The sequence below is a fragment of the Caretta caretta genome, chromosome 3 (genome assembly GCF_965140235.1).
Source record: "Caretta caretta isolate rCarCar2 chromosome 3, rCarCar1.hap1, whole genome shotgun sequence".
In the NCBI taxonomy this organism is placed as follows: Eukaryota; Metazoa; Chordata; order Testudines; family Cheloniidae; genus Caretta; species Caretta caretta.
This window is the reverse complement of record NC_134208.1, coordinates 24,744,056-25,032,413: the sequence shown is the minus strand read 5'-3', so window position 1 is coordinate 25,032,413 and position 288,358 is coordinate 24,744,056. Positions and strand designations below refer to the sequence as shown.

Here is a 288,358-nt window from a genome sequence, read left to right as displayed (position 1 = left end):
GAACCTAATGCATTGAGGACTTAGATTGATTTGCAGCCAAGAAGATGCATGAAATTGAATGATTTGATTGATTGATTGATTGATTGATTGAGTCCCTCTTTTTTATGGAAAACATTTTTCTCTTTATTTTATTCTTTGATTTCTGATGAGAGTTCTTTATCTTTAATACTGGAATGTTATAGTTCCGACATTAAAAAGAGAGACAACAATAAAACAAAGCAATAAAACACAGAATAATTTATAAAGAAGCAGTTCTTCATTGGGACTAAGGGCCTAAAAGAAAAAGGTGGGGGAGTTTGTTTCCCTTCTTATATCTACAGTCTACACAATACAGTTAGAATATTATATAATTCTCAGTAGTAAAACAAAATACCTGCATACGCTAAAATGCAACCCCGAGGGCTGAAAACTAAGCCGTTAGATGTTTACACAGGATTCCCATTGAAATCAATGGGATCCCTGCATGTTCAGTCCAGAGTAGAAATCATTCTTTGTTTGTGATAATAGGAGAGAATTTTACAGGACACACCTCCCCTGTATATAAGAGCAAATCCTTAGCCTACCATGGAGCCAAAACACCAGGCACAGCCCATGTCACTGGTTGTGGGGCACATGTATTTCCACCTTCTCACCATTTCTGCTCATAACACACAAATGAAGAACAAACCAAAGCTAGGCTTATAGCTGCTATGTATTGCTGGACTGTTATAAAGCAACTGTGAACTGGTTATTTTGGTCAAAAATGTATTATGCTGTAAGCCTGCTACATTAATAACCTGGACTCAAACATGTTTGAGCTGGGGTACAGGCAATTGTGAATGAAATAAGGAACTTGTCACATTTAGGCCCAGTTCAGTCACCACATCACTAAAAACATCACAATTAGCACCTTTGCAGGTAGTTTCATCAGAGAGACCAAGGCTTTAATAGGCCCGTTGGTGCTTCCAGGTCAGGGCTGAGGCACTTTTGCAGACAATATATGGACAAGTCTGAGCTGCCGCCAGCCAAGTTCTATGGATGAATAGTGGATTTCATTCTCTCTCTTACACCTTTCACAAGCACTAAATTTTCTCCTTAACAACAGTGAATTATTTAATTTAGGAAAGTGGCTGCCAACCGTGCATGTTAATTATTTGCCAATAAAAGTTTCATTTGGACATATTAGACTGACAATATGTGGGAGCTACATGGCTATCTCTGAAGACATTCTATTAACTAAGGATTATCCAGGTCAGCTTTGAAATAATTGTGAACACAATGGCTGCAGAGAGTTTTCTTGCGGGACTTTCTTGTGGTCTGTTGTATTAGTAGTGTCAAAAGCCAATATAGCAGGTTGAAGTATCCCCAACTGGTTACACAGCTGTCACAGTCTGTTATGTTAGCTATAGAGATGACTTGAGTCAAAACACAAGATCCAAGTACCCATGAACTTTACCATGTTAGGGTAAGAATATGAATTTACATCTGGTTCAAATTTTGCTGCTGACTTCACCTCCAAAACTCAAAACACTAGAACTGAACACCTCAGCATTTATGGTTAGTGTGTTCAGAATCCAGATCAAGATTTTCATCAGGTTCTTCACTGGTTAATGCGTTTAAGGATTCCTTAAAAACCCATCCACACATTATATCTGAGCTATCAGTCCTCATTCTCAAAGGAAACCTGCACAACATTTTCAAAAGACAAGCCTGGGAGCTGAAATTCATTCCTCTGCTAAACACCAAAAATCATGGACTGAACAGAGACACTGGATTTATGGGTTATTACACCAATCTGCAACCCACTAACCCCTTCTTTTTGTCCTATGACTACAGACATGTTAATGGGCCACTCTACCTTGAATGGTTCCTTACAATGTGACTAAATACTTATGCTAAACAGTCTGTTCTATCTTGCATTTAGCTGTGATGCTGGGAGTTTCTTTCCCAGACCTGAAGCAGAGCTCTGTGTGGCTTGAGAGCCTGTCTCTCACCAACAGAAGTTGGTCCAACCAAAGATATTACCTCACCCACCTTGTCTCTCTAATATCATGGGACCGACAGCTACAGCCATGGGTGGCCGGTGACCCGGCCGTTGGGGGAGGCTAGCCCCTGACCCCTGCCCTTGTGCCCAAGGCCCCTCTCTTCCCCTTCTGCCCTCTCTCCACTTCTCTCCCCCCGCACCCTCCTGGAGCCCAGAGCATCTCCAGCCCCGGGTGGCAAGGTCCCAGCCCCCAGCCCCAATGCTCCGGGTGGCTGAGCGGTGCAGCCATAACACCCCAATCTCTGGGCAGCTGGGCAGCACAGCCGCAGCACCTTCAGCCCCAGTTCTCCAGGCGGCTGGGTGGCACAGCCACAGTGCCCTCAGCCCCAGTGTTCCAGGCGGCGTAACCACAGTGCCTCCAATGTCCCCAGCCCCAGGGCTCTGGGAGGCTGGGTGGCATGGCCACAGCACCCCAGCTCCGCTGCTCCAGGTGGCCAGGTGTCATAAATAAAGGGAAGGGTAACCACCTTTCTGTATACAGTGCTATAAAATCCCTCCTGGCCAGAGGCAACATCCTGGTACCTGTAAAGGGTTAAGAAGCTCAGCTAACCTGGCTGGCACCTGACCCAAAGGATCAATAAGGGAACAAGATACTTTCAAATCTTGGGGGGGGGGAGGCTTTTGTTTGTGCTCTTTGTTTACGTTTTGTTCTCTCTTGGGACTGAGAGAGGCCAGACAGAAAACCATCTTCTCCAACACATCCTAATCCAAGTCTCCAATATTGCAACCAGTATAGGTAAGCCAGGCAAGGCAGATTAGTTTATCTTTAGTTTTATGTGAATTTTCCCCATGTTAAGAGGGAGGTTTATTCCTGTTTTCTCTAACTTTAAGGTTTTGCCCAGAGAGGGATCCTCTGTGTTTTGAATCTGAATACCCTGTAAAGTATTTTCCATCCTGATTTTACAGAGATGATTTTATCTTTCTTTTTTTTTTAATAAAATCCTTCTTTTAAGAACCTGACTGATTTTTCCATTGTTCCAATATCCAGGGGTTTGGGTCTTTGGTGATTTTGTAACAAATTGGTTAGGATATTATTCTCAAGCCTCCCCAGGAAAGAGGGTGTGTAGGGCTTGGGGGGGATACTTTGGGAGAAGACGTCTCCAAGTGGTCTCTTTCCCTGTTCTTTGTTTAAAATGCTTGGTGGTGGCAGCACACTGTTCAAGGACAAGGCAAAGTTTGTACCTTGGGGAAGTTTTTAACCTAAGCTGGTAAGAATAAGCTTAGGGGGTCTTTCATGCAGGTCCCCACATCTGTACCCTAGAGTTCAGAGTGGGGAAGGAACCCTGACACCAGGTGACATGGCCGCAGCGCCCCCAGCACCCACAGCCCCAGTGCTCTGGGCGGCCCAGGAGTGCATATGCAGCGCCCCGGCGCACAAGAGCTGGGGGTGCTGTGACCATGCCACCTGGCTGCTCTTATGTGCTGGGCAGCCAGCCCCAGAGCACCGGGTGGTGTGGTCCGAATACCGGGCGGGGAGCACGGCCCCAGCAGCAGCTGCCCGGAGTCACTATGGGAGGCAGGCCAGCTAGCCCCAGACAGCCTGGGCCAGCCCAGAGCAGAGTGCAGGTTACTCCAGGAGGGGCTCTGGCCTGGCAGTGGAGTGTGATTGGGACCATGCTCGGCTGTTTGGGGGGGACAGCCTCCCCCTGTCTAAGATACATGGCTACAGCTACACTGCATACATCCACAAAGTAGACAGTATTGGCTTCTGGCAATCATCCACATAATTAAACAGGTTCCAAACACTCCTCAATAAATTATTAGAGTTTTAAAGATAGAATAATCAGCATGTAACAGTGTCCTATGCACCTCCATGTGACTCTTTTCTTATAACATTTTCTAATATGAATGAAAAAATGATCTAAGAAAATTAATTGACAAAAAACAACAAACCTATATTCCACTAACAGAGAGTCTGAATAATTCCAAAAAATAAGCAGAAATAATGGTAAAGCTAAAGGGTTAGTACTGATTAACCATATTGCACTATGGAACTATATTACAAAGAGAGTTCCAAAAAGCAGACAATAGTTGTAGAGCAGGGGTCGGCAACCTTTGAGAAGTGGCATGCCAAGTCTTCATTAATTTAAGGTTTCGCATGCCAGTAATAAATTTTACATTTACAGGCCCACCCCCCCCCCGAACGGAACCCCAAGATCCTGAGCAGCTCAGCCCACTGCCGGTCTGGGGCTACATCTGCCGCTGCACTGCCGGTCTGGGGTCCCAGCTGCCAGCCCCACTCATCCTGCTGCCGGCCTGGATGGACGGAACCCCGGGCCAGCAGCAGGCTGAGCAGGGCAGGCGGCCGGGACACCAACTGGCAGGGGCCAGCAGACGGAACCCCAGAGATGCTCAGCCTGCTGCTGGTCTGGGGTTCCGTCCACAGGCCCCCACCAGCCGGGGTCCAGCCCCACTCAGCCGGCTGCTGGCCCGGGTTTCCGTCCATCCAGGCCGGCAGCCGGCTGAGTGAGGCCGGCAGCCAGGACCCTGGCTGGCAGCCGAGTGCCACTAAAAATCAGCTCGTGTGCTGCCTTTGGCATGTGTGCCCAGGTTGCTGACCCCTGTTGTAGAGAATAATCAGTACGTGGGCTTTAGATAGTTAGAGATGTAAGCAAAGCTCTTTTACAGCTCTTCTAAGTCAGTAATTTTGATGCCCTTTACAAAACCCCAGACCAACAAAATAAAAACTGAACTGGCAATTTTCTATCTTTTGACAGTATGGACACAGATGTTCAGCAGCTAACTAAACTCAGTGCCTCTGTCATTGTCTGTGCCTTTTCTGATTTACAGCTGCACAAGTACTTGCAACCATTTTATGCTACAAGACAGTAATTGCATGTCCTTTTTTGTGATTACAATAGGGATCAAAGGAAGGAAGAATAAACACCCAATTTGTTTCTTTTAAGCACTAGAATGAATAGCATCACATTTCTGGGTTAAGTGCAAGTTAAAGGTAGAGACACTCTGATCACAGATTAAGGCTCCAGAACAGAAAACTACTTCTTTACTAAAACGATTTTGATAAGTCTTGGAATACTAGGGAAGTTCCAGAAGACTAGAAGAAAGCTAATGTTGTGCCAATATTTATAAAGAGTAAACAGAATGTGCTAGGCAATTATAGACCTGTCAGTCTGCCATTGATCCTGGGCAAGATAACAGAGTGGCTGATACACGGCCTGATTAATGAAGAACTAAAGGAGTATAATGGAATTAATGCCAATCAACATGGGTTTATGGAATATAGATTGTGTCAAACTAACTTGATATCTTTTTTCGATGAGATGATAAGTTTGGTTGACAAAGATAATAGTGTTGTAATATATTTAGACTTCTGTAAGGCATTTGACTTGGGAACATATGACATTTTGATTAAAAAACTAATATATAAAATTAACATGGCACACATTAAATCGATTAAAAGCTGTCTAATAAGTCTCAAAATGTAATTGTAAATGGGGAATCATAATCGAGCAGGTGTGTTTGTAGTGGGGTTCTGCAGACAGCGGTTCTCGGCCCAACACTATTTAACATTTTTATCAATGATCTAGAAAAAAATGTAAAATCAACACTGACAAAGTTTGTGGATGACATAAAAAATGAGGGAGTGGTAAATAATGAAGAGGACAGGTCACTGATACAGAGTGATCTGGATTGCTTGATAACCCTGATGCAAGCAAACAATACACATTTTAGTATGGCCAAATGTATATGTATACGTATAGGAATAAAGAATGTAGGAAATACTTACAGGATATCCCCTCTATCCTAGAAGCAGTAACTCTGTAAAAGATTTGGGGAGGTGGTGGATAACAAGCTGAACATGAGCTCCCAGTGTGACGCTGTGGCCAAAAAGGCTAATGCAGTCCTGGGATGCATAAATGGGGAAATCTTGAGTACGAGTAGAGAGGTTATTTTACCTCTGTATTTGGTACTGGTGTGACCGCTGCTGGAATAGTATGTCCAGTTGTGGTACCCATAATTCAAGAAGGATGTTGATAAATTGGAATGGGTTCAAGAAAGAACCACAAGAATGATGAAAGGATTAGAAAACATGATTTATAGTGATAAACTCAAAGAGCTCAATCAATTTATCTTTAAAAAAAAGGTTAAGGGGTGACTTGATTGCAGTCTATAAATACCTACATGCAGAACAAATATTTGATAATGGACTCTTCATCTGGCAGAGAAAGACATAACTCAGCCCAGAGGCAAGACAAATTCAGACTGGAAATAAAGCATTAATTTTTTTAAGTGAGTGTAATTAATTATTGTAATGATTTACCCAGGGTTGTGGTGAATTCTCAATCACTGGCAATTTTTAAATCAAGGGTGGATGTTTTTCTAAAAGATAGGCTTCAAGAATTATTTTGGGGAAGCAGGGCCAGCCCACAACATTTTGGCACCTGAGGCGGGGTGCTCAAATGACGCCTCCATGCCCTTTCATTTGGGCCAAAACTTTGAAAGGTCTCAATTCTGCCTTTTCCCTGTCCTACTCCTCTCATAGTACTGCTCTGTTACCTACCCCAATAAAGGAGAACTAACAACTTAAAATGCCTTTTTCAAAAATGTTAAGTAACTTTCAAACTCCTGAACAGCAAATGTAACTTTTCTTGTCTGCATAGTAAACACTGGCATTTTTATCTGTCTGAATAATCAAAGTGGTGCTTTCCATGCCTTCTTGGTTGCAAAGATTTAAACTGCTTCCTTCTGAAGGTCCAAAGTCTGGGCCAGCTCATGCTCTATTGCAGGGGTCGGCAACCTTTCAGAAGTGGTGTGCCAAGTCTTCATTTATTCACTCTAATTTAAGGTTTTGCATGCCAGTAATACATTTTAACATTTTTAGAAGGTCTCTTTCTATAAGTCTATAATATATAACTAAACTATTGTTGTATGTAAAGTAAATAAGGTTTTTAAAATGTTTAAGAAGCTTCATTTAAAATTAAATTAAAATTCAGAGCCCCCCGGACTGGTGGCCAGGACCCGGGCAGTGTGAGTGCCACTGAAAATCAGCTCAAGTGCTGCGTTTGGCACGTGTGCCATAGGTTGCCTACCCCTGCTCTATTGAGATGGTTGCAAGGCCAACTAGCCTCTCCTGTGTCATTGTGTAGCGTAGATATGTTTTTAGTAACTTCAGCTTGGAGAAGCTGCTTTCTCCACTGGCAGCAGTTATAGGAAGTGTTAGAAGTATGCGCAGAGCAACAAAAGTATTTGGAAAAAGGGTGGTCATCTTATTTGTGCACATATATTCCAGAACAGTCCTTGGAGTTGATCCTGCTGAAATGTATCTTGAAAGCACTTTCAGTTCATCACCTAAACCACTCACATCAGTATCACGCATGTCATCATGTGTCAACACTGTCTCTAGTGCCCTGCATTGCTGATGTAGGTCTTCTTCAGGTATAGTGAGGAGTTTTGGAATATCATACAACATCCCTGCTGTGTTCCTTGAGCTGCATGAAACGTTCTTCAACTGACTGTATTGCACAATCTAGCACCTGATTAAACAATTCAACCTTAAATTGTTGTTTGGGGTCTTTTATAGGATTATCCCATGCCTCGTAATCAAAATGTCATCTTCTTCGGTGACTCTTGTATTCTTGAAGGGTGGAAAATAAGCTTCAGTGTGAAGTTCCTCTGCCAACTTCTGTGCACTCTTCAGAACATTTTGAAATCCCTCATCTGACCGGTAAGACTGTAGGTATGACTTTGCTTTGTCCAGTTGTTCCACTGCTCCAGATATATCAAGGTCAATAGCTTGGAGTCTCTTGCTTACAACATTTATTTCAAACAGTATGTCATGTCACAACATTAAGCCACACAGAAATTTGAAGTTATGTATGTTTCTGGTGATTCCATTTCCCTCTGCCACTGTTCTCCCATGAACTGTTCCTGTCATAGCATTATCCTCCATAATGGCAATTATGGCATCATCTATCTTCCCAATTTGGTGTTTGATAGGCTTTATCACCTCCATTCGACTTTTCCATCGTGTGGCACTCAGTGGTTTCAGTGTCAGAGAGGATGTTCCCAGATGTTGCTTCAAAATTTGCCATTGATGAGTTGATGCAGAGAAAAATACATAGATGCTTTTGAATTACATTAAAAAATTCAGCAGCCTCACTAGAAGCTGATGCTGCATCACTGACCACCAAGTTCAGTGAATGAGAACTGCATGGGACAAAAAAAGCTCGAGGGTTTAACTCTCGGATCCGTATCTGCACTCCTCTGTTCTTTCCTCTCATGTTGGCACCATTATCGTAGCCCTGACCTCTCATGTCAGCTATCGCAATTCCTGTATCTTCCAGCTTTTTAAGAAGCACATTTGTCATACCAGCTCCTGTAGTATCATCAATGTCAATAAATTCTAGAAAATGGTCTCTGACAGTCACCGTTGCAGGGACATTTTCATTTGGTTCTGTTGTTACAAAACGCACCATTAAAGTCATTTGTTCCGTATAGCTAATGTCAGGTGTGCAATTCAGAATAACAGAGTAATATCTTGCTGACTTCAGATCTGCCACAATCTTCTGTTTGACTTTAGTTGCCCGTAACCGTATGATCTCATTTTGAATTGTTTTTCCAAGGTAGTGGTGTGTGTACATTTCTTGGGTGGTGACTCTTCTTAGATGCTCCTGGAGTACAGCATCAAACTCAACCATCAGCTCCACAATTTTAAGGAGTTTCCATTGTTTGGCACATACAGCTGATCTGAAGTGCCACGCAGTGCTAGGTTTTGGGAAGCAAGCATTCTCACAATGGCAATGAGCCTTTTCAGAACATTTTGCTAGTAAAGAGACTCTGATGCAATCTTTTCTTGATGCTGATCATCTATGGTGGCCTTTAACCTTCGTCTCATCTCAAGTTCTTTCCACTTATGGAATGTTCTCTGGTGATTTGCTGCCTTTTCATGGCATGCCAGATTTCTAGCCAGATTTTTCCAGTCGTTTGTTCCTTCAGAACCCAATGTGGCTGGAACATTAGACTGGAAGAGTTTGCAACAAAAACAGTATGCAGCATTCTGGGTTTTTGAGTACATAAGCCATGGCCTCTCCACTTTGTCCCCATTGGGGATTTCACGTCAATAATGTGTTGGATGGAAACTTCTATTTTCATTGTCTTTGGGGAACATGAAGTTTTTCACTTGCTGTGGCCCACGCAGTACAAGGAAGTCCCTCGGGCTACTGCTCAAGTGGGTCCACAGTCCTGGATCATCTAGACTCAAGGAACCAAGCTCAGCAGCAGCTGTTTCTTGTGCCTCCACCACACTCTTCTCTGATCTACACGTTTCTTCAGGAATGTGCATGGTTACATCCATTTGAGATGGAGATATGGATGCTGCAGTAGCTGCCAGGTCACCTGCACTCTGACTAACTGGAAGATCAGGCATCTCCTCACCACTCACATCCTCACTGGGGCCGGATGGCTCACCGTGAACATTTGTGTCTATGTATCTCAGAAGAGCTCCTTCCTGCTTAGATAGAAAATCTTCCTTTGCTCTCTTTCTTTTTCTGAATGCTGCCCCAGAGGGGCATTTTCTTCTTTCACTCATGACTGCTGTTCTCTGCCAGCTATAGTGGCTCTCAACACTCAGTTGAAGGGGACAAATAAGCAGGCTGGTAGCAGACCCTGAGTGAGGGAAAATATCAGCATCTTAAGGGCCTAACTGGCTCCTACTACTTCAGTAGACTGCCTGTTCTCCTCAAGTGGGTTCAGGGAAGCAGCAGAAAACAGGAAGCTCCCTGAGAAGCTGGTGTTAATCAGTTCAGGCTCCTGGGGGTGCTAGAGAGGTACATAAGAGGCTCCTTCTCCTCTCTCTCCCTGCAGCTCCTGCTGCTTTCTGTTATTCCCTCTCACCTTTTCTCCTGCCTGCCTGTTATGTCTCTTGTGCCCTCCTTCCTCCAGCACAACACTCCACCATCTCTGTTAATCTAGAGCAGAGAGAATACATATGCACCAGCAGCAGACACAATTTTCTACACTCTGGGTCCTAGTGCCCCCCCCCCAGTCTGGCACCTGAGGCAGCTGCCTCAGTTTGCCTCATGGTAAGGCCAGCCCTGTGGGGAAGTTCCATGACATGTGGTATATAGAGGGCAGACTGGATGATCACAACAGTCCCTTCTGACCTTGGAATCTATGATGTGCAGTATTGACAGATTAGGGCTGGAGCCAGCCTCTACTTTTATGGAGCAGTGCAATTACTAGATGTAGTTAGAAGGGCAGGTGCTAATACTCAGTAAGGCTATGTCTACACTTGAAAATGAGATTGTGATTCACAGCTCTAGTAAATATACTCACACTAGGTGTCATAGAGCTAGAGTGCTAAAAATAGAAGTGTAGCTGCAGTAGCATGCACAGCGGCATGCAGTGACGTGGGCTAGTCCCCTAAGTACAAACCCACCCACACCCAGGGGTTGGGGCAGCTAGCCTATGCTGCCACTCACCACCATCCAAAACCCCATTCTTCTAAAGCTGAAGAAAGGCTTCAAACTTTGGGCATTCATAGAACATTGGTGTTCTACCTCAACCACACTAGGTCTTTCTGAGCCTCTCCCAGGTTTTGTGTAGCCTATATTGGGAGAATTAAAAGCCAATCAATGTCAGCTCAGTGAATCTCACATTGGATTTCTCTCTGCTACGGTCTGGCTAAAGTTTCTCACCACGAACAACAGCTCACGCCACCAGGGATTAGGCCACCTCATTGGCCTTTCTGAGCAATACCTTGATAGCTGATCTCTGCATAGAAGTAACATGGTTGTCTGTATATAACTTTTTCAAATGTGACGCTATTACTCAGGCTTCTCATGGCAATGCCAACTTTGGCAAGTCGGTATTACATTCTTTTCAGATGATCCGAAGTCTCTCCACCTGTGAGAGAACTGCTGATGAGTCACCTGCAATGGAATATATATGTGCACAATCACTTGAAGCCGAAAAACAGTTACTTACTTGTACAGCAACTGTTCTTTGAGATGTGTTGTGCACAGATACATTCCACTACCCTCGCACATTCCCCGTTACTTTGAACATTAGACAGACAGTGCTGTGAAGGAACGAAGAGGGAGGCAGTGGACACACCCCTTTATGCCCTCAGCCAGGCCCACAAGAAGAGCACGGGTGCATGTGCCTCCTGATGGTACTACTGGCAAAAGTCTCCAACTCAAGTGCACTGGGCACAAATATACCTGAATTAGAATGTATATGTACACAACCCATCTCAAAGAACAATAGTTACTGTACAGGTAACTAATCAATCTTGCGTATGTGTTTGTTTGTTTGCTTGCTTGCTTGCTTGCTTGTTTTAAGGCAAGGGCCTCCCAAACTTTTTTCCCTGAGGCCCACCTCTGCAGCTGCAATAGGCACTGCGGCCCACTTCTTGAGGAAAATTATTAATTGTAATTATTATATACATATAAATTATAAGACTGTAAACAAATAATGTAAATGTTTCTTTTTCATTTTAATGTATACAGTTGTAATTATAGAAATCCCTAGCAATATGCAGTGAAAGAAATGCTTCAAGATTTTTGAAACTAAACAGTTTTAGTAAAACTACAATTTAAAAAAATATTGAGAGCAAAATGCAATGTTCAAACAAGGAAAACAAAATTTTGTATAAAACTCAAGGATAAGTAACACAACAATGTTAACAAAATTGTTAAAATACATTGTGTTATTATTTGTTGATTTTAACACAAAATAGTTTCTAACTTTGAATACTATATTGTGTTTTAAATTTTTTTAGTGCCAAATCTGAATTTTTGTGCTGTGTAAATAAAGACGTAGCCCTACTCTCTACTAACTAGAAAAAAATCTAATATTGTAAATAAAAATATAAAATAATGGTTATATTATAACACACTGAGGCAATGAGTACTCATCCAACCAGGTAAAGGAGAATCCAAACTTCAAGTATGTGTCATCATATATTCTTATCACTTTCTTTCTTTTTGTGGCTGGCTCAATTTGTGTAACTGTAGATGGTCCAGGACTTTCATTATCTTCTCCACCAGTGCACCCTTCTCATTTTTGAAAAATAAACTGATCCATGTCAGATTGAAATTCTGCTTGCTATTTTTACAGTTGTAAATGGCAGGCTGTGTGCCTGTTGCTAGGTTACCTAGCAGTGAATCCCACTGTTGTACTCGCGAAAATTAAACTTGACATATTGGCGCTAGTTTTTTAAAATAAATAAAGTTTTTTTCCTATTCTCTGTCCAACATATACAGCTCAAAACATTACGTTTATGTAGCTTTTACTTAGATGACATGAGTCACATGGAGTTAAAGATTTACGAAAAGCTTGACTGGAGAATGAAGGTGCACCAGCAGATCACATGAAGTGATCACATGAAGTGAATAAAAAATTATGAGTGGCTGATAAATTCCTAGCCTGTTCATAGAATCATAGGACTGGAAGGGACCTCAAGAGGTCATCTAGTTCAGTCCCCCGTTATAGTACTCTTCACAAGCATATGATTTTTACCTATAGTTAACAAACGATAGTGTCAACCAGCTAATAAAAGCGTATCGTTGCTAGTGTCTCCACCAAAATATTTTGCATCTACAGTCTTGAAATATGATGTGGGGTCACAGGATTTGTAAATGGTTTTTTTGAAGTTTGTACAGTACACAGTCTGTAATAAAGTAAAGAATTGTATATGTTTTTTAACTTAAGACAGACAAATACTGAATGGCCAGTTCCAGCAGTCTTTTGGCAGGCAAAATTCCCATTTAAGTCACTGCAATTTTGCCTGTATTAATACTACAGGATTGGGGCCTTAGTAACTTTCTATTTTATACATATGTTCATAAAGCATCTCAATGAACAACTGACTAATGTATTTAGGCTTTATTTACTTACCTCATGGCACAGACACATAACAAGTGATCCCTATGGATAAACTGAATAACATTGTACCAACTGTTCTTATTCAGGTATCAGTTTTCACACTGTGAAGATAAAGTGCACCTGACCCATAATTTTATAATGTTCATTTAGGAACAGAATTGGGTGAGCAATTGTCATGAGTTAATTATCTCATCAAGCCCATATAGGCAATGTCAGAGCCACTGCTATGGAGTATTGGTATTTAGTTGAACTAATAAATAATTGACAGTTCTCTATACCATTTGTCTTCTTTTTAATATCAGAGGTCAATATCCCATTAATGACGGATTTGATAAATGACTAATAATAAATCATCTGTGCATTCTACAACCAACAATAGTTCTGAAGAGAAGTATGCTGAGCATTAATGCTTCTGCAAAGCTTTTATTTTTTAAGATAAATTGTCATATAGTGAAAGTCTTAAACCAGTGGGCAGACTCACCAGCCAGGAGAAGAAAAATAAAGTCCTAGATAATGATCACTTCACAGCCTTTCCTCCGGGTTTACTTTTATCTCCAAAAAACTCTCAGAGTCAGAACAAATCAACTCAAACTACTGGGCAACAACCCAAGCCCTCTCCAGCTTGCATCAGTTGGAAGAGCAGAGGACACAACCCTTACTTGATAGTAGCCTTCTTTCCCTCTGCTTCCTCTTTTTTTTTACGACATAAATGCTGGAGCACCTTCACATTGTGACACTGAGGCCTGGATCCACAAAGGGACTTAAGCATTGCAATGCTGAGCACTGCTGCGCCTAACCTTTAGACACCTAGAAAATCACAGAAATACTGTGATCCACAGAGCCTGAGTTAGGCTTTATAGACTCCATGTACAATAAATAAGGAGAGAGAGGCACCTTATAATGAGAGCCACAAAAGCCAGCATGCTCAGTGAGGAGCTGCCTAAGCTAGACCATGGGAGATGCCAATGACAGAGGTGTGTCCTAAGCTCCGCCCCTCTCATCGGTGTAGGCACCTAAGTCGGAGCTGCAGGCAGGTGCCTATCGCTGCTTAGCAATCCATGAATGGGAGCCCATCTCCCGGCAGCTTAGGCACCTATGTAGTTTCTTGTGAGAATAAGTTAGGCACCTTCCTCTTTCTACACAAAACAGGCCAGGGAGGAGGTGGTGATGCCACCCATCAGTTAGTAAAGTCACCTGGGATGTGGGAGACTCAGGTTCAATCATCCACCCCCCTGTCTCTGCCTAATGAAGATAAAGGATTTGAACAGGTGTCTACCCCACCTTTCAGGAGAGATCTCTAACCACTAAGCTATGTGATTTTCTGATGTGAGGGTCTCTCAGTCTCTCCTCTTGAAGCTGTTCCACTGGCTAAAGACTGCGTGGCGCAGGTCTCCTCCCTCCCAGGTGGGTGCCTTAATCACCGGACTACAGAGTCATTCTCACTCTTGATCTCTGTTCATGTTTACTTTAATAAAAACTTCAGAACAAACACCAGAACTGACAGTCACAACAAGGACAAATCACAGATACAAAAAGAAACCAGCCAAACCCTCCATGCCTCAGACACTTTGTCCTGCAAACTAGATGGTCAATCCGGTATCATTGGCCCCCATGCTGGTCACCATTTTGACAAACTCATTTGTTTTTTTCTCCACCATTGCCTCTCTTGAGGGTAGGAGGAGCAGAACCCGATCACCAGGTTGAAAGTCACGGGTCCATGTGCCCTGGTTGTAGGTCTGGGCCTGAGCTTCTTGTGCGGCCTTCAAATTTTCCCGAGCCAGGGACCCAGCCTGAGTAAGGTGTTCCTGGAGCTGGAAGACATATTTCAAGAGGCCCTGGGTTGGTGATGGAGCTTACTCTCAGTTTTCGTGCATTAGGTCCAGCAGCCCCTGTGGGCAGTGCCCATATAGCAGCTCAAAGGGGAAAAACTTGGTAGAGGACTGGGACACCTCTCGGATCGCCAGGAGCAGGGGCGGGAGTAGCTGGTCCCATTGGCGTAGTTCCTTTGGGGAGAACTTGCATAACATGTCCTTCAGGGTACGGTTAAACCATTCGACTAAGCCGTTGGTTTACGGATGGTAAACTGAGGTGTGCAATTGCTTGATCCCCAGGAGCTTGCACACCTGTCACAGCAGTTGGGAAGTAAAGTTGGTACCCTGGTCCATGAGAATCTCCCGGGGCAGGCCTACATGAGCGAAGACCTTCACGAGCTCACCTGCGATGGTTCCAGAGGTGATGCTCCAGAGTGGTACAGCTTCTGGGAAATGGGTAGCATAATCCACCATGACTAATACATACTGAAACCCGGCGGTGCTTTTTGGGAGGGGACCCACCAGGTCCATAGCCACACGCTCAAATGGCACTTCAACTAAGGGCATGGGGACCAGGTGGGCCTTGGGTGTCTGCGGGGGGGCAGCTAACTGGCATTCTGGACAGGACTTACAGTAGTTCCTCACATCCTGGTGTACGCCAGGCCAGAAGAAGCACATCAATATTGGAGCTAGAGTCTTCTTGTGGCTCAAGTGTCCAGCCACCGGGATGTCGTGGGCGAGTTTCATTACCGCTCACCGGTGACATCGGGGCACGAGTAGTTGGGTCCGGAATTCCCCCGTGCGCGGGTCCTGCTCTACCCAATAAAGGCGCTCCTAAAACAGTTCAAAGTGTGGCCACTGCGTCACCTGCTGTGGGTCAATTTTGGCTCCATCAACCCCGGCCAGCTGCTCGTAAGCGCGACTGAGGGTGGAATCTGCCCTTTGGTCACAGCAAAAGTCAGTGTGAAGCAGGGGTTCAGCAGTAGCTTCCAGAGGGGAGTCCTCGGGTTCTTCCGCTGGTCCATTGTGGTCTGGTGCCTCTCCCACTTCTGACCAGGCCTCCGGGAGGCCTCCTTCCAGTACTGGGGTGACCACGGGGCTCTCCTCAGTGTTTGAGAGGAGGACTTCTGGGAAATCTGGCCAGTCTCGCCCCAGGATCAACGGGTACGTGAATCGAGGGGCCAGACCAGCCACCATCGGTCATGTGACCCCATCCACCGTCAGCCGGACTTGGGCACTGAGGTAGGGTCGTATGTCACTGTGAATACACTGTAAACGAATCGTCCCAAGACGTGGATCAACCTGGAGGCTGAGGCTTTGATGAACTAGCATCTGGCTGCAGCCTGACTCAATTAGGGCCAAGGTAGTGTAATCCCCGACAACCACTGGCACTGTAATCTTGGCGGCCTGTGGGTGTCGGGCGCGGGCTTCTCCCGTGCAGACCTGGCCGAAGCTGCAATCCATCTCAGTGCAGTCCCACTGCAAATGGCCATATTTCCCACAGAAAAAACAGGGTCAGAGGTCCGAGTGCCCAGGCTGGGGCAATGTTCCCACTGGGCCCCTGGGAGGGCTTTGGTTGGTCCCTCAGGTAACTGGCCGAGGTGTCGGGGCTTGTTGAACCAGGCCCTCAGCAGGTCGGGGTCAGGGCTCTGTGTTTCGACCCAGGTGGCCCCCTTCTTCTCTGGAGTAGGGTGCTCCGGTCCTCGTGGGACAGCTCGGATAGCCGGTCCCACCAGTGCTTCAGCAGCAAGGAAATCCTCCATCAGGGTGATGGCAGCAGCTAGCGTTGCAGACTGATGGCAGAGGACCCAGGCCCTCCCTCATGATGGGAATATATGAATGAATTGCTCCAGAATAATTTGCTCAGTGAGCTCATCTGGGGTCCACCTTTTGGGCTGTAACCATCGCTTGCATGCTTTCTGCAGTTCCTGAGCCACCATCAGGCTTTGGAACTGCTGTCGGAAGGTCTCAGGACTAACGTCCAAGGCATCTAAGATGGCCGCCTTTACCCGGGTGTAGTCCTGTGCCTCGTCCGGGGACAGGCTCCAACATACCGTTTGGGCAGTCCCAGTCAGGTATGGGGTCAAGGGGGTAGCCCACTGGTCTTGGGCCCACCCTGTGACTAATGCCACCCTTCCGAAAGTCACAAGAAAGGCCTCTGGGACATCGGTGGGGCCCATCTTTGTCAATAAAATTGGAGGAGCTATGCTGGGTGGTCCAGTGGCACCTGCAGGCTGGGGCTCCGCAGAACGGGGCAGCAGAGTTGCCAGCTGCTGCAGGCATTGTTGCTGGTGGTCCCCGTTCTGGTGCCCCAGCTCCAAAAAGCAGCTGTTGCTGTTGTGTTCCGAGCTGCTGGACCAGCTGCTGCTGCTGCTGGAGCTGGAGCTGGAGCTGGGCTGCCTGCTGCTGTTGTTAGCTTTCGGCCAAGAACTTAATAAGCTTATCCATGTCCATGATCGCCAGGCATGCTCCTCCTCAGATCCCAACTCACAGGGATCGGGGAACTGATGCCCACATTCTCCATGACGTGTAGAGGGGGTCGTCCAGAGCTCGTCCCTCTCTGGGAACCACTCTGCCTCGCTACATCCATCAGGTTATGTCCGGGAAACTAGTCTGGCCGCAGGGTCTCACGCCGTGGCAGCGGTAGAGGCAAAACAAGTTACTCACACCCAGTTGGCGGGCAGTAGTGAGTCCCATGCTCCAGTCCTTGGACAGGGATGGAGCAAACCGTTAAGCAATAAGCCCAGGCCCTGTGTTAGGGCAGACGGCAAAGAGTCCGTGGCTCAGGCCCTCAGGCAGGGGCTGAACAAACAAATAAGTTCAGGAGGCCCAGGCCCTGGCTCCAAAGGACCTGGGAGAGGGGGAGACTTCCACCCGCACGTTGGGTGGCAGAGGGGATGCAGGCCCACCCACTCCACTGCATCCCAGCCCGGGGCCCTAGCAGGGGCAGATGGCCTGCTGCTGTGTCAGTGAGGATCCTGGCCGCAACACACTGACACTGGCTCTGGGTGTGCTGCAGCCAGACTAGTGTTGGCTGTCTCTGGGCTACTTCCTACCTCCCTCTCTAGAGGTACCTGGGTCTGGACAGTGTCCTCCAAGTACTCAAGCACCATAGGCTCCTCAGGGTACCCGGCAAGCGGTAGGCTTGGCAGCTCCTCTGGGTAACTTGCCACTGGCAGGCTTAACAGCTTCGCCGGGGTCTGGTCGGCATCAGGCCTTGGCTGGTCTGGTCAGTCCTCGGGTTGGTCGCCAAATGCAGGAGTCTCCCAACCAGGGGCTAGGCCACAGGCATCTGGCTTCTCCAGCGGCTGGGTCTCTAGTGAGCTATGGGGTTGGGCTTTTGTACTTCCTGTCCTGCGCCTTGACTTCTGGGGGGCGAGCGCAGGCTCCACTGGCTCCGCCCACTTGGCGTCCGGAGGGGCTCGTCCCTCTCCAGGATGGCACGGGGAACCATACCACCTTGCTATAAGAAGGAAGGAAGAATGAGGAAGTTACAAACAAGTTACAGCTTCATGGCCCAGATGTGATGACAGTGTGCAGCAAATTCTCATGGAACATGGACCTGAACAAGTTCACGAATTTCCCTTCCCTAAGGATGGAAATAAAAGAAAGTTCTCTGCTCAGCATTACAAGAGGAAACTCATTAATGGAGAAGAAATTCATCAAAACTGGTTACAATATTCAGTGTGAAGGACTCTGTGTTTTGCTTTTGCTGCATGTTGTCTAGAAATCAAGCAACTGGTACAGCACTTACTGAAAATGGTTCTAAGGACTGGAAAAACATATCTTAAATTCTCTCTTCACATGAAAGAAGTACAGAACATTTGGAATGTTTTCAAAATTGGAAAGAACTTGAATTACGATTGAAAAAAGGAAAAACTATCGATGAAGAAAATTTACATGTGACCCAGGAAAAAGAAGAATATTGGCAACAAATTGCCTTAGTGAAAGTTCTAGGTGGGCAAAATTTAGCATTCCACGGCTGCGGTAGAAATGAAAAATTATACGCTCCAGGTAATGGAAACTTTTTAAAATTTGTTGAATACCTAGCTTTGTTTTGATTCAGTCATGAAGGAGATCTACGTAAAATAACTGATCATGAAACACAGGTTCATTACTTAGGAAAAAATATTCAGAATGAACTGATTCAAATCCTAGAAAATGCTATTAAAAATAAAATTGTAAAAGCTGCCCATTCTGCAAAATACTTTTCAATAATACTGGACTGTACAGCAGATCTGAGTCATGTTGAACAAATGACGATGATCATTTGTTTTGTGGATATGGAAAAGTCTGCAGATGAAGATAATCTTGAAGTGCTCATAAAGGAACATTTCTGGGGTTTTGCACCACTGAAGGAGATGACTGGAGCATTTATGACTGAAACTGTTCTACAAGAGCTTGAAACAATGTCATTATCTGTTGAAAACTTACCTGGCCAAGGCTATGATAATGGGAGTAATATGAAGTGTAAACACAACGGTGTGCAAAGGAGAATGATGGAAATCAATCCTAGGGTCTTTTTCATTCTTGTAGTGAGCATTCTCTGAATTTGGTTGTCAATGACGCTGCTAGATGCTGTTTGGAGGCAAGCAGTTTCTTTGACCTGGTGCAATGTGTTTATGTGTTTTTCTCAGGCTCAACACGCCGTTGGGAGATTCTGACTCGTCATGTGAATTCTCTAACTGTGAAACTACTTAGTCAGACAAGATGGAAGAGTTGCATTGATGCTTTGAAGCCTCTTCCCTATGAACTTGGAAACATTTATGATGCCCTAATTGAAATTTCTGATGTTATTACCTTTACTGGATCATCTGGCAATACGGCACATTCAGATGCAGAAGCTCTTGCAAATGGCCTTTCCAAGTTCAAATTTGTGACTTCACTCATTTTGTGGTATAATATTATTTTTAAGATTAACCTCGCTAGTAAGCAGCTTCAGGAAAAGAACTTGAACATACATTCTGCTATTCAAAAACTGCAGCAAACTAAAAATATTCTGGAGGAATTCAGAAGTGATGAAGGGTTCGAAAGAACACTGATAGATTCTCTCGAGCTTGATGAAGAAATAGACTTTCTGACAGAATTTGAACTAGAGCCAGTTTGCATTTGGCAAAAGAAACAGCAGTTTTTTGTATGAAGGATGAGACACACCCATTCAGAACCCAAAACAAAGGTTCAAAGTGAATTTCTACTTCTCAGTCCTTGATACTGCTATTCACTGGGTTGATGAAAGATTTCAACAGATGCAAAAGCTAGAGTCAGTATTTGGCTTTCTATATGATATCCACAGCTTGCAAAAGAAAACAGCAAAACAGATAAGAGAATTTTGTGTAAAACTGGAGTCGGCATTGACTCATGAAAATTCAAAAGACATTGATGCTACTAATTTGTGTAGTGAGCTTCAGGCTTTTTCAAGAGGACTTAAGAAACATTCCACTCGTGAACAAGTACTGAAGTTTGTTTGGGAAAATAAACTCACAGACAGTTTTCCAAACATTTTTATAGCTATACGCATTCTTTTAACTTTGCCAGTTTCCGTAGCTAGTGGGTAAGGTGGCTTCTCAAAGTTAAAATTGATAAAAACATATCTGCATTCAACGATGGTGCAAGAGAGACTTGTTGGACTTGCCACAATGTCAGTAGAGCATGAAATAGCTGGGAAATTGGATCTAAAAGAACTAGTGACTGAATTTTCAAAACTTAAAGCAAAAAAAGTCATGCTTTAAGAGCACAGAGTGTTTTTTATTCGGCATGTTTTTTACATTCAGGTTAAAGTTCATTGAAGAGTTTTCTTATTTGTTTCTATATTGGATGTGGTGGTAATGGCAGTTAAAGCAGGATAGCGTAATGGACGATTTTGGATTTGTAATAATAAAAATTATAATTAACATTTTAATGCATTTTTATTTGAAATTGGACTGAAATATCATCTAGCTGTTGTGTACAAATCTATTCTGAAAATTTTGTGTCTCTATTTTATCTGATCTCAGAAATATTGGTTGGACAGATGGACAGACGGACAAACCCAAAAATTAAGCCTCTGTTTAAAAAAATATGTTTAAAAAACATTAAAAGGAAAAAAGGGGCAAAATGTTTTCCAGTTTACCAAAAACCACAGCCTAGATCTGCCCTTGCGGTTTGGGGTGGGGGCGCCGATTGCATGGTTCGCCAAGGGCACCAGTTGCTGGCAGCTAGTCTAGGGCCACCCCTGTCCACCCATTTACTAAAGGGATTCTGTGACGGGGTGTACAAACCCCACACTGAGCAACAAGGAGTTCAGGGATTATTTTGGTCTCAGCCAGCCCTGCCCTGCCACACTTGCAGCAAATACTCCATCTGCTGGAGGAATTAAAAAGGCAGGGAATTAGCTTATATGAGTGGCAGAGCTGGAGGTGAGCAGACCTGCAGCCCACAGCTTCAGCAGTGCAATGCAATTGGAAGCCTAAGACTGTGACACAGCTGCCCAAAGGGGCCCTCCCTGAGGAAAGGGAGGACCCACCCCAGAGACAACCAGAGAGGAAAGTATCGTGTGGACCTTGGACATTGGTAACCAGTCTTACTTATTGTGGTTTGGACCAGAGGAAGAGGCCCAGGAGGATAGCCTTAAGCAGCCTTGGTTGTCAGATTACTGGTAGCCCAAAGCATTCTGGGTAGGTTCCTGGTGGAGTGGGAGGGCCCGGGCTCCCCTCCCCACAACCCCCTTGGCAGTCAGGAGCTGTGGCCATGACCACTAAATCATGCTCCCCAACCAGCTCCCAAGTGAGGACCATTATAGATGCATAGTGCATGAACATACAAGTGTTCTAACCACTGAGCACCACCACCACCGCCTCCTCTAACAAAATTCTAAATGTGACCCGATCTGATACGTAGCTTCTGTGCATGCCTCTCAGATCAGGCCTCGCTGATCCATCTTCCCACATTCTGTGCATGCCTATCTTCCCACATTTTGTGGATCGCTCTGAGGCTTAGGTGGAGGGAGATAGGCATTTGGACATGGCAGCACTGTACATGGCCTCAGGCAGAAACTTAGGCACTGAAGGACCTTTTACCCTGAAAACTTAGGTGCAGGGTGAGTTTAGGGACCTACTGTGTTCAGTGGGCATATTGTGGATTGCAGTGGAGCCTAAACCTGAGACATAGGTGCCTAAACTTAAGACTTTGGCACCTTAGTTGGGGTTTGGGCTTCTAAGTACCTCTATGGATCGGCACCAAAGTTCCTTTATTCCCATTGTTTTTCTAGATGAATAAGAAAGTTTGCTGAAAGGTGAACCTTCTGGTGTGCAAAAAAGACCTGAACCAAAAGACTTCAATTGGTTTTAGATCTGGCCCAAAGTGCAAATATAGAATTGAGAAATGGGCATGGTAGTGGCCAGTTACTCAGAAGTTCAGGAATCATTTTGATCGTGATTTTACTTTGTAAAGCCTTTTTTTCCAGGAAAGGAAAAGTGCATTTAAGGCATCCTCTAGACATAAATATTTCTGTCTGGAAAAAAACCCAGAAAAGGATTTTCAGTATATATAGCATTTCACATTGCCTTCCAATGGCCATACACAATTCATTAATAACCTACAGGCTGCAAGTATGGAATTGTCAAGTCGGATATCAGGACAGTGAATTCATTTTAAAAACACTCTGTTAAGATAGGTGTCAGGGATCCCAGCTGAGCCCAGATAGAGCTTATTGCCCTCAGCTGATTCAGCTAATGAACCTGGACCCCTGATTGGCTGAAAACTCCAGCAGCTATAATCTTAAACCCTGCAACAGCAATGGGTATTGGGCTACTCAAGAGTGTTCCATGCTTGCAGCTATGTTTCTGGTCCTGTCCCTGTCACACAGCCCTGCCCCTGCCGATACTGTGGCTGTGACTTGGCTCCTGGCTTCCGCTCCTGGCTCCTGCTCCTGCTTCTGCTCTGGATGATATTCTGGCTGGGACTCCTGGCTTCCTCCCTGGACTTAGTATCTGGCTTCAGAGCATAGCTCTGACCCTTGGATCCTGTTTCCTGGGTCTTGACTCCAGCTCTCTCCCTGGCCTTGGTAACTCATCTCCTGATCTGGGTTCTGTCCACTAGGCCTGGTCACCTCTGCTCCAACCTGTAGGTCAGTCTCCCGCCCTGACCATTAGGTAAGACAGCCCACTGCCTGGTCCTTAACAAGGGACCTTCATCAAGACTATATATTGCTTCCCATGCATTTCACTATAATGGCAGGCAATGAAATAAGATTACATTTGAAGAATACTCTTGGGAGCAGGGCTCAAACAGAAAATCTCTAATAAGGGGAATTCTCCTTCCCTTCAGTCACATATATGTGTGTATTAAACTAATCACTTTTTTCAGATCCTCTCTTGGCCTCTAGAAGTGGAGGAGACAAAACTTCAGTGGATGCTTGCTGTGGGCCAATAGGAGGGGGAATGGCAACTGTAGTATTCTTCCTCTTTCTCCAGGGCCTGAAGAAACTCCTCCACAGAAGTTTTGGAGGAGCTGTATACACAAGTAGGGAAGGGGTTAGGATGGGGGCTATCTATATATCACCCCTCCCCACTAATCAGACCATTACTACTTTCCTAAAATAATGCTGTTGGAAGCTTCTTCCTTCCCTGACATGGGATTCCCCTGTAGGATGGAGTTACATGGCACTGGGTGTCAGGGAAGTCCCTGGCAATGCAACAGCAGCAAAGCATTGCTGACACTGGACTGGGACAGTGATCAAGGGGGCAGAGAACCAGTGCAGAAGCAAAGTCTCAGCTAGCCGTGGCCTTCACTGACCTCTTGAAAGGTACTCAAACAATATGGTGATGGGGCCATATAAGTAGTTTTCAGGAGATCTGATGATTGGGGCTGGGGGCATGGCAATGAAAGTGTGCAAATGATATCCCCAAAGGGCATGATTCCAGGGATCCTCTGTACAGGGGATATTGTGGGTTTTCCAGTCCCAAATATTGGTAACTGGTGAATGTGGCCCTTCATTTATAAAAAAGAGAAATTACCCCCTTCCATCCCAAGCCCTGTTTGGGACCACGAGTGACTGATTTCATGAACATTAGGATACATAGTTCTGCTTATTTTTGTACCTTTTCTTTAGCTGATTTTTCTTCAACAGAAGCATAGCCTATGACACTAATAACAGGGGATAACAGAAAACAAGTATTGGAGACACAGCAATAGGCAGCTATGAAAGGGGTATTACCGAGAATCTGGAAAGAAAAGCTGCCAGGTTTTGTTTGGCAGCCACAGTATATATTAGAAACCACTTGTATAGAATTGGGTGGCAATTTAAGTTCTGCCAAGTGTGCCATTGATCGGTTAAGAATTGTCTTCTGTAAGAGGTAAGGAATGTAATTTTTAAACTTTCTGTTAGGATATAGATATTCAGGCCTGTCTGTAAAGGCCTATACTCTAAGAATTTAGGTGTATTCTTATCACTTGGCTAATTATAGAGGTATAAAAGAAAGAATCAAAATCACTGTCTGCGGGTGTAAGGGCCTTCTCTTACTGTGACAGTCTGAGGCCCTGTTCTTAGGCTAAGGCCTTTGGCTAAGCAGCAGAGGCAGCCATAAGCTGGGAAGCGAACAGTCACATCCTCACATTCCAAACTAGTCACATTGAAATAAGGTGCTATTGGGCAGTTAGGCACTATCAGGACAGGATTGTATTCCTATCACCTCCAGAGAAAGGGAAGTGCCTAGAAAATGTAAAAGGAAACTTAGTTTGATGGCATCCTGTCTGGCAAGAACTCACTTATCAATAGCTGGGATGTGAAATCCTCACTTCTGTGTTGTCTTGTCATTGTAGTTCCCGCTTTGCTATTGTTTGTCTGTATAATCTCTGTCTGGTTCTGTGATTGTTCCTGTCTGCTGTATAATTAATTTTGCGGGGTGTAAACTAATTAAGGTGGTGGGATATAATTGGTTACATAATCATGTTACAATATGTTAGGATTGGCTAGTTAAATTTCAGGAAAATGATTGGTTAAGGTATAGCTAAGCAGAACTCAAGTTTTACTATATAATCTGTAGTCAATGAGGAAGTGAGTGGGTGGGGGTGGGGGTGGGGGTGGGCATGGGCATGTGGGTAAGGGAGATGGGAACAGGGAATGGAGGTAAGAAAATTGGAATCATGTTTTGCTAAAGGGGGAAATGGGAACAGGGAATGGGAGTAAGGAAGTTGGAATCATGTTTGGCTAAGGGTAGGAATGGGAACAGGGACACAGGTCTAAGGCTCTGTGGTGTCAGAGCTGGGAAGGAGGACACTAAGGAAGGAAACTGGAATCATGCTTGCTGGAAGTTCACCCCAATAAACATCGAATTGTTTGCACCTTTGGAATTCGGGTATTGTTGCTCTCTGTTCATGCGAGAAGGACCAGGGAAGTAAGTGGGTGAAGGAATAAGCCCCCTAACACTTTCTATAAAATGGAAAAGGTTTAAAAGACAGCTCACCTGGTAAGGGCCACAAAGAATGGCCTACATCAAATGTGGTTTTCCATTTCATCATTAGATTAACAGGAGAAGAGAGTGAGATCAGGAAAACAATACAAAAGCAAAATCTTCTGTGCTCCTGACCCTACAGTGATGTTTCTGTGGCCAAACTGTTGTCTACGCAGCACTCGTTGCAGGAATAGGAACTAAGCTTACGCTCTCCTCTGGGTCTCCTAATATGTCTTGTCTTATCTGTGTCTCTTTCTCAGAGTCTGATTCAATTCCTACTTATGTTAATGGGAGTCATTTCTTTTTACTGCAGAGAGTGTTGGATTGGTGCCCTATATCGTAAGATATCTGGGGCAAGGACTGTCTTTATATTTGTCTCATATGCCACTCAGCATAATATTGATCTTTAACAGTAACTGCTCAGTAACTCTGTTAATTTAAACTTGATACAACAACTGGTAAGATAGTCATAGAGTGTAAGACCATAAGAGACCACTAAGTCATGTAGTCTGAACTCCTATATTTCACTGGACATCAGCACCCTCACACTCAACCCAACAACTGAAATCACACCAGAGCATTATAGCCCATAGAAGACTAAACTCTTACGTGACACAGGTAGAGAATAAGAAGGACTGAAGTTCACCAATGCCTGAGGCCCCTGGAATGGCAGGGAATTGATCAAAAGAGATCTACCCAGATAATCCCTGCAAGTACCCTGCATGCCATACTGCAGAAGAAGGACAAAAACCCAATCTGACCTGCAGGAAAATTCCTTCCCAACCCCACATATGGCACTTAGACCCTGAGCATGTGAGTAAGAACCAGCCAGCTAAGCACAAGATGATACTTAAAAATGCAGTTAGTTTTCTTTATAAGCGCCAATGGCTGTTAATAAAAAAACTATAGGGTTTAAAGTGTTGTTGTAAATAGTACATCATACTACTCGGAATGTCAGGCTGATGTGCATCATCATAGAAATCACTTTTTATTATTCTTTCTACTGAACACTAAAATTGTTTCTATGTGGACATTAAAAAGAAAAAAATACTCAATATACTTTTGTAGAATGTACTGTTTTATACTGTTCTCACAAATTACCTGATGGCAAAATACTGTACACTATCAAAGATAGCCTGTTCTATAGTGTTTGTTTACCCTATACAAGTATTCCTCGGTGAAGCGAAGCTGTTCAGAGTTACCATAGCACACGATGATGGACACTTGCATGAACCAGCCATAATGTAATGCATGCATGCATATGATCTCTCTGGTTAGTGGGAAAAAAACAGGATTTGTTCAATGTACAGACTCAAGGAGATGGGATTTGCACCTGTTTGCATCTGTAGGGGCAGTTGCACAACGGGGGGTATTTATCTTTCACAGAGGGCAGGCGGTGCTACTGCTTCATGCTCCTGGGAGTCCTGCTAGAAGAGTGCAGTTTTAACTCCTGACCAGCTAGTGGAGGCTGTCCTGGAGATACGGTCAAAAAATTCAGACAATGTCCTTCTTTCTGAATTGCACTTTCTCGCACCAGACAGGGCCGTCCACAACATTTTGGCACCTGAGGCGGGGAGCACAAATGACACCCCTATAGCCCCTTGCTTGGGCCAAAACTCTGAAAGGTCTCTATTCTGCCTTTTCCCTGTTCTACTCCTCTCGTGGTACTGCTCTGTTACCTACCCCAATAAAGGAGAACTAACAGCTTAAAATGTCTTGCTCAAAAATGCCCCATCTTTAAATCCCATGACCCTGTCTGCCATCTTCCTTCTTCCTGGCTCCTTTGAGATTTTCTTCAGTCTAGGTTCTGGGATCTTTCCTTCACCAAAACTTAACTTGCCAATGTCCAAAAGCCTCTTCTTGATTAAGTCAATATCCTCTCTCTGCCTCCCCCTAAACTTCCCCTCCTCTTGGCTTCTGTAACTGTGATTTCTGAATATTCTCCTCTTAGCTTTCCAACTGCTCCTTCTGTTTCCCTTTCAGTGGTTCTTCTTCTTCCCCTTTCTGTCTGTAGCATTCTCTAGGGCTGTGCTCGCCCCTCCTTTCTCAACACCATAATATTTTTCTTTAATCACCACTCAGACCATGTCCCTCTCTTAATCAAATCCATCCAACTAGTGCCCCGTTGCTATCTGAATCAAAGTTAAGATTCTCGTCCTTACCTTCCAGGCACTGCACAACATTGTTCTCTGCTACATTTCCACTCTCTTATTATACCTCCTCCTCTCTGCAGATGATGCCAGTCTCTCTGTTCCTTGTATATCCTTCTCCGCCTGTTGTTTTCGTACTTTCTTCCATACTGTGTCCTGTGCCTAAAACTCTATGACAGCTTGTCAAACTCCCACCTCTCCTCATTCAAATCCTGTTGAAAAGGTCTTTTGTAAGGTGCTCAGACACTAATTCATGTTAATATAATCCCACTGCCTCGCCCATTCATAACATTAAATGAAAAAGTAAATTAAACCCATTCTAAGATAGCACCACCCTCTGGATCACCTATGATGTTATCAGCAAAATAAATTTACAGTCTGAGTTCTATAAAATAAACAGGAATTGAGTCAAGCAGTGTCTCACCCTGATAGATGGTACCACCAACAAGTCACAGATCATCAATCACAGGCTAGATCTGCCTTCCAGGCTGGGACCATCCACCCCCAGTTCAAAGTCTTTGTCGTCCAGACGTGTTTCCAGGAGTTGAGTTGTGGGAAGAGTGAGACCAAGTCATGATGTCACTTCCCCTTCTTTTCTAGTTTCTTCCATCTCACTGAAAGGACCTTTTGCTTTGATGAGGGTCAAGCAGTCTCCTTGTATATGTGTTCTATCTGAGATGGTCATTGGGAGAGAGTGGATTCCCTTCAATGGGCCATCAGTGCATCTGGGTGTGCCATTGTTGTACCTGAAAGGCTGGTCATGAGTGTTCCCAACCTCACAACATACCTCAATAACACACACATAGCAAAACTTTATAACTTCCCATACAACAATAGCACATACTATTCAAAAGGATATTAATGTTCAACAGATCAAGACTTTCAAAATGATATCGTACAAGGCATACTTTGTACAAAATATGTCATTATATTACAGTGGTGAATATGGGGGTTCCTTCCAGGGTACTTGAGGTACAGCACAGAGAGTTCCGCCATCCCCACTTACCAATATGCTTCAACTTTGCCATGGAGAGACTCCCTGTAGGTGAAGCAGCTATTTAATCTAAACATCCAATAACAAAGGCACCATTTGATGCTAGCTATAGTAGTGCTTTTGTGATGCAGATATTTGTGTGCTCACTAGGTGACCTTGATGGAAAAGGATGTATCTCCATGTGTATTCATTGCTGAACTTGCTTTTGTGAGTTTTTAACTTTTCGGTAAATTACACTTGGTTGGAATCTGAAACATGCTGATTGCTTTTTAATGAAACAGTGAGGTGTGTAGCTTTCATGGTCTCTGAATAAGAAGTGCCCCTTACAGATCATTGACAGGGTAGTTGCAGCAAATCCTTCCCAGACCAGGTGGCCTGTAACTAAAAGAAAGGTGCACCAGTCTTTCTGATTATACTGTTTTTCATATTCACCTGGTGAGAAGAACTTTCAGAAAATCTAAAATAATGCTTGGTACTGACATTATTTATCTAGCTCTCTAATACCCTCAAAGCACTTCAGAAACTAATGAACCCCCTCCAACAGCTCTGTGAAGTAGATTATTTTCCCCCTAATATGTAGGTTAATACATCATTCCCATTTATAAATGGGGAAATTGCACACAGCCTGATTCTCCCCTCAAAGCAGCAGAAACTGAATCAAGGTGAAAGGAGTAACACTAGCGTAAAATTGGTATAAGAGGAGGATCAAGTCCAATGACATTAGTTGCATCGCTGGCAGCCAGTCAATCTATCAATTATAAATGAATTTAATATTGTTATTTGAAAGATATTTCTGGGTCTTTTGCTGATGGTGGCCATATTATAAATGCCTTATTTACAGCAATATAGAGGTATATTGCCAGACATAGTAAATGCATCAATAAAATAATTTTACCAAAATAGTTATAAAAAATATTGAGTGAACAAGACTCTTTTCTGATTTTTGAAACCTGTATGCAAGCAGGATGTAGCATGGTTTGAGATCATCAACTTTAGTACAATGTTGATGGTTTCACACATGATATCACCTTTCAGAAACATAGCTCTTGGCAACAGCAGGCATCAAAATGCCCACATTAATGAGAATTTTAATTACAAAATAAATTTGCAGTTTTTACACAGTGAGAAATACTTCTCAGCCTATGAAATTACAGAAACCATCACTTAATAAAATGAGGACAGGTTTTTTTAAGGTCTTATTTCATGTATTGGCAAAAGAGCTCTTTTTTTAAACTGCGTCTATGGGAGTGCAGGGATCTGATTCTCCTCACGAAGAAAAGGAGTACTTGTGGCACCTTAGAGACTAACCAATTTATTTGAGCATGAGCTTTCGTGAGCTACAGCTCACTTCATCGGATGTATACCGTGGAAACTGCAGCAGACTTTATATACACACAGAGAACATGAAACAATACCTCCTCCCACCCCACTGTCCTGCTGGTAATAGCTTATATATTACCTGGATTTGTGCTGGAAATGGCCCAACTTGATGATCACTTTAGATAAGCTATTACCAGCAGGACAGTGGGGTGGGAGGAGGTATTGTTTCATGTTCTCTGTGTGTATATAAAGTCTGCTGCAGTTTCCACGGTATGCATCCGATGAAGTGAGCTGTAGCTCACGAAAGCTCATGCTCAAATAAATTGGTTAGTCTCTAAGGTGCCACAAGCACTCCTTTTCTTTTTGCGAATACAGACTAACACGGCTGTTACTCTGAAACCTGTCATTCTCCTCACGCTTACTTTCACCCAGTTCCATTAATTTTAATTGCGTTTCTCCTTATTTACACAGGTGTGATATCAGAATCAGGTCCCATATGTCTCGTGTGTCCCTACCATCCATTCTTAATAACTGCCGCTTTATGTTATGCAGTTACAAAACTCACTCTTCACCAGTGACTAGAACACAGGATGTTGCATAATGCAAGCAGATACCTGAATGGAATGGGTGTGGTTCTAATCTCCTAATATTACCACATTCTCTGTTTTTGTGAGTCATTTAGCAGGGAGAGTAAGGGAGTAGAGGGAAGAAAGAGAGAAATGAAGGTTGAATTTATGACTGTGGCAATGCATTGAGTCTCAGTACATTTAGATTCTGGCCCTGGCTCTTGGAGACTTTTAGCAAGTCACTAAGCCCCAGATCCTCAAAGGTATTTAGGCAGCTAACTCCCATTGGTTTCAGTAGAAGTTAAATAACTCAATGGGAGTTAGACACTTAAATATCTTTGAGTGTCTGGGCCATAGCTGCTGATCCATCAAAGCATTTAAGCATGTGCTTACCTAAAGAGGACTAGTCATGTGGTTTGGAACCACTCACGCACCAAGCTAAGCATGTCCTTAAGTGTTTTTGTTGGATCAGGACCTTAATCTTCTTGTACCTCCTTCTTCGTCTGTAAAATGGGGATAATCTTTCCTATATCACAAGGATGTTGTGAGGCTAAATTCATGAATGTATGTGAGATGTTCAGCTACTAGAATGACAACTGCTATGGAAAAGCTGATAAATAACATAAATGATTGTGTCTGTCTTGTCTCTAAGAACATAAGTAACAACAAAGTAAAAGAAGCACTGAGAGGCAAAAAGGCATCCTTTAAAGAGTGGAAGTTAAATCCTAGTGAGGAAAATAGAAAGGAGCATAAACTCTGGCAAATAAAGTGTAAAAATATAATTAGGAAGGCCAAAAAAGAATTTGAAGAACAGCTAGCCAAAGACTCAAAAAGCAATAGCAAAAAAATTTTAGGTACATGAGAAACAGGAAGCCTGCTAAACAACCACTGGGCCCACTGGATGATCGAGATGCTAAAGGAGCACTCAAAGATGATAAGGCCATTGCGGAGAAACTAAATTAATTCTTTGCATCGGTCTTCATGGTTGAGGATGTGAGGGAGATTCCCAAATCTGAGTCATTCTTTTTAGGTGACAAATCTGAGGGACTGTCCCAGATTGAGGTGTCATTAGAGGAGGTTTTGGAACAAATTGATAAACTAAATAGTAATAAGTCACCAGGACCAGATGGTATTCACCCAAGAGTTCTGAAGGAACTCAAATGTGAAATTGCAGGACTACTAACTGTCATCTGTAACCTATCATTTAAATCAGCTTCTGTAACAAATGACTGGAGGATAGCTAATGTGACACCAATTTTTAAAATGGGCTCCAGAGGTAACCCTGGCAATTACAGGCTATTAAGCCTGACTTCAGTACCAGGAAAACTGGTTGAAACTATAGTAAAGAACAAAATTGTCAGACACATAGATGAACATAATGTGTTAGGGAATAGTCAAGATGTTTTTTTAAAGGGAAATCATGACTAAACAATCTACTAGTATTCTTTGAAGTCAACAAGCATGTGGACAAGGGAGATCCAGTGGATATAGTGTATTGAGATTTTCAGAAAGCCTTTGACAAGATCCCTCATCAAAGTCTCTTATGCAAAGTAAGCAGTCATGGGATAAGAGGGAAGGTTCTCTCATGGACTGGTAACTGGTTAAAAGATAGGAAACAAAGATAAGAAACAAAGGGTAGGAATAAATAGTCAGTTTTCAGAATGGAGAGAGGTGGCATCCCCCAGAGGTCTGTATTGGACCCAGTCCTATTCAACATATTCAAAAATGACCTGGAAAAAGGGTAAACAGTAAGGTAGCAAAATTTGCAGATGATACAAAACTACTCAAGATAGTTAAGACCCAGGTAGACTGCAAAGAGCTACTAAAGGATCTCTGAAAACTGAGTGACCAGGAAACAAAATTGCAGATGAAATTGAATGTTGATAAATGCAAAGTAATGCACATTGGAAAACATAATCCCAACTATACATATAAAATGATGGGGTCTAAATTAGCTGTTAGCACTCAAGAAAGAGATCTTGGAGTCATTGTGGATAGTTCTTTGAAAACAGCCACACAGTGTGCAGTGGCAATCAAAAAGTGAACAATGTTGGGAATCATGAAGAAAGTGATAAATAATAAGACAGAAAATATTATATTGCTGCTATATAAATCCATGGTACGCCCACATCTTGAATACTGCATGCAGATGTTGTCGCCCCATCTCAAAAAAGATGTATTGGACTTGGAAAAGATTCAGAGAAGGGCAACAAAAATGATTAGGGTATGGAACGGCTGCTGTATGAGGAGAGATTAATAAGACTGGAACTTTTCAGGTTAGAAAAGAGATGACTAAGAGGGGATATGATAGAGGTCTATAAAATCATGACTGATGTGGAAAAAGTAAACAAGGAAGTGTTATTTACTCCTTCTCATAACACAAGAAATAGGGGCCATCAAAAGAAATTAATAGACAGCAGGTTTAAAACAAACAATAGGAAGTATTTTTTCATACAACACACAGTCAACCTGTGGAACCCCTTGCCAGAGGATGTTGTGAAGGCTAAGACTATAACAGGGTTCAAAGAAGAGCTAGATAAATTCAGGAAGGATAGGTCCATCAATGGCTATTAGCCAGGATTGGCGGGGATGATGTCGCTAGCCTCTGTTTGCCTGAAGCTGGGAATGGGCAACAGAGGATGGATCACTTGATGATTTCCTGTTCTGTTCATTCTCTCTGGGGCACCTGGCATTGGCCACTGGAAGACAGGATCCTGGGCTAGATGGACCTTTGGTATGACCCAGTATGGCCGTTCTTATGTTCTCCACCAGTGACTTGACCAGTACTTGAAGGATGAACAGACTTGGGTATCCCAAACATACTGGATGCAAGTACAGTGTTCTGGATGGTAAGAGTGAATGTGAGATGCTGTGGTGACTGGCTTTGCCAAAGGTTGTGGGAAGGTCAGGTCACGTGCAGGAATATAGAGATTTTCCTGGGAAAGTGGGGATTTAGGCATTGTGATTCCTAACTTTTAGAACCCTTGCCACTGAGTAGAAACTACAGCCTTTTTGTGGATTTGGCCCAAAGTCCTTTGAAAAGGTAATGTGCTGTGTAAGTAGGTATTGTTAACATTCTATTATTTAAACATTTGTATTCAAGAAAAACTTAGATTTTCCTGTAAAAACCCATCAGTCATAAAAACAGTGCCAGTAAAGAACTGCCCATAAGAAAACAAGGAAAAGCAGATGATGAAGCCCTAGACAAATATGTGTAATTTTGATTACAGTTAGGGCCTGATCCAAAGCCCATTCAAGTCCATGAGAGTTCTTCCATTGACTTCAATGGGCTTTAGAGCAAACCCTTAATGAGAAGCTAAGTGCTGTATCAGCCAAAATCATGGATGAATAGGAAAATCAGTTGGTTAAGCAAATTAATCAAGAAGCAACATTTAAAGAATTTGTCTGCATGATTATGGAGACTTTGACAATGTCAAGGAATTTGGTAAATGAACATTTTGATGAGTTGCATTCCTGTGTTGACAAAGCAGTTCTGATTGTCATCTAAAACTTTCTCTAAATAAAACAATAGTTTTATCTCCCGCCACACATATTAAGTATTGCAAAAAAAGTACTTGTGCTGGAAATGTGTTAAAATTGCTCATTATATAGAATTACTGAAAATACTGGTGCCAGTGACTGTAAGATTACAGAGAAGACAGTGAACTCTCTTGTTTACATCAGTGTTAATTAATCTCATAAGGTGAAACACTTTTTCAGGACACTTCTTTATTTACTCCTGTATCTTCATCACTCTGTCATATGAGCTTCTGGGTGTCCAGCCGCTACTATTTCTCCTAAAAGGGACAATGCAAATGTGTTTTTTCTTTGTTTTTAAATTAACAAATCTAAAAAAAAAAATCACTTTCTGATAGAGTACCCATAAACAGTATGCTCTGAATTCTTAATTTTTAAAAAATATTCATTTCAAATATTTATAAAAGTTTTTCTGCTCCCCTATTTGTTTATAAGGGTCTTTTCAGTTAGTCAGTTATCCCCTTGGAAATAGGGCAGGTGGACTAGTTAAATTGATATACATTAAGTGCTGTCAAATGCACAAAGAAAACAAAATAAATAGGTTTCAGAGTAACAGCCGTGTTAGTCTGTATTCGCAAAAAGAAAAGGAGTACTTGTGGCACCTTAGAGACTAACCAATTTATTTGAGCATAAGCTTTTGTGAGCTACAACTCACTTCATCGGATGCATACTATGGAAAGTGTAGAAGATCTTTTTATATACATAAAAAGCATGAAAAAATACCTCCTCCCACCCCACTCTCCTACTGGTAATAGCTTATCTAAAGTGACCACTCTCCTTACAATGTGTATGATAATCAAGGTGGGCCATTTCCAGCACAAATCCAGGGTTTAACAAGAACGTCGGGGGGGGGGGGAGGGTAGGAAAAAACAAGGGGAAATAGGTTACCTTGCATAATGACTTAGCCACTTCCAGTCTCTATTCAAGCCTAAGTTAATTGAATCAAATTTGCAAATGAATTCCAATTCAACAGTTTCTCGCTGGAGTCTGGATTTGAAGTTTTTTTGTTGTAATATCACAACTTTCATGTCTGTAATCGCGTGACCAGAGAGATTGAAGTGTTCTCCGACTGGTTTATGAATGTTATAATTCTTGATATCTGATTTGTGTCCATTTATTCTTTTACGTAGAGACTGTCCAGTTTGACCAATATACATGGCAGAGGGGCATTGCTGGCACATGATGGCATATATCACATTGGTGGATGTGCAGGTGAACGAGCCTCTGATAGTGTGGCTGATGTTATTAGGCCCTGTGGTGGTGTCCCCTGAATAAATATGTGGGCACAGTTGGCAACCCTGACAGCAGGATTGTCTGGCTATGTAGACTCCCTCCTCAGGCCCTACGCTACCAGCATTCCCAGCTACCTTCAAGACACCACTGACTTCCTGAGGAAACTACAATCCATCGGTGATCTTCCTGATAACACCATCCTGGCCACTATGGATGTAGAAGCCCTCTACACCAACATTCCACACAAAGATGGACTACAAGCCATCAAGAACACTATCCCCGATAATGTCACGGCTAACCTGGTGGCTGAACTTTGTGACTTTGTCCTTACCCATAACTATTTTACATTTGGGGACAATGTATACCTTCAGATCAGTGGCACTGCTATGGGTACCCGCATGGCCCTACAGTATGCCAACATTTTTATGGCTGACTTAGAACAACGCTTCCTCAGCTCTCGTCCCCTAATGCCCCTACTCTACTTGCGCTATATTGATGACATCTTCATCATCTGGACCCATGGAAAAGAAGCCCTTGAGGAATTCCACCATGATTTCAACAATTTCCACCCCACCATCAACCTCAGCCTGGTCCAGTACACACAGGAGATCCACTTCCTGGACACTACAGTGCTAATAAACGATGGTCACATAAACACCACCCTATACCGGAAACCTACTGACTGCTATTCCTACCTATATGCCTCCAGCTTTCACCCTGACCACACCACACGATCCCTCATCTACAGCCAAGCTCTGCGATACAACCACATTTGCTCCAACCCCTCAGACAGAGACAAACACCTACAAGATCTCTATCAAGCATTCTTACAACTACAGTACCCACCTGCGGAAGTGAAGAAACAGATTGATAGACCCGGAAGAGTTCCCAGAAGTCTCCTACTACAGGACAGGCCTAACAAAGAAAATAACAGAACGCCACTAGCCGTGATGTTTTTTCCTACACCCCCCCACCCCCCCCCGTTCTTGTTAAACCCTGGATTTGTGCTGGAAATGGCCCACCTTGATTATCATACACATTGTAAGGAGAGCGGTCACTTTAGATAAGCTATTACCAGCAGGAGAGTGGGTTTGTGTGTGTGGTGGGGGGGTTGAGGGGGTGTGAGAAAACCTGGATTTGTGCTGGAAATGGCCCAACTTGATTATCATACACACTGTAAGGAGAATGATCACTTTAGATAAGCTGTTACCAGCAGGAGAGTGGGGTGGAAGGAGGTATTTTTTCATGTTTTGTGTGTATATAAAAAGATCTTCTACACTTTCCACAGTATGCATCCGATGAAGTGAGCTGTAGCTCACAAAAGCTTATGCTCAGATAAATTGGTTAGTCTCTAAGGTGCCACAAGTACTCCTTTTCTTTTTGAAAATAAATAGGGAAATATATAGTTTTTCAGTTATAGTAATCTCCGGTTTTATTTGTAGCAATAAGGCAAGATTTTTAAGAGTGACTAATGAATTCAATTCTTGCACTACCTTATGTTCTTCCTTGGATATAAAGTTCAAGTATATACTCTTCATCTTCAAAGAAATGTCATACAAACCTATTTACTTGTCTGTTCCTCACCTCAACCTCTTTCTTTAGTTAAGTTTAAAGCAAGTCTCCATCCTAACAGCAATTATAGCAATTAATAAAATGAAATTGATGTGTAATTGTTTTGTATGTTTCTCCTTTTTGTCTAAAACATGGCTTAGTGTGTAAATCAGGTGACCTGACCTTTCCACTCTTACCATAGACTTAAGTGACAATGGCATTGAAGAGTCTTCCTACTCAAACAGTCCCTCTTAAATTATTGGGATTATCTATGGTGTAAAGTATATTCAGCATGAATAAACATATTGGAATCTGGCCCATTGTGATTATCTTTGATCAAGACCATGTTATCTGATACAGCAGTTGTAGTTGTACTACAACTTATATTACTGTCGTGCCTAGGAGTCCTAGTGGTGGTCCTGGATCCCAGTGTGCTTGGTGCTGAGCAAACACAAAATGAAAAGACATTCCCTGTCCCAAAGAACTTACAATTCAAGTATAAGACAAGAGACAAGACATGAATACGGACTGATGGTGGAGTACAAGGAAACCAGAAGACAATCTTATTCAACATGACAGCCAGTGGTCTCAATACACTCGCTGTCTAATTGTGATCAGTTATTTTTGTAGGCCTCATAGCAAAGGACAGTTTTTAGGGGAGGGGAGACTTAAAGGAGAACAAAGAATTAGTTTTGTGGCAGTTTATGGGGCACCCCTTCCATGTGTGAGGAGCAGCATGTATTTGCTTGGTTGTTTAATTAATGATAATGGACACCTTATTAACTCTAAATTATTCCAAAAAATATTTGTATGTAATGCCATAAGTGTGCATAGTGCTTTAAACAGAGTGTAAATTCTGACAAATGATTTACTATGTAACATGAATATGACAGACAGGTTATAGGATGCTCAGATGCTATGGTGGATGCCAATATAAGAACCTGGATGGATGAATTATTAGATGGGGGAAATTTAGCAATGAAGAAGGAAGAAAGTAGTGTATAAATACACTTATGGCACAGTACTCATCATGTTAGTTCCTGTTGGGAAGTTTTCCCCTAAATGTATGTTTAATGATGTTAATGTTAGTGTTTATGTTTGAATTAATGTGTTTGCTGTAATGATTAGTATAAAATGAGTTAATTATGGAACAGAAATCAATGGAGTCCATGATTCAAGATGGTGTTGTGCCATAATGACAACTCAGACTCCATGTTGTTGCTCCTTCTTGTCAGAACTTTCACACCTTTTCAAACTAGTGGTGGGAAAAGAGCAACGGACTCTTAGGGGGCAGTTAGAACCAGTTCAGACCACTAGGTTCGCACCACTGAGCCTATTAAAAGGGCTGTGCACCTGAGCATTCTTGTTGTCCATCAGAGCGGAAGCCAGGTATCACACTGATTTGCGCGGACGTTGAGGATCTCCTCGGTGACTCCGGACCCCACCATCAGCCAAGAATACATCACTCATGAACTGTAACAGCTACCTATATCCTGATTCTAGTGACTTCTTTATCTTCAATCCTGGTTCCAGCAGATCTTCGCTGATGGTCCTGTGCTCATCCCTCCCGTAGCTCAAGTCAGGCTGCGAAGCTTGGTTTGAGGTCCAGGCTCTCAAGCTACAAAAAGATACACCACCATCAGCTGTTTTATCTGACCAGAAGTTGTCTCCTCTGACACAGTACAGTATTGGGATAGTTTGTGTTTTCCTTTTATTTAGTCTGAATATAGCCAAGGTTAAGGGTTTTACGGGCTTCCGGGCTTCACATCCAATTGGGGCAGCCACACTTGTATTTGTATTGGGTTGTTTATTCTAGTTATCATTCACCTATCCCTGCTATTTTCAATTTCCTTAATAAATCTTTGTTAACTGTTTTTGAAGCATTCACATCTCTCTGTCTCTTTTCTATTATACACGAGAGGGCAGTGGATGGACTGACAAACTGTTTCCACAACTGATCAGATACTGTGCCATCCCAAGTTCCTGACCCTGTTGGCTAGGTTGAACGTTAACATTCCTAGCTTACCAATGTGTGTTCATTTTTATTTTATTATAACTTTCTAGAAATCCATGTATTTATCTATATTGCAGTGCATACAGCAGTGAGCTTTAGCACTTTGCAAGGTGTGCACTTTTTGCCTTAGTGACTGTGAGACGATCCAGGTTCAGTACTAGGATCCTGGTAAACAGGTGAGCTCTAGGTTTCTTACCTTCTTCCCCTTCACAAACCCTTTAATAAAGGATGCTACTAAATCAAAATGCAGAGAGCACCTGTGGGAAGACAGGGCTCAATATACAAATTGGGTGGTAAGGGCCAACACCCTGATGGGGAGGATTTTAGTTATGTTTGTTTCACCTATGGTAAATTGTTTTGATTTAAGCTGAATAAAGATTTGCTCCTGCTGTAAAATCCTTTTCATTACTGCTTTATTTTGCTGAATCACTACACCAGTTTATAATGACTTTAGACATTATCCTCAATCATTAATGCTTAGGAACATAAGGTAGAGCTGGTCAAATTTTCCATCCAAGTCATTTTTCAATGGGAAATAATTTTTCTCAATTAAATGGAAACTTTTGAGAAAAAAAGTAAAAAAAAATCAGGTTTTCAGTCTGATATAAGTGATGGGTTGGACCCCACCCCCCTTTCTGGAATGCCACGTGATGTTCTGGGATTTCACTGAGCCTGCCTGCTCCACTAGCCTGGGCTCCCTCTCCCTGTTTTGCTGAATTAGGCTCTCTGGCCTCTGTCAGCACATGCACACAGATAGGGATGCACCAGCTGTAGAATCACACAGAGTCTGCAAACAGCTCTCTATGAGAAGACTCAGCTAGGGAATCATCCAGCACTCAAGTACAGCTCCCCTCTGGAAAGTATACCCAAAATAATATTGTCTTGCACTGTAGAGAAATCTATACATTGTAAGTTCATAAATTCACCCCCTCCCTCAGTGTGGAGGAAGATATATACAACTACTTTCCTCCCCCCTCCACCAGCTAGAAATTGCACGAACCGGGTTTAATAATAAACAAAAACAAGTTTATTAACTATAAAAGGCAGATTTTAAGTGATTATAAGGGATAGCAAACAGAACAAAGCAGATTACCAAGCAAATAAAACAAAACTTGCATACTAAGCTTAAGATCTTAAAGAGACTGGTTTCAAGAAATAATTTCTCACCCTAAATGTTGTTTTAGACAAGTTGATGAGCTTCTGTAGCTTAGAGTTCCAGTTATTTCTTCTTACAGACTGGACCCCTGTCTCAGTCTGGACTCATCCCTGCCTTTCCCCTCAGGTTAGTTCCTTTTTTATTTCAGGTACTTTCAGCAGTCTTTCTTCTTGTGTAGGCAATGCAAAGGAGTCCTGTTTTCCTTACTCCCCGACCTTAAATAGAATTTACATAAGGTGGGAAGCCTTTGTTTCCAGTGGAAAAGTACCAGCAGTGTCCAAGGTGGCACTTTTTACCAGGTGACATTATCACCTGACCTTGCAGTGTCAAAGCAACCATGAAACCAGATTTATTTGCAATGTCCACAGGAAGGAACTCCTGGAAGATGGGGAATCCACATCTTCAAAGACTTATTGTCTTTTTCCTAATAGCCCATTAAGGCTGATTGCTTATTGTCTGGTGAGTGTCTCCAAGTATAATGACAGTTGTACTTGTTACATAGTCAATATTCCTAACTCCAGATACAGAAATGATACATGTATACAAATTGGATAATCACATTCAGTAAATTATAACCTTTCCTAGGATACCTTACAAGATCAATCTTGCATAAAATATATTTCAGTTATGCCATATGCATATCATGAGCATATTTCCATAAAGAATATGGAGTGCCACACCACAATAAGTCCAAAGAATTTTGAAGAAAAATTAATGAAAATGAAGAAAAAAATATTTTCAGCAAAACTTTTCATGGGAAAAATACATTTCCTGAAAAGCTTCAACACAGGACTTGGCTCTGTGCTCACATCAGCTGTAAAATGATGCTTCACTACTATAAGTGAGAAGAGAATCAGGCCCTTAATCTACACTGCTGCAAATGGATGAAATGAAGGACAACAACAAAATGTATACCAAACTGAAGACAGAAATTACATCCATCTGTGACTCAGGAATGTTTTATTTTATCAGGCAAGCATGACATGTCAGATGCAATCACATTCCACTATGATAAGCTACCAATTAATTTTATTTGCTAAACAGTGCTTGTCATAAATATAAAGGGAAGGGTAAACATCTTTAAATCCTTCCTGGCCAGAGGAAAAACCCTTTCACCTGTAAACGGTTAAGAAGCTAGGATAACCTCGCTGGCACCTGACCAAAATGACCACTGAGGAGACAAGATACTTTCAAAGCTGGAGGGGCAGAGAAACAAAGGTTCTCTCTGTCTGTGTGTTGCTTTTGCCGGGACCAGAGCAGGAATGCAGGTCAGATCTCCTGTAAAGGGTTAATAAGCAATCTAGTTAGATATGCATTAGATTCTGTTTTCTTTAAATGGCTGATTAAAATAAGTTGTGCTGAATGGAATGTATATTCCTGTTTTTGTGTCTTTTTGTAACTTAAGATTTTGCCAAAGATTCTCTTTGTTTTGAATCTGATTACCCTGTAAGGTATTTACCATCCTGATTTTACAGAGGTGATTCTTTTACTTTTTCTTCAATTAAAATTCTTCTTTTAATAACCTGATTGCTTTTTCATTGTTCTTAAGATCCAAGGGTTTGGGTCTGTGTTCACCTGTGCAAATTGGTGAGGATTTTTATCAAGCCTTCCCCAGGAAAGGGGGGGAAGGTTTGGGAGGATTTGGGGGGGAAAGACATTTCCAAGCAGGCTCTTTCCCATTATATATTTGTTGGACGCTTGGTGGTGGCAGCAATAAAGTCCAGGGGCAAATGGTAAAATACCATTGTACCTTGGGGAAATTTTAACCTAAGCTGGTAAAAATAAGCTTAGGGGGTTTTTCATGCAGGTTCCCACATCTGTACCCTAGAGTTCAGAGTGGGGAAGGAACCTTGACAGTGCTGATGATCCAAATGCTGTTATTTTGTTGTTATTAACATGTGGCTTCATATGGATGATTTCAGTGAAGTTACAAATCCATGGACTCATGAACTACAGAACATTTTTGTACCTTAGCTGCCCTTTAATGCCATGTGAAGAAGAAATCAGATGCAGCAACTAAAATCCCTGTCCTCTGGCCACTTCACTGCAATCATAGCCTTCTGACTGAAAAGCCCTAAGAAAACTTATATATTTCTGTTTGCCCAGGCAGTACTTTTTTGGTGGAAGTGCATATTTTTCAGAATGTTGTGCAACCATACTGAGTGCTATCCTCAGGCAACAATTAATATTTACTGTTCTCTAGCAGCATCGTCTTTGCTTGATTAGTTAAACAATGCCTTCCCCTTTTTTCAAATTGGCTATGTGATTCTTAGAGAGAGGACTTCTTTTATATAACTCATATAGTTTCATTATTCATAGCAACAGCCCTGCTGATGATATGGTGAATCAGATAATGAGCAAGAAGTTAAGCAGGCTGAGGCAACACCATTTATAATACTACGGAAAGTGCATTTTGGCATATTTTTCTGGGATGATGACAGGTATAAACATCAGTGAAAAGCAGGGTTCTAAAGAGTATGTGCTTAAGTTTCAAGCTGGAGAAAGTTGATATTCACTCATTAGGCCCAGAACTTGCAAGGTGGTGCTGAGCACTGTCACAGCATTAGAATTACCTGATGTGACCTAATTCAAGGAGACAACAGCAGATTTAAGGCCCATGAACTGTTATCCTGAAACTTTGGGGGAAAACCTAAAAATCATTTCAACAGAGTCAGCAAAGGAGCCATCCCAATGCATGCTGGAATTTGTTGAACTTGATTCTCAAAAATGAGCTTGAAGTCCATATGTTTCCAAACATTGTAAGTTTACTCAGGATTTCCTTGTTTTCAACTGAAAAGTTGTTTGGGTTAAAAGAGCTTCTGAAAAATTCTGATAGAACTGTGCAACTGGATATATGAGGCACCATAGGCCTCCGCAGGTTTCCCTTCATGTTGCTATGTGGAGGCCAATCCCAAGGAATCCTAGACCATGTTAAGGAAATCAGGGAGAGTCAGTTCACCAAAACCCAGTTATTCTTCAATACATGCACCACATGAAGAAGCAATTAGATGCAGTGGGGATATTTGCCTATAAGAACTTTTCCCAAGCCCAGCAGGCTCTAACTAGGAGATGCAACAAAGAAAAGAGAGCTAGGAAAGGGGACAGTGACTCTCCTGCACTTTTTCTGGAAGCTTCAAGAAATCCCAGCCTCTTAAAAGGCCCTTGCCAAGAAAGCTGACAATAGTAGCAAGGAAGAATTGAAGAGGAACTGAAGCTTCTGCCTCTTTCACTTGGACTGGAATCTGCCAGCTATCCCAGAACTGGGCCTTGACTGACAAGCGAAAGTGATGCAGAGGGTTACTTCACCATTGATAACTGTTGTTAACACCAGCAATAGAGTTACTGATAACCAAACTGTTTAGTCAAACTCATCATTGACAGAGAGAAATGGACCAGGTAATGACATCCCTTCCATAACCAGCCAAACCTGTGATGCTAACTTTAGTAATTCTTACAGGACCAGTACAAATTCAGCATAGCATTCACTGAAGTAACTGTGGGTACACAGAGCAAAAGGCAGTCAGCTGATGTGGAGAGAAAAGATGACATCCAGATGACTACATATGGTTGAAAGAGAAAATAACACATCCCTGTGGACAAAGATAAAATGTCAAGCAGGAAGTACATGAGAAGAGCAAAAGAGAAGAATTTGAAGAATTTTTTTCCTCATGATAAATAACTGAATTTAATGAGAGACTTGTAGTTGGGCTAAGGGCATTATTATCCCAGATCTCTAACAAACTAAACTTTGCTTGTCTTTTGAAGAGGAATGCAATCCCATAGACTAGTTTTTCAACTGACTTTGCAGTAGGGTGCCCCTACTCCACATGAACAGGTCAGCACTGTGGAAGGGTTAGTCTTTCTCCCCTTTGAACTTTGATTGACTAGGGGGTGGGAAAGGGCTCTGCCCCAAAGTACTGGTTGACTAGGGAATTGGGATGAAATCTCACTCCTGATTTCCTGCTGCCAGTCTGCCTCTCACTGGAGAAGAATGCTGCCCCAGGATGGGAGCTTACCTCTACACAAGTAGGAACAATGGATTGGTTGTAGACTACATCATTGCCAGTGGGTCTATTGGCTGGCACAGGGATGGTATTTAGGAGAAAGTCCGGGGCAGTGCGCACTTCTTGCTGCTGGAGAAAGCAGGCCCAGAGGTAACCTGAACCCAGGGCTATGGGATTAGCCCAAGGACCAAGCTGGGTGCACAGACATGCCCCAGACCCAGGAGAGGAAGCCTTTACCAGCATAGTGACCATAGGAGATGGACACCTGATGACTCAAACTAGGATCTCCACTCCAACCAAATTCAAGCATCAATGATTGCTGCAAGAACAGAAAGGCGCCTTCTTTTCTTACTAAGGCTGGGAGGAAGTTTGTATCCTCTGTTGGCTAATATAGCATTATCTCTTTTTTCAGTACCAGTGTCCCATTCTGACACCAACATCACTCCTCTTCTGGATAGTAACAGTTGTGAAGGATGGTCTAGGTATGCTTTAGGGGGGACTGAGTGGGCTATCTGCGGCTGCCAAGGAGAGAGATGTTGATTAGAGACACACTGAGAAATAGACACAAAAACTGCAGCAAGCAGGCTGTCTCTGCCAGCCCAGAGATGGTGGTAACTTTTCTGAATGGAACGTACTAAGCTTGCAAAGAAAGATTAATGGTTGGGTAAGGGGAAATATGCATATAGATCTCCGGTTTTACCCTTTACTCTACATGCCATGTACCAGTGGGTATACAAATAATGCTTTGGACAAGCTGTTTTTGAGTCACTTTAATCACCTGCTGTCACAGGCTCCTGGAGGAAAAAGACTTTATGTGCCAAAGTCAGTTCGACCTGTCAGGTTAATGCAGCTGGTTAACATGGGGGGCTGCAGCCCAGTGATCCAGTTTAGGAATGGTAACACCATGGTTCCACCCAGAGATAGTTGCAGGGAACCAGGCCTGTCCTCTGAGGAGTTCAGTCATGAGTAGGGTGACCAGACGGCAAATGTGAAAAATCGGGACGGGGGTGGGAGGTAATAGGAGTCTATATAAGAAAAAGACACAAAAATCAGGACTGTCCCTATACATTTGGGATATCTGGTCATGCTACTCATGAGGGATTAAAAGGGGTCTAAAACACAACTCACCCTGTGTTGTGGTTCAAATGCAAGACAAACAAAGCTTTTAGCAAGCAAGCGGGAAGGTCTGCCGTGTCGGCTTTCCACCCTCTCTTTTATTCTTTCTCCACTCATGCGCATTACATACGCCAACCACAAAAGGAAACAACAAAAGGAATAATATGACTTTGATTAATATTCTTATTTACCAGCTTCTATCTACTACATTCCTTGCTCTTAGGCCTTGAGCCCAGTCCAAGGAAGCTTCCCATGGTTCATGTCCTCTGGGCGACTTCCCATGGTCCATGTCCTTGGAAGGAGCAGTGTGTGCACTGCTCCTACACAACACTCAGGGTGTGCCCTGAATGTTTTCAGGTGCATGAACCCTGCATGAACCGTTCAACCCTGTAACTTTGACTGGCCCCAAGTGTTCAAAGGGAAGAAGGTAGTCTGAGGTGGCAATAGACTGTTTTCAAAATCATATCCAGCTGCTGCCTTTGTTCAAGGCCAATGTCATTGCTCCCAGGTGCACTGGGAACAGGAGCTTCCTCTCATCACTGAGCAACTGTGGAGTGTCTTTTATGTAGTGTGAGGAAACATCATGGTACAAAAATTGCAACCATTCACAGTAGCACAGCAGATCTGCAGCACCATGCCACAGCTCAGGAATAGCAACAGACCTGACTGAGCTGCAGGTGCAAAGTCAGCAACTACAAAAGACCACACAAGAATGTCAACAAGAGGCAAGGCAGGGCCAGCTTGGAAAGTAAATACCAGTCCAGCATCAGCAGCAGGAAACACAGCAATGCCAGCTGGGCAAGCAGTGGGCAACAAAAGTGCCAGCTTGAAGCACAACAGTAGAAACAGGAAGTGTAGTTTCAGCCTAACATGAACGTCAGAAACATATCACCACCAAGAGGAGGCACATTTGAAAGCGCATCATCATCAGCAAGAGAGGTACTTGGCAGCTCAGTACCAGCAACAAGAAACACAGTAACACCAGATGGAGTCACAGTGGGGCCGCTCAGTCTTACCAACTTGAAGCACAGCAACATCAGGAGAAGGCACAGTCAGCAGTCAGGCATCAACAGCAGGAAGCCCAGCAGTAAATCCAGGAACCTCCAACAGTATATCCCGTAATTATTTGCAGGAACGTTCTCAGACCAGCGGGTTTGACATAAGTAGTCTCAGCCTCACCAAGGTGGCCTTCTTGGCACATTTGAAAAGGTCAAAGACCTATAAGAGTGTGACAGATTCCTACCTTACCTGCTCTTGGTGCTCCAGGAGGTACCACAAGCCTCCACACGATTCTTGCCTTTCAAGTCACTATAGGGAGAACCATACATCCTAGATCTCATCCAGGAAATCTGGAATAGTGAGCCTGCACAAGCTAAGATTGTGTTTTAATATTTTCTCCTTAGGAGGGAATGGTTTGATACAATAAAACATCTTACCTAACAGAATTTGGCTCAAGTTGGGAGGCTCTGACTTGGCATTACAACAAAGGAGAGACAGACAGACAGACAGGTCAGCTTCTCTCTCAAGCTTTCTCTGAAGGTTTAAATAAACCCATAGCTCTTAACAAGGTGGGTGAAGAGTACAAGAAATATTGTACTGCAGATGATTAAGTGTTATTAATGATACAATTCATGCAGGTGAAACAAAAATGAGAAAAGCAGTTCTACCTTCAATATTAATTAATATTTTACTATATGTTAAGATCTACACAATGAGCCCCATTAATGAGCAATTTATAATCCATGTAAATTCCAATTTCATGTTATTTATATGAGGAATACAAGAAATTGCCTGTGCATTTATTAGGCAAAATTATTATTTATGAAGAAAAATTGGTTTGTGGATAACCTGAGAGTTATTGGTACATATTCATAGAATCATAAAAGTGTAGAACTGGAAGGAACTTCAAGAGGTCATCTAGTCCAGTCCCCTGCACTCAAGGCAGGAGGACTGTGTAATAGCTGGACAATTCCTGACAGGTGTTTGTCTAACCTGTTCTTAAAAACCTCCAATGGTGGAAATTCCACGATCTCCCCAGGCAATTTGTTCCAGTGCTTGCCTACCTTGACAGGAAATTTTTCCTACTGTCCAATTGTAATGGGTGAGCTCACTGCCCGGCCATTGCCACATGCATGAACATGGTGTTGCTAGGTTCTTCCAGGCTAGCACCCCTTATTGTCTGCTGATGTGGCTCTGCAGCAGTCTGTATATTCTGAGGCCCACTCCTCCAGCCAGGTGACATTTCAAGTTCAGTCTCTTTCAGGGGTAACAAATGTCCAACTGAAAGTCCCAATAAAATTCCAAACAAAAGGTTCTTCTACTCCAGTTGAGTTACAGTGAAGTCCCCTGCATTTCACCCCTACTCCCAGATCCTGTTATGTTCTTCTAGCCTCCTGAAACTGAGCACTGCCTCCCCAGGTTTTCTCCCTGGGGCTCTTTTCCTCATAGCAGGTTTCCCACTGCCTCCTTTACCTGGGCATTCCAGGAGTTTCTCCCAGCCCTGCTTCTTATACACCTATCTCTGGGCCTAACCTGCTGCCCATTGTTTCTATCACAGCCTCCTCCCTCCAAACTGTTCTCTCTCAAGCCTTTTTATGAGGCCCGGGTGTTCACAATCCTAACCCCATTAATCCCACCCCTCAAGCTGGGAGATAGTTAATTAAAGCACAGATGGGGCTGTCCCCAACTCCCTTTAAAGGCGCCAGTCACCATGTGAGTAGCTGTGAAATGGGAGATAAGGTAAATTTTAAACTGGTTTGGTTTGGTTTTGTTTAATGGAAAAAACATAAAAATACATGTTTAATATTTGAAGATAAAAATCAAAATAGCCCCAGGCAATACTAATTTGCACAGTTAACATTTATATTATGCAGCAGAGTATTCAAGCTGACGTTGGCCTTGGCAGCACTACAAGGGTAGAATTTTTACAAGGATGAACATGTCTCAGAGAGTGTCTTCAGTTTTCCTGAGCACAGTTATTACTTCTTTAAATATTAGGTATGCTTAATTCTCCTACCCTATTCTTTGAAACATACAATTATGGTCAATACAAAGAATGACCTATTCATTGCTAAAACCAAAGTTATTTATGAACTCTTATAGCATATAGGAACAATAACACAGAAAAAAATCATAATCCAAACCTTTGTCATCTTTTAAGTAGACAACTGTTCACTAGAGGGACACTTCTGAAAAGATATAAGAATGATTTTGATGGTTTTTAACCCAAGCTTGAAAGACTTTTTCACAGCCAGAGGGCTGATGGATATTTTTTCTAACATTTAAGACAAGGATCAAAATAGGAGCATGAGTCTGCGATCAGGTAACTGCACTCACAAATATATATTTACTCACATACAACAAGGAATTATGCGCATCATCCTGGTGCTCTCTTTACAGCAATTTCAAGGTCCTCTTTATCTTGATCTTTAAGTCCTTTAATTGGCTGGGAACTGACTATTTCAAGGTTTCCACTACCCTCCTCAGGCACTCATCAGCCCGAAGCCGTTGGTGCTTCTTGGGGTTTCTGGGTTAATTAACTGCTGCCCAGCACTCAGCATTGACCAATACAGGTCATACCGCTTATGGTCATAGCGGCAGCAGGTTTTCAATTCTGACCTGACAATAAATGTTCACATTGGAAAGGCTGCCACCACCTTTAGCAGACTAACTAAAAGAGCATGGAACAACTCAAAGTTTACCATCAAGACCAAAATGCTAGTGTACTAAACTTGCGTCCTCAGCATTCTCATGTATGGTGGGGAAACATGGATAACTTATGCTCATCAGGAGAAAAGGTTAAACAGTTTCCATCTCTGCTGTTTACGCCGCATACTCAACACCAAAGGGCAACATAAAGTCACCAACGCAGAGGTTGTTCAAAGGGCAAATTTACCACGTGTGACAGCCCTGCTCAAGCAAAGACGACTGCACTGGCTGGGCCAGCTGAGTAGGTTGGAAGATGGACGCATACCCAGGAATATGCTACATGGGGAGCTATCAGAGGGAACAAGAAAAACAGGTTGTCCCAAGGTTTTCTATAAAGACACATGCAAGTGAGATATGAAGGAATTTGGAATTGATCCTGACCAATGGGAAATCTTGGCAAGTGATCGTAAAAAGTGGTGCCATTGTCTCCATCAAGGTATCAAATTCCATGACAGAAGCTGGCTCCTACAGCTTGAAGAGAAAAGAGTCCATAGGAAGCAAACAGCTCCTAACCAAGATACATACATTTGCGATAACTGCCAAAGATCATGCAAATCTTGGATTGGACTATTCAGTCACATGAGACATTGCAAACCATCTACATCATAGGCTGCAATTCCCACTGTCTCTTGTAGATTAAAGGATGCCAACAATGTTTTCCCCATCAATTTTCAGGCTCTTTGTAATGAGCACTGCCTTCCAGGGTTCCCCCCCAGAAGTCTAGCTCATACCCTTGTCTCAGGGTCATTCATGGGAGCTTGCTCCAGTCCTGTGTCTTCCAGGTATTTTCCCCTTTCCAGCTTCCTCCTAGCCCTGCAGGAGCTTTCCTGTCCCCCTGACCCCCCACCCCAGGTCTCTCTACTACCATGAGAATAGATTGATTTCACTGGGAGTCAGGAGCCTAAACGCTTTTGAGGATCTGGACCTAAATGATTTAGAAGAGTAAGTCTCATTGATTTTCAGGAAAGTCTCCAACAGCATCTCTCTAAACTATCCATGGGATAGGAGGGGTGAATTTCCATGGGACTTAGGATCCTAAGTTACTTAGGTGCTTTTTGAAACTTTTACACATGGACTAGGTTTTATGCTCAGTTAAATAGATTCTAGCTATACCAATGAATTTAGATAGACCTCATACTAGAAGCACTACAACAAGATTTGGATTTCTTACAAATGAATACTATATATTCAAAGCATATGTCATCATCAAAAATAAGAGTTGGTTGCAAGGTTCAGTTCTATATCTGAATTTTGAACACATCAAAGTTAGGAGATGTTCAGATCTGAAATTTTGATTTAGCATAACCTATAGTAAAAATAGCTCCTCTTCAATCTGATGTACTCCTGCCACCATTATTTTGGTCTCCAATATTATTACTGGGAGCTAGCACATAGCCCGACACTTAATTTTAAAAAAATCTATTGACATCTTTACTAAATTCTCTGCTAAACAGCAATAAGATTTATAAAGCATTTCTGAGATTCATAATCCATATTTCAAATGCACATGTGCAGTATAACAAAAGCTATGTAAAAGGAAATAATTCACTACAATACATATATACTAAACACTATAGCCATAAACTATAACTATATTTACTGAAATATACAATTATCAATATATTATACTTGAGGTTCCAAACAGTCAGTGATAACCTTGCTCTCTGGATACATTTTAAAACATGCTGTGTTCATATTTATACTGAAGCATTTAAGTTCCAGTTTCTTCAGTAAATCGATCACATGTAGGCAGTGGTAACAGAGAAAGAAACAAATACATTTTAGGAAGTGTGCAGGCAGTAAACAGTCAGTTCTGTTGACATAATTCTCAATTTTCAGGTATCATCATTGGCTAGAAAATTATTTGGATGGTTCAGGTCAGCTAAAAAACAATGTCAGCTGCTAACAAAATAGGATATAAAATTATTTTCCAACCATCACCATCCAGAATCTTATGTTCTCACATCGAGACTGATCCAAAGCCCATTGATGTCAATGGAAATCTCTCCTCTTATTTAGTGGGCTTGAATCAGGTCTATATTGAGCAAGAATTACTTTTAAGCATAGTCTCATTAGAAAGTTTGCTGATATGGTTATACCAATATAGCTATACCAGCAAACCCTTCTAGTTTAGACGCAGCTTGTACCAACAAAAGATTGCTATTGCCAGTACAGTTTATACCAGTTCCCCATGTGAAATAATCTATACTGGCAAACAGCACTTGTATACAGCTATAATTATGCATACACTAGGGCTTTTGCCTGTATAGAAATGTCATAAAAATTACATCCCTAATCGACAGTACTGAACCCGCAAAGGTTTCTAGTGTAAATGGGCCCTTAAAATCAAACTGGTAATCTATATCCTATGACATGATTAGATGTTTTTTCTGCTAGCATTGTAAAGCCATGATGCATTAAATTAACTTGTAAAATTAATTATATGCTTTTATATGCTGCATTTCAGTTTTACAATATTATTATATAACATACACAACTGCAAATCTTCCATCTATTGCTCGTATCAAGAAGTGTACAGTACCTTTGCCAATTAGAATGTTCTTGACAGATGTTGAAACTAGAGTGTTGATCTAACAATTTTCACACCCTGCCACTCTGGACAGAAATATTTTTGAACAAAATATCTTTCATTTTTCATAGGTATTTTTTAGGCAGAACATGGATGTAGTCTACTGGTGACACCTCAGAGGCAGCAAAGAAACAGAAATATCCAAGCTGTTTGACTGGGACACTCTACCAGGTAAATGTCATTCATCACTCTTGCCCCAAGGATACATGAGGAAAAACAGAGGGGAAGTTACAGTCTGCTGATTCACTGATTTGAGGTTGGGGAAGAAGTTCTGAGGTGGCAGAAGCTCACTTTGAATGAGGGGTCGGGGACAACAGAGGTCCAGAGTGAAACCTAAACATACTAAGCACCTAAACATACTAAAAATGGGAAGCAGAGAGAGTCAGAGGGAGCAGGAGGAAGTCAAGGTGTCAGAGAAAGTCAGGATGGGCGTGCGGCATGGAGAATAGGGGAGTCAAATTGTCAGAGATAGGAACAGGAGTCAGAGTGGCTGCTCTGCATGGGTAGTGGGGAAAATCAGGGACAGAAGGATGTTGTGATAATTGGGCCTACAAATATACCCTAACTGAGAGCTCAACAATGAGAAATGAATGAAAATCTGTAAAGTGTCAACCAATAACAACAAACGTTGATGGGAAAGGGTGCAAAGAGCGGACAGACTAAATTAGTTCAAACAAAAATGCCCGCTGATATAAATCAAGGATTGTGTGTGTTAAGATCATGTCTGGTAAACAAGAAAAGTTTGAGACTAGTGTGATGGGATACCCAGAGTGCAGCCTGGGACTGTGGGACCGCTGTGCCCCCTTAACTCTCCAGGCTGAGCTGTCTCTCACAATGCTTTGCTAGTGACAAGCAACAAACCCCTCCAGCCACTGTCATCACTCAGCACAACAGCATGTGGAGCCCCACATCCAGCTAGATTGCATGAATGCCCCCAGAGCCACTCATGAATCAGAGAGAAAGGCACCAGCCAAATCCCCCCAGCTCCCAGCATTGCACCCTAGGAATATACCGTCTTGCACTGCTCAAGACCCTTTCTTGAGCAATGCAAGTTTATTAATTGGTTCACCATTTCATCAATGGAAAGTGGACATACACCAGCCTTTGTAAACCTGAGCAGATTTGCCAAGCACTTCAGGCAAACTCACTGGTGAAGATAAACAGTAAAACAAGTTTATTGATTACAAAAGATAGATTTTAAATTATTATATGTGATAGGCAAAAAGTCAGAGTGGTTACCAAACAACAATCACAACTGGAACTGGATGGCTAACTAAGTAGCTTCTTCTCTCTTCCCCAAAAGAACAGTTATTACCATCTTTAATACCATGTAAGAGACTGTTAAACAAGGAGGGGTTCTTTCTAAAGACTCTCTTCACCTAAAGGGAAGAAAGGGAACAAGGAATGTTGTTGTTAAAATGAAAGCCTTACTTAATACTTTATATTTGAAATGCTTAAACTCTGTTTCTGTCTTTTATGTATCTTTAATAAAAGGTTTTAAAGGATTTGTAATAAAAAATTGTAAAAGGATTTAAAGGATTTGCCATGGTACTAAACAGTCTTAGGTATCTGTACACCAGCCCCCAAATCTTCTTTAAAATTATTTAACGTTGGACAGTTTCAGGGTCATGTTAACACCTCTGACTGTTTGGGACCCATTATTCCATCTACATTAATACAACAGGGGGAAGCCGGGGTGTTGGGGGAAGTTGGGATGGGTGCTCTGCCTGGGGAGTATGGGAAGTTGAAGGAGCATGGCAAGTCAAGGTATCAGAGGGCATGGCTTTACTGGAGACTTCAAAGTGCTGTCGCAGGAGCGCTCCTGTGGCAGCACTTTGAAGTGCGAGTGTGGTCGCGCATGAGCGCTGGGAGAGAGCTCTCCCAGCACTCCTGGTCATCCACCTCCATGAGGGGATTAGCTCCGAGCGCTGGGAGCACAGCTCCCAGCGCTCAGAGCCTGTTTACACTAGCACTTTAAAGCGCTCTGACTTGCTGCACTCAGGGGGGTGATTTTTCACACCCCTGAGCCAGCAAGTTAGAGCACTATAAAATGTAAGTGTAGCCAAGCCCAGAGATAGGAAGAGGAGTCAGGATGGGTGTTCTGCATCATAGGCGCTGACTTCCTCAGATCCCCGGGAGTGCTTGGCCCCCACTCCGCCCCAGGCCCTGTCCCCATTCACCCCTTCCTCCAAGCCCCCACTCCCACCCCGTCTCTTCCCACCCCCACCCTGCCCCTGCCCCTTCCCCCACCTCTTCCTGCCCCCACTTCTCCCCCTACCCTCCCAGCACCTCCTGCATACCATGGAACAGCTGATCATGGCAGGAGGGAGGTGGTGGGAGGGGCCAATCCGTGCGGCTACTGGTGGGCAGGAGATGCTGGCGGGGGGGGGGGAATGTGCTGACCCACAGGGCTGCCAGTGGATGCTGAGCACCCACTATTTTTTTCCATGGGTGCTCCAGCCCCGGAGCACTCACGGAGTCAGCACCTATCCTCTGCATGGAGAACAAGGGAAGCTACTGCGGCTTGGCAGGAGACGAGGGCAGCTAGTTCCAGGCTGGGAAGAAGGGGAGGGGTCCATGCGGTTTGTGTCTCTTGCCAAGGGTAGCTGCTCCCAGCCTCAGAATGCACTAAGGCTCCTGGGAAAAGAGCCTTTTATCACATTCAGTGGTCCTAGCTCCCTCCTTTATCTCCTGCCCCAAGCAGTACATTGCACACCCTATAGTGGCTATTTCTTGCAGTAGCTGGAAGTAGTAACAAAGCTTTGTTACATGTGTCAGTGCTATTCCCTGCAGGACACACTAGTTACACTTATCTGTTAATATGTAAGTTATATTTTGTCAGTCTTGCATTCACCCATTTATTAATTACATGCATTTATCCTAAATTAATTCAGAAGAGTGCTGCCTGCTTTGAAATCACATACTTCAATAATTCATAAGGCTGACAAAAAAGAAACATTAAATTATTGTTTGTTTAAAAAACATGTGTGTCAGAGTATGTAATATGATTCAAAGATTTCCATTATACTATAAGTATACTCTTTTGTATTAAATAGGTCATATTCATACCCATTGGCATGGGAATTTATTCAAAAATCCTGCAATTATATATAATCTTTTCTATATAAATGTTAAAATACAAATAAACCTCCAACACCGTGAATTTCTATTAAAAATAACTAAAATTAGGAATAATGAGAATTTAAAAATGTACCACCTGATACTCTTATCAATGACCATACTTAAGACTAAAAGGTTATTATACTTTGATAAAATACGTAAAATAGCAGGGCCAGATCCTCAGCTGGTATATATCAGTATAGCTCCATTGAAAACAATAGAACTATCCAAATTTACACCAACTGAATATTTTACCTATGGGATAACATTTGTGGCCCCACTTCACTTGCTTTTAGTCAGCATAACCAGCTACCTGGGGATTCCCCAGGTGTAGGTGAATGGGGAATCTCCAAGTGACACACTAATTTTAAGGTTTTGCATGCCAGTAATACATATTAATGTTTTTAGAAGGTCTCTTTCTATAAGTCTATAATATATAACTAAACTATTGTTGTATGTAAAGTAAATAAGGTTTTTAAAATGTTTAAGAAGCGTCATTTAAAATTCAATTAAAATGCAGATCTTATCAGTTTAGTGTGATCCTTGCCCTTGCTTTTCCTTGCCGAGTTTTCCAATGTCTGGCACGTATTTGGATACTTTAAGCTGCACACAGGCTTCTGAGTGATCAGTTGTTAACCAGCTCCGAGAGGGACAGAGGACAGATTTCAAGTGTGAAAATACCTGTTCACATAAATATGTGGATACAAATGCTGAAAGCATTGCAAAAGCAATTTTCTTCAAACAGTTAAATTTCACTGGCAAGGACATCCAGCAGGTCAGAATAGAGGCCCCATGATCTCTCTCGGTAGCTTCAAGTGCATTCCGCAGATGTCCAAACTTTGATGCCTCCATAAGAACCATTATTTATATTTTTGTTCCTGGAGGCAACCAGGGTACAGGTATATACAGTGCCTGTCCAGGTGGAGGCACTGCCAGCTATAGGTATTCATAGGAGTAAAAGCACTATTGCAGAGGAGTGACTAGCGGATTCCCACCTAATTCCCCATATCATCTTGTAGCGAAAGATTCTTGCTTTAGCTGTTTTGAGTTGCCTTACAGTACCTTAAATGAAGGATTGCTGGAAAAAAGGGGGTTGGAAGGGGCTTTAAATTCAGAGAAATTATAATTTGTTTAATTGGGGATAAAAAGAGTGGTGATAGTATCAGGACCCTTTGGAATGCCTAAAATAGTAATTAGTTTTAAAATTAAAGCTTTAATTAAATAGAAATTAATAATAGTTTAAATTAGAAAATCCAGTAATAGCAGATATAGGGTAGTGTAATGGAAAGTTCCATTTCCTGTGGAAGATTCCATCTCTAAGGAAGATAGGGGTCCATTACCTATGACGTAATAATTACATTTCCCGTGATGCAATGGTAAATTCCACTTCCAGTAAGGAACTTTGATTGACAGCTCCAGGGGTCACCCACTGGTCAGCTGAAAACCCCCCATAGGAACACATAGGAGCCCACAGGAATGTATAGGGATGATGCAATTGGGAGACAGTACTGCATCATTTCCGGGTGATGCAATAGAGGCACAGCATTGCATCACTTCCTGGGGGGAATGACTCAGCAAAATCTCATAGAGCTACATTGTAGCCCATAGGAATATATGCAACTTCCTGTCACATGCAGGTACACATGACTGGGTGGGGCTAGGGACGGAACCATCAGAAAGCTGGAAGTTGATTGGCTGAGCTTGAGTGACCAAACAGTATATAAGGGCGACAGCAAACAGGTTCAACCCTGTAGTGGGATAGGGACCTTGGAAGAGAGAAGAAGCTGCAAGACATCTACCTGGGAAGAAGAAGATTCTTAGGCAGCTTTTGAGTGGAGTCTTGTTAGGCTTTGGGAGGGGGTTGCTTTGGGGTTCCAGAAAGCCTCTATCTAAGCAGCAGCAGCAACCACAGAATTCCAAGGTTGCCCAGACAACGGCTGTTCCAGTTACCGAGGCAGTAAGAGACTACTGCAGCAGCAGCCAAGCAGGCCTCCATAGCTGTCACCAGAGAACAGTGCTTTTACTTCAGAAACAGCAAACAGTGGCAAGCGTCAGCAAAGCAGCAGTCACTGACAGCAGGCAACAGAGTCCAATTCTCTTTTATTTACTATCCAAGAGCGTATGGGTTTCATTTGTAAATAAAGCTGTCTGTCTGGTCTGAATGAGTATTTAGTATTGAATGTTTAATTGTTTGCATTAGTGTGTTTTTCATTTGTTGGGCTGCTTCATTCCCTTCTTAACTGTAACCACTATTCCATCTATTTCTATTATTTTATTGTAACCACTCACTTCTAAATAAAATATTATTTTTGTTTTCAAAGATTTATTGCTTGCTTGTCTAGTCTTGACTGGAGAACTGTATCTGTGTCCTTTCAAGGGTCAGCAAGGCTAGTTTGCTTCTCTGGCAATTCCCTTAGTGGACTGCAACCTCGGTTATCGGTTTAGATAAATTAAGAATTAAGGTTTTAAAATAAAAGCAGTGTCTTTAGGCAACATGAGTGGTATAGTATAATTGGATTCAAATCTTCCGGTAACAATCGGGATCCCCAGGATCTCCATTATCCTTAACGAAGTAAGGCACCCAGGCAACAGGTAAGAGTTGCCTACTCCCAAGTAACCCAGGAGGGAAAGGAAGGTTATAGTAATATTATCCAAATCCAAATAGAGGAGATCTTTATTGTCAGGGTCCAGTGATTCCAAATTAGCCTACCATCACATATTTTATCTACACAGCAAGTATTTTACCTAATCTGATTTGCCTTTATCTAGTATTAGTACTCCCTCAACAACTGAAGACACACTTCTAGTTCTAATTCCTAAGTAAATTATACACCTTTTTTCATAAAATCAGAAGGAAGCTAATAGGCTTATCAGGGTTCTTTGTGAGAGGTTAAAACTACAATGTCCTAAAAATTTAGGAAAGATGGTAAAATAACCATTTTAATGCTAATTTTTATACCTAATTGCAATGTGACCTCTATCTCCGTCATTTCTGTGATTAACTTTGTTATTAAGTTTTAGGCTCATGGTACTGCTTTGGAAATGTTATCCATCCACTCTTAGGACCACTTTTTTTAAGTTAATGGTAAAATTTCCATTTACTTCAGTCAGAATAGGATTAGGCAAGTCCTTGCTAGTAGGTAGAGTAAATATTTTTCTGTCTACATACTACTTATCCATATCTAGTATGTCTGGTACATTTAAGTATCCAGCTATAAAGAGGGAAGACATTTAATACATGAAGAAGTTAAATCAAATTTCATTCAGATTTTAAATGAAGTCTTTTCATGTGCTCAGAAGCCTCCATATGTTTTATTAGATCATTATAATACTTTATAATTCTGTCATGCAGCTGTTTGTTTCTGTTAGAAATACAGTATCTCATCCATGCAGAACAGAAGATGGATGTCAAAATAAACAGTAAAAAATTTGTGGAAAACTTGGGAGCTCACGTAACAAAGAAAGAATTGTAATAGCAAGATGTAACACAGTATTATGGTGGAGCAATTGCAACACCATAGTTAAGGGTGCATTTTATATTGCAACTAAAGTAGGAGTTCATTCTGTTTGTTTTATAGGAATAACACACTGTATCTGACCCAAAATTTCAGCATGTAATCTTTGGATAAAACTGGAATTTTCTGATGTTGATGAAGAAAATCAGTTAGTTTCCAAGTTCTAATCAATTAAAAATTCACCAAAATAGTTCACTTTCTGAGTCTCATGATTTTTTCAGCCCTACAACTTAGAAATTCCAAAGTGTAGAAAGTAAAAAATGGATATATTGTGCGAATTTTGTAAATAGGAACTGGGAGGCTGGGTTTGAGAAGGAGGTGCTGAGACTGAGGAGGTGCTGAGGAGAGGCTGGCTTTCAGAGCCCTAGGGGAGCCTGGGACTGGTTGGGCAAGGAGGTTGGGACATAAAAACTAAATTTGATAGTACTTTCACCCAGTTTGAGGTCTAAAGGGGAGGCATTTATGAGATGAATGCTGTTTGGAAACACTGAACAACTGAATATTACATGAGGTATTATAAATCATGCTTTTACTTTTACTGTACCATTTGCTCTCTAAACCAAGTTAATGCACATAGTATTAAATACACTTAAATCCCATTTAATCAACATTGTTCCAATAACTAATTATGTTTCCTAACTTTATGCATCACTATTGTTTTTTCAGCAATGCAATTATCAGTATTCAGCACAAGGACATTTTGCAAATTGCATTTTCATGCTCCACTAGATGATCAATTCAAGATGTCTTACATATCACCCAGAGACTAATTTGTTTGAATTTGTAAACAAAGTACAGCAGCAAAATGAATAAATAAAATGGAGATATATTAGTAGATACCCTGGTTTTTCATTAGGTACATTTAGAATTACTGTACAAAATAATTATTGGGTCCAAATTTTATATATGCATTAACAGTTTTCTATAGCTCTTGAATCATCTGCAATACACTGTCACTTCTAATTTCCATTTCCCTTTTTTAACCACAGCAGCTTTGGAAAAGTTATGTAAGATGCTGTACTTGTATCAAACCTAAGCATGATGTATCCTTTCCTTTTTATTATTAACATCACTGTTATCATAATCTGTAATTGCTCATACTTATACAATTGTTTCAGGGCCCAAACCTACTTTTTACTCAACAAAACTCTCAATTGTAGGGTTTTTTCTTTATGTAATGGTAATAAAGTTGAAGTAGCTAATCCTGCTTGTAGCATGGGCATAACTACAGGCAATGGTAGTTTTGACATTTGTTTCAGAATGGACAGGAGTAGACCCAGATTTCCTCCCCGCCGCACACATCCCTTAATTAATACAGCAGTACTACTATTTCTAGTTCTCTTTTTATATGTGTCAGTGCCGAAAAGATAAAAAGAATTTGGAGGAGGGAAAAAGGAGGTCTAAAGTATTGTAGGGAATGAGAGGTTTGGAGAGTCTCTCTGGGGAGGAAGACTACCTTGAAGAATTTCTGATGAAAGAAAAGAATGAATAGGAGTCTTTAGAGAGTATGAGAGTGAATTAGGTTCACATTTTGAAAAAGAAGAAGAAAAAGTCCAGTGTCTAATCAAGTAATGTGTAACTTGTTCTCTATTTCTCATATACTTCTATTCATCAGATCATTTTCAAATCAACCAGGTAAATCACCGACTGCAGACTATTATAATACAGAGTGGGAATTAGGAAAGGGAGATAAACTATGAAGAAACAAATGGAGTTTCCTTACTGTAACTGAAAGTGCTTTGAGATGTGTGGTCCCTATCTGTATTCCACACATGGGTATGCATGCACGACATGCACCTGAGTCCAGAAATTCTTACAAGCAATGTCTATTGGCCCGCACATGTGCAGCAGGTCTCTTCATACTCCCAACTGAGGGTATAAAAGACGATGTGGGCCAACTCCTCTCCAGTTCTTCTCCTTACTGTGAATTCAACATAATCCAAAGCAGAGGGAATGGAGGACGGGTAGTGGAATACAGATAGGGACCACACATCTCAAAGAACTTCCAGTTACAATAAGTAACCTCTACCTTTTTCTTCAAGTGCTTGTCCCTATGTCGATTCCCCATATGGGTGATTGACAAGCGGTGCTCAGACTGGAGTTGGCTGCGAAGAAGCCAGCACTAAGGATGTTTGCAATAATGCAGATCCCACTGCTGCATCCACAACAGAAGCAAGAACTAATATGTAGTGTATAGCAAATGTGTGGATGGAGCTCCAGGTGGCCGCTTTGCAAATATCTGATATCTGGACCTCCTGCAGGAAAGCTGTAGAGGCAGCCTGTGCTCTCACGGAGTGAGCTGTGACACTTCTGGCGGAGGGATATGTGTTAACCTGTAGCACTCTAGGATGCATCCTGAAACCCACTTAGAGATACTTTAAGAGGATATAGTTTGACCATGCAATATTTCTGGTATGGCAATAAAAAGCTTTGGTGACTTTCTGATTGGTTTGGTTCTTTGCAGATAGAATGCCAGGGCACACAGGACATCGAGGGAGTGAAGTCTCTTCTCTTTGATGGAAGCATGGGGTTTCAGAAAAAAGACTGCAAGGGGACATTTTGGTTCACGTAGAATTCAGAAACAACTTTGGGAAGAAATTTAGGATGTAGGTGAAGGGAAACCTTCTCCTTGTGAAAAATCACATAGGGAGGTCTGCCGTGATGGCTCTCAGCTTGCTGACCCTCCTGGCTGAAGTAATAGCCACTAAAAATGCGACTTTCATGGACAGGTGGGGCATGGAACATGTCGCCAAGGGTTCAAAGGGTGGTTTGGAGCGTGTCAACAGGGCAAGATTAAGGCCCCATTGAGGTGTAGACTTGATCATTGGTGTCCAAATTAGGCCCTTCATAAACTGAATGTGGGTGGGTGAAGACAGAATGCCCATCGACCAGAGGGAGGAAGGCACTAATTGCTGCAAAGTGGACCTGCAACAAACTAATAGAGAGACCTGAGACCTTTAGGGACGGGAGATAAAGATTATCAGAATACTTTCAGTGACTGGAGAATGTTGATTGTGCTGCAGCAGGCAGAGAAATGCCTCCATTCGGCCAGGTAGCAGGTCCTGGTCGAATCTTTCCTAGATTAGGTAAGGATAGCCTGAATAGAAGCCGAGTAGAAACATTCTATTTCCAATGTGCATCTGAACACCAGGCTGTGAAGTGGAGTGAGCCCAGACTGGGGTGTTTTATTTTGCTCCTCTCCTGAGTTAGGAGGTTCAGAAAGCGGCGTATCTTGATTGAGGGATGGGCAAACATTGTCAGGAGCTTCTTGAACCAAGACTGCCTGGGCCAGTTGAGTGCTAGGAGAATGATGCTGGCCCTGTCACAACATACCTTTTTCATGACCTGTGGAAGCAGGGGAATGAGAGCAAAGGCATATCTAAGGTAGTTTGTCCAGGACAAGAGGAAAGCATCTCCCTGGGAGCTGTGGCCCATGGCTCCCCATGGCAATATCGGGGAAGTTTTCTGTTCATTTGGGACACAAAGAGGTCCCACCGAGGTGTACTCTATTGTATGAATATTTTGCCCAGGATAGAGTCGTGGATTTCCCATTCATGGTCCACTGGAGCACTCCTCTGGAGGTATCGTTGGAGAGGCATTTTTCTTGACACTTTTACTCCCTGGCAGGGAGGCATCTGGCCAGTGCTGATCTACCATTGATTACTCAATACCGTCTCAGAATTTAGGTAAATATCTGGGATGTTCTAAATGTATGGCTTATGTCTGTGTGTGCTTAAATCTAATAAAATGCAGTTTTAGACAAGAGCATATTTACTTGCATTTATCTTTGATCAGATGGAATTGCTGTGTTCCCATTGATTTATTCCTGACACCACCTGGAATGAAACAGTTACATTACCACTACTGGGGGTTCTGAAAACCCCGGGTAACAGAATGTCTATATGGAAGTAAAAACAATGAGTCCTTGTGGCACCTTAGAGACTAACAAATTTATTTGTGCATAAGCTTTTGTGGGCTAGAACCCACTTCATCAGATGCATGGAGTGGAAAATACAGAAGCAGGTATAAATACATGAAAAGATGGGAGTTGCTTTATCAAGTGTGAGGTCAGTCTAATGAGACAATTCAATTAACAGCAGGATACCAAGGAAGGAAAAATTACTTTTGTAATGGTAATGAGAGTGGCCCATTTCAGACAGTTGACAAGAAGGTGTGAGTAACAGTAGGGGGAAATTAGATTTAGGTTTTGTAATGACCCAACTACTCCCACCATACATCCTTCATGTCGACAGTCATGAACCACATCTCCTCCTGAAGTAAGGGAATTATTGATGCCAATGTAATCATCCTTAATTTTGACTTTTGTATAAAGATGTTGAGTTGCCAAAGGTCTCTCTACCCTCCGTCTTTTTGGGGGGACTAGGAAATATGGAGAGTAGAACCCTCCCCCTTGATATTCAGGTCGGATGCATTCTATTGCCCCTCAGTGTAGGAGGGATTCTGCTTCCTGTTGAAGAATCACCTCGTGAGAATGGTCCCTGAACAGGGACCAAGAAGGGGGCTTGTTAGGGGGAAAGGCAGAGAAAATATATGGCTTACCCCTGATGGATAATCTCCAAAATGCCTGTCATGATTAATTGCTGGTTGTGAACGAAGAGGGTGAGACAGCCTCCAAAAATGGCACAGAAGAGTTGGGTGGCATCAGTGGTGGTAGGTGGGACTCAATCCATGTCAAAAGTGGCCTTTTGTAAGTGGCTGGGAATGGGTAGAGGTCATGGTGGTAGAGGGGACTTAAAAGCAAGGCCTCTGAACCCTCTGGCATTTTGTTGGAGGCTTGGCTGCGCACTAGTAATAGAATGCATGAGGAGATGATGGCCTTGGTTTATAGGTTTATCTCTAGGGTTTCTTCCTTGGGGCTGAAATGTAGATCCCCAGGGAGTACAGGGTCAATCTCAAGTCCTTTAACAAGTGTAGAGATTTGTCCATTTTCTCATTAAAGAAATTCAGCTCGTCAAAGGGAAGGTCCTGAAAGGTGTTCTGGACCTCCCTGGGAAATCCCAACAATTGTAACCAAGCATCCCTCCTCCTGACTATACCAGTGGCCAGACTTCTGTATGCCACATCTGTTGCACCAACTGTGGCCTGAAGGGCTGTTTTCACCACTAACTTGTGCTCCACTATGAAGGACTGAAACTGGGCTCTGACCTCAGGGTGGAGATTGTCCTTCAAGTTCGCTCGCATGGAATAATTGTTAAAGTAATATTTTTGCTAACAGGGCCTAATAGTTAGCGATGCAAAATTGCAGGCCCACAGAGCAGAAGACCTTTCTCCACAGGAAGTTGAGACTCTTTGGGCCCTTGTCCATCAGAGTGGTCCTTTGATTTTGTGACCTAGCCCTTTCTGTAGCTGCCTGTACCACCAGCAAGTTGGGGGCGGGGTGGGAGAACAACAATTCAGGTCCCTTGGCAGGGATATAATAGTGTCTCTCGGCAGTCTTAGGTGTGGGGGTACAGGATTCTGTGGTGTGCCAGACCATTCTAGGATGAACTCATTAACCAGAAGGGATACTTTACTCAGTCCTTGAGGTTGCAAGCTATTCAGGAGCCGGTATTGTGGGTTCTGGACTTCCTCCACTGGTATCTGGAGGTCATTGGCAACTCTTTGTATTAGGAGGGGCACTGCTTATCTGAGGGGCCAATGGAAAGGGATGTCACCCTGGCCCAGATCGGATAGAGGCCTCATAAACTTCTTCATTAGGTGTTTCCCAAGGCAAAGCTCACAAGCTTCTCGAGTTCTTGGTGGAAATGAGTGACAAATACTGCACTTTGCAGAGATATGCATATCACCCAGATGCAGCACTGGTGTTCATCACTGATGGAGAAGGAGTCAGGGCAAGAGACACAATCCTTGAATTGCAGGATTCTGGGCATAGACCCACACAACAGGGAAGGAATCCCTAGCTGGGGAAAAAATAAGCTACACTAACTATGCTATAAAATCTAACTATATTAATAGTCTAAGAATAAAACTAGTTATAAATCTATTTTCAGGTTTTACAAAATAGCTGAAGGAAGAGAGGACACACAATTCTGACACAGGCCCTGTGGCAGTAAGAAGCAACTGGAGAGGCATTGGCCTGCACTGTCTGTCATTCCCTTGGTCAGGAGCACAAGGAGAGACCTACTGCACACGTGTGGACCAATGGACACGGCTTGTAAGAACTTCTAGACTTCGGCACATGGCTCACATACATACCCACATGTGAAATACACACAGGGACCACCATTTGTTCTTCAGTTGATGCTTTCATGCAAATGTCATTATTAAAAAGAACTAGAAAACAGATCTAACTATAATATACAATATATGAGGATTATTTCTGAGTTATTTTTTCAAGATTTCCAAGAGCTGATATGAGCAGTTCTTTACATCATGTTGAAGTAATTTTTTCAACATATAACTAGAATCCAGTTGGAAATAAAATATAAAAAAATAATAATAATTTCAAAATAACTATTGAAGACTTCCCCCCTCACATGGTTTTGTATCCATTTTCAATTATAATATAAGTATGGCGCTACCCTGCTTTTAGATATGTTATCAAAAATAATATGAAAGCCAAAATTCACCATAGGAGAATAGAACTACAGAAATATTACAAATATAAAAGAGTTGAATATGATACATAAGCAGAATGTATGGGAAAATGTAACATTAACTTCTTACACTTCTAATTTTTATATAGTTCTATTCCCTTGTTATTTATTATTGAGAACATCAGCATGAAAATATTTTATTCTTAGTTTCATAGATTCATAGATTTATAGATACTAAGGTCAGAAGGGACCATTACGATCATCTAGTCTGACCTCCTGCACAACACAGGCCACAGAATTTCACCCACCCTTACTCCTGTGAAAAACCTATCACATATGTCTGAGCTACTGAAGTCCTCAAATCGTGGTTTAAAGACTTCAAGGAGCAGAGAATCCTCCAGCAAGTGACCCATGCCCCATGCTACAAAGGAAGGCGAAAAGTTTATCTGCTCCTTCTGCTTAATTCTTACCTTAAATCATAATCCTCTCTTTGTGGACATCATAATTGGTAGCTGTGGAAAATGCTTATGATGTAACAGATCATGACAAATAATGATAATTAGATGTTTGCTTGTAATAACTATTGATTGATCAAGTCATTTTAACTGGGTTCTAAACATCATGTAAATCATATAGACTCTCTTAATATTTTGTTGCATAAAACACAAATATTTAAATTGCATATTTTATTTAAAATGAGGCTTATTACACATATCATATTTCTATTAATGTTACATAAACTTTAATAGTGTCTTATTTTCTATCAACATTTTACTAATAAATATTCATCATAAAAACTCTTTAGTATCAAATATTCACAAGAGTAATCCTGAATAAATTGCCAAACAATAACACAATATTAATATGGTAAAACCCAGAAATAGTAAACATAAACCATCTATATTAATGTGTTACAGAACAGTTCAACAATTTTCAAACAAAGTGATTTGTGATACTATAGTCCAATTATCTGTTCCGGTTCATGGCTGGTAAAAGAATCCATGAAATTATTTCAGATATGGGTGAAGCTTTTTGGGCTTAGCTTTTCTTGACAGCCCAATCCTGATCGGGCCACTGCATGTTTTAAGAGGTTGCACTCTTATAATTTCATGTGACAAATAGTTTCCTAAATATATAAACAAAAGAGAAAGAAATCGAGGATGAAAGCAAAAATGTATTTTCATATCATGTACATATAAATTACATTCCTTTAAGACATAGAAATCAACCATGGGTACTCAACAATTAGATACTATGGAGATGGATACTATAAAAAAAACCATAGAGTACGAAGAATATATAGTTTTGTCTGTACCCATAATAAGGACCAACTTATTACATTATACTTCAAACAATCAGAACACAAGTCGCTATATTATAAATATGGCCAGGAAAAAGTCTTGTTAAGGTAACCATTGAACAGTGGTCTACACCTTTTGGGATTTGACAATACAAGTGAATCAACTGGACAAAACCCCATCTCAAAACCAGACAATAACTAGACCTGAACAAGGGGTGAAGCTGGTTACTCCTCTTGAACTAAAATTTGTGTTAAATATTAATTATATGGAAAAAGAGGGAAGGATGGGAGGATGTGCATGTACTGTTTGTTTAAAATATAGCTGGAAACCAGGTCAGAGGAGGTTGGGCAAGATTCTAGACAGCTCTACAGTGAAACAAGGACAGACTGTGTAGCTTAGAGAGAGTACTGTTTAACTTATTCTAATAAAGTTCCATGGCACATGACAAAATTGTTCACTATATGGAGTCATGCTGCTTGCTCCTAGACTTCCCTGCTGGCTGTTGCTGCTCCCAATTACCAGTTTCATGGCACAAAGTGGGACAGTGAGAAATTTAAAGCTGATTGGATCATTATTCACTTGTTGATTTTCCAGCAGAGGGGGTTGATGCTGAAGAAAGTAGTCATGCCTTCCCTCCCATGCCCTGGCCTGAAGTATATCACTGTAGAGCTTCCATGGAAGGACTTCCACAATACTGGAAGCAAAGAGCAAATACAGTAGAGAAAGTGCTCCTTCCTCTTTCTTCATCCTGTGCCACTCAACATCCTTGGGGCTTTTGTCCTCTACCTATAGAACAGGAGGGTATGATTTGCCCACATGTTCTAAACTCAAAGATAAAGTATGAATGACAAGATACCCCATCCTAATCAACAATTAAAAAGCTACATAACTGCTGCGCTAGAGAAATTGAAAAGAAATAAATAACATACATTTTTGTAATATTTTAATAACACTGGAATGTTTTGCATAATTAGAATAATAACTTTATTCTTACCTCTTTGTTTCTGTAAACTGTCACTTCTTTCCTTCATAAATGTGTGAGACAAAAAAACAGGGTCCCATGGGAATCGATTTTTACAACCTGAATCAACATAGTCTTAAAACAGAAGCATAAATATCACATTTAACTTTTAAACTGCCTTGTGCAAATATATTATGACACAGTCTTTAATTACATAAGCACATACTATTTTTCCATAGATCTCTGACTCATTCAGGGCACGAGACAGATGATGCTCAAGTAATGAGGAGCTATTCAATATTTTGTTTTATCCTTATTGTTCAATGTGTATCCCAAGACATTATTTACTGTACACTATTCAAACCCTGCTATGGAGAATTATTAATTTCCTCATGGGCTTTTCTATTGCACTCATCACTACTGTCATTGAGTGCTTCAGAAACATTAATTAATGTATCTTCACAAAATCTCTGTGAGGTGAGGGGCTATTATTATGCCATTGTACAGATAGAAAGCTGAGGCATAAAGAGATTAAAGTCAAAAGTATGCACTAATTTTGGGTGCCCAATTTGAGATGCCTAGGACCTGATTTTTCAGAGTACTTAGCATCCTATTGCACTTTATATTGGGAGTTATGCTTTGAATATAACTTCAGTTGCAGCTGTGAGTGCTCAACAGTTCAGTCTCCAGGATCTCAAATTGGGTACCCAAAAACTGTGGAACACAGAGTTAGTGACCACCTCTGAACAATTTCGTTTAAGTGATTACTTTAGCACCACATAGGAATTCTGTGCAGAGGCAAGGATAGGATGCTACCCTAGAGAACTGCATGAACTATAGGAAGTAAGTACTGAAGCCTGTGCACTGTACAAGTGACAGTAGCTCAGTACTTATTTCCTATATTTCATAGAACCACTACGTAGGCTCCTGATGGCTCAAATGCTGTCTCAATGCACCCAGATCCTGGCAATTCGATAGATTCCCTTAGAGCTTCCACTCCCATTTTGGACCTTACCTTAATAAAAAAATCACAATAGAGCCTCAAACCTCGTAAGGTATGTAAGTATGTAACAGAGTGACCACTATCACAAGCAATAGTTAGGGAGCAGAGCACAAAATTTTATTTCCAAGTATTTATTTAAATGTTTATTAACGTATTAGATAATATTTTTAAATAATTCTGTTTGCTTACCTTCTTCAGAAAGTGAATAGAGCAATTCTTCATCTGACATACTTGAAGAACAGAACTCATGAGGTACTTTTTGCTTTACATTCCTACTTAATATTTTTCCTTTAAATGAACTTTGGTTATTAGTTATATTTTGCCCTGCTGTAGTACCACAGATTGGAAAGGAAATGCATGCTTTTGTTTGAGAAACACTTTCTAAATTTTCATCAATTCTTTCAGAATTATTCAATTCAAGAGGATTTTCTTGTATAGTGTTTGTTTCTACTTTGGATAGCTTATTTTCATGTTCCTTACTAATTTCATGAAACATACAAAGCTCTTCCAACACTAAATCAAATTTGCTCTTCAGTTCAAATTCAGATATGCTTTTACTTTCTGAAGGTAAATGCTGATCTGTCATATCTTCAAAACATCCATTGTCCATTATGGATAAATGTGGTATTAATTTGTCTCCTGAAGCAACACATATTGCAGATTCATCTTTTGAATATGACAAAATTAAATTAGTTGATCTTCTTCCATACAGCATAGTCTGATGTTGATTTTTGTAAGTTATATAATTTTGCCCAGAACTTATTTCTCTTGCCTCTTCTAAATCTTCAAGATTTTGTTTTATAGTCATTGGCTTTGAATTGAGTGTGCAAAAATTTATATCTTTCTGAATGTCTTCATCTAGGGAAAAAGTCATTGTCTCTTCTCTCTGAACCTTAAAATACATATTATTATTAGACACTTCAGAATTTCTCATAATTTGGTATTGTAAAATGCTGTTCATTTCTTCACACTGTTTTTCTGTGTCATCACTCAAGGAACTCCTGCAATGTTCCTCTTCAGTTTTTAGTACTACATCTTTATCTGTAGAAGGGCCACAATAGAATGGTGAAGTGGAACATTGGCCATTGTCTAAGAAACAGTGAAATATGTTTCCATTATTGAAACCAGTATTTAGAAAGTGTACATACTTGTTTTCATTTTCTAAATGTTGACTATTTCTATTGTCTGGTAGTAACTCAGAGTTACAATTTACTATGAATGTTGTTGACAATTCAGGTAGAATACAAACATTTGATTTAGCAGGGACATTGGGAACATTTTTTATACTAGCGACTGTGCTTTCTTCAATGTATTTTTCATTATTAGAATTAATTTGCCTTACAAGTGGAATCTGGTCCATTTCCTCAGAATCAGAACTAAGAGGAATTTTTTCATATGTGTCAAAAATAGAAAAAAGAGGTAGTTTTGGAAGACTGCTACAGCATTTTTTTTGCCATTCTCTACAATTGCCATACTCTTTTTTGTCAAAGTTTTCTTTGTTAGTAGTTCTCAGATATTTTGGAATAAGATTTGTGGCTTCATGTGCAAAGTTCACGCTATTTGTGATTCCCCTGCTTCTGTGTTTTTTATTTTCACTTAAAGCAGAATGCAAAGTTTTCAATTTTTCTTTAGGAAAAGCAATATTATGTATTTTTCTTTGTTTCTTCTTCTGCTGCTTTACTGTAGCTACCAGCGTGTGCAAATTCGAACATTTATTATTTAACTTTTCTAATTTCATTTTTGAAATTGAAGGCAAATAATTCAGAAGTACAAGGTTTGTTTCTGTCAATATTTTTTTGGTACTGCACCAATTTATCTTCCATAAGAAAGAACTATCAAAATTGTCCCTTGGTAAAAGCAGTCCATTAGCACCTAAAGGTTGCCTTTTACTATCTTTTTCTTCACTGTCAAACATTGAAATGATACTATGCATTCCTGTACTACCTCTGGATAAGAGGCAGTATTGTTTGGCACATCTCCCTTCAGGTGACACTCTTCGTTGGTTACAAAACAGTGCTCTTTTGTGTAGAAAAGAAGTTTGCTTGTGTTCAGCTACAGTGCTAGAATAATGAATGTTCTGATATTTATGATGTAATTGAAAACCAACATTTTTTACTAATTTAGGATTTATAATTTCTTTACACATATCTGGATAAGTTATGTATTTTTGCTGAGATTCTGTGTTTCCTTTCAAACTATTATTTAAGTGTGAGCTTATCTTAACTTGTTTTCTGCAATAGAAAGGATTTTTCTCCACTGGTATACATTTTTCTTCAGCTGGATGTAAACAACTAATATTATAGGGAAAAAAAGCAAGGTTTGATTTTATCATGTTCACATTTTGCTGTTCTGAAACATTAACTTGCAAATAAATATGTGTACTATTGTTGTTATTAATACTGGTTATTAGCTCTGGAATTCTGTACTGTTCTGTTGACTTTAACTTTTCATACAAATGAAACAAGCCTGTGATACTGTCATCCTCTTGATATTTAAGCACATCTTTATTTAAAGATCCAGGTCTTGCCCTCAGACCTCCTAATAACATATCAAGAAAGAAGATTTTTAGTTTAGTCAGCTTCCTCTGCTTCAATATATTGTCAATGTCTCTTGGACCTGGCAAATCCTGTGTAGTACTATAAGGGCAATTGCCTTTGCTGACAACACTTTTAGATAAGCATCTTTTGATGTCAAGTATTTTTGTTGTAGAAAGTGTTAATTCTGATTCATGTAAATTCCTGTTATAGTTAGCACAATGCATGTCATAATTTATGTTTAAATCTCTGTTCCTTAGTACTTCTGATATCAATGGAACAGTTGTTTCTTGTATATTAAATGTCCCATCCTCATAACTGACTTTTCCCCATGTTTTCAAAATATTGGTAGAGTTGCTACATTCATCACTTTGAGGTGTTCTAGAACCAAAGTATATGTGAATACTTAGGTATGTGATTGGCTCCTGGTCTTCATCACCTTCTGCATTTCCTAGCTCTTTCTCCTTGACATTCCTTTTAGCAAGCATTTGATTACACTTGACACTACTTATGTTGTTCCTTAAATTAGTCTCAATTATTTTTCCTCCTTCTTCTGCTAAAGCCCAAGTCTTTTGCTTGCTAACAGATTGGTGGTTACTTTCATTAAATTCAGAACAAACACTAGGAGCATTCACAATATTTTTATCATTTTGAAACTTTTGTTTTCCTATCATAGATATGTTTTGGGAACAGTAAATCTTTTCAGATTGCATCACATATGTTTGATGTTTAAAATTCTTCAGTTCTGTCTCCTTCAAATTAGTTGATAACATGTTACTATTTAATGTATTTGAAGCATTAGAACATTTACTTATGTTCCCTTTCATAAAAAAATTAGTTTGGGGGATTTTGAATGTTTGTATATTTTCAAACAATTTTAAAGTAGGAAATGTATGTGATGAAGCATTTTTTTCTTTATTATCTAGTTGTTCAACAGATTCACTCTCATTACCATAATGATCTTTATTTTCTTCCGTGGGCAATTTTTTAAAACAGTTGTTTCTGTCCTTATTCTTTATTTCAGAAAATGCAGAATTAATGCCACATAAAAATGGAATATCTAAAAGCTGGTGTTCTTTCCACTTGTCATCAGTGCCAATTTTCTGACTTGATGTTTTTACCTGAAACAAATCTGTGTTTAAAGATGAAAGTGAAGCATTTAATTTCAGATCATTATCATTGTCTCTTTTATTATTTTCTGCTATATTTTTGCTGTTTTTGTTTACATTCCCCATATGGTATAATCCTGCTTCAGAAGAATGTCCATTTGCATTCAATAAAGAGTCATCTCTTATAATATTATGCTCTTCATTTTCAGTATTCCATTTTTTAGTGAACAGTTTGTTTTCTAATAGCCCGCATTGCAATTTTTCATTAATCCAAGGTTTAAAATCTATAAACTCACACATGCTAGTTTTTCTTTCCCTACCACCGATTTCCTTTTCTAATCTCCAAGCATTTTGACTGAAATTAAGTGATCCTTCTGACAAATATATAGGTTTATTTGGTGACTTCCTACATTCATCCACAAAGTATGTTCTTTGTTCCAACTGCTGTTGCTCATCTTTCTCTATGCTTGTATCATTATTTTCTATTTTAATTCGTTTTGGATATGGGTACCCATCAGCTTCATTTGATGACATTGATAAAAATGTCTGGTAATGCAAGCCTTTAATCCTCGGAAATATCTGGTACTTCCTTGATATGGCAGTCCTGAAATGTAAAGAAATATGCAATGATTAAAAATTAACCTTATTTTTAAATAATTTTAAACCTGTACAGAATACAAAAATAGGTTACTAAGAACTATTTCTCTATAAAGCCAAAAAAACCCACTTATTCATTTTATTACCACCTTGCTATTATAAGGAAGTTATAGCAATATTGCCATATTCATATTTGCTCTGTATCCACCATATGTTTAAGTTAAAGCTAACCAGACAGAAGTTATCCATTCACTACAAATCCAAGATGTGCATGAGGTTAAAATGGAAGGAACTGCCTCCAGTGTGTCAAGACAATGTTGAGTTTGAAATATTAATCATATTATTAGATCATTTATCACATTGAATTTTGCCAAAAATCAGAGTATTCATTACTATTTTTCAAACATATAGCCCTTAGTAATGAGTTCTTCAGATGTAGAGTGCAGGCCCTTTAAGGTTGTCCAGTCTGCAAAATCCAGCCAGCATTGTGGTTACTATGTGATGATTTATAGAGAAACTCAGAGAAATAGCTGCAAAACCAACCTGGAAGATAAAAGGTGGCAAAAGCATTTCATCTCATTAAGAGAACGTTTATTTATGACTAACACACAATGTAAATTATAAATACATTAATGCACAGAAACAGGTTATCTAAATGCATCTTTATGTGAAGTGTCTTTGTTTAAAAAAGTGACATACCCAGGGAATGGTCATATTTGGGCAAAATGAACATTTGTATTTAAGAGGAGAAAAGTGGACATATTGCTGTTACATTACTATTTTTTAATATATATAAATTAGCCAAATTATCACCAACTCTTTCAGAGGCTTTAAGTAGAATAAGCATTAAACACCAAAAACACCATGGGCAGATTGGGTCTCCAATTTCCAGGGTCGCTTGAGGACTATGTGTCTACAGGGCTTGACCTCAGCACACCAGTGGAAGTGTGGCTTAAAGTGTGCCTTATGGTGTGTGCCATGCCTCTGATTCAAAGACCATGGGGAAACCATAGCATGGCAGATCTCCTACTTTAATGGCCATGGGGAGAGCTACAAGGCCACTGGCTTGTCAAGGAATGGAATAGTTCCCCATGGCTCTGAGGTAGGAGGGTATTTACCCTGTGTAGGCAGGAGCAACTAAGTCCTGTCCCTCCGTACAGTGAGATAGTAGTTCCCCTCAGTGAAGCTGCCTGCCTTTCTCTCCCCTCTAAGTGAGGCAGCTCTCCCCACTCCCTGAGCAGCTTCCCCCTCACTGATGTGCCTGCCCCTCTCTCCCCTCGCTGAGGTGATTTCCCCCTCACTGAGGCTACCCACCCCCACCCCTCTCTGAGGCGGTTTCCCCTTCACACAGGTGCCTGCCCCTCTCTCCCCTCGCTGAGGTGGTTCTCCCCTCACAGAGGCTGCCCACCCCTTTCGCCCTTCTCTGAGGTGGTTTCCCCTTCACAGAGGTGCCTGCCCCCTCAAAGGTAGTCCCCCCCACACACACAGAGGTGCCTGTGCCTCTCTCTCCTCACTGAGGTGGTTTCCCCCTCACGAATGTGCCTGCCCCTCTCTCCCCTCTCAAAGATGGTTTCCCCCTCACTGAGGCTGCGCACCCCTCTCTCTCCTCTCTGAGGTGGTTCCCCGCTCACTGTGGTGCCTGCCCCCTCTCCCCACTCCGAGGTAGTTCCCCCCTCATGGAGGTGCCTGCCCCCTCTTCCCTCTCTGAGGTGGTTCCCCCCTCCCTGAGGCTGCCCGCCCCTCTATTCCCTCTCTGAGGCAGTTTCCCCCTCACGGAGGTGCCTGCCCCTCTCTCAGGCAACACCTGCTTTTCCTGTGTCCTGGACTCTAATGTAAGCCCAGCTGAGTTAGCAAATGGCATCACCCTGGAGCCTAGCCCTGGGATCAGTCTGCGCTAAACTGGGAGGAGTGGTAGATACGCTGGAGGGGAGGGATAGGATACAGAAGGACCTAGACAAATTGGAGGATTGGGCCAAAAGAAATCTGATGAGGTTCAATAAGGATAAGTGCAGGGTCCTGCACTTAGGACGGAAGAACCCAATGCACAGCTACAGACTAGGGACCGAATGGCTAGGCAGCAGTTCTGCGGAAAAGGACCTAGGGGTGACAGTGGACGAGAAGCTGGATATGAGTCAGCAGTGTGCCCTTGTTGCCAAGAAGGCCAATGGCATTTTGGGATGTATAAGTAGGGGCATAGCGAGCAGATCGAGGGACGTGATCGTTCCCCTCTATTCGACATTGGTGAGGCCTCATCTGGAGTACTGTGTCCAGTTTTGGGCCCCACACTTCAAGAAGGATGTGGATAAATTGGAGAGAGTCCAGCGAAGGGCAACAAAAATGATTAGGGGTCTGGAACACATGACTTATGAGGAGAGGCTGAGGGAGCTGGGATTGTTTAGCCTGAAGAAGAGAAGAATGAGGGGGGATTTGATAGCTGCTTTCAACTACCTGAAAGGGGGTTCCAAAGAGGATGGCTCTAGACTGTTCTCAATGGTAGCAGATGACAGAACGAGGAGTAATGGTCTCAAGCTGCAGTGGGGGAGGTTTAGATTGGATATTAGGAAAAACTTTTTCACTAAGAGGGTAGTGAAACACTGGAATGCGTTACCTAGGGAGGTGGTAGAATCTCCTTCCTTAGAGGTTTTTAAGGTCAGGCTTGACAAAGCCCTGGCTGGGATGATTTAACTGGGAATTGGTCCTGCTTCGAGCAGGGGGTTGGACTAGATGACCTTCTGGGGTCCCTTCCAACCCTTATATTCTATGATTCTATGGTCACAGCCCTAGTGACTTGCGCTTCCTTGGCCACTGGGGAGCTGCACAAGCCAGGGAAGAAAGAAGAACCAACTGGATGAAGGAAAGTCCCAACGCTTCTTCGTCCTGGAAAGGGTGGAATTAGTCTATACATCACCTGTGTTGGTACATCCCTCCCCCACAGTAACCTTGCATTTTGGAGTGACCCCTGAAAAAGGAGTCCAGCCACCTTCATCTCTTAGGGGGTGAGGGACCCATCAAGTGACCCAAACTTCTGCTGTGGGGAGCCTCACCGGGGAGGGGACAGAGTGGGTTGGGATTTGCGTGCACAGGGATAGCAAGTTTGGGCCCATAGATGGCAGGATTAGGAAGGCTGCGGGGAGCCCCAAATCTAACAGCAATCACTCTACATGCCTTCAAAATGGCTTTGCCTTGAGGCCAAACTCTCCAGAATAGAAACTGTAATAAAAAAATTCCCTTATCACACTGAGAGTCTGTCTGCACTAGAAACTGTCCCTCTGCTAATGAGACCCAGAGCTCCTGAGGGGATGGGGCAAAGGGAACATTTGTTTCTCCACCCCCCACTATGACCCCCAAGTTATTATCAGGAAGGCCATAATGTGTACAGAATTATCCAGTGGAACAGCTGCAGACTGAAGAGTCTTCATCCTTTATATAAATTATAAATCACAGCAAAATACTGACACTGTAACCAAATGTTACTTTTTAAATTCTTAAAATCCAAGATTTTCCAGGGGTGTAACTAGCTCCTGGACATCTGGAAAGTTGTTTGTTTTTTAAATAGTGACATACCGGGGCCACAAAACACCATCCCCTACGCTCTCACCACCATAACATACAGTGCCCTGTGCCCATAACATAGTCAGAGGCTTTTGACACCAGAAACTGTCTCTCTGCTAATGCCCATAACATACTGAGGGGCAACAGTGGGGACATATTCTGGCTCGTTTTAAAACTGGTTCAGTAAAAATAGATATGGTTGCCTTAAACCAAGTCTACACTATGGCTCTAACCAATTTTAAAACCAATTTAGTTTTACTGAACAAGTTTTAAAACTGGCTTTAAATTTTACCCAGGCCCCATAGCTACAATATTCAAAGGAACCTAAGAAACATGGGAGACCAGCTCCCTTAGTTTCCTTTATAAATTACAGCCTATAGCCCACACCGGGGGGACCTCCATCTATTTCGGTCCTCAGGGTGCTGCTCCAAAACATATCACTAATAATAAAGATAACAATCAGATCAATAGTATTTCATTTCTAAGCCTAAACACAGCTTTTATGTTTATATGGTGAGTCATTGAAAACCCCATATACTGAAAACTTCTAACAATACAGTAAAGGAAATTAAACCCTAAATTATACTATGTATTCAAAGTTACAATGAAATCAGCTTTGGAAGTAAAAGTTATATATTCATGTCTTCTTGTTGCCAGATGGAGCTGTAGGGCAAATGCACTGTTAGTGAAAATATCACATTTTGTAAATGTTTGAAATTACTGTATCAGTGATATAACAATTTTACATATTTATTTTAAATGGTTTCACTTTTAGTTCTTTATATATTTCAATGTTTGTATAGTTAAAGGAGGAGTGAACTAGAGAGTATTTTCTGTGCAGTTTGACGACAAAACAAACGTAACATACATGGAGATGGAATTTGAAAGAGAACTGTTCAGCAGCACATCAGAAATGTCAGCAGATAGATAATCTCTTTATTTGCCTATACTAGTATGAAACATCTGTGGCCTGAAGCTGATAAGCCTGCTGCAGTGCAGGAGTAAGGAAGTGAAGGATTCTGGGTCTTCAGGAAGATTAAAAAATGCCACCCACCTGCATCAATGCGTAGGGAAAATTGATGGGGCTGGCAGTGAAATGTGGACAATCCCAGCAGCAAGGGAGGGAGACATTTGCCAAGGGACAATAGGTAGCTCCTTCCCTGTCAGTATCTGGCACCCACTGGCTGGCTGGGGGCGAGGAGTGCTGATTGGCCAGCATTCCCTACCTCCCAGGATTTATCCCAGTGCTGAGGCCATTTGGAGCCATAACTTTAACAGTTACTCACCAGCTTTCAGAAGCGGCAGACCTTCTCCTCCTTAGGATGCAGAGGAAAATAGGTGAGGGGTCTTCCCCAGCCAGGGGGTCTCTCTCCCCAGCAGGTGGCTCGTACTCCTGTCCCCCAGCAGGTGGGGTCTGCCTGCTATTGGGGAGGGATACCATGTTGGCTTCCTGCTCCCTGCCCCACTTGAGGTGGGGAGGCCAAGGGCTACATGAGGAAGCTGTCAGGGCTGCCAGGTCCCCAAAAGGAGCAGCCCAGATTGGGCCTGCAACAAATGCCCCTCCTGCTCGAGGGAAAGGAGGCTGCTGTGACAGCTGCAAATGGCCTGGCAGGAGAAGAATTTCTTGCTGCCACCCTCTCCAGACCCCCTGCTGGAGGGTAGGGAGCCAGGCATTACATGGAACCACTAGCAAGGGCCCTGGCTCTGTGTTCCCAGGCAGCTCTGCTGGAGCCAGTCCTATAGGACCCATTTCTAACCCCCACCTGCTGGGGAGGGAGCCCGGGGGTCACATCGTGGTATGCTGGTAGGGAGGGGTTCAGGGTCCCTGGGTGGCCCTGCCCAAGCTGGCTCTGTTGCCTTGGCTCCCTCCCATCCCACTACTCACCAGGAAGGGGGACAGAGGTCACGTGGTGTCACCTTGTAGAGTCCTAGTGCCCAGGCTTCAGCCTGAACCCGAACGTCTACACTGCAATTAAAAAGCCTGTAAGCTCCAGTACCACATGCCTGAGTCAGCTGGCATGGGCCAGCCACATGTTTTTAATTGCAGTGTAGACATACCAAGTAAGGGCAAAGATCACCACAGAGGTGGCAGCAGGGACAGTGGCAGGCCCCACTGCCAGATTTCACATATCTCCCCCGAGTGTCAGGTTTCAGAATACCAAAGAAGGGGAAGGGGAATACAGACTGATACATCACTTGTCTTACCCCTGGGCTCACCAGTAAATGACCATATTGACCTGTAGCTGTGTTCAGTGAGATATTTGTCATTTGATGCTGTGGTAGCCATGGTTAGGGAGTGTGGCCCTAGAAGGGTACTGTTGGCAAAATGCAACATCAAATCTGCATTCCGGTTGCTTCCAGTGCATCCCAGGGCTACTAGGTTGACCAGAGGAATGGTTTTCTACTTTATGAGATGAGACTCAAAGACCTTGGCTTGTTTAGTCTAACCAAATGAAGGCTATGGGGAGATATGATTGCTTTCTATAAATATATTGGAGAGATATATACAAGGGAGGGAGAGGAGTTATTTAAGTTAAGCGCCAATATGGACACAAGAAGAAATGGATATAAACCGGACATCAACAAATTTAGGCTTGAAATTACATGGAGGTTTCTAGCCATCAGAGGAATAAAATTCTGGAACAGTCTTCCAAAGGGAGCAGTGGGGGCAAAAAACCTAACTGGCTTCAAGACTGAGCTAAATAAGTTTATGGAGGGGATGGTATGGTGGGACTGCCTACAATGGCATGTATCTGATCTGCAACTGCTAACATCAAATATAGCCACTGGCTGATGATGGGATACTGTACGGGGAGGGCTCTGAGTTACTACAGAGAATTATTTCCCAGGTGTTGGGTTTTTCCCACATGCTCAGTCCAGCTGATCACCATATTTAGGGTCAGAAAGGAATTTTCCCCCAGGTCAGTTTGGCAAAGACCCTGGGTTTTTTTCACATTTCTCTGCAGCATGGGGCCTGGGTTACTTTAAACTAGTGTAAATGGTGGATTCTCTGTAACTTGAAATCTTTAAACATGATTTGATTTAACTCAGCCAAAGATTAGTAGTCTATTACAGGAATGGGTGGTTGAGGTTCTGTGTCCTGCAATATGCAGGTCAGACTAGATAATCATGATGGTCCCTTATGACCTTAGAGTCTATGTGTCTACAAGATTTTAATCTGCTTGAGTTTCAGTTTGAAGGCCATTACTATTTTGATAAAGCCATCCCCATGGGGTACTCCGTGTCATGTGCCACTTTGGAAAGATTCAGCTCCATGCTGGAGCGGGCATTTGTACATGAGACTGGCGTACCTCATGTGGCACACTGTTTTGATGACTTCTTATTTGCAGCAAGGTTAGGGACAGGCAACTGTCACTATATGCTTCAGGCATTTCAGAATTAGCCAAGGACCTTGGGGTCCCCTTTGCCATGGAGAAAACAGAAGAACCTAACCAAAGTTTAATGTTCATGGGCATTGAAGCGGGCATAGTTTGAGGTGTTTCTAGGTTACCTACAGAGAAGTTGGAATCATTCATGGCACAGATACAGGTTCTTAAAGGGGCAAAGAAAATTGCGCTGAGGGAAATACGGGTGGTCATGGGGCACCTAAGTTTTGCATGTTGGGTTTTGGCTCCTGGTTGGGCATTTTGTGCCCATCTGGTGTCAGCCTCCTTTGGAGGGCAAAAACCCCACCACTTTATTAGAATGAGAAGGGGAATGAAAGAAGACTTAGAAGTGTGGGAAAGATTCCTGGAAGAGTTCAGTGGCGTTTCAATATGGCATTTGGACTGGTAGTTCAGAGCTGTGGGTACAGTCTGATGCCTCAGGAGGCATAGTTTTGGGGATTTACTTTCAAGGACAGTGGCATGCACAGAGGTGGCCAGAAAGCTGGGTGGGTCAGGGTATTACAGGGGACACCACATTCCTTGATTATTTTTTTTTCCTATACTGGTGGTAATCACTATTTGGGGAGCAAACTTCCAGAACAAAAAAAGTCAATTTCTGGTGCAACAACCAATCTATGGTTCATATAAATAGACAGTCAGCTAAGACTGCTCAGGTAATGAGACTGGGGAGGGCCTTCATTTTATGCTACTTGCAGTTTAATATCCTTTTTCGTTCAGTGCATGTTCCAGGAGTGGATAATGGTGTTGCTGATGCTCTATCTTGATTTCAGGATGACAGACATGGGTGTAATTTGGAGGCGGCTAGAGGGGGCAATGCCTCCCCCCAAACTGCAAGCTTCAGGCAGGCCCAGAATTTGCACCCCCCCCCCATGCACAGCCCTGTTGGCCTGACTGGAGGTGCCCCCTCCCCCCCAATATAGAAGTCAAAGTATCCCTACGATGACAGATTCCAGGGACTCATCCCACTGGCCAGCAGTGATCCACAGGTGATGCCCCAACAACTCTGGAAACTTGTCTCAAGACAGCTGTGGGACAACGGCCTGTAAGGCCAGCCTTTCAGAGATCACAGAATTTAGAGCACAGTAAGGGCTTCACTATGATTGGCCCATACCTACACTAGGTGGTGCAATATGTGGTGTCTTTGACCCACCACAGTTTGGCTCCCTCCACTATCTCTGGCTGGCTAGTGGGCATGTCCTTGTGGAGTAAGTTGGTGGGTTTCCCAGACTCATGTGGGCATTCCAGTGTGAAAACTCTTAGAAGGGTGGCCCAGGAGGGACAGGTGCCAGAAGGATGACAGGTTACCCATAACACTGGAAACCCTGACAGAATTAGTACAGGCTCTGCTGTGGGTCTGCAGCTGTGGGAGGGATGCCATTTTATTTAAGAGGGCATTTGTTGTTGCCTTTTTTGGCGTTTTTAGAGTGAATGAGTTGGTGCCTCTGGCAGCTGTGGATTGGTCCCAGCATACCTTAAATGTAACAGATTTGCAACTATCTGCCCGAGTGGTGTCTCTACACTTAGCCCTGGTCTACACTAGGACTTTAGGTCGAATTTAGCAGCGTTAAATCGATGTAAACTTGCACCCATCCACACAATGAAGCCCTTTTTTCCGACTTAAAGGGCTCTTAAAATCGATTTCCGTACTCCACCCCTGACAAGTGGATTAGTGCTTAAATTGGCCTTGCCAGGCCGAATTTGGGGAATTTGTGACCACTCTAGACAGCACTGTCAACTCAGATGCACTGGCCAGGTAGACAGGAAAAGAACCGCGAACTTTTGAATCTCATTTCCGGAGACTGCGGGAACTTCCGGAGTGCTTCCACAGTGCAACACTCCGGAAGTCGACACTTGCCTCGGTACTGTGGAAGCACTCCGCCAAGTTAATGCACTTAATGCACTTAGAGCATTTTCTGTGGGGACACACACACACTCGAATATATAAAAACGATTTCTAAAAAACCGACTTCCATAAATTCGACCTAATTTCATAGCGTAGACATACTCTTAAGGTACTCAGAAACAGACCAGAAAGGGAAGGGGGCTTATGTGGTGTTGAAGGAATGTGCAGATGTATGCTTGTGCCCTGTAAAGGCAATAAGAGCTTTGCTAAAAACCCAGGGCCTACAACTGGGACCACTGATCATATACGGTGATGGCAGCTGCCTGACAAGGTACTAATTCAGCATAGTATTGAGAAAAAGCCTTATGCTACAGTGGTCTCAACACCAAAAAATTTGGTACTCATTCTTACAGAATCAGGGGAGTGATGTCAGTGACTGCAGAGGGTTTTAGCTCATGACAGATGCAGGCAATAGGGCCCAGGAAATCAAGGTGTTACAGGACTGATGTGCACCAAGGAAAAGATGGCAGGGAATGGTAAAATATAACTAACCCAATGTGCTTGTTTGTCTCAGAAGCTACACAGAGTATATATAATATCTGGATTTGTGGGCACTCTATAGTGCATTGGGCACACAAGAGGGCAACCAGGACAGTAGCTGGATTTCAGCTGGGCTTCAGGCCCAAAGCAGTTTGCAACCAGTGGTTCAGCAGAAGAGGCATGCTTTGGGATCAGTTCATGTCTAGGCGACAAGGAAGCACACAAAGCGGGACACCAGCTAAAGGGGGAGCATGTGACCTCCCCACATGACCCCGCCATGTGACTTCTCCCAGCCCGAGGCCCCCACACTCTCCCCGTCCCCTCTCCACCCCACGTTACCTGGGCTGGGGTTTCTGTCCTTCTGCTGTGCCGGCTTCCCCTGGCATTCGCCTGCTCTTCCTGGCTCTCCCAGGCAGCATGGCTGGAAGAGAAGAGGCTCTGGCCCCGCCCCTTCCTCTCTCTGCTGGGGCAGCAGGGCACTTGAGCCTGGGGAGGGTCACGTGACCCTTTGTGCCCCTCCCACCAGTCGCCTTATTCACCTTTAGAAGAATGATCTTGGGGGATGTACAGGAGTTAATTTACAGGACAGAATCCAGAGGGATGTTAGCTTAATCAGGCAATCATGGCCAGAGGTGAGAATAGTATGGCCAGAAATACTTGCAAGGCAGGTCTGGTAGGAAGCTGCAGACCCAGCCTGCATTGACAAGGCTAGAAAGAAAATGAATAGAAAGATCACCAAGATATTCCTGGACACAGGGGATTCAGTTATACAGCATAGGGACATCTGTTACAATCAGCCAGAAATCTTCAGGGATGACAGCGTACATTTGTTAGAGGGAGGTTCTGACATATGGCTATAGGCAGAGGCACTGGAGCCAGGTAGGCTAGGGGAGCCATGCCCCTCCCTCTTTTTCACATGGACATAATTTGGGGGGGCAGGGGATGCATTGCTCCTTCAAACTCCAGCCTCAGGCATGTGCAGAACAGTGCAAGTAGGGGCTGCACTTCATGGCAGGGTAGGTGATCAGCTCCCCTACCACAAACAGCAGCCCCTGCCCACAACGCCAGCCTCTTCCCAGTATGGGGCTGAGGTGAGCTTTAGCCCCACCTCACCAAAAAAGACTGGCCCTTGCTCCTCCTCTTTCCCCTGAAGTCCCGCCCCCTGGCCAGGCTGGAAGCCAGAGACAGGCCATGGTAAGAGCCGCCCAGGGAGCCCGGGCCACTGTGGGGAGCCCCAGACCCTCCACCTGCCCTGAGCATGGAGTCTGGGGGACCCAAAGCACCCCCCGGGGTGTGCCAGCCGGGGCAGGTGGAGAGTCCAGAGCTCTGCACAACGGCCCGTGCTCCCTGGGTGGCTCTTACCACTGCCCGACTCCGCCTTCCTTCTGGCCCGGGCCCAGGGACTCAAGCAGGGAGGAGCAGGGAAAGGGGCAATGGAGGAGGGCAGGGGCTTGGGAGAAGAGGAGGAGCAGGGGGTGGGTCACAGAGGAGGTGGGGAACCAGGGGAAGAAGAGAAGGGGCAGGGCCACAGAGGGGCATGGGGTCTCGTGGCCCCCCCACTTCTACCACGGTTCTGGTGCTCCCACAGGACATGAGGGAATGAACTGGGCAGTAATTGTGATTCCAGGCAGTGTAGTGACCAAGCTAGTCGCTGGAGCCACCTATAACTGGTTTCCAGCATGGTTAAGAGAATAAAATGAATGGTTCTCTGAGGTAAAAGATCTGGGATTTTGGTGATGGGTCTTGGCCTCATGTGATAGAGTGACACCTTGTGGCCTTAGCAGGCTGAGGTCAGACCTGTGGCCCTCACGGGCCAAGATTCCCACCTGGCTGCACCCTCTGTCCCCATTGTGGTGGGGAGGGTGCAGAGAACTGAGACCTAGGGGATAGGCTGAGGAGATGGTTATATGGTAAGGAGCTCTGTAACCCTCGCACCAATTATGGGTTATATGGTAAAGAGTCTTGTAATCCCACACTGGAACCAATTAAATGCTGGGTATAGGAAAGTATGGGTGATGGCACTGTACCATCCCGCCCTTGTGTTAAAGATTAATAAAAGTTGCAACCTGCCACTTAATTCCATGCATGTGTCTGTCCTCACTTTGCTGCTGTGTCCATATCAATAGACAAATGGAGGCTATGAAGGAATTGAGGACACTATCAAGAGGCTGTGAATTGGAACATGGTTATATTATGTCTTGTTTGGTCTTCAGAGAGCTGGCCCTTTCCAGAGACTATGAAACTTGTGTCTTTTTGTTATGTCTTTATAGCACAATGAGGCCCTGTTTCATTATTGCCCTTACTACCACAATATAAATAAATATCGTAACTTGTACAGGCATCAACCAGAGGAATTTATCTGCATACAACTGGGTGTATTCCAGGGTAAGATATCTTGACCTGGAACTCATTTTAACAAGTTTTTTTTTTACTGCCCACTAGCTCTTCCAGTTACTAAGCGCTTAATTCTTCCACCCGGCTCATATTAAGTGGTACAGTGAATTGTCCCATTGATAGCAACTTGAATAAAGGTGGCAGAATTAGGCCAAAATTTTAAGTGTAAAGCTCATATTCATCCATCCCCATTCAGGAATGCACTTAAGCATATATTTAAATTTAAATATGTGCTTAAGTGCTGTTACTGAGTGAAGATACCTCACTGAATTGGGACCATTATTAGGAGATATATATGTAGTCCATTTAGTGAAAAGCAGAAATAGTTCTGAATTTTAAAAGGTTAAGTCTAATTATTCTTTTTCATGCATGTTGTTTTCCTGAAACGGTGATTATTCTTTTTTTCCAAAAAGATAAGTTTAGAATTTAACAAGGGAAGTTCTTATTGGTTCCTGACAATGGAATTTGATATTGTCCGGAAAAGGAGCCAATATTAGTTTGTACTCTGCCTATTAATCTTGAATTTCATAGCTGGTTTCCTCAAAGGGTATTATTATTTCCTGTATGCCACAGTGATAATGTTGGAGGATGGGCATCTTCCCAGTACAATATAATTCTATATTTTACCAGAAGCACGTACAAAGCAACCCTGAAAAATACTTACAGTATTGAAGCATTATGAGTGTACTTTTATGTTGAAAAGGCATAGCTTTTGATATTTTTTGTAATCATTTCCATAGATGTAACTAATAAAGTTGTAATTTAGATGCTTCTGAGATTAAATTACACTCTAATATAATTTCCATATAATCTCTTGTGGTTCTCTATAAAAGTACTTGCACAATAGACTAGGAACATAATTTCAACAAGCACTCAAGTTAAATCCCAGACATACAAGTAAGAAATCATATTACCATGAAATAGCCTCCTATGGATAATGTAAATTAAATGGAGCATGATAATTAAAATATGTGTAGATAAACATGTTTTAGTTTTTGTTGAGTAAGACAAAAGCTAAGCAGTCAGAATAACAACTAAGTTAATAAACCTGACATGAAAAATGAATTTGGCAGAGCTACATTGTTTCACTGCACCTGTTCATCCTTTATAAAAAGTTCCATAGAACATTGCTCTTGGTAATGATATACAGGTGGAATTTTTTCATTGTTGTTGCTTCTATTCTTTCTCTTTCAATTTCGTTAAATAGAAAAAACATGGTTTTAACATTTACAGTTGATTTAGCTCCCCTAATGGTGGTATCTTGTCAAGTGAAATTGACAAAAAGTTGATTACAGCAGTGCAAAATGTTGCAAAACACACAGACAAAGAGACTGTGAAATTAATTAGAAATACAATGTCAGCTGATCACCTTACTAGTATCTTAATACACTTCCCCCTTCTCCTCATGCATATATTTTTCCCCTGCCTGTAAGCCCTTTGAGACAAGAATTTTGTATTTGCAAGGCAGCTAGCAAATGGGGCCCCAAACTTGCTTGGGGATTGTGAGAGAAGAGAAGTAGCCTAAAGCTGACTCACTTCTCTGTACACTTTGTAAGCATCCCTGCATGGGCCAAAGTAGAAGGTAATTGATGAGAATTGGGTGATTAGCCAGTTAACAAGGGGATTCAGCTCCCCAGATGGGAATTGTTGAATGGGAGACAAGAAGGACAAGAGGAGGCTGGAAGGAAGGACAAAGAAGCCTTGGATCTCAAAGAAATATGAACTTTCTTCTCACCCTTTGCCTAGGGGGTATGTTAAAGCTTGGGAAAGGCCTTACGGTGATTGGATGTGAAGCTGCATAAGACACTGTAAACAAAGTATGTTGTGGTAAACTTACATAACAGTGTGTGAGGACACCTTGCAAAGAGAAATCCAGGGTGAGGGAGCATGCTTTGTGACATAGCTTTTGGGTACTACCACAATACAAATCATTATTTTCAATAATTGTCAGCTTCAAACAGCATGAATTCAGAATGATTCTAATCATCTCTAGGGAAACTTAAAAATAGCTGTATTTTTTCTCAATTGTTCTTCACACTTGTCACTGTCCTTAGGATTTTACATTTTCCCATTCCGTAGTTTTGCTTTGAGACAGAACAAGGTTTTCCATTAATTGTTCAAGATGAGGGTGAAGATATTCGGACCATAAGAGTAAAAGAGGGTTAGAGAAGGGGTTTAGATGGTGATCTGATGAGTGAAATATAGATTTGGGATTGAGTAACTTCACATGTTTTTGTTGGTAGGATAGATAATCCCAGGGAATTATAATCCCAGAGAACCTTTGGCTAATGTTCAGCCCTGGATGTACATGGCAGGATCAGTGGAGGGATCAGTCCTTGCAGTTCCCTGAGCATAATGATGTTTCTTTCCATTTCCCCTTCCAATTAGAGCCCTGCTATATAATATGTATTGAACAAGTCTTCCAAAATTTCTCATGTAAGCCATGTTGATGAATTGCATGTGTGTGTAAAAATAAAGTGCTTCTGAATAGTGCCAGATTTACAGTTCTGGAGAACTAACTATTCTATTTATCTGCATCTTTCATGAAAACTGAACAGAAACACAGTGGCCAGATTGTCACACTGCTTGGTAAGGGACACAGTCAAGAGTGCCAATCTCTGATCAGGCTGCCAGAATACAGGGCATATATCCCAGACTGGTGGTGTACTCTATCATAATATTTCACAAAGCCAGTAACAAATCTGTGCTTCCAAAATACTATACTAGTTATTATGGAGCCACAGCCAGTCCCCTTCATGCCCTCTAGCCTCACATGCACCACCCAGACAAACCAAACTTCTGTGATAAATGGTTATTAAAACCAGAAATCACATATATCAAGTGATTAGAACCAGACACACACACCCAAGTCAACATATATTTTAGATCTTACCCAAAGACCATGTTGGTAGCCAATCCTTTAGTAACTAAAACTAAAGGTTTGTTTATATAAAGAAAAGAGAGTTATTAAAAGGTTAAATGAATCATATACATTACAGCTGATTACAGAGTTTGTGGATCAGGAAATAGCAGTGATGTTAAATCTGCTAGCTTGTAGTAAGTCTCTCTGGATCACCCAAAAGATTGGGGCTCCTCAGTCCATTGTTCAAAGCTTCCCTTTGATAGACATCATAGTCCAGAGATGTGGAGAAGGAAAGAGGCAAGAAGGTGATGTCGCAGTCTCCAATTTATACCCTCAGCCCATGTGCATAGAAAGTTATAGTCTCAAACATGGAATCAGGGGTCATATGTTCTACATGCCTGGCTGAGTCACTGGGCCTCGATTGTCCATATTGTGTCTGAAGTGTCCTCGGGAGGGGCCCATTGGAACAGCTGATTCTCCTAAATGGCCCATCAACTTGGCTGATTGGTCTGAATGTAAATCTGTGGGTGTTACCAGGAACATAACATGTTTGAGATACAAACACAATAGCAAAGATTCATATACAATGATAATACATGCCTATAAACAGCATAACATTGTTCAATAGATCATAATTTTTCAAATGATACTTACAAGACATACTTTGTATAGGATTTATCACAATTGTACAACAGTGAATCATCATAATAGAATCATAGAATATCAGGGTTGGAAGGGGCCTCAGAAGGTCATCTAGCCCAATCCCCTGCTCAAAGCAGGACCAATACCCAACTAAATCATCCCAGACAGGGCTTTGTCAAGCCGAGCCTTAAAAACCTCTAAGGAAGGAGATTCCATCACCTCCCTAGGTAACTCATTCCAGTGCTTCACCACCCTCCTAGTGAAAAAGGTTTTCCCAATATCCAACCTAGACCTTCCCCACTTTAACTTGAGACCATTACTCCTCGTTCTGTCATCTGCTACCACTGAGAACAGTCTAAAGCCATCCTCTTTGGAACCCCCTTTCAGGTAGTTGAAAGCAGCTATCAAATCCCCCCTCATTCTTCTCTTCTGCAAACTAAATAATCCCAGTTCCCTCAGCCTCTCCTCATAAGTCATGTGCTCCAGCCCCCTAATCATTTTTGTTGCCCTCTGCTGGATTCTTTCCAACTTTTCCACATCCTTCTTGTAGTGTGGGGCCCAAAACTGGACACAGTACTCCAAATGAGGCCTCCCCGAATAGAGGGGAATGATCACGTCCCTCGATCTGCTGGCAATGCTCTTACTTATACAGCCCCAAATGCTGTTAGCCTTCTTGGCAACAAGGGCACGCTGTTGACTCATATCCAGCTTCTCATCCATTGTAACCCCTAGGTCCTTTTCTGCAGAACTGCTGTCTAGCCACTCGATCCCTAGTCTGTAGCATGCATGGGATTCTTCCGTCCTAAGTGCAGGATTCTGCACTTGTCCTTGTTGAACCTCATCAGATTTCCTTTGGCCCAATCCTCTAATTTGTCTAGGGCCCTCTGTATCCTATCCCTATCCTCCAGCATATCTACCATTCCTCCCAGTTTAGTGCCATCTGCAAACTTGCTGAGGGTGCAATCCACACTATCCTCCAGATCATTAATGAAGATATTGAACAAAACTGGTTCCAGGACTGACCCTTGGGTGACTCTGCTTGATACGTCAGTGGTGATACATCAATGGTTATATCTTAGTGTAAACATAGTCATCTTTCTTTTTATTCAGTGTCACACCCCCAACACAAAACTGAGGTAGGAAGGGGTGTTCCAGACCCTCCTGAATACCTCTTAAGAATTTCCCACTTTTAACAATGCATCTGCCACTACATTTTCTTTCCCCTTAAGGTGAATTATGTTCCTTTCGTATTCCTCTAAGGCTAAATTCCAATGAAGTAACCTAGAATTGGTTCCCTTAGCTCTATACAGCCATACCAGAAGGTCACTTAATACCTTCTGTTGTACAAATAGGGCTTGAGTCGCTTAACAGCCCACACATTTGCGTAGCATTCTCTCTCTATTATTGTATCATTTTGGTCAGCCAATGTTAGCTTTTTGCTTAAGTTTGCAATGGGGTGTCTCTTACCACCCTCCCCTTCTTGCATGAGCACTGACCCCAGTCCAACATTGGAGGAATCCATGCATAGCAGAAATCTCAAAATCAGGGCTGGCTAAGACAGGTTCTCTAGATAAAGCTTCTTTTAGGCTGTGGGAGCCCTGTTCACAGACCTCCATCCATATTCCCTTTCTTTATTGTTTCTTTGTCCCTTTCTGTACTGTTATGGGAGCAACAATGTTACTGAACCCCTTTACACACCTCTGTAATAGTTAGACAGACAAATAAAGAATTAGACCTGCTTCTTTGTTTTAGGTGCAGGTCAGCCCTTAATAGCATCTACTTTCAAGAGTTCGGGGCGAACCAATCCATTGTTCGCTCTATGTCCTATATAGGATACTTCTGTGAGGTGGTATGCCTCAGTTTCCCTTTCCACACAGCAGACTAGGTTAAAATGGTTTCACTGCTATGACAAGTTTCAAGTCTAATTACAGGTAATAACTGTGAAACAGCATTATCATAAGGCTTTTAAAAATATCTACTACAAACTGATCTTCCTCCTTTCTTCATTGATAAGCAGTTTTTCTCCACTCTTATAAGTTTTATCGTTTGATCAGGTGTTTGCAATGGAATGTGCTAAATGAAACAAACAGTCCCATGAATGGTTTCAGAGTTCTAACTACGAAAAAATTAAGATTTGAAAAACAGGCTGATTATATTCATATATAATTCAGTGGTAAGAAGTAAGAAATAAGAAAGGAGGCACATTGGTTGCAGTATCAATCTGACAATTACAGCACAAAATTATCTTTTTATTATAAGATATTAAGGTCCAAATTTTCAAGAAATATCCATTAATTTTTGGATGCCTCAATATTAGGTGTCCAACCTGAGACACTGAGGACCCAATGTTCAGAGGTGGTGAATACCTGCAACTCCCACTGACTTGATTTGAAATTGTGGCTGCTCCAAACAAGTGAAAAATCAGACCAAGATATCTTAAGTTGAACACCACAAATAGAAATCCCCTAAACCAGCAGTGAATTCTGAAAATTTGGTCATAATTAAAAAGACCCAGTGCACAAGCAGCTCAGTGTTGCTGACTGAAATTAAACAACGTGCAGAGTCTCTTGTCTCTTGGTATTTTTATAAATTGCATAACCCCACAAGAATAGTATAAGAATCTACATGGGTAAATTTTCATATGCTTGTCCAACTTTCAGATTTCATCTACTGATTAATCTACCACAGAGAAAAGTCTGCCTCCCATATCTGTTTTTGAGTGGTAAGTGTTAGTTTAGTTCCAAGACCGACTTTAGCCACAGAGACCTTTATTCCAAAAATAACATGTATTTGATGCAATAAGACGGCAACTGTACTTTAGAAGTAGAGGTTTCTTTAACTCTTTGTTGAAAGTTCATTGGAAAACAGATTTATAATAATGTTGATTTTTGAGGTTTGCTCTAAACCAACTAGTCACTCTAAGACCACTCAAGAACAACAAAAAGCATCTTTTGGGGGCCCAATCCTGCAAACACTAATGTTACAAGTTAAAAATTATTTAGACAAGTTAGATATCTTCAACTCAGCAGGGCCTGATGAAATACATCCTAGAATAGTCAAGGAACTGACTGAGTGGATCTCTGAGCCATTAGTGATTATCTTTGAAAACTCACTGGAAATGAGAGAGATTCCAGAGGATTGGTACATAACTGGAAAACCATTCTTAGAGAGTAGTTGTCGATAGGTCACAGTCACATTGGAAGGGCATATCAAGTGGGATCCCGCAGGGATCGGTCCTGGGACCGGTTCTGTTCAATACCTCATCAATGATTTAAATATTGCATAGAGAGCACACTTATAAAGTTTGCGGACGATACCAAACTGGGAGGCGTTATAAGTGCTTTGGAGGATAGCATTAAAATTCAAAATGATCTGAACAAACTGGAGAAATGGTCTGAAGTAAACAGAATGAAATTCAATAAGGACAAATGCAAAGTATTCCACGTAGGAAGGAACAATCAACTGCACACATACAAAATGGGAAATGACTGCCTGGGAAGGAGTACTGCAGAAAGAAATCTGAGGGGTCATAGTGGATCACCAACTATATGGTCAACCGTGTAACTCTGCTGCAAAAAAAGCAAACATCATTCTGGGATGTATTAGTAGGATTGTTGTAAGCAAGACACAAGAAGTAATTCTTCTGCTCTACTTCACGCTGATAAGGTCTCAGCTGGAGTATGGTGTCTAGTTCTGGGCACCACATTTCAGGAAAGATGTGGACAAATTGGAAATAGTCCCAAGGAGAGCAACAAAAATAAGTAAAGGTCAAGAAAACATGACCCATGAGGAAAGACTATAAAATTTTAGTTTTCAATTACATAAAAGGTGGCTACAAGGAGGAGGGGGGGAAATTCTTTTCCTTAACTTCTGAGGATAGGATAACAAACAATGGGCTTAAATTGCAGCAAGGGAAGTTCAGGTTGGACATTTCCTAACGGTCAGGGTTGTTAATCACCAGACCAAATTGCCTACGGAGGTTGTGGAATCTCCGTCACTGGAGGTTTTTAAGAACAGGTTGTAGACAAACACCTGTCAGGAATGGACTGGTTATTGCATAATCCTGCCTTTAGTGCAGAGGACTGGACTAGATGAGCTTTTGAGGTCCCTTCTAGTCCTACACTTTTATGATTCTAAGAGAATAGTGCTTACTACCATGAGCAGACCCACTGAAGTCCAATAAGACAATTTATGGTTGTAAACTCTATGCTTAATAGTAAGCAATTGCACAGTTAGGCCCTTAAATAGCTTTCTGTGGAATGTCACGGAATTTGGTCAGTCAGACCAGCTAAACTCTGCTTTATAATACTTAGTGAATGGTAGCAGTGTAATAGACCCTCATTCAGAAAGGTACAAAAGTTCCTGCATAACTTTAAGCATGTGAGTAGTTCCATTATATACTTAAAGTTTGGCACATGCTTAAATACATAGCTGAATCAGTGCCATAATGAAAGAAGACTGTAAACAACATAAGGAAGCTGAATAACAGAGCTGCAGATTCATTATGATTTATATTTGCTGCTTTTTGTATAGCAGAAGTAAACCCTGATGTTTTTTCTATGAGATATATTATTTAATATTTAATAGTTTCTGCTCCAGCAGTGCTGCAGTATTCAGTTCTGTTACTATTCTCTTCAGAATATAAAGACTTCTCACTTTCCCATTAAGGTATTGCAAGGCCTATAGTCCCTGTAGTATGTGTTGTGAGTCATAAGCAGGTAGCAGACTGTGGAAGGGATTGGAAGTTGGTTGTTGTTTTATGATAATTCTTTTGTCATGAGGACATTTTCTTTACAATAGCACAGACAGCATCAGGATCTCGCCAAGATGCTTATTTCAGAGGTCAAATGAATTTAGCAACAGATAAAGGAAAGTCTGCTTCTCCCCTAATTCACACTGTTGTAACTCAGGAGAGTCGATTTAATGACACAGGTGTAACATAAGAGTAAATGAGATGAGAATCAGTGCACAAACTTTCTGCAGCAATGAGTGATTGATTGGGCCAGATAATCAGCTAGTGTAAACTGGCATAGTTCCATTGAAACATATTCTACATATTCAGCCCTGTGCAACTTTTCAGTTTGCAGCCAGGGAAAAAAGCTCTACTTACGTTACTAATGACAAATTTAATATGGCATATTTCTAATTATGAAGTGGCAGCACCAATTTAATTATTTCCATTACTTTACGCGATTTTAATTAAATTTAGCATTCATGTAGTCCTTTCTATCTCTAATTTCCATGATTTTATACGTTTCTCTTTGCTTTGGACCTTTAGAGCAGCTTTCATTCAAAGATCTCAAAACACTTTAAGGTCATCAATTAACTAATCCTCATAACACACCTAACAGATATATAATTGTTATATCCAATTTACAGAATGGTAAACTGAGTCACGGGGAGGCTATGTGATCTGGCCAAAATCACAGCGTGAATCTGTGGCAGAACAGAATAGAACTCAGAAGTCCTAACTCCAGAAAAACATTCCTTCTCCTAAAACTATTATTTAAAACAATCTTATAAAGGTAAGAAAGTTTCATTTGTTTTGGATCTTTGTTACTTTTACAGAAGACAATAATGAAAACTGAGAAGTCAAGAGAATATAAAGAACAAAGCAAAACATGAAATAAAAGTGAGAGTTAAAGATCATCAAAGCAGGAACAGAAAATAATGAAGTACAACTCTAAGTACCTAGTAACAAGTCACTAAACTTCACAATCAGATTCCTACAGGTGACAAATTTCACTGCAGTTGTGCTAGCATAATTCTTTTCACCGAGTCTTTGCTTGCAATGTCCCCTGATTCTTCATAAATGCAGTAACTTAGATGCTGTATTAGTGGATGGAAATTACCTTTTTCTGAATGTGAAATTTCAAGCCTGAAAGACTGCAGTGATCAGCCATGCTTCTATCATGGACAGGGAACTTTAAGCTACATATTCTCCGCAAAAGTCACATCACCTTGTCAGACTTGTATATTTTCAAACCTTTCAGCTGCTTAGTATATTCTGAAACCTGCTGATAAGTTTTCTCCTGTTTTAGGCTGTTCCTGAGAAAGATAAATCTGTTTTAGTTTATTTGCTGAATTGGGCATGTGCCCTTTTTAACAGTTTAGTTCAAGATAAAGCTACTACCCAAGTTAGATTCCCAGTAAGTAACATACCCCTGTCTAATAACCAGGTGGTGCACTCCACCTCACCAACAGATCTGACTTGGGTAAGAGGAGCAACTGGGAAGGAGGTACCATGCCAAAAGGACGAGGAGCTTTGGAAGCTCCTTCACCCTAGTCTCCAGTGTTCAGACTCAGTCCTGTGATCTCACAAACAGCTGTAATGTCCCTCAAGAGGGAGTGCAACAGCGCTGCAGAGTTAATCCCAATCCCAGAATGCTCTGGTGACCCAATAGGCAAGGCCCTGCTCGTATAACCTCACTAGGTAGATTGAAGGAAGTCTGCCGGAGTGACTAGTGTCCCACCCCTTCCCAAAGGTAGGGAACCATACCCAGATGTTCCTCGGGTAACACCGGTGGCAGTGAAAGACAGGTTACTTCTCATCCCACTGAGATAATTTAGGGTGGGGTAGGATCCATTTTACAATATCCCTCCCCTAACCCTATTAGACCTTGTATCTTAATAACATATATATTCACACAAATACATTGCCCTACTTACTTACATCTAAGATTGCTTCTTAGGATAACACAAGTAAGTCTGCAGTCTTTTAGGCAAGTAGCAAACTTACCTATCCCCTTAACTATAACCCATTTATATATATATATATATATATATATATATATATATATATATATATATATATATAAAATTACTTATTTTCCATCTTTGGACTAAGAATTTTACAGATACCCTACCATAGAAATGCTGCAGACCAATAAGGTCCAACTAATCTGTAAATTACAGGAAACTGTACTGAGATCCAACTCTAAGATTCAGTCCAGGTTCCCCCAGCAGCTCTATTTTTTCCCTGCAGGGCTGAGCTGGATCTCACTGATGATGCTCAAAACGTCTGCCAGTTTTGTACCCCTGACAATGACAGAACTCACTACTGATTTGTCAGGAGCTTCCAGCTTCTAAATGAGGGTGTACGTCTATACACGCAGGAATGTCTGCCCTTAATGAAAATTTCCACACCAGCTTCAAAAGAGCTCCTGAGCATGGTTAACAACTTCCTGCACTCCCTCTAATGTGCTGAAATAGCAACTACTTGTTTGCAGTCAGTCAAGGCTCTACGCTGTCACCTTGTCTGAGAAAGTTTTCATATCAATTGAGAGCAAGTGGATAAGGTTTTTGGCTGAACACCAGAAAATAAAAGGGCGGGGGAAGTGGGGGAATTACACCCATACTGTAACTCTAAGACTATATTTCTAGCAGAGTGCCCATAGATCACTAATCAATAAGGAACAATGGTTTAAGAGATACAATATATTGTATCAGCCTCCATGTGTAGGCCACAGCTCAGTGGCATGTTTCAGAAACCAGTTGTAGCATGTACTCCAACAAAACTGAAATTAGAGTAGAGCTTTCCTTTTGAATGTTGGACTGTATCCTAGAAGTCATGTAATAAGTAAGCTAAATTTTGGATAAGAATTTCTTGAGTTGACCAGTATTTTTGTCAGCTATTTATACCCCACTTCCTGGGATTTTTTTCCAGTGGAGGGGGATGTTTCTCTTCATTTCTGTTCATATGTATGCATAAGCATCTTGACTCATTAATTTCCATGAGATTGACCTGGGACCACTTCATTTTTGGATTTTGCTGTTGAGATTCTTTGTTGCTCCTTGTTCCCATCCATCTCCTGAAGAAATTCCTCCATATTTCTGATCCTGAAAATATCAAAGGCAATTTTGGGGAAAATTCATGATGACAATGTATTTTCTGAGTTTAAAGAGCTGTATTTAAAGAGTTGTTTACCCTTTTGCTTTCAAGTTACCTTGCATGTTTCTTGATTTGCAATGAGTAGGCATTGGACAATTGTATGGTGCTGACAGAGTCCTGATGACCAACACATAAATGTCTCTCATAAAAGCTAGGATTAAAAGGACAGTTCACATAAGCCTCCTGTTTTACTGAAAAGGTTTTTTTGTTTGTTTTTAAATGTTGTTTTGGTTAAGAAAATCCTTTTTTACCCAAAACTGAAGAGTTGTTTGAACTTTTCCTTGTGAACAACTCCTTGGTGAAATTTAGACATCTGGAACTGCAGTGCCAAGAAAGACATTCATTTGCATTGTATAAAAAAAAATGCTTAGTTTCCCCCCTGCCTCCTCAAAAAATAATTTAAACTAAAAGAAAAATGGTCAATCAACATGGAGAGAAAAGGGCTATTAGGTTGATCGGGGAATAGACAGCCTATCTTACGAGAGGAGATAAAGGACTGTGGCTTATTTAGCCTAGGAAAATGAGAGCTGAGAGGGGATATGATTGCTCTTTATCAATACATTAGGGGGAACACCAGGGAGGGGAGAAATGCTTCTTAAAACAAAGGACAATTTTGGGAGAACAAATGGGTATGAACAGTGCAAGAATAAATTAGGAGAAAGTTGCTGACCCGTCATCAGAGGAGTGAGGTCTTGTCTTGGAACAGCCTTCCAATAGGAACAGTGGAGGCAAACAAATTACTTTTAAAATGGAGCTTGATAAATTTATAAACAGATTTATATGGAGGGGTTACCTATGAAACAGGGGACTGGACTCAATGACCCAGGAGGTCCCTTCCAGTCCTATGGGAGGAAAATAGTATGTAGAATTGTACTGTCCCATTGGGAGATCTCTGAGACATTATGCCTTTGGCATATATAATACCAGGAGTACTGGGGAAACGTGGGACAAAGTTGTCCCTTGCTACATGCTTTGAGAAGATGCGGTATGCATCCCACCCTAACTCCATCCCACTGCCCTAGTCCACCATTGCTGCCTGGCACAGTGCTAATTTGAGATCAGTGAAGATTGTTTGATGCTCTGTCATCCACAGAGACCAATAGTTCCCCCACCCCCCAATACTGCTCTCTGCATTAGTTTTGCTTCTTTAGGGATACAGTAGACAAATACTGGACCATACATAAGAACTTAAGATTGACTTCTTTAAACTCTGAGTGAATCATACTCTTCTCTGACCCTTATCTTTTTTCCATCAGGATGAACTCCTTGAGCCATTGCGGTGTGCCCTATATATTTGATAGTTGTCACTTTGAATCAAATATGTTCTTTATTGAATTTGACGTTTTTGGCATGTACTGTTCCCGTCACCTGATGTAGAATTTGATCGTGCTGTTCAGCTGTCTCTGCTGCTATGATCATATCATCACCCTTTATATTAACTCTCCGTATGTACCAAAAGATATCCTAATTTTTCTGCTGAAACACCTTGTTTGCGGATTTGATGCTGAATAGAAGACAGTAGAAACTGTAATTTCTGTAGAGGGGGCTGAATTTGCAGAGATTCAATGACTTCTCATCCAATTTTATCTGCCACTGTCCATCTTTTTCATAAAGGATGGTGAAGTTAGTATTGCCTGCCAAACAGTTCAAAACTCCTTTGTTTTGTGGGTATGCAGTGCTGCTGTATTCAGGTCACATGCATCCAAAGACTCTAAGAATGCAGCATTCTTCTTTCCATTATAACAAAGCAATTAACTCAGTCCACAGAACCCTTGACTTTGGCTCTGACTTCCTTTTTCTCAAATGATTGCATGGTAACTTTCAGTGTACTGGACAGGGTCAAAGATATCTTCCATTACTTATGACGAGTAGCATTGCTTTGGGGTTAGTATAGATCTACTTCTCTTCTTCAGACCCTCCAAAGATTTTACCTACATCCTCATACCTGGTAACTAAGCTTTCCTTGTGATTAACTTGACTATGTCTAGTTATTAAGTACAGCCAATGACAATTAAGACTTGCACCTGCTTCCAGGAGCTACAAGGGGAGGATGGTGGTTCTATAGCTTTACAGCTCCCTTCCCCACCTCTTAAAATCTACAACCATTAGCAACTGAATTTCTTTTTTCCATCTAAAATTCATCAGTTATTATTGTACAACTCTTTTCTTTTTATTTAATACCATTATGGATGCTGCTTCATCTCCAGACTTTCTACAAAACCCTTAAAAGCAGAAGTTGTCAGACAACCCTCTTGCAGTCAAGATGGCTGGCCAGAGAGAGGCTGCCTCTCTGAGACTAGATAAAATTATGCACTGGCTAAAACAAATCTCAAATGAGCAGACCCTCTTGAGAAAAATATCTAAAGATATAACTAAAATCAAAAATATTACTAGTAACCATCAAACTAATTTGTAAGGTTTGGCATCAAAACTAGAAGAAGCTGAGAAGAGATACTCCTCACTAGAAGACACCGTGAATATTATGAATATAACCTTAGAGCAACAGGAAATGACTAAAAAATCACTGCAAGAGAAGGTTAATGATCTCAAGAGAAGATCAAAGAGGAAAACATCTGAGAAGTGTGGGTCTCCGAGAGGGGCTGGAAAAAGGGTAGCCTGTAGAATTTTTATTTACTTTGTGCTGCTTCCAGAACACTTGTCTCTCTCTGTTGGTCAGAACTTAGATACTGAGAGCATATGGCTCCCTTGAACCAAAACCCCCTCCAAATGCAAAGCCCCGGGCCATAATTTTAAGATTTTAAAAATACAATATTAAGGAACTTCTTAAAAAATCCTGTGAACTTAAAAATGTAACATGAAAGGGACACAGCCTGATGATTTTCTCAAATTAAAGCAAGGATGTGATGAAAAAGAGGGCTAACTTCAATAGGTCAAGAGCCTTAGTCAAAGGATTGGGTTTGGACCACTTCATTTCCTTCTCTGCTATTTTCAAAGTTAGAAGGGAAGGCAAGATGCTTATTTCATGACACCTGTCAGCTTCTTTTGCTATCTGATCTCATTACAGCAAAACCACCCTCCTCCTACCCCAGAAGATACCGACAGGTTGACGTGATGCTGGCAGACCAGTGCCAGCTCATGCCAAGGCCCCAAGACTCCAACTGAACACTGACCAGTATGTAGCTGGAAACGAATCTGGCTCACCTGTGTATTCATTGTTAAAATAGATGTTAAATTGATAAGAATGTGCATAGTGTTTAGATTTTATGATATGCCTGCAGGATGCTGCATGTAGTAATCTCACTTATAACATCTGTACCCCATGTTACAAGGTTATATTGCATGTTTGCATTGTAAGTCATGAAACGAAAAAGGAGCATTTATTAATGCAAAATGCTGGCTTCCTACAGAAAGGGGTCCTGCCCACCAAGGAGGCCCACTGAAACCAAATAAGCCATTGTCAGCTCCTCAGCTTGAATTCTGGGAGAAGTGAATAAAAATCCATGACAAGAAGGAACTGGATCTTTGTGCTGCTTGGACTTTGGGAAGGTAACATTTCTAAGCATATGCAAGGGATCCTCAATGCTTAGCCTGAGTTAACCCTAAAGGAGATTTAGAGCTTGCATATTACAGTAGCTTCTATCACTTTTTGAAACCTAAGATTGAAACTTATCGTTATGTGTATGTTTATCTGCTTTAACCTTCTAAATAACTGTTATTTCTTTTTCTTAATTAAGAAAACTTTAGATATTGGATTAGCTACAACCATTGTCTTTGGTGTAGGTCTAAGGTGCAATTGACCCTTTGGGACTGGAAGTAACCTGAATATTGTTTTGATTTTTTGGGGTAAGGGACCACCTATCACAAAGTCAAGCTCACCTGGGTGGCAAGATAGATAGGAATACCCAAGGGGACTGTCTGTGGCTCCATGTGAAGGCCGTTGTAGAGCCTGTGGAGTTCACACTTGATACTTGGTTGGTGAAATCTATGCATAGAACTCACAACCAATTTGGGGTGTGTGCCCTGCTTCTTAACAGCCTACCCTGTGGGTGGTACTCATGCCCTTGGATCACTCCAGATAGCTGGACAGAAGCACTGAAGTGACTTTCCCAAATCGGCCACTGCAGTATTGGAATTCAGTTCTCAGACTTGCAACAAACTGTACAGGGCAAACCCCTGTGATGGGGCGCCTGCCCCACACTGGGCTCTAAGGGGTTAATAGAACCCTAGGAAGACTGTGCAGGAGGCAGCCAATCAGAAGAGCTGAAGAGAACAGCCAAGCAGGGCCAAGCAGGCCCATATAAAAAGGGAACTGCAGAGCAGAGGAGGGCAGTTCTCTGCTGGGAGCCCAGGAAGGAAGGACTGTGTCTCTGGAGGGAGAGAGAACTGCCAACACCCTGGACAAAGCAGTGCTGCTAGCAGGGACCGGGGGAGTGACAGGCAGCTCCTGGCTGGCTCCTGGGGTTTGCAGGCTGAGGCCCTGAGGCAAAGGCAAAGAGGATGCTGGGGTCATAAGAAAGTGGCCAGACAATTCACTACAGTTGCCACTAAGAGAAGTAGCTGAAGACTGGACTGCAGGTCCCCCAGAAGAGGGGAACACAGTGTGTGGCACAGCCAGAGGGCTGTGTTGCTGAAGAGGATGCCACAGTCCTTGGAGTGCTGTGGGTCCTAGAGCAGGAGTGATGGTGATGAGGCACCACCTGAAGAGGGCACCGAGCTAATTCCCAAATCAGCCAGCAGAAGGCACCACAATGGTGAGCGAACCCTGTTATGCATGGGTGGAGAATATAGGCACATGGTCACCCCTGAGATAAGGGGAGGATAGAGGACTGTGGGGACGATTGCCCAGGTACAAGGCGGTTTGAGAGACTAAATGAAAGATATTGAAGGCGGGGACAATGAATCCAGAGTATGCAGAGGTCTCCTTTGGAGAGGGTTCTTGTGCCATCACAGGCTGGACTCTGGGGTCAGTACCCTGGCAGAAAGGGACTGACAGACAGCAGGGAAGGCTCAAGACCCTGCTGCAGGAAATCCTGGAGAACGCACAGAAGCAATGGGAGGCACAGTGGTACCTCAAGACTTATTTGGGGCAGCTGGTTAAGCAACAGCAGGCGCTGGTAAAGCTCCTGCAGAGAGAGTTTAATAGAAGCCGCAGAAAGCATGAGGAGAAGCCAGGCACCATGGCCAGGAGGCCAGTGGCTGGGCTGACTGATTGTTATGCGTGCGGGTGGCAAGGACCCTGGAAAGAGATTGCCCCTACTGGGATGGGGGACTGAAGCCTCAAACAGAGAGTGGGAAGGAGCGAGAGCCCCATCCCCCTGTGAGGAAAACAAAGAGGGGACAGGCATGTTGGGCCTGTGGGCAAGAAAGGGACGTACAGGGGGAGTGCCCTTACGTCAGTGTCAGGGCAAGGCTAGCCCATGGGAAGGAGCTGAACAAGGGAATGACTATGGGAGGCCCATGGCCAACAAAAAAGGCAAGGAGCTTGCTTTTGGTGTCATGAGGGCACCCATATAAAAAGGCACTTCCCCCTTAGGAGAAGGGGGAATTGGAAAGGGGTGCCTGGGAACCAGGCTGGGTCAGAGACTGTCGGGTGGATGCAGTGGTGATGGCCACAGACCTGCCAGGGAGTCATCTCCCACACGCAGTAGGAGGTGGTGAGGAGGTTGCAGACAAAATGACTGGGACAGAGAGGATCCAGGGAGTGGTAGGAACAAACACAGTGGTAGAACAGGCTACTGTGGGGACCCAGACCCTGAGAGAAAAGGGATTGGGGGATTCTGAACTACAAGCCCAATTAGCAGTGACTCAGCATGCCCACCTAAGGGCAGAAGGAGACCTGGCATGCCTGAGGGAAGAGTCTAGAGATGCTATAAAGGAGAAGAAAGATGTGTGTTTCCAGTTGAGGGAACCAGAGATACAGTAGAATAACCTAAAGGAGCATCTCAGAGTAGTGCAGAGTGTGAGACTTCCCTACCCCTGAGGGTTGTAGGCTTGAGGGGGAGGGTGTGTGATGAGTTGCCTGCCCCACACAGGGCTCTAAGGGGTTTTACAGAGCCTTAGGGAGGCTGCGCAGGAGGCCGCCAATCAGAAGGGCTGAAGGGAGCAGCCAATCAGGGCCAAACATGCCCATATAAAAAGGGAGCTGCAGGGCAGAGAAGGGCAGTTCTCTGCTGGGAGACCAGGGAGGAAAGACTGTGTCTCTGGAGGGCTGAGAGAACTGCCAGCACCCTAGACAGATCAGAGCTGCTAGCAGGGACCAGGGGAGTGACAGACAGCTCCTGGCTGGCTCCTGGGGTTTGCAAGCTGAGGCCCTGAGGCAAGGGAAAAGATGATGCTGGGGCCATGAGGATGTCACCAGACAATTTGCTGCAGTTGCTGCCGCGGTCCTTGGAGTAAAGTGGGTCCTAGAGTAGAAGTGATGGCGGTGAGGCACCACATGAAGAGGGCACTGAGCTAATTCCCAAGACAGCCAGCACCAGGCACCACAGTGGTGAGTGAACCCTGTTACACCCACCATTTTGTTTCCTCTCTTCCCAGATTTATTTCTTTAAACTTCCCTTGTTTCATCAGCAGAGGAAGCTGGCTGGGGAGTGAGTTGCGGGGGAGAGAAGGATTTCATCTTTGTTTGAATGTTGAACATTCCGGTCCACTAGTTGGTCTTGGAGAGCAGCTATGGACTCCTGTTGCTGCTGTTAGATTGGAGGGCTACAATTATGGACATACCTGCTTTGCTTCCATCTACTCTACACCACCTCCCTCATGATTCCAGATTACCAGGATCACATCTGCCTTCAAGATCCTGACTCCAAGCAAATCACTCTCCTGGACCTGGGGACTACATCCATGGATCAGCAGGTTTCAACAGACAAGTGTGATTTTGTTGTCTATCTGAGTCACTGTCCTTCCTGGTAACTTTTCCAAACCTCCTCCCTGCCTTTTAAAAGAAATCTTCCTCCCACCCTCCCTTCGATGATTTTACTTTGTTTCATTCCCATCTGATTTCCTAGATTCTGGGTTTATAATAAATCTCAGTGTTTCAATCCATCTGCCCTAAATGTACACTTAATTATTGCTGATTATGAGTCATCAACTTACTGAGAATTTGTTATTGTGAGATTGTCAGTTATTTTTTTCAATATTATCAGTTCAGGATTGTTTCTTTCATGGTTTTTTTGTTTGTTTGTTTTTTGTTAAATGAGTTGAAATAAATGTTATGCTGATTTACACTGATGTACCTATTTGGCAATTTTGTTCACATTATAATCCAGTATAGACAAGACTTGAGAGGTGTAAGGTTTAGTCAGAAATGTTCTGCTAATAAACCCTTATCTGCAAATGATCCAGTTATGTTGGAATAAGGTTACTTTAACAATCTGCATAACTTTCTTATATCTCCACTATAGACTTGTTCTCAAATTGATACGCTAACCTCCTTCCCCCTTTTCTATTTGTGTTGTGAATAGTGCAGAAACCATGTACTCCCTTGATATGAGACTATTTCTGTTTTATAAAGTTAAAGGGAATCCAGTTATACCCGCAAACGGGTGTTGGGGGGGGGGCAGTGAGTGACAAGACCATCCTCTTGTAAACCTTCTGGAATTAGGTCCTTATTTCAGTTTGGATAAGAGTTATGTGTTTTTAAGAGATCCTAGTCAAGTCTGATCACTTCATTTCTCTTTCTCAGTTTTCCTAACTTTTTTCCTTTCCTGGTCTACCTTATCCTTTCTCCTTCCCGTCTCTCTCGTGTCCCCAGGGCAGTGAGGGGGAACCCAGATATATCTTTCCTACGTCTAGAATTAACAATGACCCAAGCAATGACACTATTCAGGAATCTGGTAAAGATATATATTTGACCTATTCACTCCTTATGGCTACTATTTTAAATTGTGCTTCCTGTAACATCAACGGAGTGAATCATCAGACAAAAAGAAAAAGAATTATCATTAATCTAAAAACACTCAAAGTGAATATTATCTTCCTACAGGAAACCCACCTTAATGACATGGAGGCAGACAAATTTAGAAGGGGGTAGATGGTGGGGGGTTAACAGTTTCTCCTCCACAGCCGATGATGTAGCAATATTATTTCATAAAAGACTCAATTTACGAATTCTAGATGTAAATCAAGATGAAGAAGGTAGATTTTTGTTCTAGTGAAGGCTAAGATCTGACTCTATATATCCCTAATTAACCTAGATGGACCCAATGAAGATGATTCAAGTGTTTTTTTAAAAAGTATTTTCTAACTTATTTTATATCCCACTAGAATGAATAAGAGATTATAAGGAAGAATTGGGGTTAAAAGGAGCATATGGTGGTTGCAGAACCGTACAATGAAGGATTTTACTTTTTTTTCCTTCCCACATTCCACACATTCATGAACAGATTTCTTTCCAATTTCTTCTGATGGATTTAATGCTTAATAATGAAATGAAGTCTATCATGATCTCTAATCAGGCATCAGTGATACTACAATTTTCCCTTCCTGAAACAGATTGGACTCATAAAAGATGGAGGCTGAGCTCCTATCTCCTGAAAGATAAACATTTTCAGAACTATGTCACAGAAGAAATTAATTTTTAATTCTAAAAAAAGTGACACACCAGAGATAGTGTATCCCATAAGGTGGATCAGGCTAAAAGTTTTTCATTAGCGATAGGATCATTTCCTATTCAGTGGGTAGATAGATGGCTAGCCAGGCATGACTCCTGGAATTAACCGAACAATTTATAGCCATGGATTCGGAATGTGCAAACTACTTCTCCGAAGAAAAGCTGTTAAAATTAATTAACCTTCAGTATGAAGTAAATAGACTGATTTCAGCACAACCCAGATTTGCTCTTTTTAGCCTCATACAAACATAATGAGAATCAGGGGAGAGAGTGGGAAAAATTCTTAGATTAGATTAAAAGTGAGAGGTCAAAGATCCTGAATAGTATTGCTCAAATGAGAATAAGAGAAGGCTATTACTAATCAGAAAGAGATCAATGATCAGTTTTTGAAATTCTACCAGGCTCTTTATAATAATGATTCACTACCAGACCCAGAAGAACTGAATAATTTTGTTAAAACTCTTAAGCTCCCACAAATCTCAGAGCACCAGGTCAGGCTGGCCTCTCCCTTGCAATTACAGGAAATAATCAAAGCCCTAGAGGAACTGAGTCCATGCAAGACACCCAGCCTTGATGGCCTACCAACTGCAACATTCATAGAACTCTAAAAAATTCTGGCCCCTAAGTTGTTATACATTTACAATGATGCCCTAAAGAAAAGTACATTCCCTCCTACTATGAGGGAAGCCCTAATAACTGTACTACTAAAACCAGGTAAGGATGCGTAAAAGTGTAATGGCTATAGACCCATCTTTTTAATCAATATTGATATAAAATACTTTCAAAAATATTGGCTTAGAAGCTTAATAAAGTAATGAGTTATATAGTTCATCCCAGTCAGGTGGGATTTATTTTAAAAAGGCATGGTTCAGATAACACACACATCATTTAGTTAAAGTTATGGCATTCCATCAGCACACTAGAAATTCCCATTCAATCATTTCACTTGATGCAGAGAAAGCCTTTGACAGAGTGAACTGGCAATATCTGTTTTTGTATCCTGGATAAATTGTGGCTGTGAAAATCCTTTATTTCATGGATAAAACTGCTATATTTCAATCCTAGCTCTCGTATCCTAAAAACAGCACAATATCCCCCCTTGTCTGATCTGTTTCGAGGAACTAGATACAGATATCCCTTCTTCTCCCTTGCATTAGAACCACTTGCAATTGTAATTAGGGAACACCAAGGTATTCAAGGGATCAAATAGGGACCCAGTAGACAAAAATCCTTTTATATGCAAACAACATGCTCCTATTTATTAAAAATCTGGATCAATATATTGTAAATACCAATGTTATCTATTGTTTGTAGGGTAAATTCTCTGGCTACGAGATAAATTGAATAAGTAGCAGCAATAAGATCTCATTGGGTTTAGTTGGAAGTGGCTCACCTAGAGGGACATTTAGATGGCAACAGACAAACCTCACGTCTCAGCAGCCTGTTCCCTAAAGAAATTAAAAACAGACATAGTTAATCTAGCCCCATTAATCATGTAGTTAGCAAACAATTTAAATAGATGACAGGCACTACCTCTCTCCCTTGGAGGAAAAATAAACATAATTAAAAATGAATGTCCTTCTCAGGATCCTTTCTATTCTGAATTCCTTCCCTATCCACAGTCCTCCCTTTTATTTTATCAAAATAGACAACATGTTCAGACTTTTCTTGTGGGATGCTGTTAAAAAAACTCAAAAGATTACAGCACCCTAGAAAAATAGGTGATTTTACATTTCCCAACTTTAAACTTTACAATCCAGCAAAAATTCTTAGCCAAGCATCACAGGTGTGGTGTAGAGGTCTGGATTGACTCTGTTCGGTTGCTCCCTTACCCCTTTCAATGCACTGCACTCATATTACTGCTGATTCCCTAAGGAATAATTACCAGCTATGGTGGCATCCAGAAATATTTGGCATACAATGGCATACACATCCAGCTGAAGAAACATCCAGCAAGAAGCAGTTAGGAGAGTGCAGGGTATTGCAACCCAGCTCTTTGCAAGGTTGCTTATACCACTAGACATTTTCAAAACTGCCTTTTAATGTATTCAATATGGAACTAACTGGAATTAATTTCCAGCTTAATATGCATAAGTTGTGTCCTACATACAAAATAATGACTGAGATGAATGCTGTAAACAACTGTTACTGGCAAAGCTGAAATTTGCTTGAATGAAGTATCAAAAACCGGGGATACCTTTGCCAGCACCTGAGGAAAAAAGTAAATTGTAGGTGTTTTAATGACTTACAGACTAAGCTCCAAATATTTTTCACCTTTTGGAAGCACAATTCACAATTACGCACTGTTTTTTGGTAGGACAAATAATAACACTCAGCATACTCTATGCAGTTTTTCTAAAATGAAACCCAGAGGAAGTAAAATAATGTAAAAAAGTTAATTTTGAACTTACTGAATTGCACTTTAATACTTAATCTTTTTACATTCATCTTTTTCTGAAAGACATTTTACAGTTAAAGTACCATAAATTACAACTTTCAAAGCATGTTATACTTATATAAAACAGTGCAAAAAATAGGAAAAAGTACGTATTGTGATATTGGGTTGAGTAGAGAAACTGTAAAGTTACACATGGAATAATATATTCAACATTTGCGTAAGCAGTGTTAGTTCAGATAAAAAGGCAATGCAGGAGTGTGTTAAATATCTAGTGTTAGGCCTCTATTAGTTTCTTATTTTTATTAATAATCTACCAGCCCAATATGCTTTCTCTTCTGTGCATACATATGTCAAGGATATAAAGTTATGTTACAACGCATTATCTTTGCCCTAAGTTAGCAGCAGTCTGCAGTCATTTTAATGAGCTAGGGGCATAGTTCTTGTACAATGAGTTGCTTTTAAATTAAATTTAAAATTGAGTCCATAATTTTTGGTTCACCTCCCAGATTCCAGAAACTGATGGCCTCATTGCTGAATAGAACAGAAGCTGATAATGACTAAAAACATGCTGACCAATCTCAGAATCTGGCTAGATCTCTCTCACACTTTCAGCCATCATGTAGATTATATTTGTGTGTGTGCAAAATTGGTGATCAAGAAAGAATTTGAATGAGTTAGTAGGAAGACAAGTTGTTCAGCAGACCCTGTCTTTGAGTAATAGATATATTGTATAATTGAATGCATCTGGGGTGAAGGTAAAAGGATTACATAATAAACTTTTTGCAGATTCAGTATTTTCTAGTGAACTTGAGATCCATTGTTGTGACTTTCATGGCTGTCTCATGCAGACTAAAATCCCAAACATAGCTAGGGAATTTGGTAGTTTACTGACAGAAAGAAAATTAAGTATTTGACACTGCTATTTTACAATATACCTACTTCATTTGTATGAAGTACTTCAGCCTAAAAGTTGTCTTTTTGATTCCTCTATATTATTATTATTTATTCATTATAGTGTTACAATAGCATTCATTCAGAGCAGCCACATAAGACTGCTTCCCTTCCTCTTTAATTTACTTTTCCTTTAATTATAAGCAAATCACACAGGTTGAGGGAAAATTTTAAAACTCTTTCACACACACGGATGCATTCTGATAATATCTTGACTATAAGCTACATTTAAAATTAAATACCTAAACAGTTATTCCTCTTATTTAGGATGATTTAACTCAGTTATACCAAGACTATTTGAAGGAACTGCCCAGATCCATCAATTACTTCTGTTTTCTGATACAAACCTGCTTTTTTGAGTTATCATCATTGCTTAACATAGAGATGAGGGAGGCCGGTTCAGCAGCAAAGAACATAATGGACTCAGTGGAAAAGATGTAGTGGTAAGCAGGCCTGTAGAATGGCAGAATGGGTATATGGGTGGAAGGCAGAGTGGATGGGGTTTGAGGAGACATGAGGGATTGTGTGGTGCTTTGAAGAGAGGCGGGAGTCAGCAGGAATTTACAGGGCCTGTTGTGATAGTTGGCCTAATTTGCCCTAATTGTAAACTCAACTGTAAAAAGTGAGTAAAAGTATATCAAATGTCACAGCAATCTATAACAATAAACGGTAATGGGAAAAGGTACAAAAGAGAGACAGAATGAATTACTCCAAACAAAGAGGCCTACTGATATAAATCAAGGATTCTTTAGATCATGCCTGGTAAGCAAGAAGAGTATGGGACTGGACATCAATGGACTAAAATCGGTGCGTTGAAAATTAGGTCTAATTGATCTCCAAAATAATGAGGGGTTGAGCTAGTCCATCTATCACTCCCTTTTGTGGTTCTTAAAAGACTTTTGGTGAAAAATTAGCAGAAAAAGAAGCTGTCTGCCAACAACCTCTGCAGCAAGTTTTATCGTTATGGCTGCCACACCCGCCATTTCCTGGGACCACAGGATCCATTGTAACATTGCTGGGCCTTCATTGTTCTAATCCCAAGAGATTTCCTGACCAGGCCAGAGAGAGGGACCCAGATGACATTGCCACCTTCACCTGCTTTTGACTAAATCCTGAACACAACCTGGAATGTGAGACTTTGTCTCCCCTCGCACGCCCGGCTTTTTCTTCCCCCTCATTTCTTTTCTCTTTCTCCTTTTGCCTTCTGTTTAGTAAGAGTCTGGTTTAACCAGACAAGAGAGTATATTTTCCAATACTGCTGTGAACATATGACCAAAGAGGCAGCTAAAAGCAATGCCTTAAACAGCCTGAAGCTGGTACAAGTTTGCCAGGTCTGAGGCCATGTCTACACTTACCGGGGATCGACGCTGCTGTGATCTATGCAGCGGGGGTCAGTTTAGCAGGTCTAGTGAAGAGACTCCTGGCCAATCCAGGAGGGTTAGCAACCCTACTCGGTAGTGTAAATAAGGGTAGCTAATAAGACCATGAGCTGTGCCTTTTGTTTTTTCCAGCAATGAGGTTGCAAGTGACAGTCAACAGCAGAGACAGAAGCCACATTTTCTATCTTTGCTGTTCTTCTCTTTCCCTTCATGTCCTTTTTGTCCAATCCCCACTCTTTTAGGCAATAGGATTTGACTTCAACAGCAACAGCATCACAACAGCTCCAGCCCATTTGAACTAACTTTTCCCCTTTTCTCCAGAAAGATTACCAACTTTCTGGACTTAAGAGACTGTCAAACAAGGGGTTTTGTTTTTCTTCTGAAGACTCTCTACAGCTAAAGGGAAAGGGAACAAGGTGTGTTAAAATAAACTCTTAATACTTTATATTTCAAATGCTTTTAGTGTTTTTACTTCTTTTTCTGTATCTGTAATAAAAGGTGAAAAATATTTTTATTCATGTCTTTGCCATGCTACTCAGCAGGCTGAGATCTCTGAATACCAAACCCTGAACCTTGTTTAACACTATTTAATGTTGGACAGTTTCAGAGTCATGTTAACGCCTTTAACTCTTTAGGCCCATATAGTCCATCTAAATAATACAACAGGCTCTATGGGAGGAGGGAAAACTTGTATGCAGTGTTTTTTTGGTTCTGGGGCAAGTGAGTTCTATAGCTGTGCAGTGGGTCTGGGATGATGGTGATGAGTAGAGATTGTTGGGAAATGTTTTCTTTTTCAGAGAAAAATTCCAATGAAAATAAACAATGTTTCATTTTCATCACTGAAATCCTGAAAATTAAAACAAATGTTTTCGTTGCTGTAAACCACAAAATTTTGTTTTTCAATGAAAAACCCAATTCAATTTTGTTGAAAACAGGCACTTCCCATGGAAATATATTTTGGGTTTGTTTTTTTACAAAAAAAGCCCTTTTCTATTGAAAAAATGTTAAAGGAAATTTTTTGACCAGCACTTATAGTGGAAGCAGAGTGTCTCTGTATTGAGGCTGTAGTACACTGAGGACAACTCCTGGCATTGTTGCCCATCGTGTCAGGATTTCTGGTAGCACTGCTGGGGAAGCCCTTCCAAAGCTGCTGCCTTTGCATAAAGACACTGGGATCTCCACCGCAGGCCCACCTCACAATCCTGGTACATCCACTAAGCATCCTGTGCTACACACAAGCCTCTTCCCTCCCATCAGTCCCTCTCATACAAACATCCCCACTCACTTCCACTTGGTTTTCCGTGTACACCCAGAGGTGCTGGAACAATTTGTATAGTGGGGGTGCTGAGAGCCTTTGAACCAAACTGTAAACCCTGTATATGATGGAAACCATTTCAAGCCAGGGGGTGCTGCTGGACCCCAGCGCTCCTAGTTCCAGCACCTATGTGCACACCATGCAGCAGTACCATGGAGAGCCAAAAAGGATGAGCAGCCATGTAGAGAAAGTATGATGGAGATGTAGGAATATCCCTGCATTAGGACACGGGGGAGAAGCAAGATTTGTGGGGCCTAGACTTGGAGTGGAAAGAAACTGCACTCTAGTGACCCACCATCATTGATTAGCAATCTGAGGAGCTGTAGAGCCGGAGATATGGCTTCAGAAGGCTATATTAGTGGATGTAAGGTTTACTTCCATCAACTGAGGGGGAACAATCATTTTTTAACTGGTGAATGTCTCTACCATAGATGTGGCCTCAGTCTCTTTCTTCCACTCTTCTTCCAATATCTGGTGATTTACAGCAACTCTTCTATCAAACACAGGACATGCACCTCTGTTTGGTTAAATATCCAGCTCTAAAATAACCATCGTGTCTGTTAATCCCCTAAGGAAGCATGCATAGAATGTGTGTCTTGGTTGTCTCATAAATAGTGTGAGAACAACTTCATAGGTTGTATAGCTCCCAGCTGGAACCTTACACCCCAGTGACCTCTGCAATCTCCTTAATTGCCCAAGTCTTTCCAAATAAAGGAAGCAACACTGATTTACTACATTGTATAAATGTGTTTTGTAGAGTAGTTTGGCACAATAATATTTATGTTCACTCATTTCCTGACTGCAAATATACCCTTTGTTCAAATCAGTATATTAATACTAAAGGATCTAAAGATAGATTATTATTTTGGCATGAAACCTCTTACCACTCCAAATAGATTAAATAAGCTGCTAGTGCATGCACAGCTCCACGTGCTCCTCAGCAAGATGGACCTAAATTCTGCAGCTGGATCCTTGAATCCCCACCCCCCCTTCAATTTAGTCCGATTAAGCTGTTTGAGTTTGACTTCCACCTCGGGTGTGGTAATTTCTACCTCCACATCCTCATTCCCATTTTTAAGAAAGGAGAAAAAAGTGATCCAGGAAACTGCAGGCCTGTTAGTTTGACCTCAATTGTAGACTATGTCTTGTATCAAATTTTGAAAGAGAAAGTACTTAAGGACATACAGGTGAACAATAATTGGGAAAAATACAACATGGTTTAAGAAAAGGTAAATCATGCCAACCTGATCTCCTTCTTTGAAAAGATAATGGATTTTTTAGACAAAGGAAATACAATAGATCTAATCCATCTGGATTTCAGTAATGCATTTGATACAGTTCCACATGGGAAATTATTAGTTAAATTGGAGAAGACAGGGATTAATATGAGAATTGAAAGGTGGATAAGGAACTAATTAAAGGGGAGACTATACCAGGTCATACTGAAAAGTGAACTGTCAGGCTGGAGGGAAGTTAATAGTGGAATTCCTCAGGGGTAGATCTTGGGACCAATCTTATTTAACATTTTTATTACTGACCTTGGCACAAAAAGTGGGACTTTGCTAATCAAATTTGCAGATGACTCAAAGTTGGGAGGTATTGCCAATATGAAGGAGGATCAGAATATCATACAAGATGATCTGGATGACCTTGTAAACTGGAGTAATAGAAATGGGATGAATTTTAATAGTGCAAAATGCAAGGTCAGGCATTTAGGGACTAACAACAAGAATTTTTTGCTATAAGCTGAGGACATATCAGTTGGAAGTGACAGAGGAGGAGAAAGTCTTGGGTGTATTGGTTGATCCTGGGATGACTATCAGCTGTCAGTGTGATATAGCTGTGAAAAACACTAATGCAGTCCTAGGATGCATCAGGCGAGGTATTTTTAGTAGAGACAGGGAAGTGTTAGTACCATTATACAAGGCATTGGTGAGACCTCATCTGGAATATTCTGGTCTCCCATGTTTAAAAAAGATGAATTCAAACTAGAACAGGAGTAGAGAACAGCTACTAGGATGATCCAAGGAATGGAAAACCTACCTTATGAGAGGAGACTCAAAGAGTGTGGTCCATTCAGCCTAACCAAAAAAGGCTGAGGGGATACATGATTGCTTTCTATAAATATAGATAAATACCAGGGAGGGAGAGGAGTTGTTTAAGTTAAGCACCAATATGGACACAAGAAGAAATGGATATAAACTGGACATCAACAAATTTAGGCTTGAAATTAGATGGAGGTTTATAGCCATCCGAGGAGAAACATTCTGGAACAGCTTTCGAAAGGGAGCAGTGGGGGCAAAAAACCTAACTGGCTTCAAGACTGAGCTTAATTAGTTTATGGAGTGGATGGTATGGTGGGACAGCCTACAATGACATGTAGCTGATCTACGACTGCTAGCAGCAGGACACCAGGTGGGAAGGGCTCTGAGTTACTACAGTGAATTCTTTCCTGGGTGTCTGGCTGGTGGGTCTGGCCCACATGCTCAGAGTTTAACTGATTTGGAGTCGGGAAGGAATTTTCCACCCGGTCAGATTGGCAGAAACCTGTGTTTTTTTCATCTTTCTCTGCAGCGTGGGACATGGGTTACTTGCAGGTTTAAACTAGTGTAAATGGTGGATTCTCTGTAACTTGATGTCTTTAAATCATGATTTGAGGACTTCAGTAAATCAGCCAGAGCTTGTGGGTCTATTACAGGAGTGGGTAAGTGAGGTTCTGTGGCAGGCAATGTACAGGAGGTTAGATTACATGATCATGATAGTCCCGTCTGACCTTAAAGTACGTGAGTCTAATTTGTTTTCAATGTGTCACAGAATTTTGTACTGACAATACATAACTTGCACTGTACAAATTGTCAGGGGGACTTATGACTTTGACTGTTGGGTTAAAGACAAATGGGAGTTTTGGTATTTTGAGGCTTTTGTCAGGTTTTGCAAAAGTTTGGGATTGTGAGACGGAATAAGTAGTCCAGCTGGATATTTCTGTCAATGATAAAAAATCTGAGGAAGAGATTGACTTTAAATTAATATGAATAAGACAGATGACTTAATATTGGTGGGGAGAAAGGGGACAAAATTTTGTTTTGTATAAAATATGGAGGAATTTTACAATTTTTTGTTTAGTCCAGCTTTCTCTTCTGTGATCTGCACCTGTCTAGATGATTGGTTGAACACATTTTATATCTAATGGATACACAAACACAAGTTTCACATCTCCGTGGACAAAAAATTGTTTTTCAAATGTACAAATGTTGATCCAAATCTGATCCAAATCTGATTGTGCCAAATAGAAGGGGGACCAAACTTTGTTCGGACAGGCTGGGTAGAGTGGTCAGGATGGTGTTAAACCAGTGATAAAAGGAGAGGGTAAAAGGAGGGAAGATATGAGAACTCAGCACAATACCGAGAGGTGAGAATATAATTAATCAAGGAACCAAGGATATGAAGAGAGGAAATTCTTGACTTGCCTATACACCAGTGCTAGGAGCCTGGGTAACAAACAAGAGGAATTGGAATTGCTCATTTAGGAGCATAAATTTAATAGAGTTGGTATTACTGAAATCTGGAGGAATGGATAGCTCAGAAGAAAATGATCTTGAATACTTGTGGATCAATGTCCTAACAGACAGAGCACAAGATGGGGAACTAGTTGGTGTAGGCTGTAAACCACCAAATCACACTGGGGACAGGAAGACTGCTTCCTTATGCACTTATCTACAATGTGTAGGGGGGAAACGCTTGTGTGATCATAGAGGACTTCAATTTGAGTGACAGAGGTCTCGTGCTGCCAATACTAAAATATCCTTGGAATTTCTAAACGTTATAGATGACAGTTTCCCAACTCAAGAAGTGTTACAGACAACACAGTGGAATTCTATATTAGACCTTTTTCTAACAGATAAAGAAGAAGTAATCATAGAACTAAAAGTCTTGGAATACTGGAAAGTTCCAGAAGACTGGAAAAAAGCTAATGTGCCAATATTTAAAAGGGGTAAAGGGATGATCCAGATAATTAGAGACCTGTCAGTCTGACATTGATCCAGGGCAAGATAATGGAAAGACTGATATGGGACTCAATTGGTAAAGAGTTAAAGGAAGATAATATAATTAATGCTAATCAAAATGGATTTACGGAAAATAGATCATTTCAGACTAACTTGATATCTTTTTAATAAGATTACAAGTTTGGTTGGTAAAGGTAATAATATTTAAATAATATACTTAAAGTTCTGCATGGCATTTGACCTGATACTACATGAAATTTTTATTAAAAACCTAGAAAGATATAAGTGAGCATGGCATACATTAAATGGATTAAAAACTGGCTAACTGACAGATTGCAAAATGCAACTGTAAATGGGGAATCATCATCAAAATTAGGTTGCTAGTGAGGTCCCACAGGGATCATTTCTTGGCCCTATGCTATTTAACATTTTTAGTAATGACCTGGAATAAAACATAAAATCATCACTGATAAAGTTTGCAGATGACAACAAACGCGGGGGAGTGGTAAATAATGAAGACAATAGGTTGCTGACATAGAGCAATATGTATTATTTGGTAAGCTAGGCTCAAGAAAACAATATACATTTTAACAGAGCTAAATGTAAATGTCTACAACTTGGAGCAAAGAATGTAAGCCATACTTAGAGGATGGGGGGACTCTATCCTGGGAAGCAGTAACACCAAAAAAGATTTGGGGTTTGTGGTGGATAAACAACTGAATCTGAGCTCCCAGTGTGATACTGTGGCCAAAAGGGCTAACACAATCTTTGGATGCATAAACAAGGGAATATCAAATAGGAGTACAGAGCTTATTTTACCTCTGTAGCTGGCACTGGTATGACCACTGTTGGAATACTGTATCTAGTTCTGGTGCCCACAATTCAAGAAGGATGTAGATAAATTGGTGAGAGTTCGGAGAAAAGCCATGAGAATGACTGAAGGACTAGAAAACATATCTTATAGTGATAGACTCGATGAGCTCAATCTATTTAGTTTGACAAAGAAAAGGTTAAGTAGTGACTTGATCACAGTCTATAAGTACCTACATAGGGAGCAAATATTTAATAATGAGCTCCTCATGTTAGGGGGCTTATTCCTTCACCCACTCACATCCCTGGTCCTTCTCGCATGAACAGAGAGCAACAATACCCGAAATCCAAAGGTGCAAACAATTCAATGTTTATTGGGGTGAACTTCCAGCAAGTATGATTACAGTTTCCTTCCTTAGTATCCTCCTTCCCAGCTCTGACACCACAGAGCCTTACACCTGTGTCCCTGTTCCCATTCCTGCCCTTAGCCAAACATTATTCCAATTTCCACAGCCCCATTCCCTGTTCCCATTTCCCCTGTTAGCAAAACATGATTCCAATTTCCTTACCCCTATTCCCTGTTCCCATCTCCCTCACCCACATGCCCACCCCCTCCCACCCACCCCCACACCCACCCCCTTCCTCATTGACTACAGATTATATAGTAAAACTTGAGTTCTGCTTAGCTATACCTTAACCAATCATTTTCCTGAAATTTAACTAACCAATCCTAACATATTGTAACATGATTATGTAACCAATTATATCCCACCACCTTAATTAGTTTACACCCAGCAAAATTAATTATACAGCAGACAGGAACAATCACAGAACCAGACAGAGATTATACAGACAAACAATAGCAAAGTGGGAACTATAATGACAAGACAATACAGAAGTGAGGATTTCACATCCCAGCTATTGATAAGTGAGTTCTTGCCAGACAGGATGCTATCAAACTAAGTTTCCTTTTACATTTTCTAGACACTTCCCTTTCTCTGGAGGTGATAGGAATACAATCCTGTCCTGATAGTGCCTAACAGCCCAATAGCACCTTATTTCAATATGACTAGTTTGGAATGTGAGGATGTGACTGTTTGCTTCCTAGCTTATGGCTGCCTCTGCTGCTTAGCCAAAGGCCTTAGCCTAAGAACAGGGCCTCAGACTGTCACAGTAAGAGAAGGCCCTTACACCAGCAGACAGTGATTTTGATTCTTCTTTTATACCTCTAGAACTAGCCAAGTGATAAGAATACACCTAAATTCTTAAAGTGCAGGCCTTTGCAGACAGGCCTGAATATCTTTATCCTAACACCTCAATCTAGCAAAGAAAAGTAAAACAATCCAAGGGCTGGAAGTTGAAGCTAGACAAATTCAGGCTCAAAATAATGATATATAAGTTTTATTATATTTTTAAAATACAACAAATATATTAAAATTCAAGATTCATCATAATACACAAAGTAAGTAAAGAGAGTTAGGATAAAGGGAAAGTAGGGGAAATGACCTTCTATCTTCAGGGTCTGTATTAATCACAGACCTCTAAAGGGTCAGCTCAAATTGTTTTGAATTTCTTGGGCATTGCCCTTCTGTGGAATGCCAGTTGTTTGTTTGCTGTTACGTCAGCCATATCACTGAGCCAGGCACTGGTGTTTGGTGGAAATCGATTTTTCCATTTTTGAAGGATTAATTTTTTAGCAACCAAAGCTGCATATTGGAACCATGTCACCTTTTTACAGGTAAGCTTCAGGTATCAGGAATATATCCAAGAACAAAAACTTACAGAGGAGGGCTCCAATTTAGCATCCAATATCAAATTGGTCCTTTGACTAACCTCATACCAGAAATTCTTGATGCAAGGGCTCTCCCAAAAAATATAAGTTTATGAAGCACAAAGGGACTATAACACCAACGTTTCCAACAGCAGTCACCATTTATGAGGCCCATTGCCATTAGCCTAAGTGGGGATCAGTATATTCAAAAAAGTGTCCTTTCATGAAGAAGCCATAGTCTCGGGTCTACAGTTGCTTTTTTAACTTTAGATACACTTGTATTCCATGGAGTTGAAGATAGCTGTGTATCCAAATCTCTATTCCAAGCAATTCTCAAATTATCAAACTTTGGCAAAGCTTTTTGGATCAGAAAATTGTAAAAGGATACCACTGGTTGAGTAAATCCAGGAAGTTTCCTCCAACACAATAAAAGTTCTGGAGGTTCTGGAACTCCCAATGCATCCGGTCCAAATACATTGGTAAGTAAATGCTTTAAATGGAGATAGTTCCATGCTCCAAAGCAAGGCAAGCCAAATTGTTGCTGAAGATCTACAAATGGTTTAAATTTATCATTATATATTAGCTGTGACACAGTCATAATTCCTCTCTCCATCCAATCCCTCCACATTACGGTTTTGTCACTCATAGGCATACATTTTTAACAGTGAGAATACCATTGGAACAACTTAACAAGGGTCATGGTGGATTCTACATCACTGATAATTTTTAAATCAAGATTGGATGTTTTTTCTAAAAGATATGATCAAGGAGTTATTTTGGGGAAGTTCTATGGCCTGTGTTACAAAGGAGGTCACACTAGATAATCACAATGGTCCCTCCTGGCCTTGGAATCTATGAGCCAATGAAAATTTAATATGAATACAAAGTGTTCTCATAAATATAGCTATGGTCTAGTCAGTATGTCCTTCTTCTGAGATTCCTGATTCAAGAGCACTGATTCATTATTGCTGTCTAGAAGTAAAATAAATTAACAAATATTTTTTCAGGAATTAAGACTATTATGAAAAGTTGTCACTGTTATATTTGGACCCAGAAGAGAAGGAGATAGACAGACATAGAGGGAACTGAAAGAAAGCTGTTTACTATGTTGGCTTTATTGTTCTGGTACCAAATCTGAAACCATCATGAAAGTGAGGCTTTGCACTGCCGGGCGGGGAAGGAGTGCTTATACATTTAAAGTGACAGGACATCACATTCCTCCACCCTACTTTAAAAAACTTCCCAAATATATACACATTATCATTTACATGGCTAACATAAACCACTATATATGCTAACTAAAAGCTGCAGGTGGACTACTGCAGACTCTCAAATTCCCAGGAATTATTCTGCTATGGAATAGCAACTCACTAACTAAACAATTTATTAGTTCAAGCATACTGCTGGTTTTCGCACTCTCTTGGGATAACACGGTGATAGTGGTGTGGCAGGAACAGTTTGGGGTAAAGAATCAACAGGATCTGCTACGAAAGTTTCTTTAACCAAGTCATCATAATTAGAGTTGTAAAAGAAGGTTTGATTAGAGGAACAGAAAGTCCTGCTGGAACATCCCTGGACTTGGGTACTTGTCAAGGCTGCAACTGGTCCATATGTCGTTTCCATAAAATACCATGGGATAGTTTAACCACAGACAAAACAGGTTGCATGCATTTTACAAGTTCTCCAGGTACCCATTTTATTCCACAACCCTAGTTGCGAGTCCATAGTAAGACTCCTACTTGAAAAAAATGATGACAAGTATCACAAAAAGAAAAGGAATACTTGTGGCACCTTAGAGACTAACCAATTTATTTGAGCATAAGCTTTCGTGAGCTACAGCTCATCCGATGCATCCGATGAAGTGAGCTGTAGCTCACGAAAGCTTATGCTCAAATAAATTGGTTAGTCTCTAAGGTGCCACAAGTACTCCTTTTCTTTTTGCGAATACAGACTAACACGGCTGTTACTCTGAGACAAGTATCACGTCATTGATCAATTTGCATAACTTGGGATTTGGCTACGTAGATGTGAAGCAACATCAGGACGCAGCAAATCTCAACAGGTACGCAAAGGCCATTTCAAGAAAAATGTTGCAGGTGATTCCTGAGTAGTAGCATGTGCGTTTTCCTGTAGATAATCAAGAAATTGTTCAATTTCTGCCGATGACTCAGAATAGACTTGTTCACTCTTAAGGCATGCTTAAGTGTTTGTACAAAATGTTCCGCTAGTCCATTTGTAGAAGAATGGTATGGAGCAGAATGTATGTGCTAAACTCCAGCTGAAGATGGGAACCTCTGAAATTTTTCAGATCCATTGTCACTCACCAACTATAACAGTCAACCAGATTGACTAAACAAGGTACAAAGATATCCAGTGGTCTTGGTAGCTGCAGTAGAAATCACTCAGAAAATTACTGGCCACTTTGAATGGGCATCGACACTGACCAAAAACATATAACTGTTTAAAGGTCCAGCAAAGTCCATGTGAAAATGTGTCCAAGGAGTCTGAGGTAATGATGAGCCGGGCCAGGATCATGCTGAATTTGCTGACACGTAGTACAGCACTTCGCTTTCCTCTCAATATTTTTGTCAATCCCTGGCCCCCGACATGACTCTGGAAAATGGTCTTCATCCATACAATGCCAAAATGACCTTCTTTTTGGAATGATAACTTGCATTCCTCGTAAGATGCAACTGTGATTCACAGATAATTCATACTGATTTAACACAAATTGTGTAAACTGGGGATTCTTATGATCCAAGACTGTACCTTGTAGTACCATTCCTTTCACAAGAGAAAGCACATCATCCTTAGCAGTTTCTTTGTTGATATCTGTGTTAACAATAGGTCCATCAAATTGAGATAAAATACTTTCTCCAAAGTTTCTTTGGGTTGACAGGAGCTTGGGCATGGCAGGCACAACAGCCCATTAGCATTGTCATGCTGAGTCCCTTTAAGGAATGTAATAGTATAGCAATGAGCTGAAAGTAGCAAGTACTATAACTGCATAAGAGCAGCAGCTAATGACAGAATCCCATCTTTTGGTCCAAGAATTGAAAGTAATGATGATCCATCAGCAATGTAAAATAAGATAGGAATGGAACATCTGAATTCAAAAGATCATGCTGAGAGCTTCTTGCTCTATTTGCACATATTTCTTCTCAGGCATAGTGAATGTTTGTGAAACGAAGGCAATTGGTTTCTCTATGCCATCAGAAAATATGTAGGAAAGAACTGTACCCACTCCATTAAGTAAGCCTTGTAAAATACCTCAGTAGTAGGTAAGTATTATTATCCCTAATTTACTAGGGATAAACTCAGACACAGAAAGGTTATGTGTCCTGACCAAAATCGTGCAACAAGGCTGGGGCAAAGCTACTGAGAATAGAGCAGAAGTGGGAAGAATTTAGATTATTAGTATTAATGTTATTTGTTTTGCCTCAGTTTTTATGGTCATTGTAAAAAAAGAAAATCCTTAGGAGGGATTTGAATATGAAAATTACATAATTATATGTGTGTAATAATAAATACATGGATATATGTAAAATGTAATTATGTAATCAAACGCAATTTATGTTGATTCTTGATTATATTATATATAATCTTTAGTCATAATAAAATTAATAACACTGGTCACACACACGTTTTTTTTCTCCAGAGCATCAAGGATTTCACCCCCTCAAACTGTGGTGTGTCGCTAGCAGCCTTGGTTAGTCAAAAAGTCCTGAAGTAGCCTCTTCTTGCCAATCTGTACAGCTGCATTGCTGCTTTCAATTTGCTGCAAAACAAACAAGGAAATCTTGGCCTTAAGAAACTGCTGCCAAGAAGGAGGGGGAAAAGGAGTAAAATGTAAGGGAAATCACTGTTAAGAATGCATCACATGCATTTGAGAATATTAGGAAATATGTATATTGATATAATATATATTCCTTCTAGTTACAGTTAATCTGTTATTACTTCCTGTACAATACATATGTGTGGATGGGCCTTGCAAATGTTCACTACACAATTGAGAAGGGAAATGTAACCACTTAAAAAGTTCTCTGCAATTATAGGTGTCTGTTAAAACAGGAGGATTTAGTCAAAACAAAACAAAGCAAAGCACCTCATTAACCACAAGCTACCTGCTGAGAGATTGAATACCTAAAGATCCTCTTGGAAGACTCATGAATGCAGCTTTGAATGGCTGAAGTCTCAGTTCCTTGGGGTTGCACTGTACGTTGAGGTGGGGGAGAAGAATGGAGGAGGAAGCATGTAATCCTATCAAACTTTGCTCCTTTGCAAATTCTGACATTTCACACATTTTTTCTCCTCCTTCAAAAAGTCAAAATCCAAAGGTGCAATTTCTGACAGATAATAGAGGGCAGGGACTGCCTGTAAAATGGGGATCATAGTACTTCACAGGCATAATCTGAGGAATAATATTTTAAAGGATTGTAAAATGATCAGATGCTATGGTAATGGGGGTCATATAAGTACCTAAGATAAAAAAGTAATAAGCACCTGGTCTCGCATTTATGCTTCTATCCCTACACATTCCTGTTCAATGAGAAACTCTAATTTATACTAAATACAAAAACTCTGAATCAGATCCTGACCTAATGTAAATTGCTATGGCTCCACTGTAGTCAGTCTGGTCCTTAGTTTCAAAAGCCACATAAAGTTGCTAAGGACTTGTCAACATAGTGCAGCAATGTGCACCGATGGATTGCAAACTGAGTCATGCAAACCCTACTGGCACCCACAAAAAGTTCTCTGGTGTGCGTTTAGTGGATGCCAGCAGGCTCTATGTGGGTCAGTTAGTGCACTTCATATTGGTACACATTAAAATTCACACCACTCTGGTGTGTATTGGCGCAATATGTAGACAAGTCCAAAATGACAATGGTTTGCATTATTTACACTATCAAAGAACTCCATAGGAAGGAAATTAAAAATCTTACATTGTCCACACTGGGTCTGATTCTCCCTAACTGTACATATTGTGTGGTCATTTGCATCCATTTACAGTGAATGCAAAGTGAGTGTACAATATTAAAATTCTGATCTGTTAAGGTTTTATACCAATTTACCACAAGCTCTAAGTGACTACCTGAGGCAGAGGGCAGCAGAAAGCCAAACGCCTTATTCTTACTCTGCCCTATTTTATCACTATTTATTATTGTTTGAAATCTTAACTTTGTTATGTAAATTATTTCTTTTAAAGGATACATATATATATTTAGATAGTAAATATTATCAGTTAATACATTAGTTGATTGACAGTAGAATTTTTGTAATATGATTGTTATTACTGTTTCTTATTAATAATATTGCATGTTTGAATTTTAATAAGAAATGTTTATTAGAGTTTTGATTTAAGGAAAAATTAAATTTGCATATGGACTTGCATTGAGGCTTATCAGTGTAGTGTTGGCAGGTATATTTTATTTACATATATTTCTTATTCAAAAAGGTTTTTGTGTTGCATTTATATTTTAAGATTATGGATAAAAGAATGGGCTAATGTTTTCAAAAGTGACTAGTGATTTTGCATGCTCCAGATTGGAAATAGCTAGATAAAGAAAACAGATTTTATTTTAAAATGTGTTTGCAAATATATTTTAACTAACATGATTTTAAACAGGACTTTGCAACTCGCATACACAGGGCAAATCATATTTAAAAACATATGACATGACTTGTCCTGTCTATAATATGCATAAAATTCTGCCCATCTTTAAGTCAATGGGTGTTTTGGCATTTTCTTGTATGGACCCCTATACGCAAACTCCAGTTCAAAATTGTTTTAGTTAAAATATGTTAGGTTGTGTTTTAAAACACATTAGCTATTTGCCTACATTAGACATGGAAAAAGAGGCCTGATTTTTCAGAAGATGAGTGTTCAGCACCACATCCCTATCAGGTGTCTAAGTTGGACACTCAGAAATAATAACATGGTTATACTGGTGAGAGGCAAAGTAGTATCATGAATCAGAAACTGGATAAAAGATAGAAAATATTAGTGAAAAAGGTCAATTTTCATCATGGCTAAAAGTTAACAATCCAGTGCCACAAGATTCCCTATTACATGCTATAAGGATATGGAAATCAGAGTGAGCAATGAGGTGGCAAACTGCGCAGATAATTCAAAATTATTTAAGTTAATCAAGACCAAAGAAAAATGTCAGGAATTTCAGAGAGCTCTAATTGAGGCAGGTGAATAAACAACACAAGAGTTGATGAAATTCTATTTCTCTTTATTGAGAGAGACAAGGTGGGTGAAGTAATATCTTTTATTGGACCAACTTCTGTTGGTGGAAGGGACAAGCTTTTGAGCTTGACGGTGCTCTTCCTCAGGTCTGAAGAAGGTAACCAGAGTGTCCAAGCTAAATACAAGATAGATCAGATTGTTAAGCATGTTCATATCCTGGGATCCCCATGGCTATATCAATACTGCAAACATTACTTCTTCTTATTTTAAATGTTTTTGTTTTGTAAATTAAGTGGTAAGTAATCTTGCTATCTAAGTAAACTTTGTCATCTGAAGTGGTTTTTGTGTTTTGGAATTTTCTCAGCCCCCGCCCCCATTTTATTTTTTTTAACTGTCAAAGTAAATAAAGATACAATTTTTAAAATGCTACATAAATCAGATCCACTGGAAACTCTTACGGGGAAGTATTGTATCTTCCTATGTATTCGTACAATGCCTTGCAGAATTCAGCCTTGAACTTGGTTGGGCCTTTGGGCACTTCAACAATACAAATAAATTAACAGTAATAATAATGATTATTAACTGCAGTTAAATCAATTGTGTGCAATTAAATAATAATATCTTTCTTCAAATCCTTGCTTAAAACTCTTCTCTAGTGTGATGCCTAAAAAACCTCTAAAATGGTCAGACATCTGGTTTCCAATGAGTAGTGCTTTTCACAGTTAGCATTACGGTATTTCCTTTTGCTCCCTTTGTCTGTTTGTTGTATCCACCTGTAGTCTACAGCCTTACACAATGGATTTATGAATGCTCAATTTAATGCATTGTGAACAGTCAGTGGGACTATTCACGCTGTGTAAAGTTAATCAAGCCTGTGAATCTTTGCAGGATCAAGGCCATAGATGATAAAACCTTCAGGGCAGGGATTGTCTCTTTGTTACATGTCTGTACACTGCCTAGCACAAAGGGGCCCTGGCCGCTAGGTGCTTGTGCAATACAATTTTTTAATGTTAATATTAATAACAATATAAAGAAGGGGGTCAGTCACCTGTTTATCACATTAAATGAAGGAACATGGCTAGCTAAACTAAAAATAGTCAGCTAACATCCATTTTCTTATAAAAAGTTTGAAATTGTTGTGGAAATAAACGGTCATTGACAATGCACTCTCTACAAGCAATAAAACAGCCCAGTACGTGTGTAAAGGGTGTGTAGATGGCACTTTTGTGAAAGCAATGTATTGCCCCGATATTTTTTTCTTTAACCTCTGAAAGAATTCAGGGACAAAACAGACTATATTCCCCATCCATTTTAATGTTCAGTGATGGACAACTGTGTGTAGTAGTATTTGATCATTTCTTTAAGATGAAAGAAAAATTGAGTGTACAGAAGGTCTGAAAAGGTGATGTTCAAAACCAAAAAACCCTCTTTTACGTTAATCCTTGTCTTCCCTGTTTCTTTTCCTCTGCCCCCTCTCTAGGTATGCTCCTCAGTACCCTCCCTTTTTTGCTCCTTTCCACTCTTTCCCCGTGCACTTACCTGCTCCCTCCTCCTAAATTTTTGCTCTTCCCCTTACATTTTTGCACCACTCTCTGTTGTGATTTTTGTCCCCTGCGTTTGTCCTCCTCGTTTTTGTTGGTCTTTCCATGATTGCCCCTCTCTTCTCGCTCCCCAGTGTGGTAGCCCGCCAGCTTCCCCTCCTCAATCTTTTTGCTCCTCTTTCCCCCTTTTTTTGTCCTTCCCTCTGTTTTACTGATCTCGTCACTCTGTTTTCGCTCCTCCACTCTCCCTTCCCCGTTTTATCTCCCTTTCTGAGTCGCCCCCTCCCGCCCTTTGTTCGTTTCCTCTCCCCTGTCCCCTGTCCCCTGCCCCCTGCCCCCACACGCGGTTTTGCTCAGAGATCCGATCTCTGATGGCAGGTGAGAGCAGAAGCCAGAGCCGCGGCCTCGCTGTTGTGAATGCGCATGCTCTTATCTCTCGGCGAGCACAATCTGACACTCCGTCGGCTCAGGGAACGGGCAGCGCGTGCGCAGGCAGCTCCATCCAGCAAGGGAAGCTTGAATTTCTCTGGGATTCCCGATCTGCAGTGCAGAGCAAAGCGGAGGATCGTGTGGAAGCAGCTGCTGGGCTCGCAGGCGCGCTCTAAAGGGGATTTAAGCCGCAGAGAGAGCGGGAGAGGCAGGGACCGATTCACCATTGATCTGAATTAAATACTTCTCTCTCTCTAAAAAATCTGCCCTTTTGAGTTTTATCCTTTGCATCAGGTGACAGCACATAACGCAAACTGTAAGTGTTCCCTTTGCTCTTGGATGATAATTTAGGGTTCATGATGGGGTTGGAATTTCTTGCACCGATGTATCTTCTGCATGGATGCGGTGACTTGCATGGTTACAATAATGTGCTGTTGGCTTTGCATTATTCTGCTGTTTGCTAGCAATAAAGGATGAGGGGGCGAACATCTCGTGATGGAGACAAGAGAAAGTGAATTGTGAGGTGTTTGCCTGCACGATATTTAAGGATTAGGATTACTTTTTAAAGTCCGCTAGGGGTTTGACAGTAGGGGGAGGGGGAGTATAACTACATATGATTTCTAAACCTATAAATAGAAACCTTTCCCTACATACATACATATATACATCCCTAGATGCAGATGGCGAAGTTGTTCTGTTTCTGATAGAAGTGGGGGATAAAATGAGAGGGCTGTAAAGTGTCAAACTGTCTGACATCCTGTCGGTGCAATTTCTTTTACCCCGGAAAAGTGGCATAAGTGTCTGCTAGTGAAAGTGGGTGAACAGGATAGGATGGAAATAGAAGGAGGCTTTTGTGCCATATGTTAGTACTTAAAAGCTTAAAGCAATATGGTTCTTTCTGCCTCTTTTTAGCGCTTACAAATAATCGTAACGAGCAAAGTTGTGTAACATTGTTTTACCTTTTGTTAATACTTTCTGTGCGTTGTTGTTTTTATTGACCAAAGGGAGCGAATTTGTGTCCACAGCAATCTGCCTTGACCTGTTTTAAAATGAGAGACTGCCTGCTATATTGATTATGATATAAATACTAACAACATCAAAAGCAGACATTGATCGCTCGCTTAATAATTTGTGTTTGGGCATGTTTTGCTGATAGCCGGAAGCCTTTGACATTTCTAATCACTTGAAAAGCAATAGAGAAAAGGTTATTATGTTTTCCAGTGCAAACAGACCATGCGAAAATTAAGAGGAAGATCAGTCGTCCCTGCAAGGTCATCAAACCCATTGTGAAGAGCAAATTACTAGAGATCCTTGCGATTACTTTCTTGATAGACTTGGTTTGTGTGACAGATGTTTCTTTTAAGTGGTCCGTCCACCCTTTTGTGCATCTGCAAGATATTTTCAGGAATAAGCTTTGGAATAAGCGCGCTCATCTCACTTCTCTGATGTGGTAAACTGCACGGTGGATGTGCTGCGTTCCTGTTTACTTGGGAATAGGACGAGGTGAAAATGGAGGTGGGTGGAGATAACAAAAGCAATCCAAGTCATTTCCCACAGGAAGGAAGGCGTGAGAAGAAGGAGGGAGAGGAGACGAAAGGAGAATTTCATTTCCAGAGATCAAAACAAAGGAGAGGCAAGTTGAGGCAGATCGGCAGAACTCGTGTGGGAATCGAGGCGTTTTGCTCGGTGACCCAACCAGTCAAGAAAGAAGGTTTCATAAAAGCTGCTGTCGCTGACTGCTGTGTTCTGTGTTATTAAGAAATCTAGCATGTTTTATAGCTAAGGGACGGTGGACAGGTCAGTCTCTACGGGAATTTAGGCTGGATGTCTCAGCGCAGGTAGTACAAACAAGGAAGAAAGGTAAGGGCAGCAAAAGTGAAGTTTAAGAATAAAACGTTTTAAAATAACGAGTTAGAGAGCTAAGAGGAAACATATACGGGGGGTGGGTGTACCTCAAAAATGGGACCTTCCCTTCTCCCCTCCTTCCATCCCTCCCAGGTATTTGGCCAACCTATAAGAGGCAGATTCCTGAAATTGCAAAGGGAGTTTGTCAGCACATGAACGATTGTGTGTGCTTAGTACAGTTGTGTTTTTTTAAATTGTGTCTCATTCTGCTCAGAAGGGTCACGCATAAGCTGAAATATCCAGAATAATGGGATACAGGGGACAGTTTGGTAGAAAGAAGGGGGAAGACTTTGAACACTTCTGGAGGAAACTCCACATTGCGTAACAACAGCGGTTTAGAGCGAGATCCCTCCTCCCTCAGTATCTTAAGATGCTGCTAGAAATACATGCCAGTCCTTCCCTAGCGTTTCTCCCCCCCAACTCCTTTCTACACACACACGACCCCCCTGCACCTCTCACTAAAACCCAACAAGCCCCTCTACACCAACTTTACTTTCCCTTTATTGCCTCTGCGCATACCAGATCCTTCTGCATACCCCTCCTCCATTCTGCAGGTACCCGATCTCCCTGCAACCTCCTCTGTGCACCCACCAGACCACCCGCCTCCCTTCACCAGAACCCAGCAGCTCACTCTTCGCACCTACCAGCCTCCCCCGCCCTTTACCTCCTCTCCGCATACTGGATCTCCACTGCAGCTCCTTGCGCACGTTTTCCTTGCAGCTCCCTCTTTTCTCTTACCTGATCCCCCCTGCAGTCCCCTCTCTCTATACATCGGACCCCCCCCCCCACCGCAGTAGTCCCCTCTGCACAGACTAGATCCCCGCGCCTCCCTCTTTGCACACAACAGATCCTCTTGCAACTCGTTCTCTGCATACACCAGAGCCCTCTGCAGCCTTCTCTCTGCACACACGGGGCCATTGGCCGGGGCCCCGCTCTGCACATACCAGATCCTCCCGCACCTTCTGGATCTGCAGGAATTAGACCCTCCGGGCCGTTCTCTGCACCCTGCAGATTCCTCGCCGTTCCCTCCTCTGCCTCCTACCCCACAAACACGAGCCATTGCTCGTCTCCAGTTACCGACTGCGCTTCCCTGCTTTGTCGCTGCGCCTCACAGCCCATTGACTCATAAGCTGTTGGAGATGTGGCCCTGCGGAACGTGGTCCTGAGTGCAGGAGGCGGAGGTGCCCCATGCGCCTTTCTGTTTCCCGGCGATGCGGGGCTGGGGGCCGGTGCGTGAGGATCATGGTGGGGCGCACCCTAACGTTATGTAGCTGCACTGAATCCGCGGCGGTAATTGGCACGGCGGGGGGAGGCCCTAAACCGATCCCGCTGGGGTCCTCCTCCAGGCGGGCGCTCTCCCCAGCCCCCTGCGGAGTGGGAGGATTTTTGCCTGCCGAGGGGCACCGCATGCTGAGCAGCCTGCTTCCGACTCATCAAAGTCTGTTGAAAGTCAGACCCTGGGGGGCACCTGAAAACAGCCCCAGCTGGGTATGTTTTGTGGGGTTGTGGAAAGCGACCTTCCTTTTACGGCTGCCTTCGAGCTGTCAGTCCCCCACTGCAAAAATCTTCTCCCCTCTCGAAGGTGGCCTCAAGCTCCCATCTGCTATCGAGAGATAATTTAAAGGTATCGATTTCAGAATTAATTTAGAATCTAAAGATTTTGTAGTAAGGCTATTGGAGGAATTAGGGGGATCCGGATATGCAAATTTTTTTAATGAAGAGGAAACCTTTTAGATAACAGTATGACATTTTTAAGGGGGCCAGTGTCCAAAGAGCTACCCATTTTTAATTACAAATGAAACATGATTATTTTCAGGCTTGTGACATGGTGAGTTAGTGAAATATTGAATCAATGTATGAATGCTATGCTGTTGCAAAGATGTTCATGTAACAGATATATTCAAAGATAGAGGCCCTTTCCTAATGATTTCAGTAGCCACAGTGGTAACATTTTATAGCAAACATTTTTGCGGATCTGAATTCTGCTCTTGTATTAAATTGCTGAGCTAGAAGAATCATCAGTGGCCATTTATACATAAGACTAAGTAGTAAAAGCAATGCATTTATTAGGCAGAATACACAACAAAATCTAGACAAACCAGAGCAACAGAAAGGTGTGAAAACAACCTTGATCTTCGTAAAATTTATTCTTATCAGCCCCTTCAAAATATATTGTTTACACAGCCGTTTGTTTCTATGGCAAGCTCTCAGATGTATACAGCTATTCATACTATGGCTTCTTTGACAGTATGTGTTTGTAAAGAATACAGTTTAGCAATATCAGTTCCATTGAAAAGCCTTCTGCATTATCCATTTTAAGTTTTGGGGACCGAGTTAATTCATACTTTTATTACTTTTCTCCTTCCATTCACAGCTCTCCCAATAAATAAATAAATTTATAAAGTAGTCTGAGTTGCTGTCACTGTTAAGAAAAAAAATTAAAAATGTCTTTAATTTTCATTATACAATACTCACCTTTTAAAAAAGGCGTGCTCCTGCTCCCATTGAATTCAAATGGGAGTTCTGCTATAGACTTCAGCAGGAGCAGGACTGTGAATATAATTCTTGTTTTGAATGGTCTTAGCTTTTAAACATATACAGCTGCATGCCTTGACATATAACTACACCTGTCATTTTTTACCTTTGTTTTTTAGAAGTAGTCTGTGTATGTGTGTGTCTGGGGGGAAGGGAGTATTGAGGTAAACCAAGTAGATTTTGGCTGCTTGGATTTTGTTTGTGCAGATGTAAGTCAGTATACATAGATCCCACATATGCGTCAAAAATATATTTAATGAATGGAATAGCTAATCATAGAATAAACACCAAAATGTCTTCACACTTTACTAGTACGTTGCTTATAAATCTATTAAGATGTTCTCTAGTTTGATAAGCAGATTCAAAGCCTGGGACTGTGGTAATTTGTCATGGTACTTAGCCTTTTCGGTGTTTAGTTTGTCACAGTGTTACATAACCGTAGTACTGTAAAAGCAAATGTCAGAAACGTTTTCATTCCCTCTCCCCACCCCCAATCTGTTTGTGTAAATCTATGAAGAAAAAAAGGCACAACTTGACATCTTCCTGTTTATATAATACAAACAAGATGTCAAATCTTGCCCTGGCCAGAGCTGCAAGACAAGTTGCCTAGGTGGGTGGGTACAGTGTAAGAAAGACAGTAGCAGATGAGTTTGCTGCTGTTGGAATCCTGGTGGCCAGGGTAGAATTCCTATGGATAGGCATGATAGGGGAATCACCACAGGGCTCACTTTGGTTGCTGAAATGAGTTGGAAGTGCCCCAGGATACAACATCCTGCATCTGTAGCATATATACTAGCTGGCTGTAGGACTATATGTGCCTTGTAGCTAGCAGACCATATCCTCTTGAGGGCCTGGTGTGTAGTCTGCATCACCTGTAGCCATGACACCACACCTTTCTCCCTTTTGCTTTCTTAAGTGCTTTGGAGTGATACTTCCCTGCAGCTTGTTCTCTATAACAGCTTCACCCCCAGTATAGCAGTGGGCAGGACCTAGATCTAAGTCCATATGCTCCCTATGTGCAGAAATTTTGCTTCCTTATCATTTTAGGTAAGTAAACCTAAATAAATTAAATTTTAGAACTTTCATAGAGAAAATTCCTGGCCAATAACATTATTGTTTTTTTTTAAACACATTGTCTTCGAATTTTCCCCTTATTCATTTTTGTATCTTATTATTTCAGATCTTCCAGCTCCATTCATCAAATTTTCACTTGTTTAATTTTTTATTTTGGGATTCTAATTTTGTTATATTTTGTATCCCTGATTGAAATCAAATCATTTATACAAAGAGAGGTAGAAAGATAGTTATAGATACAATATGCAGTGTGTACATTTATCTTTTTCTCACATTCATAATAATGGACCCAATTCTGTATGCCTTAAGCAGTTGAAACTCCCTTTGATTTTAACAGGTGTTTTGGCTGTGCAAAGAATGCAAGATCAGCCTATAACCATGATTAAAATAACAACATACATTACATTTGATTTAATTATGGAAGCGGGGCAATTAGAAATTAGATTTAATGGGTAAGCTTGTTTTAAACATAATTAGAATTGTAAATACCGGTATCTGTCACATATCATGAAATGTTGCAACCCTCTTCTTTCCATTTTGTCCTGTCTCTTGCCTAAGGTGTTTTAAAACAGCTTGAGTATGGTTTTTAAACTCACTTTTTATACTTCATTGTTTTGTCAGTGTGGACTGGACTAAATGTCTACTCTCCCCTTCCTTTTTAGAGCTGTCTTAAAGGAATCCTATTGCAGAGGTCTTGCATCATGGTGACTTTTACTCTGCCTAGTTCTTCAATTTAGCCTACGGTTGTTAGAGAACAGGGTGATCCCTCTGCAGAGCTCCTAATCCCAATCGTCACTGACTGAAATTTAGTCCTGCAGTTTGTTATGGTGCCATCAGATTATTGCATCTGCACCTTTCACATGTGTGTCTGTTACTCCTGCATTTGTGTCTCACATGACTTCACATTCTGTTTATTTCTTTGCCCTCTTTCCACTGTAGCTTTGTTCCTTCCCTTCCAGATTTTGCATGCATTAGTCCTATTTGCTTCTTCATATTCGCTCTCTCCTGTGCTCTTCACTGTTTATTTTCCCTCATTAAACTGAAAATACATGCCCTGTGCTGTAACTTCTGCACATGGCATTAGCCCAGGAGTACTGGGTAGAGCAGCAGCATAGTGAAAAGAAATTGTAAGCTAGAGAAATGCTGTGTACAGGAACAGCTGCAAAGATGACGTTTTGGGTAGGATGCTACCACTGGCAAGGCATGGGAAAACACTCATGCTGCCATCTTAGTTCAAACTCCTGAGCTCATTCACGTAGAAAGGTGCTTATTATCTTTTGAAATTTCAGAGTGCCAAGAATGTCAGAGTCTGAGAAAAAATGGGTGCAATGCCCTTTAAACAGAATGAAACATATGGGAGCAAGAACATGGCTGTCACCAACTGCTAAAATAATTGTTCTTGTTTATGGAATCCAAATTCTCCAGACAGTGCTCCATATCCATATGATTAGTATTGCTGTTTGATACATGTTAATAATTATTATTTTAAAACTTTACAGCAAAGACAATCCTGAGGACATTTCAATCTATTCCATATCAATATGGTCCATGGGATAATAATAGAAATGTGAGAAGTGAGGCAAATTGTCAGTGGTGATCTCATAGCTGGAAGACTTAGCAAAATAAATGGTGTTTAAGGAGGGAGTTGGAGGAGAGGAGAGGTGTTTTGCTCACTGGGAAGTGGAAAGTTGTGGCAAGGGTAGGAGTGATATGATGTTCTTTTGCACTGAAACTTTTAAATTAACACACATTTAAAAATAAGCATATAAAGATATCCAGCAATCTTTCTAGTGGTTACTTTTCTGAGGAGGCTAGGGAACAGATTATTCTAGCTAAAATAAGAAATTCAGAATTGACCTCAAGTAAATAATTTTCACATAAGTAATTAGAAATAAATAAGTCTATTGTGATAAAAATAATACTGTCTCAAATTCTGGCACCAGAAACATAGCAGACAATTATATCTTGGTGTCTGAATATATTTGACCATCAATTAAACAATTCTGCCCACAACAGACCCCACGTAAGTAACTTTTTGGAGCCAAGCCTGTATAGAACATACAGAAGAATTTGGGCTAAGTTAGCCAAGTTCAGGTATTTGGAGGAACAAGACTTTGTTACACTTTAGCTGATGTAATTTATTGAGATAATGGTAGCTGAATAATTTCCTTCAAGAAAAAAATGCATTTTAAAACACCTAGCTCTTCTGAAAGCTGTTTCTGTGATTAGAGTTAGTGCTACTGTGATTTTTTAATGGATGATTAATTCAAAACAATATCAGTGTTTTCACAGAGATCCATTATAAGGTTCAATAAATACCATGGGATCCTATGAAAGATTCACTTTCATGCTCCCCTTCTGTTCACAATGAACTCGGTGGGAGTTTTCCCATTTATTTTAATGGGAGCAGGATTGTATTTCATGTGTACATGTCATTCCCATTTAGTTAGTGGGGGTTGTGGTTTCTTGTGGCAAAAAGCCTGTATCACAGTGAATTACAGTATGTGGTTTGTTAGTAGATCCTACACCTTATTTGACACCTTGGATTATCTAATTATAGCTGTTCTCTTATTTGTCAGACAGTTGTAGTTAGAAATATCTTTCCTTTCCCCTCCACCCCAACACTCACAAAACCAAAAAAAGGTTGTACATTTTCCCTTTACATAAATTTAGTGTTTTTCAAAGATATCTGATAGGTAGCCCTAGAAACTGAAGTCCTCTATACACCCCAAAAGCCACAGTGAGATATAGGCAGTGGCATTGCAAAGCTCCCATAATGCCCCAGCAACATGCTTCCATACTGGCAGGAATAAGTGGTAGGCATTGGAGAGGAGTAGGGGCCTTGTCTACACTAGAGAGTTTTGTCGACAAAAGTCAGCTTTCATTGACAAATCAGTGGAGATGTACACACTGCAGTGTGCTTTTTGCTGACAAAACTCCCTTGCTTTGCCGACAAAATAAAGCCACCTCAATGAGAGCCATACAGTTTTTTGCGGCAAAGTTATATCGACAAAGCATTAGTGTAGACACTGCGCTTGGTTATGTCACTTTACATGGCCTCCAGAAGGTGTCCCACAGTGCCCATCCTGACTGCTCTGGTCAGTAGTTCGAACTCTGCTGCCCTGCATCCAGGTACACAGACTTCTGCCCCTCCTCCTTTAAAGGCCTGGGAATTTTTGAAATTCCACTTCCTGTTTGCTTGGCGTGGACAGCTCACGTTGCGTCTTCCCAGCTGACCATGGTAGCTCAATGAAGGAAACGCTCTCCTGCTTGGAGTACAGTTGAGTTGTTGGAGCTGCTGATATGGTAGGGAGAGGAGGCTGTGCAATCCCAGCTCCACTCCAGCTGTAGGAACTTCTATACCTACGATGGGATTTCTTGTGGTATGTTGGATAAGGGCTATGAATGGGACACACATCAGTGCCATGTGGAGATAAAGGAGTTGAGGCAGGTGTACCAGAAGGCAGGGAGTCAAACCATCATTCTGGTGCTGGCCGAAGATTCTGCCACTTCTATTAAGAGCTGGATACCCTCCTTGGCGGCGACCCCACCTCCACCGCCAAGAGTCCAGTGGATACTTTGGCAGGGCTGGAGACAGCAGTCTGCAGACTCAACTTAGAAAACGAAGTTGTGGACAAGGTGGTTGAGTTGGAAAATGAAGTGGATCACACAGCAGGGTCTTCCAGATATGTGGCGTGTCAGCATTTTTTCCCTCTCCGGAGCGGTCTAGCTGGTCCCAGCAGTCTATCTCTGGTGCACATGATGCGGGAGAGGCGAGCTTTGGTAAGTGATCTTTTTGAGTTGATGCTGCTCGGTTATATGAGCTGTTCTTTGCTTTGTATATTCTAGAAGTGGGTGAAGGGATAAAAATGTACAAGACTAGCTGTGTTAGCCTGTGCTTCACATTCCACTGTGCAGCTAAGCGGTACAGCGGAACAGCATGTTAATGTACACCAAGGTTTCACGGGAATCCTCCAGAGAGATATCTAAGAAACTTTCCTGGACATACTCGCGAATCCTCTGCCGAAGGTTCCTTGGCTTTGTTCCTTCACTCGTTTTAGGGAACTTTCCTGCACCAATCGGCAATCACTTGTGCTGGGACCAAAGCAGCACACAGGTGAGCAGCATAGGTAGCAGGTCTGAAGCTGCACGCGTGAAGGAGATGCACCCTTGCATCCTTGCTTACCTTCAGGAAAGAGACCTTCAATGACCCCTGCCTGTGCGAAAGGGTGGCAGAATTTACAATATTGTCCCAGTCACTGCAGTGATCCCCTTAAAAAAACACCAAGTTTCTTTGCCCCATCTTGACCCCACCTCCCTCCCATGGACTCACCATGTTTAGGGCTTTTGCCAAGCTGTGTGCTTGCCAAAGGACAAGGAGAAGCTGATTCATATTTTTAAAAAGGTGCATTTTACTATAATGATTTGATGCTGTGTGTGCACTAACAATCATGCTTCTGTTTATTGTTTCTTGTGTTTCTGCAGATGTGGCGTTCAGGGGAACCTCCAATACATGGGCGGAGCACCTCTGCCAGATAAGGAAGCAACCAAGGAGGAGCAAGGAGTGCATGTTTTGAGAGGTGCTGCAATCATCAGAGGCTGAAAAACAAGAACGCAGGGCATAGAGAGAGACTTCAAAAGAAAATGATTAAATAGACAGGCACAACAGAAAGGAGAGCCAGTAGCGAATTTTAATGGTCCAGGAGCAGATGATAAAAGTGATGGAGAAGCAAATGGAGATGTTGAAGTCCCTAATCACACTACAGGCAGAATTCATGCATGCTCACCCCCCCTGCAGCCAATAGAGAACTGCTTTCCATGATCTCCGCAAACTCCTCCCACATATTCCTTGCAACTTCCCTGCCTGTCTTGGTACCCTGTTCACTCCACCCTGTTGGACAGCTTCCAAAATGATAGCTGGAGTTACACACAACTATAGAGCCTACACTGCCCTTCATTGTTATCTCCTTTCCCACCAAGCCTTTTGTGAGTGTTGTTAATTGGTATTTAATAAAAACATACTCTCTTAAAGATAACCAGTCTTTGTCTCCTACATATGGTCATTGCTGCTGGAATGGGTACACAGTGGCAATTTGATCATTTGTTGAGTACATATCATGGTCAGAAATCATCAAAATTTTCATGCAAGATGGCAAGTTAAAGCATGGCAGAGTGCTATATAGAAAGACACCTTACTGGAGCTCATTGTCAAAATGGTGCCTCAAAGCCTCCCTGATTCGAATAGCCCCCTCCCCCCCCCACATTGTGCCCCTCTAATAGCCCTGGTATCTGGTTGCTCAAAATCGGCTGCCAGGAGATCTGCCTCCGTGCTCCACCCTGGGGGAAACCTTTCAACCTTAACCTCACAAATATTATGGAGTGCACAGTAGGCTGCTATGACCATGGGAATATTTTCCTCATTTAGGTCTAGCCTGCCATAAAGGCAGTGCCAATGAGCTTTTAATCTGCCAAAGACACATTCTACAGTCATTCTGCACCTGCTCAGCCTATTGTTGAAGCGCTCCTTGCTGCAGTCCAGATTTCCTGTGTAAGGTTTCATGAGTCATGGGAGTAAGGGGTCAGCTGGGTCTCCCAGGATCACTGTGGGCATTTCAGTATCCCCCATTGGAATCTTCTGGTCTGGAAAACAAGTCCCTGCTTGCAACTTTCAGTGCAGGCCAGTGTTCCCAAAGATACATGCATCATGCACCTTTCCAGACCACCATGCACTGATGTTAGTGAAGTGGCCATGGTCATCCACAAGCACCTGCAATACCATATAGAAGTACCCCTTTGTATTGATGTACTCCATCACAGGATGGTCTGGAGCCAAAATTGGGATATGTGTGCCATCTGTTGCTCCACTGAAGTTAGGGAATCCTATTGCCGCAAAGCCATCCACTATTTCATGCACATTGCCAAGAGTCACAGTCCTTCATAGCAGGATGTGATTAATGGCCCTGCACACTTGGGTTAACGCAGCCCCAATGGTGGACTTCCTGACTACAAACTGATTCACAACTGTCTGGTAGCAGTCTGGAGTTGCCAACTTTCACACTGTGATCGCCACATGCTTCTCCACTGAGAGGGCAGCTCTCATTTTTGTGCCCTTGCACCACAGTGCTGGGGCAAGCACCGTATACAGTTCCAGGAAGGTGGCTTTCTGCATCTGAAAGTTCTGCAGCCACTACTTATCATCTTGCATAACGATACGATCCCACCCCTCAGTGCTTGTTTCCCGAGTCCAAAAGCCATGATCTGCCATGTGCAGCTGCCGAATGCCAAAAGTAATCTGGTGTTGTTTCTTTCCATGGCACACGGCAGGTCAGGCACCTCTGATTCCTGTTCAGATTGGGTGCTCATGATATACTGAATGACCAGCTGCAATGTGTTCATAACAGTGACCACAATAGGAGAGAGCAGTGCGGGATCCATCCTTTCATACAGAGATGGCTGGCGCACAGTAAGCGGGGCCATTGAAAAATGCCACAAAACTGTCAGAGACCCATGGAATGATGGGATGGAAAAAACTGCATTATGGGACATTGAGCCCACACCCATCAAGTGCTGTGATGCATTCTGCCTTCCCACAACTCCTAGCTGCTGAAGGTGGTGGATAGCACAGTGGGATAGCTACTGGCAGTGCACTGGTCTCTCTGTCAGTGCTATCTGCTGACAGAAGGAGTGTTGTGTGAACATGCACAAGTGATGTAATTATACTAGTTTTTGATCATCGGTGTAACTTGCGTTGACAAAACTCTGGAGTGTAGTCAAGGCCAGAGTCTCTCTGACTATTTAGTGTAGGCTCTGTTTGCATTAGATAAATCAGTCAGTCCAATATCAATTAATGGAATTAACTTGATTGTTTTAACTGTGAGGGAGTGTATCTACTCTGCTCCATTGGTCTAAGCTGACATGCAGTTGTTCTTTTAAACTGCCAGTAAGGATGTCAGCTGTAATGGTGATTTTAGTAATTTTTAGACTAGTTTATATAGGGGCCCTACTCATCCTTTTGATGATAATGACTTTCGGTCATTGCTGACTTTATGTAGTGACCTAGAGAGAAAAGGTTTTCGAGTCATAAGATTGTTACAGTTAGAATGGACCAATATGATCATTTACTCTGACCAGCTACATTACACAGGCCATAGAATTTCACTCAGCGATTCCTATATCTAGCCCAATAACTTTTGGTTGAATTAGAGCATATATTTTAGAAAAAAAAATCCAGTCTCGATTTTAAAGACTCCAAATGATAGAGAATTACCACATCCCTTAGCAATCTGTGCCAATGTTTAATTACCCTCACTGTTCAACATTTATATCTCATTTCCAGGTTCTATATTCCATTACCAGTCCTTGAGCTAGCCATTCCCCAAAGTAATTTTTTTAAAATTAAACTTAACCACGCCACTTATTAAACACAGACTTTGTAAAGCATCTATAACTTGATTTCAATATTTTAAGAAGTAATTACACTTATGATAGTGCATTACTGGAAATGAATAATTTAATAAAGGATGAGTTCCACATACTTAATAAAAATATTTTTAATCCAGAAGAAAAGTTAAATCATTCCATATTAAATGGTACTAAATACAATTTAAAGGATATCTTCTTTGTGGACCTTGAGAATATCTATGTATTTAATCCAGAAGAGAGTAATTTAAATCTTGTTTATAAAAGTTGATAGTACAGAACACAAGAAGTATATTTATATTCTTTTTATTGGTATAGTTTAGATGGAATATAAAGCTACTGAAAGGCTTATAAACAATGAAAGAAGAGATACTGTTTAACATAGGAGGCTTTTAGGGATTATTCCACATGGTTTTTGATGGAATGAGGCAAATATGTAAAAGGATACTAGTTTGTTCATGATGTAATTGGAGGAATTAATAAAATATAACATTAGTCCATCTCAAATCTGCGTGGCTAGTCACTAGAATTAATAGCTACTAAATATCCAATGTGGCTAACATTGCCCAAAAATTATTCTTTAGGAGGATTACTAACTAACCAGCACATATCTGATTGGATAATGTTGTTTCATTACAGCAGATCATATGCTGTATATTGGTAAGTGGTACCAAAAATTAATTTTATACGCATATTATTCAAATTATATACATGAGTAGAGACATTAAGGAACTCTGTGGAGCTTTTTTCCCCTCTCTTGGAAAAGACTTCTATAAGCTTTTGATACTGTTTCGCATGACCTTCTCATAAACAAACTAGGGAAATGCAACCTAGATGGAGCTACTATGAGGTGGGTGCATAGCTGTTTGGAAAACCGTTCCCAGAGAGTAATCATCAGTGGTTCACAGTCATGCTGGAAAGGCATAATGAGTGGGGTTCTGCAGGGAGCAGTTCTGGGTCCGCTTCAGCTCAATATCTTCATCAGGGAGTTAGATAATGGCATAGAGAGTACACTTATAAAGTTTGCGGATGATACCAAGCTGGGAGGAATTGCAAGTGCTTTGGAGGATAGAATTATAATTCAAAATGATCTGGACAAACTGGAGAAATGGTCTGAAGTAAATTGGGTGAAATTCAATAAGGACAAATGCAAAGTACTCCACTTAAGAAAAAACAATCAGTTGCACACATACAAAATGGGAAATGACTGCCTAGGAAGGAGTCCTGCGGAAAGGGATCTGGGGGTCATAGTGGACCGCAAGCTAAATGTGAGTCAACAGTGTAACTCTGTTGCAAAAAAAGCGAACATCATTCTGGGATGTATTGGCAGGAGTATTTGTAAGCAAGACATGAGAAGTAATTCTTCTGCTGTACTCCATGTTGATTAAGCGTCAACTGGAGTATTGTGTCCAGTTCTGGGTGCCACATTTTAGGAAAGATGCAGACAAACTGGAGAAAGTCCAGAGAAGAGCAACAAAAATGATTAAAGGTCTAAAAAACATGACTTATGAGGGAAGATTGAAAAAATTTGGTTTGTTTAGTCTGGAAAAGAGAAGACTGAGAGGGGACATGATAACAGTTTTTAAGTACATAAAAGGTTGTTACACAGAAGAGGGAGAAAAATTGTTCTTCTTAGCCTCTGAGGATAGGACAGGAAGCAATGGCCTTAAATTGCAGCAAGAGAAGTTTAGGTTGGTCTAAAGTGCATAGGGAGGTTGAGGAATCTCTATCATTGGAGATTTTTAAGAGCAGGTTAGACAAACACTTGTCAAAGATGGTCTAGATAATACTTATTAGTCAGGGGACTGGTCTAGATGACCGTTTGAGGTCCCTTCCAGTCCTGTGATTCTAAATCTAAATTAAACGCGAAACCATGGATGCTTGGAACTAGAATCTAGTTTGAGAATTAAAATTTAAGGTGATATAATTGATTTTTACAAGGAGGTCAAAAGGGATAAAATTTATTGTAAATATTTTTGTTCATTTGTAACAAAATGTTTTAGACAGACAGGGCCAAATTGTCAAATGCACATTAACTAAATTGCACATACACTTTGGCATCTGTCTGGATGTATCAGTATCCTTGGGCACGATCCAATGGCTGTTGACTTCAATGGGCTTGGGATCAGACCCGTAGCATGCGTGCACATTGAGTGAGTGAAAAAGTGTGCATGTAGTTTACCACACACTTTTGGCCCTTGAAGTCTGTATGTCTTGTCTATTTTTGATCTTTAAAAAAAGTTTATCTCATGGATTCTTAACCAGGGGATCAGTTGTCAAAGGGTCACAACCACCCTCTTTCCCATATTACTGAATGGAAAGTGCATCCCTCCTAGATCCCAGCTAGATGAGAAGGTGGTCCCAATATAGAAAAGATGGAAAACCACTGACATGTCTTATTTTGTCTATCTAGGGTATTTCTAATGTGCCTATTGTATCAGTGTCATATCCAAGTGCCCAAAGAAGTAGACGATAAGGTTCTATTTTCCTCCTCAGATATTGTGAGTGGATCATCACGTACCTGTATTTTTTTACATTAAAGCTTACAAGAAGAGCATCCACATATGTGGGGGTGTGCTCTGAGTACATGAGACAAGCATTGGGCTAGTTATTTAGCGTAAAGCTTTTTCTTATTTTTTTAAACTGATTTTGGGGGCCAGGAACTGTGTCTTCTTCTGTGAGGGGCCAATACCTCGCACATGACAATTGCTACTGGAATGCATACGTATTAAATACATACATACACAAATTCCACATGGGTAAGAGAGTAACATTACTCATTCAAGATTCTCACATAGTTACACTGAGATCTAACTTGGAATTTTCAGGATTGCCTCTGCCTCATCTCATCCCCTCTTGATCTGTACATTCTTCTGCATCTCCTCTCTTAATTGTTCCTTTTCTTTCCTCCCTGTCTCAACTATATGCCTTAAGATTATAATCTTTTTGGATTGTCTGTTTATATGTTCTGTAAAGTACTACGGTAGGTACATTTACGTGCTATGTAAATATTCATATATAACATGATGATATATAATCACAGTTAATAATAGTGTGAAAATAAAAAATATATCCAAGGATTCCATGGAATTATATTAGGACAATTCATATTTGGGAGCAGGGACTGAATCCAGCTTCTGTATAACTAAAATATATTTCAAGAGCAGGTTTCTGTTGTTGTTGTTGTTGGGTTTTTTTTTTTTTTTACAAATTGTTCTGTATACTGCTGTTGTCTTCAGAAGGGCTGCTCCTGAACCAGAGTACAATGTCAGAGGTTCAGGTACTACTGCCTTCTGTCTAGCTACTCCAGTGGTTCTCAAACTGTTGTACTGGAGACCCCTTTCACATAGCAAGCCTCTGAGTGCGACCCCCGCTATCAATTACAAACACTTTTTAGTATATTTAACACTATTATAAATGCTGGAGGCAAAGTGGGGTTTCGGGTGGAGGCTGACAGCTCGCAACCCCCCATGTAATAACCTTGCGACCCCCTGAGGGTCCCGACTCCCAGTTTGAGAACCAATGATCTAGTATATCTATACATAGTTCAGTGGGCCCCTGCTGATATTGAGCTACATTCAAAAGCTCTGCTCCTGCAATTTGATGTGCATGGCCAAGTCTTGCACTTGTGTGAAGTCGAAATAACTCTTGTGGAGCTCCACATGAATGCAAGGGTCTGCAGGTATAGAGCTGATGGCAGGATCAGAGCCTGGATTCCCATTGACTTCTGCTGGCTTTCAAGTACAGAACAGTGGCATGGTATGAAGAGGAAAATAAAAGGTTTAAAATGCTATAATGACCTAGCACAACATATTATCTGTTTCTTTTCATTGTATTAGGATCAAGTGTCTGCTTGTCGGCATGTATCTACCTCTCAATACCATAGTGTTTACATTGTTAGTTAGGTAATAAAATGCAGTAATGTATGTTCTTTGGTCACAAAGCACATCCTGCTCTCTTTGAACAAGAATAAACCAAGATCTGTTTGTAAGTTAACTGAAATTATATATGAGCTATGTTACTTTAGATTAATAGAACCTTTAAATGTTTTTTCACTGAATTTAAAATATTTACAGTATATAACTACAAGCAATTGAGAAGCAGTAGCCTTACACAGTGCTGAATTTCTGCAGGGTGTACTAGAAATTCCTGTTAAATAAGTAATATATATGAATATATATAAATATATATTTGACTGTCAAACACCCCATTACATTTTTGGTTTATTCTTTTAATTTTGGGAAGAGGGGAGACGTATATAGGGTAAAATTAAAATCAACAGTAGAAGCAGTTTTACCTCAATCTTTTTTGATTATGTGAAAGCCTGAAAACACCCTTTTATGGTTTTGAAAACTGGGGTGGTGCTGATGAGTTTCAATGGGGCTTGTACTCCTTAAGTCACGTAAATGATTTTGAAAATTCCACTTCATGCCTTTAAACCGCCAGGTGTTAAAAACAGGGTCCTGTTACTTGTTTGACACATTTCACCTCTTGTACAGTTGTACATATACTAACAGCAATATATATAAATAATTAACAATAACAATGCATTAATGTCATCTTTTCTACAGAGATAAGAGAAGGTTCATGAAACTTTCAGAATAGCTTTATAAAGATAGGTCAGAGCAACAGCTAGGGATTGTAATAGCCACAATACAATATCCAGTAAATCCCCACAGTCTAATATTTAAGCATAGATATTACTCACCAGGGCTTGAACTAAGCCTGTCTCGTTAATGTCTGAAGTTTCATGAAAAAATTAACATACTTCTGCATACTCTGTCCTCCTTCCCAGTTTATGAATTTATTTGTTTATTTGGTTCAGCTAATTTGAAAGCTGCAGTTAATAACAGTCTTATCTTTTTATGTAGTTTTTCCACTAAGGCAGTGGTTTTCAACCTTTTTTCATTTGCAGACCTGTAAAACATTTTGAAGAGAGGTGCGGACCTCTTTGGAAATCCTAGACATAGTCTGCGGATGCCCAGAGGTCCGTGGACCACAGATTGGAAACCCCTGTTCTATGGTAACAACAGTCTTTCACGGACTCCCTAGACATAGCCTGCGGACCTCCAGGGATCCACAGACCACAGGTTGAAAACCACTGCATTAAGGCATTCAGAATATCCCCATGAGATATAGCACCTGTAGAAGTAGGCAAGTTTTCTTTCCTGTTGGGCAAACAAAATTGATGGTATCTCTTTTGTTTCTGTACATCTTGGTCTCCATTTAAAAATATCCTGCTGCCTTCCCGAGTCTCAATATCTAACCAAATTAGTAAGAGATTAAGCAAAATTTGTGTTATGTATTCAGTACTGTATCTGTAGCAATAGTATGTATACACATACCAAAAGCAAAATACAAGATCGTTGCTGTTACCGGCATTCATACTGAAGACACAACTAGTACAATGAAATAAAAGGAACACAATAGTGGGCAATGGAGTTGCATGGGTTTGTTAACACACCCAGGCATAGCGGCAATAGCTGGATTCTAGGAGCAAGTGGAAGGAAGGAGTGAAAGTGCTTGATGTCAATGATTAAGAAATTGGTCCTAGTAGAGATGGGCCTGAGCTGCAGATATCAGATCCATATTTGAGTTTTTCCTATAAGGAGCAGACACTTGGGTCGTAGGAAGTGGTGTAATCAGAAATCATGTCAGTGATGTAGACAAGATCAGAGTTGTGAGAACTTTAAAGCTGCAGAGTGGATGCTTAAAATGACTGTGTAAGAAGAGGGGGAGCCAGTGTAGAGAATAAGAAAGGGGAACTGTGACAGGTTCCCCCAGGGTACAACCTGGAACTGGGGTACCAGTGAGCCCTCTGTGCCACCAATCTGGGCTCCCTCACACTGTGATGCTGTGACAAGCTATAAACCTCTTCAGGTACTGCACTTACACAGACATCCACAGGCAGGGTCATACCCAACTGAGTTACATGAATGCTTTTTCCAGCCTCTCATGAACCAACCATAGAGAGACTCCAGCTCCCCAGCCGTGCACCCCAGAGCTGTACCATCTTGCCCTGGTCAGAAGCCTAACCAGTGTAAGTTTATTACCCAGTCCATCACTTCTACAAAGGAAAGTGGATGTGCACCAGCCCTTGCAAACTGAACAGATTTTCCAAGCACTTCAACCAAAGTAAGAACATAAGAATGGCCATACGGGGTGAGACCGAATGTCCATCCAACCCATTATCCTGTCTTCCCAAAGTGGCCAATGCCCGGTGCTTCAGAGGGAATGAACAGAAAAGATAATCATCAAGTGATCCATCCCCTATTTTGTGTAAAAATAGTGATCCATGCACTGTTTTAAGTAAAATAGAAAACAGATTTATTAACTACAGAAAGATAGATTTTAAGTTATTATAAGTAGCAAGCTTACAGATCAAAGTTGGTTACCTATGAATTAAAAGTAAAATCACAATCAGTTCTATAAACTTGACAGGATTTGAATCAAGCAGTGTCTCACCCTGATAATACAAGCAGGTTACTGATCCCCCATACTCAGCCTGGAACTTTCCTTCAGCCTGGGACTACCTTCCCAGTTCAGTCTTTGTCCTCCAGACATGTTTCCAGGTGTTGAATTGTGGTGGGAGAGAGGCCAAGTGATGAGGTCACTTCTCTTTTATAGTTTCTTCCAGCTTGCTGGAAAGACCCTTTGCTGTGATGTGAGTCAAGTAGTCTCCATTGTCTACGTGCTATCTCTGAGAAGTCTCCATTGTATATAGTTCCTGGGACAGTCCTTAGGAGTGTGGATTCCTTTAATGGGATATCAGCAGTGTCTGTCTGCCCCATTGTTGTGTCTGAAAGGCTGCTTGTGGGAGTTCCCAACCTCACAATATATTTCAGTAACACACACATAGTAAAACTTCATAACTTCCCATGCAACGATAGCGCATACAATCCAAAAGGATATTAATGTTCAAGAGATCAAAACTTTTAAAATGATACCTCATAAGGCATACTTTGTACAAAAGTATCATAATTATATGACAGTGGTGCATATGGGCGTTCCAGGATGCTGCTTTGAAGCATAGAGTGCCACAGGAACATATAATGAGGATGATAGAAGAGAAAGATGATTTGGGTTATAGTATACTGAACAGAATGAAGGAGAGAGAGAGAGAAGATAGGGAGGCTAAAAAGGAGAAGGTTAGACTAGTTTGAGGTAGGAAGTTACCAAGTATAGAAATGAATTTTACCATAGAGAGACAGAGAAAAAAAGATGAATTTTGTAGATGTTGTAGAGAAAATAACTGTTGGAGCAGAGGAAGGATAAATCTAAGGAGTCTCAAAGTACGTGTTGGGAAACGGAACGTTAGTAAAGATGTAGCTGATTCTTGCCATTTCCAGCTGAACAGCTTCTCCCCATTTAATCGGTATTCTTAAATGTCAGAGTAATGCTAGGCTATATCAGAGAAGAGAAACGAATTGATTTAAGGGCTGAGGGGATTAATGGATTTTTGTGAAAAGATTACAATAACTAGTTAGGTAAATCATGATAAAACGTGTGTGTGTCTGTGCATGAATGACATGAACACTCATAAATAGATGAAGGATGTAGATCCTAGAGAATGGAGAGAAATTAAGGTGGTACAAATCATCTGGGAATAATGATATGAAGGTGAGTGGAGGAATATTTTGGCTGAATGTCAGGACACATTTCCATACATATGCTCCAATTTATCAACTGAGCTCTGTGTGCATTGAGGGTCTGTGTCTGGTTTGGAGCTCCTTACAGGATTCGGGCCAGAGCCATTTATTAAACTGTGTAAGTTCCAATACTTGAAACGTTTGAAACTAGACTCAGAAATGGGCTGAAGAATGTACTGTGGGGAACAACACTGCATTGGATAGCCTTTATAGGTCTGTCATCAGTAAGTCCCAGGATTAATTGATCTTATGATTGTTTATATTGCTGTTACAGTCTTGCTTTTATAGCAGTACAACACTGTTATGATCGGGTCCTAATTTTGAAGAATTTAAATAACACACATTTCTAACCCTGTTGCATTTGAATCCACTTTCTGTTGTTTATGCTTCATTCTTCATGACAGTTATGAGAGGGATAATACACCTGTAGTATTGCTGGTAAATTTCTAGAACTTGACATGACCTTATTCACAGCATCCCCATCTTGACATGAAATCCAAGATGACAGCGCTGTGAATAAGCAGATAACAGCAAACTCAGCTTGACTTTCTTACCTTGAGACTGCATTTCAATTTCAGCTAAGTGTCAAGCATCTCTGTTTGAAACTTAGATAGAAATTTTAATTCAGGTAGGGTTGCCAACTTTATAATTGCACAAAACTGAACACCCTTCTCTGCCCCCTACCCCACCCCTTCTCTGAGGCCCCGCCCCCACTCACTCCAGCTCCCCCCCTCCAGTAACTCGCTCTCCCACACCCTCACTCACTTCCATTGGGCTGGGGCGGGGGTTTGAGTGCAGGAGGGGGTGAGGGCTCCAGCTAGGGGTGCAGGCTTCAGGGTGGGGCCAGAAATTAGGGGTTCAGGGTGCGAGAGGGGGCTCCGGACTGGGTCAGGGGATTAGGGTGTGGGTGGGGGTTCAGGGTGCGGGCTCCGTCTGGGCTGCGCTTACCTCAGGCTCCCGGTCAGCAGTGCAGCGGGGTTAAGGCAGGCTCCCTGTCTGCTCTGGCTCTGCGCTGCTCCAGGAAGCATCCAGTATGTCCTCGGCCCTTAAGGGACCGAGATGAAAAAAACTCTAGAGACATTCCATCCATATACTGGTTCAGACTGCGTTTTTCAGAGACTAGGAAACAATAAAAGGGCTTTTGGTATAAAAGGATGAACTTGAACTAACTTGAGCCCTTCTTCCTGATCCAGCAAACAGAAAGGACGGTCTGTCCAAGGGCCCGAACCCCTGCAAAAGGGTTGGAAAGACCTTGGGCTACTAGGGCCACATAAGACTAATGGGTGACCACTTGTAAGCTTGTAGCATGTGTGTCAGAACATGTATTGTTTTTATTATGTTTTCTGTGTAATGCATTTAGCTGAAGAATAAATGTGCTTGCATAGAAAGAGCTGTGTGGGAACAGGTAACTACTGTTATAGCACCTGGAGAAATGTTAACCACAGATGCTGGACTGAAAGCAAAGCATAGGTACTGGCCTTTAGATAGATGGGTTTGCTGGGGATATCACAGTGTAAGGCAAGGGGCTCCCTACCTCTGGTCAGAAGGGAGTTGGCCAGAGACGGGTGATAGCTGGAATCCTGAGACCTGGCTGGAGTGGACCATGGAAGGGATGGTGGGAGGAAGAATACAGGTGCAGATATCCTGAAACTGTGACAATCACTATATAGTTCCTTTTGTGGGAGGATCTCAACATTCTTTGACAATATGAATCAATTTATTTGAAATGAAAGTATAAAATGATTGGAATTTGAACACTATTTCATTTGTCAGCTACAAGGGGCCGAATCCTGGAAATTCTTACTGAGGAGACTAGTCCCATAAGACTAATCATGGGAGTAGTTCATATAAATGAAAAAATATGGAAAATTCTAAGCATTTTATACTTGGAGTTTAAATAATTAGGATTGTTATGTTGTTAGTTTAATTTTCTTTTGTAAGTGTAAAACATTAATTGTAACTTTTTTAGATAATACACATAAAAGTACAAAAAACACATAAAAAACACATAAAAGTATATAATTAACTTAAACCTAAACTATGAAGTCTCAAATACACAGCATGATGATAGTGAAATATCCTTTCCAATATGTTTGCTTTTACCTCTCCCTGGAGCAATCTAAATCAGCAATGACCCCGAGAATAGATATACAAAGACTTAATACGTTAACAACACAGATTTATTATTTGGATTACTTATAGACGTAGTTTAAGAAAATGTAATGGTACTCAGTTATGAAGTGAAAGTCAAATGTGTTGCCAGAAAGATATGCTGTATATACGTGATCTGAACTCAAAGATTTTCAGTGACTTCAGTGGGCTTTGGATCAGGCCCTATAAGGGAAAATGTCTGTGTTGTACGGTATGTATGGATACACATAATGAAATAAAGCTAATATTTAAAGTATTGTGGCCCAGATTCTCTGCTGGTATAAGGTCGGAATGGCTCCATTGAACTGATGTCAATGGACCTATTCCAATTTACACCTGCTGAGGATTTGCTCCATTGTATTTACACGGACTCTGTCAGTTTAAATCACCCTTTTGTCTGCAGTATTTTGCCAACTATTGTTACAAATAACCTCTAAGATTAGTGTAACTGAAAGAGCTTAGAGAAGGAAATATTTTCTCTCTTGTCTTTTGTTTCATATGTACTTTTGTCAGCATTATGTGTGTAGATAGTTTAACTGTTTCCCATGTATAATCAGTTAGTCTTGTCTGTCATTCGTGTGGGTCTTTCCAGTAGTCACAGAGGTGAAGGAATCAAAACATTTTAAAAATTTGTAAAATTTGATTGTAAGACACCAGCAATTGGCAGAAAGGACCCAGAGACAGGTGTAGTAACTGAATTTATTCTTAATTCCATTTGAAATTGTGTGGATTTGTAGTTTACATTGTCCCTTTATATATTTTGGTATCCTGTGTATCTTGCAAAAACACATCTCAAGGATAATACAATAAAAAGGCTAGTATTTGAAAAGGGGATTTTCGGAATGAAATCTGGAGTTCAAAACAGGAAGCCGATTCAATTACTCTGCTTTTCAGTCTGGTGCTATATACTATTATGCACTTTTAGAAAACCTTTTCTCTTTTACCTTTCAGAGTACCAGCACAGCAAGAGTTATATGATTGTTTCAGCTAAGCTATTTCAAACCATATTGACCCCATGCTACTTTGGGGTACCTTATGTCAAAGCTGATATTAATGTTTGAGTCCCCACCCTGTATTTTTTTCAAATCAAGGTTTCATGGGTAGTGGGTAATATTATCCCACCATCTATTTCAAAATATAAACACAATGTAATTCTTTTCATAAAATTGAAGACAATCATGTTAAAAATACTTCTAGGCAAAATCATACGTGTTCAGTACAAAGAAGTTGTTTAAAGCATGATCTAAAGATATGCCAAAATACGAGGACCATTACTCTATAAAGTGAAATCAACTGGAATTTCCACATCTTGCACAAGATTTTGTGGTACATCCACTGAGATCTCACAATGGGTCTTGTTGATAATAATAATACGAGAACTTGTGCAGAAATGTGATACTGGGATAGCAGTTGGACTCTTTAGAGATAGTGTAGGAGGTAGATATCCTCACTATCACTGAATTACAAAACCAGCTGTTCCATGTAGGCTCAAACACTGGTCTGTCTGTAGATTCTTTTTTACTGCCTTTTGTTTTGGAGTTTCTTTGGTTTTTTTCCTAGTTAGGTCTATGGTACAATGGTAGAATAAAAGCAGAGTTTATCACTCACAAATGACTGGATGCAGTGCTTTGTAGCCATGTTGGTTCCAGGGATTAGAGAGACAGACAAGATGGATGAGGTAATAGCTTTTATTGGACCAACTTCTGTTGACGAGAAAGACAAGCTCTCGAGGTTACATAGAGCTAGGATTGCTAATTTTGGTTGGATGTATCCCTGGAGGCTTCATCACATGATAAGATTAATCTTTAATTCCTGGAGACACCAGGACAATCCTGGATGGTTGGCAACCCTATATAGAGTGCTTCTTCAGGCTCGAAAGCTTGTCTCTCTCACACAGAGAAGTTGGTCCAATAAGAGATACTATCTCAGCCATTTTGTCTCTGCATGAAAATTGTCCATACACCAATGGTTTATAAAGTACAGTGGAGGAACAATGAGGTCCCAGGTTATTTTCTCATTTGAGTTTGAAAACAGTAGCCATCTGTGGAAAAACCAGCAACAAGTCTGTTCTCATTTGTGTTCTTCATGACAGAATACATACATGGCAGAACTCTCATGCACTGTATAGCTGGATTGCGTGCCAGGCAGACTTTGTGGCAATATGCGCTTTACAAATAGTTCTCCCCTTGGGTATCATAAAAGATGTATCAAGGTATCTGTTTCAGCATGAATAAAGGAAAGGGAAATCATGAGAAAGGAACACTTCAGAGTGCAGCCCAATAACCAGGCATAGTTACAGGTTTCAGAGTAGCAGCCGTGTTAGTCCGTACATGCAAAAAGAACAGGAGTACTTGTGGCACCTTAGAGACTGACAAATTTATTAAAGCATAAGCTTTCGTGGGCATAGTTAGTCACCTTCTGGCTAATCCGTGGGGAGTGCCTGAGATTTGTCACTGAAATAAAATAGTTGGCAATAGGAGCTATTATCTGTTCCAGCTTATTTCAGGAGGGAATGGGTGAGACAGTGGAAGGATGGCTAAACCATTGAAAAAATATTTACAAAAATACGTTATTAGAGCTAATCAATAAAAAGGACAATTTTTTCATGAAAAGAAGAGCCCTCCTGTTTTGTTCTACTTTTACAGTTACAGTTGTTGGATCTCAAGCAGTTCTAAACTAAATAAAAGCCTAAAAGTTACATTTCTGGTGGAAATGGATTTCAATTTGGCTGGAACTAAATCAGGTCTTCTAGGTGTTCAAAGGGGCTGAATCACTTGACTCTTGGATTTCATTTCTTCCTGAGGCACTGCAGCAGCACATGGCCTGGCATGTCTCTGCTTGATCCCAGCATAGCAGATAAACAGAGAAGCCTAACTGGAAAATCTGCTTCTTCTGCAGCTCTTCCTAGACAGAGTACATGGATAGTGAGCTCTGCTGGTTTTGTGGTCTGGGGAAGCTCTCTTCACTGCATTGCCCAGGAAGACATTTTTCAAGCCTTCCCTTCCCTGGGCCAGTAGGTAGCCAGACCAGGTCATGCTAGAAAGGGAGTTAGCTCCAGCAGGAAAGTGGCAAGTGCCACCTTTCTTCTTCTGCTGCTGCAAAGAGCTGGTGAAGCAGCAGTCCAAGAGCAGTTTGTCCAAGGAAAATATCACTACCATCAAGCCTAGTGAACCTACTTCAATCACTGCTGGTGACCTCTGATCCAACAATGGGTCCCCTGTTTCCAAGTGCAAGGCCACTGAAGGAAGACAAAGAGCCAAAGATCCAGCAGACCACTGAGAGTGGGTGTCCAATTTATCTGAGAACCCAAACGGCTCACATCATTTATGCCCTGTTCATAGGGGCTTAAATAGCTGTTCCTCTCCATTTGCACCTCCCAAGCAACACTTTGCCATTTAACAGGTCTATAGCTATGTAACCATTCTGCCAGGTGGAGCCAGGAGCAACCAGGGCTGGGTTCAATATCTAGGGGTTCCTTTCCATCGATGCAACACAGAACTGGCTCAAGCACCCACCCAGCAACCTGGGAAAATTACACACCACCCCTGGGCGCCTCTAAGAGGCAATACTTCCCCACTCACCAGCACAGAATCTGAGTGTAGAAAATAAACTTTTAATAGAAGGAGAGGAGTAACTTGGCATTAATTTGGGCAAAAGACCCACCCCAAGAAAGTTGGACAGTGTCCTTTTCCCCTCAGGTTCTTAAGTCCAGCAACCCAAAAGACCCATTAACATGCCCATCCCTTCTCTTCACCCCACTCACAGTTGCTGTCCTTGGTCAGTGCAGACCCAGAGTTCAGAGGTGCCTCTGCAGAGTTCACCTTCCACCCTGGGTGAAGCGGAACACCCAGTCGAAAAGGGACCCTGGACTCTGAACCCCTCATTTCTGGCCCCACCCAGAACCCACACCCCCAGCCAGAACCCTCATGCCCCCCAACCGCCTGTCCCAACCCAGTGAAAGTGAGTGAGGGTGGGGGAGAGTGAGTGACAGAGGAAGGGGAGATGAAGCGAGTGGGGTGGAGCCTCAGAGAAGGGGTGGGGCATGGGCATGGACTCTGTGAAGGAGCGGGGCTGGGGTATTTGGGTTTTTGCTGTTAGAAAGTTGACAGTCCTATTCCCTAGGAGTGGTAGCAGTGTCTTGAGTGGAATGATACACTACTTAAGAAGAAATCTGCAAGTCAGCCTCCTCGCTATCCATGCATTCCTTTGAAAAATACTGCACATTGGCTTTGAAAGTCTACCCGGATGCTGTTTTGGGGAGGATGATTTCGCACACTACAGGGTCTCAGTGAATCAGGGAACAGCCGGTGTGTCTATTTAAATTTTGGTAATATTAAGATGAATTGTTCTCCATTCCTGAGTTCTTTCCCTGCAAACTGTCTGATGCGCACTGTATGACCTGGGGACATTACTGCTCGACAAAGCACATGTGCAAAGCACGTGGGAGATACACATGTGCATTTTCTTATTGGGTGAGAAAAAGTTAGAAAAAAATGAAAATATTGAATTGCAGTAAAATTAAGTATCCACATTGCTTCTAGATGTTGAACTAAGAAGGGTATTTCTTTTACAGGCAATTGGCTACAGGCTGCTCACTGATGTGCCTTGAATCACGTTTTGGGACCAGCAGTTTCTCAACTGTCATTGGTACCTACTCTGGCCACTAACAACTATTCACCTCTTTACTTAGTCTAATAGCACTAGGAATATACTTTGCCACAGTCCTCTAACAGAAAAAAAAATCACGATTTGATTCAGTGCCCAAGGCCATAACAAGGTCTTCAGCAGCAGTGCAAGTAATACACTGGAGATCCAGTCTGACATTTTAGGAGAGGTAAATAATTGCTGCATTACTTATACGTATTCCTTATATTGTAATTTAGGTATAGTGATAAAATGCTACTAAGCATTTTTAGCTAATCTAATTTTAGCTAGGTAGGTATTTAAAGAGCACTTGGTTGCCATGGTACCCAGGTCCTAGATATAGCATTTAGTATTTATATCATAGTGCTATACAGACATTAAGTAACTGAGCTATTGATAGGGATATAAATTTAGGCTAGCACCCATGAAGTAACTCCCAACAGCTGGGCTTGAACATTTGTTGAAACTGGACTACTCTGACTATTCACTTCCAGTTTCATGTGTTCTCCTGAAACATCAAAAGGCAACATTTGGAATGACTAGTACACAAGCAACAGCTTAAGTTTTCTTTAACGCAGTAGCTAGTGTTACAGTCACTTGAACCCTCTAAACAAAAGGCTTTATAGATTGACTGAGAAATACTGCACAGTTAGAAAAACTACAACAAGATCCAGGGAAACCAAATATAATGGCTCCTCCATTAGATTCCAGGGGAACAGATAAAATTTTTTAGTGTAAATGTTTCTTCCCAGTTCAGGCAACCAAACTATATAGCACAGGGAGTTAGAAAGAGGCCTTCTTTCTAACAGGAGGGGAAGATTTCAGCCATAAGGCAACATATGGTATTCAGCCTAAACTACTTTTGCCTTTCGGCTCAGACAAGGTTAACTAATAATAAAATCCCCCTCTCACAGTAGTGTGTATTGTCTTGTGAATAATCACACATTATGGGCTAAATTCAGGCTTCTGTCCTATTTTCCTCCATGTTACAAACTTTGGAGAGGCTTGGAGCTGAGGGCAGCACCCGCAGATTTGGTGTGGAGTTCTCTGGTTTAGCCACTCCATATCTCACAGAGATTACTCGTGCTCTCCTTGGAGAGTTCTGCATAGCGAACTGTCATAAATGTAAAGGGAAGGGTAAACCCCTTTAAATTTCCTCCTCCAGAGGAAAAATCCTCTCACCTGTAAAGGGCTAAGAAGCTAAAGGTAACCTCGCTGGCACCTGACCAAAATGACCAATCAGGAGACAAGATACTTTCAAAAGCTGGGAGGAGGGAGAGAAACAAAGGGTCTGGGTCTGTTGGTATGCTGCTTTGCCGGGGATAGACCAGGAATGGAGTCTTAGAACTTTTAGTAAGTAATCTAGCTAGGTATGCATTAGATTATGATTTCTTTAAATGGCTGAGAAAAGAATTGTGCTGAATAGAATGACTATTTCTGTCTGTGTGTCTTTTTTGTAACTTAAGGTTTTGCCTAGAGGGATTCTCTATGTTTTGAATCTAATTACCCTGTAAGGTATCTACCATCCTGATTTTACAGGGGTGATTTCTTTACTTCTATCTACTTCTATTTCTATTAAAAGTCTTCTTGTAAGAAAATGGAATGCTTTTTCATTGGTCTCAGATCCAAGGGTTTGGGTCTGTTGTCACCTATGCAAATTGGTGAGGATTTTTACCAAACCCTTCCCAGGAAGTGGGGTGCAAGGGTTGGGAGGATTTTGGGGTGGGGAAAGATGTGTCCAAACTACGTTTCCCAGTAAACCCAGTTAGAGTTTGGTGGTGGCAGTGGATAAAGGATAAAATTAATTTGTACCTTGGGGAAGTTTTAACCTAAGCTGGTAAAAGTAAGCTTAGGAGGTTTTCATGCAGGTCCCCACATCTGTACCCTAGAGTTCAGAGTGGGGGAGGAACCTTGACATGGTGGCAGAGTGGTGGGATTAACCTGAAATCATTTTGAGATCAGTTTGAGATTTTTTGAACTAGAAATACAGATTTTAAAAAGGAAATATTTTTTTCCTTTGGGGCTGCTGGAAAAGAGGTCCAGAAAGCAGCTGAAACTGAAAGCAGCTTGTTTTTTCTCTGCTTTGTGGCCAAGCAGAGACAAAAGGGGATTATCTTTGTGAATTGCAGGTTTTCTTTGCCTGGAGGCAGGGTACTTAACTCCTGAAGGGAAATTCACAGTCTTCCAAACCAGAAGAGTTTTTTTTTTCCCTAAAAGTAAATAGGGGGGGTGTTCTACCCATTTGCCTGGAGACAAAAGTGGCAACGGCTTTTTTTTTTTTTTTAGGATTTTGATTTTTTTTTTACAAGGAGCACAAGTTTGAAAAGGAATTTTTTTTTCCTTTGGGCTGCTGGTAAGCAGGTTTCCAAGTAGTTGGAGGTTTTTTGCTTTGATTTGGGGCCAGAGCAGAGACAAGGGAATTGTCTTTTTCTGTAGGCTGACAATCACTATCAGAGAATAGGTATTCTATTCCAGCACAGCAAAATTGTACAGCCAAGTTTTGTTTGTTTATTTCTAAACCTCGGGTGTAAAGTTAGTTAAAAAACAGAGAGGTTAGGATGACAAAATCCACGGCTCAACAAAAGCTGGAATTAGCCAGATTTCAGGCTAAGGAAAAACAAAGGGAACATGAAAGACAGATAGAACTCATGCGGCTGAAGAAGGAGGAGAAGGAAGAAGAGAGGAAGCATGTGGAGGAGGAGAGGGAAAAAGAGAGGAAATATGCACTGGAGATGGAGAAGGTAAAGGCTCAGCAGAATATACCAACAAACCCTAGCAATCCTTCTACAGGTACCACTCCCCATCCCAGAAAGTTCCCCACCTACAAGGCAGGCGATGATACTGGCCTTCCTAGAAAACTTCGAAAGGGCCTGCCTTGGGTACAACATCTCTACTGACCAATACATGGTAGAGCTGAGGCCGCAGCTCAGTGGACCCTTAGCTGAGGTGGCAGCTGAAATGCCTAAAGAACACATGAACAAGTATGAACTGTTTAAATCCAAGGTGAGAGTCAGAATGGGGATAACACCCGAGCAGTCTCGTCGGAGGTTCAGAGCCCTAAGGTGGAAACCAGACGTGTCATTTACCCGACATGCCTACCACATTGTGAAACATTGGGATGCCTGGATATCAGGAGCAAGTGTTGAATCTCCAGTAAATTTGCCCTTCTTAATGCAAATGGAACAATTCTTAGAGGGTGTTCCTGAGGAAATAGAAAGATACATCCTAGACGGGAAGCCAAAAACTGTAATCGAGGCAGGAGAGATTGGAGCCAGATGGGTGGAGGTGGCCGAGAAGAAGAAAACTGGTCGCAGTTGGAGCGGAGAGCAGAAGGGACAACCCCAGACCACACCCTATCACCGGGGGCCACCCAAAGCCCCACCTACCTCCTAAAGAACCCTCCAGACCCCTTATTGTCCCACCACCACGTTCTCCAGCAACCCACCTCGCCCTAGTGAACCGTCAGCTGGACAATGTTTTAAATGTAACGAGCTGGGGCATGTAAAGGCCAACTGCCCCAAGAACCCCAACAGATTACAGTTCATTGCACCGGGATCACACCAGAAGTCCGCAGGCCCAGATACCTTCCAGATACCCTTGGAGCGGAGGGAAACTGTGAGTGTGGGCGGGAAGAAGGTCACCGCGTGGAGGGACACCGGAGCACAAGTGTCAGCTATCCATGCTTCCTTAGTGGACCCCAATTTAATCAACCCAGAGATCCAAGTGACGATTCAACCCTTCAAGTCCAACTCTTTCAATTTGCCTACAGCCAAGTTGCCTGTCCAGTACCAGGGCTGGTCAGGAACGTGGACTTTTGCAGTCTATGATGATTATCCCATCCCCATGCTGTTGGGAGAAGACTTGGCCAGTCATGTGAAGCGGGCCAAGAGGGTGGGAATGATCACCCATAGCCAGACTAAACAAGCCGTGAGGCCTAGCTCTGTTCTGGAAACTTCTATCAGGACCCAGTCAGAGGTGATGGACCTGGACCCCAAGCCAATGTCTGCAACAGCAGTAGTGGATCCAGTCCCAGAGACCCAGACGGAACCAATCCCAGAACCGGAACCAGCCGAACAACCAATACCAGACTCATTGCCAGCACTGAATCCAGTACTTGCAACCTCAACACCAGAGGGCCCCACCGAACCTGAACCGGCAGCAGCCGATAACCCTACACAAGAGGCTCAGTTGGAGCCTGAATCCCAACATAGTGCACCAGCGGAAAGCGGTTCACAGTCAACGGAAACAGCCCCATCCCCTACATCGCTTCCAGAGGGACCAAGCATAGGTCCACAATCCAATGAGGAACTGATGTCTCCAGCATCAAGGGAACAGTTCCAGACCGAACAGGAAGCAGGTGAAAGCCTCCAGAGAGCTTGGACGGCGGCACGGAGCAACCCATTGCCTCTCAGCTCTTCTAATCGATCCAGGTTTGTTGTAGAAAGAGGACTTTTATACAAGGAAACTCGTTCTGGTGGACACCAGGAAGACTGGCATCCTCAGAGACAGTTGGTAGTTCCAACTAAATACTGGGCCAAGCTCTTGAGCTTAGCCCACGATCACCCTAGTGGCCATGCTGGGGTGAACAGGACCAAAGACCGTTTGGGGGGGGTCATTCCACTGGGAGGGAATGGGCAAGGATGTTTCTACCTATGTCCAGTCTTGTGAAGTATGCCAAAGAGTGGGAAAACCCCAAGACCAGGTCAAAGCCCCTCTCCAGCCACTCCCCATCATTGAAGTTCCATTTCAGCGAGTAGCTGTGGATATTCTGGGTCCTTTTCCGAAAAAGATACCCAGAGGAAAGCAGTACATACTGACTTTCATGGATTTTGCCACCCGATGGCCGGAAGCAGTAGCTCTAAGCAACACCAGGGCTAAAAGTGTGTGCCAGGCACTAGCAGACATTTTTGCCAGGGTAGGTTGGCCCTCCGACATCCTCACAGATGCAGGGACTAATTTCCTGGCAGGAACCATGGAAAACCTTTGGGATGCTCATGGGGTAAAACACTTGGTTGCCACTCCTTACCAGCATCAAACAAATAGCATGGTGGAGAAGTTTAATGGAACTTTGGGGGCCATGATACGTAAATTCGTAAATGAGCACTCCAATGATTGGGACCTAGTATTGCAGCAGTTGCTCTTTGCCTACAGAGCTGTACCACATCCCAGTTTAGGGTTTTCCCCATTTGAACTTGTATATGGCCGTGAGGTTAAGGGGCCATTGCAGTTGGTGAAGCAGCAATGGGAGGGATTTACACCTTCTCCAGGAACTAACATTCTGGACTTTGTAACCAACCTACAAAACACCCTCCGAACCTCTTTAGCCCTTGCTAAAGAAAACTTACAGGATTCTCAAAAAGAGCAAAAAACCTGGTATGATAAACATGTCAGAGAGCATTCCTTCAAAGTAGGGGACCAGGTCATGGTCTTAAAGGCACTCCAGGTCCATAAAATGGAAGCATCGTGGGAAGGGCCATTCACGGTCCAGAAGCGCCTGGGAGCTGTTAATTATCTCATAGCATTTCCCACTACCAACCGAAAGCCTAAGGTGTACCATATTAATTCTCTAAAGCCCTTTTATTCCAGAGAATTAAAGGTTTGTCAGTTTACAGCCCAGGGAGGAGATGACGCTGAGTGGCCTGAAGGTGTCTACTACGAAGGGAAAAGTGCTGGTGGTGTGGAAGAGGTGAACCTCTCCATGACCCTTGGGCGTATGCAGCGACAGCAGATCAAGGAGCTATGCACTAGGTACGCGCCAACGTTCTCAGCCACCCCAGGACTGACTGAACGGGCATACAACTCCATTGACACAGGTAATGCTCGCCCAATTAAAGTCCAACCTTACCGGGTGTCTCCTCAAGCTAAAACTGCTATAGAACGGGAGATCCAGGATATGTTACAGATGGGTGTAATCCACCCCTCTGGAAGTGCATGGGCATCTCCAGTGGTTCTAGTTCCCATACCAGATGGGGAAATACGTTTTTGCGTGGACTACCATAAGCTAAATGCTGTAACTCGCCCAGACAACTATCCAATGCCACGCACAGGTGAACTATTAGAGAAACTGGGACGGGCCCAGTTCATCTCTACCTTGGAGTTCATCTCTACCAAGGGGTACTGGCAGGTACCGCTAGATGAATCTGCCAAGGAAAGGTCAGCCTTCACCACACATCTCAGGCTGTATGAATTTAATGTACTCCCTTTCGGGCTGCGAAATGCACCTGCCACTTTCCAAAGACTTGAAGATGGTCTCCTAGCGGGATTAGGAGAATATGCAGTCGCCTACCTTGACAATGTGGCCATATTTTCAGATTCCTGGGCAGACCACCTGGAACATCTGCAAAAAGTCCTTGAGTGCATAAGGGAGGCAGGACTAACTGTTAAGGCTAAGAAGTGTCAAATAGGCCTAAACAGAGTGACTTACCTTGGACACCAAGTGGGTCAAGGAATTATCAGCCCCCTACAGGAAAAAGTGGATGCTATCCAAAAGTGGCCTGTCCCAAAGTCAAAGAAACAGGTTCAATCCTTCTTAGGCTTGTCCAGTTATTACAGACGATTTGTACCGCACTACAGCCAAATCGCCGCCCCACTGACAGACCTAACCAAAAAGAAATAGCCAAATGCTGTTCAGTGGACCGAAAAGTGTCAGAAGGCCTTTAACAAGCTTAAAGCGACACTCATGTCTGACCCTGTACTAAGGGCCCCAGACTTTGACAAACCGTTCCTAGTAACCACAGATGCGTCCGAGCGTGGTGTGGGAGCAGTTTTAATGCAGAAAGGACCTAATCAAGAATTCCACCCTGTAGTGTTTCTCAGCAAAAAACTGTCTGAGAGGGAAAGCAACTGGTCAGTCAGTGAAAAAGAATGTTACGCCATTGTCTAAGCTCTGGAAAAGCTACGCCCCTATGTTTGGGGACGGCGTTTCCACCTGCAAACCGACCATGCTGCACTGAAGTGGCTTCACACTGTCAAAGAAAATAACAAAAAAACTTCTTCGGTGGAGTTTAGCTCTCCAAGATTTTGATTTCGACATCCAACACATCTCAGGAGCTTCTAACAAAGTGGCTGATGCACTCTCCTGTGAAAGTTTCCCAGAATCAACTGGTTAAAATCGTCCTTGAGATGTGGAAAATATTGTTAGTCTTTATGTACTTGGTAGTATATTTAGAGATGCATGTGTCTTATTAACTCTGTTTTTCCTAGAGCTCCAGGAAGAAATTCCAGCCAGTGTTTCACCCTAGCTGAGATTTGGGGGGCGTGTTATAAATATAAAGGGAAGGGTAAACCCCTTTAAAATCCCTCCTGGCCAGAGGAAAAATCCTCTCACCTGTAAAGGGTTAAGAAGCTAAAGGTAACCTCGCTGGCACCTGACCAAAATGACCAATGAGGAGACAAGATACTTTCAAAAGCTGGGAGGAGGGAGAGAAACAAAGGGTCTGTGTCTGTTGGTATGCTGCTTTGCCGGGGATAGACCAGGAATGGAGTCTTAGAACTTTTAGTAAGTAATTTAGCTAGGTATGCATTAGATTATGATTTCTTTAAATGGCTGAGAAAAGAATTGTGCTGAATAGAATGACTATTTCTGTCTGTGTGTCTTTTTTGTAACTTAAGGTTTTGCCTGGAGGGATTCTCTATGTTTTGAATCTAGTTACCCTGTAAGGTATCTACCATCCTGATTTTACAGGGGTGATTTCTTTACTTCTATCTACTTCTATTTCTATTAAAAGTCTTCTTGTAAGAAAATGGAATGCTTTTTCATTGGTCTCAGATCCAAGGGTTTGGGTCTGTGGTCACCTATGCAAATTGGTGAGGATTTTTACCAAACCCTTCCCAGGAAGTGGGGTGCAAGGGTTGGGAGGATTTTGGGGGGAAAAGACGTGTCCAAACTACGTTTCCCAGTAAACCCAGTTAGAGTTTGGTGGTGGCAGTGGTTATTCCAAGGACAAAGGATAAAATTAATTTGTACCTTGGGGAAGTTTTAACTGAAGCTGGTAAAAGTAAGCTGAGGAGGTTTTCATGTAGGTCCCCACATCTGTACCCTAGAGTTCAGAGTGGGGGAGGAACCTTGACAAACAAATAGAAACGCTGCTTTTGTAGCATTAATGTGGCTTTCTGTGTTCAGAAATCCTAGAAGGTCTAAATTTGACCTTCTATGACACATTCTGCTCTCAGTTGAACCCATGCAGACCCCCATCCTGTTGGTTACAGTAGGGGTTGCTTGGAAGCAACTGAGATCAAAATCTAACCTGTCACAGTTTTAGGGTAACTGCACCTGTGTCCCCACTCTGTGGTGCACTCTAGGAGTATCCAGTCAGCTCTCAGGTCTCCAGGTATCACCTGTTCTGGCCAGGGACCCTTGTCCCACTCCCATTATAATATCTGTGATATCCTCAGCAAGGCACTCTGCCAAAAAGCCCAGCATCTGTGTGTTGCTCTTTCTCCAAGGGCTAAAAGTAGTGTATTGCCAGCAGTTACAAGTTACCACACATTTGTTCTTCAGGTAAAAGCATTGCAGAGAAAGCATATTGAAACCAATAAAAATTCCTATACACATTCTAAGAGCTTATCAGTGGTCACCCATCAGTCTTAGAGGACCTTACAAGGCTCAAGTCTTTCCAACGCTTATGGAAGTGTTCCCCACGTCATCATCGTTGTCCCCCGTCCGCCCTTGGACAGAATGTCCTGTCTATTTGCTGGATCAGCCTTGGGCCAGGAACAGAGCTGCGACCAATGGCTGGGGGTGGGAGCTGGGAATGGGGCTGCGGGCGGGACCAGAGCAGAGCTGGGGGTGAGGAGGGGTTGGATGGCACTCCCGCCGCACCCCCTCTGGGGGCTGGCCTGGGGCCCTCAGCGCCCCCCTCCCCCAAAGGTTCCTCCGAGCCCACCTAGAGGGGCACGCCCCACAGTTTGGGGACCTCTGAGCTATGTGCTTCACCTTAATCACCTTATTGAAGGAACTGTGCTAACTCTTCCTCCTGGAGTTGTATACAATCCCTGGCCCTCAGTGATACTTAAACTTAATACAATATGGTCCTCAAAGATATTGAATGTGGTTGCAATATTTGACTAAGTTAACTTATGACTAAGTTATCCCTGTTACTTCATGTGACGGGGTGTACCAGGCTCTCGGTCCCCCTGCTGGAGGTCCTGCAGTCCTGCCCCAGGAAAGGGGCCACAACAGTCAGTGCGGCCTCCCTAGAGAGGCTGCATGGATGCAGCCAATCAGAGCCCAGCTGGCTCAGATGAAAGGAGCAGCAGGACCTTATCAGTTCAGTTCCTGGTGGGGCTGGGCTGGGTTGGTGAGAGGAGATGAGAGAGGACCTGAGAACATTAACCCTAAGATCAGGGGTGAAGCTAGAGGGGCCATGTGGGAAGAGGCCCAGGGAAATAACAGCAACTAACTGAAGGGAGCAGTAAATGGCTGCTGTTTTATAGGGTCCCTGGGTTGGAATCTGAAGTAGTGGGTGGGCCTGGGTTCCCTCACTGGAAAAGTGACCTAAGCCGTGGGAAGGGGACAAGGGTTGTTTAGACACCTGAGTGAAGGGCTGAATTTAAAGGTTCCAAGAGCCGGGGGTAAACACCCTGGTGAGGGCAGACTGACACTGTGTTGAACTCTTTACTAACCCCGAAGGGGGGGTCATTTGGACTTTGTTACTCGGGTGGGGGACCAAGCTGCTGAAAACCCACCAAGGCCTGTATTGCCACACCTAGCCACTAGGAGGAGCACAGGAGTACCTCCATTACACTTCGCTATGACTAAGTACCATCTACTGCAGTGGTTCTCAAACTTTTGTACTGGTGACCCCTTTCACATAGCAAGCCTCTGAGTGTGACCCCCCCCCGCCATTATAAATTAAAAATTCATTTTTTATATTTAACACTATTATAAGTGCTGGAGGCAAAGCAGAGTTTGGGGTGGAGGCTGACAGCTCATGATCCACCATGTAATAATTTTGCGACCCCCTGAGGGGTCCCGACACTGAGTTTGAGAACCCCTGATCTACTGTTATCTGTTCTGTAGGATGGATGGATGTTCATTAGCTTTCTTTCAAAACAGAAAAATACAAATCTTAAATCAAATATCCTTTGAATTACTTCAGCCACCATTGTAGGACAGTTTTACTTGCTTATATGTATACAAAACACACTATATATATTTCTTATGCAATTTCTGCCATGTGCTTCTTAATGGCTTATGAAAGAGCACAAGTTTGTTTGTGCACTGTTAAAGCACCGTTGACAGGGAAGGTTTGGGAGGGGGGAAATCTATTCACCAAGGCCAGCAAAGCATAGTATTATAGATATTTGCTAACTTGAAATTGCTGTATTTTTCAAGGAAAACAGGCTTTTTAGAGTTCATTTCACAAGAATGGAAGAGGTAGAGCAAAGGCCTGGTACAATGCATACGCACGCACACCACTGCCAATGACAGCAGAGCTCCAAAGTCTAATTTTAGGTCTCTCAACCTTGGTATTGTCCCCTTCAGTGTAGTGTGTGGTTGGTTTTTTTTTTTATATATATATACACACACACAATACAAATCAGTTCCTCTTTCAAGAATTACAAACTGCTTTAGAGAGCAAAGACAAGGACAAAATAATCATAACTCATGGCTGAAGACAAACCAAAGAAATAAAATTTAAATAAATCTGGAGTTAAAAGCACTTGCATGTCACTTCCATTTTGATATGAAGATTGTCTAAGAAAAGAAAGAATCTAAAGAAATGTGTCCTGAGATTTGAGATAAAAAAAAATTATGAACCTGGAGACCTTGAGTCAGATTCTGATCTTGATTAATCTGGTGTAAATCCAGATTAAAATGCCAGTGAACTCAAGGGAGTTTTCCTGGATTAATTGCAATGTAACTGTGAGCGGAGTCTAGCTCAAGTTTTGGGATTAATTCATGGTGAAATACATTGGAAATTAGATACACAAGCTCTAAGGATGAGTTGCACAACTAATTCCTTATGTAATACAATAAAGCATAATCTTTTTTATTATCTGGCTTTTTTTCCATGACTAAAATTCATACAAAATGGGTACATCAAAAATATATCCAGTTGTACTGAGCTAATTAACACATCTTTGGTTAAGGTATAGGTCATGCATATTTTGCAAAAAAACAAACAAACCCTCAAAACTACTTCATAGTATGCTCATTTCGGTATGTGCTATAGATATAATGGAATAGAATAAAAAACCTCATCATACCATTATTTCGTGAATTGCTGGTGTCCAAAGTGTAGAAGTTAAATCAGATTATTTTTCTGCTAGAATTTTTATAAACTGTGGACCTGATTTCCCTACTGTGTGCTTCAGTCTAATGCCAGCGTAACTTCATAGTTACCCTGGCATAAAATTGAAGCACAAACACAGTGATGAATGAGCCTCTTTCTCTTACCATCCGTGGTTGTATTTTAGTTTTTCCTTATACAAAGTGTGTTATGAGTCTCTTATTCTGCACCAGATTTTATGTCCTCCAGAACACTTTTCTTTAATCTTGTTATACTAACTGTTGTATTTGCTTCAAACAACCTAAGACCTTTCTGTGGTATTGCCATTATGAAAGTTACTTCCATCTTCAATGTTTAATGCCGCATCGGAAGCCAGCACATTTAAAGATAAATGACATCTGAAAAGCACCAGCTGCGCTAGCCTTTGAGATGATATTTAGCAGGTCAGGTTCTGTGCTGAGTTGCACCCCAATGAGTGTGGATACAATTTTGTCACAGTAAAGTTATGCATAATTCACAGCACAGTCACATTCAAAATAATAATAGAGAATTTGATGCTGTGGTCATGGCAACCTTGTGGCTCCTTCTCCGACACGTTACAGTTTATTAGTTTGCTTTGATGTGGCCCTTTTGAAATGAGACTTGATCAGTGTGGACTAACAAACTGTTAATGCATGGCAGTAGGTGTCTCTGTAAATGACCAAATTTACAGGTGCTATGCCAGTAGTGACCTCTGTGACACAATCATCTCCTTACCTATGAGATCAACAGGACTCAACAATGAGGCAACTCAGCACAGAATTTTGGCTAGTACCACAGGGTGATAGACAACTTCATAATTGACATCTCTTCAGGCTCCTTTATCTTATTGCATCTTTTTCTGCCTTTCTTAACAATTCAATAGCTTATGATGGAGTAAGATGAGCCATCTCTGTTCCTGTGTGCAAACAAAGAACATACATATAAACTCTTTTGAGTCCCAATTCTCCTTTCACTTATGCCAATGTAAACCTGGAGTAACTCCACTGAAGTCATAGAATAATAGCATTGTAGGACTCTATGGGATCTCAAGAGGTCATCTAGTCCAGCCCCCTGTATTGATTTAGGATTAAGTATACTGAGACCATCCCTGACAAGTATTTGTCTAACCTGTTCTAAGGGTATGTCTACACTATGAAATTAGGTCGAATTTATAGAAGTTGGTTTTGTAGAAAGCGTTTTTATACAGTCGATTGTGTGTGTCCTCACACAAATGCTCTAAGTGCATGTAGTCAGTGGAAAGTGTCCACAGTACCGAGCAACCGTTGACTTCCGGAGCGTTGCACTGTGGGTAGCTATCCCACAGTTCCAGCAGTCTCCGCCGCCCATTTGAATTCTGGGTAGAAATCTCAGTGCCTGATGGGGCTAAAACATTGTCGCGGGTGGTTCTGGGTACGTATTGTCAGGCCCCCCTTCCCTCCCTCCTTCTGTGAAAGCAAGGGCAGACAATCGTTTTGCACCTTTTTTCTTGAGTTACCTGTGCAGACACCATACCATGGCAAAGCATGGAGCCTGCTCAGCTAACCGTCACCATATGTCTCCTGGGTGCTGGCAGACGCGGTACGGCATTGCTACACAGCAGCAGTTTATTGCCTTTTGGCAGCAGACAATGCAGTATGACTGGTAGCTGTCGTTGACGTAGTCCTGGGTGCTCTTGTAACCGACCTCAATGAGGTCAGAGGCGCCTGGGCAAACATGGGAGTGATTCAGCCAGATCATTTCCCTTTTAAGTTTCGTCTCATAGCGAGTCAGTCCTACCAGCAGTGCACTATCTTTTAATCAGCAGCCAGCAGAAGATGATGGCCAGCAATCATATTGCACCATCTTCTGCCGAGCATCCAGGAGATGACGATGGCTAGCAGTCGTACTGCACAGTCTGCTGCCAGCAAGATGTATAAAGATAGATGAAGTGGATCAAAACAAGAAATAGACCAGATTTGTTTTGTATTCATTTTCTTCTCCCTCCCTCCGTGAAATCAATGGCCTGCTAAACCCAGTTTTGAGTTCTATCCTTGAGGTTTTGAGTTCTATCCTTGAAGAGGCCATTCTATTTCTCGGAAAGCCACCCTCTTTGTTGATTTTAATTCCCTGTAAGCCAACCCTGTGAGCCATGTCATCAGTCGCCCCTCCCTCCGTCAGGGCAACGGCAGACAATCGTTCCGCGCCTTTTTTCTGTGCAGACGCCATACCATGGCAAGCATGGAGCCCGCTCAGATCACTTTGGCAATTAGGAGCACATTAAACACCACACGCATTATCCAGCAGTATATGCAGCACCAGAACCTGGCAAAGCGAAACCGGGCTAGTAGACGATGTCAGCGCGTTGATGAGAGTGATGAGGACATGGACACAGACTTCTCTCAAAGCATGGCCCCTTTCAATGTGGGCATCATGGTGCTAATGGGGCAGGTTCATGCGGTGGAACGCCGATTCTGGGCTTGGGAAACAAGCACAGACTGGTGGGACTGCACAGTGTTGCAGGTCTGGGACGATTCCCAGTGGCTACGAAACTTTCTCATACGTAAGGGCACTTTCATGGAACTTTGTGACTTGCTTTCCCCTGCCCTGAGGCGCAAGAATACCAAGTTGAGAGCAGCCCTCACAGTTGAGAAGTGAGTGGCAATAGCCCTGTGGAAACTTGCAATGCCAGACAGCTACCAGTCAGTCGGGAATCAATTTGGAGTGGGAAAATCTACTGTGGGGGCTGCTGTGATGCAAGTAGCCCACGCAATCAAAGATCTGCTGATATCAAGGGTAGTGACCCTGTGAAATGTGCAGATCATAGTGGATGGCTTTGCTGCAATGGGATTCCCTAACTGTGGTGGGGCCATAGACGGAACCATATCCCTATCTTGGCACCGGAGCACCAAGCTGGTGAGTACATAAACCGCAAGGGGTACTTTTCAATAGTGCTGCAAGTACTGGTGGATCACAAGGGATGTTTCACCAACATCAACATGTGATGGCTGGGAAAGGTACATGATGCTCGCATCTTCAGGAACTCTGGTTTGTTTCAAAAGCTGCAGGAAGGGACTTTATTTCCAGACCAGAAAATAACCGTTGGGGATGTTGAAATGCCTATAATTATCCTTGGGGACCCAGACTACCCCTTAATGCCATGGCTCATGAAGCCGTACACAGGCAGCCTGGACAGTAGTCAGGAGCTGTTCAACTACAGGCTGAGCAAGTGCAGAATGGTGGTAGAATGTGCATTTGGACGTTTAAAAGTGCACTGGCGCAGTTTACTGACTCGATTAGACCTCAGCGAAACCAATAGTCCCACTGTTATTACTGCTTGCTGTGCGCTCCACAATATTTGTGAGAGTAAGGGGGAGATGTTTATGGTGGGGTGGGAGGTTGAGGCAAATCGCCTGGCTGCTGGTTACACACAGTCAGACACCAGGGCAGTTAGAAGAGCACAGGAGGGTGCGGTGCGCATCAGAGAAGCTTTGAAAACCAGTTTCATGACTGGCCAGGCTATGGTGTGAAAGTTCTGTTTGTTTCTCCCTGATGAAACCCCCTGTCCCTTGGTTCGCTCTACTTCCCTGTAAGCTAACCACCCTCCCCTCCTCCCTTCGATCACCGCTTGCAGAGGCAATAAAGTCATTGTTGCTTCACATTCATGCATTCTTTATTAATTCATCACATAAATAGGGAGTTAATTACCAAGGTAGCCCAGGAGGGGTGGTGGAGGAGAGAAGCACCAGGAGGGGTGGTGGAGGAGGGAAGCACCAGGAGGGGTGGTGGAGGAGGGAAGGACAAGGCCACACAGCACTTTAAAAGTTTAAAACTTTAAAACTTATTGAATGCCAGCCTTTTGTTGCTTCGGCAATCCTCTGGGGTGGAGTGGCTGGGTGGCCAGAGGCCGCCCCCACCGCGTTCTTGGGAGTCTGGGTGAGGAGGCTATGGAACATGGGGAGGAGGGCGGTTGGTTACACAGGGGTTGTAGCGGCGGTCTGTGCTCCTGCTGTCTTTCCTGCAGCTCAACCATACGCTGGAGCATATTGGTTTGATCCTCCAGCAGTCTCAGCATTGAATCCTGCCTCCTCTCATCATGCTGCCGCCACCTTTCAGCTTCAGCCCTCTCTTCAGCCCGCCACTTACTCTCTTCAGCCCGCCACCTCTCCTCCTGGTCATTTTGTGCTTTCCTGAACTCTGACATTGTCTGCCTACACGCATTCATCTGTGCTCTGTCAGTGTGGGAGGACAGCATGAGCTCAGAGAACATTTCATCACAAGTGCATTTTTTTTCGCCTTCTAATCTTTGCTAGCCTCTGGGAAGGAGAAGATCCTGTGATCCTTGAAACATATGCAGCTGGTGGAGAGAAAAAAAGGAACAGTGGTATTTAAAAAGACACATTTTCTAGAACAATGGGTACACTCTTTCACCGTAAACCTTGTTGTTAACATTACATACATAGCACATCTGCTTTCATTCCAAGGTCGCCTTTTGCCTCCCCGCAGCGCGTGGCTAGCCCCTCCACCCTCCACCCTCCCTGTGGCTAACAGCGGGGAACATTTCTGTTCAGTTACAGGCAAACAGCCCAGCAGGAACGGGCACCTCTGAATGTCACCTTAAGAAAAGCACCCTATTTCAACCAGGTGACCGTGAATAATATCACTCTCCTGAGGATAACAGAGAGAGATAAAGAATGGATGTTGTTTGAACACCAGCAAACATACACTGCAATGCTTTGTTCTACAATGATTCCCGAGTACGTGCTAAAGTGGTGTGGTAAAGTGTCCTACCATGGTGGGTGGAATAAGGCTGTCCTCCCCAGAAACCTTTTGCAAAGGCTTTGGGAGTACATCCAAAAGAGCCGTGAATGCCAGGGCAAATTAATCATTAAACATGCTTGCTTTTAAACCATGTATAGTATTTTAAAAGGTATACTCACCAGAGGTCCCTTCTCTGCCTGGCCGGTCCGGGAGGCAGCCTTGGGTGGGTTCGGGGGTACTGACTCCAGGTCCAGGGTGAGAAATAGTTCCTGGCTGTCGGGAAAACCGGTTTCTCCGCTTGCTTGCTGTGAGCTATCTACAACCTCATCATCATCATCTTCCTCGTCCCCAAAACCTGCTTCCATGTTGCCTCCATCTCCATTGAAGGAGTCAGACAACACGGCTGGGGTAGTGGTGGCTGAACCCCCTAAAATGGCATGCAGCTCATCATAGAAGCAGCATGTTTTGGGCTCTGACCCGGAGCAGCCGTTCGCCTTTCTGGTTTTCTGGAAGGCTTGCCTCAGCTCCTTAAGTTTCACGCGGCACTGCTTCGGGTCCCTGTTATGGCCTCTGTCCTTCATGCCCTGGGAGATTTTGACAAATGTTTTGGCATTTCGAAAACTGGAACGGAGTTCTGATAGCACGGATTCCTCTCCCCATACAGGGATCAGATTCCATACCTCCCATTCGGTCCATGCTGGACTTTTGCGATTCTGGGACTCCATCATGGTCACCTCTGCTGATGAGCTCTGCATGGTCACCTCTGCTGATGAGCTCTGTATGGTCATCTGCAGCTTGCCACGCTAGCCAAACAGGAAATTGAAATTCAAAAGTTCGTGGGCCTTTTCCTGTCTACCTGGCCAGTGCATCTGAGTTGAGAGTGCTGTCCAGAGCGGTCACAATGGAGCACTCTGGGATAGCTCCCAGAGGCCAATACCATCTAATTGTGTCCACAGTACCCCAAATTTGATCCGGCAAGGCCGATTTCAGTGCTAATCCCCTTGTCGGGGGTGGAGTAAGGAAATCGATTTTAAGAGCCCTTTAAGTTGAAAAAAGGGCTTCATCATGTGGATGGGTGCAGGGTTAAATCGATTTAATGCTGCTAAATTCAACCTCAACTCCTAGTGTAGACCAAAGCTAAGAATCCTCCAAGGATGGGGATTCCAGTAGAATCAGACCAAATCTGGGCTCTTGGTTAACAATAGACTAGATTGTGCTTTTAAAACACTGGCCCATGTTGGAATGGGTGTGAAGCTTTCCTCCCCTTTGCAGGAGTCTCAGGAAATATTAGGCTTGATACAGGCATAATGCTTCTATGCCCAGGTACAAGAAGGGAATGTGCTGGCTGCTGGTAGTAGTTTGCAGTGTTCTCCCCTTCACCTCTGTGTCTGGCTAGTGCCAAGGTAAGTCAGGGTCAAGACTCCTGCAGACCTCTTTTGGGCATTGTAATAGTCAGAGGTACTTCTCGCACTCAGAAGCGTGCAAGGGCTAGAGTTGTGATCTGTATCATGATGGGTTCAAGTGCAGAGAAGCTCTTTGCTTCCCCCACCTATCCATGCAGAAATTAGGCACTCCCCTAATATTTGCATGTATACAATACCTTTCTTGCATGTATTTCCAAGCGCTTGCCAAACAGCTAATTCTTCCTCACAAAACCTCCGTGAGCTTGCTTATCTACACATTTTATAGATAGATGAATTATCCGCAGTCACTGACTGAGGCAGAGGTTTAGCTAGGAATAGCACCCAGAAATCCTGTCTCTCCTCCCCCATGATGCACTTGATAACATACTCTTTGCTGCTGATGAGGCAGGGTTTTTAATTTGACATATTTATTTCAATGTATAGAAAAAAACACCTATCCCATGCACAAGGAGCTTGATTATAATTGAAAATGCATATCCATGCAGAATAAAAATAGCAGATTCAGCTAAAAATAACTGCAGCCCACATAGCAAAGCAAATAAACCAACAGAACAGCCAAGAACTCCATATTCCTTAAGAAACCCAGGCCTGTTTTCAGTACTTATATGGCCCTGTAGCAGGATGGTCCGATGACCAGCTGGCCTAATGGTCAGGTCGTGGTCTTAGTTTCGGCCAGCCTGGTCATCCCAGAGGTTTTCCTGGCTGCAGCCTCAATCTCTCCATCATGTTCCAATTGCTCCTCTAGAGGTTCTGTCACTACAGGGAGGGGAGGGGGAGGTAAGGTAGGGGGACACAGGCCCACCCTTTCCACCAGGTCCTGGCCTGCTTACTGAGCTACCCCAAATTTTGTTTATCTCTGGGTCACTTCCTACCAGTTTCAAGCTTCTCAGTTTGGGGCATGGTCACTGGCTGAGAAGACTCTCCTCAGTTTCTTAGCATGCTGATCCAACAACCTCTTTTATGGCTTTCAGCTCCCAGAGAGAAGGGGTGTGTGGCTGGGGATTCAAATCTCTGCTGCTAAAGTAGTCTTCACAAAGCTGTAGCCATTCCTGACACAGGTCTTCAGTCTTCTTCCCAAGTGCAGAATAAATAAGGCTGCATGTCTGTCACGGAGGTCATAGAAGTCACGGATTCCATGACTTTCTATGACCTCCCTGATTTTCTGCAGCTGGTGCAACTGGCTCAGGGGCTGCCCGAGCAGCAGCAGCAGTTTGAGTGTGGGAGGGGGCTCTGGGCTGGGGCAGGGTGTTGTGGTACGGGGCGCCACTTACTTGGGGGGTGGATGCAGATTGACAAGGCTCAAGGAAATCTGAGGCACCCAACCTACTGAGAATTGTCTCAATTTACCCCCAAAGGAAATATTTGAAACCGTTTGATAATTGGCCAGATTGTCAAGAAATGGCTCCTTGGGCAGAGTGCTTTCTTAAGGATGAACTGCTGCCCTGTCTTGACAAACTCAACCAACAGTGGACCCCAGTTTCTCCTGACTGGTCTTCTCCTTCCAAGAACCTGGATCAAAATCACAGATTGTGGAATGAAATTTTTCCAGCAACCTCCAAGTGGTTGACAGCCTGAAACTTGACCAAACAACACTCTGCAGTTGTCTGCCCCCACCACAGGTACAGACGGCTCAGCCTGAACCTGACCTCAAGGTAATATTAACATTTCTTATAGTTCAAGGGGCTCAAATCAGCCACCAAATGGAGACAATCCAGATGAATCTGGTTCTCCACTATTCAGAAGAATTTTTCTATGCATGATTTCGTGGATGCTACATTGGGGGCAAAGAGGCTTTTCTTGGTCTCCTGCACAACCCCTGTTTCACAGAGTTCAAAAAAGTCTTCATGGTGCAATTGTTCAGCTTTCATATTGCTCCTTATCATATGAAGCCGTTAAACACTGTAACTGATTTTTGTTATTAACTGTTGTTATTAATACAAACCATTCTTTCTTCAGTTTGGAAAAGAGCAGATTAAGTTACATCCTGACAGTATGTTTCCTTTTGTGGAATCTGGACCAGATTCTCAGATGGTGTAAATCAGTGTAACTCCACAGAAGTAAATATGGAATGTGTATGGAAAAGATTGGCATGCAAAGATTAAGGGCTTGTCTACACTAAAAACGCTGCATTGATGCAGATTCACCTGCGCCTCTGTAGCACCTTGATGAAGATGGTCTAAACTGACGGGAGAGAGGTCTCCCGTCAGCTTAGTTATTCAACCTCCGTGAGTCATACACCTAAAGAAGACAGTGTGAAGTGTAGAACTGGCCTAAGAGTGGGATGAAAGAATAACAAATGACAGGTGAACAGAACAGTTAATCAGCGGTGTAGGTGATTGTCCCCAAAAGGAACCTTAAACTAATAATCATTTGCTGTATTTTAGCTTTCAACTCCTCTTGACCTTTTCATCCTGTTAAATTTAAACATTTTGATTTACTTGGGGAGAGACAGAGGTAAATAGAGCAAGGAGACTAAATAAAGATTTGCACTTAAAAAAGCTATTGATTAGGTGGGAATTCTTCACAAGTGCAGTTAGTTTTAGTAAACAAATAGATCATAAATACAGGTAAAACAGGCAGGCAGTCTTTTACCTCTATATAGTTTCCATCTCTGTTTAACTGTTGGCTTCCAAATTAAATTTGTAGAAAAAGTTGTACAAATTTCAAGAAGATGTTGTAAATGTGCTTTTCTGTGTAGTTTAAGCAAGTCCACCTCATATCTGTTTTCTTCCTAGTAGATGCATAAGAGTATGCCTCAAGCATTATGAATGCAGCTTCTCTTGCTACTCCTGCAAAATCAGTCACCAAAAGGAAGGGAGAAAGCTGTGACTATGAGGGGAGAATGTACAATGGGTGGGGAAAGAGACTGGGACAAGGAGCCAGGGCTGAGGTGGTGGTGCTGAGACTGAGATTGGATTAATAGTCTGGAGTGGGAGACTTGGAGCTAGTGGGGCAGAGACTGGAGCAGGGAACAAGAGGGGTGTAACTGGAGACTAGTTTGGGTGGGAGGGGTAAGAGACAGATTGGACGAGGATCTGGGAGGGACTGGGATTGGCAGGAGAAGGAGACTGGGAGTAGGGAAAGCAGAAGATTGGGGCTGCCGGGGCAAAGAGATGCGGGACTGGGAATGGTTGGACAAGGAGAATGGGCCTGGGAGCAGAGGAGGGAGAGAGACTAGGAGTGGGATGAAGAGTTTGAGGAGTGGAGACTAGGATTATCTAGGTGAGGAAAATGGGACTGGGATAAGGTGCCAGGAATGGGAAAGAGACAGGACTGGGACAAAGACAGTTTGGAAGGGACAGACGAAAGGGGTTAAGTTTGCAGCAGAAGAATTTGTGCCAACGAGAATACGCTCCCTTCCAAAGCCTGGAATGGAACCCAAGGTTCCTGAGTCTCAGCATAGCACTGATGTCAGTGGAGATCTGTGAAACCAACTGTCCAAGTATGTATGTCATCCCCCTCCACTGCTACTGCACATACAGGATGATAATCTGCTTCTGCTGTCAGTTAATCTGTTAGCTCAAATGGCAGAGGTCTTTACGATAGAGCTAAAGGTTTCATCCCTGCTGATGACCAATGTGCTGTCACTATCATGCCACATGATGAAATTCATGACAGTTTGCTTTTTTAAAAAAACCTAGGAAATTACACACAAAAACCTAGGCTAAAAGAACATTATTAAGGTTAGAACATAAAAACGGCCATACTGGGTTAGACCAAAGGTCCACCTAGCCCAGTATCCTGTCTTCCGACTGTGGCCAATGCCAGGTGCCCCAGAGGGAATGAACGGAACAGGTAATCATCAAGTGATCCTTTCCCTGTCACTCATTCCCAGCTTCTGGCAAACAGAGGCTAGGGACACCATCCCTGCCCATCCTGGCTAATAGCCATTGATGGATCTATCCCCCATGAATTTATCTGGTTATTTTTTTAACCCTGTTATAGTCTTGGCCTTCGTAACATCCTCTGGCAAGGAGTTCCACAGGTTGACTGTGCGTTGTGTGAAAAAATACTTCCTTTTGTTTGTTTTAAACCTGCTGCCTATTAGTTTCATTTGGTGACCCCAAGTTCTTGTGTTATGAGAAGGAGTAAATAACACTTCCTTATTTACTTTCTCCATACCAGTCATGATTTTATAGACCTCTATCATATCCCCCCTTAGTCATCTTTTTTCCAAGCTGAAAAGTCCCAGTCTTATTAATCTCTCCTCATACAGCAGCCGTTCCATACCCCTACTCATTTTTGTTTCCCTTCTCTGAATATTTTCCAAGTCCAGTACATCTTTTTTGAGATGGGGCGACAACATCTGTACGCAGTATCAAAGATGTGGGCAAACCATGGATTTATATAGTGGCAATATAACATTTTCTGTCTTATTATCTGTCACTTTCTTTATAATTCCCAACATTGCTCACTTTTTTGATTGCCGCTGCACATGAGTGGCTGTTTTCAAAGAACTATCCACAATGACTCCAAGATATCTTTCTTGAGTGGTAACAGCTAATTTAGAACCCATCATCTTATATGTATAGTTGGGATTATGTTTTCCAATGTGCTTTACTTTACATTTATCAACATTCAATTTCATCTGCCATTTTTACAGGTTTCAGAGTAACAGCCATGTTAGTCTGTATTCGCAAAAAGAAAAGGAGTACTTGTGGCACCTTAGAGACTAACCAATTTATTTGAACATAAGCTTTCGTGAGCTGTAATAAATAAATTTATTACAAATTGGTAAATAAATAAATATTTAAATAAATTGGTTAGTCTCTAAGGTGCCACAAGTACTCCTTTTCTATCTGCCATTTTGTTGCCCTGTCACCCAGTTTTGAGAGATCCTTTTGTAGCTCTTTGCAGTCTGCCTGGGACTTAACTATCTTGAGTAGTTTTGTATCATTTGCAGATTTTGCTACCTCACTGTTTACCCCTTTTTCCAGATCATTTAAGGTTGCAGAGTCAAGAACTGAAAAGTTAGGAAATGTCAAATTGATGTTACCTGTGCAACCTTAATTTGGCCCTTTTATGAGTATACATAATAATGCAGTCTTTTATTACATGATTACATACTATTTTTTGTACTGGATCCCTGCCTCAGTTGGTGCACAGATTGGATGGTGCTTACATAGGCTTGGAAGGATAATGTGGATTTGACAAACTGATGAAAGAAGACTTCTGCTCCTTCTTGACGCTGTTTCTTGACCCTTTGACCTTTCTGCCTGGCCCAAGTCACCAGTCTGCTCAGGTCAGGGGAGATGAGGTTCTTTTTTCCCCACCTTCAAACAAACAGCTTTTCTAGTTTTCATTTGTTTTAATTCTGTCTCTTTGTCCCTGAGACTGGAAATTGAGGAAATCAAAGAGCCATTGTTTGAAGTCTTTCCTTGTTCAACTCCAGAGGGGATTCTATAACAGGTCTCTGTATATACAGAGACTTCTGTGAGTAATTTTAACAAAAATAGTACTACAAATATAATCAGGTCAGGCAGTTCCTTGCCTGCTGGCACCCCGTGGTTTCTTATTTGATTTACTCAGAAGTTCCAATCTTCGGTCCAGTGCCATAATAGCTCTTATGATGATTGTGGTTTTTTGCTGCAGTTTTTGTAATCTGCTTTAAATTTTGTCCATATTGTTTCTTTGAGTTTCTCTACTGTTTTTCCTGCATGCACTGATATGGAGGTGTCAATATTTGTATGACGCCTAGCACAATGAGGCCCTAGCCCAACCTACCAAGGGATGTCGTGAAGTCTCCATTACTTGAAATATTTACATCATGACTGGAAGTCTTTCTAGAAGGTATACTGTAGCTCAGCCACAAGGTTTTGGGCTTGATGCAGGAATTACTGGGCAAAATTCTATGGTCTGTATTAGGCAGGAGGCCAGACTAGATTATCACAATAGTGTCTTCTGACCTTAAAATACATGAATCTATAAATCCTTGTTTGAGATTCCTAGTCTCTAAATTAATAATATATCTCAAGATGATCTTACATCAAGTTGTGAATCATCTCTTCTATTATTTATAGTGCCAAGGTCCCATAGCGTGGTAGGCCTTGCATAATCATATGGGAAGATACAGTCCCGGCCCCAAAGAATTTGAACTCTAAAACACACAAATGTTGGGGAAAGGAAGCAAACATACAAGCATAGTGGTCATGGGATGATTGCCACACATCATTTCAATTCCTTTTTAAAAAATGTTTTCATATATTTTACTCACATTATAAATACTCAGTGTTAGGGTTCATTTGGGAAAACACTTATTGGTCACTCTTCAAGTAGGCAAGGGATTACAGTGATAGCTGTCAACGAAATCATAGGAACTACAGTAGATAATGAGAATAATTGTCATCTAGGATCAACAGCTATTGTGATAAAACATACTCAACGCTGACTGCTTTCTGGATGCTCTTGCTAGTCTTATGTAACCCGTGATTTCTTTTTGGCTTGAAAAGACACTAACTGCCCTAATTGGCAGGTCTTTACAGTCCTTTGAACAAGAGCATCTGTATGCCCCGAAACCTCATGCTGGGGTTTTGGTCTCACCGGTACCTTTGTGTGCCAGATTCATGACAAGTTGTTGAAGAGCTTTTGGAATCCTCATCCTTGAGCCTCTCAGAATGTAGTATGCACCGTCTGCCTCCATGGACAATACAGCAGTGACCTGTTCTGAGTTATGAAGAAACATCACGCCCCCATAAAGGGTGATGGATATTTACTGCAAGTCCCACTGTTCAGAATGCATAACCTGTTCTGCCTTCATAGGTGGGTCCTTTCAGGCAGCTTTCTCAAGGAGATCTGCATCTGCCAGCTGGTGTTTTGTAGGGCGGTGAATCATAAAGGTATTTTACTTCCTCAGCTACAGTTTAGCAGAACTATAACTTGGCATTTTAGATTTTGAATTTCAAGAACATTCAGCAGATTTCTGAATTTGTCCATTTCTACTGCTCCATCCTTGTGGATATAAGTGCTGTGAATTCAGGCAAAGTAAATTTAATTTTTCTCTTTATTGGGTTAGTTTTATAATCTTAACATATTTTGCTTGTTGTGACAATAGTTTTCTTTATCTACTTTATTGCTGCTTTCCCCCACCCCTGTCTCATTTGGCACCTTTGCTACTGCACATTCTCTGAGCTACTCATCTTGAACTGATTCCCATAGCTTCTTGCTAGAATCTGTCCATACACTGATGCTCAAAACAAAGGTGGCTGCTGCACATTTCCCGTTAATCGCTATTGTCCTCAAAACAAAGATGGCTGCTGCACTGCTAAATTCCGGAAATACAGCATTTAAGAAACAAGTCTATCTCAGTTCTGCAAGAAGAAGAAAATGAATAGTGTCCTCAGTTTTCATCCTTGCAGGCTGAGGCACATAGTTTTGATGTGGTAGTGACTGCAGGTGTGTGGTGCCTTATGGCACTGGATGATTTCTGTGTTTCCCCTCCCCCTTCCTTCCCCCCCAGTCATAGGCTGAATCCTTCTTGACAGCTGTAGAATCTAGTAGAACACACACACACACGGATGAGGGTGTGGAGGTATCATAGTGTTGTATTGGCACAATTCTGGAAGGTAACTTTGAGAAAAAATTGTACAAGTGCAACTCTCATTGAAGACCGATTGTTTGTAACGTACTGAAATTATAACATACATTCTTTCAGGACAAAAAAAAAAATCTGACTATGTCTGGGATTTTTTTTTTGGCCAAAGGACTTGTATTATTTATATTTTGAGAAAATTTATCATATTATTTACCCTGTCGTCTTCAATACAGAGTTAATTTTAAAATGCTGGTATTGATAGTGAATATAGCTAACAGTTTGCAGTTGATGAATATCCCAGCATCTCAGGTTTTTGCTTGAACCTTAGGCTATGAAGGTTATGGCCAGGGCTGAAGGTCCTGCTATGAAGGGCATGAAATAAATAATGAAGTTCCTTTTTTGTGAACAAAAACTCTTTCCAGAGACAGCTCTCCTTTTGCTTTGGCTCCCCCCCACCCGCCCCTTTTTATCAACATTAATCCAAATACATTCAGTTGCAATTCCAATAAATATCCTTGCTAGGAAACTTTTTTCTTTTCTTTTGCTCTCTCATCTATAAAACTTTTTTTATTATGTCAGGAAAAACAATTTGGGAGACTCATGCATGTTATCTGTCAATCAGATTTCAAATACCAGTGTTGTTAACTTATAGTAATGCAAGTGAAATACAAAAGAAGAGAAATTATTATGTTCATTATTATTTTTGACGAGATAGTATAAGCATATATTGCCTTTAAAAAGCTCCTCTGGACTACTGAACCCATAATTTTTCTATCTGTATAGAAGCAATTTCTTTTAGAAAAAATTGAGTTAATTTAGTGGTTTTTGAAAATGTTGGATTGACAGCCCTAGAAAATCTTCCATTGTTGTAGTGGTGCTGTAGCCATGTCGATCCCAGGGTATTAGAGACGAGGTGGATGAGGTAATATCTTTTATTGGACCAATTCTGTTGGTGAGAGAGACAAGTTTTCAAGCTACACAGAGCTCTTCCTCGGGTCTGGGAAAGGTACTTGGAATGTACAGCTAAACACAAGATCAAACAGATAGTTTAGCAAAAGTAGTTCACCATAGGTGCTGTGGTGTTTTTGTCTTTCATCATCTTCCTGTGTGAGCTCATCAGAAGCAAGTTCCCCACAGATGAGGACACACCAACTTAAAGTGGTACCAGGCCCTGCCAGAACAACAGATGCAAAACTTGCAGACATATCTCCATTGCTACAGTGATCAACACCCTCCACAATACATCTTTCAAGATCCATCGGCCCTACCCATGCTTATCACAACATGTGGTGTACCTCATCCAGTGCACTAAATGCTCCAATAAAAACGATGTGGGTGAAACCAGACAATCACCGCCCTCTTGAATGGACTCTCACAGGAAAATGATAAAAGACAAAAACATCACAGCACCTGTGGGTGAACACTTTTCACAAAGCGCTCACTCTACAGGTGACTGATCAGTCCTCATTCTCAAAGGAAACCTGCACGACACTTTCAAAAGATGAGCCTGGGAGCTTACATTCATTACCTTGCTTGACACTAAAAAACATGGTTTTTGTAAAGACACTGGATTTATGGTTTATTACAATAGCCTCTTGTAATCCGCTAACCCTCCCCCCTTTTTCTCTTATGGCTAAAGGAAAGGTGTTAATGGGCCACCACTTTACATAGTCCCTTAGAATATGTGTTAACTACTTATGCTAAACCATCTATTTGATCTTGTATTGAACTGTGACACTCTCAGGGAACATCAGCACCACAAAATTAAGGCTATGCCTACACTACAGTTTATGTCAGCATAATCTGTCACTCGGGAGGGGGGGTGTGAATAAATAAACCCCCTGAGTGACATAAACTACACCAACATAAGTGCTGGTGCAGACGATGCTATGTCGGCAGGAGAGCTTCTCCCGCTGACATAACTACTACCGCTCCCCAGGGCTGGAGCAGTTAAGCCAATGAGAGAGCTCACTCCATCGGCTTCGAGTGGCTACATTAGAGATCTTACAGTGGCAAACTCTCTAGTGTAGCTGTGCCCTTAGTCAACGTAAGTTATGTAGACGGACAGTCACTACTGTAATTGAATTGATTTTACACGTCCACAATAAGCTCCTTGTGTCGGTGGTGCACGTCCTCACCAGGAGGCCTTGCTCCAATTTCACTGCTAGTGTGGAGCATAGTGGGATGGTTTCTGGAAGGCAGCAACAGTCCACGTGAGCAATGAAGTATTTGCACTGACACAGTGTCGACCTAACTACATCAACTTAGGCTCTTTGCCTCCCGTGGAGGTGGAGTTATTAAGTCGGTGTGTTGGGCTAATTACACTGGTGGGAGCTACATTTTCGTGTAGACGCTTACAGAGTTAGGTAGACGTAAGCCGCCTTATGTAGACCTAACTCTGTAGTGTAGACCAGGCCTGAGTACCTTTTGCAGACCTGAGGATGAGCTCTGTGCACTTGAAAGCTTGTCTCACTCACCAACAAAAGTTGGTCCAATAAAAGATATTACCTCACCCACACTGTAGTCCTAGAAAATGAAGTTTGCTCAGTATCTATGTAAAAGTTGTAGCACGGGCACTGCCGGTGAAAGCTTCCCCACCAGTGCTCCTAAATTCTGAACTGTAAAGATCCAATGAAAGGCTCATTCAGTTTCCATACCCATCCGATATTGGCCTCTTTGCCCAGATGTCCAATAAGGGTGCCAATTAGTGCAGTGGTTACTATTATTTAAGATTAGAGACCTTAACCAAGAGATGGTGCTCCATTGTGCTGGGCACTGTACATACACATAGTAAGAGACAGCCCTGTCCTTAAAAGCTCTAAATAAACAAAACAGACAAACTATTATTACCCCCATTTTACAGGTGGGGAACTGAGGTCAGGAAGATTAATTGACTTGCTTAAGGTAGCACAATAAATCTCTGACAAAGTGAAGTTTTCCAGAACCCAGATTTCCACCCAGTTCCTTAACCACAAGCCCATCCTTTCACTCTGTTGCGAAATGGGTACCTACCTTCCCATTTAGAATCGGACTGAGAAAACAACAACTTATCCCACATAGACCATCAAACAGCTGACAAATGACAATAACTTTCAGTCACTACCGGCTTGGGTGTAATGTGAAGCAGTAACCTGGGGCTGAAAGGCTTTCTCTTTTATTACCAGTCCAAGAGCTATCCAGTCCTCAGGAAGCAATTTACCTGCCCTTCTTTCTCCATGAAAAAGACAAGTTTTCAGGTCTCTCTTTTATTTTTCTTCTGGATTTAATATTGCCACAAGTTAAATCTTCAGTGTTTTTTTCTGTTTGAGTTAAAAGTAGTTCTGCATGATTCAGTTGTTGACTTACTTAGCCAAGTAATAATTTGACCATCCCTCTATGTCTGACTTGAAAGCATAAAGCCACTCATTTCGTCCTGCAGAATTAGGTTTCGTCATCTCGATAATGCATTTTTTCTGCATTTAATTGACTACCATCAAAAGTAGCCACAGAGAAAAGTTCTGATGACTGAGCTATGAGTGCGGGGTGGGTTTTGTACTGAGGGAGCAATAGCCGTAATAACACAAGTGCTGTGTTTAGATTTAAAAGGGTTTTAGTAGAAAAATAAGCCTTAATCTATATTCACACTAACCACGTCCATTAACAGCTGCTGCATCTGCATTTATATGGTTTTCATTAGTGTGGCTGTTTAGCACAAAGGGCCAAATCTTCACCTGAAATCTGCTCAGTTACATCAGTGATAAATTTGACCCAAAGACAGCTAATCACACGAGGGTCAGTCTTATTTTTCTTTCTTTTATGCAATAATTGAGTGTAAATTCAAGACCGAGAATAGTGAAATCTGCTTGTAATTATCTCAGTTATGGTGAAACGCTGTTTATTGAGACAAATCCTGATGTCCTTGCTCACTTTTTTACACACTCCTTTATCAGGCAAAACTCTCATCACAAAGTAGTGGGGGAGAAGAGAAGCTGCCAGTATTCTGTGAGTGGGGTTGAGAGTAAGAGTGAATCCCTGCTCCTAATCTTGCTGCAGATATTCCCTGCAGAAAGGGAGAGGAGCTGGACTTGTCTTGCTACCCTTGCTTCCCTGTGGCTTCAGATACTGTCTAGCAGAGACCCTCTTGCACCAATAAGCACAGCTACTAGTGCCCTCCCTCTGTAACTGCTGTGAGCAAAGAGAGATCCAGATGCTACACTTGGGATGAAGAAGAACCTTTTGCTTGATTGAGCCTTTCCAATTATCATGAGACTGCTCATAGTAAAATTTTTGTGGAATAATAATAATTAATATTGCTGTTGCCCTTAGAGGCCAGAGTCCCATTGTGCTAGGCACTGTACAAACAAAAGAGACCCAGAGTCCCTGGCCCCAGAGATCTTGTGTCATAAATATAAAGGGAAGGGTAAACCCCTTTAAAATCCTTCCTGGCCAGAGGAAAAACCCTTTCACCTGTAAAGGGTTAAGAAGCTAGGATAACCTTGCTGACACCTGACCAAAATGACCCATGAGGAGACAAGATACTTTCAAAAGCTGGAGGGAGGGAGAAACAAAGGGTCTGTCTGTGTGATGCTTTTGCCAGGGACAGTACAGGAATGGAGTCTTAGAACGTAGTAAGTAATCTAGCTAGATATGCGTTAGATTATGATTTCTTTAAATGGCTGAGAAAATAAGCTGTGCTGAATAGAATGGATATTCCTGTCTTTATGGCTTTTTGTAACTTAAGGTTTTGCCTAGAGGGATTCTCAATGTTTTGAATCTAATTACCCTGTAAGGTATTTACCATCCTGATTTTACAGAGGTGATTCTTTTTACTGTTTCTTCTATTGAAATTCTTCTTGTAAGAAACTGAATGCTTTTTTCATTGTTCTTAAGATCCAAGGGTTTGGGTCTGTGTTCACCTATGCAAATTGGTGAGGATTTTTATCTAACCTTCCCCAGGAAGGGTGGTGCAAGGTTTTGGTGAGGATTGTGGAGGAAACACGTTTCCAAACAACGCTTTCTCAAAAATAAACCCGGTTAGACGTTTGGTGGTGGCAGTGGAAGTCCAAGGGCAAAAGGTAAAATAGTTGTACCTTGGGGAAGTTTTAACCTAAGCTGATAAAAGTAAGCTTAGGAGGTTTTCATGCAGGTTCCCACATCTGTACCCTAGAGTTCAGAGTGGGTAAGGAACCTTGACAGCTTGCAGCCTACATATAAAGCTATAGGTAAACAAAACAGATTGGGGAGCCCAGGAAAATAGTGAGATGATACTGGTGAGCATGAAAAAAGATGATACTGGTGAGCATGGTTTCAGCAAACCAGCTGCCTACCATTATTAAGGGTTTGTGGGGGTGTTTTTTGTGTGCATCATGCCAGATAAGTGTTTTAAGAAGGAATTTGAAAGGAGGACAATAAGGTGGCTCTGTAGATATTTATGGGGAGCTCCTGTCATTCATGAAAGGCAGAATGGGAGAAAGTTCAAAGGTGCATATTGGAAAAAATTAAAAATGGGCCATCACAGCTACCTTCATTTAAGGAACTAAGGTGGGAAGCGACCTCTCAATACAATGTAAGGGATGATAGCTAGGTCAAGGATAGGCTGTGAACGGCCTTAAAGGTGATTACAAGTAGTTGGATTCACTGGAGAAGGGGGAACTAGTGAAGGGATGTGAAGAGTGGGGGAATAAAAGTAGAAGATTCCAAGCTATTTACTATGATCAAATCCTAAAGTCTGTACTTTGTTTCTGCTAACATCTGTATTGAGGTAAATTCCCAATGAGGCAGCACTAAATGAGTGAACACTGAATAAGGGCTTCAGGATGTTGTCCTCCTTGAGGCCCAGTAATGCTACCTACGTGGATGTTGATATGCAAATTACTTATCCTCTTTGCAGGGGCAGCCTGCATGAGGGAAATCATTGTTTGAGGCCATTACACCCAGCATATGGGTGTACAAACATACTGCCTTGACAGAATGGATAAGAGCATATTTGGGGAACAATTCCACGGGGAGCAGATTTTGGATCATATCATGTGCTTTTTAAAAGTCTTAGTGTGCATAATCTAATAATAATTTTGCAAAAATTTCATGTCACATTCTAATAGGCTCTTTCTTTGTTGTTTTAAGATTGTATCTTAGATTTTTCTCAGACATAATTTAAGTCTCTCAGGCCCAGCAGCTGAACTCATCCCCTGGCCTTAGGCAGAGGACAGGTACATAGAATAGGAGGAAACTTCCTCTCTGGATTGAAACCTCTGTTTCATGGCGGTTACTCTAACCCAGTGGCTGCAGGAGCCTCCTAAGACTCTTGTATAGCTCCCCATCCTGTGCGGGAGTGGGAGGACTGCTCTGGGAGACCTCTGGCCCTGCCCTTCCATAGCACTTTCCTGCCCTCTCCCACCTCTTGTGTATTGCCACTCAGGGAGCAGGGCTTCACACTGTGTAGGGATTATGCACTCCCATGCCCTCCTCATCCTTTGTCTTCACCTCCTTTGTACACTATAACTGCATTAGTTCTTCTGTGGGGGGAACCTCCACACCTATGAAGAAAGGGACTCTATTTGCCTCTTAATGCATTTCCTTCCCTGGTTGAAGTAAATAGTAATCCCATAAGAGAGAACCTAAGATGTATAAACTAGTGTTCTCTGACACTTAGTCTTACCTGAATTAAGTTTCTAGCGTAGAGAGATAATGATCAACTAGTGAGGCAAGATTATACTCTAGCAAGTAGGAGCTAGAAAAACATTTTGATTGCTAAGTTAACCACCAGTGTCAGGAACACAGTGCATACCAATTCATGACAGGCTGAAGTCATGTTAAAATTAACATATTGGGTTCTGTGATTGTCTTTAAGGAAATCTGCACTTTGTAACTGTAAATAGCGTGGTGAAAAAAGAATAAATATTTACATGAATAATAGTAGTCATAGAGTAGCTTTATTGCTGTCTCACCCATTTTCCTTCCTGCTAAAGTCCTCTGGACACTAAATTATTAGCACAATAAAATATTTGGTTAATAAAGCCCACCATTTTAGAGTTTGTACCAGAAAAACCAACAACCTGAGGAGGAAGACAATAAATATGAGGCCAGCAGAGTGCTTAAAACACTTACAGAAAAGGGGGGTAGATATTGTTTTAAAGCCATGATGAAGGGGCTGAGATGGATGTAAAGAAGGAGTGAAGTCCACACCATTGGGCTCATCACAGCAGAACTCACTCATTTAAGACTCAAAGGCATAGTCGTAAGAAGTCATATGATGTTTGAGCATAGCCACCTGCCAGGATGAGGCTAAAAGAGGAAGTCTTGAATGTGGCCAAGATCTAAACTGTTAATAGCAACAGTGCCAATTTAAAGTAATTTAGCTATTTTGTACGTATCAAGTATAAGGAGCATAGGAATAATCATGATTGTTCAACCTAGTGAGTAAGCCTGATGCAAGCAATTCAGATGAACTGCTGGAATTCCAGTAAAGAGGAAATTACAACAATCAAACCTGGTGGTCATGAGGGCATGTATTTTGTTTTTGTGAAGTTACCACAGATTAGAAAAGGGAGCAGCAACTGTAAATTGCATAATCAGTGGGGAGAAAACAAAAATCTTTCTGACACATGTGCTTTCCATAGAAGCGATGCCAAGATTCTAAATCTGGGTCACTGTCTCCAAACATGTAACCTCAATACGCAGGTCATGAGGAAAGAGCATCTTCGTAACCAAGACCTCTAACTGCTGTCAAGAATTTGGTTTCATGTGGGGAGGAGAAGGTGGTTCTGATGCAGCCAAACATTTTGTAAAGACTAAACTTGCAGGCATCCCAGAGCAAGAATGATACATTTGTAAGGCATCAATACACCGATGGTACTCTACCCCATGTTGTGAAATAATCTTACCAATAGTGCTAAACATGGGAGACAGGTTAGATCTTTGAAAGTTATCACATGTCTCTCAGGATTATACAAATGTGCATCAAGATCAACTGAACATTATCTTATAGGCACAACTGGAAATAGAGGACAGTTCCAGACCCAGCAGCAGATCGTGTCACTGGAGCAACGACTTATACTCTGTTGTATCAAAAACCACTGAGATGCCTGGTCTGACTAAAATGCATAGGTGACCAGGATCTAAAACCAAAGTAAATTGCTTATAACGCTGACAAATATCGTCTCAACTCCAAAGGAAGGCTGGAACCCAGACTGGAACCCACAGAGGTTGGCATTGATGTTCAAATATAGCTGGAACTGCTCATCTTCTCCAAAGAGGAGTTTGTAACTGGGAAATACCTAGCAAATATTTCAGCATCAAGAAATGGTATTTTGAATAGGGGATTAATCTCTTAACATTTGAAAATGGTGCAGGTTGTCCCATTGGAAAGCAAGTTTTTGAAATGCCTATCAATACTGTCATTACAGCCACCCAACTTACTTTAAGTGGTCAAGTTGAACTTGGTATATTGAGGAGACTGTGGACTTCCTTATCAGTAACTCATGGGAACTGAAGTAGGGGGAGATAGTGTGTTCTGTTGGAAGCAACAACTCTTGCAATCAAAAACCTCACAGAAATCAGCTGGAAACTGACAACTTTACCATGAAACATGTTGCAAACTTGTCACAGTGATCAAACTGAATGAGTACTGAGATGGAGAAACAGTCTGAATAATCAGGTTAATGATTACTGAAGTTCAGCTGAATGGTGTTTAGCATATGAATAAATCCCATATTACACCAATAGGTGGTGGAAGTGTTTTGAAGTTCTGTTTTCAGTTATTATGGATGAGGACAGAGTTGAAGAGAATAGTCCAAATAAGGAAATATTCATCTTAGTCCTGATAAAACAAATCTCTCCTTAAAACTCACAGCATCCCAGTGCCTACAGAACACTGCAGCTGATTGTGGCTAGGCATGAGTAGAAATGAGTCCACTGATCTGCTTGTCTCCTATACTGGGATGGTTATTTTCTGTCAGCATTAGCAAAACAAAACATGTCTACCCATTATCCCTTTCGGAGATCTAGCCTTATATCACTAAACTATCTGAGATATCTGTCATCGGTGCCAAACCCCATCCAAAAGAGGAGAGGAAACAGAATAAGCAGAAATGGGGGGAAGGACTAGTCAGGCGTGGGCACACAGTTGGTGTAAAAAGGCATCAGTTCACACAATCTGGCCACTGCTGCTCTTAGAGCTTTCTGCCCTGCAGCACTTGCTCTTTGGAACACTCTGCTTTATATCTTAGTACCTAGTCAATTGTCCATCTCATTTCACATAGCATCTGAAAACAACTCTCTTTCTGCTTGCCTAAACCTCTTACTTTCTCTCTCCAGCTGTGTTTATTATTTAACAACTCAGTAATTGTATCATTGAATTCTTTTAACAAGTTAGGAATACATTTGTGTGTGATGGCATTGTATAATGTCAGAACTCTCCATTTCCACCCCCCCCCCCCAAGTAAAGAGAGATCGTTTCCATTGTGGGTATAGACACTGAGCCAGGATCTGATCTCAGGTAAAACCAGTATCAATCTGGAGTAACTGCATAAAGTCAGTGGAGTTGCACTGGATTTACTCTGGTGTAACAGAAATAAGAATCTGGCCTGTTTCACCCACTTTGTGTGTGAAGTACGTTTTGTTAGCAGTAAATGGTGCCTTGTTGCCATTAACTTCAATGTAGCATTACACTGAAAATCCCCATTTATTTATTTTTCAGTAAGGGCTATAGCCTCAGTTTCACTGTGTGGCACAAATGACAGCAAAAGTGTGGTTAAAATCATACAGTTGCGTCCAAAGTGCTGTGTGAAGGGAAAATCTGGGAATTCAGGCTCCTCCCTGTCTTCCAAAGGGAAGAATACAGCAAATTCCTGCATTCTGCAAAGCTGCACAGTTCTGATAAATCTTCCCCTTCTGGGCCATGATGACACAAATCCTATCTCCTTTCCTGTGGGAGCAGAGGACCTTTGGGGAGCAGAACCACTTTGCTGTATAAGGCATGGGACAGGGTTTGGGGAGGTCATTCTGGAGGTGCATACCCCTCTGCAGTGTATCTCTGAGAGTATTGTGCAGGGGTGCTTATGGAGAGGGCTGTGGTCCAGGGCAGGCCACTCCAGTCATGGATTCCTGCTCCTTTGTTTGGGTGGGATAATTCCTCTCCCATTCCACTCACAGAGTCCCCCAGCTACTTACTCAGGCTGGATTCTTTGGAGAAGATTTTTGGCCTTTATGTGTGAATGGTAGGTTCTGGCTCTAGATTTCTATTTTTCTGTGGAACAAGAAATATATTTGAAAGGATGAATCACCAGGCTGGTTTCACAGCCTTGTCTTGCTTCCAACTATCCTTCATGCTGACATTAGTAAGAGGAAAGGCAGTGTCGGAAGTAGCCTGAGGAGAAAGGAACAATGCTGAGATTGGTCAGGAGTTGTACTTATTACCAGGGCACAGCAGGGAATTTGTTAAGCAACATAGTAAAAAATAACAAGAAAATTGGTCTGTTATTTCAGATTACGCCAACAGTTCTTCACTTGCCCAGTGTTTTTGCTTTCTGTATTTTTCCATTATATATATATATATATATATATATATATGAATGATATGGTATGTGTGCAAGGGTAAGATGAACAGTACCTTATAGTATCTTACTTATATGAACAAAGGAACAGATTGTGACTGTCTCATTCATTGTGAGGAGCAATGGGGATACTCATCTGAAGCTACGTCTACACTACCGCGGGATCGACGCTCCAGTGATTGACACACTGGATGTCAGTTTAGCAGGTCTAGTGAAGAGCGCTCCCCGATCAGCCCCAGTACTTCACAGGGAATGAGAGGAGTAAGGTAAGTTGACGGGAGAGTGTCTCCTGTCCACCCAGTGTGGTGTAGACACTGCAGTAAATCGACCTAAGCTACGTTGGCTCCAGCCTCAGTGTCTGCTAGAGTTTTGCAGTGTGGCACAAAGGCACTGCTCAAGGAGTAAGGTATTACTCAGGAGGAGTAAAGGTATCAGAATCTGCCCCAGTCAGATTCTTCATGTAAGAAAGTGCTCACCAACATAGGGTTGCCTATTTTGGTTGGATGTATTCCTGGAGGTTTCATCATGTCAGTCTTTAATTAAAGATTAATCTTTAATTCCTGGAGACTCCAGGACAATCTGGGAGGGTTGGCAACCCCAAATAAGGATTGGACAGCATAGACCATAGTGAGAGCAAGTGAAATTGTATATATATAAAATAAGGAAATTCCACATGGTGTTTGACGGTTCTGCCTAGTGCATATAGAGCTGGATTGTGACTTGACACAGGCTCGAACGAGTGGGCAGAAGAGGTGAGAAGTGGGCATAGGCTTGACTTTGTCCCCGGCTATGTGCCAGCTAGCACAGCTGAGCTGTCACAGTGGGTGTTGTATCAGGCACAGGCCAGCAGCTAATTAGTACTTCTCAGCGCATGGGAGAAGTAGAGAGGGTGTGTGAGCTGTAATGCCTACCAAGGCTACCCCTGCAGCGCTTTAGCTTACATGTCACCCGTTGCTCAGGGCTGTTTGGGAAGTAAGGTACTACTCAGCATGAGTAAGGGTAATAAGTGTAAACGTAGCAAAAACTTTGCTAGGTATATGGAGACCAGAGGCCAGCCCCAAAGAGTTTACACATGAAGAGAAAATGAGTAGACATCATCTAAAGATTTGGATATAACCAGAGCAAGAGACTAAGATGTGAAGTACAGCATGGCCAGATTTTCAAAAATGTGCCGGACCAGATTTTCAAGAGCACAATCTGGGCCAGATTTTCACAAGAGCCCAACTTTCATTTAAGCACAAGAATAAGGGGCCCGATTTTCCAAAGCACTCAGTAGCTCCAATTCTGAGGCCTGGTCTACACTGGGGGCGGGCGGGTGGGGGGAATTGATCTGATATATGCAACTTCATCGACGTGAATAATGCCTACATGAATAATGTAGCTGAAGTCGACGTCCTTAGATCTACTTACCGCGGTGTCTTCACTGCGGTAAGTTGACAGCTGACACTCTCCCGTCAACTCCGCCTGTGCCTCTCACCCTGGTGAAGTACCGGAGTCGTCGGGAGAGCGCTCGGCAGTTGATTTATCGCATCTAGACTAGATACGATAAATCAACCCCCGCTGGATTGATAGCTGCCCGTCGATCCAGAGGGTAATGTAGACAAGCCTAACTCTCAGGGTACCCAACATACTGAATTCTTTTGGACATTCTGGCTTTCAGCATGTGTCTTGTTAGTTCCACATTTTCTTTATCAATTATTTGTAGCACTTCAGTGCAGAGAGGGGGACTAGGGTTTCACTTGCTCTCACTATGTTCTGTAATGTGCAATACTTACTTAGGATTGCCTGAGTAAGGATTGTCTTGGAGTCTCCAGGAATTAAAGATTAATCTTTAATTAAAGATTATGTCATGATGAAATCTCCAGGAATATGTCCAACCAAAATTGGCAACCCTATACTTGTGTTGGTGAGCACTTTCTTACATGACGAATCCCATTGGGGCAGATACTGATACCTTTACTCCTCCTGAGTAGTACCTTACTCCTTGAGCAGTCCCTTTGTGCCATGTTGCGAACCTCTAGCCGACACTCAGATGAGTATCCCCATTGCTCCTCAACATGAATGAGGCAATCTAGTCCTTTGATATTCATATAAGTAAGGTACTATTCATCTTACAGTATGTGTGTAAGGCTATCAGAATCTAGTTTATTCACTTTTGTAGACATATGTGAATTGGTACTCCCTAATGCAAGCAAGGGTTGCACAGTGAAGCTCTATATTTACAGTAGTCAATCTTGACTCAAATTACAATTACCTTTCATAGGGTTTTCAACATGAAGTATTTCAGTGTATATTGCTGGTATTTAAAGACAGTGTTTTAGTTAAAGTCTTGATTTTGCCCTGGTTGTATTACGTAGATTTTTAAGCAGATTTTTTATTTTGCTGACAGAAGTTTCAAAAATATTTGTTCAAATTTGTTTTGTTAGAAACAAAACATTTTTTTTTAGGCTGATGTGCCATTCTCCAGAATATGCAACACTTGAACAACAGTGCTTGGATATTGACATACTAAAGTGATTTGGAAGCAAATTAATAGATTAAACAAAAATTTTACTCCACATAAAGATTCTAATAGTGAGTGAGTGAGTGACCTTCTGCCAACTTGAAGAACTTAGTGTTTGTGCAGCTGTGCTCTGCTGTTTCTGCCTAATGCATATTAATGGATTTTCAGAGGAAAAAAAAACATGTTTTGTAAACCATGATTATTGTGGCATAATGTAAAAATGTTTTAATTTTAGAAAATTAAATGTGTGTTGGCAGCTAGTACATTCATTGCTAAGGACGGATTATACCTCTTCCATAATAATAAGAGATGCAAAGAAACCCTAGAAGACTGAACTAAATCTCATGGTTAACTAGAAAAATCTATGAATAATAGGTTTCTTACCAAAATTAATTGTATCTACAACAACCAAAAGCCTTGGCGCTCACCTGATAGTCATATGACACTGTTGAGCCTTACTGCAGATTGTAATTCAAATGTATTTTGCTAACAAAAGACCTCGAGGTTGAAAAGAAGATGGAAAAAATGAGTTGATATAATTACAGTAGACGGAAGGATTATACCTGACAGGACTGATCAACTAGTTTTGTTCCCCGCATCAAATGGGAGCAAAGCAGATAATGTACCATGTTTAACTGGACCAACAAATAAATGAGAATCCATAAGATTTCAGTCCCAAATTATTGCTTCCTTACATGTTGGTTAAGTTTTACAGAAAGCATCATTTATGAAAGGTTTCTGTTCATAGAATATCAGGGTTGGAAGGGACCTCAGGAGGTAATCTAGTCCAGCACCCTGCTCAAAGCAGGACCAATGCCCAATTTTTCCCTCAGATCCCTAAATGGTCCCCTCAAGGATTGAACTCACAGTCCTGGGTTTAGCAGGCGAATGCTCAAACCACTGAACTATCCCTCCTGCCTGTTAAACTGTTCTTTGCAATTAGCACTAATACAATACACAGAGAGGTTCACATTATATGGCAAAATGCATCAAAGGATGCTGAAAGGTGTTTGAGGCAGATCAACCAATCTGTAGAGGAACAAGCAGGTGAGCAAATACTAGGATCATGTATCACAGAGAAAGACAGGAAAGGAGTGTCTTGTTTCTGTGAATATGATGATGGAAGAGATTATAGATAGATATGCTGGGCCAGTTGTTTGCTCACATACACTGGTATAAATCCAGAGCAACTCCATTGACTTCAATAATTATATCCACCTAACCAAGAAAATAATTTTTCTTGGAAAATGGAGTTGAGGTTTACAGAAGAATGGTATTTCCTGAAGGAATTTTGTCTGCTTTACATATCTGAAGTGCCATATGAATCAATGGGACAATGTAAATAAATGGATACATTTAGAAATAATATAATTATAAATCAAAAAATGAGGATATGGAAATATCAAGAATCCAAATTAATAAGTCAAGTAAAAAATGACATAAATGAATGAAAGAAGCCAGATGACATTCATTTTAAGCTCCTTATGAGTATAGCAAAGGAAGTTATTGTACGTATTGGTAGTCATCTTTGAGAACTCTTGGAAAACAAGGAAGGTACTTGGGGACTGAAAAATATAGCACTATTTTTAAAAGGCAAAAAGAAACAAAGGAAATCAGCAGGCCAGTTAAAACATGAAAACAAGTAAAATATCAGCCAGTCTGTAAGCAATTGGGATGGGGGCAAGGAGAAAAATGTATTACTACTAGATTAGCCAGTATGGGGTTTTAAATATATACTGTGCCAAATTAACCGAGTACAAGCTTTGTGGAAAGTGGGGCACCCAAAGACAATACTGGGCCAGATATTCTGAGGAATATATGACTTCCTGACCAAAAGGCTCAACTTCAATTATTTATGCTGGTTTAAATGAGAGTAGAAGCAAGGACATTAGGTTTTTTTGCCTACACGAAATTGATAAATTGATAGTTGTTCCACATGAGGATTATTATAATTCACAAAGAACATAAGAGATTGAAAATGGGCTTCTTTGGTATGCTAACGATTTTTACATAGGAAGCAAATGCAGAGCATGTTCCAGGTCTGTCTGCTAGATATTGGCAATACCCTAAAGAAACTATGAACCCAGTTGTGCCTTCAGTTATGTCTGTTCAGCATCATAATGTGGTTGTGCAACAGAGGACAGAATTTGTCCCTAATGCTTTGGGATATTCCTGGCTAATAATACTTCGTCCTATTGGTTGCACTATTTTACACATATCGTACTTGCAGCACTCCTTTCAGACCCGGTAAATCCTTTTTCTGGGTGCTCTTGTTGCTGAAACCCATGCTGTCCTGGCAAAGTGACTTGCCAACAGTTATGACTTGCCCCTGGGACAAGCTGGTTTGGATACTATTATTCTGGGATGGATACATGATGGAATGGGAATGGGAATAACAAAGATTATTAATAGAACTGTGACAACTTGGGAAGAGGTACTGAGCAGAGATGTGGATGCTTTAGTTCCATGTCTAGTATCACTCAGGAGACTGCATAAAGGGATACATCGATCACAGTCACTAACCACGCAAAGCTAGGAGGGATGGCTAACACTATGGGAGCCTGTCCAGATAAAGCAGGCTGTGCTGAAGTGATGGAAATGGGCAGAGAAATGAGTAGCTCACTTGATGAGAAAGAGACTACGTTTTAAAATGGGGAAAAGCTTCTTTAAACGCAATATTGCAGGGGGAAAAAAAGGTTTTGAGATGGGGAGGGAGGGGAAGGGTTGGCAGGTGATTTAAACTGAACTTGCATATGAAATGTAGAGCTGCCACCAAAGGTGGGTGCTACACTGGAAAGTAGAAACACATGTGTTAGGTGTTGGTCCAGGGAAGACATTATTCCTTTCTGTGCACAGGACACGACTAAGCACCACGTGAAAATCTGAGCACCCTGTTAGCAAAATAGTGGAGAAAATATCATATAAAATGAATCCAAAGTACTGCTATTTAGAACGTGGCCCACAAGGAGAGATTAAGGTAAATGATGTTATACATTTTAGGTAAAAGACGACAGGGGCCAATATAAAAATTACTGAAAGAACTGACATATTTGTTTATAAATACAGCTCATATTTCAAGGGTTGACAATTGGATGTAAATGATCTGTGTTCACTACATAGCAATTAATGATTATATTTCTCCACTTCCATTCTTCTTTCCCGTCTGTTTTTATTCCTTTTTAAGGTTTAAGTTAATCTCTGGATTTCAAGTTAACTTGGGCACATGGATATTAGAGATGGAAAAGACTTGTTCATGCTTCCACCAGTTCAGGATTGTTTCCCCACAGTATAATTCTTCAATGCTTCACATTAGGGACCTGATCAGGGCCTTGTATTTAGTGTTGTCATTTACACCTGTGCAGAGTGAGGGCACAGTAGATGTTAAAGGCTATCAGATCAGAATGGTAGTGTTTTAATCCTGTGTTGCACAGATGTAAATGACTACACTAAGGGAGTGGAGAGTCAGGCCGTATATTTTCCAGTGGGTTTTTTGTTACATACAGATGGAAGTTTTGCTATTGACTTAGATGGGAGCAGGTTGTGAATGAAAGACTATATGAACCCAATCCTGCAAGCTGAGGAGCACCTTCCACACCCATGAAAGTCAGTGGCGGTTGAGGGTAGAGGGAGGTTCAGGAGTGCTCAGAATTTTGTAGGAGTGGGTTCAGCTAACCAGGTTAACTTGAATTCAGTGTGTGTGATGGGGCGAATCCCTTATAGAACTGGGAGTGAGAAAAAGAATCAGCCAAACTGTCAATCACCCAGAGAGATGGTAAGGACTTCTCTGCAAAGGCTTCTAGGTACAGGAGCCCTTTATAAAATGCCTGGCTCTCTCCTAACTAGAGAGTCGGAGTTGAAGAGCTGGTGAGGAAGGGTCATCTCAGCCAGTTATGAGACATATGGAATACTTTAGGCAGGTAAATGGACTGACATTTTGTTATGGAAAAGTATCCCTTGGTTTTCTTTTTTTTTTTTTTAAAAGAATGTTTGGTACTTTGTTTGCTAAACCTCTCTGAACTGCATCTGGCTGACTTGTTTGGCAGCCTTTTTGCTACAGTTGGTGTGAAAGGTGGGATGGCTGGCTTGTGAAGAACCTGACCAGAGGTTGGCAGGTGACTTGAATGTGATACCAGGGATGTTTAAGACACCATATAGAAAAAGCCCTAGATATGGTTTTGTGATGAGCTGATGCATAGCTGGAATGGCAGACATAACAGTGTAAAGGAAGGTTTCTGAAATGAGCATGACACAGTTCAGGAGCTATTAGTAAAAGTACCAAAAATATTTTAAATAAAAAACCCCAAAAGAACAACAAAGTATGTCTTTCCATAAGATAGTGTCAGTCCATTTACCCACTCAAAGTACTCAATATGCCTTATTGCAGGCCCAGGTTCCTCCAGGTCAGAGGTTCTCAACATTTTTCTTTCTGAGGCCCCCCCCAATATGCTATAAAAACTCCACCTGTGCCACAATAACTGGTTTTCTGCATATAAAAGCCAGAACTGCTGGCAAGCAGGACAGTTGGCTGGAGCCGCATGCCACAGGGCCCCCCCACGAAGCTACATTGCTGAGGCTTCAGCTTCAGCCCCAGGTGGCGGGGCTAGGAACCTGGGCGTCAGCCCCACGCAGTGGTGCTTCGGCTTTCTGCCCTGGGCCCCAGCAAATCTAATGCTGGCCCTGCTTGGAGGCACCCCCGAAACCTGCTTGAGGCCCCTTATGGGGCCCCGGACCCCTGGTTGAGAACCACTGCTCCAGTTGACTCTTCTTCATCAACCCTTTAACTCTGACTCTCTAGCTTGGAGGGAGCCAGGGGTTTTAATGAGGACTTCCCAACCCAGAACCCTTTGCACAGAAGAGAAGCTCCTCCCCTGTCTCTCACAGTTTGGGTAGCTAACCAGCTCTTTTCCTCAGTCCTGGTTCTGTAAGGGCTTCACCCCTTCATACAATGGCATTTCTTATTTGAGTGAGGATTGCTCAGGTGAGCTGGGCTTGTAAGATCAGGCCCTAAGAGCTTAGGACAGGAAGTGGCAACACCGTCATTCATCCACTGTCTTGATGACTGCAAAAAATGCACATTGAGATAAAATGTGATTATCTAAAAAAAATTATTAAGAAAGTAAAAAATGAGGTGGGGGACGGAGAATTATTTGTACTAGTCAATGTGAATATACCAAAACCTAAAATTATCAGAAGAAAAATGTAGTCCCACTAATATACTGTAGAACACTTCATATTTCAAGAGCGAGGCATATTACAGGCCCTGAGCCTGCAAAGATTTCCACCTGTGATTAACTTCATGAATATGGGAAGTCGCATGTACATCAGTGGGACTGCTTACAAATGTACCGTTAATCATATGTGGAGGCCTTTGCAGGATTGGAGCCATAAATCGTAAAGAGTCTGTCAATCATTGAACTGGCATCAGTGGAGGGGTTTAAGGTAAGGTCAGGGGTGAAAGTAAGGGGGTACAGGCCGGTACGGCGTACTGGTATAAGGTAGCTGCCAGTACCGGCCCATACCGTTGACTTTAAAGTGCTTTAACATCGCTGCCCCTTTTGCGCCCCCAATCAGCGACCCTGCCGGGTCCCTACCAGCAGGGCCACCAATGTGGGGGCACAAAAGGGGCAGCGATGACCCAACGGGGCCACCGATGGAGGGTGCAAACAGGGAAGCAATGTTAAAATGCTGCCCCCTTTGCCTCCCTTACCCCCCAGCTGCTGACAGTGGGGGGTGCAAAAGAAGTAGCTGCCCCGGGGCCGTGATTTAAAAGGGCCTGGGGCTCTGGCCAGCACTGCCACTATTGTGCAGCGCTGGCCGCAGCCCCGGGCCCTTTAAATCGCCGCTGAAGCCCTGGGCAGCGCAGGCCAGGGAGCGCAGATGGACTGGCTGTGGAACGCTGACCCCCCCAGACCCCCGCTTCCGCCCCTTCCGCCGGAGGCCACACCCCTTCCGGGGCAGGGGGTGAGGGGCGGCCAGAGAGGCCCTATACTGGTAAGAGCTGCATTTTACTTTCACCCCTCGGTAAGGTTAAAGAGAAACTTGTGAATAATATCAGATCTATGAATTTGTGAAATGTATGAATTAAAATGCAACAAAAAGATCACAAAATCCTTTTCAACCCAACATAGTACTGACAAATAACAATGCCAGCCTAAGGAACACATAATTGAATACACAAGGAATAGTTAGGAACCACTTTATGAAGGTTACTAAAAGAATGGTCACTTTTTAATATGTTGGTAACCACTGGCAGGAAGAACCTGTTAGTCCTCTCAAAAAGAAAAGAAACGAAAAAGGGTGGAATCTTTATATTAAATGATTATTAAAGATAAAAAGATTAAGCAAATTCTCATTTATTTTGAAAACTAATTCAGCAGTCTCTCTGCAGGACTTAAGAGCTTTAATTGAAAGATGAATTTCTTAGTTTTTTCTCAAATTCAGCCTAACACTTATTTAAATAAATTTAGCATCTAAATAATCAGGGAGAGCATGGGGTCGGGCTTGGCTGACAGCATCAGTGAGCACAAAACAAGGCTGTCAGTAGCATACTCCAGCTTGGTTGCTAATCAAGTTTTAAAATGATCACAGCAACTTAGCTAATTGTATTAATTTGCTTTTCTTAAGGCAGAATGGGGAAACAGAATAGCAAACTGGCCCCTGAAGTGATGGAGGATCTGGTGAAGAGCACGGAGTTCAACGAACATGAACTCAAACAGTGGTACAAAGGATTTCTAAAGGACTGTCCTAGTGGTAGACTGAACCTTGACGAATTTCAGCAGCTTTATGTAAAGGTACGTTATTTATTAGCTTCTTATTCCACAGCCACAAGAAGGGTATCAGAGTGATGCCTCAGTATCTGTAGAGCAAAAATATCCTTCATGGCTATCATTCAAATTAAAGTCTATACTAACAAGGAGCAGACAGGTATGTACATAGGAATTACTATTGCAATTGGACCAGTGGTTCAAATAGATCAGTATTCTGTCTCCGAGAGTAACCAGTACCAAATGCTTCAGAGGAAGGATATAATTTTCCCAAAGGGAAAGAGTCTTCCTAAAGCCTCTCAACTAGAGATTGCTTTATGCTCTGAAGGATGAGGGGTTATGGCCTCTCTCCTGCAAGATGATCCATGTTGGCAGATCCCTATACCTCCATGCAGTGCCACTGGTTTATAAAATGAGTATCCTGTAGATGTTCTCATTACCCATCCAAATATCTATTCCTCTTTTGATTCCCAGTCATTTCTTAGCCCCAGTGAAGTCCTGAGGCAGTGAGTACTATAGACTAATTATGCACTATGAAAAGAAAGTTTCTTTTTGTACGTTATAAATGTATTGCCTTTCCTTCTCATTAAGTTTCCCCTTGTTCTTGGAGTATGAGAGAGGATATGTAGGACATCTCGTTACCTTCTTTTTATTAATCATTAATTTATCATGTACCATGTCTTCTTATTTTACTATGTATTTATTTTGTAAGGGGAGAAACATTGGAGACAGCATGAGATGTGTATTCATATTACAAAAGTAATTACATTCTCATTCAAAATGGAACAGCTGCCTGAAGGTCAGAGGCTTCAAAGTAATTTTAAGTAGGAAAAATATTGGATAGTGGTGATGAACACTTAGTTCAGAAAATTAGAGTGTTAGGTTGAGGAACAATAAAAATGTCTGCAGTCAATTTTACCAGTGCTTTGATGGCCTGGAACTCAGTAATGATCTCTGTAGGCAAGGACTATCTGTATTTATCTGAAATGGAACTGCAGTCCATCTTTCCTGAATTTCCCCAGCCCTGGACCACACCATCCCCACAAATATTATAAGTGGCCCCTTTCCCGCTGCCAGTGACGGTTACTGTACAAACACTGCCATCTGCAGTGTATATGAATTAAGCTACCATCTCTGCACTTTAATTTCTGTACATTAAAACCGCATTCTGAAAAGTCCTGTCCTCCAGAAGACTGTGACTCCCTATTTTGTGACAACCCTGCTATTACTGCTTTAGAGCGTTGTGTTTTGGATTGAGTGATTATTGATTGCCTCCATTTTAGATGATGTTTGGCATGTGTCCTACATTGACTTGCATCTTGTTTCCCATGCATGTTAGTAGGAAAAGTAAATAAGCATTTGCAAAATATTTATGTGTAGCAAAATATATAAAGTGTTTAACTGTTGTAGAACCATTGCTTCCTGTTTGATAAATTACAAATAAAAAGTGGGGAATAAAGTCTAAATAAGTATTTGGGGAGGGAGGTTGAGTGGGAGGGACAGTTTTATGATGTCATCTCCCAGCCATGAGGACTTCTCCTTTTCAAAAGTGTTTCTGAGTCATCCTCAGAGGTCATTGTAGACTCCCACAAGATGCTTTACTCCAGAAGGAAATATCCCAGAGATAAAATTTAATTCCATTGTTACTGAGTGGTAGTGCAAAATGTAAATCACAGAGTATAAAGGTTCATTGCTGCTTAAAAGGATGAGAACTTTGACAACACACAGAGAAGGTAAATCTGGCTACTAGCTTTAGTGCCTTTACATTACACTTGTGTTTGGAAATATAGGCTAAGTAAGATTCCCCAGCGTTTGGATATTCCTATTTTAGTAATAAGTGCCCCTAATATTGTTTTAACATAACTCTTATGTGTTTAGCCTAGTTTGTTATAGGCTGAAAATTATATATATATATATGTATGTATGTCTACATGCAGGGCAAAATCCTGACTCTGCTGAAGTCAATGGTGAAACTCCCCTTGACTTCAATGAATCCATGACTTCATAGTTTCTCTCCCCCTCATGCATATTCTGTAGAACAGTGGTTCTCAACCAGGGATACATGAGCCTATGGGGGTTTCCAGAGATCCTCCAGGGAGTAAATCAACTCATCTAGATATCTGCCTAGTTTTACAACAGGCTACATAAAAAGTACTAGCAAAGTAAGTACAAACTAAAATTTCAAACGGACAATGACTTGTTTATACTGCTCTATATACTATACACTGAAATGTAAGTACAATATTTATATTCCGATTGATTTATAATTAAATGGTAAAAATGAGAAAGGAAGCAATTTTTCAGTGTGTGCTGTGACACTTCTGTAGTTTTATGTCTGATTTTGTAAGCAAGTAGATTTTAAGTGAGGTGAAATTTAGGGGTACACAAGACAAATCAGACTCCTGAAAGGGGCATAGTAGTCTAGAAAGGTTGAGAGCCACTGCTGTAGAACCTCAGAGTTACAAACACCAGAGTTACAAAGTGACCGGTCAACCATAAATCTCATTTGGAACCAGAAGTATGCAATCAGGTAGCACCAGAGACCAACCCAACCCCCTCCCCTTGTCCCCCCCCCCCAAAAAAAAAACCCCGGTAAGTACAGTACAGTACTGTGTTAAATGTAAACTACTAAAAATATAAAGTTTAAAATTTTTTTTGACAAGATCAGGAAACTTTCTGTGCTTGTTTCATTTAAATTAAGATGGTTAAAAGCATTTTTCTTCTCCATAGTAAAGTTTCAAAGCTGAATTAAGTCAATGTTCAGCTGTAAACTTTTGAAAGAACGTTTTGCTCAGAGTTATGAACAATCTCCATTTCCGAGGTGTTTGTAACTCCGAGGTTCTACTGTCAATGCTTCTAACAGGTTATTCCCTGACTCTCTGAGACATTATTACTTTCCATGTTCCCATGGCGGTTGATTCTTGATGCTTGGGACACTCATTCAGTATTAGCTTCTGACTACAGAAAAAAATCCAGATTTGAAAATTGACTTTCGCAGCAGAGGTCACCACAAGAAGTCACAAAGCATTGTTGTTCGATTTTAAGCATTCCAGTTCTCTGAAATACATATTAAGGGTAAGAATGTATAACATTTATGTTGATTTCTTAATTGATTTCTTTATGTTGAGTGTGAGCCTCCAGTTAGGAGAAAAAAAGTTCCCAAGTTATATTCACTGGATTTTAGCCAGGAAGGTTTCCATAAATATTTTATTGGGAAGATTATTACAAGGTTTACATTCACTTCAGTGTTACATTTTCTCTTAGATGTCAGCATCTGTCTGCTCATGGGATTTGTATCATGCACTTGGACATGTCTGATCAAGGAGTGATATTAGAATGTTCATGTCAAAACTTTGTTCTAAGGAATGAGACTCCTTCCACACACAGCCAGCCAATGGAAAACACCCACAATGTTTACTATCACAAGACATAATATGTTCTTGTGATATTAATATAAATTGCCAATTTTGCAGAGTTTTACAGTCTGGTGACTTCATTCTCTTTTTACAATGCATTGAAAAATTGTCATAATTGTTACTTCAGAGGCTTCAGTGGTTACGTAGAGACCCGTGAGTGACTTGTTTTTGTTTGAGGTGGCACCAATAGTTATGTTGATTAGGATCAGCTCTGAATTCATTGCAACTGGGGTTCTTTCTATGAACCTGGCTGTGCAAAACTTAAGACGAATAGCACTCACGCAACTAGACCTTCTGTGTACAATGTTTGCTTGTTTACAGAACTTGTTATGGAAGTGTTGTATAAAAGTGATATATGTCTGTATACATGTGTATATGTAGACAGTTTAATAGAACACCTTGTATTGGCATATAAAAATATTTAACATTGCCTGTAAATTTGTAGGTTCAATAAAGTTGTTTTTTTATGCACTGCAACTGACTTGCAATGTGCAGCCCTTAAGAGATATGAAGGTGTAGGGTTACTGTTGTGATTTTGACTCAACTGGTGTCATGGCTATCAAGATTAGACCCCAGACTTTGTTTCCACATAGCTGAATGAGCTGAATGCTCCTGAATAGTTTTAGCAGCAGTTTTACTGGAGGGTTGTATTTATTTAGTGTTTATAGTATATTCATCATAAGAAATTAATTTACAAAAATACATTAAAGTAAAATTGGGGACCAGAGATAAGTCAACCTAAACATGGGCATTCTGAATTCATGTTGTGATTCCATACATCTTATTTTGATTTAAAAGGCCAAATTCATTCTGCTTTAAGTTTTGAGTTCAGCAGGATTACATCAGGGGTGAATGTGCCCCGTACTGTGCAAGTGTGCGTAATGGGCATTAATGATAACATGAGTTATGTGTGTATACTAAGTGAAAAGTAGGCTCCTATGATGTCATACATCTTGGAACCAGGTCACTGAACATGGCAAGCATGTCTTCTGGGTTAACAGTGAAAGCAAACGCGAATAGTCTTTCAGATGGAAAGGAAATATTCAGAGCCATTATGGTATAATGCACCTTAGGCTAGTATTAAATAATAAATTGGGTGTAAAGTTTTATGAATTTACCTTATGTATTTTATTAAGACATATTATTGAGTTTTAATTTAAATTGCTCTGACAAATATAATATGATTTGATAAATTAGTCAAATAATTTTTCATGTTTTGGGCTTCTCCCTCACATTCCCTGACTGAGATCCCACTGAATTCTATTCTCTCATTTTGAGAGTGTATGGAACAAAATAGGCTCTATTCTCAAATATTTACTGAAGATTAGGTAGGTGGATCTCAATTCCAGCCCCTCACCCCCACCCCAAATTTCAGTATATGCCAAAATGTACTGTAGGAAGTACATAGCTCCTCAAAATCTTCATAAAAATACTTGTCCACCCACTGACATATTTGTAGATTCTCGGGATTAAGACGTTCAGATATGTACACAGCGATTGTTGTTGGACAAAATGGGGAAAAACAAAATAAAAAACAAAAACAGTTTTGGGAGAAGTTGCCCATCTTGGAGGCTGGATAACTTGCACAGTGAGGAAGGATGTTTTTTGTGGGGTGAAGGCACTGGACTGAGGCTCTAAAGATCTAGGGTCAATTCCTCGCTCTGCCCTAGACAGGTCCCTGTGTAACCTTGTAAACCATTTAATATCTTAGTGCCTCAATTCCTCATCTGTAAACTGGGACTAAAAATACTTCCTTTCTCCTACTCTTTATCTTTGTTTTATGTTTAGACTGTAAGTTTGTTAGGGCAAAGACTGTCTCTTATGATATGTTTGCACAGTCTAGCATAATGGGAGATGATCTCAGTTGGGGAATCTAGGCACTTCTGTAAAAATAATAATATTCATCAACAAAGACAACCATTTCAACTCTACACTAATGCTTAAGTATTGATGGCTTTATATAATGAAGTAGGAACGATGTCTTAAATAACCTTCTTATTGGAGAAGGATTAACTGGTTTGAATAAAACATGAACCTCCATAAGCCTTTGTCCATGTTTAGAACTGAGCTTAACCTGAACCTTTTTTAATGTTTGGATGTGGGCATCCGCCGCCCTCCCACCCATGGCTACCTACAGCTGTGACTATAACCAAAAATACCAAAATAAAATACAGAAAGTTGTTCTTTCATAATTTTTTGCCAAGACTGGAAATAAAAATGTCAGAAATTGTGTGAAGGAATCTGTTCTCCTGAGGTTTCCAGCCCAGTTTTTCCTGTCTGTAGGGTTTGGATTATTCACTTGAGTTTTCAGTGCCTGCATCAAAGGCCACTGAAGTCAATCAATGTATTTTCATTAATTTCACTGGGCTTTGGATCAGGCACTGGGTAAGCATCCAATCTATGGGCACTTATTTGAACTCTGAACCTTGTGAGAGTCTTGCATCCCTGGTGCCCATCCTTGTGCCCATAGACGTCACCATCTTATTCCGCATTTAAAGCTGCTGCCTCCCCATCCTCTGTTACTCATGCCACTGTATGCAAGACAGCAGAACAAGGGAGATAGTTCTCATAACAACAAAATTAGGAGAATTCTTGTCCAACCCTGCTAAAGAGAATTACTGCACTGTAGCGCTTTACTGTACATTCTCACTTGTTCCACTCCACTGCAATATTAAAAGGAAATAGATGAGTATACCAATGCAGGACAATGAACCATTTCTCCCTTAGTATACTGGAGGGGGGTGGAGCAGGGGGAGATGTGCATGCCGTTTGTTTCAGGGAAGTCTGTCTGTGCCTTACAGGATGTAAACATTCAGGAACAATTCAGCTATATGTAAAGATCACTCCTGGAATTCTGAGAAGTTTCCTAAACAATAGGGCAGTTCATTTGGTAGGATATACTGTATGCTTTTTACCAGCAGCATGTACACACCTAATATGATGTAGTCATACATCATATCTATGTATGTATCTATTAATATGACTTAAGGATCCACTAGAAAGATAATAGTATTAATTTTGTAATGAGCTTTTTTCAATAGGAATTGGATTAGAAGCCATTTTTGTTATTATTATTATTATTATTATTATCATCATCATTATTTTATTATTAATTTATTTGGGGGGGCTAAGGGCCCCAATCAAGGCTAATGTACACAAATAAGTAAAACAAAGACAGTCCTTGCCCCCAGAGATTTCAAAATCTGCAATTCTAGATGCAACAGATAGATAAAAATGCAAATGGGGACCTGTTGAAGAGAAGGAACAGTAGCATTATTGATGCTGTTTGGCTGTTTTTCATATGGGGAACTTGTAGGATACGTCAAATGGACAGAAAACATGTTAAATGCATTCCCTCGGTGCTAAATCTAAATCTAAACATTTGATAAAAATACAATGAAATCATTTGTAACAAATACCTGATAAAGACACAAACTTCTTCAAAAGTAAATTTATCCTTTTTAAAGGTAAATATATAGAATGCACTTAACAGAAGAAACTGTAAAGCACAAATAAAAAGCAAGCACACTGGGACATAGAATTATCATAGAGTAGTGTTTTTCTGTATGAAATGTATATTTGGTGCCCTAATATTGTATTAAATAGGTTTCTGAGAAACTGTGAAAAGACAACATTACTTTTAGTATAAAGCTAGTTAACCTAAAGAATAGGAGTACTAGTGGTACCTTAGAGACTAACCAATTTATTTGAGCATGAGCTTTCGTGAGCTACAGCTCATTTCATCCGATGCATACTGTGGAAAGTATAGATCTTTTTATACACACAAACCATGAAAAAATGGGTGTTTACCACTACAAAAGGTTTTTTTCATGCTTTGTGTGTATAAAAAGATCTTCTATACTTTCCACAGTATGCATCCGATGAAGTGAGCTGTATCTCACGAAAGCTTATGCTCAAATAAATTGGTTAGTCTCTAAGGTGCCACAAGTACTCCTTTTCTTTTTGCAAATACAGGCTAACACGGCTGTTACTCTGAAACATAAAGAATGTATTCCTGGCAATGACAAGATTCTTACTGTCTTTCTGCAATTTCCCAAAACACTGCTGTTTTCGCTAACAATATATCCGGTTTCTCCTCTCTGGGAACATTAATAGGAGGGTGTTGTGCCAAACATCTATGCATATTAGACAACCATAATAGAAACTTCTTGCATTTCTTAAGTAGAAGCCAGGAACGCGGTGTGCCTTCTCACATGAATTCTAAAACGAAGGGGCAAGCTGTTCTTCCCATGGAAACACCCATGGAAGGACCATCCTTCATAATGAGTCTAGCACCTCCTATCTCCCTCTCCCATAAGGCAGCATTAACTGTGAAGCTGATTCTTTATTTGATTGGGGAGGAGGATGATACATGTAATGTATTTGCATATTTCTCTCTATATATAGATCTTGGACTCAGAAACACTCTAGGAAACCTCTCCTCAGACCAGTCTCTAATAGCCAGATTTTCAAAGCTCAGCATTCACAGTTAAAAAAACCCAGCAACTTTTGTTTAGACTTCAAAATAAGTACCAAGATATTCAGATGAGATCAGCAAATTGGATGCCAGGCTGTTCTGAAACTGAAATCCTGGCCCCATTGAAACCAATGGAAGTTTTCCATCCTGGCTCTTATTTAGGGGCTTAAAATTAAGATGAGCTTTTTTGAAATTCTGACCACAATTGTGGGAACTGAGCACTTAAAAATCTGGTTGTGAGCTCTTTTGAAAGTCTGGCCCTCACTGCTGAACTCAGATCCTCTCATAAAATATAAAGAAAGTTTCTTTCGTCACTATAGAATTTAAAGGCTAACCTATCTTTCTGTTTATCTTTTTTGTGTGAAAAGCACTAAGATATCATCGTGATAGGCAACCTTAAAAAAAACCTGGTTAGATAGTAGAAAGGTAATCCAAACCACAGCATTTTAAAAGCTGACACACATCCATGCACACATTACATTCCAAAAGACTTTAATGAGGGAAAGACACGCTAGGAAAATTCTCCAGATACGTCAAAAATATGTAAATTCATTTCCATTTTGCATCTGTCTAAAGATTTCTTTTACAAAAGCATGTTTGGTAATTACAATAGTGTGCACTATTTATGAAGGGCTTTGTTCCATTACAGCTCACCTTTACTACCTGTTGGATCCCCCAGAGAACAAGTAATTATGAATTTGGAATGTCACAATTATTTCCATGGCAAAACCCTGTGAATTCATAAGTACAGGTTATGACTTCCCTGGAGAATAAAACTGAAGGAAAGGAGCGGTGCAGCTGCAAGGGAGAAAGCTATCATTAAAACATAATATCAGGGAATGCAGTAAAACACTGACAAAATAAGAGCCCAATCCTGCTGCCACAGTCAGGCCATGGATTTCTTTGTGTAGTTATTGTTTTAAAGTAGTGCTTAAAGCTCCCAAATGGAAATAAGGGCCCCATTGTGGTATGTCAGTGATTCACAACCTTTTTCCAACCATGACCTCATGTTACAACAGAAAAAAAGTTTTAGAATCTCCCTTTCTTAACTTTCAGGACCTGCCCCCCTCACCCTACCCTGCCTCCATCTAGCCATAAAGAAACCGGTTCATGGGAGTCACAAATGCCATGTTGCAAACCCATGTGGTAGGTACCGAACATACTCACAGTAAGAGACAAACCCTTCCCGAAAAAGCTAACACTCCAAATAATCAAGAGAAACCAAGGGTGGGGGAAAAGAAGTAGTATAGTCTCTAATTTACAGATGGGGAATGCCGGCATACAGAGATTAAATGACTTGCCCAAGATCACACTGGAAGTTTGTGACTGAGCAGGGAACTGAAATCAGATCTCCCAAGTTCCAGTCCAGTGCTCCGAATGCAAGAGCATCCTGCCTTGTTTGTTTGTTTGTAGCATAAATGTTTTCATTTCCTCTGGAATGATTCAGTGAGCGTTCCCTATAAATTGCAAGGGCACAAGGTCTATGGATTCATTATAGCAAAGATGACTAGATTGTAGCCAAATGTGCACTGTGGATCTAGATCTATTATTATATATAAAGGGTAGCCTCTTCATAATTATGGTTATGACCATCTTCTGGTATTTTAGGTCTCCTGTAAGTCTGGCTTGGGTATAGCTTTAAACACGATGAAGATGGTGAACTGGTGTCTTTTAGTAAGTTTAACGTGGCACATTTTTTACAATCCGCCTTTCTACTTGTTTAAAATATTAAAAACTGTTCAGCATTACAAGGTTTGTGAAGGAGTCTCTGAAACTAAGGAAAATATAAGACATTTTATCTTGACACTGGAGTAAACTTGTATTGTGAGAGACAAGGAATTTTGTTTCAAAATATAGGAATGTTTTTCTGCGGTGTCATGCATCTATTTTCAGTATCTGTTTTGTAGGCAGAACTCAGACTGAACAAACAGGCTTCATGTTAAGGAAGGTGCAAATGGGAACTCTGAGTTCCACACTGCGGCCTGACGTAAACAGTACAATTCCACTGATCCCAGGGCTGAATTGGCCCCAAATATTGTATTGGACTCAGTAACATGTTAGGAAACGAAATGTCCATAGTGATCCCCGCCTTCCTGGTCTCCAGGAGAGACTGTTGCAACTCACTATACCTATGTCTGCACAATCTAACATTAAAAGGATTCAGTTAGTCCAGAGTACAGCAGCTGGCCTGTTCACCAACACTAAGCACCAGGTGTACATCATCCTGGTGCTCTGCTCACTATACTGGCTCTTGGTAGAATACTGGATCAGATTCAAGGTCTCAGATCTTCAAGACCCTCCATGGAGCTGGTCTGAAATACCTCCAAGAGTGCCTTTCTCTTCGTAGTGATGACATCCCTTGAGAGCTACATTTCTTGAAGACAATGAAACTTCAAGCCTAAGAGTAATAGTAGTAAGAGCTAGAAGCAGGGCTTTCTCAGCAACATGTCCTAGGTTGTGGAATTCACTTACTGGAGAATATTATAATAACCACAAATCTCACCACTTTCAGTGTGAATTCCAAAACTCAGCTCTTTGAGTTAGCTTTCCCACAGAATAAAACCTGCACAAATGTGGGGAGGATGGGAGAGAGAGAAGAGTGTTTCAGAGAGTGAGGGGAGAGAATAAACAGGAGATATGCGGTGGCTTTGTTCTTTTTTGTGCAGTACCCATATATCACTGCAATGGGTGTTCTTTTGGGTAGGTAGGTTAATAATGAATAGTTGTGCTTCTTTAGGAACTTCTATGGCATAGTACAACAGTCAGGTGCTGGATTAGGCATCAGTTTAGATGCCTATTATTATTATGTAGGCTGTAGTTGAAATTCAGATCACGTTTCTACTATCCATAGCCTGAACAGTCCCAGCACCTTGGGATATCAACCTTATTTTTACTCAGTGAGAGTAAATTCCCCTCTTTTCATGTTTAATTAAGCTCACATGAATTGCCTGTTTTCACCAACAAACCTATTAATTGCAGAGTTGAGATGGCTGACTTGGCATGAGAGTTTGCTCTCTTAATTGTATATTCAAATACAACACTGAAGAAAACATGCAGGTTGGAAGATAGTGACAAAAGCAAGAAAATTCAGTGTAGTGAAATATATGCTGATATTTAAAGGACTAGTGAAAAATAGTAGATCCCACTTTGTTTTCAGGAGTGGTTTGTATGGAATCCACACTATCCAAGGAGTTTCTAGGCCTGTTGGTTGCAGAGATAGCACTCCCTTCAAAAGTGAATGTACAACCTTTCATAAAACCTCACTCTAATCCAGAGAAGCAGAAGCAGAGGTGTAAACCAACATCTCCCTATTTACCTCGGAGAGGAGTTAACAACAACAATCTATTTGGGATTATCTAAAAACTAACACTGTTAAATAAGACAGTCAACAAAATAGCATCAGACATTGCTCTGAAATCCTATGTCGGTCTTGCCATCAATTTTCAATGAAGTCCATTGACCTATGAGTAGGCTTAGAAGGACTAGATTTTTATCAGTAGATATTGGTGAACATTGATTTCACTCTACAGAATGAAACAATATTTTGATCAAAAATGACAGTCATTTACAGTTAGGCAATGTAAGAAAAACACTGTTTGAGAATTTCCTAGAGTTTGATTTAAGGATATTTATTTTGTATATTTTGGTATGTGATGTTGATGGTTAAATGGTTATAAAGCTTGAACTTTTCGAATCTCAGCATTTACTGTCAATAAATAACTATGGTCTGACCCCACACATTGTCTGATTCCCTCATCATTTCCTACAACCGTGAAAAATTAAATTTCAAAAAGAAATGCTTAAAATAACCATTTATATGAACCGTCAAAATTATAAGCAAAATAAAAATCAAATTCTTCCAAGCCTACCTATCACGTATTTCAGGCTGTACTTATTCCCCCTCACTCTGGATTATTTTCTACCATATGCAAAATGCACCATATATATAGCTTTTAATCTGAGGTGCTAAAGGGCTAGGGAGAGTGTCTTCCAGACCTACTGTTCATCTGGAAAAATCATGGAGCAGGTCCTCAAGGAATCAATTCTGAAGCACTTAGAGGAGAGGAAAGTGATCAGGAACAGTCAGCATGGATTCACCAAGAACAAGTCATGCCTGACTAATCTAATTGCCTTCTATGACGAGATAACTGGCTCTGTGGATGAGGGGAAAGTGGTGGATGTGTTGTTCCTTGACTTTAGCAAAGCTTTTGACACAGTCTCCCACAGTATTCTTGCCAGCAAGTTAAAGACGTATGGGCTGGATGAATGGACTATAAGGTGGATAAAAAGTTGGCTAGATTGTCGGGCTCAACGGGTAGTGATCAATGGCTCCATGTCTAGTTGGCAGCCGGTATCAAGTAGAGTGCCCCAAGGGTCGGTCCTCAGGCCGGTTTTGTTCAATATCTTCATTAATGATCTGGAGGATGGTGTGGATTGCACCCTCAGCAAGTTTGCAGATGACACTAAACTGGGAGGAGAGGTAGATACGCTGGAAGGTAGGGATAGGATACAGAGGGCCCTAGACAAATTAGAGGATTGGGCCAAAAGAAATCTGATGAGGTTCAACAAGGACAAGTGCAGAGTCCTGCACTTTGGACAGAAGAACCCCATGCACCGCTACAGACTAGGGACCGAATGGCTCGGCAGCAGTTCTGCAGAAAAGGACCTAGGGGTTACAGTGGACGAGAAGCTGGATATGAGTCAACAGTGTGCCCTTGTTGCCAAGAAGGCCAGTGGCATTTTCGGATGTATACATAGGGGCATTGCCAGCAGATCGAGGGACGAGATCATTCCCCTCTATTCAACATTGGTGAGGCCTCATCTGGAGTACTGTGTCCAGTTTTGGGCCCCACACTACAAGAAGGATGTAGAAAAATTGGAAAACGTCCAGCGGAGGGCAACAAAAATGATTAGGGGACTGGAACACATGACTTATAAGGAGAGGCTGAGGGAACTGGGATTGTTTAGTCTGCGGAAGAGAAGAATGAGGGGGGATTTGATAGCGGCTTTCAACTACCTGAAAGGGGGTTCCAAAGAGGATAGATCTAGACTGTTCTCAGTGGTAGCTGATGACAGAACAAGGAGTAATGGTCTCAAGTTGCAGTGGGGGAGGTTTAGGTTGGATATTAGGAAAACCTTTTTCACTAGGAGGGTGGTGAAACACTGGAATGTGTTACCTAGGGAGGTGGTGGAATCTCCTTCCTTAGATATTTTTAAGGTCAGGCTTGAGAACGCCCTGGCTGGGATGATTTAGGTGGGGATTGGCCCTGCTTTGAGCCGGGGGTTGGACTAGATGACCTCCTGAAGTCCCTTCCAACCCTGATATTCTATGATTCTATGATTAAGAAGGTGCAGCAATGTCTTTCTACTCCCTTCCCCTCCAAGCTCATTCTGAATGAGTTTGGCCCACCTGTTCCTTAAAGAAATGTTACTGTCAATCTAACTAGGTTCTAAAGAGATTGGGACCCCTTCCTTCATGTATGGCATTTCCCCGTCTTATTTCCCAGTCTGCTATCCTTTGCAGCAGTTGTGGTACCTCACCCCATGCCATGGTACTTCACCTCCAGTGTTTCCAGAGCAGTAAATATGTCAAGAGCTGCTTTCTTTTAGAGAAATAACTGCTTTGTACCTTTGGAGACTCACCAGATACCATTTGCAGTGTCTGCTCCCTTCATGTTTGTGGCATAAGGTTAATAATATGTTGACTATCCTAGATTTGGGACAGAAGTCTCAGCAGAATTTAAAGCCATGTTAATATCTGTAATACAGCATCCTGTGAAGGCAGCGGGGTCAGAATCTTAGCTGGTGTAGCTTCACATCAGTGGAGCTATGGCAGTTTACATCAGCTGAAGAGCTGACCCAGTATGTCGGTAAGTAGACTAAGGAACTGGACAGATTCTCAGCTCTGCCACTAACTCACTGTATGGCCTGTCTGTGTCCTTATAGCATGCCCAGCATCTTGGGATGCATTACACCTTGAATGGTTCCTTAGAATATGTGTTAACTACTTTTGCTAAACAACCTGTTCCCCCTTCTATTTAGCTCTGACACCCTGAGTACTTTTCCTGGACCTGAAAAAGAGCTCTGTGGAGCTTGAAAGCTTGTCTCTTTCACCAACAGCAATTGGTCCAATAAAAGATATTACATCATCTACCTTGTCTCACCTAAACCAAGTCACTTAACTTCTCTGGGACTCTGTTTAACAAGAGATGATTTGGGATCTAGCTATGAAAAAGTTACCAATGTTTGGGAGTATTTGGATACAAGTTTCTGGTTTGGTACCAACACTAACTTCTGTAAAAGGCATGACATGTTCCCTGGAAAACACTAGGAAGGAGCAGTCACTGAGTTCGCCTGAGTCCTGGGGACTACTGTTGTGTCCAGGGTGCACAGGGAATGGAAGTTCTCTGCACCCACGCCTACTCACTCATATGAGGGCCAAGCACAATGTTTTGACTTTCTCTGAGGTGAAATACTCTTTTCCTGTAAACCCCCCCCCCTTCAAGTAAATTTTTCCCCATGCCCCTTTATTCAAATATGTAGCTGTTTCCTAATGTGGTATTCGTATGCCCTAATTCTGTAATATGTGTCAGCACAGATAATTATGTAATTAGACTACGCAACTGTAATGATGGAGATGTCTAAGAACCTAACAATTAAGAGTGAAAATTATGTAGCCAAAATCTTCTAAAACATGGTGAAATAAGGTCTGCAGAGTGCACCTGCGAGCGCTTCAGAATACTTTCCCCTGCCCACCTGCATTACCTGTCTTTCCAGGATTGACTTCAGCCAGCTGTTTTCATCTAATAGCTGATCTCAGCAGTGCCCTTAGATAGCTGGGAGTGTGTGCGGTTTGTATCTGGAGTGCATGTGATGCAGCGCTAGTGTTACTGTTTCACAGTTTGCCCTAGCATCTTTACATGGATGTTCAAACGGTTGGGGGAGACAATGGATCCTTGCAAGACTCCTCAGCCTGAAAGTAGAGGAGCTGACATCAATCATCTGGATGAGACCTGGGAAGAGAACAGTTGAAACCACCTCAGTGCAATCATGCTAATCCCTACCATGTCTGCAAGTAGGATTCTAGAGCTGATTGTCAAGAAGGCCAGCAATGTGAATACGGAGATGAGAAAGGTGTGAATTACTGGGGTGAGCTACACATCCACAATGAAAGTCATAATATTCTAGCCATGCAAAGCTGGAAAAAGAGCACTCTTGTAACAGCTGCAAACTGGACAATCAGAAGCTGCTAGGGATGTAACAGGATCCCCAGGATACAAACTCTGGTAACAGAAGCAAGGGATACCCTTTTAGTCAAAGGAGCCACTGTTACCCCTACCATCTCCTCTTGTTGCTTCCCCAACTCCAGCATTACCTCTTCCTGGTGTGGGTTGAACCTTGGACTGTTAGCTGTCATCCAAGCCCTTGATGTAGGAAACTGAATGACTGCATCATCCCTGTCCAATGCTGGACAAAGATATAGCTGAGTGTTATCAGCATACTGATAGCACTGCACCCAGAACCATCTCCCTGTATCCCCTAGCTGCCTTGTACTGAACAGAAGGGGCCTCTGTGGCACTCCGTGTTATAGGATTAAAAAATCATAGATTCCAGTATTAGGCCCTCTTAGCTTAAAACAGATAATTTTTTAAATTAAAATCAATATTCAATTTGAAGAATTGTTTAAAAAATGAAAGTAAATAGATAAAATAACCCTTGGCCTGAGAATGGTTAATTTTCAAAGTTAGGTACGTGGGTGGTTCCATAAAAGTCAGTGGGAATCCTGTGACTAGAATCTCGAACAGCTCTTTCGAAGTGTATCTATCACCTGGTGTCTTAAACTTTTGAGCATTTGAAGCAAATGTTTGCTGATGAAGTATAAGTATCTTCAAATGAGAGTTTAGAATGCAAATGTTTATACATTGGTATATACAAAGTTCTGTAGAACACTACCATAATAAAGCAACCAATCATTTTCTACTAGAGTTAAAATATAATATGTAACAAGGAAAACCTGAGGAATTTATGGTTCTAGGTTAAAACTGTAAGCAGAGTACAGGGATCGGTGGCATTACTCACATGAGTACCTGCTGCAAGATGTGTGTACTCCACACTTATTTTTTTAATCTTTCCCCCATGGGAGTTTTTCTACATAACAAGAGAAGGGTCTTGTCTGAAACTGGTGTATGCAGTGGGCCTGATTTTACTTTCACAGCAGTGTTACTGGTGTTATTCCAATGTAAAACCAGTATGTAACTGAAAGACGAATCAGACCCATTGTACTTTTCCCAGATTCTCTTTCCACTTGACACTCCTACCTGGACCCTTAGAGAACGGCACGTGCTTTGAATGTTCAGATAAAGTCTATTTGCACCTTTAAAAGACTAAGATGCTTGTGCAGAAATTGCCAGAAGCTCCATAACACTTTAGGAAGAAGTATAGTTGAAAGCAAAAAATAAGGGGGGAGGAAAAGAGGGAGAGTCCACGTAATTCAACAGTTTCCCCCCAAAGTGAAATATTTCGTTGTTCTTTTTTCTCTCCTTTGCATGTGAACAACAGATGTAAAATATGTTTCATTTCTCTAAAACAGGCTCATTTTGCTGGAAGAATCACAGCATTTGTATGTGAAAAAGATGACATTTTGCCTGAGACAAATGTGTGAAATTTTTTAGTCTGTTTCCAGAGTGGAAACGCTGAACATTCAGTCCCCAAACTTTGCTTTCCTGGTAAACGGGACACTTGACACTTCACCAAAATTACCCAATTCTTGTGAAAATTATTCCTTTAGCACAACTCTCCTAAGGCGATCCTACAAAAGAGGACATTAGTTCAGAGAGTCATACAGTGATAGAGTTTGAGGCCAGAAGGGACCCCCCCAGATCATCTAGTCTGACCTTCTGTATATCACAGGCCACTGCTACCACCTAGCCCCCAACAAGTGAAATAAGACCAAAGTATTACAACGCACAGGGACTGGAAATGAGATCCTGAACTCTATCCAATGGAATATTCTGAGTTCAGTGCAGAGTGGGACTTTTCTTGCCTGGGTACAGTGAATGCATTTATTCCAGAAATAAAGTGGTTGCCAAATAGATTTGTTTGAATAAAAGTATGTTTATGCTTTATATGTGGGGAAAAAATTGCTCAAGAACAGTTCATCCCTGTGAAAATATTACTCCTGTATTATTGCCATGATTAGACTTTGCCTTAGGGTGTCTTTCACTTTGGCAAATTATGTGTTTCAGTTTTCCATAAGTGAGCCATTGTTCTTGGTTTTCCCAGAGTGGCTCCTCCCAAGGTTTTTCTTCAGTTTCACCCATTTTGGGCTTATGCCCCCACACATTAGCCACTGCAAGAGTATATTGAGCTGTGTTTCAGACTCCAGCTTGGTAGAATGTCATTATTCTGCTTGCAGTATGGTGAGTTGAAGAAAGGAACGAAGGGCTTAATCCTGTAAGGATCACCAATTTCATTCAATTGTGAATGGCTCATGGGAATAAGGAGTACTTAAGTGAATGAAAGTTTGCAATAAGGGGTGAGATCCTCTGCACTGGCCCTTTTATGCCAAGTAAAAGACTGGAGCGGTATAAAAGTACATTAAAATCCCTGTGTCTGCCGAGGGGAGTATTTCCATGGGTCAGGAACTGAGGAGGATAGCCATGAGGCTGCTTTCCACAGATCCCCTCTGATGCCCTGACATGGGGGCATTCCAGAGATGGGGCTGGGTGTGGGAGGGACATGTCAGAGTGGGGCTATTCTACATAGTCCAAGCAGCGCTACAGCCCATAGGGAAGCCCCAGGAGGCTACTGTAACTTACTTGGAAAGATTCACCCGGGAATATCCCATTGGCTTCCTGAGAACTGGAAGATCCTTGTTCAGATCCTTTCTCCACATCAGTAGAGGAAGGAATTGAACCCTGGTCTCCCACATCTCAGGTGAGTGCTGTAACAGCTAGGGTAGGAGAAACTGGAACAGGCATTCCTATTGGGTTCCATTCTCACAGGCTCTGCAGGTGTTCTAGTTCATTAGCCAAACATAAATTTTCTCCCATATCTGCTGAATCAGAGCCTTTTCTAGTGCCACCAGGTCAATGCCACTCAAAATATCTTCAACCAGCAGCATGTTATTGCTGGCACCTATTGGAGAAAAGCATTTGTAGTATGGAAAACCATTGCTGATGGCACTTGATGTGTCTTTCCTTTTCCAGTACTGTTAAAGCACCATGTCCAACCCTGGTTGTAGTGTTCAGGAATTAAGGAACTTTCAGAAGATCGCATTTGGAGAGGCAACATGGCCAGTGGGAAGAGCACTGGGCTGGGAGTCAGTTGAGTTAGGGTCTGTTCCTGGCTCTGGCACTATCCTGCTGTGTGACCTTCGGCAAGTCTCTTCACTGTTTTCTTCCCATTTTATGTCTGTCTTGTTTATTCACATTGGCATCACTGTAATATAAACAATCACAATAATAAAAGTGGATTTGCCTAGATAATTCCAACCCCTGTGATCTACCAGTTTGTTGTGGGGAAGTTTAAGAATATAATAAAGATTCAGTGGGAGAGAGAAAGCCTTGAAAGAACACCAGTATTAAGGTACATTAGAGCCCATGGGCATAGATGAAGCTCTGTTTATGAAACAACTTTGGATGGTCTTAATGCCACAACAGTTTAGCAGCTGACTAGGTAGTAATTATAAACTTATGGCTGTGATGGAGCATAATACAAGAAAGCACAGTACCATTCAAGGCAGTCATTTTCAGGGAGTAAGAAAAAATAGTTTGTATTTTGGATGTGCCTGGAAGGCAGATTACTTGTGTGTATTGTTAAGATCTACCAGCAGTTCAGGTATCTCAGTAAATCCAAATATAGGGTGTGATGCTCCTCTCCCTTCTCTCAGTTATGCACCATTGTAACTTCCTGGACTTGAGATTTACTCCAGTGTGAGAGGAGAATCAGGCTAGTGGAATTTAGTTATGTTCAATCTTTTCCTTTTCTTCTCTGGAATCCGCAGTGCAGAGATGCTGGAACAATTTGTATAGTCAGGGTGCTGAGAGCCTTTGAACCAAACTGTAAACCCTGTATGTAATGGAAACCACTTCAAACCAGGGGGTGCAGGAGCACCCCCAGAACCCCTACTTCCAGCACTTATGCCACATTATGCTTGTCAAAGCCCTAAGGCCTCTCATATTCCTACCTTTTAAATCCTTAATTTTTGAGGATTTACCCCACTACTGCCATCCTTATAGCTAAGGAAAATTAACTGGGACTCTTTTCAGTATTAACCTTCAGTCAATCACAGACATAAAATCACAGAAGTCCCTCCTAAGGGCTAATCAAACTATCATCTTCCTCACTCTCCAAGATTTTTCAGTGACGTAACCTCGCCTTTTCTGGCCGCATTTCTGATGCTCTAGAGGTCAGTTGAAATTCAGACATTATGTATCTTCTATCTACTTACCTATATAGACGTTATCACCATAGCACCTAAACATCCAAGTTTTCTGATTACGGAAAGTATTTCAGAGGAAAATAGTTTACAGATTATTTTTTCCCAGTGAAAGGATGCACAAGCAATCATGTCTTAATGATGTTGCTTTGAACCTATGTGGGACATTTCATTCAAAGGTCTCATAATAGCACTTTGCAAACATCCAGTAAAGACTGTTGAGGCAACCTCACACTTAGCATTTATTTCTGAATTTGTTTGCTAAAAATAAAGGACCCAATCTTGTTCCCATTGATGTTGGTGACTTCAAATGGCCTGTTGACTTCAAAGTCAAGCCCCAAATGGTTAAGTGGACTTTACTCACATAGACTAGAGGAGAAAATAGAAGTGGAGATACATGGAAAAATTATATGCCCATAGTAGGCTGTAAATTAGTTCCTTGGCTTAATGTTGATTCATAGTAAAAAAAAAAAAAAAGCTGTTTGTGACATTTTATTAGCTTTTATGATAATTACAATAATTACTTCACAAGGCACAAACCAGAAAATTCTTAATAAGACAATATAATTACAATACATAGCCAAAATAATGCTTCCTTACATTCTTCACTTTGTTATTGTGAAGCTTGATTACTTAATGTTTGCACAGCGCTTTAAGATGAAAAACACTATGTAAATGCTAAGCATTGTATTTTCTAGTTGTAGGAGGCTGCAGTGTAACTGATCATCTCATATACAATCTTAAAAATGCAGACAGTTTTAAAACAGATTTGTTTATGTAAAATAATATTTATTTTTATTTGTCTGTTGGGAGCTGGAATTGGGAAAAGGGGTGGTTCAATTGTAACATTACTCTGATGGGCATCCAGAAGATAGTGCAACGCAAAGGGGTGAAACTCCATTGAAGTCATTGGGCCAGCACCTGTTTACACTGGTAGAGAATTTGAGCCAGAAATATTTGCTTAATCATCACATTGGGTGCTACCAAAAGGAAAAATTCCTAGGTGATTAGGTGATGTAGCTGATGGAAATCAATCTAGAGAATGAGCAACTAAAGCTGACAAAACATTAAATTTAGAAAGAAAAAAATCACAAATTAATTTTGTCCAATTATAATAAATAAAACCTGCCACAAAACACTGGGAATAGAAAAATCTATTACTTCAACCCTTTTGCAGTAATCTGGTGTTTAAGTAAAAACTTGTTAGTGTTCAGCAATGTGAGAATAAGCAAGTCTATGTAAATATTTGATGAATGGATTTGGTGCTCCTGAAATGTCGCATGAGGTTATTGCAGATTAGAAGGTGAAAAAAACGCACTCGTGATGACATGTTTGCCAAGCTCATGCAGTCCTCCCGCATGGATAGAGCACAGCTTAGTGCATGGAGGCATTCAGTGGCAGAGGCCAGGAAAGAATTAAGCAAGCGCGAAGAGCGGAGGCAGGATGCGATGCTGAGGCTAATGCGGGAGCAAATGGACATGACGAAGCGTCGGTTGGAGGAACAAACGGACACGATGAAGCATCTGTTGGAGCTGCAGGAAAGCCAACAAGAGCACAGACCCCCGTTGCATCCACTGTATAACCGCCTACCCTCCTCCCCATGTTCCATAGCCTGCTCACTCAGACGCCCAAGAACATGGAGGGGAGGCTCCGGGCACCCAGCCACTCCACTCCAGAGGATGGCCCAAGCAACAGAAGGCTGTCATTCATACAGTTTGATTTTTAATGTGGCTACAATAATCAATGTGGCCTTGTCCTTGCCTCCTCCCTCACCCCACCTGGGCTACCTTGTTTGTTATCTCATTTATTTTTAAATTAATAAAGAAAGAATGCATGGTTTCAAAACACTAGTTACTTTATTTTGAAGGGGGGAGGGTAGTTGGCTTACAGGGAATTAAAATCAACAAAGGGGATGGGTTTGCATCAAGGAGAAACACACACAACTGTCACACCGAAGCCTGGCCAGTCATGAAACTGGTTTTCAAAGCCTCTCTGATGCGCAGCGCGCCTTGCTGTGCTCTTCTAATCACCCTGGTGTCTGGCTGCTCAAAATTGGATGCCAAGTGATTTGCCTCAACCTCTCACCCCGCCATAAACGTCTCCCCCTTACTCTCACAGATATTATGGAGCACACAGCAAGCAGCAAAACAATGGGAGTGCTGGTTGGGCTGAGGTCTGACCTAGTCAGCAAACAGTGCCAGCGAGCTTTTAAACGTCCCAAGGCACATTCTACCGCCATTCTGCACTTGCTCAGCCTATAGCTGAACTGCTCCTTACTACTGTCCAGGCTTCATGAGCCATGGGAGCACGGGGTAGGCTGGGGTAGGTGCGACTGTGCTGTGCTGCCGGCTGGGAGAGCAGCCTGAGGCAGAAGCCTCCAGCTCGCACGATATTCCAGGCAGGACTGAATCTCCATGAGACGAAACTTAAAGAAGAGAATGACCTGGAGTCTCTGGCTCCCATTCGGTGCTCTAAGAGGAGGATAGCCATGTCTGTCCAGGCGCCCCTGATCGACCTCACCGAGGTCTGCCAGGAGCACCCAGGAGATGTATGACAGCTATCAGTCCTACTGCACCGGCTGCCATGAAGGCAAGGAGCTGCTGCTGTGTAGCAATGCAGTACCGCGTCTGCCAGCAGCACCCAGGAGACGTACAGTGATGGTGAGCTGAGCAGGCTCCATACTTGCCATGGTATGGCATCTGCACGGGTAACCCAGGAAAAAAGGCGCGAAACAATTGTCTGCTGTTGCTTTCACGGAGGGAGGGGGGCCTGATAACATGTACTCAAAACCACCCGTGACAATGTTTTTGCCCCATCAGGCATTGGAAACTTAACCCAGAATTCCAATGGGCAGCAGAGACTGCAGGAACTGTGGGATAGCTACCCTCAGTGCACCACTCTGTAAATCAATACTAGCCACGGTAGTGAGGATGCACTCCGCCCACTTAATGTGCTTAGTGTGGACATACGCAATCGACTGTATAAAATCGGTTTCTAAAAATCGACTTCTATAAAATTGACCTAATTTCATAGTGTAGACATACTTATACTCAAAAGGTGGGAAGGGAAACAGAGCTGAAATGACTTACTTAAGATCACACAGCAGCGCAGTGGCAGAGTAAGGAATAGCACCCAGGTCCCAGGTGTTTCAGTCTAGTGCCCTATCCCCTGGACCAGACTGCTTGTCTGCCTTCCCTGTGTGCCTCAACACTGACTTAGAGGGACTGCTTCTAAGAGGAATCTCTTCTATCTTCGGAGGCCGTCCTGTTAGAGGATTATTTTGGGTTGGAGAGACATTTTAAAAACAAATTCAGCCTACAAAACACCACATTGATACATTTAACAGAGGCAATGAAACTATCATCTTTAGCCTAAACAGCCATGCAAGATGCTAGCCCAGTCTTTTGTAGCTGGTATACTGTTCGCTTCAAACCGTGCCATTTAACAGGGCCCTAGAAGTGACTCTTATACAGCTCGCTTCCTGCATCAAAAGCAGTAACATTAAACATAAAAAATACATCCACATTTGTTTTATATAGTGCCTTAGGCCCAGACAGCACAGGGGTATACAAAAGAGGCTAAATTAATCTCTAGCATAAGTCTGTAGAGTCACATCGGGTATTAATTTGACTCATTGTGTAGAATGTTTCAGTAACACAGAGTCTGCATTTTTTGAACACCCCAAACACACACTGACTTTTGAGTGTGTGAAGAATGCAGGATTGGGGCTAAAGGCTACAATGCTGAACTTGGGCACAGTCCTCCAAGATGCTGAATTCTGTCTCCCATCAGCGCTTAAGCGTATGCGTTACTTTAAGCTTGTGAGTAGTCCCTTGAAGTCACATCCTTCCTCTCTGACTTGGATCATTCAAAACCCATTAGAGGGCTTTTGGATCCTTCTGGATGCCTTAAAAATAAGACACTATATATAGGAGCTTCAGGGATAATTCAGGCTGCTGCATGGTGTAACTGAACTATCACAGTATGGACTGAAACAAAAATCTCTGACTGTAAACAGAGGTGCAGTGACAAAACAGTGGGCTCTGGGTTCATAAATACGTGCACAAGTTTTGATGGCTCTGAGTTACCACACACACACAAGTTTTGATGTTTGTTTAAATATATACTGTCATTAAAAAAAGACATTAGCTGAAAACCTGGCTCTACTGAAGTCAAATGGGAGTTCTGCTATTGACTTCAATGAGGCCAAAATTTCATCCTGTCAGGCTGTCTGGAGCTGCTCACAAGTATGGCCATGAGTGCCTACCTTAGGGCAGACTGTCAAAAACAGGGCAGACATGCCAAACTGGTTGTATGTTCTATAATTAGATTTCACCAAGGCGGGAACAAATGTGAACTGCTGGATCAATATAACAGTCTTACCATGGAGTCACAGACAGACCCCATAGACTCTCCAGTCTATCTTGTCACCCAGGCAAACTGGACTTAGTGATAAATGGTCAATTACACCAAAAAAATCACACCATATTCAGGTTGCTTCCAGTCCCAAGAAACCATTACTTAGCCCTGATCAATTGGTTCTCTACCACTTAAACCAGAGACAATGCCTGTAGCCAATCCTGTAATAAACTACCTAAAAGTTTATTAATGATAAGAAAGAATTAGAGGAGTAGCTGTGTTAGTCTGGATCTGTAAAAGCGTCAAAGAGTCCTGTGGCCCCTCATAGACTACATAAGAAATAAATGAGTATTATTTACAGGTTAAAACAAGCAAACATATACACACAAATGAGTTACTATCTAGATTCTAAGAATCACGGAGTTATAGTGATCTGTCCCAAAGTGCACTCAGGAGGTAACCCCTGGGGATCTCTGGCTTCTGTTTGGTTTCTCTGGCCCTGTGAGAGTTCAAACAGCAAAGAGATGAAAAATCTTCACATCAACTATTTTTATTTCCATCTTCCAGCATTCATAGCAATGGGACAAGGCCTTCTGCGCATACTTCTCCATGGGTGGATGGGGCAACTAACAAAGCTTTTGTCTTATAATGGCCCCCTTAAATTTTGATAGTCCTCCTGGATGGGTGGGGGTCAGGTGAAGTCTCATGCCTCGGTTCACAAGTTCAGAGCAAACATTTTCAAAGTTATTAATTACAATTTACATATTTTCTTATAGCATGGAATACAGACATTACAAGTAGGATTAATGCAGGCAGCAACTTACTCTTATAAGACTAATACCTATTTTGAGCTAAACTAACATACAGATGAACTGGACTGATCACCAGCTATGAGTTTGTCAGTTCTTAGCTAATGCCTATAGTCTTGGCAAGAGCTAGCACCTGGTTTGCCAGCATCACACACCCACTAAATGTGATGGAAGATGATCTAAGTCTTTAAAACACGATTTGAGGACTTCAATAGCTCAGTCTTAGGTTAGAGGTTTGTTACAGGAGTGGGTGGGTGAGATTCTGTGGCCTGCGTTGTGCAGGAGGTCAGACTAGACGATTATGATGGTCCCTTCTGACCTTAAAGTCTATGATTCTATGATCTACTTTATTGGCAACCGTATGGGGGCCTAGTTACTACAGTCATGAATGTGTTAGTATTACCATAATTAAATGCTGATTATTATCTCCTTAGCCTAGTTCTCTATATTATATGGGTAGCAGAGTGTCAGGTTGGATGATTGAGGATTAAAGACAGCATTTTGGTTGAAATTTTTTTTGCTAATCTAATATTGCCCCTTACTGGGTTTCAAACTGATTTATAAACATCTGCTTTTTACAGACAACAGCCTTCCATTTTTGCAAATTTTGAGAATTTACATTATTGTAGTTACATGTGGACCAACTAGTTGCTTAGCAATAAGACTGAGTTACTTGTCAAATCTGGGATTTAAATCGCAGGGCAGTTAAAAGGAGGAATCGGTAGACGGATGGTGTAATATGCTTAGAATAAGAATGTCCGTTTCTGAAACAGTATGTAGAGAGAACATAATTGTGATATAGAGATGTTACTAAAGGTAAAATAATTGTTTGAAAAAATTGAGAGCAAGTTTATTCATTATATTTGGGCTACTCATGCTGAAAACAAAATTAAAAGATGTTTATACAGCTATTTGAATTGATAAATGCTACTGCATAGTTGTGTCACGAACAGCTGCCCACATACATTGTTAAGTACCAGTATATCCAGGAGGCATCAAGGAATAAACTACATATTTAATGAACAACAAAAGTCTTTCAGAACATGCTTGATTTGTATTTTTTTGCATAGAGGTTTTTTGTTTTTTGTTTTTTTAGGGGAAGGAGCGTTTGCATTTGAGTGCGAAATGAGTGAGTTTGTTGCTATACAAGGACTTGGTCAGCTTCCATAAGATCAGATGGCATAATTTTTCTTCACTTCTTTTTACATTGGTGGCGCCACGGTTCCTGGTCAATGGGAGCTGTGGAGCCGGTGCTCGGGGCGGAGGCAGCGCAGGTCCCTCTGGCTCCTAGAGGCGGGGGAGCATAGCTAGAGGGGGAGCAGGGGGAGCAGCCGCTCCCCCCACTGATCACATCAAAAGTGGCGCCTTAGGCACCGACTCCCTGGATGCTCAGGGGCTGGGGTGCTCAGGTGAGCTGGGGCTGGGGGTGGGGCGGGGAGCTGCACCCACCAAATTTTCCCTTTGGGTGCTCCAGGGTTGGAGCACCCGTGGAGTTGGCGCCTAAGGCGTCACTTTGGGCCGGTTAAATTTAGAAGCCCTTTTAGAACCGGTTGTCCCTCGTGGAACAACCGGTTCTAAAAGGGCTTCTAAATTTAACAACCGGTTCTAGCGAACCTGTGCGAACCGGCTCCAGCTCACCACTGCCCGTGGCTGCCCCAGAGCCTAGGAGTCGAATATGCCGGCCGCTTCCGGAAGCTGACCGGTAGCTGACTGGAGTTACCAGCATCCCTTTTCGACCGGGCATTCCAGTCAAAAACTGGACGCCTGGCAACCCTAGGTAACACTGGGCTCATTCACATGTAACTTGGTCTCCTTTTACGTATAATGTGGAGTTGGGGGCCAGGGCATCAATCATTTCCAAGCCTGTCTGACAGGAGTCCCCCATCCTCCTGCTGTTTGCAAATGGGCTGGAAATCGACAAATGTGTTCATATGCCTTATTTACATAACAGTAAAAACTCATATATCTCCAAAAGCAGCAGTAACATGTGACATAGATTTGTTTTTAAATGTTGTGTTTGCAGGGAATCCTACATATTGCAGGAGGATGAGTTTGTTGGTGTTTATATTATGATGCCGAGAGGCCATGACTCCATTTTACTGGGCACTGTAGAATCATCTAACAAATAGATGGTCTCTGCCCAAAAGAATTTACAGTCTAAATTTCAAGCTGAATGATAGCAGGTGGGTATGACAAATAGATTTAGGCGGAAGCAAAAATGAATAATGGCAGTTCTGAACAGAGGAGAAGCCCCTGAAGTCACAGCACACCAGCCGCGTAACCGCTATCAAGTGTTTTGTAGGCATCACCACCTAGGTGAGTTTTAAGAAGAGATTTAAAGGAGAAGGATGTGGTGGCCTTGTGGACATTTACAGGGAGCAAATTCCATGCACATGGGGCAACATGGAAAGAATCATGATAGTGCTTGCCCAAAAATTTGACAAAACAACGATCCAAGGTGGCATTGTTGGCTGATCAGAGGTGGAATTCTACATCTAGATTCTATACAAGAAATGATAGGGATGGTAGGGATAGACCAGGAAGGGCCTTAAGAATGAAGGCAAGTAGATTGTGTTTGAAGTGGTAGAGAAGGGGAAGTCAGTGGCGATGCAAAAAGTGTGATCTGATTGAAGTGACAAACCACGAAGTGAGGCAAGATGGCATTTTTTCAGAAACAGAGAGGAAGAAGGAAGTTGTGAAAACAAAAATACTAAGGGATGACGATGAGACTTTAAGCTGTCAGTACAGAGAGAAAAGGCCTGATCTTAGTGATGCTGTACAAGAAGCAGCAAGATTTGTTTGGGTCTAGTGAGAGAGATGACTCAAAGTTGGTACCCTGGTTACATACTACTTTATTTCCCATTGACTTCTCACACTTTTTTCTTTTTGCAGACCTTCTTCGACTCTTTAACATACTCTTTTTTAGGAGTAATTCAGTATGGCAACATGCCAAATGGAAAATTTAGCTACTGCTTGAACTTTTCAGGGAAGTTTCATAGTAAATTGCTACTATTTCCTGCACTCCAAGGCACCCAACCGTGTGGGAACACACGGTCCTAAAAGGCCATTCTAAACATGTAGCATTCTCAAAATGGATCTGCACTATTCTTTTTAGTGCTCTTGGTTTTCACAGAAATCATTTAAATGCAGAATTTGAGTTATAAGCTTCAAAATGCTTTTGCACATATTATCTGTTCTTTAACTAGCCAGAGGCTTTGTTTGGTTAATACCTCTAAAGGTAGTTGATGATATAAGCGTATGACATTTTGGCCAAAACATTTAAGTAGTGATAAAATAAACTAATAAAATACCTCAGATGCATTGCTGGTCTCAGGTTGATTGATTGAAGACCTCATTTACTGTCTGAGCTTTCCCTCTCACAAATTAATATGATTACCATGGGGGGTGGAGGGGACCTGTCAGCACCAGATTTGCAGCTGAAGAAGCGGTTGAGAGGAAAGGATAAAAAGGATGTTGCTACATGCACAACAAAAGCCAGCAGATTTTGCATTAGTTTATTTTTGCATAATTAATCTCCGGTCATATATTTGTTAGAAAGCAGTTTGAAAAGTATTTTGGGAAAGGAACAGAATGTGATAGCCAGATTAAAGCAATTGTTCCATCTAATCACACTCTATTTTTCCTCATTAGCAAAGGCACAATGTTCAATATGAATGTTTTCCTAGCCAACATCATCAGTACTAAGACTGCTTTTCAGTTATTGTGCCTTACTCATTAACACCTATTAAATAGGTCTAGTTTCATAGGAAATACCTTGTCCTCAGAGTGCTCCTCACACTCTTCATGGCATCCTGCAGACTTGCTGCATTGTGATGCCTAAACTGGCTCTCTGAGCTTTTCTAGAGTTACAAAACACTCACTTATGAAGGGAATTGCTGGAAGAATTCCTTGATTTTTTTCACCAGCCTGCAGAAATCAATGTAGGCTTTACTTTCCCGTTCTCATACTGCTCATCAGAATAGTATCCGAGTGCCTTCTCGTCGTGTATTAAGCAAAGTGAGTAAACATGTATCACATGTTTGTTTGTTTTCTCATCTCACCAGGGGGAGAAGTGAGAAGTGTGTTCAGTAAAGAGCTTTGTTTTGGATTTTTGTTTTTGGTTTTTTTTGGTCACAACCAAGCACACACAATACAGATTTAAAGTCAAAGTCAGAATTCATTCAGACCACTTTGAGTAGTATCTCAGTAGATCCCATTTTGTGAAGAGAATCTGGACTGGCTAGTAGTTTGAGAGATTTCTGACAAAAACTCAGGTGCTGCAAGAACACTTTCCTCTGAGTCCGCATGAACCAATACCCCATCATTCTGCTAGGGGTACTGTACTGACTCTTGGAGGCGCCGTCTTTCAGATGAAATGTACTGCTTCAGAAAGCACAAGTGCGAGTGTGTGTGTGTGCACACGCAACACTAACTTACTGGGGAAAGTTCTTTTCTATATAAATATCCTTGGGTCTATTCTCTGCCCAAAGGAGAATTTTTATTGTTTTTAGTAAAAAATGTGATTTAATTGGCCAAGTTGGAAAAAGGACGAGTCTCATTCATCCCTGAGTAACGGTGTCTACACACAGCTAGCATGTTGGCTTTCCGTTTGTGGCAGCTCTCTGCACCTCATGGAGCACTCAAAAGCCAATTTACCCAGTTCAGGTCAGGCAGCAAGACATATCACATAACTGGGAGAAGCTGCAGTTCACCAAGTGCATCTCTTCTTCCTTTGGGAATTCTGCACCATTGCATGATGCAGAATTTGCTTAGAATTAGTGTTCTGTGTAGAATTTCCTTTTTCTCTTGCAGAAATGGGCTGCAAAGCTTCTGGCCACCACTAGGGGCTGCTGGACCCAGCCCCGCCCCAGAGTCCAAAGTTCACAGCTTGCAAATAGAAGACACTGTTGGGTGGAGCGGGAGGGAGCTGGAGGGTTCCGGGCAATTGGAGGGTTCCCGGCAGTTGCAGTTCCCAGCACACTCTGAAGGAAGGAGGCGACATGCAGGAACCTCCATACAAGCTTGAGAGCCAGCTTCAGGCTGTTTCTCCCTCTGGATCCCTGGGCTCTGGGGTTTAGGGGGCGTGGGTGTCTGGGCTGGGAGGTGCCCTGCAACTGGGCTCTGTGGGGTGGGGGTACAGATGTCTGGACTGGGAGGGCATCCCATGGCTGGGCTCTGGGAGGGTAGGGGATGAAAATGTCCGGGCTCTGGGGTGGGCCCTGTGGCTGGGCTCGGGGGTCGGGGGGTAGGGGCTGTGAGTGCCTGGGCTTGGGATGTCCAGTGGCTGGGCTCTGGGGGGTAGTAGGTACAGGTATCTGGGCCTGAGGGCCCTGAAGCTGGCTGTGGGGAGAGGGGTGTGGGTGTCTGGCCCCCTGGTTGGGCTCTGTGGAGGAGGGGGCAGAGAAACAGAACTGGGTTGTTGTAGGGGTTTCTTTAGCTCTCTACTCCTGGGGGAATATTTTGTGTCTGTGTTGTTACAGACATACTTGCTGACAGGTATTTTGAAAGAAATTACCACAATAATTGAAACTGGCATGATTATATAGCTGTGGTTTTCAAACTTTTTTTCTGGTGACCCATTTGAAAAAAATTGTTGATGCCCATTACCCAACAGAGCTGGGTATGAGGGTTTTGGGGTGTGGGAGGGGCTCAGGGCGGGACAGAGGGTTGGAGTGCAGGGTGAGTGCTGCGAGGTGGGGCCAGGAATGAGGGGTTCAGGGTGTGGGAGGGGGCTCTGGGCTGGGACAGGTGGTTGGGGTGTGGGAGGGGGTTATGGCTCTGGGCTGGGGGTGCAGGCTCTGGGCTGGGGCTGGGGATGAGGGGCTTGGAGTGTAGGAGGGGGCACTGGGCTGGGGGTGTAGGCTCTGGGGTGGGGCCAGGGATGAGGGGTTTGGGGTGCAGGAAGGGGCTCCAGGTTTGGGGGGGGGTTAAGGGCTGGGGCAGGGGATTGGTGCGCAGGGTTACCTTGGGCGGCTCCCGGTCAGCAGTGCAGCGGGGGGTGCTAAGGCAGGTTTCCTGCCTATCCTAGCACCGCGGACCGCGCTGCACCCCAGAAGCAGCCAGCAGCAGGTCTGGCTCCTAGGAAGAGGCGCGCAAGCGACTCTACATGGCATTCGCCCACTGGCACCGCCTTCCCCCCCAGCTACCAGCCAATGGGAATGTGGAGCCAGTACTCATGGCGGGGGGCAGCGTGCAGAGCCCCATGGCCCCCACACTTAGAAGCCAGACCTGCTGCTGGCCGCTTCTGCAGTGCAGCGTGGTGTCAGAACAGGTAGGAACTAGCCTTAGCCGGGACTTTTAACGGCCTGGTCGGAAGTGCTGACCAGAGCTGCTGCGACCCAGTGCCTTACAGGGTGGGTCGCACCCTGCGGCTTGAAAACCACTGTTATATAGCGTTCTTTTGCAGAATTTTAAAATATTGTGTGCACTGAGTCCTGTACAGTGCATGATGCATCAGTTCATGGGCCAACAGCAAGAGCTGTGCTGGACATAAGAACATAAGAGCTGTCATACTGGGTCAGATCATGGTCTGTCTTGCCCAGTATCCTGTCTTTGACATTGGTCCATACCACACCTTCAGGTGAGTGTATAGAACAGGGCAATTTCAAATGATCCATCTCTGTCTTCCACTCCTAGTTTTTGGTAGTCAGAGGTTTAGGGTTGCCCCAAGCATGGGGTTGCATCCCTGACCATTATGGTTAATAGCCACTGATAGACCTATCCTCCATGAATTTATCTAGTGCTTTTTTGAATCCAGTTATGCTTCTGGCCATCACAACTTCCTATTGGCAATAAGTTCCACAGGTTAATTGTATGTTGTGTGAAGAAATACTTCCTCTTGTTTGTATTAAGCCTGCTGCCTCTTAATTTCATCAGGTGCCCCTTAGTTTTTGTATTGTGTGAAAGGATAAATAACACTTTTCTATTCACTTTTTTCCACCCCATTCATGATTTTATAGTCCTCTGTCCTCCAATCATCTGTTTTCTAAGGTGAACAGCCCTAATCATTTTAGTCTTTCCTCATATGAAAGCTTTTTCATACCCTCGATCATTGTTGTTGCTCTTCACTGAATCTTTCCCAGTTCCATTATATACCTTTTGAGATGGGACAACAAGAACTGGATACAGTATTCAAGGTGTGGATACACCATGGATTTAAATACAGTAGTGACACTATGATATTTTCTGGCTTATTTTGTATCCCTTTCCTAATAGTTCCTAACATGTGGTTACTGCTGCTGTGCACTGAGTGAAGGTTTTCACAGAATTATCCACAATCTCTTTCTTGAGTGGTAATAGCTAATTTAGAACCCGTCACTGTGGACAAATCCAGTGTCAACAAAATAAAGTAGGATCTACACTTAATCTACACTGACAGCCTCCTAGTAACAGATACACATAATCAAACCTTATGTCATCATACAGTTAAAGACCACAATGATTCAAATTAATGTTCTCAACAGAGGAGACTTAAATATGGGGTGGCAACTAGTGAGGCTCACTAAACTATATGTAGACTTAATGTTAGGGCTGTAGAACCTTTGCATGTGAATTTTCTGAGTTTTTGTGATTCATAATGCTTTATTTTTTATTAACTATAATATTTAATGCTGTTTTAAAGGGCAATGTAGTCTCAACCTTAACTCTGTCTTTACAAAGTCTTTCAACTGGGAATATATTTAAAGGTATAAGAAGGAGCAGTGGGTAACTCATTTGAATATCTCCTTGTCCTTTTCTGAAAAGTAATTGATATCTCAAGGAGACAGGCTACGTTTTCCTTTTCTCCTGTGTATTATGATTTGTAAGAGGTCTTATTACTCTATGAATGACACAACCTGAAGGAGCTAATATAAAATGCTTGGAATAAAGAGATTCTATCTCTGACACCCATGGAGAAAAGCCATGGGAATAAAACTAAGCCTCCAAAGAATCTTAGTACAGTACCATTTGTACCATTGCAGTTATGGTTATGCTAGCCCTGCCATTAAAACCCTCACATGGGGTCGTGTTTGTAACCTAACTGATCAAATTTGAGCTAACGTATCCTGAGAAAACTTTATGTACAAGATAAGAGTAAGCATTTAAATAACAGTAAATATGTGCCACAAACAAAGGGCCATGTCATCTCTTATGTGAGGAAAGCCATGACAGAGAGTAGTAAACTCAGCAAGTTTCCCTTTCATCTTTATGGTTCCACTGAGGGGGTGGATGTATGGGAGGCAGGGGGTCATGTCCCCTCACAACTGATTGAAGATGCAACCCTCGAACCCCCAGCTCTTGGATGATCCATGGAGGCCAGAGCCTCTAATGTGTGTGCTCACTCCCCACTACTGCTGGGACAGCATGGAGCTGTTTTTAGCAATGACTCTCTTCTGACAGCCAGACCTAGACTGGCCCTACACATCAGGGATTCCAAGGTGATGATGTTATAGTACCTGATCCAACCTCCCACTGAATTCAGTCCTATTGACTTCAGTAGGAGTTGGATCAGGCCCAGCAGACAGCACCCAGTCCTGCCCCCTTCCATGCAATGGAAGCTGATTCCTGTAGTGCAGCCATGGAAATTGCTTCTTCAAATCGGAGGAGGGGGGAAACAAAGCCATAGAGCTAGTAGTGCCCTCACGTTAGTGCTATCATCTAGTTCCCTTCCACTTATACACAAAATGGATAGTGTAAGCCAAAGGTAGGAAATTCATAGCTAGACAAACAGTGCCAGGGAGAGAGAGAGAGAGGGAGAGAGACAAGGAATACTGAACGGGTACAGGATGGCCAGAAAATAGTCAGTGGTTTGCATCAGCATTCAAAGCAACCTTCCAAACTTTACACACTGATCTAACTCACTAGCGACATTGTCTCCCTTTTTTTGTTATTGACTTGCCATGGTGTCACATAAAAAAAACCCCAAACAACAAGAAACTCATGCACCAATAATATTCCCTTTGCCATTAGATGTTGAAGATGAAAACAGTTTTCCCAGTAAGAAGACTTACTAATACGTAGTTATGGCGCGCTCCTCTGCTATGTTATGCAACAAGGAACATGTGGTTGTTATTTTATACTACGTCACTAGCTGAGGGCCCATCACGTGACGTCTGTAATCAGTAAATAATGCGTGAACTGTGGTTCTGCTGCACATCAAGCCATGTTTTTACAGTTCAGTCCCCAGAGTGTCTGTTTCGTTTTGTTTGATGTGTCTGCCTCCTCAGTGCCAATTTTAAAGTTAGTCTCATATTAATAATTGTGAGAAAATCGGTTTTGGCCAAAAGAAGGATCTGGAATGAATGGATGAAGACAAAGCTCCGTGTCTTAAACACATCATCTATTGTTTTGCAAATGAAACCCAGGCTCAGACACTTTGTATAAAGTAAACAAACTGTCTGCCCCGCAAGAAATACCAATTGTTCACCAGTTTGAAAAACCCACAGGAACAAATCATGTATATTGCAAGCTCTTGGAGGAGACACTGTATCTGTCTCTGTACAGCACCTAGCTCAGTTTTGGTTGGGACATTTGTGCACTACCATAATGTAAATATTAAATAAATAAAGAATAAGACTTTAATTTGTGCCTGGCTCATCCAGATTGTTTCAATAGGAAAAGTTTTTTGTCAATATTATAGTTCTAGGATTGTCACTCCATGTTCCACTCTGAAGCCTAAACTATGTGAGTCAATGTGAAGTGACAAAAAACAGCTTCAAGCAAGGTTCAGAGCTCTTTGTTCAGCATATCACCAGGTTGAGTCAACACTTGGATTCATAATCTGTTAAATTATAAGCCATTTTGACATTATGAATTACATGCCTTACAAGTACCTATGCCACACTAAGAGTTCTAGACCATTGTTGTAGCAGAGGTAACTCAACCAATCGCTATCCTTACTCGCCAGCTAATTTGTATGCAACAATTTCATTGGTCATATAAAGGAGACTGAACAGATGGCGGATTACTTGACACAACTGCCACACCTGTGCGACAGTTTGGGTTTTCAGCTACTAGTCATTATTAAAATTATTATTAAGGTGCTGAGCACCTGCATCACCCATTGACTTCTGTGTGAGTTGAAAATCAGCCCTCTTTTGTTTAGGTGCCTAAATTATGGGTTGAGGAGCCTAAGTTTAGCCACCCAAGTCTGAAAATGTTAGTCATTAATGAATTTATCCTTACTAAACTCCCTATGAAATAGATTAAGTAACTATTATTATTCCTAGGTGGGGAAACTGAATCAGAGAGAGTGTTAGTTAGCTATTTCTTTATTTATGTAGTTAGCACCACTGGTGTGCATGCCGCTTTACAGATACTGAAGAAGATGGGCTCCTTGCTACAAAGAGCTTTGAATGGGAAATCAGAGTGCTCAGCACCACCTAGGAGGCATACAGCAACTTGCAGGATTGGGCCCTGAGGGAGAACATAGGGCATGCCCTAACAATGGTGCAGTCTTTTTAGTTTAGCTTAGAACTGTGTCGTGTCTGTTCCAAAAGGCTTTTTAAAAATATATTTTTCATAGATAATGACTGTTTTAATAATACATTTAATACTGTGATGTAAAGTCCATAGAAGCAGTCAAATGTCAGGAATTCCTGGTTCCCAGCCGTGGGCTCATTCCACTAATAGCAAGATTATAATATGGGTTGTACTTAGCTTTGTTTCTTATTCACTGTTCAGTACATAAGAGATTTAGTATTAAAATCCTGTCTTTTAGCTGCAGAGACATTGAGCTGGATAAACTTTGCTGATTTACCTGGGTTTGCTGACTTAATCCTCAGGCAATTAGCTGCCGCAGAAATTTTTCAAGCCCAGTTAATTGTGAAGCATCCCACATCTCCTTGGACATGTGGAATGGGCAGGGGGAGGGCTTTATAAATAAAAGTAATGGCCCCCTCAGCCATGAGAGTTTACTGAAATGTCTGCAAATATTGGGAGCATTTTTAAAGGCCATTTATATGTCCTTTCCTATAGTTTATTCCTCTGGCTGGAGGAATGAATAGCGCAGTCTTTATTATGTTCATTTAATATGTTAATTTCTTCCAGTCATGAATCAATAATTGAAATCCAACGACCTCACTCTATAATAATACCCATTGCAAACATAATCACAAATTCAATACCTGTGAACTGCACAGCTTCTATTAGAATATAATTGCTATGATGCAGGGCAATATATTAGTCATTATGACCATGACATTTTTAAATGACTTCTGTTAAAAGCATGGCTGATGGAAATATGTACCTCACTAGAATATAGCAAAGCTTTATTAGAGCAAGAGCTTAACAAGTTCATTGCTAATCATCAAATCTGTTAGTCCCCCTTAAATTAATGTGACTGAGGTATTTTCCAGAGGAGAGTTGACTGTGCTTTATGCAGCATTTGCCCATCACTGTCACGTCCTAAACGTATCTCCCCATTTGTAAAACTTCCCAAATCATCTTTTCTTATGTCAGACCATTACAATAATCCTCTTTTCTTTCTAATCTTGGATGATCAGCTATGAGTGGGGTTTGGAGGTAGTATTTTCCATTTGCCTGTTCGCAAATTCCATTTGCCTGTTCGCATTACCGTCATCCAGTAATGATTGGATTGAAATTGTGTGTCTCTGGTATTAATCTGCTAACAGAGTAAAGGAATGATTTATTATTATATTCAAATGAATCTGCCATGCCAGGGAACTGAAGAGATCTTGAACCTCTTGTTTATTGACCTAAGCAAATACTGGATTTTCAGTAAAAAAGCATTGTGTATATGCCACAGTAATAGAATGGTTCCATTGTTAATGTTAAGGGACCTTGAGAAGGTTTAAAGGTCTGTTCTAGCTTTTACAGTCAAACCACGCAATGGGGAATAGGGTGAGTGTAGGACAGGAGGTCTGAAGGTCCCTTGCACCAGCGCAGTCCCTAGAAATATTCTGGATGACTCAGCACAGATCTCTCTGACCGTGCCAGGGGAGCAGACACAAGACCAGGAGCCGTGACACTTTTTCAAAAAGAGGCTCTATGGGCAATGTAAAATGGGGGAGGAGGTCTCAAAGTCTTGCCCCACCCACTTTTGAGTGGTTCTGAGACAGCCTCAGTCCTTCTTGCTGGGAGTTCAAGAACTAATATTGCACTTGCCCTTTGTGGAAGTATTTAGGAGCTGGAAAGGCTACGTATTTCCTCGTACCCTCTTGTCTGCCCATGCCAACAATCTAGCTCTAACCCTACAATTTTACCTGTTCTTAAGTTGTTCTTTCTAACTTGTTGGTTTGAGAGTCTCTGAGGAAGTTCACTTTGTTTTCGTCAAGTAGGCTTCATTCTTCTTTGAGCGCTTGCACATTTTCATCCCACTTTAGGTGTCTGGGCACTGGTGCACTGAAGGAGGAGAACTTTTCCCATAGTGGTGCCCACTGGGGCAGCACATGTGCCCTCTGTGTACTCCCTCTGCATGCTCATGCTGCTTGCCAAATGTATACAGATGGTGGCACTGCCCTAACAATTCTCAATTCCTTCTCATAGCTGTGATCGGTAGTTGGCGCGCGTGTGAGCATCTGATTTTTCCCTATTTTCCTTTTAGCAGCATTTTTAAGGTCCTCCATGTAAATAGCGTAGTACTGTTCTAGTTGCTGTTTAGATAGTGGTATTCATTTTAGAGATCTGTTTTCCCTTTTTACTCTGTTTGCTTTTAGCTTTGTTCCAGAGCATGCCTGAGTCCCCAGGATTCTGGTTCTGGTTCTAACAAATCTATGCCAGTTAGCGATCCTCACTCCTACTGCTTAAAGTGTTTGGGAGAAAGACACATCAGATATAAGTGCCCTGTTTGCAGGCATTTAAAATCAGAACTAAGAAACTGAGGGAAGTTTGGCTTAATAACATCCTGATGGAAGTGGCTTTGCATCTCTGTTTGAGACCCTGTGCAGCAGCTCCGGCTTGCGGAATTCAGACTTGACTCAGTCTGGAAGTACACCACCAGACACAGCAGTTTCCCTGAATTGACGGAAGCTAGAGAGAAGGCAGCACTCTTTGTTTCCAGTACCATGCAAGCAACAGCAGAAATCCAGCACTTCGATTTCTGATCATAAGAAATCCTCTTCCTTGAGGGCTAAATCCTCTTCTGTCTCGTAAGAAAAAGATGGGTACGGAGGTCAGAGAAGCTCTGTTGAGATGCTCACTGGTACTGCGTTCTAGCAATGTAGAGTTGTTGTCTTCAGCACCTCTACTAGTACCATAGAGACTGACTTCCTTGCCAGGACCTTCAACAGTGTTGACTTCTTCTGCAGTGCATGCTACCATATCAGTACCGACAACACCTAATGTGATGCAGCTGCTAGAGATCTTTTGTGCCTTTTGGTGCCAGACTCACCGCCGATGCAGGACGAGGCTATGGCACCTACTATTCTCACCTCACAAGTCCCAGTACTGGGATCTTCCTTGGCACCCACACGTTCGGCACCATTGGGGACTGATGCATTGTCGGGGTTTGGAAGCTGTACCGTGCACATGATCCCTTCAGGAGGAAAAGCCTCAGATGTTTCCTCCAGTGCCCTCTAGTTCTTAAAGTTCAATTTCTATGAGAGGTAAAGCTGAGATTTCCACAACCAAGTATGGAGCTTGACATGGTGCAGGAAGCTGCAGAGTGATGCAACAGAACTTCATTATTTTAAGTGAAATTTAGAGAAACTATTGAATTCTTTTTTGTTTTCATGTATGCCCTGAAGTGCTCAATAATATCACACGGGGTGTATAATTTTCCATGGTTTTAAGACTTTGGTATGATGTTTTTGTGACCCAGCAATCTGCTGTGAGTTAAGGCTGTTGGCTGCTTCTGAATCTAGAAGGAACAAGAATGTTGTTTGAGTTATACCAAAGCAGAGGTTTGTATATTTGGCCAACATTTTTCATCTTTCTCCAAGGATAGAATGTTTCTGATAAAGGCAGACAAAATATGTAGTGTAATAGAAGTGTAATAAGCAATACTACCATCTACTGGTAAAACTGTAGCCTAACATGGATGGATAGATAAACTTTTTAGCAGAATCACATGTGGAAATTGAAAAATTTCACCTGTAGGACTTGTACTTTAGTAATATCAGCCTATTTACCTCCCATTCGAGAAGATATTCTTGACTGGGAGGCAAATGAGCTGAAGCTTTTAATTCATTTGTTAGGTCTATCATTGTTTATTATCTGGGACAGGATTGACATAACCTGCACCAAGGTGACCCAGCAGGTCAGATCTAAAATGAGTATAAAAGATAAGAACATTGTTTGTTTGTTTGTTTTAAAGAGGCTGCTGATAGCACAAACCCTCAAATACTCCATTAATATGTCACTTCTGTAATTCCATGTATAAGTGGAGGAGTTGTAAGAGGAAATTATTTTGGAAAACAAATGACTACTTTTTTGCATGTTTATTATATGTGCTTTACATTTCATTGTTACTGAGCAGATGAACTAAACAGACGTTTTGTGAAAAATGACAGTAGTAATGCAACATACGGCCATAATTTCAAGCCTGGTGAGTTATTTTTGAGACAAATGTTCTGTTTGTCATTTTTGAGGAATTAACATATGCGTACAGCTTCTAAAAGGCCTATTTAATGGCCTCTGTCATAAAAATAAAGGGAAGGGTAACCACCTTTCTGTATACAGTGCTATAAAATCCCTCCTTGCCAGAGGCAGAACCCTTTCACTCGTAAAGGGTTAAGAAGCTAAGATAACCTCGCTGGCACCCGACCAAAATGACAAATGAGGAGACAAGATACTTTCAGATCAGGAGGGAGGGGAAAACAAAGGGTTCGTCTGTCTGTGTGATGCTTTTGCCGGGAGCAGATCAGGAATGCAGTCTCAGAACTTGATAGTAAGTAATCTAGCTAGAAATGCATTAGATTTCCTTATTTACCAGCCATTAAACAAAAGATGTGCTGAATGGAATGTATATTCCTATTTTTGTGTCTTTTTGTAACTTAAGGTTTTGTCTAGAGGGATTCTGTATGTTTTGAATCTGATTACCCTCTAAGGTATTTACCATCATGATTTTACGGAGGTGATTCTTTTAACTTTTCTTTAATTAAAGTTCTTCCTTTAAGAACCTCATTGCTTTTTCATTGTTCTTAAGATCCAAGGGTTTGGATCTGTGTTCACCTGTACAAATTAGTGAGGATTTTTAATCAAGCCTTTCCCAGGAAAGGGGGTGTTGGGCTTGGGGGGATATTTTGGGGGAAGACATCTCCAAGTGGGCTCTTTCTCTGTTCTTTGTTTAACACATTTGGTGGTGGCAACATAGGGTTCAAGGACAAGGCAAAGTTTGTACCTTGGGGAAGTTTTTAATCTAAGCTGGTAAGAATAAGTTTAGGGGGTCTTTCATGCAGGTTCCCACATCTGTACCCTAGAGTTCAGAGTGGGGAGGAACCTTGACAGCCTCATTTAATAAAATGATAAGTGGCACAAACATCAATCAATGATCTTCACCTAGACCTATACACAGCAGTGTAGCTATGGTTACCAAACGACTAGGTAAATACGTCTCCTCCTTATTCAGGATTTTTGCTAACTATGTCTGTTTGAATAACAGCTCTTTATTGCACTGGCAAAATAAGAATTTAATCTTGCTGCCATGCAATAGAAGATTGAATTGGATTTTATTCTGTCTCATGGATAGTCAAAAGGAGCCTGATTCTGCATGGTACTGAGTGTCTTGTTGGAGGTGCTTAGTGGTCTCAGCTCCCATCGTCTGGATGTCCTATCCAACTCCCATTATAACCACTATTATAGTAGCAACCACATAACCTTATTAGAGTGCCCTATAATGCGGGGTGCTATACAAACACAATAGGAAGATGTGGTTCCTGCCCCAAAGAGCTTACAAACTGAAGACTTCAAATGACATCCATGGGAGTTGCATCAGTCTCTTGTTCAGCATGTCCCAGGATGGGGCCCTAAGTTCCAAGTTCAAAAATGTAATTACTGGGAGGTGGGAAGAACCCAGCCTGGTTTTCATAGCCCTGGGTTGAGTTTGCAATGTGAACTTGTATTCAAAAAAATAATTTCATTCTTTTATAAACAGCTGACACACAAAGCAGAGAGCCCACCCTGATCTGAAGCCTGCCACTCTCTGTTCTACTCAGCAGCTGCAAAGCCCCACCTTCCAAACTGTAGGCAATCTTTTACTACTTCTGCTGACTCCCACTTCCCTGCACAGCAATATCATCTATTTCACCCTGGTGGTTAGACAAATCTACTCATATGCAATTATAATTATCTTTTTAAACAGAAAAACGTCTGCAAAGCAACACTGGGGTATTCTAAATTTATTTCCTCTGTGGTGTCCAAATCAAATGTACTAGGTTAGGACTAAAAGAAAAGGAGGACTTGTGGCACCTTAGAGACTAGCATATTTATTTGAGCATAAGCTTTCATGAGCTACAGCATCTGATGAAGTGAGCTGTAGCTCACGAAAGCTTATGCTCAAATAAATTTGCTAGTCTCTAAGGTGCCACAAGTCCTCCTTTTCTTTTTGCGAATACAGACTAACATGGCTGCTACTCTGAAACAGGTTAGGACTGTAACCACAATTTAAAAGGCATAAGGAAAAACCAAATTAGAACCCTCCTCCTCCTTTTCCATTCCATGGCCATGCGCTGTCATAGCTCTTACAGGTGGCAAACGTCTGAAATGCTGCAGGGAACTGAAATGTGGCATGCTGACTCAGTACTACAGAAATGTCTAGGGGTTGGTAGAATGCTGCTGCACAGGCACTTCCAACTCTCAAATGCAAAGTTATTCATTTCAGGAGCCGCAGTCCCACTGGCTCATCTGAGTGGAGTCGATTTCCATCTACCAATGTACAGAAAGTTGAGCTTCATGGGGGGAAAAGAACTCTGTTAGGATCTGCTCCTGTGCTGTCATCTGAAGTCTTACTCACCATTATTCAGAGTAGAAAGCCTCCTGTTTCCCTCTCAAGTCTCTTTTTCATTCCTTCAACTACAGTATGTGCACTGGCTCCTTTCCCACAGCTCAGCTGCCACATCTGCGCTGAGCTGCTCCCCTCTTTTCTGTAGTGCTCGTCAAAAATCTTAGAGCCAGGGTCTGGGTGGGCATAAATCAGCATAGCTCTATTGACTTCTATTATACCGCTGTTGACACCAGCTGAGGATCTGACCCTCACTCGCTAGTCAAGGCAGCATGACTTCTGCAGCTCTCAGACTTCTTTCTTATCTCTTTCAGTCTTCTGTAAGAAGTTTTAAAGCTCTTAAAATGTGTCCAACTGACACCAGTTTCCTCTTCTAGCAAGGGAAGAGGTCCTCTCTCAAGGCCCATTCAGTCCTTGTCCTTTCTGCTTAGGCTGTTAACAGAAGTGCCAGCTGTGAGGATCTTGTTTTTTTATTTTGTGGGTACCTACCTGCTAGGAACTAGGCTGAGACCACCAACTCTTTATACATAAACTACTACATGGCTGTGAGATAGTAATGAGTGGTGTTCGCTACTGACCGGGGCTGGATTGCAATTAGTAACCTAGATGCGAAAAGCTTTGTATCTCATTACCTCTGTACTATCCCATTCCTAGCTCTCCTTGAAAATGTCATGCCATTTTCAGCAGACTTTTATTAAACTGTTTGTTCTTGTGGGCCTGCCTTATTCAGTGAAATAACCAGGGGTCAAAATGTTAAGGGCCTGATGCTTATTGCACACAGTGTTTACCTATTCCTCACTTAGACACATTCTTGTGGACCTAGGAACCTAGGGGATGTAGGAACTGAATAGCCCCGAAGTAATATGATGCCTAGCTTTTCGTATGTAGGTCACTAGTTATAATCCAGCCTAAGTCAGTAGTGCTCAGTAGTCATTAACAGTAGCTGATGTAAAATAAGTCTGTGGTCTCAGTCGAGTTCCTCATGGCTAGGTGTCCACAAAATAAAACACAACTGGCACCTTTGTTGATTCCAGCAGGAGTTTGTCTGAGTAAGGATGAAGAAAAAAAAAATGAGCAAGGAGCTCGGGATTTGACCCTAGATTAGCAATGGGTAATTGCAGTCTGACATTGCTAGCTTTTCTGTGGCAATGGAAGCAACTAAAGCCAAGGCGCTGAAGAAATAAGAGATCCTAAAACATAAGCACAGTCCGTCACCTGGCATTGTCATGTTGCTTTTGGATGACTGTTCCTGGAGTTCCACGCCATGCCCACAGCTGGCATGCGATCTCAGCGAAGACTGCACAAAGAAAGGATGCTACACTGAGATCCAAACAAACCGTGGACACTGTCAGGGGCTGCATTCTAGTCCATTTAGCCTATAGGGCTAGCTTTCCTTTATTATAGTCACTGCCTGGCCTTCATTATATTATGCCTTTATTATATTTGGCAGTAATGCAAGGAACTTACAGGCCTGTACGCTGTAAGACATTAGCGTCAGCAGTTAGCATAAGGCCTATGGGCTTTGGCACAGATAAACGGCCCAACGGTAATCCCCAAGTTTTGGGGAACTGGAACTAGAGAGTGTAAGGGGGAATTTTTTTGGAATTTACCATAACACCACTAGCCAACCCCAGGAACATGAGCTAACATCCGCAGTTATCTGACCACAGGAGTAGAGATCATTCATATGCTAATCTATAGGAGAAAGGCACTCCAACATTAGTCGGGTGAGGAAATACGAGTAAGGAAGAGGGGAGGAAACCCCTACTGAATATGCATTAGACATAGTGGTGTCAGCATAACATTGCCTGGTGGCAAGAGGAGAGAGATGTAGACCTTGGGAGGAGCCAGAATGATGGCCCCTGGTGATGAGGAGGGAGGTGATGGTGATGAGGAAGATAATGGCTAATATTTTAGGTTGCTCTGCAAGGGATGGCATGAGTATATAGATGTGCAGATGTACATTCTGTAGTATCTCTATCTACCTAACTGAGTTAGAGTGTTTGTGACTTTGCTAAATGTATTAATAAACTAGTGTAAATATAGAAGGGTTCCTACAGTGTGAGTGTTACAACCGTGCACATCAGGGTTCCCAACTGTACAGTAATTTCAATGATACTGGGCCTGATCTTGGGATCCTGTCAACCCTCAAGTGATAACTGGGAATTCTTAAGTAATCAATAGGAGTACTTGTGGCACCTTAGAGACTAACCAATTTATTTGAGCATGAGCTTTCGTGAGCTACAGCTCACTTCATCAGATGAAGTGAGCTGTAGCTCACGAAAGCTCATGCTCAAATAAATTGGTTAGTCTCTAAGGTGCCACAAGTACTCCTTTTCTTTTTGCGAATACAGACTAACACGGCTGTTCCTCTGAAATAAGTAATCAATATAATTAATACATAATCTATAGATCAGGCTACATTCATTAGCGCATAAACTTTCCACACAGATTGGTTCAGCAATCCAGCGTCACACCCCTGACTCCTGGTCAGGGTGGAATTTAGGAAGGGAGACATGGCAGACGTGTAAGAGAAATAAAATCACTGTGCTCTGAATATGTATTGCCAGCTATCAAGGGCCATGAAGGGACAGAGCAATGCTCTGCATTCAACTGCATGCGCTGTTGGAAGAAAAATAGCACTGTTAGTGGAGGGAGAGAGAGCCTCTCCTGTAATGCAAATGCATAATTCGGTTTGTCTTGGTTAGTTCTACTGACAATTTATCTTTATTTCTCCTGTCAAAATATGTTTAGGCCAAAATAGTTAAGTAAGCAGAGGGGGAAAAAGGCTTAAATTGCTCTTATTTCTTTAACTTAACCTGGAAAAAAAAATCTGGTACATGTTGTAGAAGTGGTGTTCCAGCGACGGGGTAGGCTGTGTCACAGCTTTTTTAAACGAGTCCACCAGGCAAAGGGGCCATAAACCGAGTGGCTCAAGCAAACTGGTGACTCCCCGGCCGTAACATAAATGGCTCTGTTTCACTTCATGAAATAGGGTAAGAGCTGAGCTCTGGTACCACCCAGATAGTCGTTGACAGCCTGCTTAATGTATAGCAGCCCAGAGACTAAGCTGTACCAGAGACCTGCAGAATCAGAGATCTGTGCCCCCTCACTATCAGCAGGCACGGGTCGCCTCTGCACTAATGACTCCTTTGTGCTCCACTCTCTTCTTTACCTTCGCCCAAACTGTACTGGGTGTAGCTGAGAATCTAGTATAAAAAGTACAATATAAATAAATGTACTAATGTAGCATTAAAAATGGCAATCAATACTGCAAAGAAATTCCTGGAAATCACTTGAAAATGTAATTTAAGGTGAAGTTCTTAGAGCCTCGGGATAGCCCATTTGTTGGCTGTTTCACTTGTTTTTTTAACGTTTTAAAGTGGGGGACATCCTTTTGTTAAAGAATTTGTAGGAAGACAGGATTCAGATCTGATTCTATGCCAAAACTATGCCTCTCTGCTCAAAAACTGAGATCCCATCTGCTTTACATGGAAACTAGAATCCCTGGGCATTTTTCCTGAAGAGCAGGCCTCTGCCCTTTGTCCATTCTGCTCCCTCACTGTTGTGTAGCATACTGTACACTGGCCTTCACCCTGGATGTAATGGACATCAGTGATGGTAGGTAGGTAGGTATACAGGCCCTGATTCTGCAAACTACTCGAGTTGACTGGACCCACGTGCCTGTGCAGACCCCCCACTGACCTCAGTGGAGGGCTTCCCACACAGAGCTTTCTCAAAGGCAGTGGGGCTCTGCATTGGTGCAGGAGCCCAGCCATGAAGAATAGTCTCTTGAATTGAGATGACTGTGGAATTGGGATGACAGCTGGTAAAGCCCGTGGAGAAACTTTCACCAGAAAAGCTCCCTCTATGTGGGGAAAATATAAAAAAAACTTATCACCACACATCTTAGAAATTAGTAAGGCTGGCTAAATACACAGGCTGTCACCTCTCCTGAGGCAGTGACAGGTTTGCTGTCTGTGGAAAGCAAAAGCACAAAGTAGTTTGCTGCTTCTGGAGAGCATTCATTGCATTATACGAAGCCTGATCAGAGCCAATGCAGCAAGAGAAACATCCCTGGATAATACGTTCTGTCCAACAGTTACATTCTGCCACTCTAAATCCATCGCTGCATAAATACAGGACAGGTCTCTTCTGATTTCAGGCTGACATCTCAAAGGGAGTGTGATTATAGGACAGAAGCGACTTTGTCTGTACAAAGTGCAAGCTGGTCTTCATATTGGAAGAGAAGTTCAAGGTCTGGAGAAACAAGTATCGACCCTGCGTTGCATAAGAGAAACTGAAGATTTCCTGGACAGACGTCAGGATATGCTTCTATGGACATAATGTTCTGAAGATTCAGAGCAGGCTGCACAGCGGGGACAGGAGGACGGTGAAGAAATTTGGCAGCATGTGACCTCCAGAAGAAGAAAGGGGAGCATCCATGTACCAGCAATGCAGATACAGGTAAGCAACCGTTTTCATGTTCTCTCCACAGGTACTAATGCAGAGAGTGGACTAGATGATACATCTGAGGGAAGGGAACAGAAGGAGACTCTGCTGATTGGAAGGCATGAGATGCACTGTCCTAGGGATGGGGGTTCCATGACCACCGCTCCCAAGAGAAGGAGGCGGATCGTGGTGGTCGTGGACTCTCTCCTCAGGGGGACTGAGTCATCTATCTGCCGCCCTGACCGGGAAAACCGAGAAGTCTGCTGCTTTCCAGGAGCTAGGATTCACGATGTGATGGAGAGACTGCCGAGACTCATCAAGCCCTCGGATAGCTACCCCCTTCTTGCTTCTCCATGTGGGCACCAGTGATACTGCCAAGAATGACCTTGAGCGGATCACTGCAGACTACATGGCTCTGGGAAGAAGGATAAAGGAGTTTGAGGCGCAAGTGGTCTTCTCGTCCATCCTCCCCGTGGAAGGAAAAGGCCTGGGTAGAGACCGTCGAATCGTGGAAGTCAACGACTGGCTACACAGGTGGTGTCGGAGAGAAGGCTTTGGATTCTTTGACCATGGGATGGTGTTCCAAGAAGGAGGCGTGCTAGGCAGAGATGGGCTCCACCTAATGAAGAGAGGGAAGAGCATCTTCGCAAGCAGGCTGGATAACCTAGTGAGGAGGGCTTTAAACTAGGTTCACCGGGGGAAGGAGACCAAAGCCCTGAGGTAAGTGGGGACATGGGATACTGGGAGGAAGCACGAGCAGGAGAGCGTGAGATGGGAGGGCTCCTGCCTCATACTAACAAAGGAAGACAAACAGCAAGTTATGTCAAGTGCCTATACACAAATGCAAGAAGCCTGAGAAACAAGCAGGGAGAACTGGAAGTCCTGGCACAGTCAAGGAATTATGATGTGATTGGAATAACAGAGACTTGGTGGGATAACTCACATGACTGGAGCACTGTCATGGATGGATATAAACTGTTCAGGAAGGACAGGCAGGGCAGAAAAGGTGGGGGAGTTGCATTGTGTGTAAGAGAGCAGTATGACTGCTCAGAGCTCTGGTATGAAACTGCAGAAAAACCTGAGAGTCTCTGGATTAAGTTTAGAAGTGTGAGCAAAAAGGGTGATGTCGTGGTGGAAGTCTGCTATAGACCACCGGACCAGGGGGATGAGGTGCACAGACAATCCAGGAAGTTTTTGGAAAGTGTAGGGGACAATTTCCTGGTGCAAGTGCTGGAGGAACCAACTAGGGGCAGAGCTCTTCTTGACCCACTGCTCACAAACTGGGAAGAATTAGTAGGGGAAGCAAAAGTGGATGGGAACCTGGGAGGCAGTGACCATGAGATGGTCGAGTTCAGGATCCTGACACAAGGAAGGAGAGCAGCAGAACTGATCTTTAAATATTCATGGTAAATAGGTCCAATGGCCTGTGATGGGATGTTAGATGGGGTGGGATCTGAGTTACTACAGAAAACTCTTTCCTGGGTAACAGGCTGGTGAATCTTGCCCACATGCTCAGGGTTTAGCTGATTGCCATATTTGGGGTCAGGAAGGAATTTTCCTCCAGGGCAGACTGGAAGAGGCCCTGGAGGTTTTTCGCCTTCCTCTGTAGCATGGGGCACGGGTCACTTGCTGGAGGATTCTCTGCTCCTTGAAGTCTTTAAACCACGATTTGAGGACTTCAATAGCTCAGACATAGGTGAGAGGTTTTTTGCAGGAGTGGGTGGGTGAGGTTCTGTGGCCTGCGTTGTGCAGAAGGTCGGACTAGCTGATCATAATGGTCCCTTCTGACCTTGGTATCTATGAATCTATGAATATGGACCCTGGACTTCAGAAAAGCAGACTTTGACAAGTCTCAGGGAACTGATGGGCAGGATCCCCTGGGAGAACAACATGAGAGGGAAAGGAGTCCAGGAGAGCTGGCTGTATTTTAAAGACTCCTTATTGAGGTTACAGGGACAAACCATCCCAAAGTGTAGGAAGAATAGTAAATATGGCAGGCGACCAGCTTGGCTTAACAGTGAAATCCTTGCTGATCTTAAACACAAAAAAGAAGCTTAAAAGAAGTGGAAGATTGGACAAATGACCAGGAAGAGTATAAAAATATTGCTCAGGCATGCAGGAGTGAAATCAGGAAGGCCAAATCACACTTGGAGTTGCAGTGAGCAAGAGATGTTAAAAACAACAAGAAGGGTTTCTTCAGGTATGTTAGCAACAAGAAGAAAGTCAAGGAAAGTGTGAGCCCCTTACTGAATGAGGGAGGCAACCTAGTGACAGAGGATGTGGAAAAAGCTAATGTACTCAATGCTTTTTTTGCCTCTGTCTTCACGAACAAGGTCAGCTCCCAGACTACTGCACTGGGCAGCACAGCATGGGGAGGAGGTGACCAGCCCTCTGTGAAGAAAGAAGTGGTTCTGGACTATTTAGAAAAGCTGGACGAGCACAAATCCATGGGGCTGGATGCCCTGCATCCGAGAGTGCTAAAGGAGTTGGCGGATGTGATAGCAGAGCCATTGGCCATTATCTTTGAAAACTCATGGCGATCGGGGGAGGTCCCGAATGACTGAAAAAAGGCTAATGTAGTGCCCATCTTTAAAAAAGGGAAGAAGGAGGATCCGGGGAACTACAGGCCAGTCAGCCTCACCTCAGTCCCTGGAAAAGTCATGGAGTAGGTCCTCAAGGAATCAATTCTGAAGCACTTAGAGGAGAGGAAAGTGATCAGGAACAGTCAGCATGGATTCACCAAAGGCAAGTCATGCCTGACTAATCTAATTGCCTTCTATGACAAGATAACTGGCTCTGTGGATGAGGTGCAAGCAGTGGACATGTTGTTCCTTGACTTTTGCAAAGCTGTTGACATGGTCTCCCACAGTATTCTTGCCAGCAAGTTAAAGAAGTATGGGCTGGATGAATGGACTATGAGGTGGATAAAAGGTTGCCTAGATCATCGGGCTCAACGGGTAGTGATCAACGGCTCCATGTCTAGTTGGAAGCTGGTATCAAGTGGAGTGCCCCAAGGGTCGGTCCTCACGCCGTTTTTTTTCAATATCTTCATTAATGATCTGGAGGATGGTGTGGATTGCACCCTCAGCAAGTTTGCAGATGACACTAAATTGGGAGGAGAGGTAGATATGCTGGAGGGTAGGGATAGGATACAGAGGGCCCTAGATAAATTAGAGGATTGGGCCAAAAGAAATCTGATGAGGTTCAACAAGGACAAGTGCAGAGTCCTGCACTTAGGACGGAAGAATCCCATGCACTGCTACAGACTAGGGACCAAATGGCTAGGCAGCAGTTCTGCAGAAAAGGACCTAGAGGTTACAGTGGACGAGAAGCTGGATATGAGTCAACAGTGTGCCCTTGTTGCCAAGAAGGCTAATGGTATTTTGGGATGTATAAGTATGGGCATAGCCAGCAGATCGAGGGACGTGATTGTTCCCCTCTATTCGACATTAGTGAGGCCTCATCTGGAGTACTGTGTCTAGTTTTGGGCCCCACACTACAAGAAGGATGTAGAAAAATTGGAAAACGTCCAGTGGAGGGCAACAAAAATGATTAGGGGACTGGAACACATGACTTATGAGGAGAGTCTGAGGGAACTGGGATTGTTTAGTCTGCGGAAGAGAAGAATGAGAGGGGATTTGATAGGTGCTTTCAACTACCTGAAAGGGGGTTCCAAAGAGGATGGCTCTAGACTGTTCTCAGTGGTAGCAGATGACGGAACAAGGAGTAATGGTCTCAAGTTGCAGTGGGGGAGATTTAGGTTGGATATTAGGAAAAACTTTTTCACTAGGAGGGTGGTGACACACTGGAATGCATTACCTAGGGAGGTGGTGGAATCTCCTTCCTTAGAAGTTTTTAAGGTCAGGCTTGAGAACGCCCTGGCTGGGATGATTTAGTTGGGGATTGGTCCTGCTTTGAGCAGTGGGTTGGACTAGGTGACCTCCTGAGGTCCGTTCCAACCCTGATATTCTATGAATAGCGGTGCTGGACCCTTTCTTAGTTATGTAGTGGTGATAGGAAAAACCCAGCTTCTTTTTCTTAGCATTGCAGTTGCTCTGGATTTTGGTCACCTCATTGTCACACTAAACTGTGCTGGCACAGTATCACTATGGCAGGTTTAGTTACATTTCAGCTTAATGACAAGTCTCATCCGGATGATACTGTGACCTCAAACTTGCATCATGTTCAAACCTCAGTCACATTCAGTCACCACCTCCTGCAGTCATCTAACATTAATGTTTAGAATCATTTGCCATACACTGTAGATATTGATGGATTTTACTAGGAATTCAGCAGGACTTTCCAGTTCATTCGTAAGTGTCCCTTGAAGGATTACAGGTAACAGATCAATGGTTAAAGACAACATGAAAGAAGGCTTGAAGTGGGAAATAACACATCAGATTTTGCCTGATTATTGGAATCCTGTTCTTTGAACTACAGCTCATATATTCAGTTTATATTATTCACTTGGGTAATATGAGTCCTCCATAACAAAGCAGATAACCAATATAATCAATATAACACCTGTGATTTAAGGATAAAGTTAAATACAAACTATGCTAGAAGACAAATGCTTTCATATGTTGTATTGATATGAGCTATTACTTATTCAGTCAATCACATTCAGCTGCTTGGGGGAAATGTTGACATGTTCACCATGGGTGAAATTCACCCTGTCCAGGAGGTCAACACAAGGCCTTGGCACTACATAAGCCTTCCTGGTGCCAGCCCTGTACGCATTGGTGAATTTCACCTCAGAGGCATATACTAGTGAAATTGGCCTTATCTAGGGTTTTCTATTCATTTTTCAATCCCTTCAACCCTGTCTGAAAAGGTCTGCATGTCTCGGGATACTGCAGTTTGCAGCCTGGGTGTTTGTTTTTGGGTTTTTCAAAATACATTGTATTGCTTTTAGGCAAAAGAAACTCAACATATTACACTGGGTTAGAGAGTGGGATACAGAGTCCAGTCACAAAAGTTGAGACTGGGTCAAATGATAGGAACAAAGAAAAATTATTTACTTATTCCCATTATATAAGAATTAGGGGCCACCAAATGAAATTAATGGGCAGCAGGTTTAAAACAAATAAAAGGAAGTTCTTTTTCACTCAGCGCACAGTCAACGTGTGGAACTCCTTGCCTAAGGAGGTTGTGAAGGCTAGGACTATAACAGGGTTTAAAAGAGAACTAGATAAATTCATGGAGGTTAAGTCCATTAATGGCTAATAGCCAGGATGGGTAAGGAATGGTGTCCCTAGCCTCTGTTTGTCAGAGGGTGGAGATGGATGGCAGTAGAGAGATCACTTAATGATTACCTGTTAGGTTCACTCCCTCTGAGGCACCTGGCATTGGCCACTGTTGGCAGACAGGATACTGGGCTGGATGGACCTTTGGTCTGAGCCAGTATGGCCATTCTTATATTAAATCCCTATCTCGTATACATAACTGGTAAGATTTAACAAACTTTCTTGCCCACTTCACTGTCTGAAGTGAAACAGTCCAGCAATTGAATTAGCGAGATTAAACGTTAAATATTGTGACCCACAAAAGTTCTTCCAATCATAGGCGCAGTTCAGCAGTGGGCAGGTGGTGTTGGGAGGGAGGGGGAGGAGCTGGGGGAAGAGGCGGAGCAAGGGTAGGGTATACTCAAGGAGGAGGCAGGGTGGGCGGAGCCTCGTGGGGGGGAGAGGGAGTGGGAAGAGGCAGATTGAGGGTGGGGCCTCAGGGGGAAGGAGCGGAGTGGGGGGTGAGGCTTTGGGGTGGAGCACCCCCGGGGGAAAGCTGAAAATCAGTGCCTGTGATTCCATTTACTTTCACTAGGTGCAATGCTAGCTAAATAGAGCTAAAACGATTATAAAAGTTAAAAAAGAACGTCACTCCAGTTCAGAATAGGAAGCCAATCATCCACAGCTGAATGACAGTAAAGAACCTGGCAAATAAAAGAACTGGGATCTAAATATTCTTTGAAGGGGCAACGATTAGTCCTTTGTTTTCTGAGAACTAAAAATAGCTTGACAGATCCGCTAAGATTTTTTCCCCGGCAGAGCTTAACTGAATTGGATGTAGATTTTTCTTCAGAGATAACCTGGTGTACTGTTGGGGAAGTATAGCTCTTCCCACTCTTGCAGTGTAATATGCTGTGCCACATTCCTTTTGCAACAATCCACCAGGCAGAGGTGCCACAAACAGGCTAGATCTGGCTATCTGAAGAATCCCAGACATGGGGGAATCCCTGCCTTGACATCAATGGCTATATGATCCACCTCTTTGAAAGGGGGTAATGGCTTAAGCACCGCTGTACTCTCTTAACTCCATGAGGGCTATTGGAAGCTTATTTACAGCTGGTAGGCTAAGCTACACCAGAGAGGGACAAACTCTTTCTGACATGCCTGTGAGAGGACTCAGGTCAGGGAAAAAACAATATCTTTTGGCCCTTTATAGCTTGTGCTGTATTGATAATCCTCTTTCCGTCTGTCATGTCATGTCAGGCAGTGTAATGATGTTTGTCTGGTTTAGTGCTCATAGAATTAAAACTTGAAAACGGTGGCATAGCGGCTTAGGAACATATACAATCTCTCTCAAGCTGCCCGCTGGGTTCTGGACTGCTACTAAGGAAGTTCAGGGAGAGCTGCCAATTCGCCACTGCAGGGGGCCTGTAGGTCAGGTGGGCCCTTTCACGATAGGGTGAAATACCAATGTACTGTTTCCTGTTAGTGCTCCAGCACCGTGTGCCACAGACTACAAGCTTCTTTATATTTTGACAGAATCTGTGGGGATAACTGGAGTCCCCCAGTCCATTAGAATTTTTCTGTCTTTATCCATGTTCTGGCTGTGGCATATTACAGGTTTCTCTTCTCTTGTTTAACAGGAAACCTCTATTCATTTTCCCTCTACCTCTCTCCTCAAACACACACCTCACTCACTGACCACCTCCTGAGCGCCACATCTGGCCTGGTAAAGGTCTCTGGGGCAGCTGGTGGAGAAAGGAGAAGGATAATGTTAGAATGATCCCTAGAGGAAATATCTTTTACAGAGGAAGCTGGTTGCAACCTCGATACAAGTGGTAGCGTCTTCATAATCATTTTATAGCTTTATATCGTACATTTGCTTTGTCCACTTATCCAAAGCCAACTGCTAGCATAACAGGTCTGCCATGGTTACTGTATTTTATAGTCCAGCCATTTCTGCCTATATTGCGTTTTATTTATCTTCACTGCGTTTGGAACACAGCAACATCAAAGATGATATGGTCTGCTAGGGAATTCTTAGCAAATGTATCTTATCAGGCTGTGCCGAGGCATTCAAAGACTTTTCCCCCCTGTATTGTTTCCTTTTCAAAAGTGCTTCCAGCTTCCTCCTGAGCAAGGTTACACAAATGGCTTTTATTGAGAACATTGACAATTTGTTCCATTCATCTTAAAAAAAAAACCACTCTGCCTGAATTATTTACACACTAGTTCAAATTCAGCTTCAGCCCATCAGCTCTCATTAATGAATGAGAAACTCTCTCTTAAATAGCTGCTTTTTTCAGAGGTCCTTTCAATTCTCTCAAATGTTGTATTTAACGCTCCATGGGATTTTTTCTGTCCAAAGCTAGCGAGGCCATGTCTGACTAATGCTTTTCTCAGTTCACACCCACAATACTGAGCCTCCCTGTTTTTTGCTATCTGCACATTAAGCACTGAGTAACTGCTGCCATTTATTCAAGTCGAAATACAAGCTGATATATTTAACGTTTGCCAGAATATTTGGGGAACAAAGTGAAACCAATTGCTCATATTCATTATTCAGTGTGGAAAAGCATCAATAGTTCCCCCAGTGCATACTAATTAATTGTACTGCGGGGCAGCTGAAATTGCATCAGACTGAATTTTCCACTGCATTTCTTAGGTAGTGCTTATTAAAGGAAAACAGTGAGCTTGAAGCATCTCTCTGTGCTTTGCCTTGCCTGTAAATAGACCCTTGCCCTTGTAGCTTCCTTCTGACAAATAGACGTTCGATGCCCAGTTTGAACTCCAGGCACTTAGACAATTTTTATGGGGAAGGGAAAAAGTCACAGCATTAATTTGGATTAGAGAAATAAAAAAATCAGTAGTTATCTCTATGCTAAGGAAACAAACATGAGTATCAGGAATCCTAAGGACCTAAGTGGGTTCCCTTCACTACGTTTTTCCCACATCATTGTATGGGGCTGGGATTTTCTTCTCCATGGGATGAAGAGTGGGTTCTGCCTCGGTCCTCATGGATCATGGAAATTTGAGACACACAGGAATAGCCATTCCAAGGTGATGTGCCTCCATACCAGCCCCAGTCCTCCCGCCTCACTTTTCGTTTCCAAGAACAGTGATTCCATTGGAGCGCTATTGCCGTGCACATGGTAGCCCCTGGAATCCTTCCTTACACTGGGGTTCTCTGGCACAGAGGAGACTCCATGCAAAAGTTAATGCAGCCTGTGTATACTTTGACAGATTTACTGTTGCTAGCTGGGAGAGGTCTGACCTGACTCTGTGCACCTTCTGGCTGTCTCTCAGCTGTCATCTTCCCATCACTCTGGTGGCCCACCCCCAAGCTCAGGTTCCTGGATCCACAGAACTTGCTGTTGAGTCAAAGTCAGTGAGACAGTGCCATGGAAACAGTAGCCAGAGGCAGATGCATTTATGGACATAGGGGCTGGAACTAGGAATGCAGGAGGTGCTGCAGTACTCCCCAACTTGAAGTGGTTTCCATTATATACAGGGTTTACAGTTTGGTTCAATGGCTCTCAGCCCACCCACTATAAAAAATGTTCCAGCACCCCTTTTTATGGGGACAAAGCTCTGTGCGTGCATCTTGGGGATGTGATCTGGCCCAGTGTCTCAAAGTCTAGGCTAATTAGTTAGTGTATAATCTAGAGCTCATTTTGAAAATCCCATGTGGCAAATTGCCAGCACTACTATGATGGGTCTCATGCTTTCTCTTCGGAGGGGTGGGGTGGTTCAGGGCACCATTTCTTGCCCCTGAACTGAGGTATTAACTGCCTAATAGTGTCCTAGAGGAGAGGAGTGGAGAGGGAAGGACCCGGGCCTGCCCCCTACTCCAGGTTCCAGGCCAGGGGCTCTAGGGATAGCGGTAAACCACTTGAACTAGCAGTTCCTTCCCCTGGGCTACTTCCTTCTCCTACTCTTCAGCTTGTGGGGCTTCCTGCCCTCCCTCTGCACAAACTAGGTGTCCCTTTACTAAGGGTCTTGGTCTTCTTAGCCCACCACAGCACTTCGCCAAACTGCCCTCTGCTCTAACACCAATCTACTCTGCTTCAACACCTCCTTTTGTCTGATTGAAGCAGGGAGGTTTTATCAAGTGACTGGCTTCAGGTGCTCTAATTGGCTTCAGGTGCTTTAATTAATCTATAGCAAACTTTCTTCCCTCTACAGGGAATAAGGCTCTGCAGGGAATAATCCTGCTGCCCTCTGGCCATGCTGTATCACAACCTCTATATTATTTTCTGTAATTTGTGCTTAATTATCTGTCCCTTTTAATAACAAAAATAATAATACAATCCTTTTTGCCTGTAGAACTCAAAGCACTTTACAAATGCAGGTAAATATCACCTCCCCTTTTATAGAAAGGGAAAATAAAGCACAGAGAGTGAGAGTTGTCTAAGGTGACACAGCCAGTCCGGGGCAGAGAACTTAAGTTTCCTCACTCCCCTTCTCATGCCCTATCCCCTAGAATAGATCATGATACCTCATGGGTTTTATGTACACATGCAATTGAAATAAATCAAATAAAAATAAAAGTGTACAATGATACTAGCCTTTTTTGTAACTGTATCACACTGTTAACTCATATTCAATTTGTGATCCACTATAATAACCAGATCCTTTTCAGCATTACTACGACCCAGCCAGTTCTTCCCCATTTTGTGGTTGGGCATTTGATTTTTCCTTCCTAAGTGAAATACTTTTCACTTGTTTTTATTGAATTGCATCTTGTTGAATTCAGACCATTTCTCCAATTTGTCAAGGTCATTTTGAATTTTAATCCTGTCTTCCAAAGTGTTAGCAACCTCTCCCAGCTTGGTGTCATCTGCAGATTTTATTAGCATATTCTACACTTCATTATCCAGGTCATTAATCAAAATATTGAATAGTACTGGACCCAAGACTGTGAGACCCCACTAGATACTCCCTCCCAGTTTGACAGCAAGCCATTGAAACCTCTCTTTGGTCTTCCAGCCAGTTGTACACCCACATTATAGAAATTCCATCTAGACTTCATTTCCCTAGTTTGCTTATGTGCATGCCATCTGGGACTGTGTTAAAAGCCTCACTAAAATCAAGATATATCACCTCTACTGCTTCCTCTCTAGCCACTAGACCAGTAACCCTGTCAAAGAAGGAAATTAGGTTGGTTTGGCATAAAGAATAAGTGTGCACAACACTCTATTAAGAAAATAAAGACACTGTCTCTGTCCAAAGAGCTTAAAATCTATGACTTTAATGAGAGCTATGCCTGAGCAAGACTGGTTTGGCCCATTATTTTGTTTCTTTAATTCATAGCTGAAATTTCAAAAGCTTGTATAACTTTGGTCCTGTGGCTTTGTTTTATTTCTTCATTCATCTTCCACGTCCACAGGACGAGCTTCCTTGCATGTAGCATTTCCTCGGTGCACTAGGGCCAATCCTTTGTAGCGTGATGATCCTTGGTGGCCTGTCTGATTTTGATAGTCCTTCTGGATGGGACAGGGAGGGAAATTATACCCATGGCTCTGTTCATAAGTTCAGAGCAAACATTTTCGAAGTTATAAAGCAAACCTTCTGTATTTCATGCTATAAGGAAATCCAAACTTGACAAGTGAGATTAATGCAGGCAGCAACTTACAAGCAATTCATAGAGCCTACATACTAAATATATTTGTATGAGACTAATGCCTATTTTGAGCAAAAGATATATAGAGATGACCTGGTCTGGTCTGCAGCTACAAGTTTGTCAGTTCTTAGCTAATGCCTGTAGCTGGCCAAGAGCTGGCATCTGGCCTGTCAGCATCTCGAGGAGTGTGGAGCCCTCTACTGGTTGGATGCTGAACTAGAGGGTAAAAGCAATACCCAGTAATAAGCTGGCATTTTCATTATACTTGGTTTTTGAGCTCACCAACCTTCAGCTGGCCAACTAGTAGTGGCCCACACCAAGGATATGCAGTTGGCTGGGTCCAGGTATGGTGACAGCAGAATGATGTCTGAGTGAGTTGTAATAAAGGTCTGCTTGCGGGAAGTTCCAGGTTGTTTCTGAAGGCAGTGGGCTCTGTGTTCAGTACCAAATCCTGGACATTGCGCTCATCCTGCAGTAACAGGTGCTGTATTCTGAAAATCATGTTTGGGCCATGGCTGGCAGTTTAGCACTCTGTGGGTCAGCTGTGGCCTCTTTAGGGCCCCCAGGTGTGTCTTCTGGTCAATGGAGAGTAAGTACATCGACTTCAGCTACATGAATAATGTAGCTGAAGTTGCGTAACTTAAATCGATTCCCCCCTCCCCACCCCCAGTGTAGACTAGGCCTGAGTGATCTTGGCCACCTAGTCTCTTTATGCCTCAGTCGACCTTCTGTAAAACCAGGATAATAATACTTCTGTACCTTGTGGGGAAGCTCTGAGAATAGATTTATTAATGTAAATGTGGCACGCAGGTAGCTAGGGGATGAGAACCATAAGTGCTTGGAGAGAGCTATTTCTCATTATTTTGCAGCTCCCTCTACTTATTTGTAAGGTGATTATCTCTGAGTTTGATGATCTCTGTTTCAAATCTCTTGTTTTGAAAACTACACAGACTAGAGCTTTTAATCCTGCTTCTTTGGGAGCTACAAATTGATCTTCAAAAAGTTGCATGAGACAGGATGCATGACATTAGAATTAATGCTCTGATCCTTCAGGGCTCAGACTCACTGGGAAAGTAACGTCCTTTTCAGAAGGGAAAAGAAGTCAGAAGCTTTCTTTAAGGGGCAAATCTGCTCCAGATTGGTGCATTCTGCAGTCTGGTATGTTCCCGGATTCCTAAACAGATAACATGGTGTCAAATGAAGGGATGTTGTAATTAAACTGGGGTATAACTACAGCACAGCTGGATTCTGCCATTGTTCAATCCCTGTATTGTGACTGACCTTGGGGCAGTGTAAACCATGCCAAAATTAAAATAAAGAAATGAAATGCTCCAGTGCTGTCACTCAAATGGGGAAGAAGAAAAAGAAAATAGCATTTAATCAGTCCCAGCCCTGGCGTAATGCACTAGCAATCCTAATTGGTTTGGCAATAATTCTCTGAGATTGATTGTTTGCAGTGGGTAATAACTGATCTGCTAGCACATTGCTTCGTAGCACTACCGTGGCTGCATTCGGTTGCTCATTGTTTAAATCTAATTACAGAAAAGCAGCGATTGAAAATCAATTCATTTTCCTCCTAGTTAATGACTAATTCTCCACCAATGTGAATAAAGAGATTAATCCGGCAGGTTGGAAGCTTTTTAATGCTACGCCCTCCACATGAGATTTGCCGGAGGATGTGTGATAAACAACAGATAACTTGACTTCTCCCCATTGCAGAGTGTAAATGTCTTCTCCAGATGTTTCATATTTGGATTTCTGCAGCCCATTCACTTTATTTATCCTCACACACCCAGCTCTGAGGTAGGGAAGTACCATTATCTCCATCTTACAGATGAAGAACCGAGGCACAGAGAGACTAAGACTATGTCTGTACTGTCCTGCATGGCTTGACCTAAGTGGTTCCTAGTTCATGTCGGTTCTGAATGTGGAGGAGTATAGACTGGATGACCTAATAAATCTTTTCCATCTGCTGTTTCTATGATAAGCATAATAAGCAATGTCCACATGCAGTAACACCAATCTTTCCACAAAGAACAAACCTCCCGGTCCGCTGACACTACAGTGGTGAGTGGTGCACTAAAACCTAAGAGACTCACACTGCAAATAATTCAAACAAGAGGATAATTCACTAGCATGTCTCCCGAATACCTGCAGGCTCAGCAGGAATCTTTAGTCTGGCTGCTTAGTAATTTGAGCTGATTTTCAGAGGTGATGAGTACCCATGGCTCCTGTGGCAGTCAGTAGAAGCTGTGTGTGTTTGACAGTTCAGAAGATTGTTATTTGGTTGATTTGTTTGTTTTCTGTTTTAACTCAAATATATAACAGAGAGTCGGAAGAGAAAATCTTTTTATCAAAAGTCCTTCTATCAAGGGCTAAGAAAACTACTGTTCCAATTCTCTGGTCTTCCAAGGAGACCTCCAGCAAAAGCGGGGAAGACAAGATTTGATGAGTGAAGTCATCACTGAAGTTAATGACAAACCTCTCATTGACTTCATTGGGGCTAGTATTTCACTCGATCTGTCTAAAGACAGGTCTACATACAAACATGCACTATAATAACAAAAGGTGTGGTTTAAAACTCATTTAGTTAGGCTGTGAGAGGACAAGAGTAATCACACAGAGACTTGCACTGAAATAACAATATCAATTTTATTAAACCAGTTTACTCAGATCACTGGAAGTTTGTGTATAAAATAGCTCTAAGGTCAAAAACAACTGGGGGAAAAAGGTTAAATAAAATCTCTTTCCTGCATTTCTAATACAGGTCACTTTTAATAATACTTATCATTACTTGTGTCTTTCCTAGGCCATTTCTCAACATTATTAAACTTTCTTGCATTGCATTGCATTGACATTTTATTTCTGCTGTTTATCTGTATTAGCTTTATAGCAGAAAATACTCCGCCATCTTCTGCGATGCAATGTGGCAATGATACCAACAGCCTGTGCTAATGCTGAAAGTAATGGTAATTCCAGTTCCTTACTAGGCATCGTGCAATTTGAAACCAGCTTCCATTTATATAGACCCATTGCATTCACATTGAATATCAGGTAGCAGATTTAACCAATGAATGTAAAACCAGATCTCTGAATCTGGGTGAGCTGTGCTTAGTGCAGGGCCCAGGAAGGCCTGGAGTGGGGAGGAGAAGGTGGCTATATATTGCAGGGCTGGTCTAGTTTTCACCTTTTGCAGTGGCTACCGAAGAACTGTTACTCTCGCCAAGGATTGCTGCAGTACAATGTACTCAGGCTGTGTCGCTGCATTTGCTCTCTTCGGGCAGCTTTATGGCCCCTTTGCACTATAGAGGTGCTGGCGTGTGAGAGACTTGTGTATTAGCTCTGGGAAATACCCTGGCAGATGTATTACCTCTGAGGCTTGCATAGCTGTTTTATGCAAAGATGGAATGATTGCAATAAGGGGAGGGAACCCAGGTCCTGATTTTGTGATCAATGAAGTCAGTGGGAGAAGAAGCAGACCCCTAATTCTGAAACGGCATCGCCTTGTGCTTGGACTAACTTCATTAAGATAAATGAAAATTACATCCTCAGCAATGTTGTTTCTTTACTGAGTATTCTGTCATCTCCTGCTGAAGTCCCATAGGTGAGCCAATGTAAATGTCATCAGCTGCTTTGATAATCTTACTGTTCCTGTGGTTACAGATGTGAAGCTCTTGCAGTGCAATAGAAGCCAGTGCCTGAGCTGTAGCGTAGTCCTCCAAAGATTTTAAAAGGGGGATAAACCCAACCCAGTGAAAATATTTATTAAAATTTGTGAAGAAGGACTAATAATGATCATGCTTTATCAGAGGCCCTGCAATTAAATTTGGATTTCTACAGCTTCATCTAAAAACTGGAAATAGCTTAGCAGAGCAAATGTCTGGTTTACTATCCTATCTACTCAAGCACACAAACGTAACCATCTGGTGGAGCAGAACTGTAGTATTTTTACAATGTCTATTCCCTTGAATCCTCTTACAGTTATTAGAAAAATGGTTGTGAAGCTCTCCATAGAACTGTGCTGCAAATCTGGGGAACGTCCTACAAGCATCAGTTACATATGAGGTGAATACAGCTCGCACATTGTGAGCTTCCCACACAGGGGAACTGCTGAGATTCCGCTACTGAACAGACTGATACTTGCAAGTGGGTTAACATCAGTTTGGATAAGGACCCCTCTTTAATATAAATCTGAACTGTGAACAGAGCTCACTACATAGACCTGTGTGCAGTGTAGCCAATCATATTGCAGTATGTTGACATCTCATTCTGTAATGAAGATTTGGAACATGTTCCAATGTAGCTGTTAAAATCAACCCCCCGGAACGTCCGTAATAAAATTAATCCAGAGTGACTATGAGTTGACTTTCCATATGTGTGAACAAAATAGCTCTGACTAAGATGTATTCTTCAAACTGCGTATTTGTGACTGTCTGTGGTGGTATGGCTCTAACTGGATGAAGGCTGAGAACATTACAGAAACCTTTGCATTTGAAAGATCTAAATCACTTAACATTTTATTAAAGTATTAATGGATGATCAGCTTCTGTACTGCTTACACTGAGCCAAATTCTGAAGTTCTTATTAACTGCCTCTGCAGTCAAAACTCTCATTTTAGAGAATGGGAGTTTTGCCTGAGTTAGGACTGAGTAACAAGAATGGGATGTGACCAATTGTTACCAAATTTTAAATGTGGATCTTTTAAGTAAAGATTTAAATGAACACTTACTTAGTGACACCTTTAATTAACATAGAGAATTATAAGAAAGTGCTTTAAAGATGAATTTTCTCATATAGCCTGGGTCTGAACCAAAGCCCACTGAAATAAATGAAAATATTTCCATCACCCCATATTGGTAATAATATGCACTGTGCTGCGTATTATGGCCATAAAGTGCACAGGGCATAAAAATCATCTCATTCATAATGAGAGATTGGAAATAAATGTTAAGAAACCCCATTTTAATGTTAATTGATGAAGAAGTATGAACTGAACTGCCTGAGAAGAATGTTCTCAAACTTTATACATATATTGGGGTGAATTTTGCTCATAGCGTTTAGGAAATGTATTTGTGTTTTTGGTTTCATTTACATTTGGATGGGAGTAGGAGCTGCTATTTTAAAAAAGTAAATAAGTAACATAAGCTGATAAAAAAGCATTCTATCCTGCGTTTTAGTGCTCCTCCACTCCAAGTCAGGTGTGTATTCACGTCAGGACTGATGGGCAACATCACCAGTTTCAGCTTTTACAAAGCAAAAAATGCATTGCTGGGTGAAGAGCTATTGAGATTGCAAGGCAGCTCCCCACTGCACCCCAGTTGTCAGGAGGGGCTTGAGAACTCCTAATGGGGATAAGAGGCTCTGGGGAGTAGAAAAGCTGAAGGTACATGAGGTGGTGATTTAACCTGAGTGCTCTCTAAACTTTTCAAATGAGTTATCAAGCAAATTCTAACACACCTTTTATCCTTGTCTAGACAAGGTTACTACATAGTTCCTTACTGCTCTACTAGTCTCTATCATTTCATTGACACTACTTAAGGATAAGACAATTCCCAACATGAGTGAGGGTGTCATGATTTGCCCCATAGACTTTTGGTTCACGTGTCCTAATGAAGTTTTTCCTAATGCTATTTCTTCTTTGCAAATTTTTGATCTGTTATGGTGACATCCCTTGAGCTATGTAGTCTCCAGGAGTGCAAGTCTATTACAACTTACCTTCTGGAGAAACAGAAACGCAATGTATAGAAATTATAAACGAGCCACATTTGTCCTTCCATCTCCCCCTGAGCCATTGCAGTGTGTTCTCGTATGTTAATTTGTAGTTTGGCTCAAAAAGGAGCTGGCAGTTGGAAGCTATGGGCTAGTCTTCACTACCGTGGTAAGTTGACCTAAGCTACGCTACTTCAGCTATGTGAACAATGTAGCAGGAGTCGACATTGCTTAGGTCAACTTATCCTGGTGTCTTCATTGCACTGCGTCAACGGGAGACGCTCTTCGGTCGACTTCCCTTACTCTTCTCGGAGAGCTGGAATACCGGGGGTCAACCGGAGAGCACTCTGCCATCAATTTAGCAAGTCTTCACTAGACCCGCTAAATCGACTCCTGCTGCATCGACTGCAGCAGCATCGATCTCCCCGTGGTGAAGACCAGCCCTGTGATATTCTAGGTCACCCTCATGTCACATCATATATGACTTTCCCAAGGAGGTCTATACGTTAGCTCAATTCTCATGCCCTAGTTGTTGAAGTCCAAGCATGTTGACTTCTAATTACAATAATTTTCTTCTGAGAACACAAATAAGTACATTTTCTTTTTATTTCATGGAGAAAATTTTTGTATAAGGAAAGATCAGAAAGATCAATGAAAACTGACCTCGTATCTGATGCATTGTCTTCTGAAAGAACTACTGAATAGGCCTGCCTTGCAGCAGCATCAGGAGCATTCCTGTAGCGTGGTTTCAGCTTCCTGGATAAAAATATCCATAGTATTAATGTACTGCAGGCTCAGACAGCTTTAAGCTATTGGTATACGCAGAGTACAGGTTACATTATCTAATTCAGATCAATCTGTTAACATTAATATCTAAAGTTAGGGATAAAATGTAGCATCTGAAATTCTATCCCTCTCCAGAAAATGGTTTACTTGCGTACTGTACAATATTCCAGCAAAGGCGTTTCAAAAGGCCTCCAGTTTATATAACCAACTAAGCATTCAAAGTTCAAACAATGCTGAGCAAATAGTTTATTTAAATCTATCCCCTTCACAAACAAGAATTCAAATTGGATTTTGAGTATTGGTATCAAACTAAATATGCCTTTGTCAGCGGAAGTGAGGCTTTAATATGAACATTGCACCCAGACTGCTGTATTTTTTTGAGAATATTTCCTCTGGATAACTCTTTAACTTTTTAAAACTAGAATTTGTTATAAGGTAATACAACTAAGCAAAACTTAACATATTGGCCTCACTGCACATTAAGCAGTGGGGGCCACTGTCTGGTTTGTTGGAAAAGGTGTGTCCTCCTATAAGGGCTAGAGAACCAGTGAGTGACTTTTAGCTGTAGCTACAGACCAGGTGCGTGTGGGGACAGGGATCCATCTGCCCCAGGTGACTGGAAGAGAGGGAGGGACTATATAGCTCCATTTTGGTGCAGGAAAAGCCCTCTTCTACCCAGACCAGGCACAGCAGCAGCCATCCTCCCTCCCATGGAAGTGGTGAAATACCAGGTTTTGTGAGGCTGTGGGCACTGCGCTAGTTGCTTCTTCCTTGAGGGACTGGGAAGGCATTTTCCCCTCACTGCCACGCTAGCCAACGCAAAGTGAGGGTTTTTTCCACCTTCTCCACTGCAGGTTCAGCTGAGGGAGGGGGAGCTAGTTGGGGGTCAACATGAAATGGGAGTTAGGCTATGATGTCAAAACTCATTATGTAAACATGCGGTGGGTGACCGGTGCAGGTACTCCATCGGGAAGGGATGCACTGATCAGATAAAATGGACTGGTAAAGCATTTAAAGGAGGTAGTCTTAAAAGGAGCTGAAATGGGGGATTCAGTGCTCCTATGACTGGTCTGGCAGGGAGTCACCCCACCCTCCTTTACAGCCCCCCCTCCATGCCTAATTCAAGATGTGAGGGATGGTGAGATCCCAGCAGAGGGTTGGCTGGGGACCAGGACGGGTAAAGGAAGGGCTGAGGAAGCCCCCTGAGTATATATTGAAATGATTATGAAATTACCTGCACTGTGCATTTATTGCCAGGTACTCCCAGACATTTAAGAATGGAATTGCTGCGTAATTAAACCACATGCAGTGTCTTCCGTTCTTTGTTCAGCATAGCCGGACAATAGCATCTTTCTTATCAATAACCGGAGACAGTTTCAACTGCCTCTGATTAAGGATATATGTATCAAAGTGCATTCAAAGGTCAGTAGACAGTGTTTGGGCTAAATGATATAACACCAAATATCCCACGCTTAGTAATTTCAGAAATGCCATGCATGTTTCCCTCTTGCATTTTCACAGATAATTCCACTTTCCTGCCCGGATAGCTGATTTTAGTAGAAACATAAACCCCTCTAATATATGGGGTAAATTATGCTCTAAATTTTTTTTTAATGGAAGACTCATATTTCCAGTAGGTTTCTGAATATAGGATACAGGTGATCATTAATTCATCCAAAACATAAGTACACTGCAATGTTAATTTGCCAACAAACCTATGTTTTTTGGAGTTTTAAAGACACGATTATTTTCTCTGGTGGTCATACAATCCATTCTCTCACTATTACATTTATTATGGTCTGAGGGAGTTTCTTGCAGGTCTGAAATGACCACATACTAATTTAATTCTAAATACAAAATTGTCAATAAATTAAAACATTTTATTTTAGATTATCTTCTTTCATGATTTCTTGTCTCATTGGGATCTAAATGATGGCTTTTATGATTGCAAAATGATTCAAATCAGGTGTTGTGATAAGCTTTCAAATTTTGCTTCAATGAAATATATTGTACTGATAATAAATCTAGACAATAAAATTTGGTCTGCATAGCTAGATGCTTTTTGTTCTATATTTCATATACCAGACATTTTGTATTTTAAATCAACTGAAATTAGATTATTTCTTTTTAGTCCTTTCTGCTACTGTAAAGAGATTACATGTTTGAATTTAAGATTTCTTAATGCAGTCAGGATTTCACTCCTTTACTTTCAATGGATTTAGGAGCCTATGTGCCTAAATCGCTTTTGAAAATAGGACTCAGGCACTTATGAAAGTTGTCCCGACTTCCTTTGATGAATGCTAAACTGATTGAGATCTAGCTTGGCCATAGACTAAGCAGGAAAAAGGCATGCTTATTCTGTCCACAAGGGGTGTTATACTCGTATAACTGGAGTGGTTTAATTATACTAATATAATTCTGCTGTTAAATTTCTCCATGTAGGCAAACTCGGAGACTCTAGCCCTATATTAGGCTGGGTGAGAGAGTTGTGATAAGTTGATTTTTCTATCTGTGATCTAGCGTCACGTTCAACTTTCTAAACTAAAACCAAGTTTTGGCCACACAGGAAACCAATGCGATCACTGAACTAAACATTTAAGGCCATATTTTAAAATGCAATTTAATTACAATTCTAGAATAGGGGTGTCAAGCTCGTGATTTCTTTTATTTTCCTGTACTAGCAAGTGGACTCAGCATTCAAAAGTGTGGGACCACGCTGATATAGTGTAACAATGCTGTGGACAATTTATTATTGTAACAAGTTACAATATGCATATTTAGGAGAGGGAGTGTTGGCGAGTGGCTAAAGCAGGTGATTACAGGTTTTATTCTGGGCTCTGTTACCAGCCCACGCTATGATCTTGGGCATGTATTTAACCTCTCTGCAGGGGTGAAAGTGAGCCAGTACGAACCGGTATGGCGTAGCGGTAAGAAGCCGGTACAAACTCACCCGCAGCCCCCACACAGCAGCACTTCAACGTCACTGCCCCTTCTCCCCCGTCGGTGGCTCTGCCCGTACAGATCCTACCGGCAGGGCCGCCAACAGGGGCAGGGACGTTAAAGCGTGCTGCGGCAGCGCTTTAAGGAGGGTCCTTTGGCATGGGAAGGCTTTAACGTTGCTGCGCCCCATTGGAGGCCCTGCTGGTAGGGACCCTACCAGCAGGGTCACCGATGGCGGGGTGCAAAAGGGGCAGCGATGTTAAATCGCTGCCACGGCAAAGGACCTCCTTAAACCGCTGCCACGGCAGCGCTTTAACGTCCCTGGCCCTTTTGCCTGCCCCCTCGCCCCAGCCGCAGGGCAAAGGGAGCAGCTGCCCGGGCCCTTTTAAATTACCGCTGGAGCCCCAGGCAGCACGGACCAGGCAGTGTGGGAGGCTGACCCCGCAGTTCTGCCCCTTCCGCCTGAGGCCCCACGCCTTCCAGGGCTGGAGCCAGCCCTGGCCCCCGTACTATAAAGTCTTTGGAGTTACTTTCACCCCTGCCTCTCTGCCTCAGTTTTGCCCATGTGTAAAATGGGGTTAATAATCTTCCTAGGGGGATCTGAGTGTTAATGTTAGAGTGCTTTGAGAGCTGCAGCTGACAATACTTCTTCAAAGGTCTGTTACTGGTTGAGGACGCACCTCCTGGAATTATGAAGGTGCAGCCATAACTAAGACTTCTAGATATTTGATTAACTTTCCTAGTGCTGTGGTCTGGGGACTGTTAAAGCTATTTCTTGAGCTAGTTGAACAAAACCAGAGAGAGACAGAGAGACTTCTCAGAAATCTTCCAGGAGACAAGAACCCTCTAAGATTATCTTCTTTTCCTAGACTGGGAACTAGCATTACAAAAAAAGAGCCTTCCCCTCCCCCCAGTTAAAATTGCCTACTCATTCTAATAGTTAGCAGATCCCTAGCACTGCAAAGGAGTGATGTGGCTGTTAAGCAGTTGCTTTACTCCAGTTAGAAAGCATGGATGAGAAAAGAGATGAGATTTGACAGGCAGAAATGCAAGAAATGTTAAATTTAACTTCTCACCTGCCCTTTGGAGAGCCTGTGGCTGGTCAGCCATGGAATTCAATGCTGCACAAGGTCACAAAGACATACTTTGCTTTGATTTTATAAATGGCTAATTTTACGGTCACTAACATGCATGGCAAAGGCAAGATCCTATACTGATAAAAGTAAATCAGTCTCATCCTTCCTGGTGTAAGTTGATGGCAGCCAGGAGGATTTTGTTCCTTTTGACATAACACATTGTAAATTGGCCAGGGTTTGGGTTAGGTTTTTCCAAAGGAGCCTAAGGGAATTAGGAATTTCAATGGGAATGTGTCCCAACTCCCTTAGGATCTTTTAACAATCCCTGTCTTGGTTTCTTATCTGTTTCTGAACCATCAAGTACAGGGCCTATGGCAGGTTGCCTGACTGGTAAATTCCATTTTCTCCAGAACCATTTCTGTGCCTTCTAGGCATCATTTTCTTTCCTTTTCCTTTGAACATTAGCTATTTTTACAGTAGGTAACACTCTGTACACACTATGAAAAAGAAAAAGTTTAATAGAGAACAATAGCCTTTGTATAGTTTGTAAACCAACCATACCATATAATGTCTATACAGCCCTGTCAGTTTCAGACCAATTAAACTATATAGGACTTTTCCAAAAACCAAACAAAACCAAAGAAGTGTGTATTGTTGTTCTCTGACCTAGTGATTTCATAATGATAAAGCTTAATTCCTTTAATTCTCCATGACATATGCTAGATTCTCTATACTGATGTGTACTCCTGATCTACTCACAGCAATAGACATTAAGCATTTATTTATTTGTAAATATCACGCAAGGGTGGATTCAGCAAGTTTGCCTTTTAGTGTGTGGATGTGAAAAACCTCTCTCTTCCTCTTCACCCTCCTCAGCAGATTCTCCGCTTTAATAAAAATCAAGTAACTTTCCAATTTAGGTAATTTCATGTTCTGTTTGCTGGGAATAGATGGGGGAGGTTATTTGAGTTCCTGCTTCTACCTAGGAATAGGGGGCACAGCAGTGTTCTTGTCCTCCTTTCTTCATCTCTAGGCCAGTTGTCTGTAACAAAACATGTTAAATGTGCCTTAGTTTGGAAGCAGAGAGCATAAAAGGATAGTTTTAAAAATAATTCAAGGACAGGCCAGATGCCAATTTCCTCTTAAATCGGTTCTTGGCTCCATTTCTTACATGGAAATCTTCTAAGAGCTGGAAGCTGCACAATGGAAACATTATCCATGTCTTTTTTCTTTAAACATTTTTGACAATGAGTTTTGATTTGTCTGAAGCAATAATAATAGAAATCCATAGGTGCAAGTTTAAGGGCTTCCTCCGGGTATTTCAGGCATCAATTACAAGTTCCAGTTCCTAGTTGGGAAGAGAGCTCCAATTTAGTGATTCAAGGACCTGATGTTGTATTTGCTGTCAAGTGGAGGACAAACTGAAACAGCAAAAAGCATGGAGCTCACTCATTAGTATCAATACTCATATTTGGAACATCTTAAATGCCTTCATGTTAGCCCACAGGAGACACATCTAGCTCTTGGCCTTGATGAAGAGTAATAGAATATTATTCAATTCCCAGTTGTATGGGCATAACATAGATTAATGGGAGTCCTGTGCTTACATCAAGACTATGCCCACACACTCATGTTAACTAGGGTTGTACTGATACACGGATGGGTCCCCAAGAACAAATTTAGAAAGACCCCTCTTTATTTTTTACTCACCCTGCTATCCAAAGAGTCCATCCTAACCCACCCTCCTCAATTCTAGGGCTCTCAGCCTGGCTGCTGGGCTCCAGAGTGTTTCTGATGAGACGGTAGATGCCTAGTCTCATTAGCAGCTGGTCTCGTTCCCTGCTCCCTTGTCTAGTTTCCTTGAGTCACAGCAGTCCATGCTCCCAGTATCTTCCTGACCCATTTCCTACAGTCTCTATCATTCACTCGGCAGCGCTTGCTCTAATGGGTTAAAGGGATACTCTGCTATGCTATGCCTCTTGGCTCCAGAGGGCAATTCCATTTCTGGCGCTTCTCAGTACAGGGGAACAGAGTCACTGCACAGAAGCATGACTGATGAAGACAAAAGAGCATTTCTCATTCTGCTGCAGACAGCCCAGAACCACTCTAATGACGGCTTGCAGTCAGTGTCTAAGGAATGCCTGGGAGCCCAGGGCCTTGTACATTACACCCAGGATGTTTGCAGGGAGTAGAATTGTGAGGCACATTAGCGGGGTTCTCTAGTTATGTGAGAGGCAAAACTTATTTTTTCCAATTTGCTTCATCTCTTTGTCTTTCTCCATAGTGTTTATAGTGACCACCAATGAAAGTAACAGAGATCTGCAAAGGGGTTATCAATCCCCTTTAGCAGTACGTGTTATCTCCTCGACAACAGCCAGGCTCCTCAACCTAAACATGCGCTTTGTGAGACAGCATGATTTTGTGATGCTTCATATCCTAAAAAATCAGAAAGAGAGAGTCACATACATACACAATGTAAACAGCCTTGCAAACCCACGCAATATAGTAACCATAACAATATACCTAACCCACTATGTGTAAGAGGGGGAATGGTCCCGCTATTGTGCGGAACTTTCCTGGCTTCTGCACTACCCCGGTGAAGTGGGCTAGCGAAAGGATCTGAGTCCCCCCTCCCACTTCCTTTACCCAGTGGCCTCCCTGCCCTTGAGGACTCCCCTGCCACTCTCCTATCTGGCAGAGTCCTTGTAACCCCAACAAGGCTGGGCCCAGGATTCCTGGGGGGCTCGACCCTCTAACCCTGCTGTGGTCACCTAGGACAGGGACTAGGGTGTCCCCACTCCAGGGTACTCTCTCTGCAATGGGCACTTCTCTGACCCACTGACCATTACATACAAGTTAAAGCAAATGCAAGTTATTTAATCAACAATTAATTTTAAAAAGAATAAGGAAAAATGGAAAAGGTTAAAGGAAACACATCAACACGCTCTGTGGCAGGGAACATCACAAACAGTGTCTCCGGATGTCAGGGCACTTCACAGTCTGTTCCTTATAAGTCCCAGGTCTCCTTCTCCGGCCCTGGCTGTGCTGCAGGGATGCTGTGGGTTGGACACTTGCAATCGTGGTGGCCACACGCCTCCAGGCTTTGGGTGGTGGGACCCTTCTTCCCAGCATCAGCCCCGCCTCGGGTTAAGATCCCCCTCCCAGTCTGGCCTGCAAGGACCCTTGGCTAGGGGTGTCTTTCTGCGCTGGGCCCTTTGCCCAGAGTCCCCCATGGCTGGCCCCGGTTGCTCACCACACCTGGCTCTGGGGCTGCAGCTCTGCTCCCAGCACAGGGTCTGCTCTCCCTGGGCCATGTCTCTGGTTCCTCTGGCTCTGGCATAGCTCTGCTCCCCAGCTTTCTCCTTCGCTCGGCCCCACACTGTCTGACCCAGGCTTACATGGAGGATGGGACAACCCTGGCCTCCTGACTCCCTGATTAGCGTGCCCACCCTGTTATTCAGGCTAACCTGGAGCATTGGCCTCTCTCCATTGTACCTGGGGACTGTCAGACTAAGGGTCCTGATTTCCCATCGACCTGTCCTCTTTTAGTACTGGGAGCTAGCCAACCAAAACACCCCCACTGAATGTTAGTAAGGGGGCAACAGTCCCCTTACATATGCAGTAGGCCAGCCTCCTGCTCCAACAGGATTAGGGTGGGATTTTCAAAGGCATTTAGTGTTCATCTAACTTTGCTCCCTGAGACTGCAGTGGAAACAGATTAGGTTCATTCTAATTCCCTTCTGGGGTTGAACCATCACCAAGCTCTTGTTGGAACAAACCAATGTGGAGCAGCATCACTGTTATACAGTTAATGTTAGAATGTTTATACCGATATGGTTTGCAGAACTTGGGGGGAACTGCCACAGGAGCTAGTTCTGAGTTGTCACTGCCCCTAGACTGCCCTTGTATTTAGCACAGTGTTGCCAAACTGTGAAATTTTATCATGAACCTCACAATAGTTGGTGTTTTTCTTAAAGCCCCGGATGCTGGAATCCTTTGAGAATCTCAGTTTTCTTTAAAAAAAAAAAAACTTTCCAGCCCTTATGGTTTCAGAGAAAAGCCTGAAAACATGACCCAGAATGCATTCTAAAGCTCAGAAAGCAAAAGGCAAATAAAGAGTCCTTAAAACTAAACAAAACCTCATCGTAAACAAACTCCTAGATGGAACTACTATAAGATGGGTGCATAACTGCTTGGAAAACTGTTTTCAGAGAGTAGGTATCAAGGGTTCACAGTCAAGCTGGAAGGGCATAATGAGTGGGGTCCCACAGGACTCAGTTCTGGGTCCAGTTCTCTTCAATATCTTCATCAATCATTTAGATGATGCCTAGAGAGTAAACTTATAAAGTCTGCGGACAATACCAAGCTGGAGGGGTTGCAAGTACTCTGGAGAATAGGATTAAAATTCAAAATGATCTGAACAAACTGGAGAAATGGTCTGAAGTAAATAAGATGAAATTCAATAAGGACAAATGCAAAGTACTCCATTTAGGAAGGAACAATCAATTGCACACATACAAAATGGGAAATAACTGCCTACGAAGGAATACTGCGGAAAGGGATCTGGGAGTGATAGTGGATCACAAGCTAAATATGAGTCAACAGGGTAACACTGTTGCAAAAAAAGTGAACATCATTCTGGGATGTATTAGCAGGAGTGTTGTAAGCAAGACATGACAAGTAATTCTTCTGCTCTACTCCGCATTGATTAGGCCTCACCTGGAGTATTGTATCCAATTCTGGGTGCCACATTTCAGAAAAAATATGGACAAATTAGAAAAAGTCCAGAGAAGAGCCACAAAATAAGGTCTAGAAAACATGACCTATGAGGGAAGATTGAAAAAATTGGGTTTGTTTAGTCTTGTAAAAAGAGAAGACTGAGACGAGATATGATAGTTTTCAAGTACATAAATGGTTGTTACAAAGAGGAAGGAGAAAAATTGTTCTCCTTAACCTCTGAGGATAGGAGAAGAAGCAATGGGCTTAAATTGCAGCAAGGGAGGTTTAGGTTGGACATTGGAAAAAATTCCTGTCAGGGTGGCTAAGCACTGGAATAAATTGCCTAGGGCAGTTGTGGAATCTCCATCACTGGAGATTTTTAAGAGCAGGTTAGACAAACACCTGTCTGGGATGGTCTAGATAATATTTAGTCCTGCCATGTGTGCAGAAGACTGGACTAGATCACCTCTCGAGGTTCCCTCCAGTCTTATGATTCTGTTTTAAGTCAATTTCATGATTTTTGAACACCGGAGGTTGGTAATGATGTGAACAGGAATGGTATGTTTGCTCTCCTGTAACTGGACTTATAAGAGGTTTCCTTTTAGTAAGCTATTACCAAAACAAAAGCGAGAGAAAGTTTTCTTACCATGGTTCAGTGTGTTACCTTTGGATATTCACACTTGAGGAAAGAAAAGGAGTACTTGTGGCACCTTAGAGACTAACCAATTTATTTGAGCATGAGCTTTCGTGAGCTACAGCTCACTTCATCGGATGCATACTATGGAAACTGCAGCAGACATTATATACACACACAGATCATGAAACAATGCCTCCTCCCACCCCACTGTCCTGCTGGTAATAGCTTATCTAAAGTGATCATCAAGTTGGGCCATTTCCAGCACAAATCCAGGTTTTCTCACCCTCCACCCCCCCACACACAAACTCACTCTCCTGCTGGTAATAGCCCATCCAAAGTGACAACTCTCTTCACAATGTGCATGATAATCAAGGTGGGCCATTTCCTGCACAAATCCGGGTTCTCTCACCCCCTCACCCCCCTCCAAAAACCACACACACAAACTCACTCTCCTGCTGGTAATAGCTCATCCAAAGTGACCACTCTCCCTACAATGTGCATGGTAATCAAGGTGGGCCATGTCCAGCACAAATCCAGGCTTTCTCACCCCTCGCCCCTTTTCCCGGGGGGACACACACACACACAAACTCACTCTCCTGCTGGTAATAGCTCATCCAAAGTGACCACTCTACCTACAATGTGCATGATAATCAAGGTGGGCCATTTCCAGCACAAATCCAGGTTTTCTCACACACACCCCCCATACACACACAAACTCACTCTCCTGCTGGTACTAGCTCATCCAAACTGACCACTCTCCAAGTTTAAATCCAAGTTTAACCAGAACGTCGGGGGGAGGGGGGGTAGGAAAAAACAAGGGGAAATAGCCACTCCCAGTCTCTATTTAAGCCTAAATTAATAGTATCCAATTGGCAAATGAATTCCAATTCAGCAGTTTCTCGCTGGAGTCTGGATTTGAAGTTTTTTTGTTTTAAGATAGCGACCTTCATGTCTGTGATTGCGTGACCAGAGAGATTGAAGTGTTCTCCGACTGGTTTATGAATGTTATAATTCTTGACATCTGATTTGTGTCCATTTATTTTTACGTAGAGACTGTCCAGTTTGACCAATGTACATGGCAGAGGGGCATTGCTGGCACATGATGGCATATATCACATTGGTGGATGTGCAGGTGAACGAGCCTCTGATAGTGTGGCTGATGTTATTAGGCCCTGTGATGGTGTCCCCTGAATAGATATGTGGGCACAGTTGGCAACGGGCTTTGTTGCAAGGATAAGTTCCTGGGTTAGTGGTTCTGTTGTGTGGTATGTGGTTGTTGGTGAGTATTTGCTTCAGGTTGCGGGGCTGTCTGTAGGCAAGGACTGGCCTGTCTCCCAAGATTTGTGAGAGTGTTGGGTCATCCTTCAGGATAGGTTGTAGATCCTTAATAATGCGTTGGAAGGGTTTTAGTTGGGGGCTGAAGGTGACGGCTAGTGGTGTTCTGTTATTTTCTTTGTTAGGCCTGTCCTGTAGTAGGTGACTTCTGGGAACTCTTCTGGCTCTATCAATCTGTTTCTTCACTTCCGCAGGTGGACACCATCAAAGGGCCTAATAACATCAGCCACACTATCAGAGGCTCGTTCACCTGCACATCCACCAATGTGATATATGCCATCATGTGCCAGCAATGTCCCTCTGTCATTTACATTGGTCAAACTGGACAGTCTTTACGTAAAAGAATAAATGGACACAAATCAGATGTCAAGAATTATAACATTCATAAACCAGTCGGAGAACACTTCAATCTCTCTGGTCACGCAATCACAGACATGAAGGTCGCTATCTTAAAACAAAAAAACTTCAAATCCAGACTCCAGCGAGAAACTGCTGAATTGGAATTCATTTGCCAATTGGATACTATTAATTTAGGCTTAAATAGAGACTGGGAGTGGCTAAGTCATTATGCAAGGTAGCCTATTTCCCCTTGTTTTTTCCTACCCCCCCCCCAGACGTTCTGGTTAAACTTGGATTTAAACTTGGAGAGTGGTCAGTTTGGATGAGCTATTGCCAGCAGGAGAGTGAGTTTGTGTGTGTGTGTCCCCGGGAAAAGGGGCGAGAAAGCCTGGATTTGTGCTGGACATAGCCCACCTTGATTACCATGCACATTGTAGGGAGAGTGGTCACTTTGGATGAGCTATTACCAGCAGGAGAGTGAGTTTGTGTGTGTGGTTTTTGGAGGGGGGTGAGGGGGTGAGAGAACCTGGATTTGTGCAGGAAATGGCCCACCTTGATTATCATGCACATTGTGAAGAGAGTTGTCACTTTGGATGGGGGGTGGAGGGTGAGAAAACCTGGATTTGTGCTGGAAATGGCCCACCTTGATTATCATGCACATTGTAGGGAGAGTGGTCACTTTGGATGAGCTATTACCAGCAGGACAGTGGGGTGGGAGGAGGTATTGTTTCATGATCTCTGTGTGTATATAATGTCTGCTGCAGTTTCCATGGTATGCATCCAATGAAGTGAGCTGTCGCTCACGAAAGCTCATGCTCAAATAAATTGGTTAGTCTCTAAGGTGCCACAAGTACTCCTTTTCTTTTTGCGAATACAGACTAACACGGCTGTTATTCTGACACTTGAGGAATTCACTCATGCTGAGGTCACTTGGGCCCTAGAGAAGTCTAAAAATGAACCAAGAATATTTCTTCAGCTTACAGCCTGAGGAAGGTGGCAACCCTGCTATCAAAGACATCTGCTTCCCCAACTTAGAAATCATCAAACTCAATGCAGACCTAATTCTATCCCTGTGCATGCATGGGATTGTGGCCCTAATTTTGGGCTGTCCTTTGGGGTCCAAGGCATCAAAGATCCCCGTTGCCAAATAATTAATGCCAGGCAGCCTAGCTTCATTATTTGAGATACAAGTTTGGTTGAGAAGTAACTGAGTAAATATCATCTACTTAAACTTTTGTAAGGCATTTGATGGAGCCTTGCATGACATGCTAATTTTTTTAAAAAAATAATGCTAGATAATATCAGTAACACACACATTAAATGGATTAAGAACTGACAGATCTCAGAAAGTGGTTGGCGATGGAGAATCACCATCAAATGGGGGTGTTCCTAGTAAGGTCCAGCACTATTCAACATTTTCATCCATGATCTGGATGTAACTATAAACTCACTGCTGATCAAATTTGCAGCTGTCACAAAGATTGGTAGAGTGATAAATAATTATGAGGACAGGGCCCTCATACAGAGTGATCTGGATTGCTTCATAACCTGAGCCCATTTTAACAAGATGTGTTTTAATACAACCAAATGCAAGGGACTACGTCTAGGAACAAGGAATGCAGGCTATGCTTTCGGAATAAGGTACCATAGCCTGAAAGCAGTGACTCTGAAAAAGATTTAAGGGTCACAGTGGACGAGTAACTGAACGTGAGCTCCCAGTGTGTGTTGCTGTGGCAAAATGGGCTAATGCGATCCTTGGCTATAGAAACAGGAGTGTTGAGTAGGGCTGTGATTTCACCACGGTGCATGGCCTTGGTGAAATTGATAATGGATACTGCATACAGTTCTGGTGTCCACATTTTAAGAAGGATGTTGAAAAATAGGAGCGGGTGCAGGAAAAAGAGCCACAAAGATGATTCGAGGGCTGGTGAAAATGCCTTATCGTGAGACACTTAAAGGGCTCAACCTGTTTAGCTTATCCAAAAGATCGAGAGATGACTTGATTACAATGTGTAAAATACCTTTGTGGGGCGACAATAGCGAATACTAAATGTGCTTTTTAATTTAGCAGCGCAACTTGAACAAGGTATAACAAGAATCAAGAGTTGGAAGCTGAAGCCAGACCAATTTAAATTAGGCACCTGTTTTTTGTTTTATTTTAAACAAACAATGAAGGTAATTAACCATTGGAACAAGCTACCAAGGGAAGTGGTGGATCTTCCATTTCTTGATGTCTTCAAGGAAAGCTTGGATGCCTTTCTGGAATGTATGTGTTAGCCAAACATAAGTTATTGGGTGCAATACAGGGGTACCTGGGTGAAGTTTAAGGGCATGATCTATACAAGTCAGCCTACATCAGTGGTCCGCAAAGTGTGGCACACCCCCCTCCCTGGGGATGCGGCGGGGCTCAGGCCACTCGGACAGGCTTCAGACACAAGGAACAGATTTTCCAAGCTGTTCACTGTCCATATATTTTATAAAAATGTCTTGTGGCACTATTGCATTTTAATGGGAATCAAAACTATTCTAATATTGAATGGCTAAAGCTACTTCCTATAATTCACCAGTCTTCCAATCAACTTCCACATTTCTTAAGTCTCTATTCCAGAGGTCCCCAAACTGTGGGGCACATCCCCCTAGGGGAGCAGGGAGGATCATTTGGGGGGGGGAGGCCACAGCTGGGGCCCAGGCCAGCCCCCCAGCTCTGCTCCTGGCCCCTGAATAGTTTGGGGACCACTGCACTATTATATGGCAACACGTATCACTGGAACTTTGTTTGAATTCGCTTTGTACCTTTTTAAAATTGCTGCTGTCATTATTGGTAGGAGAGTGTAATGCCAGGGACCATAAATATTTGACAAGCTGAAAAACAGGCTGATATACACTATCCTTTAGGCAAACACAAGGAAAGCAACATTGTTTATCAGCTCATTCAACACTACAGAAAGTGCACGTAGAGGTCAGAGTGGAAGAAGGGCATGAAGACAGATAAAGTAGACAACCACGTTGCATTTTTTTATCCAACTTTGGCCAAATACCTGCTTGAGGCATAGCTGCATACATAGCTTAAGATTTCAGGCCCAATGCTCCACTTGTACCTTGCGTAGTCATGAGCTCCAGCCCAAGCAGCATTGTCAAAGCAATCTCTGTGCAGCTGTTTTTAGTGTGAGCCCCGCTAACGCGAGTCTGTGCACCCAGACTGGGAAGCTCACTCCCACTGCAGTGTAGACATACTCTATGAGTGTAGCTTTCGGAATGTGAATGGTTAAAATATATTATACTTCGTAAGGGTAGCTTAACCTATTACAGTCCAAAGATGTATGATGTACATATCTGGTTAGGGGCCTAGGGCCAAGATTAATATACTCTCAATTGATAAAAATGGGTATTCACACATGCCAATGAGCATCTTGTTGTGTGTTCAGTGAGGGGTACAGCCTAATCCCAGTGCATGAAGTAGCAGGGGTGTGCTGGCAGCTGAGTGAAGGGCATAATCCTAGTTTTTGCTCCTCCCCTTCCTGCCACAAAAGTTACAGGAGCAGAGCTGCTTCACCCCCGCTACTAGAGCCTCAGGACTGCAAGGGGGAAATAGCTGATGGGACGTGCATAGTTATAGATCCTTTAGCTCCCAGGCCTACCCTACTCCCATCCTCCTCTGTTTTACAGTGCACAGGCAGTGTGTGCCCCTGTGCACACTTGTACCACACTGCACATAAGGCCCCTAGAAGCAGAAAGGTTGGCCTGGCTCTAAAAGGATTCCCTCGTATTCAACATTAGTCAAGATGAAACGAATGGTATCCCCCATCCCCACTGCAGCATTATATCATGGCATTGCCCAAAGTCCTCAATCGGATTCCATGGTGTTGGGGTTGTATGGACATATGTCCAGAGCCAGAAAGCACTTAAGTCCCTGTGCCCTCAGTAGGATTTCAACATGAACTTGAAAACATCCTTCATGAATAAGGACGTTTTCTTGCATTGAGCCCATAGGAGAGAGGATCTCTTGAGTAGGACATTATAGGTACTAGAAAGTCTCAGCCCGACATGCATGCACCAGTAATTGAAAATCTTTTGACTAAACAAGAATGTGCTGCCTTTTTACCTAATAGAAACTGATAAGTAAACATGAGTAGCATAATGTAATATTTAGTTGGATCTCCGTTTATTTCCCATTTACTTGTATTATGCAAATCAACATAAGTAAACACATGTTCCTGATTTTGTACTGTATGTGTGAATTTGATATAATAAATAAAAAACAGCAGTAAACATGCACATGTACTTGACTGCAGAAAAACAACTGATTTCTCTTAAGCAGCAAAAATACTGAATTTAAAAATAAAGACAGTGCTGTTCATCTGAACTTGTGGCATTTGTTACAATAATTCCTCTACTTCAAACAGATCTCACTGCAAATGCAGTTGTAAATTTAACTACTTCTGATGATCCATTTCTGATGACCCCATTTAAGGGCACCCGCTGTAAAAGGCAGTTATGATCAGAAAAATGGCTCTAAAAGGTCACCCTCGCTAACATTTTATTCAAGTCACAGATGTTTACTTACCTTTCTCACAAAGTTAAGATTTTCATTGCTATTCACACTATAGAGCTAACCCACCAGGAGAATTTGAATTGTTCAAGCTAGAATAGAATCCACCAGCAATAGAATTGTTAACTAATGGCTGAAGCCTGCATTTGATGGCAAAATCCCTGTTGATTTAATTTGGAATCAGATTACGCTACATTTTTCAAATGCAGAATATTCCTGAGAAAGGTACTTGAGCCAGAAAAAAAAGAATCAGCTTGATTTTCAGATGACAGGCTGAATTTGCAAGGCTGGAAGATAGAACCCCTCTCTCTACATGTCAACTCAGCAAATTTCCTCTGGAAGTCGCTGCTATAAACAAACATGGAACGCGAGCTCCCTCAGTGCTATTGTTTTTATTTGTCATCACTTCTCAGTGCATAGCTGCACTTTAAGAATGATCTGCTTTAATGTTAGCTTTGACGATAGTGTAGTGCGCGGGTACAAAATAACTAATATTTCCTTGTTGGAAGCTTTTTTTTCCCCTCTTCTCTTTTTATGAAAAGTGCTCATAATACTTTACTGTACAATGTATCATGATGCACTTTTTTAAGGAGTCACTTTCTGAGCATTAGGCACTGATAGATATACTTATTGCCGATAAATTGAGAATATGCAATAAAATGTTCAGATCACTAAGTCTTCATAAAAGCTTCACTTTAATATTTCTGTATGCAGACAGATTGTTTCCTTGAACACCCAATGACTGCATTTATATTTCATTTTGCAGTTTTTTCCATATGGAGATGCTTCAAAGTTTGCCCAACATGCCTTCAGAACCTTTGATAAGAACGGCGATGGAACCATTGACTTCAGAGAGTTCATTTGTGCATTGTCCATCACCTCAAGGGGTAGTTTTGAACAGAAACTAAACTGGGCCTTTAATATGTATGACTTAGATGGCGATGGTAAAATTACAAGAGTGGAGATGTTGGAAATTATAGAGGTAAGAAATATTACACAGGATTACAAACATAATTTTTGTACATATTGAACATTTTCCATAAGGCAGGTGTATCGCCCATTCCAATAAACACAAATTTCCTGATACAAACACACAAGCAGGCATAGGTGGAGTGCTGAGCTCATAAGAATTTGTGCATAAAACATGCAGCATATGCAGAAAGAACTTGTATTTCTATAGAAGCTGTGCTGATAATGCTGAAATCTAACTAAGTAATAGTGGTTTGTGGAAAGCATAGTTTCACCAAGGAGTTTGCATCTCACAACACATTAAGATAGTTAGAACTTATCTGTCCAACATTAGAGTGCCAATTCTATGAGTAACTAGGATCTTCCATTATAAAAATGTGCAGTAGAAATAACTTCTAAAAATGTTGCCAAATTAGTGATTACTGAGGTGTAGAATATAGACTTGGATATTTTTAGTACATACAATAGCTTAGTTGGATTCTCCAAACAGTAATATTTCCAGTTGTACAAAACAGTCCATTATCTAAAATAGGATATTCCACTGTCCTCTGAACATTGGAAATTTGTTATCCAGACTTGTGCAGTTGGTCCCCATTTTAATAGAATAATGATGTAATGCAGAGCCATCATTTAGTATCGTTTCTCAACGTGATTAGCAAATTGAAAGAAAGACTTTTAAAAAAAATGTTTCCATGATTGCTGAGGGCTATGCAGTGTGTGCACACATGCATGCACTTATATCTTAATAGAGGTACATCTGATAATTTTCTGATGTGTGTGAAAAACAGTACAGCTGAATGCTTCTAGGACCTCAGATAGGAATTCTCAAACTTACATATAGTTCTAATACAAGCTTAAATCTTTACCTGATGGAAACATCTTTTCATTCTTGGTCAAGTGTTCCACAGATGATCATGTTTACTTCTTACCAGACCAAGATGATCTTGTAAAAAAAACCAAACAATTTTTTTTCCCAAACCGTTGACGAATATGACCGTAGAAAACTGATCAGTCAAATTTTGTATAAAATGTTTCAAAGAGCTGAAGGTTGTTAAAAACCTCAGACTCCAGAAGTGCACACACATCTGATCCAGAGCACAGGGGGATTTGAGCTGTAGTGCTGTTCTAGTTTGTTTTAAGACTACAGGACCACACTTCTACTGGATTATCACAAATAAAACTATGCATCTACTTGTAATTGGAAACTCACTTCTAACAGTCCAATTATGATTTTCTTTAAACAAAGGTTTCAAGTGTTTGAAGAAACAAATTCGTTCTAAAGTGACAAATGGAATAAGTATTTTAAAGAAGCCTGTATTTATATTAAGGAATTTCATTAAAATATTTAAGAGGCTGTTATTCCTTGTCAGAAGCAAATGGGTTTGGGATTTTTAAAGCTAAATTGAAGGCATAATCACCATCTCAAGTTAGAAAATCAACTCTGCATATAATCATGACACCCAGAACCATGTACGGACTACACTTAATTATACTGATTCCAAGTCTCGATTTTTTAACATTATTATTTTCCTTTCTTTTTCTTTCCAAAGGCCATTTACAAGATGGTGGGTACTGTGATAATGATGAAAATGAATGAGGATGGTCTCACGCCGGAGCAACGAGTAGACAAGATTTTCAGCAAGATGGATAAGAACAAAGATGACCAGATCACACTGGATGAATTCAAAGAAGCTGCAAAGAGTGATCCTTCCATTGTATTACTCCTGCAGTGTGACATTCAAAAATGAGCTAATGTAAAATGCATTATGGACTGCACAGAAGTTTAGATGTTCCATTCAGTTTGCAGCTATTTCCACACACACACAAATTGCTTGGACTACCTATAAATGGACTTGCTTCTTGTGTTTGAAACACTCGTGTGCATGAGAATGTCATTTGCTAAAGAATTTTAAAAGTATATATTATAAAAATAAACGGCCACAATGTGATGTGTGCAATGTCATTTCATAACAACCCTATTCCTCTGAAGCCTGTGCAGCAGAACCGTGCTGCAGTGAAATACTATTGATTGTTCGTTTTACTGACGCTAGCTATGTGTCTCCTAGCCTGAGTAATGTTAGTGACACTGACTTCCCATGGTAATGTAACTGTTGATTATAAACCATGTCACCATTCTGCTGTAAAGTAGTACTGGACAGACAGAGGCGAAAGTTCCTCAGTTCATGAGTCTGATCCACACATGTGCTTGTATTGTCAGTGAATATAAATGTAATTCATTTGCATGCCTTTTAGGTTTGCCTTAATTCTTACCTCATTTGCATCCTTTCAGTCTGGAAAGAGCTATGTCAGAGGAATGCAGTATAAACAAAGTTAAGTAAATCCTGCTAAAATGTTCCCTTAATTAAAAAGTCTATCTACACATTTAAAATATTGTTTTACTGGAAGTTTAAAAAAGTTTTATTGGAAGTTTATTGATTTCTGCCTGAATTTTCAAAAGCTTCTAAAGAGGTTGCAATATATGTCCAAAATAAATTTATAACATTTGACTTTTTCCCCCCTAATTCTTATTTCACATCTTTAGCATGTTGCTACTGCGAGAAAAAATATAATTCAGTCACTACAAGAATCTGCTACTACAATACTGGGAAAAATACGTATTTCATGAGAAAACAGTATACATGAAACTGGAGGTAGAACTTAATTCTTGTCCAAACTGCCTTATTTGATGAATTGTAATCAAATGCCGTGGTGCTCACATATATCTGTAGGGACAGATTCTCAACTCTATGTGTCAGAGAGAAAATAGCCGGTAAAAATACAGAGGAGCTCACCCTCCAAATTCTTCCTTATCCAGTGGTATTCCAGTATCTGGTCTCCCTAATATGGCACTGACAGCAAATCCTACTTCTGCAGAAGTAGTCGCTACTACAGTATATTTCACAGACGACAAAAGCAGCTAGGGAATAGGACAGTGGCACTGCTCAGAGCATTGTCAGAAGAGCTGTGATATGACTGTGTAAACTTGCAGCTCCTCTCTCCTTGTACCTCCTTCAGAAAAGTCACTGAATATTGGAGCTCATGTCCCACCCACAAAAGGACCTTGATTCCAAGCATGTAATACCTCTATATTAAATGCCTTGGATCTATCACCATTGCTGTTATTCTATATAGGCCTATTAAATGGGGGGAGGCATAGCTCAGTGGTTTGAGCATTGGCCTGCTAAACCCAAGCTTGTGAGTTCAATCCTTGAGGGGGCCATTTAGGGATCTGGGGCAAAAATTGGGGATTGGTCCTGCTTCAAGCAGGTGGTTGGACTAGATGACCTCCTGAGGTCCCTTCCAACCCTAACCTTCTATGATTCTAAATCAAGTCTGATATTCAAAAGGTTCAGGTCAAGATTCTTTCTAGGAAGCTTAAAAATAAGTTCCTCAGAAGTCTTGATTATGGAGGAGAAAACTGACACAACAGACACCTGAGTGAGGTTCTCACTCAAAATTAACTCTTCAGAGGGCAGCAACAATAGAGTAACTAGAGAGGAGTTTAAGATTCAATGGTTACAAGCACTGTAAGGTAAACATTTTCAAGGCCAACCAGCCACTAATTCAAAACTCTAAAACTGCAAGAAAAAGGGTTGCTTTATTTCCTGACAATTTTTAAAGTATTGCATCATTTCACCCAGAACTGCAGATAACGTTTCACTTGTCCAGCTCGTTAAGGCCCCCTTAAGTGTATTAGCCTTTGACTTCCTTTAAAATGCTTTACAGGATTACAGAAATGGCAGAAAAATACAATGCGTGCACTCTGGCCATGTTTGCCAGTTGGGGGAAGACAGCAAATCTCTAGCATCTTACAATTACTTTTGTTACCTTTTGAAGAAGCCACGCAGGTCTGCCAATCTGCAAATCATGCCTCAAAAAACAAGACAAAGCATCCCTGCATTTCTAGACTGAAAAAGCAAGCTGGGCTCTAAGTTTCAAGTCAGAGTAAACATCTCCAAACAAGTCAATAAAGAAGCATCCAGGCAGGAAGCACTGTTTTGACATGTCCATATGTTGCAGATTCTTCACCATAAAACCTTCCCTTGAAGCACACTAATAATTTAATCCTCTCTTGATCAGAATCAGTTCAGTTGGTCCACCCTCATCATGACTACAAGCATGTTGTCATTTAATTTGCCTGCTCACATTGAGCAGCCAAATGCAGAAATTTCAACTACAACTTTGCATCAGAATTTCACTAGGGCACTGCAATTAGTATCCTCACTAAATTTATTAAATGGTATAATTCATGTTAGTTTAAAAATAATCAAGTGCTTATTAAACACGAAGCTAGTAATTATATATTGAGTACTTCCTGGAATTAATGCTCATATCTATCACTCATTTATTTACTGTGACTTGCAGTGGGTCTTCTACATTTCACTTAGGGCATCACGTTAAAGTAAATGAAAAAGCTCCAACAGATTTCAGTGGCAATTAGCTCAAGACATTAAAGCAGTGTTGTACAAAATGGCCACTGGCTTAAATATAAACATCACAAAGGTAATTATGGCAGCATTACGATTGTCTTTTGGTAGTCCAACAGCCGTATCACGGGCATAAGTAAATCCTTATCTAAAAAGTACCAAGAATAGGAGAACTTGAGAACCAAGAAGTCTCCACTGAAAAGCACTACAAGAACAAGGTGATTCAGCAATTGCATGAACTGATTTATTATGGGGAAATCAACTTCAAAAGAGAACAGATGCCTATGAAATCCTGTCAGTCCCACATTTTTATACTTTACAGGAACTGATATATTCAGAAGAAATACATCATGTGATTTCAATAGAAAGCCCAAAGAAATGTTTGCTGTTGCTTTGAATAGTTTAAGAAAAGTCTACCTATTTCTGGAATTTGCTAGAAAAGTTGGGATCGAGTATAAAAGCTAGAAGGATATTTAGTGAGAGCTGCAGTAATTTCACTCTCTAGCCCTCTTCCTCCCAGCAGTTATCTAAAAAGGCAGTAATGAAGGCTGCATATATTTAAGATGAAGCAGACTTTTCCTTTCGCCTATACACACTTTCTATGCACTTCATTCTCTTGGATCCTGAAGAAAGTCACTGGGAACAAATGCCATGTCATTCTTTTGGTTCACATTTTGCCAGCAAAGGCCTTAGAGGACTTCTTCCTGGTGCAAGCAGAAGTAAGTAAATCTTAATAAATTTACCATGTAGTTTAAGAGCATGTAGTGAGACCATGGTTCCACACCAATCTAAAACTAAGCTACTGGTTAGCTCATGCAAAGAACCAGGTGTATTATAGAGGAAAAACCATAGTCCTTGGCATCAGGCAGGCAGAGTTTGTGTGCTCCCAATGCACATGAACCTAGACAAGTGAACACTGAGCATCGACATCTTAAGCCGGGGTGAGCAAACTTTTTGGCCTGAGGACCACATCAGCTTTGCGAAACTGTATGGAGGGCCGGGTAGGGAAGGCTGTGCCTCCCCAAACAGCCTGGCCCCTACCCCCTATCTGGCCCCTCCCACTTCCTGCCCTCTGACTGCCCCCCTCAGAACCCCCAACCCATCCAACCCCCCTGTTCCTTTGTCCCCTGAACACTTCCCCCCAGGACCCCCTGCCCCTAACCGCCCCCCTGGGACCCCACCCCCATCCAACCCCCCCCATGTCTCCTGACTGCCCCCACACCCCCTGACAGGCCCCCTAGGGACCACACCTCCTCTCCAACCTCCCCACTCCCTGTCCCCTGCCTGCCCCTGGAACCCCCTGCCCCTTATCCAACTTCCTCTCCCGCCCCCTTACCATGCTGCTCGGAGCAGCATGAGCTCGCAACCACGCCGCTCGAACGGAGCCAGCCACGCCGCCCGGCAGAAGCAGAGTGCTGGCAGCGCGGCATGCTGAGGCTGCGGGGGGTGGGGCTGGGGACTAGCCTCCCCAGCTGGGAGCTCGGGGGCCGGGCAGGACAGTCCCACGGGGCTGTAGTTTGCCCATCTCTATCTTAAGCCATTGACATCTCGCCCTCCTGCAACTGAAGAAAACTTGGACCGTTGAGGTCAGTTAAAATCGTAACATTGAAAAGGAAGCTTTTCTAGACAAATTTAAAATTTGGCATCAAAAAGTTAAAAAACCCACCTTTTAATTAAAACAGCTGGTTATTTGAAAGAATTGAGTTATACCTGAGCCACAGCAACTTCAAAAGGATGCAGGCAGAATGGCTGAATTTTAAACTGAGTTGCAGAAAAGCTCCTAACAGCTTTACATTTTCAAGGGGCCAGAGAGTTTACTTGGAATAATTTGAAAAATCCAATTAATAAACAAAGAAAAATAGACTTTCCCCTATTTTTCATGATCAAAAGCTATTAAAACATTTTTATTTTTAAAGCAGCAGCTCCCACTACATTGTACAATAGCAAAAACAAAGCAGTTAGGTTATTGTATAACATACCTGCATGTGTTAACACTATACTACTGTTCCTAGGTATAGTACAAAATCAGAAGCAGAACTGTATAATAGAAAACAGAAGTAAACTACTGTCACATTTACTATACATGCTATTGCACACGGATCTTAACCCCCAATATGCATTTCAGTAAACATGTTATAACTGTATTTAGTTTTACATATTTTTGCACATGCTACCTTGCAATTGCCATCTAAAAATATCTGATGTTTCATGTCTCTTAAGCTAGGGTGGCCATCACCATACTATCAGAGTGCCCTGTCTTCCAGTGTTGTCTATTCCCTGGTATTGGCAGCTCTGTGTGGGGTATGCTTGTTTCCTTTATTTTTGTTTTACTATAGATCGAAATTGTTAGATATGCATGCCTGCATGCTATCTGCACAAGACATTACATACATGCTTTGTTTAAATAGGATCAGGGATCTAACTTCCTAAAAGACAATATTTGCTAGTTGTATTATGCTTATGTCCTAAGAGCCTCAAATGGCTTATAAAGAGAACCACTTGGGAAGCGTGAGAGGGTAGTTTTCCAGTCAAAGATAGTTTTGCCAACAAATCCTGCACTTGTTAGTCGTGAGAACATATATTGAAAATTAAGAATCTTGTTATACACATAGCAACTCCAGTTCCATTGGAAAATTGAACATGTATGTTTAAAGTGATGTTGACAAATACAGTAAAAGTGTTCATACAAACTTAGCAGTTAAGTTAGGAAGAGCTTGGTTTCCTCCCATTTGGGGAACAACTTGCCTGGTTTAGGAAACTGAGACCTTACAGGAATTAAACGAACATGTTTTCTCCCATTCTGTAGCACCAAGAACGTAAGTAAAAAAAAAACAAAGCAGCAGAGAACTCTCCAAGATTAGAATTATGACAGCTATCTAGTCAGACACTATGCATGGAGAAACAAGGGGTCACGTGCCCCTGCCCCCTCTCCTGCCCCCCCTCCCCCCATTTGCTACTTGGCTTGTACTGAGCACACACACAGACTATGCGTGCTCAGTAACACTGCTGAAGCTGGCAGCCGTCCCTCTGCCTCCCTTCTCCCCCCGCCTCCCACCCACTATCAGCAAGCACAGGTTGTCCTGCCTATAGTGCTAGATTTTTTGGTATAGGTATTTCTAATATAGCACCATGCAAATTTTACTTTTAGATTGAATGTATTAACTAATAATTCCTCTAACATTACATAATGTTGGGTGAGAAAACAGCTTTAAAAAGAACTGTGCAAAAGTTTCAGAAAAAACGGTTACTGGCCTTCTCGTAACTGTTGTTCATGTCTATTCCAATCAGGTGTGTGCACACACGCGTGCACAACACCTGGAAGATGTTTTTCCCTAGCAGTATCCGTCAGGTCGGTCCAGGTGCCCCCTGGAGTGGTGCCATCCTAGTGCTCAACATAGGGCCCTACGGACCTGCCACCCCCTCAGTTCCTTCTTGCCGACTACTCCAACAGAGGGGTAGGAGGGTGGGCACTGGAATGGACATGACCAACAAATCTCAGAGTAGTTACGAGAAGGTAACTTTTTTCTTCTTCAAGTGCTTGTTCATGTCAATTCCGATCAGGTGACTCCCAAGCCCAAGTTCAGGAGGTGGATTTAGAACTGTCCACTGATTGCAGCACTGCTCTACTGAAAACCGTATCGTCTCCGGCCTGCTCGGTAATCGCATAATGCACGGTGAAAGTATGTATGGAGGACTACGTCGCCGCTCTACATATTTCCTCAGTCAGGACTTGTGCCAGGAACACTGCTGAAGAAGCTTGTGTAAGGGGACGGTTGGCCCCTTATTAACATTCAGTGGGGGTGTTTTGGTTGGCTAACTCCCAGTATTAAAAGGGGAAGGGTCTATGGGAAACCAGGATCCTGAGACTGATAGTCCCCAGGAACAATGGGGAAAGGCCAATGCTCCAAGTCAGCCTGAATGACAGGGTGGACAGGCTAATCAGAGAGTCAAGAGGCCAGGGAGGTCCCGTCCTCCGTGTGAGCTGGAATTGCCTGGGTCCGACAGAGTGAGGCCAAGCTAAGGAGAAAGCAGGGGCCCAAGCTGAGCTGGGGTGCAGAGCTGTGCCAGATCCAGAGGGACCAGAAAAGCAGCCCAGAGAGAGCAGACCTGTCCTGGGAGCAGAGCTGCAGCAACCAGAGCCAGAGGGACCAGAGAAGCAGCCCACGAAGCAGGTCAGTCCTGGGAGCAGAGTCACAGAAGCAGCCTGCAGAGCAGACCCTGTCCTGGAAACAGAGCTGTAGCAACCAGAGCCAGAGGGGACAGAGAAGCAGCCCAGGGAGCTGGAGGCAGAGCAGCAGCAGCGCTGAGGCAGAGTGGTGGAGCTGGGGCTGGAGCAGTCCGGAGCTGGGTGCGGTGAGCAGCTGGAGAGAGCGAGGGGGACCCTGGGTAGCGGGCCCAGCACAGGGAGACGCCTCAGCCAAGAGGCTCTACAGGCCAGGCTTGGATCGTAACCCCGACAGGGCAGAGGCAACACTGGGAAGAAGGGTCCTACCACTTAGAGCCCGAGAGCGTGTGGCCACCACCAGAGAAAGTGTCCAACCCACAGCATCCCTGCAGCACAGCCAGGGCCTGATAAGGAGGCCTGGGACTTACGAGGAACAGACTGTGAACTGCTCTGACATTCCAGAGACACTGTTTGTGATGTTTCCTGCCACAGAGCGGGTTGATGTGTTTCCTTGAACCTTTCCCATTTTTCCTTATTCTTTTTAAAATTAATTGTTGATTAAATAACTTGCATTTGCTTTAACATGTATGTAATGGTCAGTGGGTCAGAGGCTTTTTTTTGCCTCTGTCTTCACGAACAAGGTCAGCTCCCAGACTGCTGCTCTGGGAATCACAACATGGGGAATAGATGGCCAAACCTCTGTGGAGAAAGAGGTGGTTAGGGACTATTTAGAAAAGTTGGACGTGCACAAGTCCATGGGGCCGGACGAGTTGCATCCGAGAGTGCTAAAGGAATTGGCGGCTGTGATTGCAGAGCCATTGGCCATTATCTTTGAAAACTCGTGGCGAACGGGGGAAGTCTGGGATGACTGGAAAAAGGCTAATGTAGTGCCCATCTTTAAAAAAGGGAAGGAGGACCCTGGGAACTACAGGCCAGTCAGCCTCACCTCAGTCCCCGGAAAAATCATGGAGCAGGTCCTCAAAGAATCAATCCTGAAGCACTTACATGAGAGGAAAGTGATCAGGAACAGTCAGCATGGATTCACCAAGGGAAGGTCATGCCTGTCTAATCTAATCGCCTTCTATGATGAGATTACTGGTTCTGTGGATGAAGGGAAAGCAGTGGATGTATTGTTTCTTGACTTTAGCAAAGCTTTTGACCCAGTCTCCCACAGTATTCTTGTCAGCAAGTTAAAGAAGTATGGGCTGGATGAATGCACTATAAGGTGGGTAGAAAGTTGGCTAGATTGTCGGGCTCAACGGGTAGTGATCAATGGCTCCATGTCTAGTTGGCAGCCGGTGTCAAGTGGAGTGCCCCAGGGGTCGGTCCTGGGGCCGATTTTGTTCAATATCTTCATAAATGATCTGGAGGATGGTGTGGACTGCACTCTCAGCAAATTTGCGGATGATACTAAACTGGGAGGAGTGGTAGATACGCTGGAGGGCAGGGATAGGATACAGAGGGACCTAGACAAATTGGAGGATTGGGCCAAAAGAAATCTGATGAGGTTCAATAAGGATAAGTGCAGGGTCCTGCACTTAGGACGGAAGAACCCAATGCACAGCTACAGACTAGGGACCGAATGGCTAGGCAGCAATTCTGCGGAAAAGGACCTAGGGGTGACAGTGGATGAGAAGCTGGATATGAGCCAGCAGTGTGCCCTTGTTGCCAAGAAGGCCAATGGCATTTTGGGATGTATAAGTAGGGGCATAGCGAGCAGATCGAGGGACGTGATCGTCCCCCTCTATTCGACATTGGTGAGGCCTCATCTGGAGACTGTGTCCAGTTTTGGGCCCCACACTACAAGAAGGATATGGATAAATTGGAGAGAGTCCAGCAAAGGGCAACAAAAATGATTAGGGGTCTGGAACACATGACTTATGAGGAGAGGCTGAGGGAACTGGGATTGTTTAGTCTGCAGAAGAGAAGAATGAGGGGGGATTTGATAGCTGCTTTCAACTTCCTGAGAGGTGGTTCCAGAGAGGATGGTTCTAGACTACTCTCAGTGGTAGAAGAGGACAAGACAAGGAGTAATGGTCTCAAGTTGCAGTGGGGGAGGTTTAGGTTGGATATTAGGAAAAACTTTTTCACTATGAGGGTGGTGAAACACTGGAATGCGTTACCTAGGGAGGTGGTAGAATCTCCTTCCTTAGAAGTTTTTAAGGTCAGGCTTGACAAAGCCCTGGCTGGGATGATTTAATTGGGGATTGGTCCTGCTTTGAGCAGGGGGTTGGACTAGATGATCTCCAGAGGTCCCTTCCAACCCTGATATTCTATGATTCTAAGTGCCGAGTGCAGAGAGTATCCCGGAATGGGGACACCCTAGCCCCTGTCCTAGGTGACCACAGCAGGGTTGGGGGTCAAGCCCCCCAGGAATCCTGGGCCCAGCCTTGTTGGGGTTACAAGGACTCTGCCAGACAGGAGTGGAAGGGTAGTCCTCAAGAGCAGGGAGGCCACTGGGTAAAGGGAGTGGGAGCGAGGACTCAGATCCTTTCGCTAGCCCACTTCACTGGGGTAGTGCAGAAGCCAGGATAGTTCCCCACAATAGCAGGACTATTCCCCCGCTTACACTTGCACTGTAGTGGAGTGTGCTGTGAGCAGAGGGGCAGGCACCTCTGCCAGGTTATGGTATTCACAGATGCAGGAAGTGATCCACGAGGAAATTTGTTGGGAGGAGACTGGACGACCCTTCATCCTGTCTGCCACAGTCACAAACAGTGGAATGGTTTCGTTCTTTCAATGTAAAAAGTTAGCGCTCTGTGGACATCCGATGAGTGAAGCCTCTGCTCTCTGCCGCTTGAGTGCGGCTTAGGATAAGACATGGGGAGGAAGATATCCTGGTCGATGTGAAACTGGGAGACAACCTTCGGGAGAAAAGTTGGATGTGGCCTGAGCTGAAGCTTGTCCTTACAGAACATGGTGTAAGGGGGCTCTGATGTTAGGACCTTGAGCTCAGACACCCTACTGGCTGAGGTTATCACTACTAGAAACGCCGCTTTGTATGACAGGTAGGAGCAGGGAACACATCGCCAGTGGTTCAAAGGGCAGACCCATCAATTTGGAAAGGACCAGATTGAGGTCTCAGGTTGGTTGTTGGACATGCAGATATAGCCTGTCAAGACCTTTCAGGAAATGGCACTGCAGGGTTGGCAAACACTGACTGGCCCTCTGAGCCTTGATGGAAGGAAGAGATGGTGGCCAACTGAACCCTTACTGACAACATGAACAGTCCCTGCTGCTTGAGATGGAGAAGGTAGTCTACTATGAGTAGTATAGAGGGGAACATTATATAGTATAGAGGGGATGAGTAGTAGTATAGAGGGGATGAGTGATGCTGTGCCGACCAGAATGAGACTCTCTTCCACTTGGCAAGGTAGACAGCCCTGGTGGTGGGTTTCCTACTGCCAAGGAGGACTTGTCTAACCGGGTCAAAGCAGGAGAGCTCTGTGGGGTTCAGCCATGGAGCTTCCACACCGTGAGGTGCAACAACTCACGGTTTGGGTGCTGGAGATGGCCGTGATCCTGAGTTACTAAGTCCAGGAAGAGCAGCAAGGTAATGGAAATTCCATGGACATTTCCAGGAGCGAGGTGTACCAGTGTTGGCGGGGCCAGGCTGGAGCTATCAATATCACTGAAGCCTCTTCCCTCTGTATCTTGAGGA

At 42.2% G+C, this 288,358-nt stretch overlaps 2 protein-coding genes across 3 annotated transcripts; one reads left to right on the top strand and one right to left on the bottom strand.

Annotated features, from left to right (window-relative positions):
* Window positions 1-65,198: 65,198 nt before the first annotated feature.
* RAD51AP2 (RAD51 associated protein 2) lies at window positions 65,199-127,557 on the bottom strand. The gene is made up of 4 exons (XM_075126179.1): window positions 127,226-127,557; window positions 67,698-71,755; window positions 66,539-66,640; window positions 65,199-65,369 (listed from the first exon to the last, which is right to left on the bottom strand). Exons 1-4 carry the CDS (start codon window positions 127,555-127,557, stop codon window positions 65,251-65,253), a joined length of 4,611 nt encoding a protein of 1,536 aa, XP_074982280.1. The 3' UTR covers window positions 65,199-65,250.
* On the top strand, window positions 124,286-278,612 carry VSNL1 (visinin like 1). 2 transcript variants are annotated; one of them, XM_048845562.2, is made up of 4 exons: window positions 124,286-124,559; window positions 196,231-196,393; window positions 275,903-276,118; window positions 277,656-278,612. In XM_048845562.2, exons 2-4 carry the CDS (start codon window positions 196,232-196,234, stop codon window positions 277,851-277,853), a joined length of 576 nt encoding a protein of 191 aa, XP_048701519.1. In that variant the 5' UTR covers window positions 124,286-124,559; window position 196,231; the 3' UTR covers window positions 277,854-278,612. The 2 variants fall into 2 exon arrangements, with proteins under 2 accessions (XP_048701519.1, XP_048701518.1); XM_048845561.2 differs by having other exon boundaries at window positions 124,288-124,559; window positions 196,227-196,393.
* Window positions 278,613-288,358: the final 9,746 nt, after the last annotated feature.

Coding starts and splice junctions, on each gene's coding strand:
- RAD51AP2 (XM_075126179.1), bottom strand. CDS start 127,557: ATGCGGTGCCCCTCGGCAGGCAAAAATCCTCCCACTCCGCAGGGGGCT. Junction 66,641..67,697: donor CTATTCACTTTCTGAAGAAG/GTAAGCAAACAG, acceptor TTCTGTTTTAAG/ACTATGTTGATTCAGGTTGT. Junction 65,370..66,538: donor CAGTTTACAGAAACAAAGAG/GTAAGAATAAAG, acceptor TTATATATTTAG/GAAACTATTTGTCACATGAA.
- VSNL1 (XM_048845562.2), top strand. CDS start 196,232: ATGGGGAAACAGAATAGCAAACTGGCCCCTGAAGTGATGGAGGATCTG. Junction 196,394..275,902: donor TTCAGCAGCTTTATGTAAAG/GTACGTTATTTA, acceptor TTCATTTTGCAG/TTTTTTCCATATGGAGATGC. Junction 276,119..277,655: donor AGATGTTGGAAATTATAGAG/GTAAGAAATATT, acceptor TTCTTTCCAAAG/GCCATTTACAAGATGGTGGG.